At 40.9% G+C, this 288,358-nt stretch overlaps 2 protein-coding genes and 1 long non-coding RNA gene across 6 annotated transcripts; 2 read left to right on the plus strand and 1 right to left on the minus strand.

Annotated features, from left to right (window-relative positions):
- Positions 1–12,180: 12,180 nt before the first annotated feature.
- CPXM2 (carboxypeptidase X, M14 family member 2) lies at positions 12,181–138,511 on the plus strand. Of its 4 annotated transcripts, XM_045025689.1 has the most exons (15): positions 12,181–12,326; positions 20,936–21,067; positions 30,650–30,751; positions 58,035–58,144; positions 69,748–69,887; positions 96,473–96,557; positions 97,209–97,359; positions 106,554–106,642; positions 114,404–114,527; positions 116,342–116,538; positions 118,254–118,433; positions 120,052–120,349; positions 125,575–125,714; positions 126,983–127,082; positions 135,594–138,511. In XM_045025689.1, the coding sequence occupies exons 3-15, from the start codon at positions 30,700–30,702 to the stop codon at positions 135,845–135,847; spliced, it is 1,920 nt and encodes a 639-aa protein (XP_044881624.1). In that variant the 5' UTR covers positions 12,181–12,326; positions 20,936–21,067; positions 30,650–30,699; the 3' UTR covers positions 135,848–138,511. The 4 variants fall into 4 exon arrangements, with proteins under 4 accessions (XP_044881624.1, XP_044881623.1, XP_044881626.1 ...); XM_045025688.1 differs by lacking the exon at positions 12,181–12,326 and having other exon boundaries at positions 20,600–21,067; XM_045025691.1 differs by lacking the exons at positions 12,181–12,326; positions 20,936–21,067 and adding an exon at positions 23,312–23,334.
- Positions 138,512–146,765: 8,254 nt separating this feature from the next.
- Positions 146,766–152,185, plus strand: LOC123374246. The gene is made up of 3 exons (XR_006581040.1): positions 146,766–146,849; positions 150,375–150,516; positions 152,119–152,185. It is a non-coding gene; the product is annotated as an uncharacterized LOC123374246 (long non-coding RNA).
- Positions 152,186–183,284: 31,099 nt separating this feature from the next.
- On the minus strand, positions 183,285–202,580 carry GPR26 (G protein-coupled receptor 26). Its single transcript, XM_045022685.1, has 3 exons — positions 201,913–202,580; positions 192,273–192,386; positions 183,285–183,516 (listed from the first exon to the last, which is right to left on the minus strand). Exons 1-3 carry the CDS (start codon positions 202,578–202,580, stop codon positions 183,285–183,287), a joined length of 1,014 nt encoding a protein of 337 aa, XP_044878620.1.
- Positions 202,581–288,358: the final 85,778 nt, after the last annotated feature.

A 288,358-nucleotide genomic window follows, 5' to 3' on the forward strand; every position in this document is an offset into this window, starting at 1 on the left:
TGTAAACACTGTTTCATTAGGCTTTTCAAAAGTAAACCTTTATAAAATAGGGCTGAGAATTCTGTTTGCACTCATTTACAATGAGTGGACTTTACTTTCCACATAGGGTTGTAAGTTGGATTGTTAAACCTTGCAAATCAGACTCTGGGTCAGCCTTCAGTGCTGATCTCTTCACAGTCACAGTTGTAGAGAGCAGTGGGGATATGTCCATTCAAGACTAGGCATATAACTTGAAGCGATAGCATATTGGATCCTCCCATGCGCGCACACAGCTATTTTTTAACTGGCATTTTGTATTTTTACCCAGATTGGCCCATGATTCAAGTTTTGAAAAGTATGAGTGTTATTTAGCATGATAAAAAACAAACTCCAATAATCTACTCAGAAACTGCAAGGTTTTAATTATTTTCCAGTATATTAAGGATTATCTGTGGAATTTGGCTAGTTGTGTGGAATTTAGTTAATCCTGCTTTGCTTCTTCAGTACTCTTCTGTTTTGAGCTACTAGTGCTTTCCAGTACATTTTCAGCATTGCCTTATATGTATTTTTCATGCCTGTAACAACCACAGACAAGCAGGCAGGGAGGAGTTTACCCATGATTGGGTATAATAACAGGAAATATTTTTTGTGTTGCAATTCCAAGCTTGACCTCCTCAAATAAATCACTTATGAAATATGATTTTAGTATTGTCAACCAAATTTTTCTAGTTTAAGAAAGATTAATGGTAAAGTGACTGCACTTTGTTCCATTAATCTGGCATGTATGATAGCCTGTAATTAAAAATGAACTGAGGAGAAAACAGCTGTAAGTGATCTGCCATATTTGATCCTAAGTTTAGTAGCAGATTTTCCATCATAAAAGTGAAAATAAGACAGCTGTGATAGTAGTAAACTCTTAAGGGTGAGCTTTAGCTCACAAAAGCTCATGCTAAAATAAATTTGTTAGTCTTTAAGGTGCCACAAGTACTCCTGTTTTTATACTTTTATCTTTGTTATATTGTCCCTCATTTTGTTTAAAGCTTATTTAGGGCCCAATCCAGAATTTGGTGGGAGTTATGCAGGTGTAATAGCTACAGGCGAATAACTGGGACCATGTTACACATACTATACAAATATGCATATTGTGAGAAGTAAAGCGATGTTTCTATATTGAATAAATATTATGGCCTATATTCACCCCCTCCGATGTCAGCCTCTGTCACTCACTTATTAAATTTTCAAACACATATCTTCATGCTTTTCCCCATGTCCCTCATGCTTGGGAGGATCTCCCGATAAACATTTGTGAAACTAGCTTGTTATCCTCCTTCAAAACCCTCCTTAAAAATCTCTTCTGTGGGGAGGCCTAAAAAACTGGACAACATTTAGACTGCTGGTGAGCTTATACCACTGCCTATCATGCTGTCTGGTGTGGTTTCTTTGTACTACCCCACTTGTCTGTATCATTCTGTTGTCTCTTGTCTTATACTTAGATTGCAAGATCCTTGGGGCAGGGGCTATCTTTTTGTTCTGAATTTGTACAGCACCTAGCACAATGGGGTCCTGCTCTATGAGTAGGCACTGCAGTTATACAAACAATTAATAATAACTCAATGAGTTTGACCTCATGGAGTTTTGCCTGCATTTTCTTCTCAAAGCAGAGGGATTTGTAGCATTAGAAGGAGGCAGAGGGTGTGGCTGAGAAACCCTGTGTAGAGTGCAGATCTGTGGGGATAGTCAAGTCCATCACTATGTATATCAAGGCCCTACTACTGGTCTCTGTGTCCCCCCACCCTTCAGGCAGCATCATTCAGTGAAGTCACTTCTCAGCCAGTGTCTGGGGTCCCACCCCCAATGCTCTTCAGGGGTTGTAGGTGTACATGTGAATGGTTGGAGATGTGTTCCAGAACGGAATGCTTGCTTAAGTCAGGGAGCGTCTGTATGCGTATTCCAATTTGGTGTGACTACACACCGAATGCTAGGTTCAGCTTACCATTAAAAATGTACCTTTAAAAGGGCTTACTTCACCTCCTATTCATGGATACTTTGAATAACTAATACTGATTTCCAGTGAACCATAGGAAGAGATGTAGAGAGATAGTCACTTCCAGAGCCACTCTTTTTGCATTATTGAATGCCCTTCCCTTTTTCTCCTGGCTCAAATCTCTTCCCTTACGTTTGCAAATTGAAGACAAAGAGCATGAAAGCAGAAGAATGTTCTGCAGTCCCAAAATAGAAGTCATTGAGAATTCATAGAGATACATAGAGATCTTGCAAAAGAAAGCAGTCAAATAGTTGCAGCTGTAGTTTCAAAGGAAGACACAGCTCTCTCAGTAGTTTAGTTCATTATAAGAACTCAGGAGAGAGAGAGAGTCAGTTCCCAAAGGTCATATCTGTATTAGTTTGTAAAGCTGACCAATGCACACATGAACTTTAAAAAGCAGTTAGGTTCTTAGCTGTGATTTAAAATCCAGGTATGGCAAATTCAGTGGCATTACGTGTATGGCAACTGCGGTAGTAACAACTGCATCAGCCACACTGTGCAGTTATAACATTACTGGTGGCGCTTCGCTCCATTAGCCCCAAATGACCAGCGATCCCCGTATTGTGTTGTCATCTTTTGTTTTATTTTTGAGTGTACTGATGGAGAGGAAAAGATTATGGCAGGCATTATACTTCTATGTATATTTTAACAGTACTAACCAGGCTAGAAAGAAGGTAATGAAAAATTATTTTTGATCCATAAGATGTGTACAATAACAACTCTATTAAATTCCTTGATGAAGGGACGGCCTGCCCCTTTCACTAGCTATAACCATATTACTGATTTAAGACTTGACCCTATGCCCATCAAGATCAGTGGTAATCCATCCATTGACTTTAATGGGAGTTGGATCAGACCTTATCTGTACACAGTATGCATTCAACATAATATCCTTTACCAAACCCCAAGGTCAAGCTAAAAATTGAAGAACTCATAATGGATTTCTGTGCCAACTAAGGTATTGTTATCTGACTTGCTCTCTCAGTATCTTTTGAATCTGCTTGTACCTAACAGTAGAACATAAGAGAATTCTAGTTAAGCAATAGGTTTTTAAAAAAAAGACCAAGATTCAGAAATAAATAAATAAATACTCAGAGGGCTTGCACTGTTCAATGAATAAAATGGGACAAGGCACATTCCTTCTTCCCGTAAGGATTTCCCAAGGAATCAATAAGTGATTATATTATACACTTCCAAGGAATGTAAATAAGTTTTTAAAAGGATGTTTCTATACAGCCTTTGGAGATTTTGAATTTGTCATTTATAGCCTGGTTATGTATACAATGGTGACTTTTTGGCACGATTATGACTTTCAAATGGATGTTTAGAAATACAAAAAGGATGACCTAATTTTAACCATAGATCTCAGTTACAATATACATCTAGTGTCCTTGGAACCAGCAGACATCCCTCAACATTAATAAGTAATCAAAATATCTGACTGCTTTGCCCATTTCTCTGGAGTGGAAGAAGATGCATCTCCATCCTTGCCTTATTAGCTGGGAAAGAACCACTAAGTGAGATTCCCTGTGAGTTCTGTTGGAAGTTTGTCCAGAATGTGTGAATTAGAGATGGTGAAAGGGTCTGAATATACTTATTTGTATTCAGAAATGGCATAATTTTTAATACAGTATCAAATTCATGAACAGGGGCGGCTCCAGGCACCAGCGCACCAAGTGCGTGCCTGGGGCGGCAAACCACGGGGGGGGAGCCTGCCAGTCGCTGGGAGGGCGGCAGTCAGGCTGCCTTCGGTGGCATGCTTGCAGGAGGTCCGCCGGTCCCACGGCTTTGGCGGCAATTTGGTGGCGGGTACGCCAAATCCGCGTTACCAGCGGACCTCCCGTAGGTGTGCCGCCGAAAGCCGCCTAACTGCCATGCTTGGGGCGGCAAAATACATAGAGCCACCCCTGTCCATGAATCATAGCAATGTAGGGCTGGAAGGGCCCTTGAGAGGTCACTAGTCCAGACCCCTGGTCTGAGATAGAACCAAATAAACCTAGGTCATCCCAGTTTGCTTAACCCGTTCTTAAAAATTACTGATGGGATTTCACAACCTCCCTTGAAAACCTGTTCCAGTGCTTAACTGTCCTCTGTAACAAACTCAGACCTATCAGCTATAAGAGAGTGGGGAATGGCAGATATATAAGTCCTAGAATGTTGAAGGCCCTTTTACCTATGAACTGAAAAGAGGTTACCTCAGATTAATTAGAGACACCTGAGTCCAATTAAGGGCTGCCAGTGACCTTTAAAAATCCCTCCGCTGTTGAGACAGTGGGAGCTGTGAGAAGAAACAAATTGCAATAGAGTTAGGGCCACCATGGAGTAAAGGCTTCTAGGTGGAGGCTGTTCTCCCTATAGGGGCAACATTGAGTTTACTTCTGTTTTGTGGGAGGGCTGGTAACCAGAAGCCAGCATAATAAGTCAATGCTCTGGTGGGAGTAAAGAGAAGTATTTATTTTGTGTTGTGGGTTATTTTGCTTCAGAGAACTACTTGGGCTACTCTGAGGCCTACCTTGTAAACAGTATAAATAAACCAAAGTTAAGAATTAAAAACCTCCAGAGTAGAACTGATTTACTTCAACCCTCCCCCTCGCCCCGCCACCAGAGGGGAAAACGCAGAGGCTGATGTGGCAAGAAGAGGTGCCTTGCCACACCTTGTAGTCAGAAAGTTTTTTGATACCTAAAATAAATCTAACTTGCTGCAGATTAAACCAATTACTTCTTCTCCTGTCTTTAGTGGACATGGAAAACAATGGATCTCTGTCCTCTTTATAACAGTCCTTAACATATTTGAACACCATTTATGTCCCCCCTCAGTCTTCTTTTCTTCTTCTTTTCTCAAGACTAAACATGGAATAATACATCAGTCAACTTAATTTCAGTTCCTGGAAAAACAATAGGGCAAAAAATCAACCAACTAGTTTTTAAGCATCTAGAAGATAAGAACATAAGAACGGCCGTACCGGGTCAGACCAAAGGTCCATCTAGCCCAGTATCTGTCTACCGACAGTGGCCAATGCCAGGTGCCCCAGAGGGAGTGAAACAGGCAATGATCAAGTGATCTCTCTCCTGCGATCCATCTCCATCCTCTGACGAACAGAGGCTAGGGACACCATTCTTACCCATCCTAGCTAATAGCCATTTATGGACTTAGCCACCATGAATTTATCCAGTTCCCTTTTAAACATTGTTATAGTCCTAGCCTTCACAACCTCCTCAGGTAAGGAGTTCCACAAGTTGACTGTGCGCTGCGTGAAGAAGAACTTCCTTTTATTTGTTTTAAACCTGCTGCCTATTAATTTCATTTGGTGACCCCTAGTTCTTGTATTATGGGAATAAGTAAATAACTTTTCCTTATCCACTTTCTCAACATCACTCATGATTTTATATACCTCTATCATATCCCCCCTTAGTCTTCTCTTTTCCAAGCTGAAGAGTCCTAGCCTCTTTAATCTTTCCTCGTATGGGACCCTCTCCAAACCCCTAATCATTTTAGTTGCCCTTTTCTGAACCTTTTCTAGTGCTAGAATATCTTTTTTGAGGTGAGGAGACCAGATAAGGTGATAAGTAACAGTCAAGATGGATTTGTCAAGACCTAATATCCTTTTTTGACAGGGTAACAAGCCATGTGGATGGGGGGAAGCAGTAGATAGGATATCTCAACTTTAGGAAGGCTTTTGATACTGTCTCACATGTCCTTCTCATAAACAAACTAGGGAAATATAGCCTAGATGGAACTACTATAAAGTGGTGCACAACTGGTTGGAAGACCTACTCAGAGTAGTTATAATGATTAACAGTCAAACTGGAAGGGTATATTGAGTGAGATTCCCACAGGCATCTGTCTTGGGTCCAATCCTATTCAATATCTTTGTAAATGATTTGGATGATGGCATAGTTTGTGAATGATACCAAGCTGGAAGGGGTTGCAAGCACTTTGAAGGACAAGATTAGGATTCAAAAGGATCTTGACTAACTGGAAAAATGGTGTGAAATAAATAGGATGAAATTCAATAGGGACAAATGTCAATACACTTAAAAAGGAATAATCAACTGCACAAATACAAAATGGAAATTGACAGCCTAGGAAGGAGTACTGCAGAAAAGGTTCGGAGGGTTAGACTGGATCACAAACTAAATATGGGTCAACAATGTAATACTGTTGCAAAAAGCCAAACATCATTCTGTGATGTATTAACAGCAGTGTTGGTAAGCAAAACACAAGAAGTAATTCTTCCACTCTACTCAGCACTGATAAGGCCTCAGCTGGAGCACTGAGTCCAGTTCTGGGCACCACACTTCAGGAAAGATATGGACAAATAGGAGAAAGTACAAAGGAGACCCCAAAAAAATTATTAAAGGTCTAGAAAACATGACCTATGAGGAAAGATTGAAAAAATTGGTTTTGTTTAGTCTAGAGAAAAGAAGATGAGGGGTGAGGGGGAACATAAGTCTTCTAGTACTTAAAAAATTGTTATAAGGAGGAGGGTGATCATTTGTTGTCCTTATCCAGTGAGGAGAGGACAAGATGTAATGGGCTTAAATTGCAGCAAGGGAGATTTATGTTAGACATTAGGAAAATCTTCCTAATTGTCAGGGCAGTTAAGCACTGGAACCTGGGGATGTTGTGGAATTTCCATCATTGGCTCAGTTTTTTTAACTTTTTCTCATAGATCAGGTTTTCTAAACTCGTATTTTTGTTGCTGTCCTCTGGAATCTCTGCAGTTTGTCTACATCTTTCCTCAAGTGCGGTGCCCAGAACTGGACATAGTGCTCTATAAGGATTGGTAGAATTTGACCAGAGCCCTGCAGGGCTCCTAGGCAACCAACATCCCCACACTGTCAGCAGTAACATGGCCGCTCCCTGAAACCCACAATCTGCGGAAGTTGCAGCCACAGAAAGTTCCACCTTGCGTGATCTGATGGATAGTTGTCTTGGTGATTGATGATTGGCTCCTTGATCCTATATAAACTCATGGGGCATACCAGCAGGGCCGGCTCTAGGATTTTTGCCGCCTCAAGCAAAAAAAAATTTGGCCAACCCCCCTTTTTTTCATGCCCCCCCCCGACCCCTCACCAACTCCACCCCTTCTGAACCTCTTCCCCAAATCCCCAGCCCTGCCTCCTCCCCCGGGCGTGCAGCATTTCCCTCCTCATTGCTTCTTGGGGCCCCCCACAACCTCCCACCCTAGCTCACCTCCGCTCCGCCTGCTCCCCCTGGTGTGCCGCCGCTCCGCTTCTCCCCACTCCCTCTCAGGCAAGGGAGAGTGGAGAAGCGGAGCAGCGGCACATTCAGGGGAGCAGGCGGAGCAGAGGTGAGCTAGGGTCGGGGGGGCGCAGGAAGTAACGGGGTATAGAGTAACCACTCCCCGCTCCAGCTCACCTCTGCTCCACCACTGCTGCCTCCCCCCAGTGCCTGCTGCTCGGCTTCTCCTCCCTCCCAGCAAGCCTGGGAGGGAGGGGGAAGAAGAGAAGTGGCGGCGGGGCTCAAGGGAGCCGGCAGAGGCAAGCTGGGGCGGCGAGTTGGTGCAGCAAGGGCACTTTTTCCCCATGCCCTGGAGTTGGCACCTATGATGGCTGGTGCCAGAATGCCACCCCTAGAAATGTGCCACCCCAAGCACCTGCTTGTTTTGCTGGTGCCTGGAGTCGGCCCTGCATACCAGGAAGTGTCCAGGCAACAATATGGATTTCTAGGTAGCTGCTGTGACTGGTCTGCTTCTGAATTCCTGGTATTTACCTCAGCTCTGACTTGGATACTGAGCCTCAATCAACTCCTGGAACACCAACACTGACCCTGGTACTAACCCTTGGCCTGATTTTGACTCTCTCTCTCTGACCCTGAGCTTGATTCTTGACCTTGACACCAGCTCTGACTCCAAGCTTGCATCAGAACAGCATATTTTACATCTTCTTTTCTGAGTTTCCCTCCCTGATTCCCAGTGGGGTTACCACCCGTTCTTGTTTATTTCAGACAGAAGTTCTAATGATGTGATTCATCCATCATCACAAATCTTATGAGAATTCTCATGAAACAGAACCATGAGACTGTGGAGCAATGAAGCATGGTACAATCACAGGAGTGAAAGCAAGTCTCAGTATGAACATAGGTCTTAAAGCTGTGAAAGTGACACTGAACAATAGAGAGCCTGTTTGGCTAGGTATTTGAGGAAACAACATAAAAGCCGATGCTTCATTCTATTAGACATCTGGATACCCTGATTTCAAATCCAAGTAAAGGGAAGCAGATCCAGAGGCATGAGTGGATGGGTGAGATGGTAGCAGAGGAAGAGAGGTCCCAGGTAATAATATTACATAACACCATTACAAAATGCCAAAAAATTTAGATCTTTGTACAGGTTTTGTTCAGTGGTAAAAAAGAAAACTGCTTGATTGGACTATGTTAAAAAAGAACCAACATTTCCTTTCTTGGAGTCAAACAAGTGATTTACGTATAACTTTAATATTATTATTTAATATTTTGAAGAGTGGGATAAACTGCTTATATTCTCAGGACAGCTTCTGGAAATGTTTTTCATATTCCTTTTCTTCATTAGAACAGTTAGTGAGATTTTGCTTGGGTTAAATTAGCAGAAAACAATATGAAGACTTAAAGAACAACTATTCAAATACACTTCTTTGTGTGTTTGTCTAAGCTTTAGTATTTCCAAACATTCAGACTCAGTGGGCCAAATCCATCCTTTGTAAGGAACTAATGCAGCCTATGCAAGGCTTGTAATTGAATTAATATAGCTTACCCCCACCACTAGTTGCTGCCCACTGAAGGCCACCCATGCCTGCTGTATAAGAACTCAACAAGTGCCAGTCAGTCTGCTCAACACAGTGGCTGCCTGGCTCCTTACCTGCAAGGTGCTGTGTTGTGGTCTTGGAATAAAGCTTGCTGCTGCTTCAGCTGAGTCTTCTATGAGTGTTATCTTGTTCCATTACATCCTTAATATAACTCCACTAAAGTCAGTATTATTCTTAGTATTATTTTCATTACAGTGGTGCCTAGAAGCCCCAACTGAGATCAGGGTCCCATTGTGCTTGGCACTGAACACACATGTAGTAAGAAACAGACCTTAAGAGCTCACAGTCTAAATAGACAAGACAAATGGAAGGTGAGAGAAGAAACAGATGAAGAGAATCACCTAAGGATACATAGCCCATCAGTGACAGAGCCCATGTCTCCTGACTCCCAATCCAGCGCTCCATCCTTCTAAACCATGCTCTCTCACAATGCAATTAACACTAAATCTTCAGTTTGTCCAAATCTGTTAATTGCATGCTGTGACTCATGGCCAGTAAGGGTTAAGCATCCTGCAGAATAAATTACCCAAATTCAACCTTGAGGGTCACATTGGTAGATAATGTTTGTGTTTTTGTGTGTTTACATATACATTGTTAGAGGTTAACAATGTAATTAAGCATTTTCTGGCTATGCTGCATTCTGTTAATTCGGAGATCAACAAGAGATCTTAATATTTAAATAAACTCGAAATATAGTGATATCACTGTCTTTATATTGATTGACTGCAAATCACCTGCAAATGATGGAAAACAGGCAATTGCCTTACGTTAATCCGTGTAGCTAATTATCCATGATGCTTAGGAAATAAGTCTGCTTCAGAATCTCAATGATTGCCTGTTGTTCACCTAAGAATTCCGAGTTGTCAAGAGAAGGCCTGAAACTGTATAAAAAAAGCCTTGGGTACTGATAATTTTTATCTCAGATCTGCTTGATGCTTTATGCAGGGGAAGCTTGAGTTGTAAGACTGAGATCTCCAGTCCCACCTGGATCACCTTGAATATGAACACTGGACTATAACCTATAGACTAGTTCTGAAGGAACTCTTTGCAACTACAAAGCTCTCCATGTCTACTATAAAACTGATCTGAGAACTGTAATCATGTCTGTATGTATGCAGATCTTTAACCAATACTCTCTCTTTTCTTTTTTAATAAAATTTTAATTTAGTTAATAAGAATTGGCTGTATGTGTGTATTTGGGTAAGATCTGAAATATTCATTAACTTGGGAGGTAATGTGTCTGATCCTTTAGGATTGGTAGAACTTTCTTATATTATGACTAAAATTTTCAGTAATCCTCATCATATCTGACTTGGGTGGAAGCCCAAGGCTTGGTTGCTATAAGGGAACTGTGTTTTAGCTTCTGTGCAAAGGTATTGTAGAAAGCTTGGTAAATCTAAATATTGGGATATCCACCAGCTTTGGGGATTGTCTGCCCCATTCTTTGCAGTTTGTCCTAATTGAGTAACCTCAGTGTGGCCCCCCGGGACCCTGGTCACACATGCATTTTGCATAGATGGAAACGGTGATATTATATTGCAGAAATTCTAGAGCTTCATAGTGTGCATTAAACTACACATTAGTAATCATCTCCTATCTTTAGACGCTAAAGATGGAATGAGACTTTATCACTTCACCTTTTAAACAGCATTATCCAACACGCTAGCACAAGCCCATGTTTAATGACTAGAAGTCAGGTTCAAACAATTTTATTACATACCTGTGAAACTATATTGTCATAACCAGTAATGTAAACGTCTCTCATGAGTCTTTGATTCTTGATATATGACAAGTTAGAACTCATTTAACTGCCTATGTTCTTTATGAATCATTCAAGTTCTTCACTGTTTTTATAAGGGAAATAATGTTATTGATGGTATTTAGTGTATATTAAGTTTAGTGGAGTATTATTGTCCAAAAGTACATGATTATGAATGTTAACAAAATCAGGTATTTCCACCTTCAAACAAATGTATTAGATGTAAATAATGCAGCCTCCATACATTATGTCGTGTTTGGACAAAACTTCTCTTCTTTGTGTGCCAGGCAGAGGCATCCCACTTTAACCCCTGTGACAGCCAGCTGTGCAATGAATACTCTAGTACAGAAGTTCTCAAACCATTCAGATGGTCTGCGGATAGTTCCCTCTAAGTTGTGTGCCTGGAGAAGACACACATGTAAGGTGAGGTGGTGGTCTTGGGGGGGAGGGGAAAGGGGTAGGTGGGAGAGGGCAGTGGGGTGAGAAGAGGGGTTGGGGGGAATTTGGGATGTGCAGGGCTGTGGCGGCCAGAGAAAGAGGCAACTTTCCCCAGCTACAGGGCTGCAGTTGCCAGGGAGAGATGGCCTTCCCAGCCTCAGTTCTATGGCTGCTGTGGCAGGGGAAAGACCCCCCACCCCCTTCCCAGCCCCAACTCAGGGTCTGCCGCGGTGGGGGAGAGAGGGGGAGACACCCGCTGAAGGGAGGTGGTGTGGTTCCCCGGTGTCCCAGAGAGGGATGAGCTCCCACAGACCCCAGAGTGGGCGGAGCCAGAGCACTCCAAGCCCGCCCCACCAGTGGGTCAGAGGCCGGACAGGAAGTATAAGAGCTCAACCCCAGAGCTCACTTGAGAGGCAGCCACTGGAGAGGCCAGATGCCTCTGGCCCAGCTCCTGCTGGGGAGACTCCAGCAACCAGCGGTGGACCTGGATACTGGCCTGACCGGCCAACACTCAATGCAGACCAGCGTGTGGGAGAGTCGCTGAGCCTGCCTCTTGCCAGCTACCCTGACAAGTCGCTGAGGCTGCCCCTTGCCAGCCACTCCAAGGATCCAATGGTGATTGACCCCCCTGAGGACACAACCTTGACTCAGGTACCTCCAGGAGGGGAGTTGGGAAGTAGCCTGGGGGTAGCCGACCCGAGTCTGGTTGCGGCACAGCCGGAACCCATGTCAGTGTGCGGTGGCCAGGATCCCCACTGACACAGCAGCAGGCCTGTGGCCACTGCTAGGGCCCCGGGCTGGGACGCAGTGGAGTGGGAAGGCCTGCGTCTCTCCCCGCCACCCCCATCCCGCCACCCAACGTGTGGGTGGCAGTCTCCCCCTCTCCCAGGCTGCTCGGAGCCTGAAGCCTGGGTGTGCTATATACCTGTGTTTGCTCTGCCCCTGCCTGAAGGCCTGAGCCTTGAACTCATTGCTGCCCCGCCCTGACCCAGGGCCTGGGCTTAGTAACAGCTAACGGGTACCCGTGTTTGCTCAGCCCCTGCCTAAGGGCCTGAGCTGTGACTCTTTACTGCCACAGTGTGTGCTAAGCCCCCTGCCGGACGGCTTGAGCAAGGATTCCTGCAGCCCAACTGATTCCCCAAGGGGCCGTGCAAGCACTAAGGGAGGCAATGTGGTGCCCCGGCACCCCAGAAAGGGATGAACCCTGACGAACCCTCTCTACACCCCAACCTCCCTCCCAGCCCCAGCACGGGGGCTGCCGTGGCGGGGGAGAGAGGGCACATCCATCACATTAGAAAGGTAAGACTACCGATGATATAATATGAGTTGTGTGCTTTTATTTGTAAACAAAAACGTTAATTATTATTAAGGTTTTTTTTTATTTAGCGCTTTACAATAGTTAGCTGATGGTACAAACAACATTTGGAAAGATCATTAAGTCCGCCAAGACCCTCAGCGATTTTCAAGTGGTCTGCGAAAAAAAAAGTTTGAGAACTACTGCTCTAGTATATCTGAGGGAAACACTATTTCCTTCTTACGCTACAAAGACAGCCCTATAATCTGTTTAGTTTTGGGAATAACTGGACAGTGTAAATTGGTGAACTCATTGGGAACTTGCTGGAAGCAGGTGTTTTTTGTTTCCAACTAATCTGAGGGACATTGATTTTAGAATTTGAAGGGCATTTTATTTACATAACATTTTCAGGTTTTGTGTATAGATAATGAGACCATTCTGTCCCATTGTTTCTCATAATTATGTAGGATCTGTGCAGGGCCGGCTCTACAGTTTTCGCCGCCCCAAGCAGTGCGCCGAATTGCTGCCGCAGCGGGGGCAGTCCATGTGCCCTTAGGGCGGCAGGCGCGTTTTCGCGGTGGCGGCAATTCGGTGGCAGCTTCTATGTTTAGCTGAAGCCGCCACGGACAGCTAAACATAGAAGCTGCCACCGAATTGCCGCCACCGCGGAAACGCGCCTGCCACCCTAAGGGACACGGACTGCCCCCGCTGTCCCTGGCAGCAATTCGGTGCGCTGCTTGGGGGCAAAACAACAGGGACTGCCGCCCCTTTCAGAATGCCTCCCCAAGCACCAGTTTGTAATGCTGGTGCCTGGAGCCGGCCCTGGATCTGTGTTGTCCAGCCCATTCCCCAAATATGCAATGTATTTATCTGTTTTGATTAATACAAATGTCAAAATCACATCACTTAAAATAAGCATTAATTCAGAGCTCCAGTCTTTCAAATGCAAACATGTCAATAAAATAATCTTAGTAACTAGCTCCTTTTCCTTCAAAAGCCAGTTTTACAAATGTTTGGAGCCCCTGTGAATCTCTTCAGTCCCCCTTCCTAGTTAGGCTCCTACTGGTATCAATCCTGGAATGTGTTTGTCAAGTGCCAGGTCAGTGTGGTGTTGGCATTAAAACCACCAGTCATGCTGGGACCTGGAGGAATTTGGTTGCCATAAGTATTCTTTTTAAAAGTACCAGAAAATACTTTTACCCATGTTTACAACTTTCTGAATATGTCACAGAGACATTGGTTGATACTGTCTAACCTACTTTCTTTAAATGCCATTTCTCCTAAACTGTCCCCCCCTTAAGGAATGGAGCATTTACAAAAAAAAAGAAAAAAAGGAAGAATTAGTAAATATACACCCTCAAGAACAGAGATGGGACTGAGCCAAGATGTCAGATACAAACACCCTCCGCGGAGCTGGGGAGGGGTAGGGAGTACTGGGATCCAAACTCTGATCCAATTCCAAACTATTTCTATTGTGGACTCAGTCAAAAACCCGGACAATTTTGGGGGCTCAAAATCCAGATCCAAACTGTGCCGCTCAGGACCATCTCTAGCACAAAATGGGTTCATGTGATGATCATGATATAGCCTCGGGAAGTATTAGATAACAAGGAACCTTTGGTTTCCATGGCAACTTGAGCATCTTCCTCTTACACACAAGTGCAAAGAGTGATCTTATGAAGGTCATGTTATTTTTTTTGCTAGAAAAGATAGTGCTATTTGCCCCACTTTGGAGTTGTGCTCCATTTCTTAAACAATTAAAATAAGTGATTTCTAAAAGCAATTGTCTTAATTAATGTCATTTGACTATTTTAGACATTGCTTTCCTAGAGGAAATAGCAGCTTTCCTAGAGCAAAGGGAGCATTAATGGCTATTCTTATTTGTAGTTCGTATTTTGCGACAGCTTTTGATGTGCTCAAGAGATAAAGAGAAAGTGTCTAATATTTTTGGCAGCTTCCGCTTGGCAAAACCATGAAATTCTGTTTATATTAAAAACAGCACTTAAAATGAATAAAATGGGTTAATACGAGATCGTTTTCAATGTCCAGTCACCGTTCGAAGACAGGCTTGTAAGAGGCATGGTTCTAAAATTTTAAATGCAGCTTACTTTGTATTTTCCAATAGCACTTTGAGGTTTCCCTTTCCTATGGTGATATATTTTGCCCCTGTTGACAGTAGGAGTAAAATGGTTTATATATGTGTGTGGCGGGAGGGGAGGGGGGAGGGGGGAAATTACTTCCATTTTCTTCATTTTATGTTCCATGATTTACTACACATCTTAAGTGTAAAGGGACATACGCTTTCCTGGTGCTTGGAAGAACAGTTATTGTTTTGTTTCCAAAGCATATAGAAACCTTATGTGCTATCTCAGAAAGTTACTGTGGAATACTAATGAAATAAGGCTGCTTCTTTCTTAGATTACAAGATTTTTTTTTTAGTGAATTAAAAAAAAATACACATGATTAGAAAGGAAAAGTTGTAAAAGTCGCCCAGCGGTTTAAAATATAATTAAGTGATAACAAAAATAGGAGCATACAGTGTATGATATAAACAAAAATTAAGGACCAGAATCAGGAAAGCGCTGAACACGTGCTCAGTTTTAAGCATAAGTATGTGCTTATGTGCCTTCCTCAATAGGGATACTTTCCTGAATCAGGACCAAAGAAAACTGTTTGTCAGAAACTAGCTATGAAGAAGCAAAGCTATTCTCTCTCTCTCAGCAATATACAGGATCCAGTTCTCCACTGAAGATGTAAACCAAGAATATTTCCACTGAAGACATCTGAATTACACTGATGTAAAACTGGGGTTAGTGAAATCAGCAGCAGGCCCATAATCTCCAAATGTATATTTGTTACAAATAGATCCTGGCACCTTTTCAACTGATTTTTGCATTTCACTTCAGTTGGTCCAGGATTTAAATACCGTATAGAGTGATCTACATATTATTAAGAGGAATAATTCTATTCCAATAGTAAAGATAATGCTAGTTGTAGTTGCTTTAAGGAAATATTAATTTCTTATTGATTGCAATTATTTTTAAACTGTCCTGGCATTTTATAAGTAAAGCAGGTAGAAACTGTCTTAGGACACATTCCATTCTTAATTACACCATTGAGAATTCAATGATGTCGCTAGACTCAGACTGGTTTTATGGAGCAAAATTTGGCTCAATTTCTGCAAATTGTGTGGTCCTAGGACTCTGTTTTGAAACAAGACCTGTCTGTTAAAAAGAAAAAAAGCCGCATCCACCCTATGCTGCTAGAGGGATACATTCTGTCCAGAGATGTGCATGCACGGCTCCATCTGACTGCAATGAGAACCATATGTGTATATTCAGAAGCAGAATTTGGTCCAAAGGGAGCTGACAACATGTCTGTATGCCTGCAGTTAGGGGGTGACAGCAATTTCTAAAAGGAATGGAATTACTAGGACTGCGCCTTTTGATTATTCTCTCCCCAGATGGGATATATGGAATAACAGGAAATATTTGAACTATGAGAAAAAGTAAATAAAAATAACTAAGAGATATAGATGTTTGGGTAAATGGGCCTCTCCATGCAGATAAGATCCAGTGATTAATGTTAGTGGGAGACAGGCATGTGCATATGAAAAGGAAAACAGTTGTTTGATACTGTGAGGAAATGTGGATGGTGCCTGTACCATTTGGGAGTCTGCAATATCCCATTAATAGCTGAAAACAGCAGGGTGTAAGAAAAAAACAGGAATTTGGGGAAAAAAACACTGTATGGGTCTTACTTTTTCAAAGCCAAGTAAGCACAATTACACGTGCATTATTATGTTTGCCTAATTTTCATATGCAAGTACTGTGATAGCCTACTCAAATCAGCTGTTCGCACTTACTAATGGACAGTTAAGTAAATTAATATATATATATATATATATACCACTGTGAAGGGCACTGTGGTAACCCATATATACACAGATATAGATGTGTATGTGCAAATTGAGTATTTGCATTCACAAACATGGTATTTACATGTACAAATTAGGCGCATACAATTGAACACATGCAATTACATGCACTCAGCTTTGAAATTCAGGCCCTCTATCAAATTTACACATTGTAATACATATCTGGTGAATTAATAAATCAGTAAACTTATGTTGTAGTAAAATAGTTTTTAGTTAAGAAAAGGGTTCTGTATGATGTGAGGGGGAAGCTAATGTACTGAAATGTATACCTTTAAAGCTGTAAAATGCTACTAATGTAAAATTCCAAAAATTCTATTATCCAGGTCTTTAATAGACACTTGACTCCAAATATTGAGAAAATACTCCCATCTTGTTATGTTTGGAAGTGTAAATCTGCTTCAGTCTTTACATACAGTAACAGTATCTTTTTTTTTTTTTTTGGTCAACTGCAGTGATTAAATAATTGCAGTTCAAACTTATTTAGTTAGTGAAATAATGTCATTATTGCTGACATGGAAAAAACAATTCAGATTGTCCCTACTGTACAACAACTGAAAGTGTCCTTATTTCTGTTCTGTATTCGATTTATGGACACCTCTGAAACTTCTATAAGAAAGGTTATGAAATTCATGGTGGTAAAATTATGCACATTTTCTATGATTAAGGATCTGCATCAACTGATGTGTAGGCCCAAGAGAATAGAGTAGTAGATACACTAGAAAGGGAAAACAAGGTAAGAACATCTGTGAAATCAGTCAAGAGTAAGAGAGATATCCAGATGTTGATCATCCTTTGGCTACAAGAGGTGCTATTAAGAAGGATAATTAGGAATTACTATGTAAATTTCCATTTTCAAATCCTCCAAGTACAGGGGTGTTAGCTCCTACAACCTGCCCTCTTATCACCATTGCTTTAGGGACAAAAAGATTGGTTTAAAAAAATACATCCTGTGCAGAGCTGGTCACATTTTTTTGCATCAAAACTTTTATTTGATGGAAAATGGCTTTTCAGTTAAATGAAGCAATATCAATTGCTTTCAATTTATATTTCAACGAAACAAGTGAAAATTCAAACCTGAAAACCTTTTTGGTTTTGGCAACTAAAAGACACATTTTTTGGATGAAAACAATTGGTTTTCAGACTTTTTTCAAATAAAAATTTGAATGAAAATTATTTTTGTTTAATTTCTGTTGATTTTTTTTTGTAAATAATTTCCTACCAGCTCTAACGCCATGTGCAGCAGAAGTGAGGATCACAGGTGTTGTCAATAAACGTTTATGGGTGCTGAGATGTGAAGTTTTGCTTTAATCCACAACAACATTGTGCAGAAGACCTACAATTGAATTATGTTTGATATGAATAACCTTTCTCTCTCATATATAGTAGTAGTGAGTGCGGGTGTGTAGTGTGGAGAGTTTAAAGGTGAAAGGACCTGATGAAGGATTTGAAATCTGCAGAGAATATTTTGATATTTTTGCTTGATCTTCAGTTGCTTCTGTCCTGGAGCAATTCTTATGTCCTACTCCTAAGTGAGGCTTAGAGAACCCCAAGCTTAATATGGTTCCTTTTCCTCAGTGTGTAGCAACATTTGAGTGACCTGTGAAGGGTTACACACTTCCTGCATTGAATGGTACCCAGCTTCATGGGGACCCCCTGAGGGCTGTGGTATATGGGAGAACTGGGGGCAAGGTCGGGCCAGGATGGGGAAGGAGCAGAAGTGGGGCAGGTGGATACAGTGGGCCTATAGGTTTACTTTCCTTACTTAAGATTTTAAGGGTTTTTCGCCTTCCTCTGCAGCGTGGGCCCGGGTCACTTGCTGGAGGATTCTCTGCACCTTGAAGTCTTTAAACCATGATTTGAGGACTTCAGTAGCTCAGACATAGGTTAGGGGTTTGATACAGGAGTGGGTGGGTGAGATTCTGTGGCCTGCATTGTGCAGGAGGTCAGACTAGACGATCATAATGGTCCATTCTGACCTTAAAGTCTATGATTCTATGATTATCTCCAGCAAATCTTTCACTTTCTTGCCTTTGTGTTGCTGTGTAGAACACCAGTGTAGAGAAAGTGCACAAAACTAAGAAAATGGAAGGAAAATACAGATCACCATCAACACCTGTTTTTTATTCACCACATGCAACCAAATAGAATGCCTTAGGACAAAAGGAGATCACGCAGACACATTTTCCTTTGTGCACCGCTTCATATAAAACAACCTTAATTGTACTTCATAATCAAAGCACAGAAAGAGTATTTTTTCTTTGATCTAGATGCATAGCACACAGTCTCTCTGGCAAGGAGGAGACATATGTTTATACAGTGACTGGGAGGCAAATGCTTGTTGTCAATTTTACTTTTTGTCAAATAAAAAATGGAGTCCAGGATCAACTGTGTATATGAGGACTGAAGTCACTGCAACTTGCAAGTCTAAGCCAGGGTCTGAATGAGCTCTCCCCTGCCATCTAGTGAGGGAAGAGACTTCAGGAGCAGTGTGTACATTTGCATAGAGTGGCGTTGTAGCGGTGTCAGACCAGGATATTAGACACAAGGAGGTGAAGTAATATCTTTTATTGGACCAACTTCTGTTGGTGAGAGAGACAAGCTTTCAAGCTCACACAGAACTCTTCTTCAGGACCTGAAGTAGGCAGAGCTACTTTGCCAAAGTGCTCAATTTTGGCTGCTTTGGTTTAAAATTCACTGTCGTATTGAGTGCAGGGGTAATTAAATGTTGTTATCCTTATTGTGTACGTAAAGAGCAGCAGAACTGTGCTTAGCATGTTCTGATTGAAGGCTCACTCTAAAATTTACCTCACTTGCTAAATAGGGGGAGGAGTGCCACATCCAAGTGAAAGTGAGGGGGATGGGAAGGGCTCTGTTTGACAAGTCCTAGACACTATTTGACCCTCCCCTCTCCAATGTTTAAATACAGAACTGATCAAACTCAGTTGAGTGTCCTCAGATGAGCAGGTCTAGGGAGTGAGCCTTAGATCTGGTGTCAGGTGTGAGGACAGCGTTGCAGTGAAAGACAACACAGAGGCTGCAGTGAGGTTCCCCGCTAGCCAGTGAAATCACTCAGAGCTGAGATCATTAAGAACTGGGCTAAGTGGTGGAACCTCAGATCATGGCATTACAGAGGTGGCAGCAAGCAGTGACAGATATAACAGTGGGAGCAGCGGCAACCAGCAGCAGACATAGCAGAGGCAGCAGTGAGTGGCCAACAATGTCAGAGGAACAGCGAGCAGCAGCAGAATGGCAGTGGTGAGCAGTGGGAGAGTAGAGGCAGTGCTCAATGTTCCTCCCGTCCCCCTTTCAGGGTGGAGGTGATCCCACGTGAAAGCGCCCTTGAGTTCCAGGAATTGGCTGACTTCAGACAACAGAGTGGGGTGCAGTGGAGGGAAAGGGGAGTGGCATGTTAAATGGACATTCGTCCATCAGACTTTCACACTGCAAGGTGGGAAACCGAGGCAAATGCCACTGCCCTGGGAAGAGGGTGTTTGTTTATGGTTTATATCCTTTCGAATAATTTGTTTCAGTGTTTTCCCAAATTAATTCTGGGTTCCTTCTAATAAAACTTCCTTAAGGCTTGTGAGTGAGAAAGTATTGCCTCTTAGGCCTGGTCTACGGGGGGAGTGGGGGGGGAAGGTGTTTGATCTAAGTTACGCAACTTCAGCTACGTGAATAATGTAGCTGAAGTCAATGTACTTAGATCGAGTTACCATGGTGTCTTCACCACAGTCAGTCGACTGCTGCCTCTCCCCCGTCGACTCCGCCTGTGCCTCTCGCGGTGGTGGAGTACAGGAGTCGACGGGAGAGCACATGGGGGTTGATTTATCGCATGTAGACTAGACATGATAAATCGACCCCCGCTGGATCGATCGCTGCCCACCGATCTGGCGGATAGTGTAGATATACCCTTAGATGTGCCTGGGGGTAGTGTTTAGTTTCCCCAGATTACTGGGTAGGGGCTTGAACCAGGACTGTTTCTCATTTTTAAGAGGAACCCCTAGATATTGAACCCGACCCCCATTGCTGCCAACACCACCTCGCGGAAGAGTTACACAAGTCAAGACATTGAGCTGAAAACTGTGTCTTGCAACCCTGGTTTTTGCAGTGAAAGAAAGAGAGGGAAATAGAAAGCAAGAAAGAAAACAAGACAGAGTGTTCTGGAGAGTCACACCTGCCAAGTGCTGGCAGAGCTGAGCTCTCTCTCTCTTCCCTCTCTGTGTCTGTATATGTGTCTGGCTGGTGAGTCCTATGATCACATGCACCTCAGGCTCCTGCCTCCCTCCCTCCTCAGCCCTCTCTCTCACTGCACTCCTTGCAACTTTTGCAAACTAGTCTAATGCAGAAGCATTTATCACAGACCGGACTCTTTATCCCTACACAAGTCCTGGAATTCACCAGTGACCACGGCTTGCTGTTTTTCCTATCTGCTGAATAAGGATCTGGGACTCAGAGTGGAGCTTTTGTGCTGCTTTAAAAAAATGATTTCCCTTAGCAAGAAAGGCTCCTGTTCGTCTCAGCTCTGTCTTGCTCTCTGTGCCTTTGGGCTAGCACTGCTTGAGGATTTATCCCAGGCTTTGCCCGTGGAGGATCAGGATTATTACCTGCAGGAGATTATAAACAGGGATCATTATTATTCCTATCCAGGTCCCGATGAGGAATTTTCCCCTTTCACAGAGCAACCTGGACAGGAAGAAACAGCCCCCGTTGCAGAGACAGAGGAGCCCCCAAGGTTCAGACCGGGCAAGAAAGAGTTAAAACAGAAGAAAGGCAACAAAAAAGAAAAATCCATTCTCGAGATTCCACCAGGTAACTTTCCACCTCTTCCTCCAAACTTTCAGAGCTCTGCTGAGTCTCACACCCTCTGACTTCTAACATAAATTAATACTCTAATACTGATAGTAATAATAATAAATGTGCTGGTGATGATGACACATACTAACTTCTAACACCAAGCTTTTCAGCTCTTTGGAAATCTCACATGCACTTTTACCCTTTCCCTCTCACCTGTCACGTTAAGAGCTTTCAAAAACACTGAATTTCATTAATCAAATGAGACTCCAGCTGGTGCATGAACTTCCCTTCTTATCATATTTCACATTTGGCTTGTTGTTGAAGCTACAGTTTTGCAATCAAATGAAGAGAGACTCACTCCATGGTAAAATCTGATTGTCTTATGGTGATTTCATATTGTACCCCCGGTCATTTTAACTCTAAATGTTCTTCACCTTTGAACAGGTGAATCACTGTCAGATTTCACTTTAAAGATCTCCCATGACAGAAATGTAAACAGGGATTTTCCTTCAGAGAGATCAGTTCCCTAGGGGGATTAATTTTAATTATTAGGAGGTACTAATAAATAATTTCATAAATAAATGAAAGGGCAGCCATATAGTCCATCACTTCAGTTATTACATGTAATTTCTTTGGCTGGAAGAAGACAAGCTATTGGAAACGTACACATTACCATAATTCCCCAAACTGTAGTCAGTAAGCACAGTAGAGTGGTTTCTATTTCAATACAGTTGCACTAAGGTGGCTGGGCAGTTTATTCTACAGGCATTCTCTGATTGCCCTGGCCTTATTTCATTTCTTTGGTGGAAATTCGAAATCTAAATTATTTCATGGAGTAAGCAAAAATCTTATAAAATTAAGGGCCAAATCCCACAGCCCTTGCTCAGGCAAAACTCCCATTGGCTTCAGTAGGAATTTTTTATCCTTAAATACTATGGGATATGGCACAAAATTTGCAAATTAAAGACACCCACATCACAGCAAATTGGAGAGGTAAGGTTCTCATAGTGGCATTAACTCTTCCCAATTGCATATAGGTGATATTAAATTAAGGGTTGCAGTTTAAGTGTAAAACTGGTAAAAATCAGTTACTTTCTGATCAAGAAAAAATTGAAAACAACTTTTTATAAATTATGCCCCAAATTTACCATTTCTGCAGTGTTGAAAATTGTTAGAGGGCCAGCAGATCTTAGCTGCGGGTACAGCCCAGGGCAGAGAGTCTGCCTGGGTGAAGGTAGCAGTGGTACAAGAAACCTATAACCTGGTGCCCCACTGGGGATCAGCAGCTAGACAGAAGGTTCAAAAGCAGATGGCACTAGCAGGGTAACTCTGGGATGTGCTGATTCAGTTTATTATCTAGTAGTGCATGCACTGCTTTTCCTCCCATTTTGTGTTGGGGGGGGAGGAAGGAGGGTTCCCCCTGAGGTGCAATGACCCTGTTTGTGTACAGGGTTCAGTTCACAACTCTCTGGACTCCAGCAGGTATGTAAGAAGCCCAACATATATACAGCCATATTATCCCCTTTGATCCAAATTGGTGTCTAGAAACTTTGCATGCTTGCACTTGTAGAATTAACTGAAAAGTCTTCCCTTGGTGAAGTTTGGTCCACTCAGGAAGTGATAGGCAGCTCATAACACTAAATCGGTTGACTCTCCAAGATCCAGAACTCAGGTGATCTACCAAGTGCTGAGCCATCTCCATGGAGGCTGTAGCTCTATACTGCCTTCAAGCTCCCTACTGGCTTTACCCCAACTTTCCTAGCAGCACAGCTGCAAACATACTCCAGAAAGCCCAGCATCACCCAGGAGCTCCGTGGCAGAGGCAGGGATAGAATTTGATTCTCTTCTCTTCCTGCAATCTCCTTCCTCATTCACACACTTTCCAACTTCTGCAACAAATGAGGCCAGAGTCCTACAGACAGCAATCCCCTTTACACCACTCTGATTCATTCCCAGGACAGGTCCCTCCTGTGGGGTTAATAAGGTAGGGATCCTGTGGAAAAAAACTACATGTAATTAAAGACTCTCATAATGCATATGCACAAGGGGGAACTGAATTAATGGCTGTAACAAGGTGGCTTGTCCCTTTAAGGGCCAGAGGCCTGGGCCCATCCACTCCCAGTTACTAAGGAGGCACATCTGAATGGGGATCAGCTGATAAAGAATACAAGGAAGGTGGGCAGAGGGCCTGAGGAAGTTGAAGGAACTGCAGAAAAAGGAAGGAATGGCAGGGTCTGCTGGAGACAGGAGGCCTGGCAGTAGCCTTAGGGGCAGAGTCTAAGGTCCGAAGGGTAACTGCTTAGTGTTTTCATTTTTGTTTGTTGTTTTGGAAAATAAATAAAGCCCTGGGGAAGGGCCTGCAAGAGTGATCTGTTGTGAGTTCAGTTGGGGAGCCCTGGAGAGGGGTGAGATTGATGGAAGGGGGCCTGCAGAGTGACCTCATGCCACAAGGGGGCGATTGGGAGGCAGCACACCCTGTAATGCTGGCTTTCTCAACTTTTGAGCCTGTGGTGTCCCACATGAAACCCACATGATTTATCAGGTGGGCTGGAGCCTTTAGATTTACCACAGACTTCTGCCACTTGAACTAAGGGAGTAACTGGCAGCAGTAGTAGGTGGTCATCCTCTATGTGGACCAGTACTAGAGGGGGATATGAGACACATTCCACACACATTTGTTGACAGCAGAGGAATGGTGAGACTTAGAAATGTTGGTGCCCTTGTCCCCTCCATGCTGTCCTTGTGCCATTCTTGTTCCTCCCTCCAGTTTCTCATTCTAATGTCCACCCCCTCATCCCTTGCTCCTCGCAGTACCAGTCCCCTCACCTACCCAGTCTCAGTCTCCTCATTCCAGTTTCTCTCTCCTTGACCAGTCAGTCTAGGCTCCGTGACTAAGTCCCAGTCTCTCTGCCCCCACAAGCTCCCAGTCTCAGTATCCCCATGCTGGTCCCAGTTGTTCCCAATCTCCTCTCCTTCCAGGTATCCTTTTCCAGTCTCCATCTTTCATTCTTTCCTCCCTGGTTCCCAGTCTTCCTCACCATATTCCTTGTCCCAACCCTACCCGCTTCCTCCCATATCCAGCTCCAGTTTCTTCTGCATTTCAGTCAGATGGCTTCCTCCTCTTTGCTACCTGGGCACCAGCACGGTGGGCAATGAGAGCATGAGGGACAATTTCCTTGTTCGTGGTTCTGATGATTGGTGCCACACAGCCTGAAGCAATTACAGGGAAAGTCCTGCTCAGCCCTTTCAGCCCTGGACCGGAGCATGTTCAGTGCAGAGAAATTGAGCTGCCCTCTAAGAAGTCTCATGTGTGAACTGAAATTTTTCAAAGACTTATAGAGTGGCCATATTTGGGCATTTTTTCAGGGTGACAGCAAAGGGCATATTCCCCACACCCGCGTGACTCCCTGACAAATTTCAAGTCTCTGCTCCAAAGCATGGAGGCGCTAGAATATCTTAAATAAATTGTCATAAGATTTTTTTTTTAATATGGGAAAAACCACATTTTCCTCTTACTCATGCTCTGGAATGTCTGAAACATTTTAACTGAAACTACCCAAAATAATTCAGCCTAAGGCAGACACCCAACATGTTGAAGCTCAACCTGAATGCCTAAGGACTGGCAAGTTATAAGCAACTAAAAAAAGGATCTTATACTGGGAAGTATTGAAGAACCTTAACTATAGATGGCACTAGCAGCTCTATCTATAATCTACACAAAATAACTATCAGAGGCACTATAGGGTGATCCAGCAATTATGTAGGTTAAATCTAAAACACCATCTAGTGCAGTGTTACGTGGATTAGTACCATTAAAATCAATTAAAGCTGTTGGTTTTCAGCACCTCTGAAAACCAAGTCACTTACATAAGTGCCAAAATATAAATGTAGGTGCCTAGAATTGCACACCCAATTTTGAAAAATTGGCCTTATAAAGGTACAGATCCTGCTGAGCTCATGATTGATTGGTGCTTAACTAATAATTATGAATTTAACTGTAAATATGTGTGGAGGTGGTGTAAGTATTTATATATTTACATATATGAACAAACACATACATTGAATAAAGATTAAACCAAGGGACATACAGTAAATATAAAATGTTCCTTTTTTGTGAAGCTCAGTGGGAGCAGGGGCATGTTGGATTAATTATATGTTGTAGCAAACAATAGACGGGATCTTGGCTGGAATGAAGAAAGGCAGAGGAATGGGAATGTGTGATCTGCCCTTTGGCTGAGCAGCTGTTAGTGATCAGTGCTAACTTTGAATTAAAGTTGGACTAAAATCAAAACAGTGTAAAGGCTACAGCAAATTGCATATGACATGTACTTGATTAATTTAAGCTAATTACTGTTGATGGCTTGAATGCAGCTGTTTTACATTGTGAAGTATTAATGTAAGTACAAATCCATTTCCATTCAAGTTGATGGGCAAGTCTCCCATTGACTTTAGGTGGGCAAGTCCAGGATTATGCTGTAATTTTTTTTTATTTTTATTAAAGCAGTATTTGCGAGCATTTGAGTTACATAACAATACATCAGTCTCATCCTGCCCTTTGCCTCCCTCATGACTCTTATAAATTCAACAGTACCATGTAATCCTTGGAAGGTAAAAAATTGGATTGACAGATGCCATCATAAGTGGATTTGTATTTTTTAATTCCATTCTTGCTTTTTTAGGACCCGATCCAAAGCCCATTGAAATCAACTAGTCCCATTGGCTTCAGTGGATTCTATTCTATATCTATTCTTACACCACATTCATGGCTGTAATAGCTGAGCATCTTCCAGTAATCCATTAAGCAACATGACTACATAACTCTCATTTATTCTTCTCTCATCCTCTCCCCAGGGGCGCAAATGTGTAGTGGAGTGTCTTGTTTTGGTAGTTTTTTAAATAAATATTCACATTGCTATGTGTGTGTTAGGGGAGGCAAGTCAAAAAAGGATGCCTTGCACTTGAATAGGAAGAGAGTGCAGTTTGTGATGGTCTTTAGTTCCTGGGGGAATTTATTCCAAAGTCTCAGATCAGCTCCCAAGAGAGTTTTGTCTCCTTCACAGACAAGCCTTACCTTTATTTACTTTCCTTTGTGCTAGAGGGGTGTAGTTGTTGATCACAGTCTTCAACTCAGAGTTTCAGGTCATTTTTTAGATATGTTCAAGGTGCTCCAGGGCCTGGGACAAGTATAAGGACTGAGACTTGAACTTGATTTGAAATTCTATGGGAAGTCAGTGTAAAGAGTAGCGAACAAGCCTGAAGTTCTTGTGGTAGCCTGTGTTGCTGAGGAGATGCTCTTCAGAGTTCTGTACTAGTTGGAGTTTCCTAAGTGCTGAAGGCTTCATGCCCAGGTATATTGCAGTGCTGTAGTCCAGCCAAGAAGTGGTGAAGGCATGAATAGCTGAGATCAGGGCATCATCTGCCAAGATGGGACAGTCTCCTAGCCAACAAGAGATGATAGAAAGCATTACTCATAGATGTTGCTTTGTTAGAACTTAGCATCAGTAAGGAATCCAAGAGTATTCCTAGATCATGAACCAAACTGACCAAATGTGGATGAGTACCATCAACCAAAGAAGAATACACTGTAACTACAAACTCCTCCCAATGCTCCCCTCTTTGATTCTCTGAGAGAGGTAGCAATTTATGGTGAGGGAGCAAGATATAAGCAGCATTAGGTTATTTGTATAAAACGTGAAGAACATAGGTGCCAACTCCATAGATGCACCAGCATCACCACTGTTTTGCTTGTATTCAGTTTCAGCCAGCTGTTCATCCTGAGCTCATCTTGGTGGTAGTGATGTGGTTGTATGTGGTGAAGAATAGTTAGACCTATGTACCACAGGCATATTGCTGGCTCTTGAGTTCATGCTGTTTGTTCAGTTCACCTAGTGGATGACTGTAGATGTTGAAAAGGAGCAGAGAGAGAACTTATCCTTGTGGGACTTCCCAAGCAAGGGGTCTAGTGGTGGAGGTGCAGTTTTCCATCACTTCTCATTGGGTATGTCCCTTCAGAAAGGACTCAACCCGAGCACACTACCTTGGATAACAGCTCTATATCCAAACTGATCTGAGGTGAAAAAAGGGCCTTTTTAAAAACATCAAGATTTCATTTAATAGACTTGAGAGAGGTAAGCATGAGACTGAATCTGCTTCTGGAATGCTGGTGGTGGATTATGATTTGCTCCAGTTTATTCATTATTTCAATGTACTACTTTCTGGAAGAGAATAAGAGAAGATTTGCATGCATGATGGATTGAATTTGAACAGTTTGGTAGCAATATCCAGTAGCCCAGATTCAAAATTCAACCTGATCTTTTTAGTTGTGATTGGTCAGATAAATCATATGCTATTGTTTCTGTTCTCTGATTGGATGAGTGTAACTCTAATGTTTGGGAGGAGGACTTCAAGATGCCATGTGAGCTTTGATTCTCTGAGAGAGGTAGCAATTTATGGTGAGGGAGCAAGATATAAGCAGCATTAGGTTATTTGTATAAAACATGAAGAACATAGGTGCCAACTCCATGGGTGCACCAGGGCTGGAACACATAGAGAAAAAAAATTGTGGGTGCTTAGCACCCACTGGCAGCCAGCTCCCCCCTCTCAGTGCCTCCCGTCCGCTGGTGGCCCCGCCAATCAACTCCTCCCTCTCCCTCCCAGTGCATCCTGCCCGCTGTGATCAGCTGTTCTGCGGCGTGCAGCAGGTGCTGGGGGAAGGGGGAGGAATGGGGTGTGCTTGGAGGATGGAGTAGAACTGGGCGGGAAGAGGAGGGGTGGGGGCTTAAGGGAAGGGGGGCGGGGCCTAGGGCAGAGCGGAGGCGGGAAGAGGCAAGGTGGAGATGGGGGTTTGACAGAAGGGGGCAGATGGGGTGGAATGGGGCAGGAAGAGGTGGGGTGGAGGCTTGGGGGAAGGGGATGGGCGGGGGCAGGATACGCCTGGGGCCCCCAGAGGAAGCTGGTGGTAGTGAAGAAGTCTTTTTTCTTTGTGAGACACACAGGTAGAGAAGCTGCCACAAAGAAGGCGGGGGCAGAGTGGGATGAAGCCCCCACTCACTGTCAACACATTTGGTAAAATTTTGTCCTCCAGCTGGGAATTTCAGCTGCTGCTGCAGCCTCAGAGGCAATGCAGTGCCAAGCTGGTAGGTGGTCTCCCCATGCCCCTCGAGAACAGCAGTGGTGGAGTAGCTCAGGCTGCTACTGGTGCCAGCTGGCGAGGGTGGTGCTGTCACTAGGACTCTGTGCATGCTGCCCGTGGGGCAGAGGGGATGCTGGTTCTGGGGATGGGGGGTGGGATGTCCTGGGGAATGGCATTAACATTGCCAGACATTTTTTATTGTGCAGCCTGCCCACGCCCCACTCAAGAGCCCAAGCTCTTCTGCTGTCACTCCGAGGTGGCACGGATTGGCTCCAGGCTGGCTTAGTTCCAGGTGTCTAGCTATATTGAAATGCCCAGACTGGCCACCACAGGGTGCTAGCACAGATTGGGGGCATGGATCAGAAAAACAACAACCCCAGCCAACAATTCAACTTTGTGACTCAGGATCAGATCTGGTAAGGCCCATCCCACCCTGCCCAGCCCTTGACCCACCCAACTGTAGCCCTTTAACTCTCCCCCAGGAACATCTACCCCGATCTCTTCCATTTGCCAGGATCTCCTCCCCCAAACCCTTCGATCCCACTCGACCTCCCCCAAAATCCCCCCCCCCCGAACTCCAGTTCCTGGTCCCCCACAGCATCTATGCCACCCCCTGATTCTAGTTACCCCCAACCACCTTCACCCCATTGCTCACTCTAGGCCCACGTAAACATATCTCATGGCTCTAATCCTGCAGACATAGCTGGGGGACCCACACCTCTTCTTAAATACATTCCACCACTTGCCCCTCACTTCCTGATGGCTGATTGGACTGTTTGCTCCTTCTTGCTTGTGAAATGGACATAGTCAACTCCCTGGATACCGAGAAAATAACCAAAAATTGGAGTGCAATGAAATCGTGGAAAATTTCCCTTGATTAGCAATTTGTCAGTCCAGACATTTAAAGTAAAAATTTCTATATAATTTGTTACTTCTTCATAGGCTGCAGAATTGCTGTATTAGTTAGTTCACAAAGCTGATATCATTCAGTAAAATTTCAGGAAATGTTAGGTAAGTTTCTGAGACTTCACCCCCCATACACCTGAAACCCCACGTGGTGCCTGACATGTCATCCCTGTGACAATTAGCGACAAAGAGTCCTGTGGCACCTTATAGACTAACAGAAGTATTGGAGCAGGACTCTTTGTCGCTTTTTACAGATCCAGACTAACACGGCTACCCCTCCGATACTTGTGACGATTAGGCTACTGAAAGATTTGTCGTCTAGTGCAGAGTTTAAATCAGATTCACACAGAGGAGCTGCTTGTGCATGTGCTGTCCTGTACTCAAAGGATGCATCAGATACTTATCTGGCTCATTTTAATCTCGCATGCAAAGGCCCTGGTGAGTAGTGTCTCCCTGTTGTGTCAAGCAGCACCCATTGCTATATAATCTATATAATTCCTGGTATGAATATGTGAATGTGAGAGCTTAACATTCCACTTTCTGGATGTTCATGGAAAGTAGACATAAAAGGAGTCCAAGCATGGCTGACATGAGTTCATTTTAAAATTCAGGTGGAGAGCTCTTTGGAGCATTTGGCCAGCTCGAATACACATGGACAGAAAGAGAATTAATCATTGTAGTGGCACAAAGCCAGAGGAGAAATAGAGCACTAATTTTCCCCCTTTATTCTCTCCATAGAACTACTCTTGGACAATCCGGAGTACTGCACTAATATCAAATGCCTAACAGAGTGGGTGTATATTTAAAAACAATTAAGAGGGGACGTGCCATAAAGATTTGTACAGTGTTTTCAGGCTTCTTTTCTGTTGGGATGGGATTGTTAAATGTTCTCTGCAGATGATCATAGTCAGCCTGTCTCCTGATTTACAAATTACTTCTATCAAACCCAACCAAACATACTATTCATGCTCCTGGCAGGAATAAACTGTGTGGAGAGGAGAAGGGTTGTGTACAGAGGACACTGCAACAAATCAGAATATAAGTGCAGAACAATGCTGCTTTTGTGGAGCTTTGGGAGCATTCTTGCCTTAGGAGAGAATATTGGTGGTGGTCTGTGAAGATGTTGGATCACTGCCGATTAAATAAACTCACCCCTTTTAAGGTCTGATCCAACTCCATTAAAGTCCAGGGGAGTCTAATAGGTGTTGGGTGGGGCCCTTATATGTTTGATCAAATGATGAGGATTGAGCAATAAACTGTCACTGGCGCATGTGTAGATATTAAAAACTGAATTCCATTTGTGCAAGAAAGAAATGCATATCTGGTTCCTTCGTAGTGCCACGAAGAAAAGGACACTTCTGATTCCTTGCACCCATATTTCTATAGTTCTCATACCTGGGAAAAGAATAACAGAATATTCTAAACATCTGCTGCATTGGAAGGATTGGAATGCTTTCGTACAGAAGCAAACGGTTTTATTCATTGTGTAGTTATTAGCCATTGTTAAATACATTTGACAGTGTCAAAAAGTAAAACTTGTTTTTCTTTTCATCCTACAGCTAAAAATGGCAACAAGAAAGGTGAGAAAAACAAGAAAGGGAATGAGAAGATGCCAGATGGTGACTATGAAAGTCGAAGGGCCTACGAAGACGTCAGAGAAAGTACGTGTAGAGTTTCCCAAGTACCTTTTGGAATTCTTGGTTTGGCTGCTACTCTCTCCAGTCACATTTAAATTAAATTACAAAAGATATTGAAGAGTGCTGTGAAATGTCTAGATGCGGCGCTGATTATGAAATGGCATGCTGAAGCAACCTATCTTAGCACAGCGTGCGATAAAAGATGGGGACAAGGAACCACACCGTGTTAGTGTGGGATGAAGTGAGATACAATGTAAGGTAAGGGGCCTAATTCTCATTTCCATTAAGGCCTCTTTTAACACCACCCGGGCAGTAAAAGGGCTCTTACAGTAAGTCTCCCTCTTTGGAGTAGTGTTTAATGGCACCACAGTGTAAATGAGAATGAAGCCCAAGATATTTTTTATCATTTATAAAAGAACAAGGTATATTTTCATTTAAAACAAAGAGTTTGGTGCTTTAAGAATGGTGCTACATTAAGAGCTGTCTCTCTGGAACAGCAATAGTGAAATATTTCCCATTCTGCCATATCAATATGCGTTAAATCTGATCGGGAGCGTTCATCTCAATGTATGTGAGATTGGAATAGCCAAATGCTAATTGTGAGTGTGGTTTCTGTCAGGGGCGGCTCTAGCAATTCCGCCGCCCCAAGCACGGCGGCACGCTGCGGGGGGCGAGCTGGCGGTCGCCGGTCCCGCGGCTCCGGTGAACCTCCCGCAGACTTGCCTGCGGAGGGTCCGCTGGTCCCGCGGCTCCGGTGGACCTTCCGCAGGAATGCCTGCGGATGCTCCACCGGAGCCGCGGGACCAGCGGACCCTCCGCAGGCACGCCTGCGGGAGGTCCACCCGAGCCGCCTGCCGCCCTCCCGGCGACATGCCGCCCCAAGCGCGCTTGGCACGCTGGGGTCTAGAGCCGGCCCTGGTTTCTGTATTGTGAATGCTTGTCCACTGTGATCTGAACTGATATTCCAATTGATTTCATGAAAGCTAGCAAACTCCAGCAGGCTGTCATGATTTGCAATTATTACAAACCTCAGGTGGAATTGAATCAACGATCTAGCAGAAAAAGGCTTCATAATATTTTGAGAAATCCAGCCTTCCTTATATTTATAGGAATTGGCAGAATGTGCATACTATGAACTTCTATTACTGGCATGGAGATTCAGACCAGCATGAACCTGATCTCTGCTCCTGCCTCCCAGAGTCCTAAGGTGTTTTTAAAATGTTGCAGGTTTTTTTTAAAGAAAAGTTTTGAAAATATTTTCATGTGCAGGTGTATGAACCTAAATTTCTTTCTGAGTATGTCTGTTCAGTAGCTTCTCATTCATGGAGATGTAAAATATTGCAATTCTATTGAATAGTTTCTGATTAATTTTTTCCCATTGTGACTTACTCAAACATTTTGATTTTCATTAATGTGAATTGTCCAACAAATGTTTTATGTGAATATATATCAGCCTATAGCAGGGGTCAGCAACCTTTCAGAAGTGGTGTGCCGAGTCCTCATTTATTCACTCTAATTTAAGGTTTCGTGTGCCAGTAATACATTTTAACGTTTTTAGAAGGTCTCTTTCTATAAGTCTATAATATATAACGAAACTATTGTTGTATGTAAAGTAAATAAGGTTTTTAAAATGTTTAAGAAGCTTCATTTAAAATTAAATTAAAATGCAGAGCCCCCCGGACCGGTGGCCAGGACCTGGGCAGTGTGAGTGCCACTGAAAATCAGCTCGTGTGCTGCCTTTGGCACCCGTGCCATAGGTTGCCTCCTCCTGGCCTACAGGCAGTTTGCGAATTATCTGTGGTGTGTGACTTGGCCAAGATCAACTTAATATTCCTTTGATTCTCCAAAAGAAGAACCAGCTACAAAAAAATAGTACAGTTGAAATTCTCACAAATTTTAAATTAAAGGAGCTTTAATCATTTGGATTGTTTTGTAAATGGGTAAATTTCAAAGACTCCAAGTATCTTGAAAGGAAAGACAGTCTTGTGGTTAAGCCAGTAAACTGGAATTCAGGAGATAGAGGTTCATTTCCTGACTTTTCCACAGACAATCAGTGTGGCCCTAGACAAACATTTAATCTCTCTGTACCTCAGTTCCCTGGATGTGAAATGGGGATAATAACATTTCCTATGTCTGATTTCTCTATTCAGATTGTAAAGTTTGATGGCACTATGGAGATATTCCAGAGAGTGACAATTTCTTTCCCACCTGCCACTGACAGAGTAGCTCCCTGGCCTTCCCCATCTTTTTTACTACTGCAGGCTCCCTAGCTCTCTCTGGCTTCTCAGTTCTCCTATCCTTGGATCCATGGAGAGGATGTAAGGGGTATGCGTGGGCTTCCATCCCTAGCTGCATTCATGCATGGAGGAGACCTGAGGAAGCCTCCAGCCCCACTAATCTCAGTGCTTTCCACGGGGTCAGGAAGCAGATCTTCAGCTTCTGCTGCTTTCCGTGGTCCCTATGAAGGGGCCAGGGGGAATCTTGAGGGCCTCCTGCTTAGCACCTGCTACAGCCACCAGCCCCATGGAGACTAAGGCTACTTGTTTTGTTCCTACTACTCTGCCCAACTCAGACTGTGCAGGAGACTAAGGGGAGTCTCCAGCCCCAATACCTCTGATTGGCTTCCAATATTTCATTTGGCCCTGAAGCAGGGTCCTGGAGGGAGACTACAGATCCATTGCTGCTCAACCTCATTTCTTTTACCTCCTTGTCTATGCTTCAGGAAACATTCCTCTTGATTTCTATGGAAGTTACGCTTGAGTAGGGAGTGTTGGGCTGGGCCCAGTATCTCCTGCCTCTAACACACTGAGTTTTACTGTAAACCATCTGAGTGCATGACTCACTACAGTGTGCTGGGAAATGACACTGTTTGGAATGTGAACAATTGAAAAACAAGTAGTTCATTCTTTTCCAGCAATTAGAGTATATTTATGTTCACTTCTTCAGAGATAGCCTATATTACGCTGACAGTTTTACAGCCTTGCTTTACTGTCAGTGTCTTCCTAAAACATCTGTCAATGAGGGGGAAAGTTCAAAATATATTAAAACTGTAGATGTGCCCAAACCACAAATGTCAGCTCTGGATTGTGAACCTCTCTCCCCACCCCTACCTTTGAATGGTGGGTTGAGATTATCCCATAAAAGTGAGGGAGGGCATCTACAAAGCTCAAAACTGGATCCAGGATCAGATTTGAAACCTCCAAAAGATTTGGGGGTTGTTTGAATCTGAATTTTGACTCAAGCCCATCATTCTTTGTAAACTGTATTGTAAGCTTACACTTACAGAAATCAAAATGGATTTACTGGGACACTGCAGTTAACAACTCCAGCATGCAAATAGAGCTTGAATTCTCAGCCTTTTCTTTCTTTTCATAATTGATAGATGATTAAAATGTTACCAGGGACAAACAGAATGATAGTTGACATCCACTCAGCGGGCAATGTTATAGTAGAGGAAGCAATAGTGGATGGGAACCTGGGAGGCAGTGACCATGAGATGGTCGAGTTCAGGATCCTGATACAAGGAAGAAAGGAGAGCAGTAGAACAGAGACCCTGGACTTCAGAAAAGCAGACTTCGACTCCCTCAGGGAACTGATGGGCAAGGTCCCCTGGGAGAATAACATGACGGGGAAAGGAGTCGAGGAAAGCTGGCTGTATTTTAAAGAATCCTTATTGAGGTTGCAGGAACAAACCATCCCGATGTATAGGAAGAAAAGTAAATATGACAGGCGACCAGCTTGGCTTAACAGTGAAATCCTTGCTCGTCTTCAACACAAAAAAACAGCTTACAAGAAGTGGAAGATTGGACAAATAACCAGGGAGGTTAAAATAAAAGTATTGCTCAGGCATGCAGGAGTGAAATTAGGAAGGCCAAATCACACTTGGAGTTGAAGCTAGCCGGAGATGCTAGAAGTAACAAGAAGGGTTTCTTCAGGTATGTTAGCAACAAGAAGAAAGTCAAGGAAAGTGTGGGCCCCTTGCTGAATCAGGGAGGGAACCTAGTGACAGAGGATGTGGAGAAAGCTAGTGTACTCAATGCTTTTTTTGCCTCTGTCTTCACAGACAAGGTCAGCTCCCAGACAGCTGCACTCTGCAGCACGGTATGGGGAGGAGGTGACCAGCTCTCTGTGGAGAAAGAAGTAGTTCGGGACTATTTAGAAAAGCTGGACGAGCACAAGTCCATGGGGCCGGATGCGCTGCATCCGAGGGTGCTAAAGGAGTTGGCCGATGAGATTGCAGAGCCATTGGCCATTATCTTTGAAAAATCATGGCGATCGGGGGAGGTCCCGGATGACTGGAAAAAAGCTAATGTAGTGCCCATCTTTAAAAAAGGGAAGAAGGAAGATCCAGGGAACTACAGGCCAGTCAGTCTCACCTCAGTCCCTGGAAAAATCATGGAACAGGTCCTCAAGGAATCAATTCTGAACCACTTAAAGGAGGGGAAAGTGAGCAGGAACAGTCAGCATGGATTCACCAAGGGCAAGTCATGCCTGACTAACCTAATTGCCTTCTATGATGAGATAACCGGCTCTGTGGATGAGGGGAAAGCAGTGGATGTGCTATTTCTGGACTTTAGCAAAGCTTTTAATACAGTCTCCCACAGTATTCTTGCCAGCAAGTTAAAGAAGTCTGGGCTGGATGAATGGACGGTAAGGTGGATAGAAAACTGGCTAGATGGTCGGGCTCAACGGGTAGTGATCAATGGTTCCATGTCTAGTTGGCAGCCGGTATCAAGTGGAGTGCCCCAAGCGTCAGTGCTGGGGCCGGTTTTGTTCAATATCTTCATTAACGATCTGGAGGATGGTGTGGACTGCACCCTTAGCAAGTTTGCAGATGACACTAAACTGGGAGGAATGGTTGATACTCTGGAGGGTAGGGATAGGATACAGAGGGACCTAGACAAATTAAAGGATTGGGCCAAAAGAAATATGATGAGGTTCAACAAGGACAAGTGCAGAGTCCTGCATTTAGGATGGAAGAATCCCATGCACTGCTATAGACTAGGGACCGAATGGCTGGGCAGCAGTTCTGCAGAAAGGGACCTAGGGGTTACAGTGGACGAAAAGCTGAATATGAGTCAACAGTGTGCCCTTGTTGCCAAGGCAAATTTTTCTCAATGTTGGAATGTCTAGAAAAGACTCAGACAACTCATAGGTCAGTCATCCCAGCATGGTGAAGCTCAATCTTAAATTGCATTCCAGACAATCCCACTGGTGCTCTACTGGTACAGTAGCCTTCACTCTGCCCTAGCCAGTCACAGGAGGTTCACCCTAGTCTAGGGGATCATCTGGAGATGTAAAGCCAAAGTAGCAGCTCTTATCCCATGCATGTTCCCTGGTGCTGGTGAATTGGGTGTGGCCAGGGGAACAGGAGAGTAGCCACAGGGAGGGAGAGAGGGATAGCTCAGTGGTTTGAGCATTGGCCTGCTAAACCCAGGGTTGTAAGTTCAATCCTTGAAGGAGCCACTTAGGGATCTGGGGCAAAAATCAGTACTTGGTCCTGCTAGTGAAGGTAGGGGGCTGGACTTGATGACCTTTCAAGGTTCCTTCCAGTTCTAGGAGATTGGTATATCTCTTATTATTAGGGCTTCCCTCTGTTCTGATGATTCCTGGCTCATGCTCATGCTTCAGGGTTTCAGCTGGCCACCTGCAGAGGTCAGTAAGGAAATTTCCCCCTAATGTATTCTGGGATTTTTTTGTCTCCTTCCTCTGAAGCATCAGGGGTGGTCACAGCTGAAGATGGACATTGGACGGGGAAGAGGGACAGTGCTTTGAGGTAGCACTGAGCATTCTCTCAGTTGCGTGGCTGGCTGGTTCTTGCTCACATACTTAGTGTCTAACTGATCACTATATGTGGGGTTGGGAAAGAATTTCCCCCAGGTCAGAATGGCAGTGACTTTGGGTGGGGGTGAAGGGGAAGTTGCCTTCCTCAGCAGAGTGTGGATGCAGGTCATTTGCCAGGATTTTTGTGTATATTGCATTTAATTATTTCCCTGCCAATGCGTGGGACCTTGGACACAGGGCCACCTTGGTCCTTCCTATTCTCTGCCACAACAGTCTAGTCTCCTGTGGGCGGTCTAATTTTGGTAGTTGGGTTTAGTGTGCGTGTGCTGAGTGGTGTTGGTAGCCTGTGATATAAAGGAGGTCATACCAGATGATCTGGTGGTCCCTTCTGCCCTTAGAATCTGACATTGTGCCCCTCCTTTCTCTTTCCTGCTTCTCTGAAACGTTACTGAAAATGCTGGTAACTCTTCATGTGAGCAAAACCAACCCCAAATATCAAGAATATTTTAGAGTGAGTTGACAAATTCATAAAATATAGGAATATTGTAACACTGAGAGCTTCCAACAGTTCCCTGTTAATTATAAATTGCAGCAGCTATGTTGAGTTTGCTTCTGGTGTACCTATTCCCTAAAATGTGTTGTTTGTGGGATGTAATTGGTCAGGCAAGTCATAGGGTGTATTTTTTGCTTCCTGACTGGAGGAATGAAACTGGAAAACAAAAAAAGAAGACTAGCGAATTATGACTAATGCACTTTCTGTAGGAATTTTCTGCAAGGTAGCCTTTTGTACTGGAATTCATTCAACTTTCAGGACCTAAGACTCTTTCCAAAAGTAAATTGGCACTTATGTGTGCATGTTTGTGAACAACAAATAAAACCCCACAAAGTACAGCAGAGCAGTCTCAGTAAGCTTACTTACAGAAATACTCACAAATCAGCTCCAGGCATTCAGCACTAGTTTAGGATTATGCAGTTAAAAGGAAAAAAAACGATGCTTAAATGTCCTTTGGGTCCTCTTTCTAAACCAATCTAAGTAATGACCCTTTATATTGTCTATGCACAGTTCTGCGAATGGATCTGAATTCTTTGGTATTGCCAAATAAGCTGCAGCAGTCTTGCATGTAACTTTCTGAATGCTTGTCAAAAAGCAATCATTTACTGGGGAAGAAGGAAGCTATGAGGCTCTTTCAAAGAGAACAACACAAACTTTTCAAAGCACAGCAAAAATGTTAGCAGCAGCAGCAGTGTCCTCACTAAACGGAAGGGTAGTTATGCAGTTATAACACCACCCAGCCCCTTAAAAATGCCGAGATAAAATAGAACAATATCCATCCTCCATGTGCTCATTGCTCACTTTCATTCCCTAATTCAGAGTCAGATTTCTTCCCCCTCCACATCTGAGTTAGAGAGTGTTTGTTCATGTTAGACAAGCCCTTGTAGTGTAGTACAGAATGGGTCAGATTAGGCCTTCAGGCAGCAATAAAAGAGCTAGAGGGATAGAACGAGGCACTTGGGGTGTACATGAGAGTTGAAAGTGACATGGGTTAGTCAGAGGGCCTGAGGCCGACAGCTCCAGTTTTTTACCTGCATGGAGAGAGGAGGCTCTTGTCCCTGGAATGATGACACAGGCACAAGCTCAGTAACAGCAGAACATGTGTTTATTGCTGGGAGAGGGGACAGAGGCAGCTCCCCTCCTCTGGCCAGTACTGCAGAACTTCCAAAACACTTTTGCTTTTCCATGGCCAGAAAGCTCCCCTTCGTCTCCTGGGTCAGCGGTTCTTTTCCTCCTGGAGGAGTCACACCCTTTAGAGGCTGTGTGGGATAAAATGTGGAGCTCCATTAAGACCGTGTAAATGGGCACTGCTGCCACTCTGCTGTGGCCTGCCTTAGTTTCCCCCTGGATGAGGTAACAATAAGGTCCCAAGTAACAGCTCAGTCAAAGGAGAAGCCAAACACTCCACCTTTACAGCAGTATCTCTCCCTTTAATAAAGCCTTTTGAAAGGAGCACTTATACAACAACTTAAAGGCTTTTACCGCAGAGTGCATATAAACAAACTCCCCTAACAAAAATCTGTCACGGGTAGGCTGGGCATCTGGCTCTCCTTAGAGAACTAGTTCTGTGATAGGCTAACGTCATCAGCAAGAAGATTTTGACCCTAATTAGGAGGCTGGAATAGAGATGGGAGAACCTCAGTGTTCAGATATTTGGATTGGGTAAGTGCCTAAGCATTGAAACATTAATCTGAACCTGGTGTGAACTATTGGAACTTTTTAGGTCTGCAAAACTGAGCTGGGAGCCTCATAAGAGCAGGCTTCCTTGCAGGATTTCCAGTGCTTTGTTCTGATAGAGGGTTGCCACATCTGAGATGCAGAAAAGCTGACCACTGGCCAGTCCCCCACCACAGCTGTGAAGGTGCCCCCCACCATCTCCTCCCACAAGCCCCTGCCTCCCTTACCCAGCTCCTTACCCCTCTTTGATAGTGAGCCTCATGTCTGTCCTCATCCCCAGTGCCAAGAGGAGCCACTGCAGTTTCAGCAGGTTGAGGGCCCAACACACAAAGCAGGACCACACTCCTAACCACATAATTTGCACAGTAGTTATAAGATTGTTGCATGGTAGCGTGTGCATGCAGCTTACAGGGAGTGTTGGTTCCAGGTAGGAAGAAAACCCAGCACACTAAATCTTTTCACCCACAACCAGCAAGACGATACAAAAACTGGCCAGGCCAATTAAGAACCGACCAAGTGGCAACCCTATGATCATCTTGGAAATGCAGAGAGCTCTGCCTTTCTTGTAGTATTTTGGCATTTCTGTAACCAGAAAGCTCAGAGGGTTGTGAAAATGATGACTACTAATAATTGAAAAGACATTAACTGAACTTTTAAAACCATGAAACCTAGGTGTTGGCTTGAATTTGGAACAAAAATTCTTGTTTAACCTGAACGGGCTTCCCCTTCTCTAGACTGAAGCCAGATGGCTGGGGGGAGGGGAAGTGGGTAATGGATGAAATAATTAAGCATGGGAGGCAGTTGAAATCAAAGTGCTATCTGTACAGTGAGCAGCTGTTTGAAACCCAGAGTGCCTCAGAAAGATTGGCAAGGGCTGCCATGAGAAGCAGAAAAACTAGTGGGATGTGGGAACAAGAAGGCCTGGATATAGTGTGCTGGTAAATTTACTTAGCTCTTTTAAAAGCATGCCCTTTCCACGGGTGGATTAAGGCATGAATGAATGGTATGAATGATCTGGGCTCCATACTCAGATGGCTTCATCAATGGTGTATTTTCCAGTGGAGTTCCTATGCCATTCATGGTTTTGTTTTCTCTAGCAGTAATCCCCAGTCCCTGCCAGAAGACTAGTTTCCAAAAGACACCCCTACCACTTTCCTCCTTTCCAGAAATACTCTTCTCCCGGCTGAGCCAAATGGGGGCCTTCTTTTCTTGGTTCGGGCCATGTTTCATTTTAATTAATCTCTGGTTTGGGTTTCCTCAAACTCTTAGAATTCAAATTATTTCTTGCACTGTTACTTTTCCTCTTTCTTCTAACTTCTTCAACGTTCTTTACGTTTTTCAGGGGTTAAAGAGCTTGTAAAACTTGGGGTGCTTTTGTGATAAAGAAACTTACTTATTGGGTGAGTTTCCCCCAGTTCCATACAGCCCTATAAAACATCTACTTTTCGGTACCCAGGTGTATCCAAACAGCTCTCTGTTGTTCTCTATCTAAATTTTGCCAGTTCTTTGTATCCCATCACTGATAGAATGTTCAAGTAAGTCACTTTGGATGTTTTACTACTATGTTAGAGATGGGTTTGAACAAAAAATCCTTGGTTGAAAAGATTCTGTCTAACAGGAAAATGAATTAAAAACAAAACAAAACAAAAATCCCAACCTCAATTTATTTGTTTCTTCTAACATATTTAAGAAAAGGCAAACAGATTTCCTTCCCAGTCATTAAGCAAGCAAGCAAGCAAAGTCTGGAATTAGATAAATTGCAACCATACGAATTTCCTCTGAATGCACTGAGTGAGTAATAGCTCTCCTCGTGAAGAGTATGTGTTTTTATTCAGGCCTTTCATTATCCCATATGAAATAGTAATAGCAGATTTATTTTTAAAATCTGTACTTATTACAGTGTCAGACAAATCTAACCTTTATATTATTGAAACTTAGGGCAGAAGTTTAATTTTTAAAAGCTATTTTAAGATGAGTCGGACTGATTTTAGGTATTTCCTGTTACCTGCTCTGTATATAGGTCAAGTATTTAAGCTAACCTGTCTTCCAAAGAGTCAGAAGTCATTGCCAGAGGACTGTCAGGCTCAGTGTGGGAGAGGAATAGAGGGGAACTAAGGCTTACCTCTGGATGGCATAATCATGGGCAGAACTTCATGTAAATAAACCCATTTAACCTTGGTCTCTCTTCCCCCTGCTGGCCTATAGAAGTTACTGCTGATTCAGGAAGAGAGAGAGACTGGGTGGGGTTGGTATATGCACCCTTCTTGCTCATTGTTACAAGGTGGAGGGCTGTGTTCCATGGCTGACTGTTTTATTTGTATTCTCTCAGCCCTGGGACAGTTCTGTATTAGAGTTTGTCCCTCTGTCCCCAGGTTCTTTCTGCTGCCTATGAATGGGGAAAACTTTGATGGGCTTTATGGTTAGCAGCATATTCTCAAGCAGGAATTTGTAAGTGGCAAGGAGTGGGAGGGATGGCTCAAAAGTGAAGTGCTAAAAGTTGCACCTGCAGTGTTGATTTGGCCACATTGCACATACAAAATATTTTCTGTTCCTGTTTTCCTTGGTAAATGCAAACTTTAATAAATGCCATAAAAATATCAGAGAGACAATGTGGTTGAGTTAAGCTGGAGATACCTGAACTCATCATTCTGAATATAAAAGAGATTTATAACCTGCCATGAGCTTAAGACATATCATTTCCTGTGTCTGCTCCATGCTTAATAGTTTAATGTTTTCTTTCAGCTGCAATGTGTTGTTTTAAATGCTATCTTTCTCTATCCATCAACTGGTTCACCATGTGGCGTGGTAATTCAGTGCCTCCCCATGCTCCCCTGCCAATGTGCCTCAATCTTGACTGGAGGAGATACTGTTAGAAGTGATAAGACAATTCAGGTTCCACATTCAGTCAGTCTTTGGATTCTGATTATCTTATGGAGGCAATAAGGGCACCTTGTGATGCTCGTTTTTGTATTGTACTAAGCACTGAACTAAGTTTACAGATTCATTTCATATTGTCAGCCAGAGGCATCAGATGTGCACAAGTGCATTTCAGGTGCTACTAACCAATGTTAAATTAAAACAAAAGACTCTGTATTCCATTACCGGTCAACAGAACCATGTAGTTACCATTCAGGGTCAGATTTTTGTTTCTCAAGTTTGTTCTGCCATATCCTAATTGCCAGAAACATTCTGGACAGCCTCACATGAACCTATTTTGCTCTCTGCAAAGTTTTTCAAACCTCAGACTGCTGCTTTTAAGGATGGCAGTGCATCTGCTTCAGTATCCTCTCCAGCATATGTTTCATATGAAGAAGTTCAGACTGGCCATAGCCCAGACCCTAGATTGATTGATTGAAAGATGAGTGGTAGATAGGTCTCTTTAAATAACATTGATCAGAAAATGGAGTCAATTTCTGGTTCTGGCTCAGCTTTGCAGTCAAGTGTGACAGATTTAGAAAATACTTCTTCACCAACAGAGGTGCCTGTATTGATGGTTACGAAGGTTAATAATTCTTTGTCACTAAATAAGATCATATTTAAAATCAAAATCCTGGGCTGCATCCTTAAGCGGTGTAAATCACTGAAATCAATAGAGCTAGGATAATTTAAACCACTCGCAGATCTGATCCACGTATATGTGGCCATGAGAGTTACTGTAATCTCACATATGCAGTGCCAATCACTCTGCAACCTGCGATGGAGGAGGGTAGGTTCTCTTCCCTGTGATTCCCCCATGGGGATACTCCGTCCTTAGCCTGGTGTTCAGGCTGTGCTCTTGGTAGAAGAATCTAAGCAAAAATCCATAAAGCTGGCCACAGTTTTTTATATATGTTATATATGTCACACTTAGTTAAGTGGAGAAGAAGCATTCTTTCAGTCAAAATATAGGACTCTCAAATGAAATTCTCCTTATTGTGTCTGGCAGAGCTGAAGACTAATGGGAGCAGTTTAAGAAGGGAAACCAAGGCTGTTTTTTGGCAGCAGTCACATAGAAAAAGTTTGGATGAAGGAGAAATGATTCCATATTTCTAGTGATTGGGATGTTGGCTAATTAAGAAACAATTGACGGTTTCTGTGTTATGTTCATTTTCGATGGCAGCACAGACTTTGTACTTACACCTTCATAATGATATCAGGATGGGCAGATTTGTTTAATCTTTTATTTTTCACATAGTCTCTGATAAAATATTGTTCTTTCAGTCGGGACGTCAATTTCATAAGAGAGGTATGTATTAAACCTTACTTGGGTGTTGATTGAATGATGGAAATTGTGTGCTATCTTGCATTGGGGCATGGCTACACTGGAAAGTTGTCCTACTTTAAACTATACCAGTATAGTTAGAGCAATACAACCCTCGTAGTGTGGGTGCAGTTGTATCCATATAAAGGTGCATTATATTGGTATAACTATTCCCCTATGAGAAGGGGAACAAGTATACTGGTATAAAGTCACCCTTTTACAGGTAGAAGTGCATCCACACACCAATGCTTTTACTGGTATAATTATTTTGATAAAGTTATATCGAGAAAATATGTAAACATAGATCAGGCTATAATAATTCAGTGGTTGTTGTTTGGATTAGCTGTTAAAAGACTGAAAGTCTTAGTTTAACTGTGTCCTTGACAATATGCTCCCTGGTCCTTTTCCATTTTCGTCATTTGTCTTTGAGCCCTTATTGGCCCAGAGTAATATCTAATGTAGCAGTAATCTTCTTAGTTCATGTTCTTCTACTTAAGTGCATGGACAAGATTAAGATGTCTTTTGTGCTGTAACTACTGTTTGTGTCCCCTCTGTGGAATCTTTTTGGCCCTGCAGTGTATTTCAAGGTTTTGATATTTTTAAGATACTTTAGTCACATGCATATTCAAGAAGTATGATAAAAACTACCAGTGGAAAAGCAAACACCCAGCTCTTGTGAGAGTGGTTTGCCTCTGTTTTTTATCTGAAATGCTTGGCTAAGTATGTTTGACTTTGCAAGAGAAGGCTAATTCTTGTTTTTTGACTACTATGTTTAGTTTGGCTGCTTTACTTGGAATCATGCATTCGGTTCATCCTGGTGCCTTAAACAAATATTGGATGAAAATGTTTTGAATTAATGGCTCACAAGTCAGCCTCACTTGCACTTAATTTTGAACTCATTATAATCATTACATTTTAATGGTTTTAATCTCTAGCAGTTAAAAGGAAGACATCTCTTTCAGAAAGATACCAAATACACTGCAGTGTTCTTTCGTAGGGGAGGGATAGCTTAGTGGTTTGAGCATTGGCCTGCTAAACCGAGAATTGTGAGTTCAATCCTTGAGGGGGGCCATCTGGGGCAAAAATCTGTGTGGGCATTGTGCCTGCTTTGAGCAGGGGGTTAGATTAGATGACCTTCTGAGGTCCCTTCCAATCCTGAGATATATATATATATGAAATGGGGTGGGTTCCTCAGTCTAGGTTGGGTTTAAATGGGGAGTATTTTTCTTTCATCAATGGCACAGCACACCAGCAATATCTCCAGGAGACATTTTGTCTCTGATAGGCACAGTGTATTCCCAGGAGCCCTTTGGAAGCATAGATACTGCAGTGTTTTTGTGGAAGGTGCAGTGCTCATTCCCTCCTGCAGAGGGCAAGCTCTAATGATAAGTGCTGATTGAGTTCAAGCCATGGATACTCTCCCTGCTATGGAAGACTAGCACCACTCTGGATGTGTAGTTCTTTATCATTCTGCATGCAACAGCTGCAATTTATGTCCATCCATGCAGGTAAAAGTGAGGGAGGCTCCTTGTGCCCATTATCCTTTTGCCTTACCCAGGCACAATCAGACCCAAATGCATTTTTGTGATTGTTGACTGGTGACAGTCTGCTGTATGGCACTCCCATACTCTCTATGCCATAAATGATATAACTTCTGGCAGCAGCAGGCTCAGAAATTCCAGTTTATAAAGTTGGAGAGCTAAGGTGGATGAAGCAATATCCTTTATTGGACCAACATTGCTTCTTGCTTCCTGGGCAAATGCAAGAAACAAAGATATATTACCTCACCCACCTTGGCTCTCTAATATTCTGGGACCAACACACTTACACCACCACTGCCTACAACAGTTTATAAAGCTGTATGTTATCTGAAGTTTGTCTGAACCTCCTGAGTCAGAAAACATGGAAAGGAAATCTTCTAAAACCAGGCTTTCTGGGAAAATCTGCTTTCAGCTCTGCAAGAAACACTGAAAGATCCCAATGCTAAATATGTTGTTTTGGCATTTCCAGAAATGACTACAACCTGCAAGGGCTAAGGTGCATAAACATGACAAATAGTGTAAAACTAAGTTAAGTGGACTTTTCTAAATCTAAAAAAAAAAGTTTGGTTTCATTTCAAGTTTGGATATAAAAGAGGGGTAGTACTTACTTTATTCTATGCCTATCCCTAGTTTTACTTCAACTAGAGAAGAAGAAAAAGAGAGAGCTTTTCCCTCATTCATATACTACACTCCACAACCTTTTCAGTAAATCATGTGCCCAATTCTGCCATTTGGTGCACAGCATTTAACTGACAGAAAGGGTGCAAGTTACAGTCAGTCCTTTCAAAAAGAACATACATTGCCACAAAATAAATTCTGACTTGTCCTTCTATCATAGCAAGAGATGGGGATGTAATGCAATATGCACAACTTGCTCAGATTCCATGACCTCTGTAGAAAAAGCAAGTATAGTCATACAAGAAATAGGTGTGGCTAGGGCCTGCTCACTTTCTCAACATGATTCCCTTTATCAGTTCAAAAAAGAACTAGATAAGTTCATGGAGGACAGGTCCATCAATGGCTATTAGCCAGGATGGGCAGGGATGGTATCCCTAGCCTCTGTTTGACAGAAGCTGGGAATGGGCAACGGGATGGATCACTTGATGATTACCTGGTCTGTTCAATCCCTCTGAGGCACCTGGCATTGGCCACTGTCTGAAGACAGGATACTGGGCTAGATGGACCTTTGGTCTGACCTAGTATGGCCATTCTTATGTTCTTATGACCCCAATGTGGGCAGTCATGCCTAGTTGCTAGAGCAGGAGTCAGGCCTAGGGGTTGGAGCAGCAGGCACCATCACAGCTGTGGGTAAACACTTTGAGCAGCTGCTGAACTGCTACTGCACTGGGCTTAAGAGCTGGTCTGCAGACTCTTCAAACCAATCAGGCAGTGTAGCCACTTTCACAAATGAAGTTGCTGTTCCTGATTCCTGATACCAATCAGAAGCAGTGTACACCTGCCCCCCACCCCCATGGGTAATCATTATTTAAAACCTCAGTAAATCTGGCCAAGCATACAAGATTTGGGGAGCTCTGTTTGGTGCTGAAGTTGATGTTACAGCGTTTGGGCACTGTGTCCATGATAGATAAGAGATGAGCCTCAGCTGCAACCTTAGGCCAAGATCTAGATCCACATTTTATCAACATTCAGGGGAGCCTGGATGCAAGGTTTTGGTTCAGGCACAGCTGAGTCATTTTTGATAAGGACAAGTTCTCTGTTCCAGTTTCTGTATTTGATTTAATATATGCTTACATTGTGTTTCCATTAACATGTCCATCAGCGAGAATTAGGTAGGGGAGTAGGTTTGCCTGATTTTGATCCTAATTAAATATTGAGGGGTTCAAAGTTTGACTCTAATATGAGTCGTTATTGGATTCATGCTTTTGCTTAGGAGAGAATGTCAGGGGTAAAAAACGTAACAGAGGAAGCATAATGAAACAATTCAGTGAAGAAAGAGTTAAAACATAGAGCAGAGAATGGACAGATTGAATACCAAATGCAAAGGGATTGTGAGGATAGAGCAGAGGGGGAGAGAGAAGCTAGTGAAAGAAGACAGTGTGATATGTTTACCATGTATCATATATGTCTCCTGTGCCAGCACAGCTTTTGAAGTCTCTTCTGTTCCTGCAACATAGCAGGAACATTTGAATGGAAATACTCTTAAGAGTGCCCATCTCTGATCCGGGCACCATTCCAGATCTGATAGACATGATCAGCAACAGCACATTTGTTATCTAAAACAAAACAGACAGCGTAATATTATACACATTGATGCTAAGGGCCAAATCATGACCTATGTTTTGTGCCCCTCAAAGAGAAGTAAGGGTGTTTGAGGAGAAGGGAACCCTTGAGTGGGCTACCTGCATTGCAGATCACAATCTGTCTACCTGAACTGCTGCTCTGTGACTGTAGAAACCTGCATGAAGGACAGGTTATAGGAGGCACAATTTTGGAGGAGGCACCAGGAAGTCTGCCTGCACATAGCTTGAATGCTAGCTGCAGTTGCAGCATCTCTATAAATAGTTGTCTTTAAAAAGTGCCATTTTAGTTTTGGAACACTGGATCTTGTTGTGTTATTACCTAGCACATGGTACATGAAACAATGATCAATGACACACTACAAATCACAAGTAACTAGTAATTAAAGTGACCAATTCACCAACAGCACATAGTCTGAAATGTGTTCCCATAAAATGTTCAATAATTGAGATTTATTAAAGTCCATTCATGGATAATTTTTTATGTAAGAGACATTCATTGAATATGTTATTTACCAGGAATAGTTCTCCTAACTCTGTGTAAACAGCGCAGTCTTATGCCACCTCTAGGCCTGATCCAAAGCCCATGGAAAGACTCCAGTTGACTTCAGTGGACTTTAGACCAGGTCCTATAGGCTTAGCATAAAAGGAATCTCTCTCATCAGAGCTGCTTCCTATGGTTACAACGTAACTGCAGGTCTTCTTTAGGTTTCTACAGTAGTACCATAAGGGGAAGTGGATGTTATAGCACTGGGATAAACATTACCCCTTCCTTAAGTGGAAAATCCCCAATCTCTTAAACCCCATATAGTGGTTGCTGTGTGCATTAGAAAGTTGCATGGTTTTGAAGGGAGGCTAGGGTACAATCAGTGCTTTCCTAGGATGGACTAGTGTTTTTAGAGTATCTTTATTCCCCTACTCCATCTTTGATCTGGACCTATAAATTCAGTATTGCACCTAGCATGTACGTGATTTGTTGTAAGCTCACAGATAGCCTGCTCTGTTTCATTAGTGCACTAAGAATTTCTTTATATGGAAGTGGAATTAAAAGTGAAGCAAGTGGCAGAGCAACCTTCATCTGCCTTTAGTATTTCACCTAAATGGGGGTGGGGGAATTGGTGACCAGAACTGAAAGCAGAAGAGAATTATAGTGGGCATAAGAAACTGAGGAAGACGAGCAGAAGCACGCACAGCTAAATCCATGAACTTGGATCCTCCAGAAAAGCTAGGGTAGCATACCGTGTAAGTGAGTCATAAACATCTGTGAACATTTCACACTTAGTGAGCGCATCCTCAAGACAGCAGAATTTAGCTATAACATGTTCCCCCAAAATGGTCCAAGACTATAAATACAACTAATTATTTAGACTGAATGGAGGATGTTGTTCCATTCCATCCAGCCCCCACAAAGGCTGTTCATGGCAATATTTAATGACACAAAGCAATCAAAACATATTTTCAACTAAAAAGCTGCTTGGCTGTTACTGCTCAGATAAAATCCTTTCAGGTGCACTGCATGTTTAGAATACTTTGCATGCCCGTGACATAATAGATTTTAAATGATGAGCTAAATTTGAAGAGGCATAGAATATGGACAGAATTAGTTAGAGCTTTCTGTACAGAATGTTCCATTACTGGAAGGTGAGTTATTCAGCCACACATTTCATAGGGAAAGCTCAAAAGATTAAAATTTATATTAACTTTGTCCAAAGCTCGTAGTCCTTAGGTTGACTCCAATAGGTTTATTTTGTCTGAATAAGTACAACAAAAGGATTGCAGGATTTGCTTCAAAAATGCAAGTAAAATATTGAAGATTAGGATCCGGATGCAGCAAAGCACTTATTAACCAGGTGTTAAACTTTCAGCATGTAAGTATCAGAGGGGTAGCCGTGTTAGTCTGGAAATGTAAAAAGCAACAGAGTCCTGTGGCACCTTATAGACTAACAGACGTATTGGAGCATAAGGTTCGTGGCTGAATACCCACTTCGTCAGATGCATGTGGTGGAAATTTCCAGATGCAGGTATAAATATTCAGGCAAGAATCAGTCTAGAGATAACGAGGTTAGTTCAATCAGGGAGGATGAGGCCCTCTTCTAGCAGTTGAGGTGTGAACACCAAGGGAGGAGAAACTGCTTTTGTAGTTGGCTAGCCATTCACGGTCTTTGTTTAATCCTGAGCTGGTGGTGTCAAATTTGCAAATGAACTGAAGTTCAGCAGTTTCTCTCTGGAATCTGGTCTTGAAGTTTTTTTGCTGCAGGATGGCATCTTTAAATCTGCTATTGTGTGTCCAGGGAGGTTGAAGTGTTCTCCTACAGATTTTTGTATATTGCCATTCCTAATATCTGACTTGTGTCCATTTATCCTTTCACAGAGGGATTATCCAGTTTGGCCGATGTACATAGCAGAGGGGCATTGCTGGCCCATGATAGTGTATATTATATTGGTGGACGTGCAGGTGAATGAACCAGTGATGTTGTGGCTGATCTGGTTGTGATGGTGTTGCTGGCGTAAATATGTGGGCAGAGTTGGCATCAAGGTTTGTTGCATGGATTGGTTCCTGAGTTAGTGTTACTATGGTGCGGTGTGACGATCACGTTAACACCACCCTATACCGAAAACCCACCAACAACTATGCCTACTTTCATGCCTCCAGCTTCCATCCCGGACACACCACACGATCCATCGTCTACAGCCAAGCGCTGAGGTATAACTGCATTTGCTCCAACCCCTCAGGCAGAGACCAACACCTACAAGATCTTCACCAAGCATTCTCAAAACTACGATACCCTCACGAGGAAATAAGGAAACAAATCAACAGAGCCAGATGTGTACCTAGAAGCCTCCTGCTCCAAGACAAGCCCAAGAAAGAAACCAACAGAACTCCATTGGCCATCACCTACATTCCTCAGCTAAAAACCTCTCCAACGCATCATCAGTGATCAACAACCCATCCTGGACAACGATCCCTCGCTTTCACAGGCTTTGGGAGGCAGGCCAGTCCTCGCCCACAGACAACCCGCCAACCTTAAGCATATTCTCACCAGCAATCACACACCGCACCATAGTAACTTTTTTCAGCATGTAAGTAGTCCATTGACTTCAAGTTAACGTAAAGTTAACCATGTCCTTTGCTTGATTGGGGCCTGAATCCTGCCTATACCCCATATAGTGTTCAGGACAGGAAAAGGGGAATCTGAGATTCAAACTACAGAAACAGCAGTGCTCTGAGCGTGATTGGCCAAAGGGAAGAGCAAGACTGTACTGTGCTAACAGATAGGCCTGTCAGGTTTGCAGCGAGCAGCGGGGTTCAGGAAAAGGGGAAGGCTGTTCCCAGATCTGGTAAGCATGTCTCCTGCCATCTATAGCAGGCACAAATCAGTAATGATTACAGTGACACATTGCTTCTGGCAAAAGAAACAGCAGAGCATCAAAATGGCCCCACATGCAATGGCAGGGTGTCTATTACTGGATGCACCCAAAAGCCGTCACCACTGTTCATACAGGGCAGGGTTTGGGCGATGAGGCCAAGATTTGACCCACATGTGTCTTGACATATTAAAAAAGTTAGCATTATAGGGCCTCATTTTTAAGGAGGGCTGAATACCCACAACTGCTTCTGAAGTTTGGGAGCTGTGGTTGTTCAGCATCTCTGAAAATCGAGCCCATAGTGTAGATATTCACAGAAATGCCACTGCTTTAACTAAAATCAGTTCTAGCCAAACTGTAGTGAACTACTTGAGCTCAGCTTATGAGGGCCTGATTCAGCTCCGTCTGAAATCATTGGAAGTCTTTCCCAAGCCTGAACATCAAGCCCCAAATGTATAGCTAGAGATGTCTCTGAAAAATATACAGAGCCAAAGCCATTATTGTTGTATGGATGATTCTATATCAAATAAATATCAGCAGTGTCTTGACCTCCTTTAATCTTCCCCTGGATTGTGTGTCTATAACATAAACTCTAAATTAAATAAACATGTTGAAGTGCAGTGGGATTCTTATCTATTTAAAAATGACAAAGCTCCAGGAGCAAAAACACATTTAGAATCATAAAAAATAAATAAGCAGCCAAAGTAAATTCTGCTTCCAAATGGTGAGGAGCCTGTTAGACTGCACAGGGAAAATATTTCTCCATTTACAGATCTGAATATCACTGTGTGGCGAGGAGTTAGACAAGCGTGGATTTTCTTGTGAGAATTCAATATGATCATAGATACATCTCTTTAAAATGATAAATATGAATACATAAATAAATAACAAGGAAACTTTTTTCCCAATAGAAGAACAAAATATACAACTAGAATTGATGAGAAATCTTTTAAAAATAAAATAGCCAATTTGGTTGCTTTGCCCCAAAAGAGCAACAAAAGAGAGCTGATTTCCAAATTGTGTCTATTAAATATAACAAAATATACGACAATCTGTGTTTTTACCTGAAAAAAATTGATTCAGAAGACAAAAAAGAAGAAATTAACAGTTGAGCTAGGCTAACTGACTTTTATTATTTTCCATGTCCACACAGTAAATATTTGTCTATTGCTGAAATTGATCTGTAGTTCCAAGGATGTATATTTCCTAAATTTAATAAAGAATTGTGAACATTTGAGCATCAGGGTTAGCACTGCGGTTCCTCTACCAGTTACTTGTATAAGTTATAATTACTTCAGTAATTGGGGATGTAGGTGTGATGTTGCATCCCATAAGGCTTTATGAAAACATGCTTATGAATGTTGTAGCGGGGTGGTAACTGGCTCCTGCCCTGAGGGGTTTAAGACAGCCCTGGGAGAGGGCTGTGGAAAGTGAAAAGCTACTAGGCTGATTGGGGAAGTAGCCACAGCTGGGCCACGCCCCAATCAGGCCACAAGTGGCCCTTATAAGAGGGCAGTGGACCAGGGAGCACTCAGTCTCTCTTTGCTTTCAGAGAGAGAGAGAGGGGCCTGGCTGCTGGGAAGCTAAGGGTGCCTAGAGTGAGGCAGGTCTGGGGAAAGGCTAGAGGGGCTGGGAAGCTCCAGGCTGGCAACTCCCCAGGCTGCAGGGCCTTGTCCAAGGCCCCATAGAGGCACTCGGTTGCAGAGAGAGGTAGCAGGTCCAGACCCAACCTTGCCTATGATGAGTGGCTGACACTGCAGCCCACCCCAGGGTGCAGGGGTGAGTTGGTGACTGGCAATATCCTACAACTGAGGTGAGGTGGGGTTAGGGTGTGGGGGTTCCCCGGGGAGGGGAGACCATGAGACTAAGGTGTGCACTGCCAGGGGGAAGCATCCCAGATAATGGGCACTGGGGTCTGGGAGGGACACGGGCTGGAAACAGTGGGTCAGTGGCCTGCAGAGGGGACTTGAAGGCTGGAAACAAGCTAATTCCTGGAAGAGACTAACAGGAGGTGCCACAGGGATGAGTCCACTTGCTTACAAATGTATATATGACATAACTGGAATACCTTTTATGTTACATATGCCATGTAACATATCTTTGTAAAGGTTATGATCTACTGAATCTATTCCTCCTATTTGGATGCATATATCATTTTTTTTATTCAAATTTATCAATATTGGCTGTGTACTTGCTTGATTTTTAAGTAGCCTTAGTAAAGCATTTGGTCAGCTTCTTGAATGTGCAAATTAAGTGTTTCTTGATTGGGCACTTAACGAACAATAGATCTTGGAAGACTCCAATCCACATAAGAAGTCTACTTGAGGACGTTCAAGGTAGCATGCAAGCCATGGCTGCTACCTTTAAGTTCTGAGTCATGCATGGACATGTGGCTTGCCCATGTGACTCCAAAACTCCATCTTGTAGCTGGGATACTACATGAGGGGGGGGGTCTCCACCCACAAGAGAGTCTATTTAAACCCCTGGGAGACCCCTCCATTGTGTCTTTAGCTGGCTCAAGAAATAGCCTCTCCACCACCAAAGGACACCTGAAAGAAACTGGAACAAAGGACAGTAACCACAGGGGGTGTGAGTGATTGCTGGACCCAAACTAGGAGGAGACTAATCTGTAAAAGGAAGCTTACTGGAACACCTCTGAGGGTGAGGTTTTATCTGTATTCAGTTTTCTTACTGTATTAGGCATAGACTTCCGTGTTCTATTTTATTTTGCTTGGTAATTCACTTTGTTCTGTCTGTTAATACTTGGAACCGCTTAAATCCTACTTTCTAAATTTAATAAAATCACTTTTACTTATTTAACCCAGAGTATGTATTAATACCTGGGGAGGGTAAATAGCTGTGCATATCTCTCGATCAGTGTTATAGAGGGTGAACAATTTGAGTTTATCCTGTATAAGCTTTATACAGGGTAAAATGGATTTATTTGGGGTTTGGACCCCACTGGGAGTTGGGCATCTGAGTGTTAGAATAGGAACATTTCTTAAGTTGCTTTCAGTTAAGCCTGCAGTTTGTGGGACCTGGTTCAGACCTGGGTCTGTGTTTGTAGCCAGCAAGCCTGTCTGGCACAACCAGGCAGGGTTTTGGAGTCCCAAACTGACAGGGAAAGCAGGGGTGGAAGTAGTCTTCTCACATCAGTTGGCAGCCCCAAGGGGGTTTCTGTGATCCAACCCATCACAGTAGGCTCACCTTCCTACTGAATTATGAACCCATTATGTTGGTGAGCATTTGTTCCCAGTTGTGATCCTTTAGAAATCAGTGGGTGGGACTGCTTATGTGAGCAACTGCTCACTTAATCATGAGCCTTTGAGCTAGGCTTTGGTTCTGCATGAGTGTTGCCTACCTTTCAGCTCCATGCACTCTAAATTACAATGGAACTTCGGCTGATCAATACTATGGTCTTGCAAGTACAGATTGCAGGATAATAGTGTGTATTTGAAACCATCTTCAAAGTCCCTGCCATACAGAAAAGTTACGGCTAATGTCTTGGCTAATGCTGCTGCTGCATCAGAAATGCTGACTGGTCTTAGCCGTGATATACACCATCCACCAAGATAGCACTAGGCATTATCTGAAGGAATGGACATTGCATCATGGCTAAGAGGTACTGTACCTCTAAATGTTTTCCAGCAGACAAGTTAGCCTCTAATTAGAATAAACCATGCTATATATTGATGGGTTTTACCTACAGCTTTTAAACATTTTCTGAAATTCTGAGGATACTTTCACACCATTTAGGCCATGAGTCAGCAGGATATTTAAGTGCATGCCTAACTTTAAGCAAGTGAGCAGTCCCATTGACTTCAGTGAGACAGTTCAAATGCTTAGAAGTAGGCACATGCATAAGAAACTTGCTGAACTGGGACCTCAGTCCCTAAACTATGTTTCTAACCCAAACCACTTTGGATTTGTTTGTTTTTTTGTTTTGAACAATTTGAAATCCCTAAATCAGTGTCATCTCCTCACCTATGTGATTTTGGTCCTGGGTCAGAGCTGAATGCAGGAAGGATCTGTTTTTCTGCCTGAAATAGATATTTGACAAGATTTCTACCATTTGAGAGAGAAATTTCACAAGAACAACTCTTAAAATACAAATACTGTGAAATTTAAATGCAAACTTTTATCTTAACCAGGACCTGAAATTAATTAATCTGGACCCAAACACTCCTCCTAAATCTAGCACCTATTGCCAATTGAAAATAATGCATAACATTTTAGCATAAGACCTGTTTTTAGCCAGGCGACTAAAGTTTATGTTTATCATTCTTTGTGACTTGTTCACTTCCTATTGTGAAAGTAAATTATGTTCTGCTTTTTTCTGACATTGTCAAAGATCAGGGAATCAATTATCTCTGTAAAGCTTTATCAATATGGTTGGATATTGACAGATTTAGTTGGGGACTCATTTTTAACCTGCACATTATCTACATAATGTCACTGAAAGCCAAAGTTGAATTTCCTGTGTTCCTATTATGAATCTTCCTATTAAAGAAATGCCCAGATAATCAGATAATTTTCTGTTGAACCTGACAAGATATGAAGCTCTCTGAGTAGTTACAGTTTCTGCAGCTTACACATGATTTTTTCAAAATTAACATGAACAGTACTAAAATGAATATTAAAATGTGCAGTGTTGAGAGGCGCTGTAAGTTTGATCTCTTTGCTTGATATTATTTGTTGAAAAGAAATTAGATTGCCTCAGTTTACCTAGAGTAGCCTGATTAAAAAGATCAAGTCAATGGGCAAGTAAGCATACAAGGTCAATAATGCAGTACTGGCAAGGAGCCAAATGTCAAACTCTGAATGTTTGGTAATTTTATACATGTTCTCAAAATGAATTACTGGTAATAAATTAAAAATTCAAGAAAACAAAGCTGAAACCTAACCAAAAAGGAGACTCATATAAAGGACTTTTTTAAATAGTTGTACCTGTAGTGGACTGGCAAATTTTAGATGGGTTGCTGTGTCTTATATTCAGTACCTTGAAGATTATCAGACCATGTCCTATTCGAAACTTTCCCATTTCCACCCCACTCTCCCACCCCATTTAATAGATTGAAACCCTTTGTTTGGTAAACTCTGTAAATGGTACAAACTTTCCTTACCATTTGTGGTGGTGATGGAATTGACATGTAAGTGAAACAACTGACTCTCCTAAAAAGTTAGAAATCCTTTATTATAGGGACCTCAACTTTAAAGCAAAATCAAAGATTGCCTTTTGTGAAAAAATCACAAATCCCATACACGTTTGCTGCTCTAAACAACAGACTTGACACCAAGATCACCACCAATATTAGCAAGTTAATAGTTGGTAGCAGATAAACCTTTATGAAGAGTGATGTTGTTCCATTCCCAGTTTGGTATGGCTGCCAGAGAAGGAGGGACTGTGACTGGAGGAAATCAGATGGCTTTTATTTAAGGTCAAAATTTTCAATCAGAGCTGGGGCAACATTTGATTTTTCTTAATTTTTTTTTTCTGGTGATTTCATGTTTCACTGACTGAGTGCATTAGCCTTCACCTATGGAGACTATAGTTGAAAATCTATCTTAAGTTTTGAGTGAAAGTAACTGCTTTTCTCAGAATTCTTTAAAAGATTTTTCCATGCCCTCATGCCCTTAGTGTGAAAGGCACTTTAAATGAGGCATATCATTAATTTATTATTATACCTTTTAAATATTATGGTAGCATCTAGAAACTCTGATCATCACAAATGGGGACCACTGCTGCTAGGTACTGTGCAAACATAGAGGCAGATACTGTCTGTGCCCTGAAGAGCTTAACACTCTAAATGCTACACTCCAGTATGATTGGTTTTATGAAGTTTCAAGCATGGCAAAGCCACATGCATTCACTTCTATCATCATGATACCTTAGTGTCTAATCCTGCCAGCACTTACATGTCTGCCTAACCGTAGGTAGTTCCTGGGACTATATACATGAATGTACTCAGGTGCAGAAGTGTTTGCAGGATCATGCCTTTAGATTGAGTCCTAAATCTGTCCAGAGGGTTGAATTTGTAGGAGTGAGACAGGGAGTTCTTATTACCAGTTCTTCTCAGCTGCATAACTTACTCCCAATAGAGGTCTTTCAGAACCCAAGGCTTGTCTTGTTTAGGGAACAATGTAAGATGAAACACTCATATATAACAAAATATAATTAAAACAAACAAAATTCCCCCTAAGCTACTCCTTCCTCTGTTTTTCCCAGTGCATCCTGTCTCTTCTCTGTTTCTGTTAATTAGATTGAAAGCTCTTCTGAGCAGGGTCTGTCTGCATTTTTGTCTCTTGTGCAGCACTGAGCCCATTGTTAGTGTTTAAAAAAATACATATTAAGCATTTATCATCCTAATGGTCCCACTCCTGTCTCTGTTGTAGTCAGGAGTTTTGCCCTTGACTTCAATGAGGCCAAAAATCAGCCCCATTGCTGATTAAGTGTCCAAACCTTTTTTCTAAGGGTAAGCAAAACAATACTTGCAGTTTGTTCTGCAGCATAATCCCAGTTCCATTTTTCCAGGAGGAGTTTACATCATTCATGAGCTAAGGGAGAGAACAAGAAATCCTAGGTCTTTTCTATCAGTTTGTGTATGATGATTGGAGATCGGCCTGGATCAAATCCTCAAATCCAGACATCTCTGACTTTCAGATGCGTGGTTTCAATCTAGACCTGAACCTACATAAGAACTGTCATACTGGGTCAGAACAAAGGTCCATCTAGCCCAGTAGCCTGTCTTCTGACAGTGGCCAATGTCAGGTGCCCCAGAGGGAATGAACAGACCAGGGAATCATCAAGTGATCTATCCTCTGTCACCCATTCTGGCAAACAGAGGCAAGGGATACTGTTCCTGCCCATCCTGGCTAATAGCCATTGATGGACCTATCCTCTATGAATTTATCTAGTTCTTTTTTTGAACCCTGTTATAGTCTTGGATCCAAGTTTTACATGCATTGATAATTCCTTGGTAGCTATAGCATATGTAAGACTGTGTTCACAGCGCTAAATCAAAGCAGAAAGGGAGGATGATCTAGTCGTGGTTAGAATGCTAGCATTGAGAGACTTGGATTCAGACTCCTGTTTCTCTCTATGCGTCCATTTCCCTTCCATGAGAAGTTAAGAGAACTTACTTACCTCCAAAGGCTGATAGAAGGATAAACATGTTGGAGATTGTGAGGAGCACAGATACTGTTTGTGGTAATGGAGGTCATATAAGTACCTTAGACTAGAACTTTTCTGATTTTGTAGGATCTTTCTGATGTCTATCTTCCAAAGTAAGATCTTAAGGCTGGATTTTGCTGCAGTACTATATAGTACTGGCATCTGCTATTTTTGTTCAAAATTTGGCACCATTTGAAGCTTACAGAGATGGCTTCTTGTTTCAAATTTGTCCTATTTGTGCTTACTCATTGCTCCAGCAGAGCGTTACAGTGTGGCCTTGCAGACCTTTCTGTTGTACAATGTGTGTGAGTGTTTGTTTGAAGTGTCCAGAATGTGCTTTAATTGAAAACATAACTTGACACAGTAGCAAATGCCAAAAGAGAAAAATAAATGCTGGCATTTTGTACTGACAAGCACTTGACAGGAAATACTGTGCATATCTGTGGAAAAGGAAGGGTATGGCAAAGAAAAAGAACTATTAATGAAAACTTAAAGGACCAGATCCTGAACTGATGAAAATCAACATCACTCCATTGACTTCAATGGAGCAGCCACCATCTTATTGATTTCATTGATGCTATACCGATTTACACTAGCTGAGGATCCGACCTATTTCTGTCTTTCTCTCTCATGCACACACGTATATTATCCAAAGCTCTTTTTGTGTGTATATATTTCTTTTCCTCATTTTTTTTAAAATAAAACTTTGTTTTACAGGTTGCCCACCACTTGGTCTAGAGACTTTAAAAATTACTGATTTCCAGCTCCATGCTTCTACAGTAAAGCGATATGGCCTTGGAGCCCACAGAGGAAGGCTTAATATTCAGGTAACATCAATTTTCTTTGTAAGTGGTAGAATGGCTTAGGGTTGTAGTGTTCTGCAGACAGTGCTAATGGATGGTTATAGGTTTTGACTACCTTGTCAGCTCACATTATTCAAATGAAGGGGAAATATTGAATTATACTAGTGGGTAGGGTTGATGAAGAGTTCTGAAGTTGTGGAGTTTGTTTTGTGCTTTAAAAAGCTCTGCATTTTATGCTGCTTATAATTCAAATCCTAATGGAATTCCATAAAGTAAAGAAGGTGAAGTGGAGAGAAGCAGGGAAAAGAACCTTCCTGTGTTAACAAAGCCCAAAGAGGAGACTGTAAGGATATTTGAGAAGCAAGAACATTTTGTTTCATTATTTGCCAGTAAATAATGAACCTGGTGACTAGAAAAAACATTTTTAAGCAAAGTAACTTGTCACCAGGCAGCTTGTCCCAGGCAATGATACATCTACCAAAAAATATAGCAATTTGGAAGCCACTTGTATATGTTCTTGTGTCTCCTGTGTTAGTTACTTTCTCTTTATATGGTGGGTTTTTTTTTATTTTCTATTCCAGCATCAGTCTTAGGCAAAAGACACAATTCTAGGCACATGAATAACATTATTTAATGGAATTGCTAATATGCAAGAACAGGTTTAAATGCTTTGTGGGAACAAGTCCTCAGTTCCAAACTCTTGTTCTTAATTGTTTTTTCACTCTTACAGAGCTTCCTTCTCTACTCCATTCCCTTCCAGTCTAAAACCATTGCTAATACAAAAGAGAGCACAATATCTGTAGCTCGATAGCATGTACAGGACATTAGCAACTTTTCACTTCTAATTTGGTGACTAAAGTCTCAACTGGTTTTATGGTTTCAGTTTATTAATCTTTTTTCCAACTGAGAGTCATTGTCTGATGGACTGAGCATGGGACTAGTAGCCATTAATTTTTGAGTTCTAATCCTGGCCTTGAAATTCCCCTCCTTTTTTCAGTTTGACAAGTCGCTTATTATCTATGCCTGAGTTTCCCAATTTGGGGAAAAAAACAGGAATAATGACTTTGTATGGTGGTTGTGAACATTAATTGATATTTCTCAAGCACTTTGTGATCATTAGATGAATGGTGCTATGTAACTACCAAAAAATGATGATGGTTAAATTTTATTTATGTAGAATAATGCTATAGAAATGGTAAAAGTCTTACCAGGTACTAAGATGCATACTTGGTTCCTTGTCTCAACAGCCTATCAGTCCTTGTTTGATGCTTGTTGCTATATACTGCCTTTCAATTTATATTGTAACCTGTCTGCACGGTCTTCCATATGTAATTGGGATCTCTGGCTATCCCCGGTTATTTAGCTCTTTTAAATTAGAGTGAATAAATTGTGAAATGTCTGGTTTTGGGGCATTGGCAGGGGGTTGAGGGAAGTCACACAAACATCTTGAAACTGAGACCAAATGCAAGTGTATTATAGACCAAATTCACCCTGGAGTTATTCTAGTTGTGTGCTGGTATAAATCCACTGAAGTCAAAGGAATTAAACTGGCATAAAATGAGTTATGTGGGGTGAATCAGTTTCCATATATTAATTAATTAAGCGAATCAAGGTACATATTTCAAGGAAATCTATTTACCCTAGCTGAGACATTAGTGATAGAACAGAGCCATGGATCAGATGACTTTGAGGAGAGTGGAATTTACTAACGTTAGAAGTGACTTTCTTGCTGTGAAATTCCTTTGAAACTCGAATTCGGCTTGACACTTTCCTTTGGCCCAAATAGAGTGGAATTCAGTAAATGAATTAATCTGATTCAGGCTGCAGTTACTTCCAAGATGATTCCTTCAGTCTCTTCCCTCCAATGCACTTACCAAAACTAGAATCTGTGCATTGTTCAAGGGGCAAACAGGATGATGGTGAATGAGTTTAAGGCTTGAAAGTATATTTAAAAACTACAAAAATAGTTGAGGGGGTGCCACTCAGGTTTATGACTAGATCAAAACCTCGTAACTGGAACGTGAACAGAAAAGTGGCTCCAGCCAAGTCTTCCTTTCAGAACAGCTAAGTGACACTCAGGCTGGACAGTTTCCATAACAACATTTGGTCACTTGTTCAGGCTTCTTGTCTCCAGTCTGCTAGGTTACAGGGTTTTTCTGGGCCACAGAACTCTTTTCTTTCTTCTTGATCAGCGTCCAACTCTTCCTCTTGCAAATGAGCTGCTGCCACTTGCTGTTTCCCAGCAGTTCTCCGGACACCACTGGCTGTGACTGTAATATCTGTACCAGTTTTTAGATAGTGACTTCATTTTTCTTCATAGAGAAGCTCATGCTTCCATCTAGGTGGTCGCCTGAAGACTGCAGTGTACTCTCCAACCAAGAGTCCTTTAACCTCAAAGGCCAGTCTTTTTTTAAATTAAAAAAAAAATTCAGTTGTGTTCTGAAACTGGAGAACGAAGATCTTTGTTTAGAAAATTGATCTATTTTCCTACTGCACAAACAAATGCTTCAGCCTGTCATAACTCTGCTAGATGCAATGTCTTATTCCTCATATCTATTGCCATTTCCATATATTGTGTAAATTCTGGCAAACATTCTCTTCATTTTCTGAACTTTCAGGTTTGTTTTGATTATTTTCTGGTATACATACTTTCATGATCCCATCACTCTGGGAGGCTTGTGTATATAAATAACACGAGTACCTAATCTATGACAATGTTTAAATTTAGGAATTTATCTCTTTTCCTTTTCCTGTTTGAGTGCCACCTATTTCTCTTCTACAACTTTATCTCTAATAGACAGCTCCAGTAATCTTCAAATTGCACACTTTCTACATTATAGCACCCACCCAGATAACCATTCAGTAATCCCTTAAACCAGCTCAAACATTTTGAGCACTTACTATGACTGACAGTGCATGTAACAGTGCATTCTGCAGTTCTTTGTCTTTTTCAGATACTCCTAGTTTGCAGCCTGGCCTAAAACGACTAAGGTTTCAATATATTCAAGTTGGTGACATCACTCTTTCCAGATTTCCTCAGTCACTTAACTTTGCATGTTCAACTTCAGTTCAGGATTATGATCTCTGATTTTTGGTGATACTTTTTTATAAAAGTCCCATTTATATATTTCCCAATTTTGGGAAAAAATACTGTCTTTGTTTCAGTTTTGAAATTTAGATTAATTTACAAGTACTTTGTTGAGAGCTGAGGTTAAAGTCAATTACACAGTGAAGACAGGCTTTAGAGTTTCATGCGGGAGTGCAAGTATGTGCATTTGGTTGTTTGTACTGTATGCAGTTGTGTATTTCTGTGCACTCCTTAAATGTACAGTAATCAGAGTGAAATTCATCCCTAAATTCAGCATATTATCTATGCACTTCAGTCCTACTTTTAAACTCTGGTTAGAAGGTTTAATTGCAATGAAGGTGATGCATAGAACTTTGCGTGCCCTGTGAATTTCACCCAGTATGCACGCAGTAGATTCCACTCTTTTAAGTATCAGAAGATGAGTTTGTGTGTAGACTTGTTTCTTTGTGTCACTGTTACAGGATAGAGCAAACAGTGAAATCCACAATCAGTAGTGGCTGAACTTTGTAACTTTGTCCTCACCCATAACTATTTCACATTTGTGGACAATGTGTACCTTCAAATCAGCAGCACTGCTATGGGTACCTGCATGGCCCCACAATATGCCAATATTTTCATGGCTGACTTAGAACAATGCTTCCTCAGCTCTTGTCCCCTAACACCCCTACTCTACTTGCGCTACATTGATGACATCATCATCTGGACCCATGGAAAAGAAGCCCTTAAGGAATTGAATCATGACTTCAACAATTTCCACCCCACCATCAACCTCAGCCTGGACCATTCCACACAAGAAATCCACCTCCTAGACACTACAGTACTAATAAACAATGGCCACATAAACACCACCTTATACCAGAAACCTACTGACTGCTATACTTACCTACATGCCTCCAGCTTCCATCCAGACCACACCACTCGATCCTTTGTCTACAGCCAAGCTCTACGATACAATTGGATTTGCTCCAACCCCTCAGACAAACACCTATAAGATCTCTATCAAGCATTCTTACAACTACAGTACCCACCTGCTGAAGTGAAGAAACAGATTGACAGAGCCAAAAGAGCACCCAGAAGTCACCTACTACAGGACAGGCCCAACAAAAAAAAGTAAGACCACCACTAGCCATCACCTTCACTCCCTCCCCCCACAAACTAAAACCTCTCCAGGACATCATTCAACCTATTTGAAGGACGATCCATCACTCTCACAGATCTTGGGAGACAGGCTAGTCCTTGCTTACAGACAGCCCCCAAACCTGAAGCAAATACTCACCAGCAACCACATACCACACAACAAAAACACTAACCCAGGAACCTATCCTTGCAATAAAGTCTGTTGCCAACTCTGCCCACATCTATTCAGGGGATACCATCATAGGACCTAATCACGTGAGCCACACTATCAGAGGCTCGTTCACCTGCACATCTACCAATGTGATATATGCCATCATGTGCCAGCAATGCCCCTCTGCCATGTACATTGGCCAAACCGAACAGTCTCTTTGTAAAAGAATAAATCGATACAAATCGGACGTCAAGAATTATAACATTCAAAAGCCAGTCAGAGAACACTTCCATCTCCCTGGTCACTCAATTACAGACCTAAACGTTGCAATATTACAACAAAAAAACTTCAAAAACAGACTCCAATGAGAGACTGCTGAATTGGAATTAATTTGCAAATTGGACACCATTAAATTAAATTATTCTTGAATAAAGACTGGGAGTGGATGGGCCATTACACAAAGTAAAACTATTTCCCCATGCTTGGTTTTTTTCCCCCTACAATTCCTCACATCTTGTCAATTGCTGGAAATGGGCCATTTTCATTACCACTACAAACAGTTATTTTTCTCTTCTGCTGATAGCTCACCTTAACTGATCACTCTCCTTATAGTAACTGCACCAGTAACTGGCTGTTACTGCAGTTCACCAGTAACTGCACACCGCACCATAGTAACTCTAGCTCAGGAACCAACCCATGCAACAAACCTCGATGCCAACTCTGCCCACATATCTACACCAGCAACACCATCACAGGACCTAACCAGATCAGCCACACCATCACTGGTTCATTCACCTGCACGTCCACCAATGTAATATATGCCATCATATGCCAGCAGTGCCCCTCTGCTATGTACATCGGCCAAACTGGACAGTCTCTAAGGAAAAGGATAAATGGACACAAATCAGATATTAGGAATGGCAATATACAAAAACCTGTAGGAGAACACTTCAACCTCCCTGGCCACACAATAGCAGATCTTAAGGTGGCCATCCTGCAGCAAAAAAACTTCAGGACCAGACTTCAAAGAGAAACTGCTGAGCTCCAGTTCATCTGCAAATTTGACACCATCAGCTCAGGATTAAACAAAGACTGTGAATGGCTTGCCAATTACAGAACCAGTTTCTCCTCCCTTGGTTTTCACACCTCTACTGCTAGAACAGGGCCCCATCCTCCCTGATTGATCTAACCTCGTTATCTCTAGCTTGCTTCTTGCTTGCATATATAAACCTGCCCCTGGAAATTTCCACCACTTGCATCTGAAGAAGTGGGTATTCACCCACGAAAGCTCATGCTGCAAAACGTCTGTTAGTCTATAAGGTGCCACAGGATTCTTTGTTGCTTTCTCCTTATAGTGTGTATGGTAACACCCATTGTTTCATGTTCTCTGTGTATAGATATCTTCCTACAAAGCTTATGCTCAAATTTGTTAGTCTCTAAGGTGCCGCAAGTACTCCTAATCATTTTTTGACTATTACACAAATATGGTACTTAAGTTTCTTCAAACTAAAGAAATGCTAATGACATTTTGCAGTTATAATTAAGCAAATGATAGTTATGTTTTTGATGTACTGTAATATGCACCCTGATATTTCTATGCTGCCACTCCTTTATGTTGGCAGTAACTACTCTAAAAGGATCATGAGCTGGTTGAAAGTACAAGTCCTGAGCAATTTCAGATCTACAAGCTCCCTGTGGTGAAATAATTATTGCCTTTAGCGGATCTAACTGTTGTCCTCATCCCATTAGGAACTATGTACAAGTTAAACATGGATAGATTGCTACAGGTATAAATAATTACTTGCATTGCAGCTGACTTACTGGGTGTTCATTTTACAGAAGACTGAAATTTCTGCCTCTGTATTTTTAGTACATTTAGGGCTTAGTATCTTCACCCTTGATACAAAAGTAGGCTCTTTGAATTGTGATAGTATGGGACAATTTTTATTGTCTTGTATTTGGAAAGAGAACCATAATTATGAATTGAGAAGACATGCTCTGCTGTCATATTAAAAAGATGGATGAACTTTCTATGAGACTTCAGCCTTACTTCTAAATTTACACTCAGGTACCTTATGAACAATCATTTGCACCCACAATTTTGCTTGAATTTCAGTATCTAAGAGCTGAATTTACAGGGACTTGATAGGCAAGCAATGGTCTGCTGAAATCCTATTTAGCTGTGCACGCAAATTATTTTTTATATTATATTTTATATAATTTTTTAATCATTGCAGGTGCAATTTTAGAGGGCATTTAAAAAAAAGCCCATACCAGGAATAAATATATATATATTGCATATATTGAATGTTATACTTAGCACTTATAAAAATGTTTGGATCGAAAGATCTCAAACTGCTGAACAGCGGTAAGTAAGCATTACTATTCCAACTTTACAGCTGGGGAAATTGAGTCCTACAGAAGTTAAATGACTTCTCTAAGAACACACTGAGTCAATGGCAGAACTGGAAGTAGAACCCATGGCACCTGATTCTGTCTAAAATCCTATGAACTTGGCCACTGTCTCAAAAAATGTGCTGATATATTCAATAGAAGTGCTTTAATTAATGGGAGATACATATCTGCAGGCAGAACTGGGTCCTATGTTGTACTTTAATACCACATTATAGGAGTAGATGCACAGAGTTCAAGACCAGAAGATGCCATTGTGATCATGTGGTCTGACTTCTTGTACAACACATAGAACTCTTTCCCCCGCCCCCCAATAATTGCTAGAACATATCTGAGGTGGGTGTGGGTGTGTATAAATAAATAAATAAACACCTTGCTGTTAAAAAATGTACGCTTAACTTCCAGTCTAAATTTGTCTAGATTCAACTGTCAGCCATTGTCTGCAACATTGAATAATACAATATATCATACCAAAATCAGGGAACTCAAAAGTAGTCAGAACCTGCACTGACATACACCCTGTGCTAACTCATTGACTTTACTAGTCTGCACAGCAACAAAGAACTTGCTTTGGCATGTATTGTATGGTAATAAAGTCTGTCCTTGCTCCCACTGAAGTCACCGAAAGTGCTGCCATTTAATTCCACATGCCAGCATTGGGTTAAAAAATAACAATATATTTGAGAGCTGAGCCATAATCAAAACTCTATAAACAGATTTCAGATCCAGATCTTGGCTTATATCTGGGTTTGCAATCTGTAGTGGTCTGCATCAGATTACCAGTCCTGAACACCTGGAACTTTGAAAAAGTTCCAACTCCAAGTTCAAGAACATTTAGATCTGGGGATTTGGCTATAGATCCAAATATAATGTAATATAGATCTTAACCAACTTGGACCTGGATTCAGAGTTTGAAATCTCTAAAATGAAAGTATTTAACATGCAAATTAAAAGACTAAAATGGTCTGATTTAATACTTTGATTGACTTTCAGCCCATCTTCTCTCCTCCTTCCACTAATCCCTTCATCCTATTAGTTATAAATTTACTGAATCGGTGCTTAAAAATGAACTCTCAAAATATTACACTTTTGGCCATGCTTAAATCATAATTCTAATCCCTTAACTCCCTTAAATACATGGAAGTTTAAATTGATGTAAATATTTTACATGGGAATGTATATTTTGATCCATCTTTGGCTTAATATTTGATTATAGGTATCACATAACCAGGACTGAAAATTAAAATCATGAAAAGAGGTCTATCACAATTTAAACTACTAAAGAGTTAATTAAGAACATAAGTTTATGGAAACAAAATATAAAGGTGGCCATAAGGCAAGTTTAAGGACTTCAAATACCTTTTTAAAAACAAATTACAGTACCATGGCTTTAAAAAATTTAATTAATTTTAGGATATTTTTCCCCAGGAAAAGCCTATTTTAAGAATTTTTGATGAATTAAGCATCTTGAGTTTTAAAAATAGTATATTTAAACAGCAATAAACAAATTGCTGATAAATTACATAGTAAATGTTCTAGTAGCTGGAGAAAAGTTGAAGGAAAAAACAGAATAGAAACAAGTAAAACAGACTTCATCTTTATGCCCTCTTTCTGTCCCTGACTCAGAAAAGCACTTAAGCACATGCTTAAGTCCAGCCATATTCAGCAAAGCTTTTAAAGGTGTGCTTAACTTTTACTATGTAATCTTGTTTTATTGAAAGCAATGGGCCTTAAGGATGTGCTTCAATGACTTGGGCAAACAAGGCTTCTCGTATATCGCTGGTCTTGTTCTTTTCCATTCTCCTTTCTATCATCCACTTCCGCGTTCACCTTTTCCTCACCCTCAGATGTCCCATTTATAAAGCAATGGTCTCATTCTGAATTAGATATGGGCCTGAACCAAAACCTCAATCAACTTTGATTGAACTTTGCAGGAGTTTGGATCTTAACTTTACAGTTCAAGGCCCATCTCTGTTTCAACATATTTTATTTCATCAGCTCCATTGAGTGGGGTCTCAGTTTCATGGCAACACTGACAGTTAGTTACTTTCTGGATTACGTTGTAGCAGGAGCCAACCAGCAACAGAGTCATAGAGTTTAAGGTCAGAAAGGACCACCCGATCATCTAGTCTGACATCCTGCATATCACAGGCCATCAACACCACCCAGCCCCTGCACACTGGATCAAAAAACTTAAATTAGACTAAAGCATTACAGCTCCCAGGAGACTAGACCAGTATGGACCATTGGCAGAGAATAGGAGGGACCAAGGTGCACCAGTGTGAGGCACCTGCAAGGGCAAGAAAATGATTCAGTAAGATATATCCAGATAATCTTGGCATGAGGCATGCACCCACATGCTACAGAGGAAGGCAAAAAAACTCCAAGGTCACTGCCCATCTGAGCTGTGGGAGAATTCCTTCCTGACACGGTGATCAGTTAGAGTGACCCTGAGCATGTAAGCAAGAACCAGCCAGCCAAGAACCTGAGAGAGAGAATGCTCAGTACCACCTCAAAGCCCTGACCCTCCCCTTCCAATGTCCCATCTCCAGCCATGGCAATCCCTGATGCTTCAGTAGAAGGAAACAAAAATAAGTGCTGGAACTAGGGGTGCTGCCCCACTCCCTGGCTTGAAGTGGTTTCCATTACATATACAGGGTTTATAGTTCGGTTAAATGGCTTTCAGCACCCCCACTATAAAAGTTGTTCCAGCACCCCGATGATGATAAAAACACACCAGAAGACACTGGGAGGAAACAAAATCTAACCCTGCAGATGGCTGGCTGACTGGTCAAAAACTTGTGGGCTTTGAGGGGCATGTTCACTCAAAGTTGAAGGATTATTGTTAGTCAGGGGGCCAGAACCTCAAGTCAGTACTTCAATGGAACTATGCCTGTTTAAACCATTTACACTAACAAGCCAGGGCTTGATTCTTCTCTCTCTCTCTCATATCATTTTTACACTAGTTTAACTCCATAGACTTCAGCTGAGTTACTTCTGATTTTATATTGGTGCAAGTGAAAGAGTCAGTGTCTGGTCCTGAGGCACTGTTGTGTTACCTTAGTTTTACATCAGTGTAACTCCATTTTAAATCCGTGGAGTTACACCAGTGCAAACTAGGCTATTGCAATGGTGAATCAAGCCCCCTTGAGAGTCTTGACTTTCCTTGACAAGTAACTTTGTCAAATCCTGATAGTTCATATTTCACTTCAGCTTAAAATGTATTTTTAACTAAACCTCCCTGGAAAAAAGTAATGACTCTTCTCCATAAACAATCTTGGCAATGTTCCTATTTAGTTTCTATCTTATTTTCCCAGTATTTGCTTCTTTCTGAATAATTTATCTTTCGGTGTTAATGGAATTTCCCCTACCCCTTGCAGTTGGACTTGTGTGTAAACTTCATTTTCTGTGTTATAATTTGATTGGGTTTTATCAAATTTGGAAAAATCAGGAATTCTAACTGAACTAATGTGAAATCAAAGACTTTGGGTGTGTGACCTCACTAGAATCTCAACTTTGATCACCTCAGAAGTTTAGACTTCTAGATTCAAGTATGGATCTAAGTTATTGAATGTTTAGTCAGATTGCGTGAATCATCCCTTATGTATCAGGCATTAATTCTCTAGACCTATCCCAGACGTATAATCCACATGCTTACTTCCATATACACCAAATGAAATCGTATCACAGGAAAAATGCATTTGTACCTGTGTTTTATCCTATTTATCTTTAATACATATTTATAAAGTCTCCCTGGCTAGCTCTTGGGAGTTGTTTAGGAGATACCAAGCATTACAACTGCCTGTGAGCCATTCTTGGAATTGCCATGACTGCAAAGAAGTGCACTTTATAACTCCTGAAAAACAGAGTGAGGAGGAGGTATACAAGTGTTTAAAAGCCTGTGTGTAGTGGCTATGAACAAAGCAAAGAGCCTCTGTCCTTTATAATAGCAATAACCACCTGGGTGCAGGGTATTTACAGGGGCTTACTAACCAGGTGAAGCTAACAGCCCTCAGAGTGCCTCCACACCTAATTACATTGCAGCTAGTCATAACTTCCCAGGAAATGGCCTATGATCAGGTAGTTATTGCTTAATTGCAATTTCCTCAGATTCAGTTGCATTCATCTGGATTTTATATGGCCAGCTCTGAGTCATTCCTCCTCATTTGAAAAAGCTGGGAGACTGTGCTTGTTTTTTATTGACAAATACAATACGTGTAAGACATTTACAGTTAGTGGTTTACATGCAGGACTAGGCATCAAGTATTCCTGAGTTCTGATATAATCTCTGACCCTGACTAGTTGTGAGGCCTGGATGTCCCCAGTGATGAAGATTAATGTCCCTGAGTGGAATATGTTGATCCCATTTGCATGAACTCTCTGTTCTCCAGAACTACTTTTGGAGGAGAAGGCCAGGGTTTCACAACAGGGGAGTCTTTCCTCTAAGTGAGTCAGTCTATCACATAGACATTTGCACAGTTCAGAAGACCACATGGGTAATTTGTGCTGGACAGAGACCTTTCTGAGACTGCTGGCACAGAAAGGTAGGTTGGGTTGAAGCCCTGTTCAAAATCAGGCCAGTCAACACTAAATTAAATTTATGTGTCAGGATCTTGGCTTTTTAAATGATTTTAAAATATTTTTCCACTTTGGCCAAGATGTTTTCTTTCCCAATGTATATAGGTCCTGAGAAGGGGCACTCCATCAAAGTCCTAAAACATATGTGTGACCAAAGGAAGGAATGGAATGAATGATGATTTCATGTTCTCTTATTTTTTCCATGAAAGGCTTTTGATTTATCAATGATGATTTATAAAGACAGCTTTGCCTTCTTTTCAGGCAGGTGTTAATGAAAATGATTTTTATGACGGTGCTTGGTGTGCAGGACGAAATGACCCATACCAGTGGATTGAAGTAGATGCTCGAAGGCTAACAAAGTTCACTGGCATTATCACACAAGGGAGAAACTCTCTCTGGTTGTAAGTACATGCTAATTTTGCTGTCTATGATTCTAAAGTTTGATCTAAGTTTGTTCATTTTTTTCCTCAAGAAAGAAAGGGAAAAAGAAGAGATGATGGGACAGAATAGTTAGAGAAAGCAATTAAACAGAAAAAAGATAAATGCATGCTGTTTATACAGTATTGTGTATATGGAAAACAAATCTGAAGGTAGCAAATTACCACACCCTTAAACTACACGTCAAGAAAGCAGGACAGCACGCTTTAACCCTCATCATTACCACTTAAGTGATGAGTAACCCTGTGTACCCAAATACGATTATTTAAACCAGTGTGCAATTTCCTGATATGTTTCCTGTCTGTTTTCCAATATTTAACAAATATCCATTTTTGATTCACACTGGACTATAATCTCTAATCCCCAAAATGTATTAGTACATCAGCAATCACAAATTAATTTATACTCTGGAGTCACATAAATTAAGTCAACATTTGCAATAATATTTATTTGCACATCACTTCATTTCAAAAGGATATAAAAGGACTAAAAAAAATCTGAAGATATTACAACAAAACATGATATACATTTTGATCAGAGTTCCAGCATCTGCTACTGCACTAAGCATGTTCCTTTTGGTTGGAGTCCATGGAGTTGAGTGTGGCCAGTAAGCTTGCCTCATTCTACAACTTCTCCAAGGGACAACTCCTCCTCTCTCCTTGGAGACTGTGGCCTATATACCCCATTCTGGAAAAGCAGAACCCAGAAACTCAGATGCTGGGCACTCCTGTGCTGTCCCTTGTAAATACTGAAAGCATTCTGGAGTCCCATGTCTGGCAGCAGAGTGAGGGATCTGACTATGAATCTCACACAGTTGATGTTTTGCATTTGCAATTAATCTGTTTTTACACACATAATTGCACATTTTGTGTGCATAAAAACCTCTTCATGACCAGGCTCCTTTTTAAAATATATAGCTTAGGCACCTATAGTATTTTTGAAAATTCATCCTGTTAGGTCTACCATTCAAATTGTCTCTACATTGAACCAGCAGCCTTTTGCTAGAGTAATATGTCCTTGTGGAATTTTTACCTCCCCAGTTGGCATAAAAGTGCAAAATCACTGAAGGAGTTGATAAGACTACATATAATAACACAGAGAACTGGACTGATACTCAGCGGGCCTGCATTCTATTGCAGCCTCTGCCATTGGCCTGATGGCTGACCTTGGACAACTCACTTCACTTCAGTGTGTCTCTGTGTCCCCATCTATAAAATAAGGATATTGATACTGACCTCCTTTGTGAAGAGCTAGGTGGAATTTTTATTATTTGCTGCCCAGCATGGCCTCACTCATGGACAACAGAGCAAGCGCTGCACATACTTAGTGGAAGCATTAATTAGAAAGGGAAATCTATCCCTTCTACTCCTCTCTCTGCTAGAGATTTCCAGGTGCTTACCTGCTCCCCGCCTGTGGCCATAATTGGGCCCAATGGAGTTGTACGTGGAGCAAAAAGAAGGAAAATATATTTGAATTTTCTTTAAATGCTCCTTTCTCTGTGCCTGATTCTGATTAACATTGATGCAAGTGACATCAAAAGTGCCTCCACTGAAGTCAATGGAGTTATCCCACTATAAAACCAATTAGAATTAAGCCCTACAAGTACAATGTTCTCTTAAGGGATATAGTGTATATTTTGCATCTTAATCATGCAATATACATTCAAATCCCCCTTTGACCTCTCTGCATTATTCAAGCACGTAATCCCATTGGTACTATTGCAACTACTTCAGTGAGTAGGGGGTTGCAGGATTTAACAAGATCTGTATCCCATACTGTAAAAGAGTATTAGAAAAACAATATCTCTGGTAAAAACAAACTCCCTTTTTATACCGTAATTTCTGGTATTGATTTTCTTTTTCATACTGGTGTGGGAGTGGGAGCCTTTGATGACGAGTTTGCTATAGTTATTCCTCATTGTTCTGTGATAGGTAATTACTGTAGCAAAGGATCAGACATCTCCTGTATTTATACATTAGACATCCCTTGTGCCAGCTATTATTTATACCAGCACATAACTTCTTTGTCTTGTCATGTTGCTGGGTTTTAGTTTATATTATGCAGTTTGCAACAGGGCAGGAGGCCCTATTTACATTTGACACACATTGACTTCTTGGTTTTTAAACTTCTGAACAAGGTGCCTGATCCTGTCCTCATTAAAGTCAATGGGTAGAACTCCCACTGACTCTCAGAAGGGGCAGGGTGCAATTTCCTTCTCATGTACCCAGGCATCTGCATAGTGTCTGTCTCAGATGTTCAGGCCAGGCTCAAAATTCAGCCTTTCTTAAGTAATGACAATGTGCATGTTTTCAAATAGCCCCTGGAGCTTGATCCTGCTTTAGTAAAGTGCCAAACCTTTATTCCCTACCACAGGAACAGGATCAGGTCCTTATGTAATGTTTGACTCCCATTTGTAAATTGTAACTTGTTTTTGTGCTATTTGATTTGGTTAAACTCTGCTCTTTTAATCTCCTATCTCCTTCGGCGGCGGGGGGCCCTTCCGTTCCGGGACCCGCCGCCGAAGTGCCCCGAAGACCCACAGCGGGGGACCCCCCGCCGCTGAATTACCGCCGAAGACCGAGCTGAACTTCGGCGGAGGGTCCCGCTCCGTCTTCGGCGGTAATTCGGCAGCGGGGGGTCGTTCCGCCCTGGAGCGGAAGGACCCCCCGCCGGCGAAGACCGGGAGCGAAGAAGCTCCTGCGCCCGGCCCCGCAAGAGTTTTCTGGGCCCCCCGGAGCAAATGAGGGACCCCGCTCCAGGGCCCCCGAAAAACTCTCGTGGGGGCCCTGTGGGGCTCGGGGCCTGGGGCAAATTGCCCCTCTTGCCCCCCCCTCTGGGCGGCCCTGAAGCAAGGAAGGGTGGTAAGAAGGGAATAGGGAAATGGAGGTGGGGGGTAATGATAAATTAATAGGGGGAAAGAGAAGGTGGATAGAGAGGGATAGAAAAGGGAGGATAAAAATAGAGATGGTGAGGGAGAAGTATATGATGGATGATATATGGTGGGGAGAGCTCAGTGGTTTGAGCATTGGCCTGCTGAACCCAGGGTTGTGACTTCAATCCTTGAGGGGGCCATTTAGGGATATGGGGCAAAAATCTGTTGGATGATTTTAATTGGGGATTGGTCCTGCTTTGAGCAGGGGGTTGGACTACATGATCTCCTGAGATCCCTTCCAACCCTGATATTCTATGATGATGGGGAAGGGGAGTGAGGTAGGTCAGCAGGGAAAGTGATGGAAGCAGATGTTAGAGTCCGAAAGGAGAAAGTCTAGTACTGGGAATGTTTGGTGATATCAGGAGGTGAAAGTTCTCTTCTGCTGCCTGCATTAATGGCTGTAGGACTTCAGATGGCTTAATGGCCTTTTACAGGCTAGCCTAGTAGCTGCTTCTGACAGGATGATGAGCCTCCTCATGGTTTGGGTAGGCTGCGTGGCCTGTCGTCCCAGAGTGGCTGGTCACTGGTCTGATGGAGGTAGGAGGGAAGGGGATTCATAGACCTGGCTCTCTCCCCTGGTTCCTTGCTGCTGTTGACTGGGAGGGCAGTCAAAGTGACTATGGCCCAAAGGTATGTATAAGAAGATGCTGTTGTATCACCTGAGGTACTGTCCCATTTTTTAATGAAACCAAAGACATGAATATTCCTTATTCAAATGGAACACATGTTGGCAAAGAGCCAGGGAGTACCCATCTGCTGAGTTTGTGATGACCGGGAGAACCGTATGGTGACTTGCCTGCCTGGTGCGAAGGTTGCGGATCTTTCGAGGCATCTAGATAGACTTATGTGTAGTGCTGGAGAGGAGCTGGTGGTCGTGGTACATGTAGGTACCAATGACATAGGGAAGGGTAGGAGAGATGTCCTGGAAGCCAAATTTAGGCTGCTAGGGAAGAGACTGAAATCCAGGACCTCTATGGTGGCACTCAGAAATGCTCCCAGTTCCACGCGCAGGGCCAGGTAGGCAGGCAGAGCTTCAGAGTCTCAATGCGTGGATGAGACGGTGGTGTAGAGAGGAGGGGTTCACGTTCATTAGGAACTGGGGAAACTTCTGGGATGGGAGGAGCCTATACAGGAGAGATGGCCTCCACCTAAACCAAAGTGGAACCAGACTGCTGGCACTAAACATTAAAAAGGTTGTAGAGCAGTTTTTAAACTAGGAGATGGGGGAAAGCCGACTGCTGCAGAGGAGCGTGTGGATCGGACACAGACTTTTCTTAGGGGAGAGTCTGATGATAGAGAATCTCCAAGTTATAGTCAGGAGCAGAGGACTGAAAAGTATAATGTAAGGGCCGGATCAGATGATAAACAGTCCCATAAAAAAGAATCTGGCACATCAGAAAAAGGCAGGCTAATAAACAGGGACAAGTTTTTAAAGTGCTTGTACACAAATGCCAGAAGTCTAAATAATAAGATGGGTGAACTAGAGTGCCTTGTGATAAAGGAGGATATAGATATAATAAGCATCACAGAAACCTGGTGGACTGAGACCAATCAATGGGACACAATCATTCCGGGGTACAAAATATATCAGAAGGACAGAACAGGTCATGCAGGGGGAGGAGTGGCACTATATGTGAAAGAAAGTGTAGATTCAAATAAAGTAAAAATCTTAAGCGAATCCACATGTTCCATAGAGTCTCTATGGATAGAAATTTCATGCTCTAGTAAAAATATAACATTAGGGATCTATTATCGACCACCTGACCAGGACAGTAATAGTGATGATGAAATGCTAAGGGAAATTAGAGAGGCTATCAAAATTAAGAACCCAATAATAGTGGGGGATTTCAATTATCCCCATATTGACTGGGAACATTTCACTTCAGGACGAAATGCAGAGATAAAATTTCTCGATACTTTAAATGACTACTTCATGGAGCACTGGTATGGGAACCCACAAGGGGAGAGGCAACTCTAGATTTAATCCTGAGTGGAGCGCAGGAGCTGGTCCAAGAGGTAACTATAGCAGGACCGCTTGGAAATAGTGACCATAATACAATAGCATTCAACATCCCTGTGATGGGAAGAACACCTCAACTGCCCAACACTGTGGCATTTAATTTCAAAAGGGGAAACTATACAAAAATGAGGGGCTAAAATAGACAAAAGTTAAAAGGTACAGTGACTAAAGTGAAATCCCTGCAAGTTGCATGGGCCCTTTTTAAAGACACCATAATAGAGGCCCAACTTCAATGTATACCCCAATGTATACTCTGTAAGTTAGGCTTAGAGAATGTATACCCCAAAAACAGTAAAAGAACTAAAAAAGAGCCACCGTGACTTAACAACCATGTAAAAGAAGCAGTGAGAGATAAAAAGACTTCCTTTAAAAAGTGGAAGTCAAATCCTAGTGAGGCAAATAGAAAGGAGCACAAACACAGTGCAACTTAGGTGCAACTTAGAGTGTAATAAGAAAAGCCAAAGAGGAGTTTGAAGAACGGCTAGCCAAAAACTCTAAAGGTAATAACAAAATGTTTTTTAAGTACATCAGAAGCAGGAAGCCTGCTAAACAACCAGTGGGGCCCCTTGATGATCAAAATACAAAAGGAGCGCTTAAAGACGATAAAGTCATTGCGGAGAAACTAAATGGATTCTTTGCTTCAGTCTTCACGGCTGAGGATGTTAGGGAGATTCCCAAACCTGAGCTGGCTTTTGTAGGTGACAAATCTGAAGAACTGTCACAGATTGAATTGTCACTAGAGGAGGTTTTGGAATTAATTGATAAACTCAACATTAACAAGTCACCCGGACCAGATGGCATTCACCCAAGAGTTCTGAAAGAACTCAAATGTGAAGTTGCGGAACTATTAACTAAGGTTTGTAACCTGTCCTTTAAATTGGCTTCGGTACCCAGTGACTGGAAGTTAGCTAATGTAACGCCAATATTTAAAAAGGGCTCTAGGGGTGATCCCGGCAATTACAGACCGGTAAGTCTAACGTCGGTACCGGGCAAATTAGTTGAAACAATAGTAAAGAATAAAATTGTCAGACACATAGAAAAACATAAACTCTTGAGCAATAGTCAACATGGTTTCTGTAAAGGGAAATCATGTCTTACTAATCTATTAGAGTTCTTTGAAGGGGTCAACAAACATGTGGACAAGGGGGATCCGGTGGACATAGTGTACTTAGATTTCCAGAAAGCCTTTGACAAGGTCCCTCACCAAAGGATCTTACGTAAACTAAGCTGTCATGGGATAAAAGGGAAGGTCCTTTCATGGATTGAGAACTGGTTAAAGGACATGGAACAAAGGGTAGGAATTAATGGTAAATTCTCAGAATGGAGAGGGGTAACTAGTGGTGTTCCCCAAGGGTCAGTCCTCGGACCAGTCCTATTCAATTTATTCATAAAAGATCTGGAGAAAGGGGTAAACAGTGAGGTGGCTAAGTTTGCAGATGATACTAAACTACTCAAGATAGTTAAGACCAAAGCAGATTGTGAAGAACTTCAAAAAGATCTCACAAAACTAAGTGATTGGGCAACAAAATGGCAAATTAAATTTAATGTGGATAAATGTAAAGTAATGCACATTGGAAAAAATAACCCCAACTATACATACAACATGATGGGGGCTAATTTAGCTACAACAAGTCAGGAAAAAGATCTTGGAGTCATCGTGGATAGTTCTCTGAAGATGTCCACGCAGTGTGCAGAGGCGGTCAAAAAAGCAAAGAGGATGTTAGGAATCATTAAAAAGGGGATAGAAAATAAGACTGAGAATATATTATTGCCCTTATATAAATCCATGGTACACCCACATCTCGAATACTGTGTACAGATGTGGTCTCCTCACCTCAAAAAAGATATTCTAGCACTAGAAAAGGTTCAGAAAAGGGCAACTAAAATGATTAGGGGTTTAGAGAGGGTCCCATACGAGGAAAGATTAAAGAGGCTAGGACTCTTCAGCTTGGAAAAGAGAAGACTAAGGGGGGACATGATAGAGGTATATAAAATCATGAGTGATGTTGAGAAAGTGGATAAGGAAAAGTTATTTACTTATTCCCATAATACAAGAACTAGGGGTCACCAAATGAAATTAATAGGCAGCAGGTTTAAAACAAATAAAAGGAAGTTCTTCTTCATGCAGCGCACAGTCAACTTGTGGAACTCCTTACCTGAGGAGGTTGTGAAGGCTAGGACTATAACAATGTTTAAAAGGGGACTGGATAAATTCATGGTGGCTAAGTCCATAAATGGCACTTAGCCAGGATGGGTAAGAATGGTGTCCCTGGCCTCTGTTCGTCAGAGGATGGAGCTGGATGGCAGGAGAGAGATCACTTGATCGTTGCCTGTTAGGTTCACTCCCTCTGGGGCACCTGGCATTGGCCACTGTCGGTAGACAGTTACTGGGTAGATGGACCTTTGGTCTGACCTGGTACGGCCTTTCTTATGTTCTTATGAGTTATGCTGTGTTAAGGGAAAAGATAGCCAAGCTTACTAGCCAGTGGGAGACTTGATTCAAACCTTGGAGAGTTTTCCAGTGAGAGAAAAATGAAGGCACCAAAATATACTAGCCTCTTGCAATCAGGCCAGGAGAAGCCACAGGTTATCACTGGGTCAAGGAATTGATCCGATCAAGTTTAGTTAGTGCTCTGTGTTGTTGGAAATAAAATTCAAATGCTAGACTCTTCACCCCCCCCACCCTTTACACAGGAATACAAGTCTGAAAACTCTGTAGAAATGCCATGTTTCCAGGGCGTGGGCTGTCATGTTACAGTAATAAAGAATCACAGAAGAAGTCACTTTCTATAAACACTGAACAGGGAACTTTATTACAGCAAGAAAAAATAACTCCAAAGCTACTCTGTTTTTCACTGTAGAGGTTCTGCCTAGGTTAGAACCTGCTATAGATTTAAAGAAACAGTACACATATCCTAGGGTGACCACACAGCAAGTGTGAAAAATCGGGACAGCAAGTGTGGGGGAAAAAAACAGGGATGGGGCTAAAAGGCACCTATATAAGATAAAGCCCCAAATATTGGGACTGTCCCTATAAAATTGGGACATCTGGTCACCCCAACTTATCCTCAAAAGCAGAGGGCATGTGCAGAGGGCCATCGCCACGCACTCCAGCAGGTGGCAGCACAAAGGTCTTTGCCACTCACTGAGGAGCAGGAATATTGGTGGGGACAGGGGAGGATGGGAGCATGGCCAATGGGCTTATTCATAGTATAGATGCAGTGGCTCAAAAGCTTGTGTAGTTAATGGAAGCAGCTGCTTCTCCTTTATGCCTGGTAGTGGCAGCTGAAGCCTGGATTTACTGGTGATCCAGTCCATATAAACAGTTCCTAGGGATAAAACCCTTCTAGTTTGTTTGTGGAAACAGTTTTGTTCATGGAAACAGGTTTTGGCCTTAAGGGCATATCATGGAGAGCATTCAAGTTCATTCTCCTCCAGGGAAAAAAACAATGGATGAAGTGAAGAGCAGCGGGGACACTTACTGGGTGGAATATGAAAAGCGTTGCCTTGTCCAATTTATTGCATCATCACAAACCAGTCCATTCTATTCCTATCAACATCAGCACTGTTATTTGCACCATAAAATGTCTGGGAATCTGGTCACCATTCAATGTACCTCTCTTCTGAGTCCCATCCTGCTGCAAGTTCCTTGCATGCACTGACTCGCCGGGAGGCCCTACACCATATCTGAAGTGACAGCCCAGTGGCAGCAACTGGTGAGGCTTTTCCCGAGAAACTGAAGAGAAACTTAGAAAATCCAAATAACAAAAGAGAAGAAATGAAGGGATGGGAAGAAGGGGAGGAAGAGAAAAATCAAAGGAAAGCAGGAGAGGAGGAATGAGCATGGTTTGGGGGAAGCTGGAGAGTGTTTAAATACTGTTCCAGAAGTACAAGGAAGTAAAAATTAGAGAAATAGAATCAACCTGAGAGAGAGGCAATGGCACTAAGGAACAACTCACTCTAAAAAAGGGTGACAAAAGGTCCAGAAATGAGGGAAGGAGTGGAGAGAATGAGAAATACAAGAAGGAATGCAATGTGAGATTGGGATAAACTGAAGGTGGAATGGGGCAAAAGAAAAGGAGGAAAGGGAACCGAATGAAAGGACCTATGGAGAGAAGCAAAGGAAACAGGTTAGATGAGATGTGGTAGAGAAGAGACAACAGAGAGGAGAGGAGAACAGAGGCTGCCAGAAGCAGGTACAGCTCTCACCACGCCCCCTCCCTTGCCCCTAAAATAATTGCTGTGAATTGCTTCACCTCAGTTATTCCCATTGCAATCTGTTACCTTGTTCATGCCTCCCCTCCATCTCTGACTGGGGGATTTGCTCATTCTTCCCAGCAGCTAGTGAACATTTGTTTCAGAGCTTAAACATGAGACCAACAGACAAGTGTGGAGAAAGGCCAATATGGAGCAACAACTCTTGGAAGTGAAGAGTAGGAGGTGAGGGTAAGGGACAAACAAACATGTCTGCATTGAGTAATTCATTCATCATTCTTATTTTCTTCAGAAGAGAGAAGTAATTTCAACTCCATAGGCCAAATTCTGCACTCTGTTATAGACAGAAGTCACTTGGAATTCCATCATTTTATAACAGAAGCAAAATTGGACTCCTAGAGGAGATTTCATAGATTTTGATGAGTCCTCTTCCTTCAGTGATTAAATAAACACATGGATTCAGTGAACAGTTGTTTAGATGCTGCAGGCATTGTTAGGAAGTCTGAAGCCATATGAAAATTGTCTGGGTAAATTCATCATCATCATCAACTCTAAAAACTACCGAGGTTTGTCAAAACTTTTGCAAAAGCTTGCAAACCTCCCAAGCAAAGCTGGGTCCAGTTGCAAGTGAAACTGGCTGGTTTCTGATTTTATCCTGAAGTGGTGTGAAACCCAAAAATGTAACAAATGTCGGTTGAGATCTATGCAAAGCACAAGTGTGGTAGTGGATAGAGTGCCAGCCTTTTCTGGGCTGTTGAGTATGACTGTGTCCTAGGGAGTCATGAATTTGAGGAGCAGCTTCATTGTTTCAGCATGAATACCAGCTGATTAAGAGAGACATTAACAACGGCTCTTTGCAAAGCCATTTTGCCTGTCTTCTCAGACAAAAGAAAGTTGCCAGGGTGCCGCAACCTTTTAGAAAGGGATGTGATGTCCTCTCCTGAGAAATGGATGATATTAGCTGATGGGATTTATTTGGGATGCAGGGGGGTTGTGGCTGAGTATTCTTGGAAAAGTGTGTAATATGTAATGAGTCATTACTGCCAAGGTATCTTTGTGTTTTATGAGCCACGCATTTTACACAACTGTTCAACACTATTCTGAGTAGGGCACCATAAGCATTCTTCTGAAAATGTTAAGAATGTTTTTGAAGAAATTACATGAAGATATTTAAAACATGCACTTTTCTGGCAGAGGAGAAGTATATGTGAATTGCTGCTATTTTCCTAAAAGCCATAGGGGGTCTGTCTCTCATTGCCCAAACAATCTGTGGATAATTTAGCACATCTTTTGTACTAGGAATAGAAAAACATGTCTAAATAGAAGTGTGCCAGTCTGAGGACTGTCTTTGGGTTTGAATCTGCTGGGGTTAATGGCAAAACTCCTGCATAAGGAGGCAAGTGAAATTGAGGGGAGGGATAGATCAGTGGTTTAAGCATTGGCCTGCTAAACCCAGAGTTATGAATTCAATCCTTGAGGGGGCCATTTGGGGATTAGTCCTGCTTTGAGCAGGGGGTTGGACTAGATGATCTCCTGAAATCCTTTCCAATCCTAATAATTTATGATTCTAACTCTCCTGTTCTCTTCAGTAAGGAGCAGGATTGAACCTGTGAACATCATTCATTTTAAACATAAGGTATTGCCATAATAATTCCTTTAATGTCATATTAAAGGTCTGCAGATTAAAAAAGGAAACATACTTCAAAAACTACTAGCTCAGAAAAGGTTTAAAGAATAATTTATTTTGCAGATGCTTTTCTGTTGAGGGTTTTGGTTTTTATTTTATTTTTTATCTGGGTATTTTACTGTATTTTCTACTTGGTGTGACTAGGTAGGGACTGTGAATTTTGGCTCTGTAATACTATATAGCCCTTTATACTGTATATACAGATTATGAAGTGTTTGAGGATCCTTTTTGCTTTGTTTTGCTAACCCCACGATGAGCTTGCTGGGCTGGCAGTCAAAAAAGCCTCTTCTGATTTGTAAACTGAGCATATATGAGGCCAGGCCATAGGGCCCTCATTCTGTCTGCTGATGTAGCCTCTTAACACCACTGTGCCAGTGTAAAGGAGCCATAAGGGAGGCATAGACAGTTTTCCATATCTTAGTGAGATTCTGCGGCTGGTGTAGGGATGGTGGAACGGCTCTATCACCCCCCAGGCCTTATTCTTGTCATAGTAGGAGGATTGATAATGTGTCAGAGGCAAGAATTGCCTCTTACAAACTGGCTCAGTAACCGACTGTACAGTCACCGGTCTGATGAGTGGATCCAATCGCTGGATCCCACATGTGTACAAGCCAACAGGATCTGGGTACAGTCTAGTCACTGATTCTTGCTCTGAGACTCTTGGGCATACTCCCAGGCTCAGACCTCTTACCTCACCCTCTTCTGTGGGATGTGGAATGCTTCCTGGAACCAGTGTGTCACACCTTCCAGGCCACCCAGTCACTTACAAATACCCCCTCAAAATTACATCTACACCCTCTGGGCTTCCCAATTTAATCTTTTGAAGGACAATGTGGCAGGCCAGCAAGTAAATAGGCTTACAGAAGGAATTGACTTTAATCTTAAAGAAGGTGAGAGTTAGATCTTTGAAAATTACAGTAGTTCTGAGATGCACCTTCCCCTAGACTGAGCTTACCTGTTTTTGAGAGTCTAGGTTCATCAGCATTTCAGTCTGGACAGAACCTCTCCTGCAAGTCCTTCCTTTGTGTGGCAGGGGCCAGCATGGAGCAGGACCCCACTCTTAAATATGGTCCCTATCTCCTTGCCATGGGCTCAGTCCCCAGTGCAAAAGCATAGTCCGTGTGTTCCCCCCAAGACCAGAGACTGCTCCTTCCTAGCATTCCCTGAGGCACAAATCCACCAAAGTGGTGTGAGGAGCAAGTGGGACTGTAGCCCTGCCCCACTTTTACATTGGGCATTGGAGTTCACTGGCTGTGAGGAGAGCAGTAGCAGGTGTGACAGTGTGTTCACTTCCCTGCTTACCCTGGAGCTCTGGGTAGGATTGTGCCTAACTGAAGGACAATCCCTCATGAGTTGATGCAGCTCCCAGCCTCCTCCAATGGGAAGAGTGGCTAAAAGCTGCAACTATCCTCTTGAACTGGAAGATAAAAACAAGAGAAAATAAACACGGAAGCCACTTTACCATTCCTACTGAGTAGCTTCTCTGACTGTGACCTGCTCATCAACAGTGCCGGTAACAATGATAAATATTCAACAGGACTGACTTTGGGTCTGATTCTGCTCCCACTGAAATCAGTGGGTGCATTGTGGCTGGCTGCAGTGGTTCACGAGGAGGCTCATACTTTATATACAGGCGCAAATGAAAACGTCTGTGTTGGTTCAGTGCATATTTCAAGACCTGACATAATTATTTTTGATTTGGTGAACTGCTTACCAGTTATTTCCCACTTCTTGTAGTGTCTTCAATGATGAATCAAAGCAATGAATGAAAAACTGGCATTTTCAATATCTGGTCTGATGTCTTTGTGTCTGCTTCCCTGGTAACTCATATCTCCATCTGCTATCCTGGTAAATTCACGGGCAGTGTTTTAAGGGGATCTTTGGCACAGTTTTATAACTTCACGGTATTTTAAAACTAACTAAATAAGGTCATTTAACAATTGTAGGGCCTAGTATTGTGTCATCTAAGTCAATGGTAAAATTTCTGCTGGCTAAAATGGGAGCAGAATTGACCTTTTAGGGGTATTTTTAAAAATAACATTTGTACAATAGGATATGCTCTCCCCTCAGTGAGCATGAATAGCTTTCATTAGCAGTTTCAAAACATGTGGTCCCATCTCCCGATTACAACTAGATTATTTCACTTGTTTTTCACAGGAATAGAAAATGTTCTACCTAAAAATATATGTAATAGTTGAATATAAAAATCCAAAGTACCGCTGTAAATGTTATTGGCCCAAATGTCCCCTCTGCTACACCCATGTAACATCACTGACATCAGTAGAATTTTTTGCACATGTATCTGAGGGAAGAATTTGCCCTGACAATTTTTTTTTAAAAGCATAATCTTTCTTTTCAGCAAAGGGTAGAGTTTGATAAAGAGTTTCAAACCAACATTCATTTCAAAATGAGAAGTTACTGCAGTACAAAGTAACTGATATATTTTTGTAACAAAGCTTGGTCTACCTAAGACGGCATGGCTGTTGCCATCCTAGATCATGGACTGTAGCCTATGCAGGTGCCCAAAGTTATTGAAAGGATTCCTCAGAATGCTTTGGATCTGTCACTTACTCTGGCTTCCTGTGGCAATAAGAACAAGGGGAACATAATACCTGCTATACTAGGTCAAACCAATGGTACATCTAGCCCAGTATCCTGGCTTGACAAGGGCCAATACCAGATCTTAGGGGGAGGGTACAGAATAGGGCAGTTGGAATGATCCACCCTGTCTTTCCCTCCCAGCTTCTTGCAGCCAAAGATTTAGAGTCGCCGCAGTTATAGGGTTGTATCTCTGACCATCTTGGCTAGTAGCCTTTCATGGACCTATTGTATATGAACATATCTAGTCTTTCTTTGAACCCAGTTATACTTTTGGCCATCACAACATCCCATGGCAATCGGTTCAATAGGTTAATTGTTCTTTGTGTGAAAAAAGTACTTCCTCTTGTTTCGATTAAACCTACTGCCTATTAATTTCATTGGTTAATCCCAGGTTTTTGTGTTTGTGGGAAAGAGTAAATAACACTTCACTTTTTCCACACAATGCTTGATTTTTATAGACTCAATCATATCCCCCCTTAACTGTCTCTTTTCTAAGATGAACAGTCCTAATCTTTTTAGTTTCTTCTCATGTGGAAGTCGTTCCATCCCCTTGATCATCTCTGTAGCCCTTCTCTGAATCTTTTGTAGTTCCACTATATTGTTTTTTTACCAGAACTGGACACAGTATTCAAGGTGTAAGTGTGCCATGTATTATATAGTGGCCTTACAATATTTTCTGTCCCTTTTCTAATAGTTCCTAACATTCTGTTAGCCTTTTGACCTCTGTTGCACACTGAGCTGAAATGTTCAGAAAATATCCATGGTGTCTCCAAGATCTTTCTTGAGTAATGGCAGCTACTTTAGAAAGTGAAAGAGTACTTTTTGATGTCTCTTCTCTTATGGAAAGTTGTAGAAAAATATGCTCTTTCAAATGTGTGCATGCAGCTCTGTTAGGTCTTATTTTGAGATTTAGTTCATCTGCTCTCATACTATGGATTCAATAGTGCAGCACTGATTCAGAATATAATACTTAATGATGACTTAGTTCCATTGTAAAGGCTACAAGCAGTCTGGTGCCACCGGACAGACTAACATTTATTTGGGCATAAGCTTTTGTGGATAAAAAAATCTCACTTCTTCAGATCCATGCACCTGAAGAAGTGAGGTTTTTTTACCCACGAAAGCTTATGTCCAAATAAATCTGTTAGTCTTTAAGGTGCCACCGGACTCCTTGTTGTTTTTGTAGATACAGACTAACACAGCTACCCCCTGATATTGTAAAGGCTGTTTTTCATGATTGCACCATGCCAAGGGGGAAATAGAGACATTCTGCCTTGGAGGGTCACAGTGACTCTCAGAGCTTCCCATTTGCATCATGAGTGAGAGTAATTTGTGACATTCCCTTTAAAAAGCTAGAGCACACACCCCTCATTCACCAGACAGCTCTGTGGTATGTACCATATATCCACATATTCCTCACCTCACACTCTTTTTTTAAGCAAGCTGCACCCAGGGGATAGCAACACTAAGCAGTGGTAGGTCTACCAGCAGCCAGTGCACTTCCTTGAACACAGATGTTGCAGTCTTTTTGTGAAAGGTGCAGGCTCCCTGCTCCCACTGTGCAGCTATGTCAGGCAGGGCCAGGACCTTGTCTTAATTACCAACCATGTTCTCCTCCAGTACTTGGGATGTAAAGCATTGTGAGTATGTTTTGCTTGATGATAATACATTGTCTGTCAGTCTAACTGTATCAGCATCTAGATATGGTGTGATGGTTATCCTTCCACAGTCAACAGTTACCCCAAGTTACTACACATTTCCAGGAAACCACAGTTCTGCATTATACTTATAATGTAGCTATTTTTTTCCTAGTATAGTTCAATGTAGATGAATTATTAGTGCTACAAATACTGGCTACTTCACAGGAACAGTAGTTACATCTTACATGAGGACTACAAACATGTTTAAATAAAACTTTAACAAATTCAATGGAAATGTCTTATCCAAATACGGTAGTAAAATCAGTAGCTCCTATGCACTGACACGCAAAGAGCTTTTATGATGTATCATACCATTACAAACTATTATTTATTGTGACTCCCACTCAGTGCCATGAATATGGAGATTGTGACCGCTTCCTTGAAGTTGATAAGCTCTCACTGCAAGAATTGTCCTAGCTACCATTGAAATCATGTTGGCTCTGTAGATCCTTCATGCCTAATAGGATTTCACTGAAAATGTCTAAAAATAAATTTAAATAACTAAAACTAAATCAATAATCGTGTTGACATAATCACAGATTAATTACGGTATATCATTTATGGCAGTGCATTCTATTCTTAATAAAGAATGCTTTGCATTAACTGTAGCACTGATATTGCATCTTCTATTATACTGTCTTAATGGAACCGTATCATGGTTTGAATTGGTTTTATTTTTTTAAATGGAGGGACAAAGTCCAGATTTGTAAAGGCATTTAGGCATTGGCGTGCTTAGTGTTGCAACATTTAACTGATTTAGGAGCCTAAACCGCATTTTCAAAAGGAATTTAGGCACTTAGGAAAATTGGTGGGATTTAGGTGTGTAAATGCCTAAATCCCTTTTGAAAATGAGGTTTACGCTCCTAAATCAGTTACATGTTGCAATGCTGAGTGCAGCAGTGCCCAAGCACAGTACCTCTAAAGATCTGGCCCAAAGATGACAAGCCTTCACCAGCTTAAATGTGGAATGCTCTTGATGGATTTATTTAACTTTATTATACCTATATTAATATCACTTCCTGGTTCTTGTATCCTGGAAGGAGCTTTGACATGCAACATAGCTTGGAAGCCATTTTAATTAATGCCCTAATCACTGCTCTCTTCAGGATACTTAGCTGATGGTCTAGGTAAGGTGGTCCTGTTTACCTATTTTGAATTGTATTTATAGGGCATCAAGTTCCATTGTCATTCTCAAGATGAGTGTTCTTGAACATTTAAGCTAGAAGGTAGTATGTAGGTGGGGAGGATAGTTTGACATGAAACAGAATTTTCTTTCAGCAGTAAGGCTGATGAGAGGTACTAAAACAGCAACAGGCAAAACAGTTGCACAGGGTAGAGTTCTGTCAGTGCTGATATATAGCCTCAGTGGAGAGGAGTAAGATGACCTCTGATTGAAGAAGCATCGGAAGAAGGGTTTTTTTTTTACCCATGAAAGCTTATGCCCAAATAAATTGGTTAGTCTTTAAGGTGCCACCGGACTCCTTGTTGTTTTTATGGAAACATTTTGAAAAATAGGTATACATAAAAACATATACAAATACTATGAGGAAGGTCATTCCACTTCCTGGTCAGAGATCAGCTAGGAATATGCTGCTCTTACTGTGTATATCCTTGATAATCAAGGCTTCGTTAAAAAATGTGCACTCTGCTTTCCATCAGTAGTTTTGACTTGCTGGAGCAAAAATGATACAACATGTGATACCTGATTAACAAGTGTCTGTCTTGTTCCTGATACTTACATTCATAGACTGGACTAATGTTTTCAAAGGCCAGCCTCCACCTTGCCTGTGCCAAATAGCTTGATCAGACTTGCACCTGCATCTTCATGGTGCTAACACCTGCATATGCACTTTAAATATGCTAACACCTGTGCACACAAATGTTTTCATTTGCATCCCTCCTCAATGGGTTTTTCAGAGGGATTTTCTAAAACAACTCCCCACCCAGGTCTGAGACTATTCAAAGTGCTGGATGCACATACTAATTTCATGTGGATACATGAGGAGGCCAAGAAAAATTTACTCAACTGAGCACTTAACAACCAAACAATATGCTAGACACAGGCAAGAGACACAATTAAGGGTAGAAAATGTCACCAAAACAACCAACAAAGTGTAAAGTGAAGGTGAACCAAACCTTTGTATTTATTCTCCAGAAAGATTCACCACGGGCAATGTGGTGAGGGATGCATTTCAGAACAAAGCACATTTCCAGGTGAACTTTTATCACTTAGAGCTTGCTCTGCACAAAAATGTTCTCAATTAGATTGTAAGTGCTTAGAGCCAGTCACTGTCTTTGTTATATACTTGTGCAGCACCTAGCACAATGGGACACAAGGAAACTGCAGCTGATACCCAGCAAACAAGGGCTACACATGCTGACTCTGCAGGATCAGCTCACTAGCAGCAGACTACTGATTGGACACCTCTTAGTATAAAGCTTCCAGTTGCTGCTTTGTCTGAGCAACTAGTTACTAAACCCAGTGTTGATTAAACCCCAGAGACAAAGTCTCTGCTTCCTTGCCTGGTTCCCACTTTGTACCTGTTACCACATCCTACTCCTTGTTCCTGCTTCCTTGCCCTAATTCCAGACCTTCACCCTGTAGCATTCAAAGACAGAAACCAAGAGTCTAATCAGCTCTTAGTGCTCACTAGAGCTGAAATCAATGATCAGCTGGTCTGGGGGTTGAGACTTACACCTGGTTAAGTGTAAAGTGTTGCATGACTCTTACTTTAACTCCACTTTAAGCCTTGGTATGGCTTCTAAATCTGACTCTGGCTGCCACCCTTGGTGTGACTCTTAACTGAAATCCCAGCTCTACTTTAGGCTCTGACAACTAGAGCAGAGCTGTCTCTAGGCACTACCAGAATACAATTACTCATAATTAATTGCAGCACCAACAAGAGTGTCAGATATATTTGGGCAACTGGGTGAATACAGAAATAATTAATTAAATCCCACTTGAGCCCTAAGAATGAAATTTTCAAAAGAATTCTGCACCTAGCACCAGATTTTCAAAAGAGCTCAGTACATTGGAGATTAGGTTATTTTTAAAATCTGGCCTTAAGTGTCACCATGGCAGCTATTGGGTCCTGAGTACTTTTGCAAATCTGATTCTTATTCAGATCCTACATGGGTACTGAGCTCTTTGAAAAATCTGGTCTCAACAGGGGGCACTGAGCACTTGAAAATCTGGCCCTGAGCTCTTCTAAAAATCTAACTCTATGAGTCCACAGGCTCTCTGAAGAGTTGAATTTCACCCAAACTCAGTATAAAGCTTTTGGTCACAAAAGCATAGCTCAATTATTTTTTTTTATTATTTTAAAAGTTAAACATTTTAAAATTTCAATTATTAAAAAAACCCCCATTGCTTGACAAGCTGCATGATTTCAACTCAATATATTTATTTTAATTAATTTTGGTTACATATTGGCCCACATGTGGTTAGCCTGAGAGCTTTTGAATGTTGCCTATAGGGAGAAGCAGTTGGATAGTGGGCGTTTTAATATTAACACTTTTTTTATATTTAATTGCTTCTCACTACAAATTGCCTTCTGATGCAGAAATTCACTTAAATTCCAATATGCTGTTTTTGTCATCTATATATATGTATGTATGTGTGTGTGCGCGTGTGTGCAGTGGTGTTGTAGCAGTGTTGGTCTCAGATTATTAGAGAGATAAGGTGGATGATGAGGTAATATCTTTTACTGGATCAGCTTATGCTGGTGAGAGAGAGAGAAGCTTTTGAGCTTACACTTTCAAGCTCCTCTTCAGGCCTGAGGAAGACCCACCTTGTCTCTCTCTCAATAAAGTGGCATTAATAAGGTGTTGGAAAATTTCACCCTGGCCTAAAAATCTGTTTTGTCTTGCCATGTTTTTTTTCTTTTTTCTTTCAGAGATCTCTGATTGAAAATGCATGCTATAACAGAGGATGCAAACCTGTTCTTTGCCCATTTTTATTTTCCATTCATTTTTGGTGTTTGTAATGCAGTTAAGTTGGATTATGATGATAGCAAAAGAATAATTTGATCAGCTGGAGCCAAGTCCATTGTAGACCGCATTAACTCTCCCTTTGTACTGTAGTCTAATCTCCAACATCATGGCTATTTCAGTCCTGAGCCACTGCCAATCATACTGAATTGTGTTAAACTGTGTGGTGGCTCAGTGATGTGGACAAGCATCCACTAGGGATTAGGATGAGGTCACGAGACTTTTTATTGTTGCCTAGTTAGCTCTTCATCATTATAGACATTTACATTATTTTTTTTTGCGCTTAAGCCCATGTTTAAATTAAAAAAAACCCAAACAATTACAATTCTGGATCTATGTACTGGCTAGAAAGCAGGCAGATAACAATTTGCGATCTTCCTCTGTGCCATTTCTGCAGCTGGCATTAACTGTATTGGTGTAAGCCAGGGTTGAAATGAGCTCTGTCCTGCCATCTATTGATAAACTTGGAAGAAAGACTCCAGGAGCAGACCATATTTGCATAGACATACCCTACTGTGCCTAGGTGATCAGCAGACAGAACTGCTTTGCCAGAATGATCAACTATGGCTGTTTTGGGTTATCCTTAGTGTATGACTATGTATACAGCTGAACTGTACTAAGTAGGAACTTAACTGAGCGTAGATCACCCTACATTGAAGCTCACTCACTAAGCATGGAGTATTGATGCCAAAGCCAAGTGCAAGGGGATAGGGATAGGTGTAGGTGTTCTTACCTGGTGGTGGGCACTCTGTTTAAGGAGTCCTAGATACCATTGGACCTTCACCCTCCAGCATTTAAAGACAGAAACCAGAAGTCTGATCAGCTCTTAGTGATCAACTAGAGCTGAAATCAATGATAAGCTGGTCTGGGGGTTGAGACTTACACTTTGGGTGGGGACGATGTGCCAGGGAAAGCCAACCCAGAGGATGCAGCAAATGGAGCAGCAGTGAGGTTCCCTTTTACCCATTGAGCTGGGCTAAGAATTGGGCTAAGTGGTGGAAGCTCAGAACACGGCATCATAGCCAGCAGCAACAGCAGTGAACAGTGGCAGCAACTGCAATGCTGGCAAGCAGCGACAGAGGTGGCAGCATCGCTGAACTACCCATTCACTCCCAGAAGCGGGAGGTGGATCCATCTGAATGCACCCCTGGATTCAGACAGTAAACTGCAAGTGACGCAGGACTTGAACCGGTTCTGTTGTGTAATGCTAAGAGGAACTCCTAGATATTGAACCTGGTCTTTGTTGCTGACAACACCACTTGGTGTTATATTACTTTTATGGTGGGTTGTGCTATGTCTATCAGAGAGAAGGGACAATGAAAAGGACAAGTAAGGAAGTAAGAGCCAGAAGATGAGAGAAAGGAAAGATGGGGTGAGAGGCTGGGAAATTAGAGAAAGGAAGGAAAGGGAATGGAATTTATAATGTGTTAGAAGTAGGCACATTATAATGGAGTGGGGCATGGAGGGAGGGGAAAACTCATTGTTCTTGTGACATCAAAGTACTTTGAGATGTGGTCAGTAGGCTTGTGGTGTGAATGATATGAATGTTTCCTATTTAAAGAGAGAAAGATGAGTCCAGTGGTCAGAGTGCTAGCCAGCATGATGGAAAACAGGTTTTGCTACCTGCTCTGCCACAGACTTCCTGTGTGATCCAGGGCAAGTCAATTAGCTTCTCTGCCATTGTAAAATCGGGATAGTAGAGCTTTCGTATGTCACAGAGAAGTTGTGAGGTGTTTAGATACAAGAGTAATGGGAGCACAGAAGTACCATAGATGGATAAAATGCATACCATATAGAAACATTAAATAACAAAAATAAAAGATGCACCACGCCCAGGACATTTCAATTGTGTTTTGATTTTTGTGTCTGTCTTCTGTGAGATTAATAAAACTTACACAGAGATGATAAAATCTTCACAACAAAGGCAGACCATTTTTATCTTTTGTAGATGTGTTATTACAGAGATAGACAGTCTGGCAGAAATGACTTAAAAGTAGAAATGTTTTTTGTAGGAAACACCTGAATCAAGCTGAATCCCAATAGATCCATCTTTCTTGTCATTTGTAGGCCTTTTTCCTTCATGCCTTTTGGTTTGTGGGAGGGTCATGCAAGCTGCATTTAAATCTATGTCTATATTAGAACATTGTGGAGCAGACACAACAAAACAACATCTACACCCTTTAATGGCAGACTGTCTACCAACAAGGTTTATACTATCTGTCCTGTGCACAGGAAATAGTTTGATAAGGAATTCAGTATTTTCATGATGCTGTTATAGGGAATTTCCATGTATTAGGTTTTCATGTGTTCACAAGGCAGATAGGTACCTCTGATTTAGTATACTACTGGACTATTGTAGATCCTGATATTTGTAGAATTAATTCAGCACAGCTTCTCAGCATGTTCTCTGTAAAAGAGCTATAGATGCCTAAAATACTAAAAAGTAGTCCTATATTCCCTTTAATGGGAAAGTTCTGTTGTTAAATGTTTATACGTCTTTTATAGGGTGACCAGACGTCCCGATAAAATCGGGACCGTCCTGATATTTAGGTGTTTGTCCCGCAATTTGTCCCGATATTTCGCGCCGGCAGCACTCGGCCTTTTTTTTTTTTTTGCTCTGCCAGTGGACCCCTCCCCCAACCCCCATGTGGCCTGATATTTTCTTCCTCTCATCTGGTCACCCTAATCTTTTATAAAGAGCCTTGAGAAGTTTTGGTATGAAATGCTATTAAAATTGTTATTGTCTTCAAATCTCCGTGCTAATGTCTAGTCTAGTGCATGCGCTAAATCCTGAAGTAGTCAGTTCAGCAAGATGAAACAGAGATTTTGCCCAGTGTTTCCTCTACAAAGAGACTCTTGCTGGTTGTGGCAGGATTTCTCAGAGAAAGAACAATTCACTATTCATCTACTCCTGCATTATTTAATTCAAAGGGAGTTTGCAAACAGTGTCAGTTGGAGCCAGATCACATCACATTGTGGGAGAGACGGGGTCACTTTCTTGCTCTGAGCAAGAGGAAAGGTGTGCTTATTTGTTGCAGTTTATCAGATACTTCCTAACCCACAGACCACTGCTAAATGAGGACCAGATGTGTGGGCTGCCATATTAGGCTGGCTTATCTTCTACCACCAATCCTGTACAATCCTTTCAAGCTGCACATGTATCTGTGGGTAAGATCTAGCCACATTTGTATTTTAATTGACAGGCTTCATCTGAGAAGCATGTTACTTGTTATCACTCCCAAGAAGTTACAGGTTCAAGTCTGATCAGTGCCCATTTTCCTTTTGTAGAAATGTGGACATTTACAAGTGTGTGAGGTGAGAAAATCAAAATGGAGATGGTAGCATAAAAAACACTTAAGTCAAGAATATAATTTTAGCCTCCACATGATTTCTTGTCAGTAAAGAAAATGTTAAGGACCAGAACATTTGCCATGATATCAAAGAAAGAGATGTTTAATACTGTCGTAGACTGGTGGTTTTTACATTCTACATCTGTGCTGCAGTATTATAACATTCTCAGTTATATGGAATTTCAGCTATGATCTGGAATCTTGACATAAAGAAACTCAATGTTTGATTTATTTTTCCAATACATTCAAAACCAGTTCCTTAAGGAAACCAAGGAATAAGGATCAGAAGGGTAGCTGTGTTAGTCTGGATCTGTAAAAAGCAACAAAGTCCCGTGGCACCTTATTGACTAACCGATGTATTGGAGCATAAGCTTTCATGGGTGAATACCCACTTTGTCAGATGCATGGGAATAAGGACTGATTTTTATTTTTCATCCTCATTTTATTTACAAAATCCAAATAAAAATATTCTGAGGTGCATTGTAGTAGGCGGCAGGAAAAGGAACGATGCCTTTGGGTTTGCAATAAAACCTTTTTTGGTCACCCATTCTGACCTTTTGGTTATGCCTCCTGTCCTTGACAAGTTGCCATGGAGAATAGCAAAAAATAAATCCCTTTGTGGGTGTGTACATGTGCACGCATGTGTGTGTGAACATTTCAAAGTGTGGACTCTGCTCTTGAGCTTTTTTTTTTTTCATTTTTTTGACTGAAATTTATTTTTTGGCAGGGGTCGTCTCCTAAATTCCTCATTTCCATCTCTGCTGGATGTAAATCTGCCTCTTCAAATCTGTAGAATTTATGATCACAGTGGCTTTCCTAGGGCAACCACCACATTATTTAACAAGATCAGGGAAGGAGAGATGCTACTATAAGTGAACTGAATGTATACGGAGCTCTGAAGTTGCTAGTTATATTGTTTTGTATCCTTTTACAGCCAGAAAGACTTGAGATGCCAGCATAGCACTTCAGAACTTATATCCCAGTAAATCCCCTGTCTCTAGAGATCCTGCATTGAGATACAGAAAATTAATACAGCGTTCTGTGTAGGGTGTCTGGATTTTAACAATTATTTTAAAAATACTGCAGCAGTGTGTGTTTTGTGGGTGTTTTTTCAGCTTTGAAGTACAAAGGCAAAAAGTCCAGTGTCTCTGATAATATTCAAGTTTTTGCAATTTAAACTAGTAGTAATGGGAAAGTTCTTTTTTTTTTTTAAAGGCTGAATATTGATTCAAAATGCAAATCAATTAACTGGTCTGGAAAATGCTCATGGGGGACAGATATACAAGATGCACATAGGTACCTAACTTACAGAGATCTTTTTAAAAGTCCTGCTGAGAGCCTCATTCTTACTGATTTTCAATGGGAGCCAGGCTCCTAACCTGCCTAAGCACTTTTGAAAATCCCCCTAGGCATCTATCTGCATCTGTAGGTACCTAAGTATTTTTGTAAGTCTGGCCCTATGTGCTTACTATCATCTACAATCTTATTTACTTTAATGGGAATACTCCTACGAGTAAGATACACTCAGTAGCAGGTAAGGCCCCACAAGTCATTATATTTTTACTAGCAGGGGTTGGTTTACTCATTATCTGGGAGGTCACCTCATGATGGAAGAGGGAGGAAAACATCAGTCTCCCGACTTGCAGAAGTTTGGTGAACATGGGATGAGATTGTTCAGAAGGCTAGAAAGCTGGTGAAGCTCCCTTTTGCCACCCAGCTGTTATGCTATACAAAGCACATGGGCTCTTTTATAGAGGAGAAGGCAAAAACGGCACATTTATTGAGAATACAGCAGTTAGCATATGCTTTTCAGTCATACACATGCGCACACATACACATACGTACACACACAGTCCTGCCAGTGGATGTTTATCGTTACCAGTCCAGAGTCTGGATTAATCTAGTGGCCAGTCAGATTAATCACAGAAGGGAGCTGGGCTCTGTCGGTCACAATCCAATGCTCCTGGAGTGTGGCAAGACGAACCCAAACCCTATGGCAAAGCACCCTGCTTTTCTTTTTCTCTGTTGAAGTCTATGGATTTTGCTGTGTCAGTTTTCGACTGATTACTTCTTAATTGGTGTAAACATTCCAATACACCTCCGAGAGGGTCATCCTGTCCTGGTTTAGATTTAATCAATTGTCTAAGGGGTGCCAGTCTTCACCTTAGGGTCGTCAATCTGCCCTTCCTTCATTGCGCATTGATGGTGTGGTTAAGTTTCTTCACTCCTTCTTCCTTGACCATTTGGCTATAACAATGGTCTTCCCACCTTATCTTTTCCTGATGCATACATTCCTCATTCACACAAACAGTCTTTTACAGTTAAAGGTATACAGCAGTTTTTATGTTGAGCAAGAAAAGGCATTGTAAATTAAGCCTTCCTAAATCTTATAATCAAAACAATTTACACGGGGCCCCAGGCCTTCAACATTCCTCTAATCCCTTAACATAGACACAATACAAGATCCCGTCTCTTACTTTCTAAGCCTTAAAACAAAGACATGTATATTTAATTAGAGTGCCTAATTTGTAATACATATAGGAAACCATAGTAGACATAACTTATCATAAAACAAAAGGGTGACCATAATCAGTCATAAGGATTGTTCTGGTCTGTCATTCCTTTCTGCTATTCAAACAGGGTGGCTGGCAGGATGAAATCAAATCATACATTAATTCCCATAGTACAATTAAAAAATCCTGCTCCTACACAGCCTCCCTTACTACCCACCAACAAACTATAGTACTTCCTAGAAGTAGCTGGGGGCTAAATTATGAGTTTAGCCCCAGATAGAGGAGCTTCATGAGCTACATCTTCCCAGGCATAATCTCAGCCAGGCACTGTGACTCAGACATACCTCTCTGGGAGATGGTTACTCCCCTGATCCACGCTGGCTCTCGAACCCAGGAAGGAGGGGTTGAGAAGGAAATAAGTGATTGCTGCCCTTCAAAAGGTGTAGCTTACTTCTTCTCTCACACCTGACTAGTTCCTCTGGTCCATGAGTAGGGGGCCATTGGAGCCAATGCTTCACCCTTTCCCTGCCCCCCTCTACTATCTCAACTCCACTCACAGTAGGGAGTACCAGTGAATAGGGGCTGTGCTCCATACCAGATTGACCACAGGATCTGGATAGGTCTGATTCACTTGAGCATAGAGGCGGTGGCTTCTTACTCCTCCGTAAAGCCCTGATTAGCTGTGTAAGACAAGGGCCATAAGGTAAGAATGGGAGATCCTGGCCTGGGGCTGGCTACTGGAAGTAGAGAAGGTCTGGCTGCAGGTGATGGCCCCTAAAAAGTTCAAGTCTATGGAGCTTGGACCATATTATTCCTGTTTTTTATTCATATTGCAGTAGTGTCCAAAATCCCCACTTGGCTAGGGCCCCAGCCTGCTGGGTATTCTGCAAGATACCTCTTTGTGAACCTGTAGGGGTTGGTTCCTTTCCATCTGCTGTGAACCCAACTTCAGGGTTCAGTTCAAATGCTCTTTCTTAAAACACCAAACTTTTCAGGATTCATGCACCCCTAATTTTTGCACCTGGAAATGGAAACAGCCTGTTATTAGAAGTAGGCTGAGCCACTGAATGGAAATGCTGTTGCTTAAAATTCAGGGGATTTTACTCCTAGAGTCTTTATTTACTTTTTTCATCCTCACTGACAGTAACGATAGGAATTATAATGTTTTGTGGCTGGAGTGGGCAACATTCATGGATAATGCAAATTCTCTGGAGTCGATGCATATGGTCTGGATAAACCATCAAAGGGGCTAGAATGTGTTTAGACACTGGGGGAAGGAGAGGGCTGATCCTCTTTCTGGAAACCCAGAACATTATCTTTGGAAATGAACAGCACAACCATCTTAGGTTTTTAAATCATCTGCCAAAACTAGCTCTGCATTTCAGTTCACCAGCCAAGTGCTGACATTACTTTGCCAATTGGGATTTCCATAATTAGCAGTTTTATGAGTGTTGCTATATTAAACACACTTGCATCAATTTACAAAAAAACAAAAAAAAAACCCCACAACAAACAACAAAACCCTTTGCCTTCTGTCTAGGAGTGACTGGGTGACGTCTTATAAAGTAATGGTGAGCAATGACAGTCACGCATGGATCACTGTCAAAAATGGATCTGGAGATATGGTGAGTACCACAGAACAAGAGCACCACAAGGAATAGTGGGAAAGCATTACTTGGGGAAAAAAGAGAATCATATTGACTTTTGATGTGCCAGGTAGTAGTATATATTCTTGAGAAGCTCTGTGAGGCTAAAAGGGAGACAATGTATGTATCCCCCCTAGTCCTTCTCATTGTCTGAGTGCTCCTGCCCCAGCTCTGCCAGTCCCTGACCCACTCTGCAGTGTAGATCTGCAGGGTACCATCTGTTATTTTGAAGAACTGGCCTGCTCCCGCTCCTTGCACACAGGAGGGGATAGATCAAATACAGAGTCCCCTCCATGGGCCAGATCCCAAGCTGGTATAAATCCATTGATGTCAGTTGAACTACACTGATTTACAGCAGATGAGGATGCCCGCAGGGTGCACGTTGTTTGAGAGAGACGGTGAGGAAGACAGAACTGTGATACTTTCCCCTTTTACTCTGGCCCACTAATATTTGAGCTGAGAGCGTGTTCCCCCTGAAGAGCAATTCATCTCTGAGTTCCCCTCACCTACCTATCAGGGCACAATCTCATTCCAACTTTGAGTTTGATCTAGTTCCAGATGTTATTACCAAAGGTTCGGAGAGCCCTGTTGAACTGAACTTGACGTTTTTGTATGTTTGAACCTGAATAGATTTTTGAAGGAAACAGCGAGAAAGAGATCCCGGTACTCAATGAACTGCCAGTACCAATTGTTGCACGTTATATCCGTATAAACCCTCGGTCATGGTACGAAGAAGGGAGCATCTGTATGAGACTGGAAATCTTAGGCTGCCCCCTGCCAGGTAAGCACAGTTCTCAGTTACATTTGGCAGGATTGCCCACAAACTTTGCCAAGACCAGAGGAGTCCTAAAGCCTATCCTGGCATTAATAGCTCTCTCTTGAATGGGCAATCAAAGTTGTGTAAAAGGTAACAGAAATACATTCTACCCTGCTACAACGATAGTGTCAGTGTAATTCTATTCAAATGCAACTAAAAGATATGTATAATGGGCATTATTAATAAACCAAAATTACACATCTGATCTAATGAGGAATTGCTCTTATGTTCAAGCTGAGGAGCAGATTCATAAACCTTACTGAGTGTTCATGTACCAGAGTGTTAATAGAATGATGCATTGAAAGGCTCACTTGTGAATTGCCTAGAGTCACAGATTTTAAGGCCAGAATGAACCACTATGGACATCTAGTCTGACTTCCTGCATAAGATAGACTAAAGGACTTCCCTGAATAAATTCCTGCTTCAGGTCTGATAGCTGTGCTTGGACTAAAGCATATCTTTTAGGGGGAAAAATCCAACCTGGATTTAAAATTTACCAACTCTTGGTAAATTTTAAATGTGGCAAATGATTCCATTTTCCTTTAAGACTACGGAAGTCACACATCCTGAAAGTCAACAAAAGATCTTTTAAATGCTAGATATTTCATTAATCATACTCCTGCAAAAAATATCTAGTGCTTCACTAGGTACCATATACAAGGTGAAACTAAGTCAAGGCCATTCCAGAAAAAGGGCATTCAAAATTTCACAATGCCTCAAGCTTCTATCTCAGTTATGGGTTAGCACAGGGGTAGGCAACCTATGGCACGGGTGCCGAAGGCGGCACGCGAGCTGATTTTCAGTGGCACTCACACTGCCCGGGTCCTGGCCACTGGTCCAGGAGGCTCTGCATTTTAATTTAATTTTTAAATGAAGCTTCTTAAACATTTTAAAAACCGTATTTACTTTACATACAACAATAGTTTAGTTATATATTATAAACTTACAGACAGAGACCGTCTAAAAACATTAAAATGTATTACCGGCACGCGAAACCTTAAATCAGAGTGAATAAATGAAGACTCGGCACACCACTCCTGAAAGGTTGCCGGCCCCTGGGTTAGCATAACATAGCCTAGTGTCAGGTTTATATATAGATATTTGTATGTGTGTATATATATATTTGTATATCTGTTTGTTCAAGTCTTTTCTACAGTTTTCGACTGCTCATCCTAATCTTTCATCTGCTTTTATCTTTAAACTTAAATTCTGGTATTTTAGGGATAGATTTTTTTTTTTTTGCAGGGGGCTATGAATAGTATTTTCAAAAATACTAGAAACAGAAAGAGAACTGCCTTTCTAGAGCTGATCATTACTACTTAACGGCTCCTGTTCTGAGACTTGCTGCTGCCAATTCCACAGTTGATGTAGGGTCATCCCACTGATTGAAAGTTCAGCAGAAAGAACCTGGTGGACCAGCAAAGAGTAATAAGCACCTCAGATTTCCATTTTAAGTATATTCCATGGCTCTGGTTAGTGTGTCTACAGGCACATTCTTTAAAATACTGGATGTCAGACAGAAGTAAATGAGAAGCTCTTCTTATTACCATGGAACCAGTAGCAAGTGCACAGGAGGGACAAGCATAGTGTTGTCCAGGGGATAATGAAGATGACACTGATACCATGGTGGAGAGCAACATGTGCAACAGGAAAGGTGGAAAGTTCTTACAACTGTTTATTGTCAGTTCTGTAAAACTGAACTTGCTTTATTCAAGCCAGAGAAGAAAAGAGGCAAAATGTTGTACTTTGGAAAGTAAATGTTTTTAATAATACAATAACTATGTTATAAATACTGGAAAAACTACAATTGACAAAGGTCAAATTCTGCTTTCTCATCATAAGATAGTTCACAGTAACTCATTTGACTTCAGTGGGTTACGTCGATTGACAATGATGTAACTGAGATCAGAATATGACCCTTTGTAACCGCAAGCTCTCCTGCACTTTGGTTTAAGTGGCCAAGTTCTGATTTCCTTCTCATCTTGGATTAGAATGGAAACAGTGTCAGGTCCTTACTTATATCCACCTGATGTGCTAGGACTACCTCTGAGCCTGTTTTCCCTGCCAGCTTGGGACTCCAGTACCTTGCCTTGTTTGAGCCAGACACGCTTGCCTGCTGCAAACACAGATCCAGGTCTGAACCACGTCCCCCACAAGCTGCAGGCTTAACTGAAAAGAGCGTAAGAAGTGCTCCTTTCTCCAGCACTCAGATGCCCAGATCTCAATGGGGTCCAAACTCCAAATAAATCCATTTTACCCTGTATAAAGCTTGTACAGGGTAAACTCATAGATTGTTCACCCTCTATAACACTGATAGAGGGAGATGCACAGCAGTTTGCGCCCCTCTCCCCATTAATACATACTTGGGGTTAATTAATAAGTAAAAAGTGATTCCAAGTAATAACAGAACAAAGTAAATTACCAAACAAAATAAAATAAAATACACAAGTCTAAGCCTAATGCAGTAGGAAACAATGCAGGTAATTTCACCCTCAGAGATGTTCCAATAAGCTTCTTTGACAGACTAGCCTCCTTCTAGTCTGGGTCCAGCAATCCCTGTAGTTACTGCCCTTTTTTCCAGTTTCTTTCAGGCATCTCTTTGGGGTGGAGAGGCTCTCTCTTGAGCCAGTTGAAGACAAAATGGAGGGGTTTTCCCAGGGGCCTCTCTCGTGGGTAGAAACCCCTCTCCTCTCCTATGCAGAATCCAGCTCCAAAATGGAGTTTTGGAGTCACATGGACAAATCACATGTCCATGCATGACTCAGAACTTTACAGGCCGATGCCACGTTCCCAGGAAAGCTCAGATGTGGATTGGCGTCTCTTATGGTTCATTGTCAGCTTAAGTGTTTCTTGATTGGGCACTTACTGGGAATAGTCTTTTCTCAAGAAGCTGGCCAAATGCTTCACTGAGGCTACTTAAAATCAGAGAAGTACATAGCCAATATTGATAACTTTGAATACAAAAATGATACATGCATACAAATAGGATGAATATATTCAGTAGATCATAAACTTTGCAGAGATATGTTACATGGTATATCTAGCATAAAACATATTCCAGTTATGTCATATTTACACTCATAAGCATATTTCTATAAAGCATTATGGAGTGCAACATCACACATGCTTCTGCATGTTAGTTATTTATGGGGGCCATTTTCTGCAGTGGCTGTTTTTGTTTGTCTTTGACATTAAGGCAGACAGTATCATAGCCAGTGAAAAATGCACATTAAATATGGAGGGTTGCTTATTTTTGGAATGTTTGAAAAGGCTGAGGATTTTGATGGGGATTTATACAGTATGCAGTTGGACAGGGTGGAACAACATCTGAACATTTTCGTAATTTTTGTTGAATCTCATGTGAATGCCTTAACCACTAGGCTAAAGGTTACAAGAGGTATAACTCTGAACTGGCTTCACTGGAAGCAGAGGTAGGCCTTGTTGCATTTGAAAATCCTACCTTTAAATCCTTACCTAAGCACCTAATTATGTTTCCTGATTTCTAGAAGTGTTGAATATCTTCATGCCTCCCATTATTTTCCATAAAAAAGGCTTATTCGTGCTTAAAGGCAATTGGGGGTTGAAATCATGAAACTTATTTAGGTGCCTAAGGCCAAGAATTTGAATAATAAGAGATTGAATTTATCCTTTTAAGTACTTATTTGAGTTCCTAATAAGTACCGGTAACCTGATTTTCAAATGTGATGAGCACTAATTTACAGAGGAAGGATGATCACTGGAAGAAAGATTTTTACCTCTAGGGCTGTGGGGCCAATTTAGACAAAATAAGAACCAATACAAATCTTCATCCAAAGCTCAAGCCAAACATTCAGGAGATGCTAAAAAGTTTCGCTAACTTGAAAATATGTTTGCCTTTTTATGCATTTCCTAGAAATAGCCAGGACTGGAAACTACAGTATATATCACTGGAAAACTCATGAGAAAATCTTTCCTTATAAGATCCATAGTCTGATTTATGGACCAATGTGGGGAATGATTATCTGAACTGAATCTTTTAAGATGCTCTCATATTTATCATAAAAATGTTCATGTAATATTCATAATATGCATTTTTGTGCATTGTAGGATACTTTTGATCAGCCCCTCTTTCTAGAGGGAGGATTAAACTATCCATTAGCCCTACTGAAAACTGTACAAACATATTACACAACTATGGAGGTGCTGGCTCAGCAGACATATCAAGTGATTTCCTGTTTTATCGAGGGCAAGGCATGTTTATTTGTAGAAGGAGAGATGGCAAAAAGTCTTTTCTGCAGCAGGGTGATGATACAACAGTCACTAGCAGAAGAGAAAGATGATGAAGGCGGCACTGGTTTATTTAATTTCCTCACTAGTTTCCAAAAATGTTGCTACTTAGACAGATACAGACTGACACATACAGTCTTTTGCAGTTGCCTCAGAGGGATAGATGTACTTTTCTTTCCAGTCTTTTCTCAAAGGTAATATGAAGCAGAAAGAAGCTGGATATGATCAAAAATACCCAAATATTAGAGGAGACAAAAATTCAATTGAGGTTTTCATGTATTTACTGTGTCAGAGAATGATCACCCCAATAGATGATTCTTTTAATAGAATAAATTCATGACATGATATAATTTTCAGAATTCTTCAAATTTGATTCAAGAGGTAAAAATAACTTACACTACCATAAGTACAGGTATATAACCTATTTGATGGCTTGCTCTTTTTTGCAGTGGATGCTTCATTCACTAGCTGTTTCAGATAAGCTACAGAACATTCCTGGCTTTCTTGTTTGTTTCTTTCTTAAGTCTACCAATGGACTCACTATGTGCCATATCATAACTCAAACCCATACCCTACTGATAAGCAATCATCTACAGAAGCAGTTCCATTGACTTCAGTGGGATTATTTATAAAAGTAACTGCTCACTGTCAGGTCACACTCTGGCCCGTTGTATTTTAATTTAATCCTTGTGGAGCTAAAGCCTGAAGTCTTTACTTAGGAAAATTCAAATGAGCTTTCCTGGAAATTTTTGCCTATGTGGGGACTGCATCAAAATAAGTCTAAATTCAATAAGGGACTTGGGTGTAGTTTATGGATATCCCTATATATTCATCAAGGGATTGTATATTAGCACAGAGTAATATAATGGTTGCCCTCAGAATGATTCCTTCCACTTCTCATTGTTACATAAAATATTGTTATGAGCAAGTACTTCCTATGCTTAGAATGGGGAAAGCTGCTAAAATCCGTAATATTTCTAGAACCAGAATAAACTTTAAACGTGCTTATTATTAACAGTTAAAAGAAAGCTGACTGCTGTGGACTGGTGCCTTGATTCTTAGGGTGACCATACATCTCATTTTGGCTGGGACAGTCCCGTTTTTAAGCCCTGTCCTGGACGTCCTGACTTTTTTGGCAAAACTAGGCATTTGTCCTGTTTGCTCTTGCCAAGTGATGACCAGTTGGCAAGAGCAAACGGGACAAATGCCCAATTCTGCCAAAAAAGTGGGGCATACTCCTCTAATGGGATGTGGAGGAATGTTCGGGAGTGGAGGGGGAGCGCGATGCTAGTCATGCACAGCGGGGCTCAGGTGAGTGGCAACACCAGGCAGCTTGAGCCAGCCCTGGACAGGGATGGCAGGAGGTGGGGCGGGTGGGGACTTGGAATAGACTTGTGTATGTGTAGATGAGATGCGATATATCGATCCCCGAGAAATCGATTGCTACCCGCCGATATGGCGGGTAGTGAAGACGTACCCTAAGATATGTAAATAGTAGGTAGCGAGGACAGGCACGAACAATAAAAGAGCACTGGTGCATTTACTCTGGAGCAGTCTCCAACTGAGTTTGTGAAGGGGCCAGTAGAGGGCACCACTACAGTATGTGTGTGTGTGTGTGTATATATATAATCTTTTTACTATATGTTCCATTCTATGCATCTGATGAAGTAGGCTGTAGCCCATGAAAGCTTATGCTCAAATAAATGTGTTAGTCTCTAAGGTGCCACAAGTACTCCATTTTCAAAACTGTCTGAGGGATTTAGGCACTATCTTCCTTTAATTTTAATAGGTATGTCTAAATCTTTTAGACTGCATTGAACATCTCAGCCATAGCACTCTATAAAGAAAAACTTTTCTAATAGGACAAACAAAAAGCAAACTGCAGTTGTAGAAGTTTTTTGGCACTATAGTGTGAGTACAGGTTTCAAACAGCAAACTCCATGAGAAGTTCAACTTTGTAGAAGTTGAGACAATGTGGTATTAGGATGGATGCAAACTCTGTGAATTAAAAAAAAGAGAATCCTTATTATTTGGTCATGTTAGTTGCTTTGAGAGTGATGAGTTCACCCTCCCAGCTTTGTGAGACTCTCTTTATACACAGCATTTTGTATCAAACCCTAAAGAACACTAGAAACTTAAAAAATATATAATTACTCTCTGCTTATCATTATTATTATTTATACTATGGTAGCACTTAAGAACCCCATTCAAGGTTCAGGGCCCCACTTTGCTAAGCATGGTACAGACATGTAACAAAGAGACAGTCCTTGCCCCAGAGACCTACAGTCTTCATGACGGGCTACAATAGGAGATAAAGCTGACAAATTGGGAGGGGGGGGGGTAGAATGGGAAGATGACAGAGCTGAGCAGAAAGTTATAAGTATTTGTGTTATAAAAGTAGTTTAGATTTTTGGAAAACCCTCAATGTTCTAGTGCTGAGAAGGAATTAGATATTGTGGAGATGATTTCTTTCTCTGTCTCATCCACATAGTCTTATAGAATTGGACATGGAAAAGGTCACAAGTCCATCCCCCTGCCAGTGCAATTGATTTCTGTATTTTACCCTATCTAGTTTCACTTTGGGAGGGGTAGAGGTAGGAGGATGTCAGAAACTATTTTTTCAAAGTACCTTTGCCAGCCAGTTTATAAATTAGCTGTGGTGCTGGCTTAAATAGAACTTGACAGTAGGGAAAAAATCAATAGATTCTTTTGAATTCATCGTAATCATACAGACTTTCAGGGTTTCTTTTTCCTGCAACGGGGAGGGATTGTTTGAAATGATGCCAGGAATGAATAAGTAAATTACAATTGAAATGCTATAGTGGTTTTAGCTGCATGAGGTCTTATCTTCTGTTTGCATAATAGTAAATAGTTGTTGCCAAGGTGGACTTAATGTACAGCAAATGATAGTGGGTTTTTGGTTGGTTGGGGTTTTTTGTTTTTTTGTTTTTTTGTCTTCTGCATTTTGCTCTATACTTTCCTAATCTCTATTCCTGCTGCAACAGAAAAATCAATGGTCAAAACAGACTGACAATAGAGGTTGGCAAAATGCTAATGTTTGTTCACAAGAGATCTTAGATTGTGCACATTTTAGAAGTAGAACCAGAGGTGCAATACTCCCTCTGTAGGATTATTTTTATTTTCAGGGATTTCAATGGAAATGGGAGGTCCCATTTATTGCCTTTTTTTGGTTTCACCCACCAAATTTATATCATTATCTACCATTCCTATGACATGAACAGTTAATGCATGGTCAAAAAGCCAGGCTTTGAAAATCTCTCTTAAAGGAAGGGAATTTTAAGTACTAGGGAAAAATCAGTTACTGTATGTTTTCACAGCTGATGATTGAGAAAACCTAGAGTATCCTGACAATTTTAAGATGTTTATTTTTATCTTAATGATTTTTTTTCTGTGTCATTAAACACACCATATTCTGTCTCTTCTGAGAAGAGGAGATTGTGTGGTTTGCATTTCAGATATATTACTGTGGTGTGACCTTTAAAATGTTTTCAGTTCAGGTGCCATATTTATTATTATTGTAGCACCACTGGGGTTAAGGTAGTTACATGAATTTATTCCCCAGTTAGGTCTCAATCATCATCTGAAAATCCAGATGCTTATTTGAAGTTTCTTTAATCTGTTGAATCTACAGAATTTGCTTGGTGGGCACATGAGGCAAGATGTATATCTGCTCATCTGATTGGCTTTGTATTATAGCCAATTGGGAAGCCAACTGAGATCAGGTGGTCTTTTTGTAGTGAGACCCATCAGACAACAGCAAATTCCATTGGATGGCTAGGATTTGGAGGAGCAAGACTTTACTGACGCTCCCATAGTCATGTTCTAACAACAGCGCTGGAGCGAATTCTTAAAGTATCTCAGCACTGCTGGTATAGTCTAGAACATGGAAGTGCAGAACAGAATAAGAATGAAAAATAATCCCTGGTGTGAGTGAAAAACTTAGTTAACATTTCAGAAACATCCAAAAATGGTGGTTCAGGTTCACTGCTTAGAATGAGCAAAAGCTGGAGTTGGGAGTGTTTCTGATTTTTTCCTAACTGGGTAGCTCATCCAACCTTTTTCTTTAGTTGAACTGTCAGTGCACTCACCTGGAAAGGCAAGAAAGCACAGGTTTTTGTTCCACCTCCATCTTCACTTGATACTAATTATTAATTGTCATCCTGTTGGTTTAATTAGATATGTGATGGCCTGCCTTCTGCTGAGAAATGTTTTCATGGAACACATCACACAGAGTAAATTATATCCACATGGTAAAGAAAATAGTCTGTTAATTTTAAATTAAAAACCCCAAAAACTTATGCAGTGAGTTTAAGAAAATACTTAACTAGAAATATTTCTTACTACTAAAAGTGGATCCATTATTTATTAGACCCAATGTTTTTCAGGCAGTACATAATCTCTGAAAATGCTCAGCAATAACTGGTTCTCTACCGTAACTACGGTAATTATTCTAGTAGAAACATAGCATTTGCTGGGGCTTTTTCTTTTGAAGTGGTGTTTCCATTCTTTCTTAAATACATCAGACTGATGCCTTGATTATTTTCTAGTGTCTTTTGCCCTTTTACAAAGCACTGAGTGGAATGTGTTTTTTGCTTTTCCTATTAAACTTTAGTTGTTAATGCAGAGCAAATGTCTCAGTTACCGTAATATTGCTGCCTACTTGGTCCTATTTGGTTTAATGAGTTGATTTGTATGGTAATTAGTAATATTTCAAAGCTGCTGTTTGTTTACTTCAGCTACTTAAAAGAGTCTTCATTAAATATGAGTAGGAGAGTGGCGTTCAGAGTAAAACACTTTCTCTCTGTGCTTGGCATCTTTCCCTTTGCTAATGGTTAATAAATATATGCAATTTTTAAAATTTATTTTCTCAGACCCAAATAATTATTATCACAGAAGAAATGAAATGACAACCACAGATGATCTTGATTTTAAACACCACAACTACAAAGAAATGAGACAGGTAGGCCACAGATAATGCAATTTCAGTTCTTGCATGTGTATACGTGAGGTGGGTGGTTGTGTTGGGGTCCTTATTTTAGGTAGTTGAGCTCTGTCGACCCTTAGATTTTTTTAGAGTATACTAGGGGAAAGGCAAATTTATGGGAATTTGAGAACTGTGCATTTTCCAAATCTATCCTAACTGCAGATAAGTCTTTTCCAAAAATACCTCTGCCAAGTTATTTTGTGAGAGCTTACAAAGGAAATTCAATGTCCATCAACAGAACTTGATATTTTTCATTTATTACCTTTGGACAGAATATTGGGGTGTGTTATAAACCATTACAGGAAATAAATTCTAGACCTCAAAAAGCAGGTTTCTTTTTTATGGTAACCTACTTTAAAAGGCACATGGCTTTTTCCTAACAATTCATGTTTTGGCCATCTGGTAGATCCAGATCTCTCTGAGGTCAGTAGGCGTCTTTTCATTGATTTCAATGGACAGTGGATCAGCCTGCTAATATTTCCATCCAGTGTCATGTTTATGCATCTGTTAGTACAAGTCCTTAAATATGTATTTGTATAATATTTTGGAGTTATTTAAGCTGAGCATTTTCCTCTCAAATGCCACATGGAAAACATTAAAAACGAGTAATGACTTGAAGCTGCAAGAGAAGGATATTTAGACTTTGTCACTAGCAAAATTGTGTGCATTGAAGGAGGTATTTTATGGAGAGAGATACAAAATAAAATATTATAAACCTGGAAAGATTATTTACAAATCAGAGCTTTATTGTGTTAGTTTCATCTGTGAACATAAGGTCTTATCTGGATTTGTGCATTGGTGTGCTAGTCTCTAAAATTTTTGTAAGCTCACATCAGTATGAACACAGCATATCAAATATGATTTTTCTTTCTGTTGCTGTAGTGACTATTATTACATCAAAATGGCTTTTGAAACTTTACATTTATTTGACATTTGCAACTTTAAAATTGGCATTTAATGTACAGTGCTTTGAAATGTCAGTGTTTTTAAACTTGTCTCTTGATGAACAAATCCATCTGGCTACAAAAATGAATGCTGCGATATATGGCTAAAAGTCCAACTTCTTTCTTTGTCAACCTTCCATCCAATCCTAACAGGTTTCTCCACAGTGGTGGCGGCATGTACCCATGCATGTTGTTTCAACAGTCTGCTCTTGTGACTATCCGGAGTGCTGAACATTGCAATAGGCTCATTCCTTGATAGCACACCGTGAGTTCTTGAGTAACAGAATTGTGGCATATGTCATTATATTGTGCGATCATATGAATAAAACAGAGAGGCAGGGTCAGATTCCTTACTCGGTTACCCCAGTGTAAATCTACAGTCAGGGGTTCCCAAACTTGGTTCGTGGTTTGTTCAGGGTAAGCCTTTGGTGGGCCGTGAGATGCTTTGTTTGCCTGAGCATCCATAGGTACAGCCGCTCGCAGCTCCCAGTGGCTGCAGTTCGCCGTTCTTGGCCAATGGGAGCTGTAGGAAGCGGCACGGGCCGGGCCATTGCTTCCCACAGCTCCCATTGGCCGGGAACGGCGAACCACAGCCACTGGGAGCTGCGAGTAGTCGTACCTGTGGAAACTCAGGTAAACAAAGCATCTCGCAGCCTGCCAGAGGCTTACCCTGAACAAGCCACGAACCAAGTTTGGGAACCCCTGAGGTTAACTCAGCTGAAATCAAAGGAGTTATTTTGGATTAATACCACTGTAGATGCAAATAAAAATGGACTCAGGGATGAGGGAGATCACAATAGGTACCAGCAGACTCATGCCATGTAAATGACCATGAACCAAAAGAAAGCTAATACTGTCAGTCTAATTTTAGATTCACCAGCCTTAATTATCACCCTTTTAACTTTAAATGGGGGGGGGGGAATCTAGATTTATATCACCCCAGACATAGGTGTGGGATGTGCTAAAGAAATATTTCTTCCTGTCTTGCTCTTCAAATATAAAGATAATATGCTTGGACTTGAAGTATGTGAATCATTATCCGGGTGCTGAATCTTCAGTGTATTTATACTGCATGAGTCATCATTCATTTTTATTGAGCAATTGTGTACTGAGTCACACGTTTAGTTCACTAGAGATTTCATGGCCTATATTTCTAGCACAAAGATTAGACAAGTAGAAACTCAATTGGCATAATTAGTGTCAAGAACAATAAATGTAAATACATTTTAGATACTAATTGCACAAAGACAGGTTGGTCAGGTTTGAAATATCTTTGAAAAACAGCTTAAAAAAGAATTATTTCCCTAGTTCTTCTAGAAGGAGAAAATCAAGATGCGATTAAACAATGGTAAGGACTGTGAACTGGTCAGCTGTGAACTATGTCCTTTGCTGGGCTTTCTCAAGTTGTGTGCTTCTGTGTAGTAGTAGCTCATTTTGTAGCACTCTTGTTATTGGGCAAGCAGGCAGACGGTGCAGGGTAGGATTGGAGGAGCTCTAATATCACTGCAACGTACCTTTGGTGACACTAGAGAATTTAATTATTGTCTTTGAGTCTTTAAACAGACAGCCTGGTACAACAGCTTTAAGAGACATGTAGCTTTCCCCATTCAAGATAACGTGTTCACTGTGCAGTTTATTAATGACAGCTTTGTTAACTACTTCACTTTTGACCATGTTAGACGAGATAGATAACTAATGTGTTTTCCACTCTGGTTGTTTATCATAGACACTAGAGAGGGATCGGCAGAAAGTTCTCCATGGACCACATTTTGGGAACCACTATCTTAGGCTTCAATGCATAAGCTATTTACAAAAGGCAGGGAATTTTACCCCATCACCTACCATAGTCAACTTTTGCATGCAAAAGTGCATTCAAAGCTCTCTGTGAAATCAGTGTGAACATTCTCCATGCATCTGAGAGCAGGGTTTAGGATACAGTCTAAAAAGTATTTTCATGTTGCATTCATGTTTGTACATGAGCACGTTAGAATGGTTTGCAAAAGTGTGCACTCCCCAGAATAATTTAGGGAGTGGGCATTTGATCACACGTGGATGCCTGTGAATAGGATAATTAAGGCAAAACCCTTCTGCTAAACCAAACCCCTAACTATACTTAAGGCAGACGAAACTTCAGGTAATTTGGGAGTAGATACTTTTTATTTCCAGCAAATATTTTTTACAGCATTTTGCGCATTGTGAAAAAAAAGGGGCCTGAACCAAAACCAGGAATCCAAACATCCCTAAACTTCAGAAAAATTCAGATCCCAAATCTGGGCCCTGTCTCTATAATGGACTGAAACAAATGCTCAGGCTCTGATTTTTGTCTGGAAAATATTACCTGATTTCAGTGGGAGTTACTTGTATCCTCTGGGAGGGAGAATCAGGCCCCAGCAGCCCTGAAATTTGAGAAAGTTGATCCAATGTTGCAGCTCAGGCCCATCTTTAATTATGGAGGTGGTATGATGATGATATTGAAAATTCCTCTGAATTCAGCAGGACTGTGTATGTTACCAATAGAACAGCTCCACTGGAGGGTGAAATACAGTTAGGTCTGGAGGCTCAGAGCAAGGTCCACCATACGCCACTTGGCACCACCTTAGGGCTGTGGGGAAAGGGGCAGTCCTGCCATTCTGAGAATCTTGTAGCCCTCAGATACAACTGAGGTGGTTTCTGCATTAGCCCCCAAAAGTCCAGTGAATAAAGGGGCTCTGTGTTTAGGCCTGGGAAGGAACCACAGGACTGGTCCCTCAGTGGATCCAGTGTCCAAAACCCCTTCACAGAGTGCACGAAATGGCAGTGGCCACTATTTCAGTCCATAGGCCAGAAGAGCATTTTCAGCTGAGCTGTATTGCACTCCTACTGCTTCCCCAAAGATTGGGTGGCCAGTTAGTTCTGGATTCAAAACACATTCCCTTTGTGTGAGAAGGGGAGAATCACACCCGCGGAGCCCAGTCAAATTGGCAGAATTTATGCAGTTTTCCTAGTGTGTTAATAGAATAAATAATTGCTGATTATAAACAAATAACAGTTGTCAATTAGCCAAATTGCTCCTGGAAATGCTTTATAACCCTGCTGGTTGTTAATAAGACTCAGACTGCATATTACCATAGATTGTCTTTGACAGTTTGTGTAGGCAGAAGGAAAAAGCTGTCTGAGGTTTCAGATGGCCTATTGTGCAATTTGTACTGTAGATAGGAAAGAAAAATGAGTATGAAAAAATGTTCATTCATATCCCTTATTCAGTACCATCACTCCCTCTGCGGAAGACCTTGCAGTGCCAAAGATCCAATGGAATTTGTTAAGGAGAGAGATTAACACAGCATACTTCAGTGTGGGGATTAGTTTGGAACACTGTTTATTCTTTATAAAATTCCAGGGTGAGGGGCTGACTCAGTTTTAAGAGTAAAAAATTATAAAAGTTACTTCACAATTGGCATCATGTGCACCACATTTAAATATAGACTGAATTTTTATTCCTAGTTTGTAAACCCCTTAACATGTGAGTTTATATGGAAACATGAACTATCTTCAGTATTCCTGCACTGCTTGATTCTGCTAGAATACTAAGAGATCATGAAAAATGTAATTCATAATACACGTAGGCCCCAATTAAAAATTAAGTATGTGCTTAATGAGCATGTTGTTCATTAAAGTAACGGAAATATTCACATTGATTTCAGTCCCCAGTTCAAGGGCCTGATCCAAGGCATACTGAAGTTGTAGAAATATTTACATTGACTTCAGTGGGTCTGGATCAGGCTCACTGTGCTCTCCTGAATAAGAATAAACTTAAGGTTTTAAGTGCTTTCCTGAATTGGGGCCCAACATATTATAGAGAGAGGCATATTTGAGATGTTTCAGCTCTCTTCCCCTAGTCCTTGATGAGACTGTGCATTGGTCCACAGGGAAATGGAAAATGGCGGAAGAGTCTGCCCATGTGGAGTTTTTTGCAGAATCAAAGCCTAAGTAAAAACCGAGATGGATAGATATGAGTCAAATACATCTTTTACATCTATAAATTAGAGAAAGGGAATTCCATCCTGCTATAATAGACCTTATTTCGTGTTTCACAATGGCTATACATTTTACTCATTCTGCTTTGTATGATAGATAATTCAAGATAAAAAGAATTTGCCTGGTACAGTAAATACATGTTTCTGGTCCAGTGTCCTATTTTGAGACTACCATCGGAAGAACAGTCACTTAAACAAAATAGTGGAAAGTTTTAAAAATTATTCTCATTTTAAATGTGCATTTATAGTTGGAGTAACAAATATATTCAGGTGATATAGTCTAACTGATAAGGTCAGAGGATAACGAGTTACTAATATGCAAATTAAGACCAAATTAAAGAATAAATGAGAAAAAAAATAGAGGAGTGGGAAAAGGAGGAGGATGGGGTAGGGGAGCGAAAAGTGATAGGGACGTCATGATTAATCAAAAAATGGTTCCGGTTTTATTCCATTTATTATGGGTAAGGAAAGTTCCTCATAATTTTTCACTTTAATGGTCACAAAGTGACCCTTCAAATGTAAACTCATACTTAAACAGGTCCCATAATGGTCCCAAAAAACTGCTGACCAGATATCCTCAATCAAAAATTGATGTATGTGCCAGGATAGGTAGGTGAGCCAATACTAGTGTTACTGATCAGCTTATTACACCTACAAGTTGTGCACACAGCTAGCCTATGGATCCACGTGCTCTTATTACGGGCAAGTCATCTTCCCTTTCTCCCCTGCTACAATTGTTCATCCACCCCCTATATCTTTTAGACTATAAGCCCTTTGAGGCAGTTACTGTCTTGTCTTTTGCGAATTGTACAGCACCCAGCATGATGGGGTCCTGACCTAGTTGAGGCATGGAGAAGCTACTGTAATATCAAAACATTGATGGCGGTGATGATGATGATAGTACTAAAGGAATTTGTCTTAAATTAAGACACTGGGAGTGTCTTTGCATTGCAATTTCCAGATGAGGATGGACTGAAGAAAGTTGTTCTTTTGTTTGTAAAATTGGTCGGTGTGTTTAGTGAACTTACGAAAATATCACATCATTTAGTCTATTTGCAATGTGATTATAAATAGAACTGCACTCTTTTGGTGATGTTTTCACCAACGTGAATTGTGTTTTCCCCTGAGATTTGCTAAATTGGAGCCTGGGTATTGGACATATCTAATTATTGCATTCCTAAAATCATCAGCCCTGTTGTCATCCAGTATTTTTTCTAAATTAATGCTGCAAGAACAAAGTTATGTTATGCTACAATACTTGTTCAGTAGGGTATGTACAATCTAGTAAAGAAATGATTTGTCTAATCCATATTCCCTCAGATTCCAATTTACAGTAAAATCCTTTTCTTTAAATAATCCTTTCCAGTGAACAAAATCAATGCAACAAAATCAAGGCCCTTCTTATCATTCAAAACTGTTTTCTTTTATTTCTTATTAGGACCTCATGCTTTGAACTCATACATTTGTTTCTTTTAATCCAACTGATACTGATGCTGGGAGTACAAAAATTGAACTCAGTTATCACCAATGATCAAGCAGTATTTGGGGTACAACACTGAAGTTAATTTGCAACAAGACAGACATTACAGTTCAGCAGGTTTGAATGTCGTGTACATTAACTGCATACTCAACTATAAATCTTTGAATTTACAGATGTGAATGATAAAAAACCATCACCAAGTCAGAGAAATTTTACCCCATATGAAAACTATGTTAATCTCATAAGCCATGCACATATCTGATGCTACCTTGAACCAGGCAATGTCACATGTAGTAGCATGTGACTGGCCTTGCTACAGATACTTAACCCCAAACCTCTGAAAAGTTTTAAGGTTCCATGACATATAGATGAAAGATGAGAAGTTTCCATTCTTTCCTGTATGTCCACACACAGTGGGGAGAGTTCAGATTATGTAGCATGCTCTCCCCCTTTCAGATGAGGCTTGTCTTGCTATTCTTTCCACATCCATATAAATTCCTGCTGTGATCCTACCACAGATTTCATACTGTAATCTGAGCAGGGTTGGACTTGGTCTGTACTCAGGTGGAGGCCTCCAGATATAATCAAAATGCTACAAAAATGTTTTTAAATGATTCAAAAGGTGATGTTCTTCCCTCTTACAGAACCACAACCCCAGTATGAGGTCATGGGTACAGTGCTTCTGGAGGTATCCTCTAATGGACTGAATATTTGGCTAGGGGCCTGGAACCCCCATATTCCAATCACAACTCGCCACTAACTCTCTGTGTCACAGGCCCCATTGTAAAAAAAAAGGAAGTAATTATTGTACTTACCTATCTCACAGGAGTCTTGAGAGGATTATTTATGTAATTATTGTTAGTGCTTTGAAAATGTCAAGTGTTATATACCAGAAGTGCAAAGTATTATTATTTTTATTTATTTTTATTATGACTGTTCCTCCTCTCAGATCCTTAATTTAAATAATGTCAGCTGTAAGAAGGATTTTGAACTTCACCCACACAGTACTACTCCAGCAGACTGTTATACTTGTTCTAGCTGAATGAACATTTGGTTCTGAGCCAGCAGACCTATAACGATCTCCAAAATTGATTTTTCAACAATTTTTTTGTTTTTCAGCCTCAACTTTTCATTTTAACATCTCTGAAAAATTAAAATGAATATAGTATTTTTCCCCTACATCTAGTTTTGGATCATAGAATCATCCAAACCTTGAATGAATTATAATCAATATTTTGTATATATATTTAGTACATATGTATATAAAATATACATAACTGTATCATTTTTTCTTTGACAGTTGATGAAAGTTGTGAATGAAATGTGTCCGAATATCACGAGAATTTACAACATTGGAAAAAGCCACCAAGGACTAAAGCTGTATGCTGTCGAGATCTCAGACAACCCGGGAGAACACGAAGTTGGTTAGGATTATATTCTGATTAAATCTATTTCAGGGTGGTTTTATTTTATTTTTTTAATTCCACACGTCTGCAGCAATTATCACTGAAGAAACTTAGGTTCACTGCAGCAATGATTTTGAATGTGTGTGGCAGGAACTTCAGCGTTATTTCTAATAGGAGAAGAAAAGATTGAACATAAATAGAAGACGTTATGGGAGTGGGATCCAATTAATTAATGCTTATGGGTTATAGTATTTACAGATTTTTAAAAGATAGAGTGGATTTTAGTGCAGTGGAATGTGGTTGGCTTACAGCCCTCAAGACTGAAATTTCATGTTTATCTATAGAATATGTGTACCACAAGTACAGGCAGCTCAAATTTCCCTCCATTGCCTCACTAATGTGTCTCAGCTGAGTTCTGGGCATAGTGTCTGGTGGTGAGACTGTAGTTCAGTCTACAGACCCATTCTGTCTCTCAATTGAGAATTCCAACAAGGATGCTGATATGATGGTGGGACTGGTATATAGAGGGGAGGAAGCTTTAGCTGACAAAAAAGATGTAGCAATGCACATGATGGGGAGCTGTGCATCACATACTGTGTTCATCACAGTGCTGCCCCGCCTCAGGTGAAGAAACTGCACAATGCCATTTACAGTCAAGGTTTAGCTGTACCCATGTGGCATGGTCTAGCTCTGTGATCTGGACTGAGGCCACCAAGTTACACCACATAAGCCACTGAAGGCTTTAACATTGTAATGAATATCAGCTATCACTAACCAGTCACTTTGGCTGAACTTAGACCAAGGCAAAGGGTTCCATAGCATAGTATGGAACTACTTACCCATTCAGTCCATTTAGCCCTCTTGGACTGCATCCACAATCTGCCCCACAAATGCCCATGTAATAATTATGAGTATGTCTATTTCCCTGGGCAGAATCGAGCATTTAGATGGGAAATTACTACACACAAATGGTTGCAACCTCAAATATTGCAAGCATATTTATGGAGGCCACTTGAAAAATCTAGCCAATGGTCTTCATATGCAGTATGTGCACTCCTTCTTAATTCATTAAGTGTCAGTTTAGTTCCATATTTTCTAGTTTAGTGACATTCTGAAGGATAGAATTATTCCAAACACTACCAATGAGATGCAGACAGAACCCCCTTCTCCCATCACATGCCTGTGAAGGAAGAATTTAGTCACTAGGTATAATAGTCTACCGTACATATTGTTTGTTAGTGGTATACATGGTTAAAGGGGAGTTGAATACATCCTGTCAGAACTATGCAGTAAAGGACAACAAATATTGTGGCATTTAATTAAACCTTGCCAAATAAGTATGAATCATTGTTTTAGATGAATGAAAAAGAATGCCTGAGGTCAGAGATGTATTCTACAGTCAGCAAGAAACTCTGTATTATGCATCGATCCTTTATTTGTGAAGAGATTTGTCATGTTATCTTTTAAAAGCATAGGTCTTTTTAAATGGTGTTCTATATCAGTGTTTTACTGTAATTGGAAAATACAAAATAATGTAATATAATTTTGCACCATGTTTTTCAATAGAAAATGTATCCCAAATGCTTTACATGGTTGCTGTAGATATTACCAATACGTAATTAAGTTATGGATAGGAGCAATGGGAAAGAGAAATTAAGTGGTATAGGTAAGTTAGAAAAGATACATTTTTTCAGCTGAGATATGTTTATTTTGGGGGCTGACCCAATGCCTGCTGAAGCCAGGGGAAAGGCTCCCATTGACTCCAATAGGTGTTGGGTTGGATCCTTGGTTTGCTCCACTAACTACATTCCTGTCCTATTTGTTTTCAACAGGTGAGCCAGAATTTCGCTACATCGCGGGGGCTCATGGTAACGAGGTGCTTGGACGTGAGCTAATGCTTTTGTTAATGCAATTTATGTGCCAGGAATATCTGGCTGGGAATCCACGCATTACACACCTCATTGAGGACACCAGAATTCATCTCCTTCCTTCGGTCAACCCAGATGGATATGAGATGGCATATGAAGTGGTAATGTGACTGTCAACATTAATAGCAATTATCTTATTCATAGTAGATTGGTAAAATATACTCCCATTATCATGACTTTTTTTTAAAAATGACAAATTTGGATGTAATCAAAATGAACAAAGCCAATAAAGCAACACTCCAAAAGGAAAAGCAGAACCCACTGAGATATTTTATTCAGTAGAAACTGGAGTGAACAGTGTTCCAGATGATCTCAGTTACTGTGAGGGCATGTAGGGAAAGAGGCTGCCTGTAGGATAGCCTGGACACACACCAGATAGAGTAGTGTAGTTCAATATGAACACCTTCAATTGAATTTGGAAACCTAATGGTAGTCAGTGCTGTCTATAGTTCACATGTGTGATGTATACCACATGAGAAGCACAGCTAAGCAAACAAGCAGCTGCAATCTACACCAGCTGAAATTTCAGACTGCTCTTTAAGTGCAGCCCAGTGGAGAGTGCATTGCAATCCTTTAATGTGGAAAGAACAAAGGCTTGGAGAATTGTGATATTCACATCCAAGTGGAAAAATTGCATGCGCTCTGATCAGGTATAGATGGAAACAGCTATCAGGGTTACTCAGTAGATGCCAAGAATCCAAAAGGACCCACAGTTTGTAAATCTCAGTCTCAACATACAAACATCCCCCCTCCATAAATCTGTCACCTCTACCATATCATCTGGAAATTTTCCTCCATGCCCATTCTTTGTCTTGTTCCAAATAACTGTTCTTTTTATATTTTTAATTTGAATGGGTACTAGATGATTACAACTTTTCTTCTGGTTCTGAACTTATATGACAAAGATCAAGGTCAAAACCCATGACAATTCATGAAAGCCAAAAATATGTTTATGAAATTTTGAGTAATTAAGATGAAATGATATGAGTGAAACTAGTAAAATGAAATTCTTGAGATAGATGTGCCAGTTAAATATTATGGAATTTAATTTCATTCACTTGGGGGGGGGAGTTTATAGCTAATAGTTAATAAATGACAACGATCTTATTTTAATATAGCATCTTTCATTTCAAAGGATCCCAAAATGCTTTATAACCTTTACTGATTCTGTATAGACTTGTGGATAATTGTGTGTGTATGTGTATCTTTAACACAGTAGGTCAGATCCTTGACCTCTGCTAAGGTTGCTTTGTGCTCTTGGAGTGACACAAAGAAATCTTGAACTGGCCATAAAAGGGCTACTGAAGATTTCCCAATATAGTCAACTTTTTATATATACCACTTTCTCTAGCGTAGAGGGAACATGTCAGGGACAGGATGGGACTATGATGGAGCACATAGCCTCATCCAATCAAGTCATCCCTGTGCAGCTTCCAGCTGCTGTAATTTAGAGCAGTCCATAGTCCACTACAATTAGAATGCATTCTCCTGCCAGAGAAGTAGTCACTCTAGGGAAAAAATGCAGTACAGACAACAACACTCCATAGCACTACCAGCCAGAGATTGAAGAATAGAGCAGTTTATCCAGTGGGAACTTCAGCAGAAAGATTAGTCAGACAGAATAGAATTCCCAATGCTAGAATTAGACCAAGATAGCAAACACCCATTCTCCAAAAGAGTTCATTGGGATCATACGTAGTTACAAACATTTAAGACCTTGAATTTATGTTTTTACAGAAAGATGCATGCAGCTATTCAATGTAATACAAGCTTGATTGGTGATAACACAGTGAATGATTTGAAAATTTTGTCACAGGGTTCGGAATTAGGAGGCTGGTCTTTAGGAAGATGGACTCAGGATGGCATTGACATCAACAATAATTTCCCTGATTTAAATACCATGCTTTGGGAAGCTGAAGATAGGAAGAGATTTCAGAGAAAAGTCCCAAATCATCATATTCCAATTCCAGAATGGTACCTTTCTGAAAATGCTACAGTAAGTACAAGTAGCCCCCGAGAGAAAGGGAGAGGCAAAAGAAGGGTGGGGTGAACTAGGGATGAAACCTCATAAGATATTTGTAGAAAAGCTTTTAAGAACCTATTTCTTATTCAGAAACTTAAATCAGGAAGAGAGATGGTGAATGATAGACTATTAGTACATATAACAGTTCATATTAAAACTTATATTCTCCCCCCCCGACTTACATTAACTTCATTTTTTAAAAATAATGAGAATTATTGTAATTATATTAATTTTGTAGGTATTTGTTTGTATCTCTGGGCCTCTTTTTTGTTTATTTTGGAGAGACTGAGTTTTCCATCATTATAATGAGACATCTCCATAGGTTTGTGAGATTGCAGAGCTCTTTAGAAAGGACAAGACTAGTCATCAGGCAAATTTCCCCTAGGTTTCCCACTGAATTTTCCTTTAAAAAACAAAAACAAAAAAACCCCAAGAACCAAAAATCTCTTAACAGATCAGACTCCATCTTATATGCAAAACCATCCCAATGACCTGTGTTAATTGCACATATTGGATAATAATGGAAAAACTTTGTCATTTCTGAATGTCTTACTTTAACAGTGACCAATATTTCAAATGGCTGAATGTAGCCATCTTGAGATGAAATGAGAAGGCCCTTAACCCTTGTGAACTCTGTGTGATTTAGAAATATTTTCATACTTAAGCCTCTTTGGTTTGCAAATTCTTTCATTTCCATCTACATGAATGGGAGCAGAGGCAGGGCCTTGGCTGCTGCTACAGAGTGCATACACTCTCGCTTCTGAACTGTCTGTTCACCAGTTTGTCACCCCAGCATAAGGTTGAGCAATATGAAGGTTGCTAGTTGCCTCAAGATATACAGCCAGTGGCCACAAGGATGCAGGGAAGCCCCTTCCCTTTCTCACTCCCTTTGTGCTAGCTACAGGGAAAAGGGTGACACAGGAATTGCAAGGCTCTGTATTCAGATGATCCTCTGAATTGTATTCAGATGATCCTCCCATTGCCAACTATGCTGGCTTTAGGGTCACTCTGCACCAGTGTCTTAGCATTAAGTGACCAAGGTGCAGCTGACGATTGAGGCCATAGTTTTTAAGCGATAGAAGCTTTTCAGCTAAATCCTCATATATTGCTTTAGTTTTAATATCACACAATAGAATATGGACAGAATTAAAGAAGGAACAAAATCAAAAGCTTGACTTTGAACTTCTTTGAATTCCTGAGAGTTTGGGTTCAAATCCCAGGCTCTCATTCTACTCTCTATAGTTCAAGATCCAAAATCCAAATGGCCATTTTCCAAATTCTGGTGCAGAAGCAGCCAGCTTTTCATGAAAAATAAGTGATTCTGCCAAGAATTTGGCCTGAGATGGTAAAAATTTCATAAGAAAAGGGGGACTTTTCAGCATTTTGCTCCAAAATTGTATGAATTCAACACATGGGATTTCAGGTCTATTGAATTAAAATGTGAACCCAAACCCTAGTTCTGATTTGGCTTCAGACTGTTTGTTAAACCTAATGCATAATTGAGTACCATCTCTTTGGTTACTGTTCAAATAAGTGAGGACTACTGAATTTCACCACCCCTCAATGAAGCTGTTGTTTCTTTTCCATCTAGGTGGCAGTTGAGACTCGAGCAGTGATAGCATGGATGGAAAAAAATCCATTTGTACTGGGTGGCAATTTACAAGGAGGAGAACTGGTTGTTGCATACCCATATGATATGGTCAGGTCTACATGGAAAACTCAGGAGCACACACCTACCCCTGATGACCATGTATTTCGGTGGTTGGCATATTCATATGCCTCCACTCACCGACTAATGACAGATGCCAGAAGGAGAGTATGCCATACAGAGGATTTCCAGAAGGAAGATGGGACTGTTAATGGGGCCTCATGGCATACAGTTGCTGGAAGTAAGTGTCTGAAGAAACTTTGCCTACGATTCATTGTAGAACAAGTGTGTTAAATGCTATAACACTGTAATTGTATGGTACTTGTCACACAATCAATGGCAGGTGAACACCTACACTGAGAGAAGAATATACCTTAATGAAATTTGCCATTTTGCGTTTCATAGGATGTCCATGGATTGACAGAGAGCTGTCAAAATTTCCTTGCAAATACCTCATTTACTGATGATGTTTTCCAAAGGTGTGCATGTCAGACCTTATTTATTAAACACATTTAAAAGTTGCCTGTCACAAGTGAGCCACATCAAGTGTCATATGGTCCATTCCAAAATTAAAATTGATCCAAAAGAACCAGCCAGACCAAGACAGGAAGGAACCTGCCAACCTTAAGCATGTTACTCCACCATCAAAATATCCCATCACCTTAAAAAAGATGGAGGAAAAGAGGAGTAGCAAATGCCACAATCAAAGGAGTAACCCCAAAATGGTCAATGAAGAAATCAGCGAACAATTCCAGTGGCCTTCTGTTGAGAAAGTCCTGGGCTTCAACTTGGTCAGTGCTCATTGAATTTAGGAGCAGATCTATCCCAATTGGCACTAGCTGCAAGGTAGAAACATACAAGAAATGATGTTGTTCAAGTACTACTGCCCTGTTTTATAAAGGACTTTATATATTGTACTAAAACATTGAATTGCACACATGGGCATTTCAGCAGCCGGAAGAAAACACAAACTGAATGAGTCATGCCCATATCCCTTGCCTCTATCAAATGGAGCAAGAGAGAAGTTGCACTATGCAGTGGTTGCAGCCTATGGATCAGTTTTAAGGGAAGATTAGGAGCCTATACAATAATAATTGGCCTCAACCACTATTTGGATGCGTTCTTACATACCCAATCAGATTCTTAGCAGGTTACACTCCACTTATGTTCCAGCCTCCTGCCCAAAATCTTCATTTCTTAAGCAATGAGTTATCTGTAGGGTTAATGTGAGGGCTGTGGATGTCTGTATGTCATCTCTTAAATGTTGGCATTAAGTATGACAACAATAACAACTGTAAATAGATACAAGTATGTGGTTTTACATGCCACTTTCTTTATTAGAGCTCTTGGTCTTGCTTGTTATGTACAGCCATTCTCACTGTATAAACCGTTCCAAGTATTGGAAGCTACTTTTATTGCTTTCACATTGGATCAGGCAAAGGTAATTTTGGCTGGCACTGAAGCCAAACAGAAACTTATTGCACTTTAAAATATTTTTTACTATGTTAAAAACAACTGCAGAAATTCAGGGGGAAGAGATGTTGAACTGTCCACATCACAGAAACAGTTCCTGCAGATAAGTGTCCATGCATTATGCAAATTCTGAAAACTTGGAAAGTTGACTGCCTAATTATTGAATATGACTTTTTTTCTTAAATATTGTATAAACCTGATTATGAATTGATACAGTCAGCCTTATCTTTGTCGTATCACTAACAGCTATAGCATTAACTAACTGGCTACAGCATAGACGCTGAGTAGTATATGATTTCTTAGTAACAATTATATGTTGAATTTGGTTCACCGAATTTGTTTTGTTCCCTTTATGATGCTTCACATTATTTTTAATATTCTGTTTTCTGGTGTTATAATGAAGTCTCTGGGTTTGTTTTGTGGGGAGATTACTAATATATTTTTTCTAGTTTTCTTCTTTACACCCATAGCACTGGACCTGGTCAGGAGACCTGGGTTCTGTTCAAAGCTGTGTCACTTTCCTGCTGGGTGACTTTGGGCAAGTCTGTGTGCCTCAGTTTCCCCATCTGTAAAATAGGAATAAGGATACCTCCTTTGCAAAGTGCTTTGAACTCTGCTGATGAAAAGCACTATATGGGAGTTAGGTATTTAAGAATAAGCTTACAATTACTAAAGAGACTGGTGAAAATGGTTTAAGTTAATCATAAACCAAAAAAACTAAATTATTTTTAACAATTAATACCAAAATCCTCATTAAGCAGAGACATGACCCGGGTTGCTACATTCAGCTCCAAACCCAGATCAAAATTGCCTCTGATTTGAGGGTGAGGAGTTACCTGTCTGCTATGTCGACATTATTTCTACCTAGTCACAGATTTCCACATGGGCTGTTCTCTCAATTATTCCTCTTTTAAGCCCCACAGTTGCAATAGTTATTCATTCTTAAACAGCTGTTCATGTAAGCTCTGTTCCCAAAGTGACATTCCTGAAAATTGCCCAGGGTCTGCTCTAACTTACTCTCATGACATCCAGTGGGCTTCTCCACAGCCCAAAATAGCTGAATTCAAAGCTGTTCAACACCCTCCCAGCTCCCTGCCATGCCCTTGGTATGCCCCTACACTGGGTATTGTGAAGGAGCTGGTGTATATAAACCCTGCACTGAGAGAATTGCCCAGAAGCTGTCTAACTCCTTTATACCACCAATGTCCCTGGAGGTGTAGTAAGCTGACTGTAAACAGCTTCTGCAAATATCAAATGCCTCAGCATTTCTTTGGTATTTAACTACATTATTCCCTGTTGCATACCATGGGCTGCCATGAAAATGATCTCGTCAATCAATCTAAAAATAACATCCAAGCAACATATGAATCTTATCTTTGATTTCCAATGCTGGATTTGGGCATTCAGACAATATATGGAGAGTTCCTCTTGGCAACATTAAGCCATTATTTGAAGGAGACGTATGGAAACAGAGCAATTACTGTGTAACACAAAACATTTTACCATAAATTAGCCAGGATGAAATACAATATGTGAAGAGAAAAAATGTTTGTGAGCATTTCTCAAATGGAAAGGAATCAGGCTTCTGCAGAGCAGCATATGCCAGCGTCTGAAATTTTAGTCTTTCCCCATCAACAAACATATAAAAATTTAACATCTGTGTTATATAATCCTCCTACTCTGCATCCAGAAGGCACTGAGGGCTCATTAAATACTTGACTGCTGCTGCATAATAATTGGATTGATTGGATCTTTTTTTTATTCTCTTCAATCAGATATACTTGGTGAATGTATTTCCTGCATTATAATCTTTGCCATTAGGAAAGAAATCAGTTAATGATCATTAATGAGCAATTTTCTTCTTAGCCTTAAAATATTTTTTTAATTATCAATTTGTTTGGATAATGAGAAATTAATCTTCATTCCTTCCTTCCCCCTGCATTCAGCCTGGCCATTGAATTGTGTTATCTGTGTTAGTTTGGAGAATGTTAATAAATGAAATTCCCCAAGGGGAGATTCTTCTGAGAATCAGCAGAGAAATGGGGGAAATGGAAATGGATTGGAAGTCTTCATCTACATACAGACTTCCCCAGTGCTCAGGTGAATCTGGGGCTTTAGAGTTTAGCCCATTATAGAGACTGGAGTTAGCTGGGAAATGTGGACACAGATTGGAGCTTCATCAAAGTTCAGGGATGGTTGGTCAGGACACGTCACTAACAGACATTTTTATTAGGAGACAACGATACTAATTCTGATCTTTTGCAGGAGCCTGTATAGGAAACAAAAGTGCAGCCCATAGTTCTCTCACAGGGCCAGGCTCTATACATGGAATAGGCCACCCAGTATTTACAGGTGAAAGGACATCAAGCATAACCTGTATGGCCTTAACTCTTCTCTATTCCCTTATCAGTTATATATGATGTCCTCATATGTACTACTTCTGTAGGAAAATATTTGTACTATTGACAATCCTGTTTATTGTTAATAACTAAAAACCAAAAACACACTCACTCTGCATATGGTCATTTAAGAATGGTATAAATGAGTGTATTGCCCCCACACCAGTGCTCACTAGTATCAAACGACCATCCTTCTTCAACACAGTGTAGCTACTGAATGGTCTACAAGAGTTTTCATAGCTCCAGGGAAAATACTCTGCTGCTGACCCCTCTGAGTTAAAATCTGCACTATATCAGCAATTGTGTTTCTGTGGAAAATTACAGGAAAAAGATGGCCTTTGAAATAGCTAAGTCCTTCACCCATGTAGCGCTTTGATGGTGAGGACCATGAGAAGAATTCAGCTCTCAGTTTTACTGATGTAGATGAAGTCAGTGGAGTTACTGAGACTTCCAGTTTCAATGAGAGTAGAATTTGGACACTGGACCTTGAACTGTACTTGGGATTGGAATGGCAGCCTATGTAAAAGGTGAAGAATTGGTATTATTTGCTCTTGTCAGTACATTCCACTTAGCAGAAAGGATGCTGCATGCCGTACCATCTATAGTTTGTGATTTGACCGTCTGGGTTAGGCCAAGATATGTTGTGTTGCAATGATCCTGCCTGGAGGAGACAAAAGCTTGGAACACTCTAATTGGGGCATTGGAAGGGAAGAACATAGTGAAAACTGACATTTCTGGGAATTGCTACTATATGGGCATCTAGGCTTACTTTAAGAGTCCATTAGCATTTAAGAGCCCATAAAGTTTAACACTTCCTGGACAACTGAAGAACATACACCTCAGTAGAAGGTGAGGTCATATTTCCTGCTATTTCCTCCAAGTGCTTCCTCCTTTTCCATCAGCATCACATCCATCTTATCTGGAATGAGCTTAACCCAACTATTTTTCATTTAGATCCCAAATTCTGTTAGACCCTGGGACAGCGAGAAGGTGATCCCCACTTTCTACAGCAAAGGGGACTGAGATTAATGCTGGGTGTCATTAGTGCATTGATGACAAGGTAGTCCATACTTTCACACACTCACTCAGCAGTCTCACATATATGTTGAATAAGAGAAGTGATAGGACTGAACCCTGCACAATACTGCGGCCAAGACTCCCATAGTCTTCAAGAGGCTTTCAACCAGGCTTATAGTGGGGATGAGTACAGCAGCTATCTCTCTCTCTCTCTCTTTTCCATCTTGGTTTATCATGCACTGAGCTACTCAGTTCCGTTTTAAATGGGATAAAATGAAGATGGACCTTCTTCTCTGTCCGAAAGTTTAAAAAGTTTGCATCAAGTTTCATGGAGCTATTATGGATTTACTTCTTTAGAAGTGCAACTTAGATTTTGTTTCTATTGGCACAATGTTATGAGAATCAATTAATATATTCATGACATTTTAAAAACAGCATTTTCCTGCCAGAACTGCTGTCTACTTTGTGCTATTCAGATGTTCTGCCCTTTGATTCAAGTAATCAGGTCTAGTGCACAAAATAAACAAGAGCAGCATTTTATGGTTCTAAAGCTTTTCTTATTTTATTGCATCAACAGGTATAAATGACTTTAGTTACCTGCACACAAACTGCTTTGAGCTATCCATCTATATCGGCTGTGACAAATATCCTCATGAGAGCGACTTACCTGAAGAATGGGAAAATAACCGTGAATCCCTGATTGTTTTTATGGAACAGGTATGAGAGAGAATACCTTTCCCAGTTAGAATTCACTTTGGAAGGGGCCTGAGTGAAAGTCTTAATTTGAGGTTACTATGGCCTGCTGTGTTTTCCTGTAGGTAAGGTTCCAGTCCAATGGACCCATACAGCTTTCAGAGGTACTTATTATAATCTTGCTGTTCCCCCAGGTTGCTCACAAATCACCTTCTACCTGATCCTGCAGAGACAGACGCCAAAGAGTTCAGAACTGTGCTGATTCCGATAGGAGCTCTCAGTGGGTTGCCCTCCACAGCTTTTCAAATCAGCCAATGGGATTCAGACACATATCTTCCATTAGCTTAATTATTTATCTTCCATTGGTTCTCATGCTGCTTTGGAAATCTCAACCACAGCACTTACATTGTATTATGGGGAGAGTCCAGATTTGACCTTTAAAATCCAGAGTGCTCCTGCTAAAAAGAAACTGAGAAACTTTGTACAAACAGGCATAATTTAAAACACTAGAAAAACCTTAATCTGCTTTCTTATCCAAAGTTTTCCAGTCCTCCACACACCCCTTGTGATCTCACAAGGCTAATATAGTTCATTTCTGTTTAGTAAAACCCTGTCTGGTAGCTAATTCTTTCACTAAAGGTTTCACTTATGATCTGTGTTTTGAATTATGAACATTTTTGGCATTTATCATAGAAACCTTACCCTTCAAAATTACTAGCAGAATTTTTTTAAACAGACTATTTTAGTTTAAGTGGACAAAATAATGACGCATGTTAAAATTTTACCAGAGTGCAGTGCTTGATTAAAAACAATCACATGAAAATCCCTTTGACTTGCTACTTTTAGTTGTTTTATCTGGCTCTCTCTTATGTTCATAACTACAGAAACGCGAAAAAAAAATGTAAAGTCAAAAGTGGCTGATGCCTAGAAAGTTAATTTTATGTTGATAGTGATATTTCAAAACTATATTATTTGCAAAGAAGATAAAAAAACTAACCGATGCTGTTGACATACATATATTTTATATGCTTTGAGAATGCATGCCATTTTACCTACTGCAATACCAAACATGGAGAGAAGACTTAGATTTTACATTTGAGGAAAAAAATGTTATTTTAAAATTTGGGGATAGATTAATTATATCTTTCATCCAAGATTTCTGGCGGAAGAGAACATAGTCATTATCAAGTTAATGATTTGCTTTCTCATGCAGATGTGACTGTTTGATGGTTCTATTGTATTTGCTTTTCACTGTTATGTAATAGGTATCCATTTATTTGTTCCATTACTAGGTTCATCGGGGCATCAAAGGCATGGTAAGGGATTTATCTGGAAAGGGAATTCCAAATGCCATTATTTCAGTAGAGGGTGTTAACCACGACATTCGCACAGGTAAAAAAAAAAAGCTGCATGCTGAACCATCTGTACCATCTAACCTTCTGGGTTAGGCTAGGATATGGTGCATTGTAGTGGCCGAGCTGAGGAATAAGGGAGGCCTTACTCCCATGGGTGGCCAACTGAGGGCTGTGACTGTCTAACCAAAAGTAATTAGAGCACCAGTTCACAATAGCAAAGGGTGCTTCTGTGGTTATTAATCATTAAGGGACCATATTGGGGGGAAGGGATAGCTCAGTGGTTTGAGCATTGGCCTGCTAAACCCAAGGTTGTGAGTTCAATCCTTGAAGGGGATGCTTAGGGATCTGGGGCAAAAATCAGTACTTAGTCCTGCTAGTGAAGGCAGGGGGTTGGACTTGATGACCTTTTGAGGTCCCTTCCAGTTCTAGGAGATTGGTATATCTCCAATTATTATTATAAAAGATTTAGAGGTCTGGTTTGAAAAGAGTGAAAAGGTGAATCAGCTGTTGTAGGAAGGGAGGAACCTCATGCTCTTCAGAGGTTTTCCGTTCCACCGTGCATGCTTGGTGGAATCTCCACAGAGTTCAGTGTGGCCCAGTGGGAGGGTTACTCCATGCAAGATGAATTGCACTCACAGAGAATTGCTGGTCCAGGTTTCTATTAAAAAAAGAAAGTTAAGAAATGTGTGTGTTCAGTATTTTCACAGTATTGATTAAGCAAATGTGAGCGAGCAAATTCAGAATGCACCCAGGGCTATTCAGAGGAAGTTAGATCAAACAGTTGGACTTTCCCAAAGTACTTTTGAACTAGTTTAGTAGTAGTAGTAGTATTGCAGTCGTGCCTAGGGCACCCAATCATAGACCAGTGTCCCTTTGTGCTAGGTGTTGTGCTAATACAGATCAAAGAGGTGGTCTCTGCCTCGAGGAGCTTACAGTCTATAATGAGCGACAACAAACAGATGAAGGAACACCAGGAAATGACAACACAGTAATGATTAGCATAATAGACAGTGGTCTCAGCACACTAACTGCTTAATAGTTGTCAGGATTTTTGTAGGCATCACAACAGAGACCATTTTATGGAGGAATTTGAAAGAGGACAATTAGGTGGCTTTGCAGATGTTTATGGGGAGCTTTGCCCAAGTGTGAGGTACACCATGAGAGAAAGCATAGATGTGTGTGTTTGAAAATGTAACAAGTGGGTGAGGAAAACTGGCATCACTGGCAGAGCAAAGGTGAGGGCTAATTTTAGATAGCATATGAGAGATGGTAGGTAGGATGGGGCTAGACTCTGTAGAACCTTGTAAGTGAAGGTGAATAGTTTGATCTGGTAGAGAGCAGAGAATCAGTGGTAGGATGCAAAAGGAGAAGTGATACGATCAAAGAAACAAGCCAGGAAAATGATCTTTTCAGCAGCATTTTGAATGGATTTAAGCGGGGGCAAAATTTCATTTATCAAGACCAGGGAAGAGGATGTTGCAGTAGTCAAGAAGTCAGATGATGGTGACTAGATAAGAGTTTTAGCTGTGTGGCTGTAGAGGAAAGGCCAGATCTCAGAGATTATGCAGGAAGATACGGAAAAACGTTGATGTCTTTGATATGAGTATCTAGAGAGAGGGCTGAAAAGAAGATAATATTCAGGTTCCACACCAGAGTGATAGGGAGGAGGATGGTCCACAGTCACTGAAAAAGGGGAGGGAGACTGGTGGGAAAGTTTAAGCTCAACATGTCCAAAACAGAGCTCTTATCTGGTGGCTGGAGATCCACAAAGAGACATAAAACAGGCTGAGATTTTAATTTGGACAGAAAGAGATGGGGCCAGAGTGGAGAGGTAGATCTGTGAGTTGTTTGCATTGAGATGATAGGGAATAGCATTAGCTCTGATGCTGAAAAATATAATTCTTGCAAAGAGCACCCCTAAACCAATACCAGTAAGATTCTATCAATTTCAGAAATACCATATGCAGAGGTGGTAATTTTGAGAACAAATGTAAGGATATGATGGCTATATACTCAAGCAGGGGCGGCTCCAGGCCCCAGCACGCCAAGCGCATGCTTGGGGCGGCAAGCCGGGGGGGGCACTCTGCCAGCGCCGCTAAGGCGGCAGGCTGGCTGCCCTTGGCGGCTTGCCTGCGGAGGGTCCACTGGTCCCTTGGCTTCAGTGGACCTCCCGCAGGCATGCCTGCAGAGGGTCCACATGTCTCGCGGCTTCGGCGGACCTCCCGCAGGCACACCTGTGGGAGGTCCGCTGAAGCCGCAGGACCAGCGGACCGTCCGCAGGCAAGCCGCGGAAGGCAGCCTGCCTGGCGTGCTTGGGGAGGCAAAATTCCTAGAGCTGCCCCTGTACTCAGGGGTTGGTTTGGTAGAATGAGGAAAAGCAATTGGCAATATGGTATACTGGGTATTTCATTATCTACCCATCATTGAATTTAAGATCTGCTTGTACAGTTATATGACATAATTAAGCAATGTGGGGCTATGGAATACCAGGAACGCCAGCAGTTTTAGGTAAGCAACCTCGCAGTCTCTGATATCTACTATTTTAGGTTAGTTGACTCAATAAATCTCAGCAAATTTAGCTCAGTTATGATAAGTTTTATTTCAACTTTACTATGTCTCTGCTGTGAGAGAAAACATTGAATTGCAGATATTTAGTAATGAAATTATGACTTCCTTATATATTTCAAAATGGGGCCACTGGGAAACAAAAGAGGGAATGAAAATAATCAGTTGTTTTTCCACTAACTTGGAAGGCTGTCATAAACTGTAGGTTGTATTACTCTGGTAAATGTTTGCTGAGAACTGAATAAATTCAATGGATGATTAATCCAATCCCTCAGTATACTGGGTTACATTGGATACCACACTGGAGAATAGTGGATGATTTAGAGAAAATGCAAATGTGAGTGCATATGGAGAAGAATCCCAGATGAATGTATAATAATACAACTATGGAAGACCCCACAATCTGCTCTGTAAACGCTCATGGACTTGGAGGAAGTTTAGGTGCAGATCTGAATCAGAACTGTCTGGTTCAGGTTCACTGCTAACTATTAATAATAAAAAGAGAAAGTATAATTGTTATTCTTTTCCATAATCTGGGAAGTGTAAAAGTTGATACTCTATTTATAGATGGAAACATAGATCTTCTATCTTGCCTTACATTAAATAAATAGAGGGGATGGGCTGTCATTTGTCTTTGAAACTAGAAATGTTATGGGGTAGCTACTAAGCTACAATGATAAATAAAACTGCAGAGAAAAAAATTAAATTTTCTCTCTTTTATACCTGTTTAAATTGGGACTATTTTCATTGAAGCAATAGATTTGCATTGGGTCAAAATTGGTTTAAACAAGAGTATAATCTTGGCAACTTTCTTTACCTTTCTAAGTTTTGCTTTAAAATGAATTATAACTATTAAGTTTTTAAAATGCCTGCTATTTTCTGACATGTAAATGGAGTCAACTACCCTATGAAGCAGGTAAAAATTGTGTCTACAATAAGCTTTCTATTAATATTTACTTGTTCCAGGAAATGTCTCCTCTTCCTTCTCTAGTGTAGAAAGAACCTTCTGTTACTTTCACTTAGTGGTACAATATATCTGATGGGAGTGACACTGTGCTGGTAATATTAATAGGCTAATTGAAATGATTGATTTTGTGAGACCAAGAGCTTGAACACATTGTTCTTGCTGCACAGACAGTTATTGATTGCGCAGAGGTGATGACATGGTGTTATGGTTACAAGTGAACTGTGCTCTGTCAGCTGACCCTGGGAAATAAGTTCATTAGTTGGATCAACAAACCCATTTGGACCTCTTTTCATTTTTCAAAGACCCGCTAGCAGAGGTCATTGGATATTCTCTTATTGAGATATACAATTAAAAAGTTATTTAGGGCCTGATTTCAATGACCTTATTAATGTCAAGTAGCACCTTGCTCCTCTTATTATTCCACTGGCTCCTTGGAGTGGTGGGGTTCACACATCCCCATTATCCAGGGCTGTGCACTCTAGCCCTTAGTGTTAGGCGCACAGTCCTGAGGAAAACGTGCAGCAGCCCAAGAATAGCTTTGGGAGGCATAAGGTGTCAGAGGCCCCTTTCTGAGGTACAGTTCCCTCTCTGCATCCTCTGTGTTCCAGGCCTTTACCAGCAGCAAATTGCAACACCACTTGTGCCAGCTCAGCTGGGTTGACTAGTCTGTTGCGGGGGCGGGGGGGAGCTAAGACCCTGTCTGTTCCCTGTTCCAGGGCAGGGGAGGGAGTAGGTGAGTACACTATGCCCACTTACCTCTGCATGCCTAGATACAAGGTCTGGGTAGCTCATATAGAAGTGTAAGGATGGCATAAGAACATAAGAACGTCCGTACCGGGTCAGACCAAAGGTCCATCTAGCCCAGTATCTGTCTACCGACAGTGGCCAATGCCAGGTGCCCCAGAGGGAGTGAACCTAACAAGCAATGATCAAGTGATCACTCTCCTGCCATCCATCTCTGTCCTCTGATGATCAGAGGCTAGGGACACCATTCTTACCCATCCTGGCTAATAGCCATTAATGGACTTAGCCACCATGAATTTATCCAGTCCCCTTTTAAACATTGGCAGGGGTATATTTTAATGGACTTGTGGACACCTCTCTTCCCATTCACAATCCCGCACCCTCTCTCCTTCCATAAACAATCAGAGAACATCCCTGTAGCAATTCCAGCCAGTGCTGTCATGAAAAGTAACTTTGGTAAACCACTTCATGGATTTTTAGCTGTCTATTAAAACATTTAGCAGCAGGAAATAAGGAAGAAACGTCAGCACTGCATGTCCAGCTACCTTTCAGCAGACCCCCCTAAAAGCTCCATTGACAAGCTGTGGCCCAAAGACTGCTGTTTTAAGAGCCTCTGATGTATATAGGATCCTAGCCCATAACAGGGACACAATGTCAAGCACAACCTACACTGCTATCAGTTCTGGAAGGGTTGGTGATTTCTTTGAAATTAAAATGGAAGTGGAATATTTCCCAAGTAAAAAGACCATTTTGTCAGTGGCAACCTGCCACACGTGCAGCAAACAATTAGTGTTTTACTAAACTCAAAGCTTTTGGTTTATGGTGAGCCACATTTTCTGGTTTTGTTTCATATAGTTTCACACCCAACTTCTGAACACCAAATGTCAAAGTGAAACTCAGTCAAAATTGCAGTATTTCTCTCTCTCTCGAGCACCTATCACCACAGTGCCTAGGTTTTGCATGGTTTTCAAGCAAACCATACATTAACTCAAGTTTGCATGACACTCTCATAGAAAGCTTTATTTCAGAGAATCTGATAAGAATTTCAGGGTTTGTTACAACATCCAAAACAAAGAATTTGCATCTAACATTTCTCTCTAATTGTTCAGAGATTTTATTATTTTAGTGGGTTAACTAATAATACATTTTCTTGAAGCACTGCTGGCTGCTTCCTAGTACTCAACTATTTATGGGCATACACCATCATTCCTTGGGCACGCAAATTAACTTCATAGTAGGGCCCTTTGTTGGTAATAAAGCATTGAGATAGATCTTCCCTTGATGTAAATTAGAATAACTCCACTGACTTAATGGAGCTACACCAATTCACACCAGCTGAAGATCTGGCCCATTATCATTTATTCCTCCTAATTTTTATTTTATTATCTGTCACACTGTTAACAAGATCAAGGTACCTTCTGGAGTCTATTTACATATATTAATTTGATTATCTTTCCTAGTATTGTTGTCATTTTAACTGGAGTACACTACCTCTTTGTTTACCAAAGTACCTCTTAATATTCTCTAATCCCCCCTCCATATTTTTGATCACATCTCTACCATCTGTGCAGGAATTTTTGATGTAGTCCATTTAGCCCAGAGAATGAAATCTCTTAGTACCCTGAGATTAAATTATGGGTAACAGGAGCAGACTCTTGGAATGAACTCTACTTGTTTTAAAACAGAAAATAGCTAAATAAGTAAATCCTGCCAATAGTTTGTATTTAGCTCTATAATTATTTCCTGGTGGTGGTTGAATGTGTAGCTTCTTTTATAGTATTTCTCAAGCTATGCTAAAATACATGACAAATGCTTGTCAGAAATGTGTGGCTGCACCAAAGGGTAATTGTGTTGTTAGGCACAACCTTGTACAAAGGGCAATGCATAAACTGCACCACCACTGTAATATCCTACAAGGTACTGTGGTCAAGAGACACCTCTCAGAGACAAAATTTCCTTTGTTTCCTCTTGCTCCAGAGAAATAAGTAATTTGCTGATGGCCTATACAGCACCAAAGTACCAGAGGTGGATTACAGTTATGTGGGGCCTTGGGCCTAAGCAATTGGGGGCTCCTTCCCACCCCTTCCCATTTTCCAGGGCCCCACAATTGGCCAGGACCCCTGGCATGGGCTCCATTGGCCCAGTGTCTAATCTGCCACTGCAAAGTACGACACCCTTCTGCACCAGCATAGTGGTGCTGGACAGCATAATGGGCATGGGGCAGAGTCAGGCTACACTATTCCCCGCCCACTTGGTCTGGGAGAAAATACGCTCAATTACTCCTGTGCATCTGGAACCAAGGTGGTTTCTCAGGGCCAACCCCAAACCAGCTCTAAATTCCTGTGGTGGACACTGCACCAGTACAGGACAGGCACAGTGAAGCAGCGCTCCATCATAATCCCTCCCCACCTGACTCGCCCCCTACTCCCAAGAAGTGCACAGTAGCCAGATAGCAGCAGAGAATATGGCCCATCTCCTCTTTTAAAACACTCTCAAACTGGTTGGTAGAAAAATGAGCAGTCTTTACTATACGAGAAGTAACTTGACCAGGTGTGTTTCACAGTAACGCCTGGAGATGATTAGCACTGGTTTTTTGCTGGGTTTTTTTTGCTGATTCCTGCTATGTCAAAGCATGACGCCTAGCTTATCCAGCCCAGTGAAGCTCTAACACAGCCTGTCTTCTTATTCCCAGCATACAACCTTTTCATCTTAATTGTCTTTCATTTTAGCAACATTGTATTGTTAGTCACCCACGGGCAGGGCCAATAATAGTAATGTCATTTCACATGCACATTACAATAACTCTTCCTGTGGGAGATGTCACGTTTCTTTATATATAGTATCACATCCTAGGGACCCTTGAAAATGCACTCCTACAACTCAGCAGGCTTTACTAGGGTAAACTGTAAAACAAATACGATTTTACAGCAAGAAGCTAAGTTTTCATCCCCTCTCCCAATCCACTACTAAACATATTTGCTGCTTAAAATAACATCACTAGAAGACCAAAGAATGTCCAAATTATTGGGTAAACATTAAGCCAGATCTTCTGTAAGGAAAATCATTAAGGCCCTGATTCAATGCGGTACTGAAATATGTGCTTTGCTTTATCCGTGCAAGTAGCTCAATGGATTACAATGGGACTACTCATGTATTTAAAGTGAAGAATGTGCTTAAGTACTATGCTGAAAATCATGGCCTAAATTACATATGAAATTGCTCTCAGTCAATGAATTGATATTATACAGAAAAAACATGATTGCTGTATGAAAGGACCCCCAAGTGGCAAATCAAGAAATTATTGTGAGTGTTTTTTAATTCAACAAAATATCAAACTGTTAAGATCAAACTTAGTTTGGCTGATGGTGTTGGGAAACAGGTTATTTTAAACCCTTCTCTCAGCCCTGTGTATCTCTCACCTGTCCAGAAAATTCTGTTTGGGAAATCAGTACTGTTTTTTCTTTACAGTTACAGAAAATTAGTATGGGAAATGAAAACTAATGGATTTTCATGGTGGTATTTTGTTTTCATTGGCAGCTTCATTTATATTTTCAAGGTGAGGGCTACATAGTCACACATGGGAGCAGCCAGGCCCATGTACTTTTCCAAATTGTGACTTAACTCAGAATAAGCACATCTTAATTTTTTTTCCATTTAAAGGTCATTAAAAAGGCTCCAAAGAAGGAATGGTGTTTTGCTTAAAACATACTGTTATTGAAGCAGGACATTGTTAAGCAAATGCTACATATGCCATGGGCCAGATTCCTGGAGCCTGTTCTATTGCTTTGTGTTGCTCTGGTGGCACAAGATAACTAGCAGACCAGGCCGCCTGCTTGGTGTAGGGGAATTTTTGGGTGAAACAGCACCAGTGTAGCTAGCCCTATACAGCTCCTCTCATGGCCCCCGGTGTTGGGATGTGGCTGGGGAACAGGACATGACCAGAGCTCCACTACACTCCAGCAATTCTTGAGTGTGCATGAGCTCCCAAGGCTGTTTCAGCTTGAGCCAGGAGCCAAATTGCCTCTCAGGTGATTCCCAAAACTGGTGGGAAAGAAGGTTGTAAAGAAGGAATACAGCCACCTTTGGTGCCCCACTTCTTTCTGAGTCTAGTACCAACCACAGCCAAGGGGAGGTTAACTGGACATGAGGCTCAAGTCCTATATGTATAACTTCAGGCCACACTCTAACATCGACCTTTAGAGTAGATAAGTGTTGACAATTCTGTCAAAAGAGCAATGGTCTGAAAATCTTCTTTTCTGATTTCTTTAACAGCGAGCGATGGGGATTACTGGCGTCTCCTGAACCCAGGAGAATATGTGGTCACTGCAAAAGCGGAGGGCTATACCTCTTCCACCAAGAACTGTGCAGTAGGTTATGACATGGGAGCCACTCAGTGTGACTTCACAATCAGCAAAACCAACCTCGCACGAATCAAAGAAATCATGGAGAAATTTGGAAAGCAGCCCATTAGTCTGTCAATCCGACGGCGCAGGCAGAGGGCTAGGCAGAGGCGCCAGCGAAGATAGACTACTTGCTCCATTGTAACATATGGCGTTTACAAGCTCTGCTTAAATCAAAACCAGTTATAGTAGTAAAAGATACATAGCCAATATTAATATGTTTTTGTCTAATCAAGGAGTTCTAATTAGTATATTTGTATTGAAGAATCTCTTGAGCTTCCAGAACCTTTTCTCCTCTGAGGTTTTAGGGCTACGGTTTTTGTTCCCTGTACACAATCCAGCTAAATGGGCATTGGGTGGGGGGCCTATGCAGGGTCATGGAATGGAATCCTCCCCTCTGCTGTGCCAACATCACAGTGCCACTGTTTTTCAGGTGTTGCTATGCTGTGGGCACCAGATTTGCGCCTTACTGACTAAAGTATCAAAACTGCATAGGAAGGTAGGATGGATTTTCAAGAATAATCCACATCAACTTGCGGGGAGAATAAACTAGAGAAATACAGGACAGCTCCTCAGTTGGTGTAAAGCAGCTGCAAAGTTGCTATGTTGATTTACACTAGAGGAGGGCCTGGCCCTACATTTTTAGTTTCCTGTCGAAATTCTAAGAAGAAACATAACATCCCTTGTATACTTGGTAGCAAGAATGCAAGTACAATTCTGCTAAAACCATGATTATTGCTGTTAGAGCTTTGTCTTACTCAACACAGTTTTATGATTCCTGGAAAAGATGATCACCAACGTATCATTGAGAATTGAAGAAAATAAACTTCAGATAGAAAAATCTTTGGTGAAAATACATGTCTGCTATATTTAATTTATTTCTTCTTGTCAACAACTAATCTTGTACATGAAGAAAAGACAAATGGTTGCAGAATCAATAATATACACTAAAAGCAATCATCAACCTTTGCATAATAACTAGTTTTAGTCCATCCTATGGAAGCTATTCCAGACATACTTGTTCTGTAAATACCATTAAACAACAATGCTGCCGCAGCTGGGTCCCAAGGAAATAGCAGGACTCTCATTAAATTCTGTATTATTGAGAAGGTTGCATTATTTATTAAGAGCATGAGTCTCTCTCTTTTATGTTACTGAAGTATCCAGGGTCAAGGCTTCTTAAATTCCACTCCAAGGTGCATTTAAATTGGGTGGTAAAGTCCCTGGATATTTCAGTTTTCTGGTGCAAATCTTGGTGCACTTTCGTTTAAATTTAAAAAAGCAGAGGCTTTCAATAAATTGAACATGAGGTTAGACTAGATGATCACAATGGTCCCTTCTGGCCTTACAATCTATGAATACGTAAAATGAATAATTTAGCCCCCATGTTATTTATTTTGATGTTAAATTTTATTTATTTCACCCTCTCCTCATCCCTTTAGTTTTCAATATGCCACAAATTTTTGTAGTGCCAACACCTAATTGCATCAGCAAAGTTGCCAAGGAAGACCTGGAGATTTTTGCAGCTGAGCAGGAGATTTGTGTACCTGGAGAGATATGGGGAGGAATTTGGTCAGAAGTGCAATAATTAGTTATGTTGATATTTAAACAGACATGTAGGTTTCAAAATCAGCACCCCTCGTTAAAATAAATGGGGCAGTTCACGCCACACCTACTTAATGTTTCAGGTTATTAGCAGACTCAAAGCAACATTGAATGGGTTTATACTGGGTTCACCTTTAGAAGGTTATCTTCAAAACCATAAAGATTAGAAAGGTACATCTTTAAAAGTGAAAGCCTAATTCTGGAGCACAATTCTGCTGCAAGGGGTGGATTCCATGGCAAATTCTGAGACCGTGGAATTTCAGCATGTATGTGGTTTGGGGACTGTGGCCTCTATAGTTTCCACTTTATTGACTTTTGATGCTGGATCTTCAACCAAAACATTTCTTACAGGAGGCTTCCTATGTTACAAGATCAGGAGAACAGAAGGGAGTAGTACAGGATATGAAGGTGCACTTACTTCTCTCAAAATACCCTCCTAACAGCCTCAGAGGTGAGGAGGTTTTGTCTGGGCCAGCAGGGGAAAGAAACCCTTGGCCCTTTTAAGGATTACACCCTCCCACCCCTCTCTTCTCCATGGACTAGAGGAGAGAAGCTAGGTGGCTGATTGGTTGGACAGAAGGTTGCAGCATACCCTTATTGGCTACCAAAGGGTGCCATTCTGCACTGGGAAGAAACCTCCCTCTCCCTTCCCCTTGAGATTAGAATGGGACTGGATTTTAGGGCCTTGCTCTGGGCATCCTGCTAGTTACTTTTTGGAGCTTGGTAGGAATTTTTCCTTCACTGCCAGATTGGCCTGTGGCCAGCGTGAGGGTTTTTCAACTTCCACTCAGCAGCCCAGGGACACAGTGGGTAGGTTAGGTTGTAAAATTCATTTTGTCAGGTGCCTAGTGCACATACTTGTTCAATATGGGGTCTGGTTCCCTGGTAAACCAGAACTGGAGGTGGATTAGGAGAAGACATCTCTGAAAAAAGCTGGAGAATGGAGTTGGAACTCTTAATGTCTGGTGCAATGAGAAGACAACCCCTGTCCCCGCTTCCTTAACCTTCAGGTGTGGGGAGGCTGATGGGGTTCCAGCAACAGTGCTGGGAACATCTTAAGAGTGGGGGAGCTGTTAGCAGCCCTCCCCCAGGAGATAGAAATTATGGAAGGAGGGATAACTTGCACTGGGTGGGTTATTTCTGGATAATTCACAGATGTGTTTCTTAATAAAGCTGCAGCCTATTTAAACCATGTTCCTGGTGTCCTGTCTTCCTGTGCCACCCAGAACAAATATACATCTGCAGATGTGTACGTGCACAAGTACAGGAGCACAAGTCACCAAAAACTGAAGTTGGAAAGTATAAGGCAGAACTTGTTACTCTGATGCCTATGGAGATAACAATAGTGCCTCCCTGTAACAGGGAGCCCATTGTGCTCCTGCCTATCCATCCCCTTGGCCCTGCTCCTCACAGACATTCCACACTGGTGCAACTCCCATCCTCTTTGTGTCCATTTCCCACCACCAGTTGCCTACCGGATACAGGCTATTTACCATGGCTTGGCCTAACAGGCCTGGTCAGCAAAAGAGTAGCAGGCTCCTACCTCTCCCTCAAAGTATTTCTTCTGCAATTAGTGAACCCCCGTCAATATGAGAATCTACATTACCAAAGGGATGCAAAACTTATCACAGACATTCATGTCTGAGGACCAATATGCATCACCCCCCTATTTATTGAAAGCCAGACTGTGCTTCTTTTTGTTCAAATTAAGTAGTACTTCACTCCATGAGAAGTCATGTCTCTTTCACTGAAAAATTTGTACTTAGTAAGTGTATAGAAGGTGGCAACATGTAATAGTAGTTATTAATACAGATACTTAGGAGCAGAATGTGCACCCCTTTCTCAGTTATCTGTGAAATCCAGAATGCTTTCCAAAGGTGGGTAAACATTATTTCCATTTGACAGATGTAGAATCCTAGACACACAGTAATTTGCCTACAGTTCATGCAATGTGCCAATGGTAGAGCTGGGTAAAGAAGCCAGGTCTCCTGATCCACATCTGGGTGCACCATCTGGTGGATCTTTCCTTCTCCTAAAGGCTAGATATCCCTTGTCATATTCAGTAGAAGCACCTTACTCTGAAAGTATTCCATTTGTGTCCATGGGACTATTTGCAGAGTAAGGCACTTGACAATGCAAGTAAGGGCAGTGAAGTCCACCCCAGAGCTGCTAAATAGTTATTCCATACTGATGTATTTTCTGCCTCTGGGACAACTAAAAGAGGTCCATATCCTCTAAATGGAGGTTTTCTTCCCTTTCAAGTGTGGAACCACAATCCAATATTAAAGAGATTTCTATTTGGTCAGTCTTTTAGCTAAAATCTGTGCCTGTCTGTTGCTCAGATTGTTAAAGACCTCATTAACATTAGATGCCAAGAGTAGTGATTTCTACACTCTTGTACTAGCTTTCATTAGTCCTTGTACGTACCAGCACAATGCAGAATTCTGACTAATGAAAGTGACCTTATGCCATTTTATTCCGGCTGTTGCTTAATAGCTGTCAAGCCTGCCAGTATGCACTCTGGACTCATCGGTGAAAATTTCTTCTTTGAAGATTGCTCCACCTCTGGGCTGGAAAGTATGGTGTTCATTTACTTGGTGCAGTAATGGGCACTTACCTTGACAGCACAGTCATGACAGTCCTTCTGTCCAGTAGGAAGCAATCACCTTTTCTTCAAGAAGTTTGTGTTATTCAGTGGAGTACACCCTGTAGGGCAGAAAATCCCCTAGAGTGCACATGGAAGTTTAAAGCTCCCAGGGTAAAGTCCTGGCCCCATTAAAGGCCAAGGGAGTTTTGCCATTGAATTCAATGGCTCTAGGATTTCAGCTCAGGACTGTAACTACTTATGCATGCTATACAATAATACTGAACTAGGGTATCAACTCTGTGTTTCTGTAGTGACTAGGAGATATTATTGTTCAAGTTCAGAGATACATTTTGAAGTAGCAGGTGTTACTCTCAGAACTAGAGATAGGCCCTAGCCACAAGCTTATGCTGATAAAACCAGATATCACCATCATGTTTTCTATTTAGTCTACATCCTTATAACAGATACTCTCTCTCCTTGGACATAGCATTCATTGGGTTGATAGAGTAGAATGCAATCTGTACTGCATTAAAATGGACACAGCCCTACAGTTTTTTTTTCTGTTGGTAGAAATGACTCCATTTTATTATGTATCCTTTTCAACATTTACACAAATAAGGACTTTGCTCAAGCTCTACTTGACATTTTAAAAAAAAAACAAACAAACAGCCCATTCCAAATAACACATTCAGCTGCCTAACTGAAGCAAAAGATTAAAACAGAAACACCAGCCTTCAGCCATCTCCTCTTTCTCCAAATCCTGGCAGGTATAAAATAGAAATGTGCTGTCTTTTCCTTGGATTTCCATGTACTAATGGAAGTTACAAAAGCACTCACATCCATTCTTAGGCCTGGTCTACACTAGGGGGGGTGTCGAACTAAGGTACGCAAGTTCAGCTACGCGAATAGCGTAGCTGAACTCGAACTACCTTAGTAGGAACTACTCACCCGTCCAGACGCCGCGGGATTGAAGTCCGCGGCTCCCCCGTCGATTCCGCCACCGCCGTTCGCGGTGGTGGAGTTCCGGAGTCGACGGGAGCGCGTTCGGAGTTCGAACTATCGCGCTAGATTAGACGTGATAGTTCGAACTCCAAGAAGTCGAACTCTACGCGTCGACCCGGCAGGTAAGTGTAGACCTACCCTTAGTCTCCTGTAGCGGTGTGTGACTCACCCCTGCAGCGCCTCCTGCTGGTCATCCAGGGAATTAGCCCTTCCAGCCTCCAGAGCAAACTCTGCAGGCCGGAGTCCCTCCTGCCACTTGGCCACTGTGGAGTGCTGCCCCCTGGCAATGACCCCACAGTCTCAGGGTCTCCCTACCCAGGGGAACCTCCAACCCTCTATCCCCACCTTGCCTCAGTAATGGGCTACTGCCAGTCACCATCTAGCCCCACTCACTGGGGCAGACTGCAATGTAAAAGCCACTCATCATAGGCAAGGGTTTTTTTGGACCTGCTGCCTTTGCCTACCCATGGACTGCCCTCTGCAACCCCCAGTACCCATTGGCCTTCTGCTAGGCCACAGCCTGGGGCTTTCCAGGCTGGAGCCTCCCCATATCCTCTGCCTTTCCCCAGCCCTGCTCCACTCAGGTCCCTACAGTAGGTAGGTCCATCCCCCTCTACAGCTAGAGACTGCTCCTGGCTCAAAGCCATAGCAGCCGGCTGTGGTCTGTGTGGGGCGTGGCTCCCAGCTGTGCCTACTTTCCCAATCAGCCTCGGAGCTGCTTGCCCAGGCCACAGCCCTCTGCTGGGCTGCTCTAAGCCCCTCAGGGCAGGAGCGGGTGACCACCCTGCAACATCTCCTTACATATCAGAATCTTCTCACCCTAAGTGTATGTGCATATTTGTTTCATTTTACCTAATTCAATCCAAGTTAGCAACAATTCACATTTCTAAGTGCATTACAGTAATGATCCTTGTTATATAAAATTGTACAGACAGATGTCAGCTTATGTGAAGCAGCTTGGCGCATCTGAAGCTGACAGGGCTGCGTCTTTTTACACCAGTTGAGGAACTGGCCCTTCCATTTGAATCTTTACAGAAGCAGAGTTGCTCATCCTTAGTATGGTATCAGTCAGTTGGCAGCAGAAGGGTGAGATATCAGTATTTTAATATCTAATCTATTACAAGGTTGGGCAGTGGGTGTGTAAATCAATTTTAAAATGAAGCCAAGGAATATAAATTATGTGCTCACTTGTACTAATGGATTTCTCTATCTCTAAATAAAGTCAGTTCAAAGACTCCTATCGGTTTAAATGAACTATAAAATATCGTGTTTTATAGTTCTTACGCCTCAGCAAATTAAGTTAAAGATGCTGTGGAATCTTTATCCTAGGATCTTCCCAGTTTTGTGTGTTTAAGTCACAGCCATATCCATATTCTAATGTACTTTCTCTATGTAATTTCCTTTTAAAAGGCCATTTAACTTGAAATGACATTGTTTTATTTCACTTTGACATTGTAACATGGTTTCTGAGTGGTGAAATTGTGCCTGAAGGCAGTGAAGCCATCACATTTAATGAATTCTTTTGACTGTGCAGATGAGACTCAGAAACTCTAAATCAATTCGCCCATGCTGTTCATATAGTTTCTATCAACTGGGCACTGATAGGAGCTTTTCTCCTTCTTCCATAAAGTCTAGAGAGACTCAGTACTGACTTGAGTATTGTTTAGCATCACATTTCAACCCAATACAATTAAAAATGGCCATATTTTTCACTACTAAGTCTTTTAATGTACAGTATTTATACTTATTACTTTTATCCTTCTAATTTATACTTTACAAGCATTGTGACAAGTTTCAGAGTAGCAGCCGTGTTAGTCTGTATCCGTAAAAAGAACAGGAGAACTTGTGGCACCTTAGAGACTAACAAATGTATTATATGTCTGTATATATATATATACTCTTTTTATATGTTCCATTCTATGCATCCGATGAAGTGGACTGTAGCCCACGAAAGCTTATGCTCGAATAAATTTGTTAGTCTCTAAGGTGCCACAAGTACTCCTGTTCTTTTTTCATAAGCATTGAAGCACTGCATAAAGCCTAATGCAGAATGATGATGAAAATTAAACAGGGGGGGGGGGAAATCAATGTTTTTTTAAGCTACTGTAAATGTTTTGGGGGTAAAATTATCAAAAGTGTCTGATTCAGGAACCTGAGTCCTATTTTGAAAAGGGACTCAGGCACTTAGGAGCCTAAGTCCTATTGCCTTTCAGTGAGACTTAGGAACCTAACGGCCAGATTTTTCAAGATGTTTAGGTACCAAAAGATGCAGATAGGCACCTAGTGAGCTTTTCAAAAATGCCTAGGCACCTAACTCCCACTGAGAGCCCATGCAAAATGACCTTATGTGGGATATAAACCGATCATTATCAAAGCTCTTGTTCTTAAAAGCTGCTCCTTGCTCTGAAAATTCCATTTCCTTTTCAAATTTGTATTTTGTTTTCCCAAGTACTAATGCTGTTGTTCAGAGAAAGCAGTTGGGTGACATTTACCTCATTTTTAATATGCTGTAATGTCAGGCACTGGATATTTTAATAAGTTATTATATTTTAATCTCACTGGCTTTACAGCAGCTGTTTTGTAAAGCTCAATGTGCCAATTATGTCAACATCAAATTCATTCTTATCAACTCAGAATTATCCAAATATCAACAGAATACAGTATTTTCAGTATTCAGTGCAAACCATCATTTAAGGATCTTACAAAAATGAGTCAGCCTTATTGCTAGTGAGTATGAATATGAAAAATGGAATTAAATTTTCATACCCTAGATGTGACAGTATTTCAATAGCTCAGTTAATGAGGATCAATGACAGTCATAATCTCACTTGAATAGACCATAGTGTTTTAAATTCAAGATTTATTCCTTACCTCAGGAGATCTGGATCAGATCACATAGATTTAGTTTTTATTACATATCATGTGTTTAAATAATTACATTCTTGTTTAGCATGAAGGGTGAGACCTTTAACTCACTGGAGAATGAAACTAACATTTTGTTCATCCTCCAGGGACCTGATCCACCTCTCAGTGAAGTCAATAAAAGTTGTTCTACTGATTACAATGAAAGTTGGATCACGCCGCAAAAGCATTTTGTGCAGTGCAAGCAAAACTTGTAAATTGAAGATACTTCCAGTATGATCAACTGGATGGAAAAACTTGAATATTATTCTTGTGGACACTACTTTTAAGAACCCATCCCTTTTTATCTGAAGCTGCTAAGCATTGAGAAAGGATCATCAACGATGCTAAATTCTGCCATTTCTGTGTGGTAATTATTTGAAGCTCTTGGTTCTTCCAAAACTGAGTTGAAAGTTTCACAAGACTTTCTGAAAGAGTTTCTGCCTTTCCTCTTTCCTTTCAAGCTAAAACCAGGATGTGCAGATGTACTCAAAAATGGAATGAATAAATAAATAAATAAAAGGTCAGAAAGCTAGAGAAGTTAGTCAAGTTTTTGGGGGGAACCCGAGAAAGGTTTTTTTGTTTGTGTTTCTATGACCAGTTTGCTTATTATTTTATTAAAATTACTTTGTCCATCTCTGGCATTTACTATAAGAGATTCTTCCTCTCCCCCCAGCTGCTCTGAGCAGATTGGCATAAGCCAAACAGAAGTGGATTTTGTATGTTCCAGCAATGCGGGGGTGAGGAAAGGGAAAGAGAGAAAGGACATTCAAAAGATAACCAATAGTCATTGAATGGAACCCACCACTAATATTTAGCAGGAGATAGAGTTGCAGTTAAAGATGCAGGGTCAGACTGGATGATCAGCATGATCCCTTAAAAATAAGAATCTATGTTTAATAGACTTGAGGAAAACAGGATGCTAATGTTAGGTATAATTTTTCTTTCCCTTTTTCCGTACCTCATCTTACCGCTCTACTGTGGAACAGACCACAGCTTAGACTTTTCAGGTTTGTGAAATATTGTCTGTATATATTAATCAGAGTTAAACTTCTGATAGAAGAGTGACACAATCTCTGAAGCAAACATTTACTTAATGTATCCACTTGTACATATAACAGGTTACTTATAATATGTGAATATTGTCAATCAAAATCTTGTTTACAGACTTGACTTTTGAGGAAGGCAGGGGTCTTCAGGTTTTAGTACTTTTTAAAATCACAAGTTCAAATGCAAAATATGCGTGCTCACATAAGTACATCCCCCTAGGGCTCTTCTTTGGCCAGATTTACCCTCACTGTCAGTGGAATGGTGTGCAGACCCTCTTTAGGGCACCTTAAAGTTGAGAGACAAGTGATGATCCCACAGTTTTCTTCAACGTCCTCCTGAGATTGTGCAACAACCGTGCAATTTTCACAGCCTACAGCAAATTCTAGTCTTCTTCTCCTATGAAGTGAAGGATCCTACGGTCTAAATCCAACAAAACCAGCCAAGTCTCTGGAACATGGTCTCTACAGCAGATCCTTCTCATCCTCATGTTGCTCCACTGCTGAATCCTGCAATCTGGCTCCCATCCCTCCTATTGAGTTCCCATTGTTTCCACGCTCAGACAGCAACTCTGGGTGTGTGCTCCATTTCTCCAGATAATTTGGTAGTAGTGGTTTTTAGAACAATATTTTTAAAAGTCCTGAAAATTAGCTCAATGAACTGGCAAATTCCATGAACTTTATCAATTCTGTCTTTCTAATGGAGAGACCACCATTTCAATGGGCATTATGTGGATTTTACCAGGAATATCTGCATTAACAGTTCCCATGTCACACAAAATTTCAAGTGAGATCTATCATGAGTTGCATTAACCATGAGCTGTTAGCTCTTGATATAAAAAATATTCCATTGTGTAAAAAGAATTATGTTAAGATAACACTTGATGGTTTCACTATAAATCTCATTCTCTGCTGTAGATAGACTTCAGATATATATGTGACTAATATAAATCTCAAAATTCTCAAGTTAATTTTTCAATCTGATTTTCCCACTTACACGGCTAATTCAAATCCACAGCCACATCTCATAAAGTAGCCACACTGGTGCCTAGAGAAATTGCATCATCTCAAGTTTGGCATCCAAAAATTGAGGGATAGGGAGTCAGTGGCCACTTTTGATCATTTGCCTGTAGTTGTATAACCTAGCTCTTAATCTAATAGCAAATCTTTTTTGCTTTATTGTTGTGAAATTCTGAATTACTTTGCTCAACTGATAAATAGCCTTGAGAAGTTATTTAGGCTCCAGGCTTGACTTTGAAATTTTGCAGTAAGATTTCATTACAAAATACTGGTTAATATTTTGTGCCCTCTAAACATGTCCACAAGTAGTTTAATGAGTGTGAGTCACTCTACATTTCAACCTCAATAACCCCAGCACTATCAGCTTTAAATGAAGTGCCGAACACACGCAGTTTAGAGCAAATCCAGCATAATAAAGTCAGTTTCTGGGTAATGAAAAGCATTCTTACAAATTAAATGATTAATTCCTATTTTGGCTTCAAGAACAATCTATCATTCCTTAAAGCAATGAGACATTCCAGAGAGTACATTTCATCTGTATATGTCGCAGGTGTATTATGAATCATTTGGCTATGGGATAATTCTCTATTAACATATTGCAAATCAAACTTAATAGGCACTTGGAAAAGTACTAAATTTCAGCTGGCCCAATTGCTTGGTGGCTATTAGCTTTGCAGCCTGGGATAGCTAGCTAAAAGCAGGCTCTCACATATTGAAGCAGCAGGTGCTCAGATTATTACTTCATTTACTTGATGCGCACCACTAGCTGCTGTTTGAGAGAAATATTATGGGCCAGATCCTCAGCTGATATAAATCAGTGTGATTTGGTTGAATGCTGGCCCTCCCATTTTCTGAAAGGAAACTGTCAGCTTTCTCAGGTGCAGTGCTTGTGCTTGTGCTTGTGCTGTGAGGCAGATGAATGCAGGAAGAAAAGAAATTATTTGAAGCAGAGAAAAACTGACGCATGGTAATGTGGATTCTAATCAAAAGCTTATACACACCATTTTGTGCTGCAAAGTCTCTCCAGAACATGCTTGCTCATGAGATTCTGCCTTTGACACTTTAAGCAGGATGCAATATTCTTCCTCCATTTATAGGGAAAGTTGCTCTATCCAGACAATATTTCTTAGAGGAAACTTATCAAAGATGATTGACCAAAGAGAACATATTTGAATACACATCATTGATTTATATCTCAAAAGACTTAATGCATTTAAAAATTACATTTCTGCAGAGCTAGAATGAATTCCTAATAAAAATTGACCAACAGTAATTACATTTTGAGGTTGTAAACTAGCATAGTCAAAAAAAATTTGGGGGGGGGGAGGAATCCTGCCAACTCAATCTACAGAAGTTATATCTTGGATCAGCTGTTGCTTTGTGTCATTTTCTTTCCTTGGTGGAAATAAAGCCACCCCCTAGAGGAGAGACTCCTACAAAATGACATTTTAGCAATGTATACCAAGGGATTCTGTCACTGTTGGGTTTGAGTATCAGGCAAACAGAACACATTCCTAGACTTCACATGGGGATTTAAAATATTTTCTTGTCACTTGGCATCAGTAAGATGACCAACTGCCAGGCCAGGTCAAATGTTTCTTGATATTATAGGACTAATTTTAAAAAGTGGAAGCCTGTACATTTTTGCACATGAAAACAATCAGTTGTGCACCTGCATTTGTCCATGGCATTGCCAAAATTTCACATGTAAAAAGCTAATAATGGGGTTACTTAGACCTTGTGTACAGGGAACCAAGGCGTGCAAACAATCACAGCAAATGAGCTCTTCGGCAGCAACAGCTCTGTTAAAGAGAACTCATTTTTTATGAGTGTCTCTTCCTACATGCAGTATAGAGAGGTAATCTGGAACAGCACCAACAAAGGTGCAAATCAGGAGTAATTTCACTATCCTCAACTGAGTCTCAAAGCAGGGTGTCATTGTTCAGGCAGCTGAATGCTGTTCTGTAGAACTGGTTTCTGTCCCTGCCACAGCGTTCTTGTGTGCTGCCACGCAAGTCACTTAAACTAACCTTTTCACAGGGCGTCACTAATTGTGGGTTTCACAGGGCATCACTAATTGTGGGTTCCTCATTGTCTGGGTATCCAGCTTTAAACCCTGGAGTCTGCTTTGCAGAAGTGCTGAGCACCCACAGCTGCAACTGAACTCAGTGGGAGCTGGGCTTTGAACATATTAAGTGTTACATAATGCTAAGTACTCTTAAATAAATAAATCAATCAGGTCCTAGACATCTCAAATTAGACAACAAAAATTAGTGGATACTTGTGACCTTAATCTCTCTGTGCATCACTTCCTTCTGTAAAATGGGGATAATAGCACCTCCTCAACTCCCATGGATGTTGTAAAAATAAATGTACTAATGTTTGTGAAGCACTTGGATACTGTAGTCATGAACAAGGTTTGAATAATGTGCAGTAAATAAGGCTTGAGGTCACATAATGAACAAAATATTGGAGGAGAAAACAAAGTATTGAATAGTTGCTCACTAAGCGAGCAATGTCCGGTCAGTTTACAAAGTTTAAAATAGTTGCAGTAGGTAGCATTCTCCATAAAAGGTTTAAATGAGCTGCAGTTGAAAGAAAGAGTAACATGCCTCATTTCCTTTGAAACTGTGAGTGGTAGAAACATTCTGTACTTTCCTGTAGCCTAATAGAGAAGAATATGTAAGAAATGTGTAGGGTGTGATTCTGATCTCACTCACCAAAGAGTCTCACTTGTATAGCTCCATTGAGTTACTCCTAACTTACACTAGTGCTAGTGAAATCAGAATAAAGTCCATGAAATGTGCTTCCTGGGTAATTGCTCACTAGGGTATCTCACCATTTGTAGCAAAAAACAAACAACCAATCCCAACAAGAATATTTCTTCTATATTCGGATGAGATGCAGACATCTTACATGCTCCTGTCAAGTTATGTTACCTCCTTGGGTTGTTGAAGTATATAAGAAATCAAGGTTCACAAAAGCCCCAATGGATAGGAAAATGCCTACAAAATTTGGAAAAGGGTACCAAAAACTACTCTACATGAGATGTGATGGAAGCAATATCATATCGACAAATAACATTCTGTAGTTGCTTTCAGGCAAGTCATAAAGCCCATGGTCTTATTTTGGTATTTTGAGAGCTAACCAAACACAAGTAGTAGAGATGCTCACACATGCATACACCTATGTGTGCACGCTCATGCTCTCTCACACACACTTACACTCTCTCTCATACACACACACACTCTCTCTGAAACCCAAGAAGGGCAAGCATACTTGAAAAGCCTCAAACAAGGTTAGGATATACATATCTTTGTATCAGAGGGGTAGCCGTGTTAGTCTGGTTCTGTAGAAGCAGCAAAGAATCCTGTGGCACCTTATAGACTAACAGACGTTTTGCAGCATGAGCTTTCGTGGGTGAATACCCACTTCTTCGGATGCAAGTGGTGGAAATATCTTTGTATAATTATCTTGGAATGAAGCCATTGTATTTTTTTCTTAGAGTAAGCAGACCCAACCATTCAAACAATCATTTGGTTGGTGCTGAAAGCTCTTGAAATGTCTGGAGAATGATGATAATCATTTTCTTGATGGAATTAGGTAGCTACAGAATTTCTAGACTTGGCATTGCCAGATAGATAGTGTTTGTAAGTGAGCATGGTACCATAAAAATAATTAATATAGGAACTGGCCAAAATACGAACATCTCAGAAAGCTTTAAAACAATTTTCTGATTACATTTAGATGGATTTTCATAATTTTACTTACGATCTTTTAAAAAAAATAATTCTAGCCCTGTAGAATGCAATACATTTTAGATAAATTGCAGGTGCACTCTGAAAGATTTGGACACCACTCCTTTCAAACATGAGGGCTCTCGGTAACAGTATTCTTTACTACATCCAGAAAACCCCACCTATACTTATAGAATATTAAGGTTGAAAGTTAAAGCACTCAAAATGTAGTCAATCCCAGAATTATGTGCAACCTTAACTCAGCCCCCTTGTGCACACACACGATGACACAATCTTTAGTTACATGATCACTTACTATTTTTAACAGAACCCCTGCTTCATTCATCAAATCAGTGCTCACTCAATCTCTCTCTATTTCCCTTAATCAGTGCATAACCCCAGGCTATATTTAATACATAACACCCAAACCCTGAACTGAATAAAAAAAAGTCCTCATGAACTTGCCTTGAAGATTAGGTGGTATTATAGTCCCCATTTTACAGCTGGGAACTGAGGTAAAGAGAGATTAAGGCCAGAATTGTCAAGTGTCAACTAATTTTGGATGCTCAACTTGAGAGATACCTGGAATCTGATTTTTATAGTGTTATATGGTTAAAGCGCAGCTTTATTCCATTAGCTCAAGTGATGAGGATCAGTGCTCTGGCAGTGAAAGGCAAGGGTTCAAGGACTTCTGAAGGGTCTTTACAGTTGTATATGATATACCCCCTACCCCCTTTTCTTTTAATTCACTGAAGGGAGAGACTTCAAAGTGACCTGGCTGGAGGGCTAAGTCACAGGAAGAGGCAGACCACCACAAGCCGGGAATGACCATTGACAGGAAGTACCTGCTGGGGGGAGAGTTGCTAAAGCAGATCCAGCCATAAGGAGGAGCTAGTGGTGAGTCATACTTGTGCAGTGTGAAAACCTCTTGAATAAAGATCTTAGCCTTAAAACCATTGAAATTTGACAATTAGACTGTGAATTACACAGTTGTTGTTGCATGTTTTGGTCTTATGGCATACCTTTCATACACACTGGCAGGCATGACAGTTGAGAAGGTGTGAAGGCTGGTCACATGGAAAGGAATATACTTCACCCCCTTAAAATGCTATAGTTCATTACTCCACCTCAGATCAATGGCTTCCAGTGCTTCCCCAGAGCCATGCCCTTACTATGGGTTCTCTACTACGTGCATAATCTAGCCTTGCATTAAGATATAACTTGACAAGTGATGACTGCAAACATTGTTGGCGGAAAGACATGGTAATAGCAATAAGATCATGAGATTCCTTTGGCAATAGATGCATCTAAAAGCCCTGTTGTGTTGGGGTGTATAGGCTATACAAGGAATGGATACTAAAAGGTTAAAAAAAGGAGCAATCGGGCCACAACAGCATTGATGAAAGGCTGCAGAATAAATCCAGCCAGAATAGTATGGCTGCCAGTGAGACCAAGAGCTACAACGCAGGGCCTCCACGTGGTCAGGCCAGAGGAAGGTGCCCAGAGAAACCAGTTCTCTGCCAGTAGGCATCAGATAAAATTCCAGGAAGGAGGTTCCTATAAGGCCCTGAGGTAGGAAGCAGCCCATGGAAACAGTAAGAGTTTGAAACACACAATTCCCCCGGGGGCTAGGACCAGAGAAGAGGATGGGCCTGGTTCCCCCTCCCACTCCTGCATGGATGGGGATAGAGACTGCTAAGAACACTAACTAGAGGTGGCAACAATAACAGGAATATTGGACTTCACCTTTGTGTTCCTGCTTTAACCTACTTTATGACAGAGGGTGCCTGCTGGCATTTGAATCCATTTCTGCCCTCTTAAAGAAAGAAGGGAAGAAACCTGTTAAGGGGGAAGCACTGGAAAAGAGGTTAGGAAAGGGCTGGAGATGAAGGACCTAACTCCTGGGACTATTGATTGAAGGTTCACTAAAGGGCCTGGAAGAACTTTAGCTGCGGCCAGAGTCCTTTCAGTCCCAGAAGGGAAGAGACACAAGTAACCCAGCCACAGGGCTGGAGTTACTGTTGAAGACTGGATATAGATTCCATCCCTGAATGAGCTAAGGGAAACTGAGGCAAGGACCAGCACAGTTCTGTCGAAGACTGCCAGCAGATGCTACAAGGCCAAGATCCCGCCGTTATATCCATTAACTAAGATTGTTCTTTGAATGGTCACGTTTGGTGAAAAGCTGAATTCAGACAAGACTGGTGTGAGACATATATTTTTTTAAGAACTCGATTTTTGTTTCTTTAGAAAAGGCCAACTCAGTGTCTCGGTTTATTGAGTAGGTTTAAGATAATACACTTGCTACACCTGAGGTCTCTGTAACAGACACACTCATTCTAAAATATTTATAAACCTGTTCTAGTCCTTTAAAAGATATGGTGGGTTCTTTAATGTAGGGCATTGGAGCCGACAGACTCACTTTTCTTCATTAGAGTGATAGGAAGGTCTCTTGTGTCCTGTGTGTGTTGACTAGTTGCTGTCTATTTCTTGCCATAGCAGCAGAAGATATTTTCAAATGACAAAAATCCCCAAAGGACAGAGAGAGAGAGAGAGCGTGCGAAGGTAAGTTTTATTCTACAGCAATAACTGCAAGTAGGCTGCACCTATTACCAACTTGTTAAAACTGCTAGACATCATTGTGAATAGGGTATCTGGTGACTCACAGAACAACCCACATGTTCTGACCAGCTGTGGCCCCATTTAAGCTCAATTTTACTGCAAATTAGATTTGAAAAAGGTCAGATCACGGCCATTCCACCTACATTTATGTATATTTGTAAGAAACCGGCTTAAACTAAAACCACTGAACACTGTTTGGCAAGATTAGGTTTCAGATCTCTGTCTGAGTTTCATTATTAGCCCTTTGCTCTTACACATGCTGAACACCATGTTGGTGCACCCCTGAATTTTGGTGGGTGCTCACAATTTGGATGCTTTCATCTCAGGCTCTGGGTACATGTGTACTCTCCTCTTTTGTCTCTGATTCAAGATCCAGGTTCACAGAATTTAAGATACGTACATACGAAAAGGGCAAAAAGTCTAGGAAAGCAGAGCATCTAGCCCAGAGATGTTCAGTAAGACTTCACAACATCAAAACTTAAGTTAGATTGTTTTAGGTGTAAAAGTTAAACCCAATTGAAAGCAGGTTTAAGAACATAAGAACATATGTCCTTATGTAGGTGTGAAATTTTTTGATTAATCTCTTTGCTTTCTCTGAGCCAACATGGGACTAGATTGTGACTTGGATTACATACCGGCAAGAGAGAGCAATAGTTTTGGATCTCACACCTCATGTTCAGGTGTATAGGAGTTATCGGGGCTACCTGCCTGCTTATTTCTTTCCCAGAGCAAGAGGACAGGGGTGAATAGAAAAGGGAGTGAAATGAGCAAAGCATTGGATCTGTTCTCCCACTTGCTGGCCAGAGTAGTTAAACCAACACTGCATATACACCCAGCAGTAAATTACCACTCCCCAGGAGATGGCTGGAGTGGAAGGTGTGTCAATGAGTGACAAGCCCTCCATGCAGCTACTGCTGCAAAGCGGTTTGTGCTTACTTGGGCTCCACATCAAAACTCCAGAATTCATCTCTCAAAAAAAAAAAAAAATCTCAGATGCCACGTGAGTGGTTTTAAGAAGAGATCCTGAAAAAAAGATCAAGAGTAAAGAAGGAAGAGCAGTATAGAACCCAGCATTTCAAGACATGGAGTAAGACAGTAGTATGGCTGTGTGGGCATGTTGTATACACTTCATGTGTTTTCTTTTGACAGACAGAAGCAATTATGGACACGCAGCCCCCAGGGAGCAGCAACATTGTATTGCTGCCAATTGTTTGACATTAAAGAAACCCAAAACTCGACAAATGTAGACTTGTTAGAGTAACAATCAGAGCACAGCGTAGGAGTCTGTAGTATTCCTGGCTATTTGTCTTTTACTTTATTCCACTGAGGCTAGGCTGCTTCCTAACACATGGCTGGGAATGGGAAACTGTGGTTTTCAAAACCACCCAAAACTACTGGAAAAATACAACATGTGGAAAGCTCTTGTTTTGTGTCCCCAACCTGTTGTCTTGACAGATAGTTTTGTACTGGCCTTGATTCTATTGGAGGGCTATTCAGAAAGAGAGCGGGCTTTGGGGAGGAAATGAGAACTGTCCAGGTACTAGAACCCAGTTGTTTTAAGACAAATTAGCCAAAGACAATTCCCTATTTCAACTCCTCTCACTCACAAAGACAGAGGTGGCCAGACTTAGCAGTGGTTAATAGTTACCTGATTCCTGATCTGCAAGTGTGATCGTGTTCTGTCTCTAAATATTGTGAGTTTACAAAGCACAGTCCATCCCTCCTTGAATGTTTAAAAAGTTTCTAGCGCATAGTGGCTGCCACTGTAAATAAAATAAGTCAGTCACTTGAGCAATATTAACAGTGGTGCAAACTCTTGCAATTTCATTGGGAGTCCTACTGTATTTGGTAAGGAATCCTGTGGCACCTTATAGAGTAACAGACGTTTTGCAGCATGAGCTTTCGTGGGTGAATGCATTCACCCACGAAAGCTCATGCTGCAAAACGTCTGTTACTCTATAAGGTGCCACAGGATTATTTGCTGCTTTTACAGAACCAGACTAACACGGCTACCTCTCTGATACTGTATTTGGTGTTTGTTCTTAATGCCCCAGCCCACAGAGACAAGTGATTACATGAGAATCTCAGCTTCTGTTGTTTTTTTTTTAATCAGTATATCATAGTTGCTGAAGAAAGGCTAAAAACATGTCCCCTATAGGCTCAGAAGCCAGAACCAAATAAAAAGCACCTTAAAATAATCTTGGGATTTTTTTTAAAGCCAATGTCATGACTTTTGAGGCACCTGACTCACGATGTTTGAACATTTGGGGCTGGCAATATCGATCACTATCTTTTTTTTAACCAAGATCTGATGATAGTTGTGTGTTTCTGGGTGGCATATGATTCTGATTAACAATGAAGTAACAATCCAAATGTGTTGCTGCACACCACGGTAACATTTTGATACCTCCCTCTATGTGCTATAATCTATGTCACTAACATGAACTATGTGCAGATAGATCCAGGCTCAAAAGCATTGCTCTGAACACCACCGTGTTTTGGAGGAGTGAGGCTTTTTTGTGGTGGTTCTTGTGGTGTTGCGGCAAGCAGGAGTAAGGAGTACAGAGGAGCACATGTGGTCCCAACAGAGGCAGGTGTCAATAATAATGTGGAAGTGGCACGGATAGCCAGCACTGCTTCTGGATGCAGTAAGGCTTTGAGCGCTGTTATACTATACCAATTATTTGCTGTACTGGCAAACACTGCTCAGAGGCCCATACATAAGTACCTCTTGTCATTTTATAAATCCAAAGAAATCAGCATTAACCCTTTAGGTGCCTACAGAATAGGTTCTGGAGCAGGACAGACTTTCTGGCTTGGGCTCACCTCTAGAAATGTTTCATTCTGCTTTTTTCCTATGTAACCAATTTTTGCAGTGTCAGTGTAAAATCATAGAACATTTGTTCTGCTCTTTCCCTCCCCCAGCCACCTCCCTCCTTTAGAAATGAGTGCACTATAAAGGGAATATTGTGGAAGTCTGTTTCACTGACTCGCTTGGAGTGAACATTCAACCACATAGATTAAATCTTATTTTCCAAAAGGCAGTTCCCGCTGCTGGGGTTGATGGTTTAGTTCCTCATTTATAATGATCATTGAGCATTTGACCCTAAAATCCAGACAGGAAGTGATTTTATTTGGTGTCTTCAAAGGGAGGAAGGAATGTCACACCTTTTGGGGTGCCATTCAGCAGCAGGTAAAGCTGGCAGGAGTGCTAATTAGAGGCTGTATCAGCTTAGCTGACCTGCTTTGGCATGAAAGTGTTTAGCAAAACTCACTCTGTCGCTGCACAAAGGAGACTTGCATTATTCCTGTTAGGAAGCTCACATGCAGTAAACATTTGGACATAAGGTGCATACAAAATAAGACTCCTAAAGAATTGAAAGGGAGGTTTGCTTTTCCCTTTTGCAAACCAGCAGAATTATTATTTTTATTTATTTCTATTATAGGGTGGCTTTCAGGCCCCCAGTGTGCTAGGCACTGGATACACACATAAAGACAGTCTCTGCCCTGCAGAATTTACAATCTGTACAAAAGGGGGAGGGACTTCACGACGTGCACCCCTGAAACTTCTGGTAAAAACCTTTTTTATTTTTTGGAATAAATAAACCAAGTCTCCTGAAGAATGGGGGAGAGAGGAGCTTCAAGAAGGTAGCCAGAGCGCAACTAACTCCGTGCAGGAAGCTGGCATATCTCAGTGGAGATGACGCAGGGGAATATTAGGTTTTAAAAAAAAACAACAACCCCACTCAACTTTAAAGGAAGTTAAAATGGCAAAATAAAAATAAACTACCACTCGCCATCTTAAGGAACGATTTTCAAATTCACCGAGCATTGACAGTACTTGCCTAGCGCTCACTCTGAACACAGCTACCTGCCTGCTACCGCTAGGAGTATTTGTAGTTTTCAGATTGACTGGGATGTTGTTCCATAAATTAACCCACAATTTCCATACTGCAACCCACACCGTAAGATAGCTTTAATAAGATACCTATTAACTAATCCTCTTTGGATGACTAACCATGGCATTCATTTAAAAACAGCATCTTATTTACAAGTTCTCCAGAAAGGACTAACCATTCCTAAGGTAGAAAGTCTCTTAAAGACACAGGACATTTGAAACATCACTTTTACTCACTATACTACTTGCCACAGGGCAGGTTGAGCACAGTTCCTGGATCCTGCTCTCTGCAACCTAGTCACATCCAATATATACACAGCAGCTGACTTGTGTTGCTCATCACATACATTTCTGCTCCCCATATCTAGGCAGTTATCACCCACAGTATTGAAAGCAAGCAGTTAGACCGCATGCACAAATGGGGCCTGACTAGCTGACTCCAGGCACCCCTGCCTTACATACTGCAGACAATCGAAATGGAAGAACATGAGTGAGAGAGTCGTGCTAGATGCGGAGAATAAAGTATAGATTCTATACTAAAAAAGAATCCACTGTTTTCACCTGTTTGATTTAATGGGATTATTTTGTTCACATCCTTGTCCTGTGCTGCTGCTACCAGTGGCCTATGTGGAACAGTAATGACAATGCTATTGGAATCTTCTTTTTCCCTCCTGCTCCTTGCACCGTGTCTTATTCTACTTATACTCTCTACTTTCCCCCACTCATATATATTCAGGGAACAGAAACAATGGCCGGTTACTAATCATTAGTATTCTTTACTGCGTATATTATAGTAATGATCAGATGCTCCAGTCAAGGTCAGGGTCTCTTCTATGTTAGGTGCTGTACAAACACATGGAGACAAGCCCCCCGCCTCATAGCTTACACATGTCAAATAGTAGATTCCAAAGTCCCATACTTGGATTATTACTCATTCTGAAGAATAGTTCTCAGGCACTCCTTAGGATGAAATCTCTTCATACAAAATATTCCTTGAGCAACTTCAATAATGAACAAAAATGATACGATAATGGAGGACAACTTGCAAACATAAAAAAGGCTAAATGCAACAGATGAATTCTTCACAACAAATAATTTGAATAGCCGTGTGTGTGTAATGAAACTAGATTATTTTTAATGTGAAAATTATGGCAGATACACAGTCACTTTAATAGGATGATTAAGACCCGCAGCCTCCAGGGTAAAGTGTTTGAATAATGTGTGCACCTGCAGCCAGTAAAAGAGACAAAATAGGGAGAAATGGCAAGCACTGTCTCATCACTTCGTTTAGGGATCATGATATCTGTCAATTGGAATTGAAACGGAGGAAAAAACAGAAAATATAGTGTAAGGCAGTCTGTGATCATGTAATTAAAACAGCAACTGCAAAGGCAGTGTTGGCCAAGAAAAATAAGGCCTTATACTCAACTCGGTGGCATCTGTCTGTCTAGTTAGTTTGTAATGTGATAACTTTTGAATACTGCATCCAATCAATTCAAAAATTTCAGGGAATGCTCTTGGCTTCTATGGGCAGAACCCTGTTGATTGTAGGGAAAATAGGAAAAACCAAAAGGGGAAGAGGCGGGGACACACTGAGTCCTTGGCATCTAATTAGTGCACACACATCAGCTTCATCCACCTCTGTAATTGCCTATAGGCCAAAGAAACCTGATGGCAGCTGTTAACACCTTCCAACATAACACCTCCCATCTTAGCTCTTCTCCTCCTCCCAATAAAGTTTAAAAATGTTGCCACCCTGAATTACTTTTTCCAGACAGGAAGAGGGGAGCCCCTGGGAGCAAGGGGGTGCACCCTAGAGGCCTAGGAGCTTGTGGGGGCAAAAGAATCCTGCTGCCACCTCAAGGTGCACCACCAGCAGAGCACAGAGAATGGAAACCCAGATTAAAGACTGGCAGGGACCAGAAGTTCTCACATTCCTTACCTCCATGTTCAATGTGGGGAAAGTTTTGGCCACTTTCACTCAGAATAACAAAAAACCCACTCTCAGCTACAACGGCCAAGAGCTATGTGTAGACGAGACCTGAGCTTCTGAAGGTTCTCCTGGCTCAGAGTGTTATCCTGGACCACGTTTTTTTTTCTTCCTCTGCCAGGGCTCACTTTTCTTAAAATCTCCAAAAGTTGGTGTTTTCTCCTGGCTCAGTGAAGTTCCCCTCAGTCCCTGAAATGGTGCTTAAAAATCTGATCCAAGGCATAAACTTGTGAACATAGCAAATTGTGATGACCGATAACCAGGGTCTTGGAATAGGGAGGCCTCCCAGAGCTTGTCTTCTGCAGAGGAAAAGGACAGAAGAAGAATCTGACATCATGTAATCATTCTCAAGCAGATGGCAGGATTATAAGCTATCGGGAGTTTCAGGTACTTAGTAAATCACCACAGGGCAGTGAAGGTAGAATTAGACCACTCCCCTGTTCACAAGCAGCAAGGTTCTAGGTCCAGTCTCCTTTGGTCAGAAACTTGTCTCTCATCTTGGGCAGGGATGTATCTTAAATCCATGGAAGCAGCCTGTGTACCAGACATAAAAATGTAGGGGCTGACAACTTGAGAAAGCAGGAAGTTCTCCTGGGAAAATGGTCCCATCACTGTGTGTTTGATATTTGATGGTAGGTGGCAAAATACTGGCATATACCTCGTTTCAGGAGTTTCTCCCTACAGCCTTCTACCGTTCATGAGCAAAGCTAGGGCAGGCTTTACATTCTCTATGTTGGTGAAACAGATTTATAAGGTACATATTCCCTTTTCTGTCAAAGGTGTGTCACAAAATAAGGAAAAATAGGGCACAAATATAAATATCTGTAGACCAAGGCCATTCTGGTTCATGCTTCCCTGAGCCCAGATATGGCAAAAGCAAGGCCAAACAAACCTGTTAACTGCTCATATATGGGTCCACCCTATCACAGCGGTAGCAACCTCAAAGGCAAGTGGTTGGTGCTCCCTCTAAGAATGTGTTTGGCTGACACCTTTGCTTCAGCTGATGAAGCATTTGGATTTTAATGCCCTTAAACACACAAACTGCCCTGCTTCCTGGTTGTCTTAAATACTTATGCAACAGTTTTCTGAGGAGATATTTAGTTTGCTGGAATTGCTGTTAAGATCCTATCAGTTCTGGACTGGTGTAGAAACAGGAATTGTACAGGATAAGTGGATTTCTGCATCTCAGAACACCAAGTCAGAATGACTCCCCTAGTTATCCTGTGCAGCAGTCTGCGATTCAACAACAAAGTTCCCTCAACCAATGAAATATTGGTGGCAGTTCTTGTTGGATGTCAGTCTTATCTATGGCTTTCCCTCTAAACTAGCAGCCGGATACTATGATGCTCTTACTCAAGCTGAGTAGTACCTTACACCGCACATTAAAATCAGTAGGGCTACTGTCAGAATAAGGTACTGCTTTGTGTGAGAAACGGTGACAAAATCTGACCTAAGTAGCATCTTGAATGGTTGCGAGAATGCAACTGGAGAGAGTATGGACCTAAAGGGCTCACAAATCCCCTGCACAGTGATTGGTTGTGGGTGCCTGTCAAGATGAAAGAGAAGATGCTATCCATTGCATACATACAGTATAGTGCCCTAAGATTTTCAGGTAACACTTTTCTTTGTAAGTTTTCTTAGGCAGAATGTCTACCTACTGGGTCCGGCAGAAATGTATATATCATTCTTGTTTGGTAATTGTCTGAGTTCAGCCTCATTTACATTTTCCTTTAGATTTAGACACCAGCTGCTGCTCTGTTTTCTTTTGCCTACTGTCATAGTCACAAGCATGTAATTACCATACTCCTACTCATTTTTTTCTTGTTCTCTTTCACTACAAGCTTAATTTCTGTGAGAGTTGCTGTCTTTAGCTTGCTTAAACCTGTAATTATTAGAAGACACTTAATGAGATCAGCAGCAATATTCCATGCTATGTGGATATTCTTGAAATGGAATAAACAAGGCCAGATGACAAGCTAAAGGACCAAAAGCAATCTTTGCATCAGACAAATGTAAGGAAAGGTCAATCTTCTAAAAACCAATATACAATCAATTAGCATTTTGAGGTCCCCATATTAGGGGCTTTAGACAGGTTACTTGTATTTGTTCCTTGCAATATGAAGTTGCAAAATACTGTACATCAATTTGAATAGCAAATACCCATAAAGTTCAGTGTTGCCTTTTGCTCCTTTTCCCTGAGATGAAAGATTTGGATCATGCCATGAGATGCCGAATGCTGTCGTGTTTGTCACTAGTTTCTAATTTAAACTTACAGTTGTATTTTTAGTAGATCACAAGAGACTTGCTGGATATCTCCAGGATACAAAATTGTTCAGTGACTAATATGACCTCACTGCTGTCTCTCATGGAGTATTGTGGCTCTGAATTCACGGTGTGATTAAGGATTCTTTCCTGGCAAAGCACCTTGTGATAATGATTGCTGTCACTGTTAACATTATGAACAGCATGCTTTTTATAATTAATATTTTGATCCTCAAAATATCCTGGAACTCCTGTTACTCCTATCAGAGCACTTTGAGAGGTTGGAAGCTGACATAGAAAGCTAACATTAATGCACTGATTCACTAATAGCAGCAATTGACTGAATTGGGTTTAAACACACCAAAATGGCTACTTGCAGGCAGATTAAATAACAATTATGTCTGGATTGTGTGGCACAGGTTCCTGTTCATCAAACCCACTTTCTAACTAAGTAATAATGCACAACAGGGTACTGCATATAAAGTTATAGTTACTTTCCTATAAGGTAAGAATCTGAATGGCAAGTGGCTCTAGGATTAATGGTTATGGTTACAATAACTTTATAATCTAAGTCCTGGAGAGTGTAATGTCTCCTATTCCTCATAAAACAAAGGGAAAATTAGATGTTCTGAAGCATATTGGAAAAAATATTATTTGGAGATATTTGTAGGTCTCTTTTTATATATGTAAAAATACATACCGACCCACCAAGGAGCAGCGCTGGAGTTCTTAACATGGCTTTGAGACAGACATGAAAGGAGAACTTTAATAAAGAAGCAAAACTTACAATGTTTTCAGGATCAAATATAGACAAATTGGCCCCTGTTCTCCCCTCTTGTTCTGGCCATTTTGCACCATTCCACTGGCATAAAGTGCTAGAAAGCAGGTCCTAACTGAACTGCTGAGAATTCCTTCAGAGTACAAGAGCTTTTGACTGATATAAAGTGGCATAGCCAGCTCCTATGCCAAATTCAGGATGAACTGCTGAGGAATAGGGCAGCTACACCCCAAGTCTAGTGGCTAATCCCCCATTGGATATACCAAACCAGCAACAAAAGTAAACTTCTGTTTCACCACACTGGCTAACAAGAAGTCTTAAAAGCAGTTTCCTTGGGCATCCCAGTCCTTGTATTACCACCAAAACCACTGGATTTAAAGGTGAGGGGTTCTTTACAACCAGTCTCATCAAATAAATGGTTTTTCTGATCCAAAAGGACCAGCCAAACACCCGGGTCAATATATAACTTAGATCTTACCCAACAATCACGCTGATGCCAATCCTTTAGTATCTAAAATCTAAAGGTTTATTCATAAAAAGAAAGAAAGGTGAGAGTTAAAATTGGTTAAAAGAGTCAAATACATACAGTAATTGCAAAGTTCTTGGTTCAGCTTGTAGCAGTGATGGAATAAACTGCTGGCTTAAGTCAAGTCTCTGGATTGAATCCACAGCTTGGGTGGGTCATTCAGTCCTTTGTTCAGACCTTCGGTTTGTAGCAAAATTCCTCCAGAGGTAAGAAGCAGGATTGAAGACAAAATGGAGGTGTTTGCATGGCCTTTTATATCTTCTGCCATGTGGAGGGCATCCCCTTGTTCTTACTCTGGAAAATCACAGCAATGAGATGGAGTTTGGAGTCATCTGGGCAAGTCACACGTCCATGCATTTCGCTTAGTCACCGCAGGAAATTCCATTAAGTGTAGACATGCGTCTCCCATTGTCAGTTAAATGTTCTTTGGATGTGTCACTCAATTTGAATAGTCCCTCCAAGATGTGCTGGCTAGCTACCTTGTGGGCATTACCCCAGGAACAAACATTTGAAATCCAAGTATAGAGCCAATACTTATAACCTCAAATACAAAAATGATACATGCATACAGATAGCATAAACGTAACCAGCAAATCATAACCTTTTCATCGACACCTCACGTGACAACCTATGTGCAAGATTTTCTGCAAATATATAACAGTGGTTGCAACAATGATCTATATGATCATGTTTTAATCAGATAATATCACAACCTGATACTGGCATTTCATTAGTGGCTTGGAAACAATGCAACTGATCTGTGCCAACAGCCAGTAATGCTTCATAATATGCAACTATGTGTCTTATTATTTAAATATTTATCCCCCTGAAAGCAATTTTTGGCACAGTTTTTTAGCTCTTCCTAAACGTTGTAAATTTTCTACCTACTTCAAATGCAGCTGTTAAAATATTTGTTAAACTATTTCTCCTATAAATAACCAACTTACTCAATTAACATCAGTTGTATTCTTTTAAAAGCTACAAGATTCACTTGAATGACAAATCATTCTATTATATTCCACTCCAAAACATTGCAGCTAGAACTGACTTTACTAACATACACAATACATTGATCATTACGGTAAATCTGAGATTTTGTCTTCCTTGGCATGTTAGTGAAGAATTGAATACTCCAGATTCTGAGCCTCATTCAAGGCCCCTTGAAGTCAGTGGAAAGTCTCCTGTTCACATCAATGGTCTTTGAATCAGGCCCGTTATAGCTATTTCATAAGGTACCTCTGTTATTTTATGGTATCACACTGCATTTGCCACGCTTCATTGTGTGTGTGTGTTAGTCTCAACTGTCTATTAATTATTACAATTGTTTCAAATTAACTCAGTCTAATATCAGTGATGTCAATAGATTTTTTTTCGCTGACTTCATTGTGCTATATGCTACATTCACCATATGCTCACTGATCATTCATCCAGGGAAACATTCCTTTAGCGGAGTAGAAGCTAGTCAGCATCTTTAAAGACTCTTCTAAAAGGGGATGTTTGCTCAGCTACCTGCTTAAAGTTACTAAAAAATTATGGTACATTGAATTTCTTAATGGGTGTTTGTAGCCTGTTGGGCACCCCCTTGTGGACAGAAATCCCTCTACAGCATCTGTCTCTGTAGCTATATTGTCTCTTCAGGGGCTCTCTAATAACTCAGTTCACAATGTTATTCAAACAATTCCCAGAAGGGATCCTACTTATTTAGCCTCAGGTGCACATGGGCCCTCCACACACCGCAAGCATAGTTCAGTGTCTCTTGCCCACTAGTCCAACACAGTCTTTGAAAACAAAACACAGACTTATACAGTCTTCACCCCACTTTCAATTGGGCACAGCCTCCTCCTCCCTAAGGGTCTGTCTGTCAGTCTCTCCCAGACCTCATTGCCTGGAGAGCTTTCTCCTGCTTCCTGCAGTTTCAATTACTCTCTTAACTCCTCTCCTTCCCCCCAGCTTCCAGCTGCCTTTTAACCAGGAATGACTTGATTCCCCTCAGATGGGACTCATCATGTAATCAGGCCTGGCTTAGCCTCAGGCTCTTCAGCCCAAGGGCAAACCACCCTGTCATAGTGTTGATGCGAAATGGTTGTGTTCTCAATAGCCTCTTACACAGAAGCAAAAGCGCTTTAATATATTCAGAGTAACCCAGATGCAGATTGGGAAGAAAATTCCCAGTTTGTAGCTCAGGGACTTAATGAAATAGATTGTAATATAGAGACTGTAATTGTGTGTAACACCTGGAGAGGCTAAGGGAGAGTTCTGACTCCAAAGCCCCAACATAACATAACCTGAGTGAAGATTCTGTGGGTTACACACAGGACTGTACAGAGCATCTGACTCTAGAAACAACCTGACGAGTCATTGAACACAAAGACTGACTGACAGCTTTGTGAAGACAAAATTAAATGACCTCTCAAAAACGCATGGTATTAAATCCTATTTAACCACTAGATAACAACTAAACAGATCAGACCTAGTTCCAGCTTATCACTATGTTAGATGAACTATGTTTTCTTCCTGTTTAAATTATTTGTATGGTTACATGAAGTTATATCTAATGATTCTCTAGTTTTCTCAGATCCTGATCTTTAAATAAAACAGCCTGAACTGGATAACTGGTTTGTGGTGATGGAGAGTGTGTTACCCAAGGGCCTCTTGATGCCAACTAGCAGCAGGCAGAAGGGGGAATACAGGCTACAGTGATCCCCAGAGTCTGGTGTTTACATTCTAGTTCACCAAAGAGAGTCATGGAAAGTTTCTACTGAACTCCTGTCTCTCATTGGTCATCGCAATCTTTTCAGAATGTATGTGCAGATAATATGTATGGAGATATGTGCCTTGAGACAGACTTTGTGAGACACTTACCTCACTGGTTGACCATTGTGTATTTTACAATGTAAGTCTATTAGCATGCTGAGTCAAATGGTAATGAAGAGCTTTGCAGGAACTCCAGAAGGAAAATAAACAGGAAGAGTGAAGCAGCAGAGTGTGTGTGTGGGGGGGGGGGGGCTGCTTTCTCAGCTGATATATTGGGGGGTGCAAAAGATGCCCAGACATCCTTTATTTGAGGGAGACAAGTTGCCAGTGGGCTTGATCTCATGAAAGAAGGGTCTCTGCCATCCTGGTTGGAAAACAGTGTGAAAGACTTTGGGGTATGCAGCACCGTATTAGACAACAGGGCATCTTGTTAATTGAGCTGAGGCTCTTGAATGGGTTATGATTTTATTTTATACGGAACCCTTGTTTCCAACATTTGTCTGCTAGCCTATGAATCTCTGTTCTTCGTGACTTGTATGTGCTTCCTTTATAAGTGCTGTGTGTTAAGCAAAGCTGCATTCTAAGGTGTACGTCGTAAGCTGTGGTGTACTGTTCCTTTGGAAGCAGTGGGTCTGGTAACTCTGAGCATCCTGTGGATAAGTGGTTGGACACTGCTGGGGGACACTTGGAGGATGCAGGGGTTGGAGTGTGCCTATCACTAACCGGCATGAGGGACAGCAACAGAGCCTGCGTGGTTTGAGAGAGGAGTGCTTGTGTTGCCTTGGCTGGGAGGGTCAGAGAGCTGACCTTGTCAGGTACAAAGAAGGCTTTCTCATGCTACGGGTAGGTGATAGCCAGGTGCCTCACTTCCCTGGGAAGCATCACAGTGGATGGCGTATTCCATCAGAAGGGAGAGAAGCAGAAACAACCATGGCCTAATAACCTAAGCATATATGGCTGGATCCTGCTGCCGTGGAAGTCAATGACAAAGCTCCATTGACTCACATCAGTGCAGGATTGGTCCTTTAGTCAAAGGCAAAGGAACTGTGGGGCCCATCCTCAAAAGGGTGTAAAAAGCTGGTGATGGGCAGTCTGGGCAAGGGAATGCTGAAAAGCTTTAGAGGTACTAGGCATAGTTACAATCACTGCCAAAACAGTATTCAAATGCAGGACTATATAATATGTATAGTGATATAAAAGCCAGGATATTTAATATATAATCCAGCACAAGTATAGGGTACATAATATTTGTTTTCCAAACATATGAAGGTTCCAGAAATAGTGAAATCTACCACTCACACAGGGCAGAAGTAGAAAAATACTCTTCAATTGCAACTTTATTAAGATAAACATGCAATCAGTCATAATTAAATATGCTACCTGCAATTGGAAGGAGTGTGGCATGAACTTAAAAATGCTTCAGCTGTATGTAATAATGACGTGTGTAAGAATTCTTGTCAGAATATCGGTCCTCTTTGAAATGGTGATGGGTTTACTACATGATCACTGACGTTCTTTCAGAAAGGTTCTGAAAAACCCAAGTTGACAAATTTGCAATGTCAAGAGACAAAAGACACTGCCTCACTCTGCCCTGGCGGCTGGATGGCACACTTGGAGCCTGGCTATAATCAGCTCAGTATTTGACATATAGCCTTAGCGATATCCAGCCTCATCTGGAAGACATCAGGCTACCTAGGCTGCTTGTATTTAAAATGTATGCAATGTTTTTATGTTGCATTAATATAAATGTGAAGACAGCCTAGATAATGTAAACACAGTTTTCCTTCTGTAATCAATCCGGGCATCATACAAGTGCAGCTACTGCTTCTGTTTGATAAAATGATCATTATATAGAATTATATCAAAGGTAACTCTTAAAATATACATATTCATGGGGGTTTAAAGATTAATTTTGAGTAACATCTTGGGAAAACTCCATGCTTTGTACCGCCTACATTCACAGACCTTTATAAAAGATATGATTAATTAGTGAAGCTGCAAGGCCAAGTTCCACAAAAATCAATTATTTGCACTGGGCTGTGTGGTTCTGCAAGTGACATAGGCAACTTAATGTCTTGGCAGTATAGGATGTATTGTAGCTGCCATTGCTTGTTCTCTTATCCTGTTTCATTAGGAATCTCCTCCTTGAGGTGCGGCCTTGTTAAAGGCACAATGTCCTATGCTGAAAAGAACCACCAAATATTGTAATCTCCTGTTCTTCCAGTTTCTTTTCTTTCTATTGAGCAAAGGCTAAACATGGGTAACTGATTGTTTGTGGCCACATAATGACATTTGATTTCCTTTCTCTAGTTTTGCTTGTTAGAATTTTTCTGCCAAAAATACCTGAAAAAGTTGCAAGGGCCACTAATATAAGTGACTTGAGTAAGTGGCTTTAGATACTAGCAGCTGTATGGTGCTTCCTGGGCATATCTTTATGGCATGCGTTGGCGAGCTTAGCCCAGATATAGGTGGGGAAAATATCAGCCTAGGTGAGCATATACATGAGACCTCTTCTCTCTCTGTCACAACTGCAATCAGTGGAAGTCCTGGGGCTGGATCCACCTTCATTTAAAAGAGGGGGCTGATATGGAATGTTTTCTATGAGAGGCTTTTAGCTCTGGACCAAGCCCACTCTCCCAGTGGAACAAAATACCCTGGGTCTGTTGACCTTCAGGATATGTGGCATGGTGCATTTATTTGGGCATGCTGCTACAGGGGGAGAGGGATTTGATGGAGGTAAGAATGCATGAAGAAAAGGAGTTTTTATAGTTCATAGGAACTAGATTTCTGATGATGGGGGATTAAGCTGTTTAGTTTTTGTCCAGGGTCTGAACTTTTTATCAGGAGCACCTAGTGCTTTGGCTAGAACCCCCTTTGATTTCATAGAAATGCAAAGAAATAAAAAAAAAACCCTCCAAATTGATATAGGTGATGCCATATTTGTCCCTCCCAGAGCAGAGACATGCACATTGTGCTGTTGAAGTTGCAGGCAACTATATTCTGAACATCAGGTAACAGAAATTGGCAGGAGGCTCTAAACTGGGTTCCAACAAGAAGCTGGCAAAAGAAAAAAGTTTTTCAACCATCTCCCTGCCAAACTCTTTAAATTATGGAGCACTTATTCTCCAAACAAATTATTCTCTCTCTGTTAAGTTTCCATGCAGAGCCTTCCAGGAATTGGTATCCTTTTGCACAAGCCTCCATGACATGTAAGGCAATGTTTGATGTATTTAGAGTAATGCAAAGAGCAAGCTGTAATGGAGACTAGGACTAAAAAAACACTGGTAGATTCAGAGGAAATTACCTCCCAGAATCTCTCACACTCTGTTCTATTATAAAACTTGATTATTTTTTGAATTTCAAGCCACAGAGCATGTCAGCTGCAACACGGTCTCCCACAGGTGCCTCTGCACTCTCCACATGTGAAGCTTCTGAGGAGGATGTTATCTTGGCAGGAATTTAACTTGCACAGATGGTAGCAGCAGCTGCATGGGTTTTAACCTTTTTCATTAGAAATCAGTGAAGGCCTTTAATTGGTGCTGATCCTATTGACTAAATTTCATTATTCCATCTTGAAATGTGAGGGCCTGGTTTGAATTTGGAGCAGAATACAAATTAAAGTTGAACATGAACAAAAACCCAATAAAAAGCAATACTAGGACTGGCCAGATGAAGGCCGGGCTGGGGATGAGGGGTTTGGGGTACAAGTGGCAGCTCTGGGCTAGGATTGAGGGGTTTGGAGAGCAGGAGAGGGATTAGGGCTGTGGCAGGGAATTGGGGCGTGGTGGGGGCACCGGGGTGCAGGCTCTGGGTGGTGCTTACCGCAAGCAGGTCCCGGAAGCATGTCCCCCCTCCGGCTCCGAGGCGTGGACAGGCCTCTCTGTGCACTGCCCTGTCTGCAGGAGCCACCCCTGCAGCTCCCATTGGCTGGGAACTGTGGCCAATGGGAGATGCGGGGGCAGTGCCTGCAGATGGGGCAGTGCGCAGAGCTGCCTGGCCACACCAATGTGTACTACGTAGGAGCCAGAGGGGGGTCATGCCGACTGCTTCCTGGGAGCAACACGGAGCGGGGAAAGCCCCCAACCCTGCTCCCTGGCTTGAGGCCAGAGCAGGGCAAACTCCAACCCCGCTCCCCGGTGGGAGCTGAGGGCTGGATTGGGCCATAGTTTGCCCACACCTGCTTTATGAACTCCAGACGTGGCCTTGTTTCCCAGATTGTGAAACTTTTGGTAAACCTGGGCCAAATTTGGACTCAGTTTTGGGTTGCTTCCTTCCTCCCTAGGTTCCTCCCTGACCTATTGCTGTCTCCTTGGGATAAAGCCCCAGTAGCTTTTTACCACTCACCAATGCTCATAACTGATAAGTCTACTTCAACCATCTGGCCTCTTCCTAAGACAACTAGCTGGCCTCCTTCTCCATCTTTAGTCTCTAAAAGACCAGTGAGGTAAATCATCTTCCCATCAGATAATCTGTACGGAAGGTCTTCTGTGTGGTGTGCTTACGCCAGATGTCTGGAACAGTGCAACCCCAAAGGGCTCCATAACAAGACTAGGGACTTCCTACTACAGCATTGCATTCTGGAGTGTCTGTCCCACAGGGATGCAAAATTGTAATGTGAGTAGCCTCAGCAGGGCCCACAGAAAACTTTCAGCTCCTACTGCTGCGGAATTAGAAAGCAGGCAAGGCATCAATCCTTGCAAAATCTTTCCTGTAGACTTTAAACAGAAAAGGTCTTTCCCTGAAATCAGCTTTCCACTGCCCCAAACATAGATCCAGGTCTGAATTTTGCAGTATCTTCATAATGAGTCAATCCAAAAATCTCAGTCTGAACTGCTCTAAACTTTGTGGTCTTCAAAATCCAAATTAAAATGTGAAAATTACAGCTTGATCCCTCTTAGTTTCCAGTTGGAATCCATGTTAACTGACTCTGTCTCCTAAAGACTTGGGACATAACTTCAACATTTTGGGCCTGATCCTATGAGGAATTGAGGGAAATCAGTATCTTGCAGGAAGTGCTCGGCAAGTTGTGGGATCAGGTCATGTCTGAGTATACTTAATGGCAAGTCCAGAGTGGCACTGCCAATCACGCAGCAATCACCAAGAGGAGAGAAAGATGGGCTGTGGAAATGAGTCAGCCTTTTACGCTAAATGATTGCAAGATAGCAAAGATTAAGGTAGAAGCAAAATTGGTATGCAAAATGCTATCACATAATTATTGGACTACAGTGCTAGTCTGGTGTGACATTAGGCCTGTATATTCTATAACAATACATCTGAAACTGCTTGAGTTATCAAGGCTACTTTTAAAAGATAATTGGTGAGGACAAAATAATTTCTCCCTAAAGTAATAGTTGATTGCTAACCTGTTCTCAAAGACAATCTCCAATCCACGCCTCCCCCTCTGCCCCCCCATGTGGCTTCCTCCTACTCTAGGACAAAGAGCATTACTGGTACTTTTGGTGTTAACTTGAATGTAAGCCATCTGTTTTCAGTTATTTTACTGCCCAGGATAATCAAGACTAACAGAAGTTACTGTTTTATTTATTGTACTACTGCAAAATGGGAAAACAAACAAACTGAAATTGTCTCGTGTGGGACTCCTACTGTAGCTGGCACATGAACAACTTCTGAAGTGGTAGCTGCCAATTTATCATTTGCTATTTGGCTTATTAATTTAAAATGTATGTGTGTGGGGGGGAAGGCTTTTCACTGTTGGGATCAGTCATGGAAAACTGAGACCTACACTGGAGTAGGCAGGATGGAGTGTCTGGTGATTATGGCACTGCACAGGGGATCAGAAGATCTGAATTCTGGCACAGACTTCCTTAACCTTTCACACAAATTACTTCATTGCTGTGTGCCTCCGTTTCCCCATCTGGAACATGGAGATCATTATAATGGTGGGCAGGAGGCGCTGTGGGGAAGGGGAGGTTCTGGTAGGGAGCTGCTGGTGGGTACTCAGCACCAACCATATTTTTCCCATGAGTGTTCCAGCCTTGGAGCACCCATGGAGTCAGCACCTATGATTATTTTTGTTGCTTGCCTCTGTACTCTCTCCAACTTGTCCACATCTTTCCTAAAGTGTAACACCCAGAATTGGACACAGTACTCCAGGGGAAGGCCTCACCCAGTGCTGAGTAGAGTGCGACAGTTGTTCCCTTTGTCTTACATGCAATACTTCTGTTAATACACCTGGAATATTAGCCTTTTCCCCAACTGCATGACATTGTTGACTCATATTCAATTTGCGAGCCATTCTAACCCCCAGATCCTTTTCAGCAGTACTTCCCCATTTTGTAGCTGCACATTTGATTTTTTTCTCAAGTGTAGTACTTAAGAATTTCATCTTGTTAATTTCAGACCAATTGTCCAATTTGTCAAGGTTGTGTTGAATCTGAATCCTGTCCACCAAAGTGCTAGCAACCCCTTCTAGCTTGGTGAAATCTGCAAATTTTATAAGCATCCTCTCCACTCCATTATCCAAGTCACGAATGAAAATATTGAATAGTACTGACCCAAGACAGACTCCTGTGGGACAGCACTAGATACATTCCCCCAGTTTGACAGCGAACCACTGATAACTACTATTTGAGTATGCTCTTTCAACTAGTTTTGCACTAACCTTATAGCAATTGAATCTAGACTGCATTTCCCTAGTTTGCTTATGAGAATGTCATGTGGGACTGTGTCAAAAGCCTTACTAAAATCACCACAGATCACATTTACAGCGTGGCCTGTCCCTCCCCACTCCCCATCCACTTGGACAGTAATCCTGTCGAAGAAAAAAATTAGGTTGGTTTGGCATGATTTTTTTGACAATTCCATGCTGGCTATTCTTTATAACCCTATTATCTCCTAGGGGGGTTCGGCAACCTCTGGCACGTGGCTTGCCAGGGTAAGCACCCTGACAGGTCAGGCCAGTTTGTTTATCTGCCGCATCTGCAGGTTCGGCGGACCGCGGCTCCCACTGGCTGCGGTTCGCTATCCCAGGCCAATGCGGGAGGCGGGAAGCTGTGTCCAGCACATCCCTCGGCCCGTGGCACTTCCCACCGCCCCCATTGGCCTGGGACGGTGAACCACAGCCAGTGGGAGCCGCGGTCCACCAAACCTGCCAACGCGGGAGATAAACAAACTGTCCCGGCCCGCCAGGGTGCTTACTCTGGCGAGCCGCATACCAGAGGTTGCCAAACCCTGTCCTAGGTGTTTACAAACTGATTGTTTAATGATTTGTTCCAGTATCTCTCCAGGTCTCAAAGTTAAGCTGACTGGTCTATAGTTCTCCTTTGTTGCCCTCTTTAATATAAGTACTGTCTTTGCCCTTGTCCAGTCCCACTGCGTTCTCATCCATCCTTCATGAGTTCTCAAAGATAATCGCTAATAGATTCAAGATTGTTTCAGCTGGTTCCTTCAGTACCTTAGGATGAATGTTATCAGGTCCTGCCAACTTGAATAGATCTAAATATTTTCTAACCTGGTTTTTTTTATGCTTCCATACCTCTGTGAGGTAATGTCCGATTATATTCATTAATGTCTGTGAGGTGCTCAGGCACTGTGGAGATGAATATTATTGAAAAGTCAGTAAATGAGATTGCGGTCTCCCTTTCAATTTGTTTTTTGGGAGAGCCATACTCTAGGGAATATAAAAGTATTTGATTGTGTTTCTTTTTGTATTCTGCCAGTCACTTTTCTGCACCTTAATTTTTCTACAAACAGTAGAAAGAGAGGCATGGTGGATGCATGCATGGAATTCAAGTGGTGCTCTGTGGACATGTCCAGAAACAGAATTTGGCCCATCATGTGCATAGGATCAAAAGTAGTGATGTCCGTGTTGTCTCAGAGGAGTTATGTCTCTTTCTTTTCAGACAAATTCTGTTCTTATTTACACAGGTATGAAACCAGAGTAATGCCATCTACATCATTGGAGCTAGTCCAGTTTCTCATCTCTGTGAGAGCAATTCATACTCTAAATTTCTTATTTTATTTTGAGTGAAGCAGCTATTGACTTTTCCCTAGCTTGCTACATTAAGGCCTGATCTTGCATCCTTTATATACCCACAACTCCTATTGTTTTCAGAACTGGTCTCTCTCTGAATATCTGGAGGCAACATGAGAGACTCTTAGGCCCAGATTTTTAAAGATATGTGGGTGTGGCTTTGCTCAGCATTGCAAGGCCTAAGTCTCACTTTCAAAAGTGACTTAGATACTTTAGAGACTGATTTTTTTTATTTTACATATAAATGTATGGAAATTATATGAAAATATAAAAATACAGGAATGATGGACAAGTGATGGTGAGATCACATACCTAGCTGAAATTTGTTTTAAGACTGATTACCAAAATGTCATAGTTTCCATTGAACAGATATAAAACTTACACCCATCTCTTCTGACTCGCTTCTCTTAAACTTGATTTTTTTATGAAATTTCTTTTGAGGTGGGAGGAAGAATGAAGCATTTGTGTTATGTTGAAATCACCTGTTTTGACACTTTTTGGAAGAAAACATATTGGTATTTTATATTAAAAATGAAGTTTTAAAAGGTAGAATTCAAAACAAAGTAGTTTAATGCTTTCAAACCAAACCCCGCAACCCCCCCCCCCAACTTAGTTTAGTGGAAACATCTTTTTGTTGTTTGGTTTTTTTATTTCAGAAAAGAGAGCTTGACAAGAACCAGAAATTCTGTGATTTCAGAATATTCTATCTATAGTAAAATTATCCTCACTGTACATTCATTTATGTAAAAGCACTTTTCCCCATGGTATTTTCTCACTATTACTCTGTCTGTTGGATTTCACTCTGTGTTGTGCATTCTTCCATATCATATTCTGCTGAAACTTTTTCTTCTGCTTCCCCCCAGCTCACATTTTATGCAAAAAGTCATTTTCTATATTCGTAGATCTATTTAATGATTGACCCCTTACACATTTATGTCCAGGCACTGTAGCTGTGTAAAAACCTTTGCACAGAAAATGACTTTTCTCCCAGCTGACTTGAAGGACTAAAATGACTAACTTTTCATCAGAGGAATTACATTACTGTTACTTAATTTTTTAAAGTTGGAAGTTGTATTTTATTAACTTCACTTCTAGTAGAGTTGATTCTGAGCTGCAACATTCCCATCTGGATATCATCCCTCTCTCTCTACTCCAAAGGGGCATTTGGATCCAGTTATAAATGAGTCCCATCAATAATCACAATAGTTGTGAAACAAAAATCCCTCTCTTCCTCTCCAGGGTCACTCACACCTGTCTTTCTCTCCCTTTGCTTTTCTCTCTCCATGGTTTCTCATCTTATCATCCTTTCATTACTTTCCCATCTCCTTCAAATTTCTTTATTTCCACCATGCCTCTCTTTCTCTCTGTTCTTCCCATGGCAACATCATCACTCTCTTTCAGTTGAAAACTTTTGTTTTCTGCATCCCAGTTTCTCTATTCCCAAGCTGTCATTACAAGGTCATCTCCACCATGCATGTGTAGGGGAATTGGCTCCTTGGCATGGATTCTGTAGAGCTCATCAGATTTTACTTAAGTGGAGTCTGACAAAATAGAAATCCTTCATTCAACCACTTGTGTTGCATTGCCCTAAAACCAGCTCTGTTGGGGAGCTGGAAAATAAAAAAGCCATTTGGTGAATTTCTTGAAACAAAGGAGGAAAATAGGAACCAAGGCCACACAGTACATAGAATTGTTGACTCTCTCTGAAGTGAACAGGCATCTGGGAATGCTAAATTCTCTTAAGTTCTTCCGCTCTCCCACAGTGGTGATGTCACACCTGTAGGGAAAGCTGAACCGCCATCAAGAGACCTGATGTGTGGACCAGAGTAGAGGTGAGCCCATAAGCCCCAATCCTGCCAAGAACTCTGAAAAGGTGTTTGAAGAACATGATAGGTATATGTACCGGTATTAATTTTTATGAATGTTATTTCTCTGTGGACTTTCAGTTATTGTATTGCTGGTTAAAAGGTAGCTATGAGTTATCCTGAAGGAATGGCTGTAACATTGTAATGAAACATTGCCTGTTGGCTTGGGGCTCAAATGGGTCACTCTGGGAATGAAAACTTTCTCCTGCCCCCTCTGGAGAAATGTGTAAATCAGTTTGGTCAGGAGATCTTTGGGTGGAGACTGACAAGCAAAGGATCTTTGACATGATAAAAGACAGCCTATGTCCTGAGGGGGAGACTAACTGGGGAAAAGTCCCTCAGAGAGGCAGAGGCTGCAGCCTGCTTTACCCAGCCCCAATGCATAGGAGCTTCCTAGGTCAAATAGAAACTTTCTTAACTGGCAAGATAAGATGATATGCATTTAGATTTTTGTTATTTTTAACCCTTTTATCTCTGCTTGTGATTTCCTATGTGCCCATAAATAAAATTATACTCTGATTTGAACAAGCTGTTCTGTTACTGAATTCTCCAGCAGGTCCTAGTTCCCAGAGAGGATTCTGAATCATAGGTCCAAACCCAGTTGGAGCTGCTGGAGGTAATGCAGATGGGGAAATGGGAAATGTTATAACCTGTTGATCCAGTCAAGAGTGGGGTTCGCTGCTGGACTTCACTCTGAAACAGTTTCAGGTATAGGCCTGTTACTTTCAAGGGGCCAAAGATAACCTGTACCCATGATCTCAGTCTAGCTCCTCAACTGTAACATGGTGGGAACCAACTGAAGTCATTGCAGGATTGAGGATTTGATTCCTAATTAGTACACCTGTGATGCTCATAATGGATGAAAAAGTATATCCTTATCACAGTGTACTCGGTACCAGCTACCCATTAATAAAATGAGATCATTTTATGTCATTGCAATCACATGAAAATAAACAATCTCCATGTTTCCAATAAGCAAGAGGCAGATTTTTAAATGTAAACTTTTATATAAAAAATTGCTCACACAAGTTCATTTAATAATAGAATCACATTTTATAACAGAGTAACAAAATCACAATATACATATATATTTTTCTGTATTAACAATTAACTCTAGATAATAAAAATATATTACAACATTTGATATGTATTCACAAAGCACAAGCCGTTGTAAACAGAACAGGCAGCACAGGCCTCTTGTTCAAAAATATGTAAATAAGTTAATTACATTGGTCTTTAATCATTTTTTTAAATTCAAGGTACTATTGTAACAAAATTAGGATGTCTGTCAATCTGTCTTTCAGCACATCTGAAACATAAATAGAACAAAATGAAAAAAGGAGTATATCATTTAGCCTACCTGGGAAATTGGTGTTCTGTTTTGTCACTCGACATTTATATTGATGTAAATTTTCTCTATGAAATTTAGAAATATTTTACTTATTTAGCTATTTTTCTAAATGAATAGTCCCTATAAACACATGGTATTATCCAAGAAAAAGGAGTTTAAAGAAGCCCAAATATAAATTTAAATGATATGGCACATTTTAATGCTGAAGTAGTCAACACATTCTACAGGTACAGTTGCTGTTCACTGTATTTCAGAACTAACTTAATCAAACTTGCTAGGTACCATTAGACATGGAAATAATCATTTTTTATATTTATTGAAACATAAAGGCCCAGACCTTCAAACCTTTAGTCATGTGGCTGAATCTTAATCATCCAAGTAGTCCCATTGGGACGTACGTAAGGGTTTTCTGATTGGTCCCATAATCATTGTTAATGATTGTTTGGTAAATAATCTAATCCTGAAGAAAAGTTTTTTACTGAACTGCATCTGGAAACATTGGCAATATATTACATTTCTGTAAGAATTCAGCAGTGATTCACTAGTGACTGCCAAGTCTATGGGATTTTGTTTTCTAAAATGATCTTAAGAAAATAAAAACATAGTGGAAAAAAAATCTGATATTTAGAAAAATGCCCTGCATCTAAATAAAGATAAATCAAGGCACCTTTTAGTTATATATTTCTCTTTTCCAAGGCAATTTGTGATACTGAATTTTCAAATATCTCCTCTGGGGAAGCCCTCTGGGTTCTCTTTAGTATAGCAGCTCCATTTTTACACTCTCTGGTTAGAAGGTTTACTGGGATGAGCTTGGGGTTGGGAGTTAGCATACCTGGGTTCTGTTTTTGACAATGCCACTGATCTGCTGTGTAACCTTGGGCAAGTCACTTAATTTTGTTTTGTAACAAGTGACCATCCATTGCTCTGGATCCTTTCACAGTTAACATCTCTGGGCCTCAGTTATCACATCTGCAAAGCAAGGATAATAATACTTTGAGATCTGAAGATAAGAGAGCTCTATAAGAACCTGATCCAAAGACCATTAAAAGCAACTGGGGTCTTTTAATTGACTTCAATGGGCTTTGGATCAGGATCCATAAGAGCAAAGTAATTAAAGTAAATGAGATTATCTGTGGTGTAAACAGAATTGGGCCCTATGTTAGTATTCTTATTATTAGGGTTGTATTTGCATTTTCATTGTAAAGGACTATTTTATTTTTTCTCTAGGAATTCTGGCTGGGCTGAAACCAAAGAAGTGGTTGGTGTTTTTGGAGGTTTTCTAATATTCATATTATTTTTAAAAATACTGGATATTTTTAAAGCTCTAGGTATACAAATAACTGGAAGATAGTTTTCCAGCATTTAACAAGAACTACAAAATTAATTTTTTAAAAATACAGCTTTTGTAGAGCATTAGTCAATTATGTGGACTTGTGCCTTTTGGGTACATTGAAACCATGTGCGATAACACTTCTTAAACAAAGTTTCATATTTTTACTACACAGAATTACTGCACATGCATGGTGTAGTACACATGATATATTACCAACCATGTATTCGCTTTTCAATACACATATTCTTGACAGTGCAATTAGTCTATCCAGCCAATCATTTTCATTATAAATATAGATATATACAATAAACCATAACAACCATTAGCAGTTTGTTCAATCAAGATGCCTCATTTAGAAAAAGGAAACCCTAAATACATATTTACATGATACACAGCAATGACTATGGAGGCCAATAGTAGACATTTTGTACAGACCTTAACAGCTCTTCCTACCATGTGAACTCTTATACATCTCCTTGAGGGACATCTTTCTTTTTTTAGCAGTAGATTTTAATAAAAAGTTCACACACAGAGGCTATAAGTAACATCAGTGGCCTGACATAAACCATACAAAGTAATTTAAAAAAGAATTAAGGCTAACACTTTATCCTTAGCTCTCTCCTATGGGTCTGAGTATTGGAGAGATTGCTAAAGATGTAGGCCCCAATTCTGCAAACACTTAAGCACATGGCTAGTCCCTATTAAAACATATGCATACGTAATTGAAGAATCAGGGCCTTATTTGAGTTTCTGTATTGTATTACTTGCTCAGTAATAGTGATGGTAGGCTGACTTGGATGGAGTCTCTAGCTTCTTTTTTAAGTTTTGTTATATTATCTGAATTTAATTTTGGCTTATGATGCCAGTACTGAGTGGGCAGCAAACAACCTCCGAGATGTTGTGTTGAATACCTATGCAAGTTGAAAGTGTACAGGACTAGATATTCAAAACAGGATGCTTGTCATGTCTAAAACCTGCGTAATAATTAGTGGGAGGTGAACTACAAGAGTTTGGAGGTTAAGTTTTAGATAAATGTTCGGCTGTTTAATCAGACTGTCCGAGCCACTTGGGTTCACAGAATGAGTCTGAAAATCTCTGGAGAACAGATTCTCACAAGACCAAAATCGTTTTTGATGGTGCCCTCAAAAGAGGGCTTGGTTTGGCCTGTGTGAATAGTTTTGGTGGAAACTTGAACCCACCTGAAAACATGGGCCATTTGGGTCCTCCCAAACTCCCTTTTATATAGAACAGTCTATGGACTTGAATCAATAGTGTTCACACAGCCTGTGTCCTCTCCATGCACTCCGCGCTAGCTGGATATTCAAGTCCAGTTACTATTAGATGATCTTTTAGGGGTTGAGGAGTGAGTAGTGAATTACTTCTTCCAGATTTCAATACGGAGACAAGGTGACACTGTCCTACTGCAGATATTGGGAGCACAGCCTGGAAGGATCACTTTCAGAGAACTTTTTTGAATATCTAGTTCCTAAAAAGTTGGGAACTGCAGCCGCTCATAACGGGTCTGATCCTGAACCACTGAAATTAGAGGGACCTTTGTCAGTTTACTCAATGGGCTCAGAAACAAATCCTACATACCTAGGGCCAGATTTTTTTTAAAGTACTTAGACCTTTAAGATGAAGATAGATACCTAGTGGGATTTTCAGAAGAACCTAGATACTTATGAATGGAAGTTAGGTGCCTAGACACTTCTGGAAATCTCACTAGGTGTCTATCTGAATCTTTCAGAACCTAAACACCTTCAAAAAACTGTCCACAAGAAATTTAATGGTTGGGTTAAATAATATCTACCCAGTCATACATAGGGCCATATCCTTACCTGATATAAATCAGCATAGCTCTATTGAAGTGAATAAAAATATGATGACCTTACGCCAGCTGAAGATCTGGCCTTTTTATTTACTGGAATGGTCAGTTTCAACCTCTTATTGTTTTTTGCAATGCATTATTAACCCAAATACACCCATTTAAATGCTATAAGCACCTGCCAAAGGACAATGAACATAAAAGAAGCTCATGCTTTTAAAAGGCTACATACCATATTGGGCTAAATTTTCATAAATATCCACCCAAGTTCTGTCTGCAAAACACAGAGTTGCACATGGGAAGATAGGTAATTGGACATGCATGTGGAAAATGGATATAGAATATGGAATTGCAGATTTTAAAGGACAAACTGCATCTTGTACAGGCAGTTATGAAACTTTTGCAGATGCAATACAAGGTTTACTGAGCACATTTTATGCACACTTTAAAAAAATTATTCCAATAGTTTAAAATAACAACTGTACATAAAACACACATACACTGCTGTGCTTCCGACTGGAAGACTGCAATTCCGCTTCATGGTCAGAGCTAAAGTATTGTGCATTCCATTTGCCATCATTATTCTAACTCACTGGAGCGAAAGTATCATATAGTATGTGATAATAGACACATAGTAACTTGCGTGTACATTCATCACTCAGGCACATATTTTAGAAAACTTTGCCCATTGCCTGTAATAATTCAGCTTAATATCTAGCACTTAATGAGCCACTGAATCATATTTCTAGGATCCTATAAAATATCAGCAAAATGTTCAGATATTTCTTTTATTTTGTATGTTGAATCAGTGTATTGAGCACCAGCATTTAAAGCTCTAGCTTGTCTCCTATGCTAGAAATATGGTAATGTGTCAGATATCTGTATCAAGTTTAAAAAATGCAAGTATGAGGAAATTAAATTTGCTTCTCTTATAAGGTTAATTCTAGAAGAAAGGCACCATGAAAGAAAGATAAATTGCTACACACTATACAGGGGGAGAGATTTATTGCTCATGATGACACATGAATCAACCAAGGACTGAGTGTGACACACAGTTGTAATGAAACAAACCTGTCTATATACTTCTCCGTCTTTTACTAGACGCCTTTATAGTTCTTGTAAAACTTGGCTTGGAAGTCATCTCACTCTTTTTGAATGATTGCTCTTTTTAAAAAGTTAATCTCTATGGGGACGGTATTGAATATTTAACCAGTCCTATGGTGGTTCTGCATGCAAACCTCCTATTGACTTCAATAGCAGTCCCATGCACAGATTGACAACAGGAATGGGCCTTAAGACAGCCAGTTGCAATACGCTTAAACAAATGTGATCACTATGGAAAATACAGTTATCTATATTATACCCTTTACAGTTTTTAAACTGACTAACAGCAGTTAACCATTCTCCCTGACTCTTGTCAGAAATACAATCAAGCCATTAAAATAAGTCCTTAAGAAAAAAATACTAAACAGGATGTTTCTACTTATTGCACCTGAGAAAATCATGTTAAGCCCAATAAATCAAATTATTAAGATGAGGTAGACAATTTAATTTGGGGGAGAGGGTGCTAAACTTGGAGTGTTGGATCAGAGGAAATTTATGTAAATTCCCTAACTTTTTATGTAGCTATACAATTGATTTGATTACTATTAATAGTTAACACGAGAATATTTGTTTACAGTGTAGTTGTCAATCTCCCTTGTTTAATATTTCATTTTTAAAGTATGTGAATGCTTGTTTATGTACACTTCACTATAGAAGAGAGATCTCTATAGAGCAATGGCTAAATTCACCACGGTTCTATGCAGGCTAATGCCCACATGGCTACTTGGGGCCTGATCCAAAGCCAATTGGAATTAGCGAAAAGATTCCCATTGACTTCAATGGCCTTTGGATCAGGCTTTTGCTAAAGCCTCAACAATAGACATTCTCCCAAGGTGCAGGAGGTTGCAGAAAGCAGCTACAACCTCCCTTGCCTAGGTGGGACAGCTGGAAGGGACCAGGGTTTCCAAAAAGCGGACAAAGCTGGTTGGTAAATGTGCCTGGCCACACCACCTGGGACAATACCTTTATTTAGCCTATCAGCCTCTGCTAATGGAGCCCATAGATTGGAATAAAGTTCCCCTCATGTAGCAGAAATATAAGGGAGAGCAGTACCATTGCCTACCTTACTCCAAGAATGAATTTGAGCCCTCCAGTGCAGAGGGCCTCATCAGCTCAATATGGCCCTCAGATTCATATTTATCTGCAGAATATGAACAGAGCAAAAAAATTTCAATCTCATCAAGGACCTGAACCATTATTGGAAGATGCCAATCATATAGAGATGTCAGTCATACGAATGAAGGTATCTCACTATATATATTCAATTCCAGGTGTACTCTGGGCACAAATCTGCAATCATACCATCACCAAAACATTCAGCTGGTTTTGTGGAGCAGACTACTTTAGACCGAACACTATACAAATCTATTCCTCGACAATTAATTTTTGTTGTGATGTAATTATGATTTTGTATTGAATGTCTGGACTGTAAATCCCTTTCTGGAGATAAGGGTGCAGATCTGAGGCAGAATTTTGTCTCTTTATCAGAAAAATTGACTAAAATCCACTGAGAAGCATAATCTCAGTATCAGAACACTTTGGTTACTGGCACAAAGAGTGAGTTTATAAAAATATTTTTGATACATTTAACAAACATATATACCATGTGAGGCTTTTGAAACCAACTGTGCTTGACTTAAAATTAATCTTGTGTCATAATGAGGACACCATGTGCTACCAATTAACTTTAAAATTACAGTAACAAAAATGAGGATTGATTAATTATTGTTCTTGTTTTTTACATATCAGTTAACTGGCAAAACATTTGGAATGTACAGAAATAATCTTATGCCACCTTGGTTTTCACTGAATCAGAAGGACAATTGCTGATGAGCAGTGAATATAATTCTGAATGAATGGCTGGGGTTTCAGGGTCAGATATGTATGTGTCACTTAATTATGAAGTCATCTACTGACTATAGTTATAATTAAAGGATAAAGTCAACCAAATAATACTTGCAAAACAGAATTGTGTTGCCCTGAACTCAGTAAAGATTCTTATACTAAGGACTGAACCAAATGTAATACACAGAATGAAGTCCCCATAGAAATATTGTACATAGGATTGTCTTGATTTTGTCTGAATGTTTTGCCAGTTTGTATATCTGCATTAACAGCCGACTGAAAATGCAGTGATTGCTAATGACAGAACTGTTCTTTAATAAAAGACTGAGAAGAAATATACCTCTAAAAGAGAAATGGGATTAGCTTCAAATCTGAGTTCAGACTGAAGTCTGCAAATCGAATCTAGCTCTATAAGGGACTAAGTCTAACACCCTGAAATTTGGAAAGTTCAAATCTTGATCCAGGTTTAGGAGAATTTGGATGAATGATTTTTGGCCCAGTCCACTTCAGCTTTGGGCCTATCTCTACTTCAAACCACCTTCTACTTCTCCCCAGAAACAACCAACCATCAAAAACCATAACAATTTACAGCTTTTCATGATTAATAAAGTTTCAGTGAAGAAAATAACTAGACACTCTTTGAAAACTTTCTGGGAAATGAGTCCAGTCCTGCAGTCATTGGGTAAAATCCTCCCCTATCCCTATACAGTTCAGACGTGGTAAAGAGACATAAGTACCCTGACCTCTTATCCCTGTATACCCTGTGGAAAAGTCCTCTAGAATTTCATGGGGAGGAAACCAAGAAAGTTCTATAGAAATTACTCTGAGAACCTACAGGATTTAATAAGGAAAGATGGCCTTAATTGAGCTATCCTATAGCACTCTATAGAAGACATCATTCTCTTTTCAGTTCTACAGGATAGTTTAAAAAAGCATATAGAAAAAGGACTTCAGATACCACAGAAAAGGGGCCATATAAGTACATAGGTAAACAGATAGATAATTTTCTATTAAGCTCTAACAAGATTTTCCATAGGGACCTACTCAAGCAGCCAGGTGAGCATCGTTCTGTAGTTCTAGCAAGGGGGATTGGGTGGAGCATCACGCAGAGCCAGCAACATGTGCAAGCTGGGGATATACACTACAGCTTTTTTAGAGTAGCATTAAAATGGATCCTGCAATGTTTTGCTCCTGCTACTTCTATGGCTCCCTCAAATAAGGACAGGGTTTGACTCATTATGGATGCATCACCCTGCATTGAAGTCAATGGGATATTTGTGTGTGGAGAGCTGGCAGGTTCAGGTATTAAGAACAACACTTCATATCAAAAGAGGGACGTGTGAAGCAGCCAGCTTCACTATGAAAGTTGTTACATGGGCTGCTGATGAGGTACAAGCTAGATTGTGAGCTTCAGTGAATAACTTTCATGACCATTGTTAGTTAATGATAGCTACATATTACTCCCCCCCCAACCACCTTGTATTCTTCCATCTTTCGTGGAGATTCTGTGCCAGCTTCCTCATTCAGTTGTTTGCAATATATTCTGATTGTGCGATTCGCTTGTGAGGGCTGAGGAATTTATGGAGCTTCTTTTAAGAATCTTGTTTATTATGTCCTTCCATGTCTTCTTGTACTGATGTCGTAATAAAGAGTACACAAAAGGGTCTGAAACAGCTTTGCTGTAAGCCAAGCACTTGGAAATGACTCCCCAGTGAGAATTGATGGGGACTACGGAAGATAATTCTACCAGTCTGCCAAGAAACGGGGAAAAGTGTTACTGAGAGAGAGACATAACAACAGTACAGATGGAAACAGAGCAAACTGCTAGTGGCACACCAGTAGGATCAGGGAGAGGAATTTTCTCTGTATTGTTCAGTTCTTAGCAGAGCAAGGGACTACAATTTCAACATAGCACGTTGGTTCTACACACAGCTGCCTTTATTATAAATGGAAGTTACATGCATACTTCCTTGTGCAGGTTATCAGAGGGCCATAACTGAATGACCAGTTCTGTGCACAACAAAACAAACCCACACAGACCAAGTACCTGCTGTATTGTTTTTTTATGTGGTGGTTCTTTATTTTGGAAACCACATTCCCTCACACATAAGCCATATACAGCTGCCTTCTTAGGATCTCAAAGTTACTGAATGATAGCATCAAGGAGGGGAAAAAACATGAGTCCACCTCCCCAAGATCTTTAAACTAAATGCTAGAGGCCAAATTCTCATGTTTTACTCAGTCCTTTCTCAGATAAGCTGCATTTACTGTAGTCTGAAATCCTGAGGAATCATCTCTGGATCTGACCTGAGCAGAAATGTTGACTATATTGGACCACATACAGCCCAGCTGTAAGTAAATGCATTCCACTGGCTTCAGTGAAGTTCCATCCACTCGGAGCAAGGATATGTTTACTGTTCAAGCTTGATTTTTAGAAATATTGATATGAACATGACTTTCCTTGTATGATCTCTCCCATGTCTTTTCTAGTAACAATGAGAAAAGAAAACAAAGAATGTACTTCCTGTTGATTTAGAGCAGGTCCCGTTCAGCGTGGGTCTCACACTGAGCATTTAGGGACCTCACACAAGTCTTATGATTCATAACAGATATTCAACAATTATTCTTTGACTCTCTAGGCCGTATCCTATCTGTATGCCTTTCCTGAGAAGGTGTAGTGCTTTCTTTGATCTCTACTGGATGCTTATTCCTATAAGGTCTTGGTCTAGTAAAAGAAAGCATAAATTTACACTTGGGTTTCTTCAGAAATTATTTTTAATAGTGGTGTATCATCAGCGTCATGTTTATTATTGGTTTTGCTTAGTCACAAGTTAATTAATTAAATGAATACAGTCTTCACTGAAAATTTCCTATTAAATATTATGCTAGCACTTGTGCACAACAAATTAATCTCAACTATTACAAGAACTGTTTTTTCCAAATTGTCCAAAATAATTGTCTAAATATTGTCCTAAAACCTTTTTTAGTATGCTAGAGTTCAACACCAAGAGGAATGCCATTGCTCAGGTGACTGGTTTGCATGTGCAGAATACTAGCTGTAAGTCTACACTGCAAAAAAAAACAAAAACCAAAAAAAACCCCACAAAGAATTACTGCAGCAAGTCTGAGCTCAGCTAAACTAACTTGGGCTTGAACTATTGGTCTAAAAATATCAGTGTATAGTGTTTCTGCTCAGGCTGAACCCCAGATTCTGAGACCCTCCCCGCTCGATGGGTGTCAGGACGTAGGTTCCAGCCCAAGTGGGAATATTTACACTCCTATATTTAGCCCTGTAGTGCAAGCCTGAGTCAGTTGACCTAGGTGCTGAGACTTGTTGCTTCAGGGGTCCTGTTTTTGTCTTTGCAGTGTAGATGTATCCTAGATCTTGAAGGATGGTAGTTCCTGTAATGTTCTCGATAACTTTTGTATATCAGACATTTTGGAAATTTTCTTGTTGTCACAGAGGAACCATATACCTCTTCCAGCTGTTCTGGACCAACTCTTGAGCAGCTTGGCTAATGACCCTAGACAGTAGCAAGTATCATTAGTGTTATCTGGCTCTAAAATAATGGATGAAACATCCAATTTCTATTAAATCTAATGGAAAGATTCCAATTGTCTTCATTCAACATTTGATCTGTCTCTAAGAAAAGGGGGCAATGTAGAAAAATTCATCGCTGAGAGATCATCTAGATGCTAATATTAGAGAGAAGTTCTGAATTAATAAATCAGTCATTTAATGGAAAAAACTTACACGTGCAATATAGCAATGTGATTTTTTCAAAGCAGCGGAGAAAAGAGTTTCTCAGCTAAGTTACTTCATTTTATGCTGATTCAAAGACAGATACTTCATTTTGTGATATTTCAAGCAATGTTGACAAGACAATATTGAATATGTTGCAAGCTTTTCTCTTGAAATGTCTTTGAGAAGCACCAAAGGGCAGTTTTACTTAATATGTGTCCAAAATTGTTGAAAAACAATTGATTTTTCCAGAACAGTATTTCAAAAGATGCATGTCCTGCCATCTGAGAATAAAATGCCCTGATCTGCACTGGGATATTAAATCTTTGCTGAAAGTTTTCAGCAGCAAGTCCCCATGAACATGTATGGCAAATGGGTTTATTGCTAGTGTTCCTGCAGGGGAAAAAAAATGTCAGTATTGTTTCAGAAAGCGTGACTGAGGCGCAGATTTGAAGCAGTGTTAAAAGTAGCTTTGTCTGACTTAATCATCTTACAAATGTGTATGTCTTCTCCCTTGGTTTATTAATCTCTTGCTTAATTCCTCCCTCAGTCATGCTTTTTGAAGGAGAATTGAGAAGCGTCATCAGCCAGAGGTTAGGGCACTGGATTGGGACTAAGGAGACCTGGGTTCCTTAATTGGCTCTGCCACTAGCCTTGGGCAAGTCACTTCACCTCTCTGTGTTTCTCTTTCCCTTCCCACCTTTTGTTTGTCCTGCCTACTTACACTGTAAACTCTTTGGCACTATGCCCTGGTCTACACTACAAATCCACACCCCTGAGTGTTGTAATTATACCGACTTAACCCCCACTGTAGACAGTGCTGTGTTGATAGGAGAGCTTCTCCCATTGACATAGCTACCACCTCTCGGGGAGGAGGAGTACCTATGCCTATGGGAGACTCTCCGGGTAGATGTCTTCACTAAGAATGACAGAGGCACCGTTGCAGTGCTGTAAGTGCACTATGTGTTTGTACAGCACCTAGTTCAAAATCATAGAAATGTAGGGCTTGAAGGGACTTCAAGAGATCATCTAGCCTAGCCCCCTGTGCTTAGGCAGGACCAAGTATACCTAGACTGTCCCTGACAAACGTTCAACCTATTCTTAAAAACCTCCAATAACAGGGATTCCACAATGTCCCTAGGAAGCCTAACCCCAAACCTAACATCGCTTAATGACCCTTATAGTTAGAAAGATTTTTCTAATATCTAACCTAAACCTCCCTTGCTACAGATTAAACCCATTACTGCTTCTCCTACCTCCAGTCTACATGGAGAACCATTGATCACTGGCCTCTTTATAACAGCCCTTAAAGTATTTGAAGACTCTTATCTGGTCCCCTCTCAGTCGTCTTTCCTCAGAGCTAAACTTGCCCAGGTTCTTTAACCTTTACTCATAGGTCAGGTTTCCTAAAGTGTGGTGCTCAGAACTGAACATAGCTCTTCACCTGAGACCTCACCAGTGCCAAATAGAGCAGGGCAATTACCTCCTCTGTCTTACATGTGACATTCCTGCTAATACGTCCAAGAATAGTAGATTTTTTCACAACTGCATCACATTGTTGACTCATATCCAATTTACTTTCCGCTATACCCCTTAGATCCTTTTTGGATGTGCTAGCATCTAGTCAGATAGCTCCCATTTTGGAGTTGTGCATCTTTCCTAATCACAGTACTTTGCATTTGTCTTTATTGAATTTCATCTTGTTGATTCCAGGCCAATTCTCCAATTTGTCAAAGTCATTTTGAGGCTGTATAATGGAGCTACAATCTCAGCTGGGGCCTCTAGACACTACTGTAATGTAAATAATAATGAAGATAGTTCTACGTCTTTTGCACTAGCATTTAAATACTATTTTGTATGGGGGTGTGTGTTTCTTTGTATGAATGGCAAAGTCTCTTAGTGTGATCTTAGATGTTGCAGAAACAGTGAAAGAAAGGGAATTAAGGGGCGACACAGCAGAAAGGTGGACCCCATAGTAGAAATACTCTCCAACATGCCAGTTTTCATATTTTTTTCTTTGTTGTGAAAAACCACTTTTGCCCTCATAGTTTCCCAGTCAATATCATGATGATAAACCTCTCATAAGCCATAGGGGGACTTTTCATTTTAAAATCAGTTGACAAACATGCCTTCAATGTCTGTCTGTCTTCACATTGAACAGTATAACTACTTGCACTCTGTGAGCTGTTACTGTGACTTGTTGCCAATACCATGAATGTTTAGATGTATATGAACTAAGACAATTAAATGGAATCATTGTCCAAGGGCAGCAAGTGAAGACAATGTTTGGCTATTGAGTTTAAACCAAAAAGTGCTGTGCTGTAGATTAGTTTTCCTTTCAAATAATTGCATATTGGCTATTGCATAACTGTCACGTTTCAAATGGGATTTTCTTTCCCACACATAACCAGGACTCCTTCATGTTGAAGATGCCCATTAACAAAATTCAGTTCAGGTTCTCTAATCTTTTCTTCATATAGCCGTTCTAAAATTGTTTGGTAACAAGCTGTATACTTCTTTCTCAGACAGAGGAAGTGCTCTAAAATGTGGAAAAGAGGTCAAGAGATCATATAGGAGAACAAGTCAGTCAAACTCTGGTAAGTAGAGAATACTTTACTGGCTGAGACATTTCATATTCTGATAGCGTTTGATGGAACTTCATTAAATTCAGCGGATGCCTTCAATAACCAAGATGTGGAACTTTGCGTTTGACCCTGTGTCAATCAATTTCATGAATTATAATCAATCTTCCTTAAAAGCACATCAAGTAGACAGTTGGAGGAAGCAATCCAAGATTCAGTGCTATTTTTTTCTTCAATGATTGAGGCCTATTAGAAATCCCGCACTTTTATCAACAGAATTTTTAGTAGTTTATTAAATTATATTTAAGTGTCCTTGAAACTTACAATTTGCATAATACATAGCGCATTATTTTTTGCAACTATATATATATATATATATGCCTGTGTTTTTATTACAGATGTAACATATGTAATAAAATCATAGGCATAGAAATGTATACAGAGCCCAATGCTGAACGTTGTACAATGCACAGACAATTCCATGATGGATATTCAAGACCTATTTGTATTTGTCATCATCTTTGAAGGAAGATTTTGTTTCCCATTGATGAGGGACATTCTATGCATCCAGTTTCAATTTTCATGAAACATTAGAGCCAAAAAGTGACATTTTCAGTGAAGTCGCATTAATATTTTAGTGCCATCTGTAAATTAAATTCCACAGCATCATCTACACAATTGCAAATGCCTTAATGCTTCAAAGCTGTAAAGCTGTATTCCTTGTAATATTTTGTTAATATTTTAGAATTTTATAATTATTAGAAAGGATGTCATGTAGATAATAAACCTTTTAACTTCACTTCCAGTAAACAGGAGAGAATGTTTGTTTAGTTTGAGAATTAAGACATTAATCTCTTAGGCACTCTAGTGAAACCCCTTTGTATTAGTCAAGTCAGTGCATGCCTCTGTGTCTAAACATTTGTTGTAGTGAAAGCTTTTACTGCAAACACACTAAAGAAGCTTAGACAGTGATGTAGTTCCAACATACTTGTTTTTCAGTGCTGTAATCTGAGAACAGTTATAGGAAAAACACAGTATAGAACAGATAGTCTCAAACATTTTATCATTAAATGGTGAGGCAAAACAGATATTTTCTGGGTTTTAGATGATCAGATCAGAACAAATCCATTCATTTTCCAGAATTTGGTTAATACTGTTTCTAGTGTATTACCTCTGTTTAGCCTGAATTCTTATTGTTTTAGTATATGTCGAAATGCTAAGGCCCAACTTCTGCCCTCAGATATTTGCACACAACTCCCATTGACATCAGAATATGACCTGAATAGTTTCTGATTAAATATGTTGTACTGATGAGCTCTTTATTTTCAAGGCTTTATCAGAGAGTTTTAATGCTACATGTTGATTTCTGTGTTAATTGTTGTAAAGAAGTTCCGGGCACGCAGCTCTTCACCTTATTGTTTGGTAAAATAGGAGTGTGTTAGCATGATGTCCTCCTTTTTACAAAGCGCTGTTTTAATAGCCACTGCACTGGATAACCTCCAAAAGCATGAAAATGACTGCTTCTTACTGATTGTGAGCAGTCTTATTAACAGTCAGTCTTGCTTCTTCAGTGTGTGTATGTATCATGACCTGCCATGTTCTGCAAGGAATCAGAGTGACATGTGAATTCCTATAACCTGACCTGTGAGCCCCAGAAGCCTTTTTTTTCTAGCCATTGTCATATCTCCACTTCACATCAACTAAGACTAGATGGCTGTTTTTTTCAAAACTGGCCACCCAAAATTGATTATGAAAATCGAGTATTTATATGCACAAACTGGCAAGTGGGAACCCCTCATTGGAATTCTGTACCCAACTACCCATTTGTACAAACAGGATTTTGTCTGCAAAGATCAGACAAGCAGGTTTGAAAAATGTGATATTGTTTGTTTGTCAAATGTTCCATGATGACATAAGAGAATTCTTACCTTTTTTTGTTTAAAATTTGGGGATTTGTTTGTTAGGGCTTGTGGGCTATTTTTTGCTGATATTATGAGATAATTCATTAATTTAGGGCCTGATTATTGACACACAGAATTTACTCACCTGAGTAAATGTTGAATATTATGAAATAATATGAAGGACCTAGAGTCTGCAATAGGTGCCAAAAAAATTGAAATAAAAAATATTGTTATTTTCCTATTAAAAAGCTACAGATTGAAAATAAAGGGATGTGTGAGAATATCATCTAATGATAGGTATAGCTACATATCTTAATATAAAGATATAAGGAACGGAAGCATAGACTAGCAGCATTATTGCAAATCAAAATATTTTAGCATATAATATAGAAAGGTACAACTATCATATTATTACATTAGTAATTCTAAAAATAGGGACCAAAGTCCTTCAGAAACAAGGAGTATTGGTACATGTCAGTGACTGGAGCTAAGGAGGTTTGTTATAAATTAAAGGGGCTTATTCTTAATAAGCATTTAATAGCATGTTTCTACTTCAGAGCTAAAAACAAACAGTTGCCTCCAGTACTTGTCTGAATCACTGAAAGTACTGGTTTTTAACCCCAATTAGATAAGCTTTTCCTTGGCTAAACCAAAGTTACTTTGAGATCCCCTTATTCTAAACCCAGATCAATCATCACGCCTCATGATTTACAGTTTTGTGGCCTCGATTCAGCAAACATTAACCCACATGCTTAAATCCATCCCTACTCAGCATAGCACGTAATCACATATTTAATTGAAGCATGTGCTTAAGTGCTTTGCTGAATTAGGAATGGATTGCTGAAAGAGGGCCTGAGTGATTAATTTTCTCTTTCCATGCATACCTTATATTCACTCTTTGCTTAGAAAAATGACTAGGTGCTCGATTCTGAAAAGTGTTGAGAACTCTGTTCCCACTTAGATATCTGCCTAACTTTGAGCACTTGATAGATGCATTGACTTCAACAGGATTACTCACATGCTTAAAGTTAAGCACGTACCTAATGAGCTTTGCAAGACTGAGCCATAGGCTACTATGGAGAAGAACCTTAAAAATCACCAGTCTTAACTTCAGTTTTAGTGTAAAATGAAGTTAGCCTCTTGAAATCAGACAACTACTCTAGTTCTGACATTGTAAAGCATGAAACTGAAGACTAAGTGATTGTAATAATCTAAAAAGTGTCAGAATGTGTTGCCTAGAAGATCTTATTGCTGTTATTAAGTGGAATTTATCAATAAATACAGTCACATTCTGTTACTAGTAAACACCGTGTATTTAATGGTCATTATTGTCGTGGGCATAACATCATGAATGACACAAACCTCCAGTTCTGCCTAGAGATTTTAAGCCTTTTTAAAAAAAATAAATATACCAAATATCATAAACATTCCAAAAAATTAACTTAACCTTTTAGGTTGTGCCCACATATGTTGGGTCTGACTTTCCAATAATGTATTTTCACTAGAACACCATTAAGTAATATTCAAGAATCAATTTCCTTCTCCAGTTTCAGCACCAGAATTTGTCTGGAGTCCTTTAATAATGAATGCAAGTTGTACATTCCTTTCCAATATATGTAACTTCAGAATGTTTATCTGGGCTACATGCTTTAACATTTTTATCTCATAGGATTAATTTTATGTTTCCTATAGGACCATTTTTAAAGATAAGATAGCAGATGGAAACTGGCATCTGATCATAAATCACAAGAATTTTTGTTTTAGCTCTGAGCCACAAAAGCTTTGATATTCTGTTTATGATTAAGAGCTCTATCCACTGAGACAAAATTCCCATTTAAGTCTGGTGGGCCAGATTCTGATCTCATTTGACCAGATTCTCATAGCTTTACTCAGGCTGTGTAGTACCTTACTCTGTAAAGCGTCCCACTGAAATCAGTGGGACAATTTGTGCAGTGAACAGCAGACCCATCTGACCCACTGACTTCTGTGGAGTTACTCCTGATTTACTCTGATGTGTATGAGATAAGAATCTTGGCCTATTTGGACTTTCAGATCAAAGTTTGGCCTGTTACCTGACTGAGAATTGGACAGAATAAGAACTATAAAGTATGTAGAATACCATTACTACAGTAAATGCAACCTCTGTCATAACCGTGGAAATGTTTGACAAAAATTTTGATGAGAGTAGGAGACTTGTGGGTTAATATTCTGTTTTCTGATTCGTTGATCTAACTTTTCTGAGTTAGTGCATATGGAATTTCAGTAGGTAGGTTTGAACTTACCTTGTAATTACATAAGGTGCAAAACAAAGTATAAAAGTACCAATGAAGGTACTGATTTTCTTTGTTGCTCGTTGCCGCCGTCTCTTTTGTTCTTCTAGACAACGCTCTCGTACGCTGTGTAACATTTAACACAAACAATGACATGAATCACTATACCAAATAGCAGATTTTAATGGTTTTACTCTTGGAGTGATTTATACAAGTCTTCCCAGAAAACGTTCTAGTCATACAGGACACTACTATCTATTAATTCATTGTATCCCTTAACTCATATCCCCGCCCCCCAACACACACACAATAATTACTGTAAACTCTATTCTTTTATAATGAGATTGGGTCAAATTCATCCCTGGTGAAAGTAGCTATGCCTCTCATTGGAATCAGTGGAAGTTGTACCTGCTTACATCAGGCCTGAATTTGGCCCTTTGTATTCAATGGAATTTGGAAAAAAACCAAAATGGTACATATGGAACACTAGTCTATAGAAAGAACATTTTAAACAAACATATTATAGGAGGGCAGAAAAAAGGAGCTTAGAACTTCCCAAAGCGATAACCAATAAATATTCAGTATATTAATACCTTAGTTAAAAGCAATAAAAATGTGACTGGAAAAATATAACATACTGTGAAAGTTTTGTATGACATTAGAAAGATAATTCTATCACATAGATATGAATTGTATGGCTATATGCTTTATAATTACTTGTACATTTCTGTGCATAATACTAGAAAAAAGTTTGTCATTTTGCAAAACAGACAATTAAATATCAAGTCTAAATAGCTATAACATCCTGAATCCTGGACTGAAACCTGCATGTTTTGTTTATACAGAGTGACTAGACAAATAGAAAGAAATTAACTATATATTTACTTCAGTATAATATTTGCCATTTTAGCACATGAACTGCTCCTTAAAACTCACATTGGGCCAGATCTGGAGGTGATCTGAAACCCTGGTTCTATGAGCTCCCTATGAGTTGCTAAGGAGCTCAACTCATATTGAAATTAAGTAAGTGAGGATCCTCAGCACCTTTCTGAAATGAGCCTTTGGTTTTACTTGGCAAAACTTCCACTGAAATCAATATCAATTTACCTAAATTAGGACTGAGTGTATTTAGGATCCAGTTGAGGCCCATTCTGCTCATCTATACATGGAGAGAAGAGCACTTTCACAGGGCTGCTATGTCTGCACTGTGCATGTGGGTGGAAAGGGGCAGGGAAAATGCTCCATCTCCCTCAATGTCCCAGCTAGCATGACTACATATGCTATGGCACGTAAGGGGTGGCAAAGGCACATTCCCCCTTGAGCAAGGGAAACCAGGAGGCAGATTGGGGCTCTGAGTCAATCTGTTCCGTACTCTGCTCCTGGGGCAGCACAACTGGAAGCTGTTTCATGCACAAGACTTACAGCAGAGCCACCATTGATCCTAAGTTAGGACTTCACAGTTCAAGCCAGGAGCAGCATTTCTGTAATTGTCATTTATCAATAATTTTATTGTAAATGCATTATTGGTTCTCAGTTCCAAACATGTATACAGTAACAGGCATAGGGCTTACTGCCATCTCCGGATTCTGATATCACTTAAGGCTAATGGAACCACAAAGATTTTCATTATCATCTAAGTGTTTAATCCTTTTTTGAATCCTACTAAATTCTGTGCTTCATTGCTACCTTGTGGCAATGAGTTCAAAGGCTTGCCATGGGTTTTGTTAGAGAAAGGATTTCCTTTTATCAGTTGGAAATGTATTCTTATATTGCCAGCTCCCTGGGCATCTTCAGTCACTATTTTTAAAACAAACATGCCAAAAAAAAGTTCCTTCCTCCCTTGAAATATGTGATCCCCACCCCCATTCCTGAAAAAAATACTCCTGCCCAGGATGGGGAGAATCATATCTCAACAATGCCAAATGTGCAAATTCTTTTTTTGTTTTTGTTTTTGTTTGTTTTTTGATCTCTTCAAGGGTAAAAGTGGAATTTTTATACCTTTGGGAAAGGGTTCCACTGGAACCCAGGATTTGCTTTCAGTCCTGAACAAACTGGGAAATTGGATTTTAAATATGTGGCGTTTTAGATCTAGACCATCTATTTTAGGTTATTTGTAGAGGTTTTTATTGCTTCCTCTTTGTCCTGTAAAGCTGGACTCATGGCAACTCAGCCACCTGGCTTTCTAGGTGAAGGAACATAATCCCAAAAAACCCCAATTCTCATCAATTTTTTTAACTCTCTAAAATATTTTTTCTCTATGTGGCATATTTGGAACGATTTAGTATTCAGGTTTTATTAGCACTCAACTGGGACACTGCATATGTCACTCAAGACTTCCCCACTTGTGAGTAACACAACCATCCCAAAGCATGTGATAAACACATCACATCTTAATATATTTTCTTTCACTCTTTTTCTTAGACACATATATATGTATATGTATATTTCCATATGCAAATGCTCTTATATGTATATTAGGGCTGTCAAGCAAGTAAAAAATTTAGATTAATTGCACAATTAAAAAAATCAATTGCGAGTAATCACATGATTAATCACACTGTTAAACAATAATAGAATATCATTTATTTAAATATTTTTTGATGTTTTCTACATTTTCAAATATATTGATTTCAGTTACAACACAGAATACAAAGTATAAAGTGCTCACTTTATATTGTTTTTATTAGAAATATTTGCACTGTAAAAAGCAAAAGAAATAGTTTGTTTTCAATTCACCGAAAACAAGTACTGTAGTGCAATCTCTTTATCATGAAAGTTTAACTTACAAAAGTAGAATTATGTACCAAAAAATGCATTCAAAAATAAAAATGTAAAATTTTAGAGCCTGCAAGTCACTCAGTCCAACTTCTTGTTCAGCCAATCGCTCAGACAAACAAGTTTGTTTACATTTGCAGGAGATAATGCTGCCCACTTCTTGTTTATAATGTCACCTGAAAGTGAGAACAGGCATTCTCATGGCACAGTTGTAGCCGCTGTTGCAGGATATTCACGTGCCAGATGCGCTAAAGATTCATATATCCCTTCATGCTTCAGTCACTGTTTCCAGGGGACATGCGTCTATGCTGATGATGATTCTGCTTGATAACAGTCCAAAGCAATGTGTACTGACACATGTTCATTTTCATTATCTGAGTCAGATGCCACCAGCATAAGGTTGATTTTCTTTTTTGGTGATTTGGGTTCTGTAGTTTCCACATTGGAGGGTTGCTTTTTTAAGAGTTCTAAAAGCATGCTCCACACCTCATCCCTCTCAGATTTTGGAAGGCACTTCAGATTCTTAAACCTTGGGTCGAGTGCGGTAGCTATATTTAGAAATCTCACACTGGTACCTTCTTTGCGTTTTGTCAAATCTGCAGCGAAAGTGTTCTTAAAATGAACATGTGCTGGGTCATCATCCAAAACTGCTATAACATGAAATATATGGCCGAATGCAGGTAAAACAGAGCAGGGAACATACAATTCTCCCCCAAGTAGTTCAGTCACATATTTAATTAACACATTATTTTTTTGATGAGAGTCATCCGCATGGAAGCATGTCCTCTGGAATGATGACTGAAGCATGAAGGGGCATACGAATGTTTAGCATAGCTGGCATGTAAGTATCTTGCAATGCCATCTACAAAAGTGCATGCAAAGCCTGTTCTCACTTTCAGGTGACATTGTAAATAAGGAATGGGCAGCATTATTTCCTGTAAATGTAAACAAACTTGTTTGTCTTAGCAACTGGCTGAACAATAAGTAGGACTGAGTGGACTTGTAGGCTCTGAAGTTTTACATTGTTTTGTTTTTGAGTGCAGTTATGTAACAAAAACAATCTACATTTGTAAGTTGCACTTTCAGGACAAAATGATTGCACAGTATTTGTGTGAGGTGACTTGAAAAATACTATTTCTATTGATTATCATTTTTACAGTGCAAATATTTGTAATAAAAAAAATATACACTTTGATTTCAATTACAACACAGAGTTCAATATATATGAAAATGTAGAAAAACATCCAAAATATTTAATAAATTTCAATTGTTATTCTATTGTTTGAGAGTGATTAAAACTGTGATTAATCACAATTAATTTTTTTATCACGATTTTTTTGAGTTAATCGCGTGAGTTAACTGCGATTAATCAACAGTCCTAATGTGTATATACATAAATATATATACATAGGTTTCGATACTGATGATAGAACTGCACTCATAATCTACCTTTCATTAATGTTTCTTCAGATCACTTGAGATAATTAATTAAGGACATTTCACAACTATGCTACACTCTGTTGGAAAGCTGGTGTAAAGCCATTCATTCTAGTATGGAAAGTTTATGAGATAATGGACTTTCAAATAACCACAATGTGATATATAGAAGCTAATTTTGGGGGGGGAGAGATTTCTAAATTTTCTAGCCGTCTACTCCAATATATAAGTAAGGCAACATGGCTTTATGAGTAGAGAGATGAAAAACAATAGTAATAAAAAATGTAAAACAATTTTTAAAGGTATGCCCTAAAAAAACACATGATCATGTGAAGTGTTTAAAAAGTTTTCTTGGCACTCATTTTGGATGATCTTCAAAGATTACCTGTTGCTTTACAATTCAGGAATAATGTGGCCATCCTTTCCAGCATTATGCACCCTTGTGTGTACATATATATGTATATATATATATATTGGTACATAAGGTCCCAATCCTGAATTATGAACCACAGGGGGCAGAGGGATGTGCGTACATGTTTCTCAGTGCAGGATTGTGGCCTAAATATATTCCATCCAAAAAGAGGAATTGGGCACTGGCAAATCAGGAAATGCTAAGTGAAGGACAAACACTCAGCTTGAACTTTGTACCCCCATTCACATTCCTTAACATATAGTCTCTGTTTGTCGTCATATAGATAATGCAATAAAAACTGGGATTTCGTATAAATCTCATATGCAGGCCATATACTCTACCATATTGTACTGGTGTATAACACAGATGGTGCAAGATTTTGGGAAAATAACTGAATGGAAAGAACCCCTTTGTATGCTGGGATTCACCATCATTTTGACTACAAAAATTTAACATTTCTAGATCAGATTAAGGAGGCAAAGGGGAAAATGAATATTTGTTATGGAAAATAAGAGCTAGACAGAAGGGGCAGGGGAGAGAAAGAGGGAGAGACTGGTTAAGGAGAAAGAAACTGGAGGACAGACGTTATGGAGAAAATGTAGGTAGAAAAGGGGTGATTGGGTGGCATGGAGGATGGAGAGTGACTGAATCAAATGAAGATTGAGAGATGTTGGGGTTACAGTATTAAAAAAATGGAAAGATCTGTGTGTGTAAATATTATGCCTTGTATTGTGCTTATATTGTAACTGTCTGGAGCTCACACTGTCTTTTTTGTTAGTAGCTTGCACCGTGCCTCATAATGGTCTCTTGAGTAGCTGGGATGTTTGAAATGACTGTATTTTCCATCCGTAGTGAACAACAGGTGAATTATTCAGGTCTTGCCAAACAATATATAGATGACTAGATGACACCATTACATCTTTGTGCCTCCTATCTGACGTCTTTTAATCATTCCTAAGGAACTTCCTTTCTGTGGTGGGGGAGTTCTTGCTTTTCTTTCCTTCTCTGTCTTTATTCCCTTTTGTTCTCTCATTCAATTGTCTTCTCAGCTCCAGGTATTTCCCACTTTTATATTCCTGCCATATCTTTTTCATTTTCCACAGTTTCTTTATATTGTTTTTTTTCTCTTCCTTACTCTCTCTACATATCTGTTTCCCCTTACATGTGTTGTTGCAGTTAATAGAATTATAACTGTTATTAATATTGAGCCTAGGAACCACAACCATGGATTCTTGAAGTTTATAGGTGTTACAGTAAGAATAATCATTAATAAATGAGCTATCTAGTGGATGAGGATTAACTGGAGGTATACAGTATATTCTTGACAAATCCAGAATACTATTATAGGGGTGAAAAGTATTCATAACTATGTGTGCTATAATTTGGTGATATATCAGATATCATTGAAGACACTTGATTTCTAACTGTGGACCCAGAATCCTATGTTAAACACTGCAGTTCAAAAGAGTTCATTAAGTATATGATGTATTTATATTGTTTTATTCCAAAAAGGGTATTTCCTACCTCTGAACCTTTTAAAAACTGTTATAAAATAACTACGATATATTATTTTTAGTTCACCACTGCATAAACTAGATCAGAATATAACTGCTATATTCTGTATTTTGTTTTTCAATTTCTTAACCAACTAAGTAGCACTATTTGGAGGAGAGTAAATAATAGTGTTGTCCCTTAAAAATTTCAGATTGCTTTAGATAACTGTCAAATAATTGCAGTATTCAAGATATTCCCACAATAAATATCAGAAAGCACAAGAGAATACGGCTGATACTAAGGTAACCCTGTCCAATTATCTTGCTAGAACTGGAAGATTTTGGGGATTTGGAATTCTAACTCCCATAGACTCCTTTGAAAATCCCAACCTAATTTCTTAGGCCTTGATCCACAAGATAAATCAATAAGAGAACATATATATTTAAAGTTATGCATCTGCTGAAGTGCTTTGCTGGACTAGCACTTTATAGACATATGCAGAGATGATAAGAGGGTCTCTGGCCTTTTTATAGGCTTCATGTCATAGGAGCTGTTCCAGTGTATAACTGATTCATATACAGTAATTCCATCCATTTGTTACAGCAGTGCTGGACAGCACAGCTACAGATCAAAGTCAGCCAATGTTTCTGTTATTTACAACAGGATTTAAAACTCATTTTACTGTGCAATGTGCCGGAATTTGATATAATGGATGGATTACAATTATCACTAATGGACATGACGTTCTCCATGTTATCCTGTCAGTTTGCAAGATAAGGTGTGTAACATTCACAACCACTTTGGATCAACCCCTGGTAACTAGAAACCATTGTTTCAATGTTTTAGTGCAGAAACATTCGCAAGTTAACCTAGGCTAGAGAAAATAATGATAAGTCGTATTATCAATGAGAAAACTTTTCAAAAAACAGAAAATGCTTCATTTGGACACTTATTTTTATAATCTTCTAAATACTGTAGGAACTATTTTAGAGCCCAATACTGCTCAAATAGTCAAGAACAGTGATGACTATTTTAATTGGTCCCAATGTAGCCTATGGCAGTGCTCATGGAAGTAACCATTACCTTTGGTAGTGTTTGCAAGAAATAATACTAAGAACTATTTGGCTATTTTTTATCAACCAAATGGCACATATGGTAGGGAACCCTTATTACTATGGAGCTATGGATAAGGGAGTGATTTATGCTTGTGAGTCTCATTAATGCCAACAGGAGATATTCCCTTATCTGCCCCACATCCTTAGTTGAAAACAACCCTAAATTGTGACTTAAGTGGAAAAAGGAAAGATTTTCTGAGCTAAGGTTTCCATTTTTCTCTCATCTAAGTCAACTGCAACTAAATAGATGGGTGAAATCCTATCCCTTTGGTACTTGGGGACCCAAGACTCAGTGGTACCAGAAATTTGATTCATGTTCTTGTCCCCATGAAGGCAGGATCTTCACCAGTGGGGGGAAACTGTCTTGCCCTTCTGGAGCTCGGCTGCTAGCTAACTGCATGCTGAATATCCTCCCAGCAAGGGGAGCCCCTATGTTTGTCTTGCAGGGATAGAAGCTGAGGTTGATCAATAGCAAGGAATGTCACTGTGGATGACTGGGATGGAACCCTTTCTCCATCCCCACACAGACCTCCTCATCCCTCTCCCCTCCAGTACATTTCCAGACAGATGACCTCCAGTCAACCCACCCAGAGCCAGATCTCCCAGAAAAATCTCTTCCCTTCCACCCCACTCCCAGCTCCTCCCCTTCACCACACCCAGATGGACCTTCCCAGACAGATCTACTCTGTTTATACACCTCCTCCCCTTGTCCACCTCCAGCCAGAGACTCCCAGTCAGACCTCCTTTTCTCAGCCCAGCCCCAGTCAGACCATTTTCTCCCTTCCCCCAGCTGAATGTACCTCTAGACAGACCTGTTCCCCTTCAATCAGTTACTGCGGGTAGCCAGACACACTTCTGCTAGATCCCCTAAGCCAGACCAGTTCCTCTGGGCCCCCCAAGCCCAATCAACCAGACCCATTCCTCCCTACTTTTTCCCTTGCCAGAGCTCACCCGTCTATCCATTCCCACTGTCCTCAGACACCCCAGTCAACCGGACCTTCTCCCACCCAGTCCCAACTAGCCAGACTCCCTACATCCTAAACCAGGACACCGCCAGCCAGACCACCAGACCCGTTTCCTTCCACTGCCACCCACCAGACCCATCTCCCAAGACAGCCCCCAGACAGACAGACTGGAATACCTGCCCCCACCCCCCCGGCAGATCACTCTAGCCTGACCGGCTCTCTTCTATCTTTCCAGCCCCACACCCATCCAGCTCCAGCCAGACCTGGACCCCTCAAGAGTTTGCTTCTCTCTTTCCCATCCTGTCTGCCTCCTCTAGCTAGATCTGTTCCCCTCCCAAACCTCTCCCTCTCTGCTCTCCCCACGGCCAGGCATCTCCCCCCCCACACCCCACCCCTGCCCCTCAGCCAGACACACTCACCCAGCCAGAGTCCCTCCCTTCCTGACTATTGTCCATGGGCTTCTCCCAGCTAGAGTCCCTCTCTGCCAGCCTCCACTACACCTCCCACCCTCCTTTCTTACTGGCCTGGGGAGAACCCCCAGCAAAAATCTGCTTCCCTCCAGACTTCTGTACTGGGCCAGATCCCCCCCCATCCCCCCACAGATCCCCCTAACTACTCCTTCCTCACACGCTGCAAATACCCTCTTCTGAACCTTCACCCCCGCCCCTGCCCTCCTTCAACGCCGCTATGCTCATCTGAGAGTCATCGTCCCGCTGTATTCCAGGGTCCCATTCCTCCCATACCTAGGCGGGATGGGCTGATGGAAGGTCTCGGGGGCAGATGTAACGCCCGTTCCCGTCAGATTAAGGCTGGCACTGAATGCTCTGGTGCGTGGATTTACAGCTGGGGATTCACCCGTGTTTATCTGGTACGTGGTATTGCCTTAGCATGCTTCCTTCGCGGGGGATGAAGTTACTGACTCCGCGCTGACAGCGCAAGGCTCGAGCAAAGGCACTCTGCGTTCGGCCGTCCATTGTCCAAGTTAAAGGGCAGGCTGGATTTCAGTTCAATCCACCTCCCGTGGTACCCAGGCACATTTTAGACTGTCGTTAGCAAAACTTCGGCACGGGCTCATCGGAGCCAAAGGGCAACATTCAAAAAACTATTTGCAATGAAAGTGCTCGCTGCTCCTGTGCACTCCACCCCAATGCAATTCCCTGGACATAAGCCAGGGCCGTTAAATGGCATCGCTTGCCATTATCCCATCTCAGGCGTTATTGGCAGTGAATTTAACAGCAAATGTGAGCGCTACTCAAATAAACATGCTGATTATAAGCAGACCAGGGCTATATTTTAGATTCTCTCCTACTGTCCTCCCTTCCCCAATCCCTCCTTGCCTTCCTTGGGATACAGCTTGGATCCTATTTACGATGCTGAACCCAGTCTTGCTCCTGATCTGGCTTCCTTTGCAGTGGGACCCCCTCATTCATTGAGCATACAGACAATCTCCTTACCTGGGATGGATGTCCACCAGCAGCACCAGTGTCTGCATAGTAATCACGTCAATCCGTTTACAGTGAAACCGTGCCACCTTCAGCACTTTTAGATAGGTGAAACACAACACTACGAGGGAGAGGAGGAAGCTGAGGATGTGAAAGACCCCACTGAAAATCACAAACTGTGTCCTCTCCTCGGATCTGTTGTTGTACAGGGTGCAGGAGGCATAAAGGTGATGGAAACCCACCCAGGAGAGAGAAGCTGCCACTATAGGGAAGGACACAGAGTGTAGCCACGTGTAGCTCAGTATCAGAGCAGCATCTTTGTACCGCATTTTGGAGTGATAACTTAGAGGGAAGACCACAGCTATCCATCTATCTATGCTCAGCGCTGCCATGCTCAGCATGGAGTTCGTGGTCAAGAAAGTCTCCAGGAATCCCACCATGTGGCAAAACTGATCTCCCCCCGGTTGATTCTTGTAAATGATCCCAGCCAGGGTCAGGGGCATGTTCAAGACAGTCATCAACAAGTTGGAGAAGGTCAAGTTGAGGATAAACAATCCCGGGACCTGCTTGCGGATGTCGGCGCTGTACAAGAAGCAGATCAGCACCAGCACGTTGGACAGCAACGACACGAGGATCAGGACCACAACCGAGAAAGCCAGGATCACTTCCCAAATGTTCATGGTGCGTCCATTCACAGGAGGAACATTTCCCAAACTGCACCCAGCGGGCACCCAGCGAACATGGTGCGAGGCGCTCTCACCGCCTCCTCCTCCTCCTCCCCAGCCTGCTCACACTCCGGCATGCCCTCGGTATTTTTAGCAGAACTGCAGTCTCTCCCCCCCTCCCCTCCCTCCGCTGCTTCTTTCCACGTCAACGCTTTCAGAGACGTGCACAAAAGCACTGGGAATGCCCGTCAAACGGCGAGGAGGGCTTTAAAAAATCGGCCGGACTGAACCACTGTCTCCGCTCCTTCCATCCAAAAGAAGCAGGTTGTTCTGAGAAGCAGCTCTCCTGAGATCCCCAATGATCAGTCCCAGCAATTCACCGAGTGCATTTAGACTCTCCCTCCCCTCCCCCAGCCCTTTCGGGCTGAATCTAACCTGCTTTTAGGAGCACAGATAAAACCCCGATTAACTGATTAAAGCGTGCACACTGCTGGTGCTTCGCAGACATTAATGGGTCTGTCGTCCCTCCTCGCCCCTTAGAAAGCTGCAAGAGTGACTAGACTTTCCTCAGGAGTAATCCCATGCTTCTATTTAATCGATTTAGCCATTAGTTTACAAACAACAGACATGTAACTGAGTTCCTAAACTCCAGTATTTTTCATGCATTTCACTGCATCTGTTTGCACAATCAGTAGTGTTCCGCTAAGGCATAGGCTCTTCTTTGTATGGATTAGCTGCGCTCTAAAGGAGGGTCAGGATAACGTATTCTATTACTATTCTTACAGTGTTATAGGGATACAATAATAATTCTACATCTTATACTTCTTTTAATCCATGGATCTCTGAGCACCGTACATCTCTTTGTCCCCTTTTTAGAAAGGGAGAAATCAAGGCACAGAAGGGTAAAGTAACTTGCCTCAAGGTCACATAGCAGGTCAGTGGCAGAGGAACAGGACCCAGGTCTCCTGACTCCCTATGACAACATTTGTTTCATCTTAATCATCACCAACCCCTGTGTGTGCATAAACAAGATGCAGCTTGGCAAAGACAAACTGAGCCTGGTAGGAACTATATGCAATCAGTTGTTAAAATTAAACCTGGTTTGTGTCCTGATTTTTAAATCAAAGGAATTAAAAGAGTTTTCTGGGTACAGGTTTCCTTTCCTATCACTTTAAAATTGCTCTAATTAAAATGCTTAAATGTTGCAAGCAAGCAATGCTGCATTCTGAACAAGGCAGTCAATTCTTAATACTCCTGCTATAAGAATGCAAAATATACCCTGCTGCAGGGTTATGGTGGCTTAATAAGCGCATAGTACAGTATATGTGTGCAGGGACTACATTTTTTAAAGGATTTTTTACTGCTTACTTCTATCACTCGCACAGTACTGTTCATGGTTGATTTACAGTGTCTATTCATTTTAAAAATACCCAACCTCTAATTCACACAGTAGAAGAGCTGTCACCATCTGCTGTATCAATGGCTTGTGTATTAGTGAAGGGCCCCATATTCTTCCATCTGATGTTTCTTGCTTAACACAGATTTAACAAAGAGAAAGAGAAAGAAAATTAACCTACTAAGCCACATGAACGTGCCATTTAAGTTCTTGGGCTCCTTTATCTCTAACACTGGGCAGAGGACACAGGCCCTTTTCCTTGACAAAAGGCAAACTGGGAATCAAATAGTCCAGAGCGAAAAGAGGCCCTAATTTCACAGTGGTCTCCCTCACACCAGGACAAAAGTTAAACATCCTTGTCACAGGGTGAATTGTTCCTGTAAGGAAGTAAGACTCCAGTTTTGGGTCTGTGCCTGAGTCAGCTGAGAAAGGGTCGTGTGGCAGCAGCCTGTAGGTAGTGCATCCTGTTGAGGGACTTTTGCTCAGTTAGGGGGATCGTAGGGACTGGGAAAGACCTGGCATAGATCTCTCCACAGAGGCCCAGGGTGGGACCAGCATACCTCCCTGCCCAGCTGAAGCAGGATCATCGGAAAAGACTGATGGAGTATGACAGCAGGAGACCCAAGATGAGCAGGACAGTTCAGAGTGTCTCCATAAAGAGGTGTGGAGAGACTCCTGGTGTGAGAAACCTGGTGTCTGAAGCTGGGGCATCAGGAGTAGCTGTGGAGCCTTGGGGTATGGGCCAAATGGCCTGGGGATGTGCTGCTACAAGGGTGAGTGGGAAAGAGTTAAAGAATGTGGGAATACATTCAATTGCTTCCTCCCCTGATTCAGCCACTCATCCACCCTATCCTGCCATGTGTGCTCTAGAATTAGTACTGCAGGACAGCTCCATGAAACAGTGCCTCCACTTCTCTGCCTCAGTGGCTGCAATTTCCCTTGGTTTCAGAGAGCTGTGGCAGGTGGGTTGATTTCAGCACTGAAGGAGGAGGAGGGGTGAGAGGGTAATGGATTCTGTGGAGCAGAGGGAGGATACCACAAGAAAGGGGGTCTTTCTGGGGGTGATAGAAATGGGAAGATTTAATGTGTTGGAGCTACATGAGAGACAGAAGAGGGACATCAGGACCAGGTCTGGTGGGAGGGCCTGGATGCGAGCAGGTCTGGCTTGACAATGGAGAAAGATGGTGTGTTAGTCTATCAGGAGAGGCCCAGTGGGGGAGTGGGTTTGGATGAGGGCGACAGAAAAAGAAAAGGGACTTGGGTGGTGATGGTGGAGAGGATGTATTGGTCAGGATAGGGTGGGCTGTCAGTGGTAGGGGACAGTAGGTCTGCAGTAAGAGTGGTGTTAGAGTTTGAATTAGAGTTTTTCTCTTCAGAGATTATGTCTTCAAATTTTGGAGCAGATACTTTTTTTTTCATACCATAAACAAGGATTGAACACTTGCTTTAATTGCAAAACAGAACCCAGCCTTAACTGTGGAATTACTGCTGCTGCTCCTAATGTATTCCATAAGAAAGAAACAGAATTCCTAACAGCTTCTAGTAGCTATTAATATTAAACAGAGGGCTGCAGTGTTGGAGGGACAACCTTTGGATGAGACATTAAATGAGGCTATCTGTGTAGGTGCTACCCATATGGCACAGGTTATAAAGCACAGAGGAGAAACCCACTGTCCTGCTGACATTCCCTCTGCTGGTACGGTATGTTCTAATGTCCAAGGAAGTGTAGGCCATTGCCACTATTTTACTTGACAGTTCAGCTAATAAAGGTTAGTGAGCACTTCAGAGTTTAGAGTGAGGTAAATCCTACCCCCACATCAGCAGACCAACATGTAGAGGGAGCATGATGCAGGGAGTTCACCTGTAATGGGGGTAGTGCGAAGTGGATCAATGACTATAGGCATCCACGAGCCAACCCTCACCCTGTGTACTGGGGGCACAGGAGCCAAGCGGGCTATTGAAGCTGAGAGGCTTCTAAAGCAGGTGTGGATTGGTTCTGTGGCCTCTCTCTGACATTCCCCAACCAACCAGAACAGCCTCATTTGTAGCACACTTCTGAGTTCATAATTGCGGTCTGATAGCACCCCCATAGGTGTGAGACAATCCAAATGGGCAAGGAGAGGGTGGGATAAGGGCCTCATCTCTCTCTGCACCAGCTGACAGACCTGACCACCAGCAGAAGATGAGTGCATGTTCAGGGGTGTTTTAGCAGACTCATTCCTCCTTCATGCCCAGGAGTTCTTGGGAGTGTTGTCTATAAATACTCTTGGGATCGGAACCTGGGTCTGCAAAGCCTGGGAGAGCTGACATTCCCACATCACCACTCAGAGGCCTTGCAGAGCTACCTCCAAGGAGCACTGTGGTGCTTAGGTGCTGCATGAAGTACCGCCCAAAGGGTCCAGAGTGACAGCACCTTGCAGCCCTCTGAGTGGCCCATGGTCACTATTTAGCCCTGGAGGGTGCCCCAGGAAGTTGCTGGGGTAAACAACAATCTGCAGAAATGCAGATTTCTGGCAGCCTGTGACTCCAGACCTCATCTCTTTTTCTGATCTCCAGCCTCTGACCCCAGTCTGATTTGGATCCTGACTCTTGCATCCTGATTCCAGCCTGGTAACAATCTCTGATCTCCGGCCTCTGACCCCAGCCTGACTGACCCTGACTCTTCCTTAACAGTCCTGGGTTTAGTGATTACTATGATCCCTGCTTGCTGACTACTGCCTTGTGGCCATCCTTGACTTGTGGACACCAGCCCAGATGTGACTGCTAGGCAAGGCTGCCTGTGCCCCTGTCCCTTACATTGTGTCTCTGATGTGTTCCTAATGAGGTAGCTCATCTCTGTGTCTACCCACTAGGGCTGGACTTATCAAGCACAAAAAAGCCGTCTGTGTCTATCTTCTATATGCTGTGCTCATCACTATGGTAGCTGAGCTCCTTATTACAAATCCTAAAGTTATATGGATCCCTGATTCTCTTTCCCTACCTCTCCCCATTGGTAAGTTGTTACTGCTAGTATTATTATTCTGGGAAAGCTACACTGAACAGTGAGTCTTGCATTTTGTCTGAAAGGGGTCAGATAAACATTCCCTCTGTGAAGTATTCCTAGGTTTACTACTTCAAAGTCTATTGAATTCACAAACAAATTCTTCGTTATAGCAGATTGTTTGGTTCCAGAGTAAAGAAACCAACCTTATGTGTAAGGTCTAAATGACATAGATTTACAGCAAAGCAACTGTACTCCAACTGAAAATACGGATTTCAACGAAGAGCTGAGGTTTGCTGTCTATCATTCACTCAAATTCCAATACATATGATAAATTGCGGAAGCCCTGATACTGCACATACCTGTTCCCCCTTTTAGTTATCTCTGCAGCTGTGGGGTTATGTTTTACTGTCTTTGGATTTAGCAGTTTATAGCTAAGAGGCAGTGATAGAATCCACAAACAAGTTCATATTGCATGTAACAAGGGGAAAATGTGCTGTGAATATCCTGTCATTGCAGAGGCAGTAATGTGCTGTAAGACTTGATTGTAAGTTCCTTAGGGAAGAGACTGTACTTTTTATTCATCTGTAATATATCTATGCTACCATATAAATATTATCAATATCTAGAACTATAAGCCAGCTATTGACCAGTGACATCTGAAAACACGGTAGACCTTGATTTAGGGAATCAACAATCTATTGGCATTTAATATATTATAATCAGAGCATAATAATAGAACAATGTCTGTGCCTATGTGTTTGTGCACTGTAATGTCCTGATCTCAGTTGGAGCCACTAGGTGCTATTATAATACCAATAATAAATAATCATCATTAATGTACAGTCCATAATTGTATACCACACATCTTTTTCTTGTGCACTGGCATATAATTAATACCTTTGTTATGTGACAATATATAATAAGTATTCTGAGGGTCCACTTTCTTTACCTAGACATCACCTTAGCTATATTGCAGAATGACTGTAGTATTTTGAAACTTGCCTGGCAAGAGGTTAACTTCTCACTCTTCACAAAACCATTTCCATAACATTTTTGTCTATATTAGGCACTGGTCTAAGGCAGGAGGCTAATTAAATCTTTGTTATTTAGGGTTCATTACTGTAGTTTAAATGTTCTTTGATCTTCAAAAGCCTTTGGGGGGAAAATGCAATTGGATTATATCACTGGTAAATAAGTTGCTCAATGCGAATTAGTGAATTTGGGTCCTTAATGGTACAATGTAGGAGACTATTTTTGGAAAAAGTGGCCCTAACTGATTAAAACTGCTAAGCCACTTATTCTATAAGAAACTAATATTAAGTGTCTAAACAATTGAGAAAACAAATTAGGGCTCTGCACTGAAGAGTTCATTAAGATTAGATGTATTTCAGTAGGAATGACTATTGCAACTTGGAAATTCCTTTTCTTTGGTCCCACTTTCATGTTCCAAATGTACTTTTCCTCCTCCACTAACAATGTCAGAAACTTTACAAACATGTACCTTATATTTTTGATGACTAGAGGAGTTTGCTCATGTTGTAGCAGCAGTATCTTTGCCAGTTCAAATGTCCCCAGCTTCTCTCAGACATCAGCATATCTAGAGATGGTGTATGGGCATTTCCTCTGGCCTCTGTCAACCATGACTTTTAATTTGTGTATTTTGATTGATTTGAAAATTGGCAGTATGTATTAGATTTGCTGCACAAACCTAGTTTATGATCAATTAAACTGTACTTGAGTAACTGTTTTATTATTCTGATCATATAAGTATCACATGATATGTATTAACTCTCTTTTTCAAATGAGCTGAGTAAGATCTTGGTTCTGTTGAGAAAATGGTAAACTCCCATTGACTTCAACAGGGGCAGAATTTTCACCTTGGTAGTATATCTACAACAGATAACATGAGTACTGATTTTCATGATGCCTACATCTTGCTTGGTGACGGACAGATTAAATGGGGCAGAGAGCATAGATGAATATTCCTTTTCTCAGATAAAAGAGTCAGAAGCAGCAGAGAACCCTTCCTCCTCTGTTTGTGCAAGGACTTACATGCTGGGGTACTACAATAGTGGAAGTGCTGTGAATCTTCTGAAAAGTACTGGCAAGCGTGGGAGAGGAAAAGGCACGAGGAACCTCCTCTCTTTGTATGCTCTCTTCAGCTCGATACTGCACAAAACCTACACAGCAGTTAGCCTCTTCAATGGGGATGGAAAGATGAAGAGGACATGGTTCCTTGGTTCCCCTACTACTGTGGCCAGCACAGCTAGCATGGGGCAGAGGTGAATGAATTTTGCACCTTCTTCAAGTGTGTTGCAGTGGCCGCAATCCCTTATATTTCCCCTCCCTGGTGCACATCCATGCTGCCCCCATGCTGCCTTCAGTGAAGGGCTTTTGCCTTAAAGGGAGACCAAAGCCTTTAGCCTGGAATCTTTTTATTGGTGCCTCTTTATAAACTGAAATATGTGTCTTAAAGAGATGCATCACTACTGAGTAGAATGATTTCCATCCTATTTCCCCTTCCCCTTTGTACTGCATTGTTCTGAGACATCACTTGTGGACTATAGCCTGCATTTGAAATAATTTTTAGAGTTCTCATAAGCCACTGCTTTCTCATAAGCCACTGCTTTCTCAAACTACATAGAGAACCCTTTCTATATTTCACTACCCTGCTCTATACTTTCACGATTTGAGACATGCTAGTGCAGTGACAATTACTACAATGTTATTTACTAAAGCTCTTCTACTAATGATTAATGCTCCGGTTGTCACTAACTATTAGTTTGCTTCATGGAATTAAAAAAAACATCAGGTCTTCAGGCACACGGATGCTGCTTCTGGCTGTTCTGCTTGCTGCATAGATTTTTTTTAAGGGTTCTTAGGGTAGACTAGGGAATCAAATCAATCCAGCAGCAGCAGCAACCCACATGAATCTTTGACTCAGGAGCTTGCTGTGGGTGGATGTACGTGTGTGGGTGGAAGGCACTGCTCTTTCTGTGGTCTGTTTTTGAATAATTTCTGAGCTTTATTCCCTATAACCAAGTCAGTGGCTGAACTGTGCTCAATTCCTTGGTGTGCCTATGGCAGTAAATGTAGCTGTCTTCATTATCTATGTAAATATGAGAGATGATACTGACACAGATTTTTGTAGCGTCAATGCAATATTTAGTTCTTAAATTATATATACTTTTAATCTCATGGGTACAGTATCGTCAGTAGCGTAAATATTGCCAAGTCATACCTCTGCTTTATTTCAGAAGTGCACTTTTATACACTATTTCTGCAATTTTTGATAGTTTGTTTCCAGAGTGAACTGCATTCTGTTATTTCTTTGAATGTTAAATTACATTTCAACATATTTTAAATAAGATGATGTGGCAGGTATGACTGCATTAGCTGGCTTATCCCCAAACATAATGTACTGATGAAAGATGGTTGAATTTTTCTGACCATATTTTTTTTCATTGAAAAAATTAGTTTTGTCAAAATTGAAAATGTATTGGTATTAATAAAATTACATATTTCACTTTCTGCCTAAATTATTATGAAGATGAGAACAAATGCCAAAGTGTGTTTAAAAGAGGGTTGGTGAGGGTCTGAAGTACATTCCCCATGAGGAAAGATAGTGAGCATGAAATATTAAAGTTGTCTCTACAGTAGTGTTAGAATTCAGCTGCTACAAGTGGTGCAGGTGCTCATTTTGTTAGGCCTGCCACTCATGTGCACTCTAGGTGAAGTGTAGCGCTTTCATGTAAATGGATCTAACAATATGAGCTGTATTAGGGCTGTATCCTAAACTTCGGGGTCTCAATCCTGGCATAATTCCTACTCCATGTTGTGTTTGCTAAATGTGAGTACCGATGTTATTGGTAGTTATGCTATTACACTATTACAGTAGTGGGAGAAGCTTCAAATAAGATCAGGGTCCCATTGTACTAGGCATTTTATATACATATATTAACGGGCAGTCCTTGTCCTGCATGGAGGGAGAGGGGATTTTCAGAGGCATCTGAGAGATTTAGGAGCAAAAGTCCCATTGAAAGTCTTGGCATAAGGAAATGTTGACTTTCAATGGGTAATATGCTCCTAAATACATTAAGTGCTTTTGAAAAAACCTCTTCTTAAGTAGACAGAGTCCTCTCCAACATCACACAGTATGTTATTGGTAGAGCCAGGACTCCCATGCCAGTGCACTGTCCACTAGATCATGCTGCTTACTGAACATTAGTAACTTTGAGATTCAGGTTATCCACACAAAGGAGGGTTTGCTATTTTGTGGGAGGGGGAATGTAATAGGTAAGAAAAAAACACTATCTATAGAAAGAGCCAGCAACTGAAAAATGGTACCAAAAGAGATATAAGGCCAAATTCATATCTGAAGTCAATGGAGTTTCACCAGGGATGAATTTGGAACATGACTGCCGAGTATTATATTTTATATCACTTCCAGTTTCTGATAACAAAGTGGTATCTGTCACATCCATATTCCTTGAGTCAGAATCCATGTATTCCTGTTTTGCCCCATAGTTCTTCAGGATGTTACAGCATAAATCACATCTGTCATCCTTGCCCTTTATAGAAGTGTGCCTGGTATCTCTATTTAGGCGTATTTTATACTGGGAATGCCTTCTGCCAATCAGACGGGCTGAAATGGAGGCCCACAACAAAAAGTCTTTAAAAATGATGCCTAGATTATGTGCATTTCTTTATGCAAACTACTACATAAAGTACCCACACCTATAGACCTTTCCTTATCCATTGTCTTTTTAATTTCTTTTTAACACATCAGACTATTTCTAATTGAATGTTCATATGTATCGACCTATATAGCTATATTACATTTCCATTATAGCACTGGAGACAGGAGTTATTTTGTGATTTAGCTTAGATAACTTGGATTTTACTTATTTGTTGCTATGTTAATTGGGACTGTTTGGAATACCATTCTTGTTACAAGTTCATGGTGGGGGTGGGGTGGGGAATACTTTAGCTCTACGGAGCACCTGCTTTAAGACCTGATAGGGCAGGAGACCTTGGATTCATAAAGTTTGCATACATGATGGGACCTCATGACAAGATAGTGCAACTTTTTTTTACTACTGCTATTCATTGAGCAAAGGTTTTCACTTATCTGTCAACAATGACTAGTTCAGATTATTCTTTCTAATGTGGTTTGGTTTGCACTTGTCATGTTGCCCACTCACCTAGCTTTGTTTGGTCTCCTCTGAACTTCAGGATTCAAATAATTATGTGCCACCTGCAAATTCTGCTACCTAACCGTTTTACCTCTCTTCCATTAATATATAATACAAGTAATATCAGTTCTTTTAGAGAAATTTCTACTTACTTTTACCATGTCGTCTGTCTTTAAACCAGTTTATAATCCATATCAGAATTTTACCTCTAACCCTGCCACTGCTTAGTTTCCTTAAATAGCTCGTTGTGAGGGACTTTGTCAAAGGCTTTTTCAAAGTCTAAATAAATATTAACCTTTTCTCTATTTTGGATTGTTCTCCTCTGTTTTAGATAAAGAATTCCAATAGATTAAAGAAGCACAATTTATCTTTACAGTAGCTATGATGGTTAGCCCCTCTCATACCATGATCTTCTAGATGTTTTATAATTCTATTTTTGGTGATTGTTTTACCCAGTTTGCCTTTACTACTCTGTAATTCTCAGGATCAGCCCTACCTCCCTTTTAAAAAAAATAGGTAAAATATTTGCTTGTCTCTAGCATAGTAAGTGATTTTAATGAGAAATTGCATATTTTTATTAACTCAGACATTTTATACTTAAATTGTTGATATTGTTTGGATGTTGAAAGGTGCTCAGTTTGAACCAAGCAGCTCTCTTGCATTGAAAATTGAGCTTTTTTTTAGTGTGTTTTATTTTTACATCTTGGGACACTAAGCTAGTTCTGAGCAAGTAATTGTCCATCATCTGCAATCAGCAGATCCTTGGATTGAACTACAACTGTCACAATGTGTTATAATACCTGCAGCTGCTCCAGTTATATTGGTATTGCTTTTGTAAAAGGAAAGGCAGCACTGATACTTGTTTTCAGGTGGCAAAATTTCAAGACTAAAATACCCTCCAATTCACTCACCCTTCTTGACATTGAACAGAACCTTTCTGCTGTTAATAGTCCCCTTTTCTTCAGTGGAACTTCTCTACAATGGAATGACTAGAGGGAGCAACACCAAGACACTATTATGATTTGTATGTCTTTATATTACTGTCATGCCCGGAGGCCCTTACAAGGGATTGTGCTATGTACTGTACACACCCATAATGAAACACGGTCAGTACCCCTCAAAGAACTTATCAACAAAAACAACTAATCAGTTCACTTCTCCTGCTTTAATTTTTTTCTGAAACATTATGTATGGCTAGGCTGTTAAATTGTTGTCTTGCTCACTTTGCGGAACCATAGTACTTTAAGGTATTTCTAGTCTGATTTAATTTCCATATACACCATTCCTTTTTCTGCCCTAAGCCGCAGCTCCGATGTAAGAAAGAAACCAGAAGAAAAAGAAAAATAAATAGTACCTTTAGACCCTTTCCTGTTTTGCATAGAGAATGTGTTCCAGAAAAAGAACTGAAATTAATTGGAGAGCAACTGAGGGTACAGTACCTGAAATATTCAGATGCTATGATCCGGCTCAGGGAAAAGCAACCACATCTGACCTATAAGCCCTGACTGAAGAGTTGGAGTATAAAAGTCAGAAAGCACTGTGGCACTGAAAATGAATTAAAGCAAAATCAAAATCGTTGGGCAATAGAAGTGCCGGTGGCATATCAGCCTAGATGGGAATATCACTGAGCAATTAGGAGAGTGCCCCTTGGACTTATTTGACTAAGCAAACACAAAAGGCAACCTCTGTAGTTGATCTGAATATACTGAACAAAAAGTTACAGATCAAGCGTTAATTTAAACTGCCTGAAAGCTATTGTCTAGGAATATGATAATGGCATCAGACTAATTTCTTTACATTCATTTTGCCTAGCTTCCTTTGGTTTGAAAGCACTCAGTTATCAATTATTCATGCGTTTTTACCATGTTAACTGATTTTCTCAAGAACAAAACAAAACAAAACAAAACAAACCCCACACAACAATGCAGGAAGCTTTTCATTTACTAGCTCTAATTTTAAGGATTGTCCTGTGTCCCAAAGGCAGGGCAACCACCCGTTGGGGAGTTTGAAATCCTTGTTTCTTCTTGGACTTCATCATGTCCCAAAGACACAGACTGATACTCAAGGGTCTGAGCCATTGGCACCACCCATTCTTAGTATGGGGCTCAGTCATGAAAATTCAGGGTGGGTCTAAATCCCTCTCTTGCTGAAGTCAGTGACAAAACTCTCACTAACTTCAAAGGGTCAAGTTTGTTCATGGTATTCCTGAAGACACACAGGTTTTTATAGGGGAGAAAAGAGATCTAGAACAATGCACGGAGACAAGCAAAGAGCTGAACTTACTCCCCCTTTTTCAAGGAAAGGGGAGGAGCATCTCTCCCTTTGTGCTAGTAGGGGTACACTAGACATAGGCTTACATACCTCTTACACTACTAACTAGGGCTGTGATTCCCCTGCTCATGTACATATATTTGCTCTAGCTCTCATCAAGGTAGTGTGAGTATAAATAGCAGTAGTGCCCCAGTAGCAGGGATGGCAGCTGCAGAGGCATAGCTTAGCTGGGCCGAGTCCATACCCATGAGTTTCAGCCAAGTTTGTACTTGGGACAGCTAAGCCGGGACTCTGTTGCCACCACCTGCGCTACTGCGGCTACACTACCGTTAGTGCCTTTTGCAGAGCTGGGCCAACTAACTTACAGCAAGAATGGAGCACAACCTCCTCCTGATAACTCAGGCTATGGCTACACTACAGAGTTTACAGCGGCGCAGCTGCATCAGTGCATCTGCGCCGCTGTAGCTGCTAGTGCACACGCTCTAAGCCAGTGGGAGAGATCTCGCCTGTTGACTTAATTTCTCCAGCCCCTGAGAGCAGCAGTAGCTATGTCAGCTGGAGAAGCTCTGGGGTGCCTTAGGTCAGTGTAATTTACCTTGCTCAGAGGTGTGGCTTATTCACACCCCTGAGCAACACAACTGATACTGACATAAGCTGCAGTGTGTACCATAGCATCAGTAATACATCCCCAGCTCCGCCCCTTCTGCTCACGTGCCCTCACCCTTGGCCGGAGCCCTGTGACCCCCTGCTCTCCTTGCAGCCAGAGGCATGAGCCCCCTCCCGCCCACAGGAGCCCTGAGTCTCCTCCCTCGGCCAGAGGAGCCCTGAGCCAGCTGGAGCCCTGAAAAAACTCCCTCCTATGGCCAGAGGAGGCCTGGGGCCAGCCGGAGGGCCCCCCCCCCGAGGTGCACCACAGTTCTCCAGATCCCAAGCCACCCTGCAGGAAAAGCTCTTGTTTCTTCTCTTCCAGGAGAAGAACCTGAGCTTTTGATATGCCCCATGCAGGTTCCAGGGTGGCTGAGGGGGCGGTAGGTGTTACTCAGCTTCTCAGGTTCATCAGTAATCTCCCTGGAGTCCAGGAAGATTACTGATGAACCCAAGAAGCTGAATAGAAGATATCGCCTCCTTGGCTGCCCCAAAACTTGCATGGGGAATAATAAGCAACAGCTTCGCCTGCCAAACCTGAAGCTGGTGTCTGGTGGCTGCAACTGTGCATTGGCAGACTCAGCCTTCCCTGGGAGGGATAGCTCAGTGGTTTGAGCATTGGCTTGCTAAACCTAGGGTTGTGAGTTCAATCCTTGAGGGGCCCATTTAGGGATCTGGGGCAAAAATCTGTCAGGAGATTTGTCCTGCTTTGAGCAGGGGGGTTGGATTAGATGACCTCCTGAGGTCCTTTCTAACCCTGTTATTCTATGATTCATATACCTGCCACCCATGCTCCTGAAGGCTTTAATACTGACAACATCTCTGATATGTGGCTATCTCTGGAGTGAGATGATATTTCACCTTCCGTGCCTGTACAGTACTTGCCCTCTCTACTGTGCTGCCAGTTGTGGTGGTTGGTGATACAGATGCCTGCTCACTGGTGACTATACTGAAACTGTCAAACTCATTTTGCACAGGACATCCATTTACAGATATCTGTGAGTTGATAGCATTGCACTCTGGGCAGCAGGGCTCTGAAGATTTACTTTCATTGCATGAAATCAGGCTAGTAGACATCCCTAGTAAGTTGGGAATGGGAATTCCGAATGTTAGTTTCATTAATACATGGGAAATAAAAAAGGCACAGTGGCTAAACCTGAGCCAGCATACGGAGGAATGGGAAAGCTTCCTATCAAATTTGAAATAGATAGCTTGAGGCTGCAGTGTACAGGGAGACTCATCTTACTTTTTTTTTTTATTAAAGATCACAGGCCAAATTAATCCTTGGTATAACTTCACTAATTTCAACTCAATGAGGTTTACACCAGGGATAAATTTAACCCAACAGGTACAACATACAGCAGCTTACAAGAAGGCACCTTTGGGGGGAAATGGCACTCCAGAAAGCTGAGTAGTGCCCTTTTTAATACAAAAACTTAAAAGATTGCCTTACATACTGTTCTGCAAATATTTTCCATGTGACAAACTACTAATTCACAGTAAAGTAGAACAACATAAATCTCAAGTTTCTATCATTTATGGTGACCTCTAAAGCTTGAAATATCAGGTAATGAGAAAAACGTTAGCTGCTGTGGTTTTTCTATACACAAGGCAACCACATACTTTCAGTCAGAGGACTTTTAAATTAAGGAACATAACCAGACAAGAAAGAACAAAGGTAAAGTATCCATGAGAGAGCACAGTATGTATGACTTATTCCAAAATAGCAGTCATCTTGACTTGAAAGTGCCCTCTGAAATGGAGGGCCTCACAGATGGACCATTACAAACTTAAATATGCAGCACAAAATAACAGACATAGAAGATACAGTATATAGCTTACACTACCATTCTAACCAAACTAGTTTGGGAAATATCCACTTGGTGCAGCCTTTCCCCTTATTATGTAGATTATCCAAAAATGTGCTGGAAAGAACATCTTTGATGTACTGCATCATATTTATTCAAAATTCTTAGCTGCCCCTGCTGTCTTGGTTCAATAAATTGACATGGTTCCTCTACCTCCTTTTTCATATTCATGTAAAAAAAAAGTGGATGGAAAATAAAAACTGTCATATGGTCTTGGCAGTTAGCCAATGTTCCAGTCAGCTATTAAATATAATCTCCTGCCATGACACTTGTTCTCGAATTCTTTTTTTAAACATAGAAACAGTTTAAAATAATTACAAGTGATGAAATAGCAAACAAAATGAACAGCAAAGGAAGTGCGTGTCTACTTAAATGAACTGCATCAAGGCATGAGCCATTCCTAGACGTTGTCTTTTCAGCCCTAAAAAGTCAAAATTGCTAAAAATGAAATGAAAATTTATGCAAAGACCCAGATCACCTACCACGTGGTAAAATAGATCATCCACAGAGCAATTTGGAGAGCTATACAGTGCATAGCAGTATTGGAGAAGCATTAGTTTCCTGAGAATGCTCTGAATAGTTTGGGGTAGCCTCAGTTCATTTTTCGTATGGATATGTTGCCACACATATGTGTGTTGTTCTCATGAAGTGAGTGTTCCAACCTTTCTAAAGTTACTGCAATAGCAGAGGAGATTTTACTCCATATTCAATTAAACTGTTTCCGTGTCTAGTGGCTACTATGATTAACCTTTGTATGGAATAACTATGTCTTTCCAGAGAGGGAGAGAGGCTTAAAGCACCAGTGGAAAGAAAGGATTTAAAAAAAAAAAGAGAGAGAGAGGGAGAAAGAAGATTTCAGCTTTGTGGAAGGGGCGTGTGAGGACAAAATCTCTGGCATGAACAGTGATGTTCTTTATATCACAACAGCCTTAACTTTTTAATGTTAAATGTCTTGTCTTTTCAAATATTTAATTTCCCCTGACAGTTGACAATCTAGCTCTAAAATCAGAAAGTAAAAAAATGAAAAAGTTTTGTTTGTTTCCTTATTCACTGGTTGAGTTTTGTCACCCTGAGGAACCATAAACATTTTCTGTGGGTGATGATTCAACATCAGCAGTATATATCAGGGACGCCGTCCTATGTCACAAATGACCATGACTCCAAACAGCCCAAGAGCCATCTTGTTCAACAACAGAAAACGGAGTCCAAAGTTGTGGTGTTGATCAGTGCTTCTAGAAGGGGCGGCTGCTCCCTTGGTAACCTCTATAATAGTACTCTGGCGTGTGTTAGCAGAATTCCTGCAGAGACCGCCTCTGCTATCTTCTATGTCAATGGTCTGGGGACTTTTGGGAAAGGAGGAGGCAGGGATCCTGTGAGTTGCTGAGTACTTTCTGCAGGATGGTGAGACTCTTCAACTCTCAATGAAGCTCTCATCTGGAAAACTGGGATTTTGACTATGAAAATTTTCACAGGAAGTGTCTGCTTTTCCATTGTTTTAAAAAATATTTTGTTGGAAAACCAAACTTTAAAAAATTGGGATTTTGGCCTAAAACAAACAAACAAAAGGTTTGGCGTGTGATACAAAGTTGAAATTTTCCTCTGGGGGAAAAAAAGAATTCTGCCCTCTCTTTCCTAACAGTCTGAAAACCACTACAATTCCATTGACTTTAATGGAGTAATTCCCGCTTCACTTCTGGACCCATGGGAGATAAGGGAGCTCAGCAATCCACAGGAAGTGTTCAACACATGCCAGGATCAAGCCAGTCACTGAATACAGATGGAAGGGAAGTACTTAGCTATGTTTCCCTCTCCTTGGAGTTCACTTTCCGCAAAATGAAATAACCATCTTTTTAAAAAAAATCTTTACAATGGGAATAGTCAGAAATTCTTTGATGAGGCCTTTTGATTGTAATAAAACCTTATTTGCAGGTACTGTTGCCATTTTAGAGTTCTTACTAACCTCCCTATTTTGGTACCAACCATGTAACTTCATGCTGGTTTCTATAATTTTTTTCCTAACATGCCCTGCACTTTAGTGGAGGGAAACAATTAAGGTGACCTCTGATAATTTTCCTTGTCTTTCGCTTGAATAGAATTTTTACAGTCTAAGACTCTGTCTCCTCTTCAATATTCTCTCTAGGGAAGCAAACAGATTAAAAATGAGTTGAGCTGGAGAACATATGGGAAGAATAGAAGCTCAATCCAATTAATATAAATTACATGTGCCGTGCTCAGAAAAACTTTTACCATAAACTGTCAGGGCATAGAGTCAAGTGTCAGTGACTTGACTGTCACTGACTGTCTTAAAGAAACAAAAGATCCTTCAAAACAGTCATTTAGATCTAGCTGATGCATTGCACACTAAACACTCTAGGCCAGATGATATCAGTTCACATTTTTATTTGCTCTTTTATAGGAAGATATTTTGTTGAAAGACTTTGAACAAGAACCATCATTTTGAGAATGGTTCTTGTTCAAGTTTGACAGTGTAAAAGTGTGGCAACCGTGTCCAGAGCACACTGATATTTGGGATAATCCCTTAAAGTGGCTCAGGCTCTCAAGCAAGAGAGTTCAGGTGCATGTGGCTCATGTGGACACATGGAGTATGTATTTGCGTGATAACTTCTGCCAGATGATTCACAAAGCAGTACTGATGCTGACCTAAGAGGAAGCACTTGAGGTGGAGTGTGCTGTTTTGCATGTATGAATGAGGTTGTCCTCTGGTGTCTGTCACACCGAAGATCTACTACTATGGCTGGCTAATGATCTTGTTTAAGGTTTACGGGGGGCCATTGCACCACTCAGAGGTCCCTGGTGATGTCCAGCTGCACGCTGGACATCACCTTGACATGCCCCCTCTGCCGGAAGAATCCTCAGCTGTCAGCTATGGCAGCTTTACAGTCCTTTGCGCTGCTAGAACAGAAAAGAGACTCGGTTGGGAACCAGGATCTGACCCATACTATGTAGGGGACATGTTATTTATATCACACATTTTAGTCGTCTTAATCCACATGTCAAGCGTGGAGACCATGTTTAGTAATATCTGTCTTCTTAGAAGACACATAATTATGCTAATGGCTTAGACTCTGTCTAGCAGTTGAAGATTTATAACAGCTACAGTACATGCATGTATATATTAAAAGTATTGTATTTGAATATGCTGTGAAAAGTATTATATTTCTCCTTGGCTGAATTTATTTAAATAGAACATGCAAGTTAGCCTAGAAATCACCCACATTCTTGTGTAAAGTTGATACATCAAGTGATTTTTTCTCTGCTAGTGCTTGTGTGGATTTCAGAGTGTATTGGAGACATTTTGGGAAAAGTTCTCCCCTGTGCCAGAGCTCCACTCAGCACAGTGTGTGTAGGGGCATCAGGAGGCTGGTTATGATGAGCTCGCTGATTCTCTGGGCTCTGCCAGCCTCGACAATGCTTAGAATTACTCCCGGGCAGCCCTAAGTTCTGTCACCAACATGCTTCCTTAATGATGGATGGCCACGGTGGAGCTCCCTCATGTCGCCTGCCTGATCCTGACACACCTGCCTCAACATGCCCCTCCTCTACCATCACTGCAGGGAAGGGGCAGTGGAATACAACTCAGATGTGCCAGCAGCGAATTATCCTACACCAGGGAACTTCTCTGCTAGTCATTTGCAGCTGGATTACAGCCTCTTGTTGCCTCCTAAGAGGCACATAGGGTTTCATAACCCAGTTTGAGAGTTTGGCCCAATATTTATTTACGCATCAATTATATTTGTTCATAATTCAAAATTAGAGGAGTGGTTTAAATAGAGTAGGGACCCGTCTGAGTGTCTGCCTGCCTCTAGAACTGAACACAAATGCTTTTGTAAGGTTTGGCAAGGTTAGAGTAAGCTCCCACCCAGTCACATTTCTCTGTCTTTTTTTCTTATTTCTGTCTGATGAATATGGTTCCCTTTTTAGTTACTTTAAATTAAATCTTGAAGTTCCCATTCAATCTAAAAATCCATGGGAATTTACCAGTGGTAGGGCTGTGTAAAAACGGAGTTAAACCTGACTGCTCGGGCCATTACACTGAAAGGGGATGATAAGGCAAACCCATGACAAACTTGTGTGCATTACCAACAAAACAGTGTGATTGGATTAATGTACTGAGGGTGTAATTCTATAGGCAGCCTGCATCCATCAGCAGTAAGCAGATCCGAGCCAAACATGCTCAAGAATCCAGAATCCTGGATACATTTACGTTTTTCCACTGAGCTATAAAGCATCTGAAACAAATATTTTCATTTTAATGACATTTTGCAATAGGAGTGATACCCCGTGGGCTGAATACCAAACGTCTCAGCCTTAAGAGTAATTTTTCTGACAAGAAATATATCACTGAAAATAAGGGCTCATAACAAAAATGCTGGCACAACTTTGTAGCATCACAAACATGAAACTTCAGTGACAGCAACACTGAACAGAAACATGTTAGTGAGACAAAGTTTTTACATGTGTGTCATTCAAAATCAAATTAGATTTTCTCAGTGAAATCCACTAAATTTGTAATCTATAATTTGAACAAGGGTTCTACTCTCTTTTTTCAGGAAATACATCAAATGGTTTGAATTATCAATGCCTGTAAATAAGCATCAGGCACAATTGGACAGAATGGGCCAGATCTTTGGTCCTGCTGCGACTGCTCTAGTCATGCAACGGGGATGAAATACTGACTTAACCAGCTACCTGAGGATTCTACATCCCTAAGTGTGGGAGAGCTGGTGTTTAGCTGTCCATTACCCTTTTTCAGATCTTGCCATGGCCAATGCAAACTTGCACTCTGCTGATCCCCTGCTATTGGAACATCCCTTGGGGCCAAAGTCAACTGGGTTTAATTTCAAACAGCCCCGAGGTTGCTTTAATTTGTTTTAGGGACAAAACTCAACCAATAATTGGGCCTAGGATTGGGGCCTGCAGCCATTTTTTGCCTTCACCTCCACTTCAGTCCTGAGCTGAACCCCGTGTAGCTGGACCAGAGCTCCTTGTCTTTTCCCAAATTGTACATGCTTCTTGGACCCCTCACTTCTGTAATAAAACTCTGTTTCTTTCTTGAACATAATGATTTCCTTTGCTTCTGTGGCCATTCTTGGTAAATTGCTCTTTTCCCCCCCATATAGTCAATTCCAAGGATAATACCTTATCTTCTTATACTCTAATGGATAAGATTACTTACTGTGAGACTTTATTAAGCACTATGTTGGATGATTTTCACCATGGGAAGCTGTATTAGATTGCATGGGAGGGGTGGCTAGATCCTGAGAACAAAAATGTGACGATATATTATCTAAATTGAGCTTTTAATTCCAGTAAGAAAGCACATTTTCTCGATTCCTCAAATTTCTTATTGATCCATTGGAAAATGCTGGATTTTGTCTATTAAAACTTTGGGTTGCACTTTCCTAGACAGACACTGTTGGACAAAACTACAATGGACTTTTCACTAATCATGTAGCGCAATATTGATCATTATACAATGTGATTTTTTGGAAAGTAACAGCGGGTGCTATACTCAAAAGAGAGAGAATGAGCAAAGATGTAACAAAAAGAGAGCTGGGTAATTAACCTTAAATAATGTGAGATGTGATTGAAAGTCACCTCACCCGCTTATGAAGTTACGTCCTCTCCTCATTGAAGTGAATGGGAGTTTTGCCATTGACTTCAATGGGGCCAGGATTTCAGCCAGGATTTTTTTAGCCTTGGTTTTGTGATCAAATCATTTCAGGTCTCATCCAAAACAGGGTGAGGCTTGGCACATAGCTGAATGGGAGACCTCTATGAAAGACCCAGGAATAATACCTAGAAAAGGTGTTTTTTCCTCTGAGTCAGCACTGAGCATCCAGGATCTCTGTGTTGAGGAAGGAGGGGCAATAGACAATACGTTCTTGGAGACATTATCTTTCAGATGAATCTGAGTCCTGACCACTTGTCATTAAACACTCCATGGCATTTTTCAAAAGCTTAGGTGTGTTAACTCCAGACAAATAATCATATTTTGCCTATTTAAATTGCGCCTTCAATTTCAAGTGGATAAGGTGTTCTTCCTTACTGTCTGTCATAATAGTTAAACAGCTGCTAAGTACCAAGTTCCAGGGTTGGATGAAAGATACCGCTTGTCTGCTTTGTGAGTCTTAATCAGACTTTAAAGAAAGGTTCTATAGAAATACAAAATCCTATTTACTACCGATAGACACGGTCACCAGGGTTTGAAGCTGGATTTTTAAATCCCACAAATGTTTTTTATTTTATTTTATTTTTGGGAAGGAAAGTGAGAGGGTTGGATCTGGGGTTCTGATTTGGCCCACAACAGAGATGGGTCCTTCTGTGAGATTCTGATCCAGGTCTGATTCCAATCACCCTGAGATCAAAGTTCAAGGATGTGCAGGTGCAAGATTTTAATTGAGACCCATTTCTGTTTACTATACAGTTTACTAAAGGGGATAACGGTCCCTCGGCAGGTATCAGAATGCTCAGAGCTCTGTGGTAGTTTCATAGGTATCTTGCGTTAGTGCGCCTCTTCACATTTAAACAGACATGGTGTATCGGGATGTTTCTTACTTTACTATGGTCTGTGCAAAGCTTCCCTTGAAGTCTTTTCAATGTCAGTGCTCGTTTTATTCAGATATTATTATTTTAGACTTCTCTGTGTGAGGCTGTGAAGGCAGAGAAGAGGAACAGAACAAGGATAAAGTAACTTTTTCTTGACTTCCCTCAGTTAATTCACAAGAATACCAAGTCAGGGTGAAAAATGGCAAATGAGAACCTTGAGGGAAAAGTTTGATCTGTCAAGATATGCTTCTCATAATGCTAACATGCATGATTTTAAACTACTGTTCACGGACAGTCAAAAATTGGTTGCCTATCAGAGGTGAGCTTTAGCTTCAAAAGTCAAACAAACTTTACTGAAAACTTTGGGCATACTTTAAAATGTAAGGTGTAAATCAGGGCACACCTTTCAATTCTGTTTTTAATGTATATTTAACATTTCTGTCTCATTTCAACCAGGAATAAAGCCTTTTTGGATTTCTGTTAAAAAATTCTAATACTGATTTCTCTGTCTATTTTGTATTTTTAATGTGGATTACAAAGAGTAGTGGGAAGAGATACTATATTTTCAATGCATAAAAGATAATGGACTTCAAAAAAGCAAACTTTAACAAACTCAGAGAACTAGTTGGTAAAATCCCATGGGAGGAAAATCTAGGGATAGAAAGAGTTCAGGAGAGCTGGCATTTTCTCAGAGACAATATTAAAAGCACAAAAGCAAACTATACTGATGCGAAGGAAAACTAGGAAGAATGGTAAGAGGTCAACAGGGTTGCACCATGAGTGCTTTAATGACCTGAAAATCAAAAAAGGTATCCTACAAAAAATGAAAAAGCGGACAAATTGCTGAGGATGACACAAAAGAATAGCACAAGCATGTAGAGTCACAATCAGAAAAGCTAAGGCACAGAATTAGTTATACCTAGCAAGGGACAGAAAGGCAATAAGAAGAGTTTCTATAAATACATTACGAGCAAAAGAAAGATGAAGGAAAGTGTAGGTCCTCTATTTAAAAGAGAAGGAGAGCTAATAACGGACAACACTAAAAAGGCTAAGGTGTTTAATGCCTGATTTGTGTCAGTCTTCAAGAAAAAGGTAAATAATGAGCAGATATTTAACGCAATTAGTATTAATATTAACAACAAGAGAGAATGTATGCAAGCCAAAATAGGGAAAGAACAGGCCTGATGAAATTCATCCTAAAGTACTTCAGGAAGCTGCTGCAGTAACCTCAGAACCAGTAGTGATTATCTATGAGAACTCCTGGAAGGACAGGTTAGGTTCCAGGGGACAGGAGAAGGGCAAACATGGTACCTGTCTTTAAAAGGGGGAGCAAAGAGGATCTGGAGAACTATAGACCAGTCAGCCCTCATCTCTGCTATCAACTTTGATACCTGGAATTGTCAAGAAGAAATCATGCCAAACCAACCTAATTTCCTTCTTTGACAGGATTACTGGCCTACTGGATAGCTGGGGAAGCTGTAGACATGATATATCTTGATTTTTAGTTAGTCTTTTGACAGTACCACATGACATTCTCATTAGCAAACTAGGAAAATGCAGTCTAGATTGAATTACTATAAGGTAGGTGCAAAACTAGTTGAAAGCGTGTACTGAAAGAGTAGTTATCAATGGTTTGCTGTCAGACTGGGAGGATGTATCTAGTGGGGTCCTGCAGAAGTCTGTCATGGGTCCCATACTGTTCAATACTTTCATTAATGACCTGGATTATGGAGTGGAGAGGATGCTTATAAAATTTGCAGATGACACCAAGCTGGAAGGGGTTGCTAGCACTTTGGAGGACAGGATTACAATTCAAAATGATCTTAATGAATTGGAGAATAAGATTAAATTCAATAAAGACAAGTGCAAAGTACTACACTTAAAAACAATCAAATGCACAGCTACTAAATGGGCAAGTATTGCTGAAAAAGGATCTGGGGGTTATAGTGAATCACAAATTGAGTATGAATCACAATGTGATGCAGTAGTAAAAAAAGCTAATATAATTCTAGGGTATATTAACACAAGTGTCATCTGCAAGACATAGGAGGCACTGGTGAGGCCTCTGATGAAGTAATGTGTCCAGTTCAGGGCTCCATGTTTAGGAAAGATGTGAACAAATTGGAGAGAGTCTAAAGGAGAGCAACCAAAATGATACAAGGTTTAGAAAAACTGACCTATGAGGAAATTGTTTTAAAAAATGGACATGTTTAGTTTTGAATGAAGATTGAGGGGGACTTGGTAAGTCTTCAAATACGTTAAGGGCTTTTATAAGCAAGAGGGTGTTCGATTGTTCTCCTTGTTCACTGAAGGTAGGAGAAGACTAATGGGCTTAATCTGCAATAAAAGAGTTTTAGGTTATATACAGTATTAGCAAAAACTTTCTCACTGTAAGAAGGATTAGCTAAGCACTGCAATAGGCTTCCAAAAAAGGTTGAGAGATCCCTGTCATGGAAGGTTTTTAAGAACAAGTTGAACAAATGCCTGTCAAGGATGGTCTGGGTATATTTGATCCTGCCTGAGCACAGGGGCTGGACTGGACAATCTCTTGAGGTCCTCCCGATCTACATTTCTATGATTCTAAGATTCTACCTTCTCAGATCTTCAGCCACCCTATGAAGGCTCAGTTGTGAGCTATTGGATGTTTATCCAAACTGAACCCAGGCTCCACGCGTTTAGAAATTCCACTGATTATGTACTGCAAGGTCTGCCATGAAGAAAGCATTTTAAAATTTAGTGCTTATTATTAAATTCCCCATTGTCTCTGACTTAGTGAATTTAGTCTTGAAAAACTTGGCGAACTTGAAGAACTTTTTAAAATGCAGTTTGCATGGTTAGTTTTTTCAAGTTTGCTGAGCTCAGGATCTAGGATCCCTAAATGTTCTGTTTCCCTATTGCTTCCAAAACTTCTACTTCTACTGGACCATTTCTTTAATATGGCAAGATAAGTCACACATAAGTGGAGTGTGAGATTTGCTTACAATGGCAGTTGGAAAGAGAGATGGATGGCAGCCACTGAAAATGGCTTTAAAGGCTTTTTCAACTCCTAACAAGTTCCTTCTCTGCTAGGTTCTTTGCCAGCCTGAAGGATTTTCTTCAATCAATTTTCTCCTATCTCCTTCATAATTGAAAATCTTCAACTAAGTCCTATCAAAATCTTTCCATTTCCACAGAAAAATAAATTCTTAATCTTGTGTTATAATTCAAATCTTTTAGGCTTCCACTCTTGATCGTCTTTGCTGTACCCATCTAAAGTAAATGCTGATGCATCCTTCCTGAAGTAGTTTAACCACAAAAGATACTATATTGTACTTTAGATAGTGTTGCCAGTATGCCTTGCACTGTAGTATATGATATTCATCTAATTCATTTCTATTTTATTTTATTCCAGCAATGCATCTCAACAGCCAGTTCACTCATTTAATACAGGTGTGTGTTAAGTGGAGATTTTAGGGACTTTAATTTACTCTTTGTTTTTGAGACATTGTGAGCTTTGTCTCTTTCTTCCTCTTCATCTCAAGAGGTGTTTGTACATTATCAGTCTACATTCAGTTATACTTTCTATCTCCCATGTCTGGTATTTGAACAATCCATAACTGCTTGCACCCGACTGCAAAATCTATTGCTCTTTTCTGTGTTCAGTTTCATTGTGAAAGCTGTAAACTGAGATAGGCAGAGATTAGAATGTGTTGGCAAATACAAGCTGTTTAGCAGCTCAGGAATCACTGAATCTTTGCATGTTTTCTCCCATGTATTTCCATCCCCAGTGCTTCTGTTTTGAATTGTTAATAAACTTAAATATAATGGGTCTAACTTCCAGCAGTATACAACAGGATGATTTGTGTTTATAATTTTAAAAACAAACATAACTGGAAACATTAATTTCAGTGCTTTTACATCATAAACCGGGGGTGTAGGGTAGCTATGAGGGTGTAGAGGAGATGTTAGTCATTTTAAATCCTTTCCCTCAACTAAGAGATGGTTCAGGTGTAAGTAAGATTAGAATCAGGCCAATTTACAGAGTTTTAAGCACATTTAATCCTGTTTTATTGCCTAAGATGCAAAGGTTGGATCTAGATACACATATGAACTTCAAAAAAAATTCAGAGGGAATGGAGCATGTCAATATTGGGGGTTTGATTAGGCCCACTTCTATTTTAGAATTTGATTTTAAGTGGAGTCTCAAACTGTTCTCCACTTGTGTGTACAAAAATTTGGGCGTGCACATCAATCTTCCTGGCCCTCTTCCCCCATTAACATCAATGGTGGAAAACACTGTAATAGATTTTTATACTTGTGCAGGAGAACCCAAGGGGCAAGTCACCTAACCTGTATGGGTCTCGGTTTTGTCCGAAACTGATTCGGGTTCGATAATTGGGTGAGGAAAAACAGGCAGGACCAGAATAAGGTGCAAAGCCAAGTGGCTGCGTTTATTTGGGGGAAAGTTACAACTTGGGCCAAGGGAGAGAGGCAATTTTTAGCTGGGATGTTGTTAGGCAATATAAACAACCCAAAAATCATTAACAGTACAATTCTATACTGCTCACTGCACCATACTGGATAGGCAGACACACCAATCACACAAGATGGGAATCGGGTTCGTCAGGGCGGTGCCCGGTGCAACACAGGAAAGAGACCCACAGGCCACTGCCTCAACCGCCCTTGCTTTCACACTAAGGGTAAACCCAGAGTGTGGTGCGGCTGCAGATGGGTAGATTCCACTCACACAGACCGCGGGGACAGGAACCCCTTGGTCAGCTACTCCCCAGGTGGAGACAGCTCCCAGACACAAACACTCCGGACAAAGACAGAGCAGTGACTCACACACTTAAAACAGTTTACAATAAACAATTTATTAAAACCTTAGAACAACTATACACCTAGGCAATTGTGCAATTATGAGCTCAATACTCCAGTCCCTAACACTGTGCACACACTTGGTACTGGGTTAGGGAGGGGAAAAATAGGAGGCTAGATAAGCAAACTGCCAAAAATTAGAAAACAAATACCGCACTCCAGGCGCAGCTGACCAGCAGAGCAGACACAAGAAGCATGATGAGGTGCCAGGAACAGGTCCAAGGCGACAATGAAGACGACACGACACGAGCTAGCTATACCGGGAGGAGACCCTGGCCGAAAGGTTGATCAGGCCCTTCAGCTGACATGCGGATACTCCACACAGATTTTGGGGGGAAACCTAGTTTTATAGAAAGGGTCTCACTCACTCGTGTCAACATCTGATTGGTCCCTGGTTCCCCCTCCCTCCAGGCTTCGAGCTGTTGCCCCCCCACACCGGCAGGATTTGCACACGGCACACTGGGGTATCTGGGCAGAATTAGGTCTCTGTATACAGTACTCTGGAGTTGCTGGGCAGAACTAGCCTGACCTCCAGACAACCGGGCCCCAAAAGAGCGGGAAAATGCATACTACGGAGTTGCTGGGCAGAATCAGGTCTTTGCACACTGCACTAGCCTGACCTTTAGACGGCCCAACAGAAAAAAAAAGCAGGAAAGTACACACAGCACTTTAGTGTTGCTGGGCAGGATTAGGTCTCTGCCCTTTCCTATGCAACAAGAACCTGGTCCAAGATGGAGGCCGCCTTGTCCTTTTAACAGGACAAGATGGCCGTGGACCGACAATTGGCCATACAGAGCCATAACTGCGTATCAGGTTGCGACAGGTTTCACCTCTGGAAAACAGGGATAATTATACGTGTCCAGTTAGCTGGTAAATCTCAAATTCTGTATCTTCAGATTTTGCCTCTGATAAAATTTACACTTCATTAGAAGGAAGGAAGGGAGTCATATTTACTATGCTCACTACTGTTTCATTGAGCGTGTCTTTTTCTTTGCTCCTATCCCAAATACCATGGTTATGAGTGCAGTATAAGTGTTTATATTAACAGGTCCCCATCTCCTGGAAAGAGGAACAGGTTTTATATAACTTTTATGTTTGTAGAAAGTCTCATTTTGTTATGGTTTATTGTCTGGAAGTTAACTGGATCTGATCTGATCTTTTCTCACTGACCTTTTCTATACTTCTTGTTGTGTAACAATGGCAGTTACGATGTAACATAAGACACTAGCCATAACATAGATGCACTGATTATAAATCTAGATTGTGCTGTTTTAAGGACTAAATTGAGGCTTTACTATAAGCCCTCAACAAGAGTCAGCATGTAGTTGTGCTGCCCAAGAAGGAATCCCCTGAAGAAATCCAGAAACCAGATTATGTCTCAGAGAGTCAGTCTGGTTCCGGTTTCCTTTTTATTCAATAGGGCGAGGGAGTCATTTGCACTAGCCCTTTACCTGGCACAAATTACTTCACCTGACACACCAGCTCAGCTGTGCTGGCCAATATGTTGTGGGAATGGGAACAAGGCTCCACCCACTCCCTGCCCACATGCTTTGGGGAGTGAGGAGTAGCAGCTCCACAGTGACGGCTCTCCCCTCCTTCACTGATATCTGTAATCCACACAGGTACCTTATGCACCCCGGGGAGCAGATCTTTGGCAAGGTATCAATTGACTTCAATGGAGCTATAACAGTTTTTACACCAACTCAGGATCTGACCCTTGGTCCCTGTAGGGCAGACCATGATCTGTCCTCTACATTTGAAAGCTCAAGGTAAACCATAGCCTAAAATACAGCACAAACCACATCATCATTAGGGAGCTCTAACTCTTGATTAAACAAACATTAAGGAGTCCTTGTGGCACCTCAGAGACTAACATTTATTTGGGCATAAGCTTTCGTGGGCTATAACCCACTTCATCAGATGCAAGCATTGTCCATTACTAAACAAGGGATTTATTTATTTTTTACCCAGTGGAAATCATGATATTTTCACCTTTTGGCTTCACGTTTCTTAAAGATTTGTTTTATATTCTTCAGAAATATGAATTACCTTCCTAAATTGCAAATACTTCTTTGACAAAATAAGTATTATCTGTGTGTGAGTGAATTTGTCACTTTTTTCCTTCTAGTCATGAGTTTTTAACATAAAATAATCAACAATATAGTATATACTAGCTAGGACACATTACAAAGTTCAGTGTTAATTTAAAAACTCTAATTATACATTTTCATTTTATTCAATTGCCTATCCTAAGTTTATCAGCCTCAGGATGCTCTGTAGTAGAGCTAATGCTTCAGTATTTAACAAACTGTGTAGGCATAGATGGCCATTAGAAATTAATCAGAAATATACTTCACAGAGCATTTTAAATAAGGGCTGATGCATTTCCAGGGTATTTTGTGCTATATGGACATGTAAGGAAAATTCTTCTACTCTGCATAATAGAAGGTAATTAAAATGTCATGCCTTAAACAGGGCACACTCTATGGCAGGAGTTCTCAGCATTACTCACTGCACAGATCACATTTAGTACAGAGGTTGACTTGAGGATCACTGACTCTTCCATTCACAGCCACGCTGATTTCCCCTCCATTTTGTGATTGCACTACATCCTTGTGGCAACTATAGCAACTGCTTGCATGAAAAAAGTAAGATTAGAAAGACGTATTTAGTGTGGTTTTAGCTGATTTTTAATGTGGTTTCATCAGCTGAAAGCAAGAAGGGATGAGTACAATGTGACCAGATTTCCAAGAACTACCATGGGCTCAGACACAGAGTATGAGATGACATGAGAACCTTTGGCCTATGCTATTTTCTGTCTTTTTAGAATTAGTTAAAGTGTCAGATCCTTAGCTGGTATAAACTGATGTCACTCTTTGAATCCTCCATCTTCGAACAGTGAAAAACAAGGAGTGCCAGAACAGGTAGTTGCAGGGTGCTCTGAGTGCTGAAATGGTGAATCCTGACTGATATTTTGCTCTTCTCTCATAAGTGTCAAGTTTGCCAGGCAGATATAAGGGGACAAGGAGGAAAAATGTATTCAAATGGGTGTTTCTGGAAACTGGATTTGGTACGTACTGAGCTAATGTTGTTGGACAAGTTCAAAACTGGGCTCCCAGGCTGAACTACATCTCAGATGATAGTGATACACCATGGTCTCCCATCTGGCTGAGTGGACTCCCATGACTATGATACATCATAGGAGATGTTGTTTAGCTGGAGACCCTGGTCCATGAAAGAATGGGATCATGAGGCACCAAACTTACAACTCCAATGAAGCATCCTGGTGGCTCAAGTAGACAGTTATATGTCAAACAAACCTGATATGAAGAGCTTGTTTGGTTTGACAAATCCAAATTAAACATCTTGATTTGGGAATGTTATAACTTTTATTTTCAATCAAAAATGTTGAAACAAAATGTTTTAGCATTTCTGAATCTAAACTTCTCTGAATTTTCTGTTCTGGAAAAAAACCAGTATTTTGATTTTTTTGTCCCAATCCAAAACAAATGTTAACGTATCCGAATCTTGCACAGGATTGAAAATGGGACTAAAATAATGCTTGCATCAAAGGCTTTTGGAGTGGAGAGTAAGGTCTGGTTGGACAGAAAAATATGTTTGTGTACCTGGACCCTTGTTGCTCAATTGATAGGCATTTAGAAATTCATAGATGAAATACTTTCCTTACTCTTGGCTTTCCCAAAGAAAATGACATTCATAGAGTTTAAGGCCAGATGGGACCACCAGATCAACTAGAATGACATCCTATAGATCACAGACCACCACCACCACCACCCAGCATCCACACACTCAACCCATCCAGCAAAGTTAGATCAAAGTATTGCAGCCCACGAGAGACTGGGCTATTATGTGCCACAGGCAAAGCATAAGAGGAACCAAGGTACACCAGTGCCTGAGTGGCGGGAATATGATTACAGCAGTACATAGAGCATTGGACTGGTAGTGAGGAACATAAGAATGGCCATACTAGGTAAAACCAAAGGTCCATCTAGCCCAGTATCTTGTCTTCCAACAGTGGTCAGTGCCAGGTGCTCCAGAGGGAATGAACAGAGCAGGTAATCATTGAGTGATCCATTCCTTGTCACCCATTCCCAAGAGTCCCAGATTCTATTCCCATTTCTGCCATGGGCAAGTCATTTCACTTCCCACTGCCTCAGTTTTGCCACCTGCAAACTGATGATAGTGCTACATGTCTCCTCTGCAAAGGGCATTGAGGGATAAGAAGCACTGTTTAAGTTCAAAGTATTATTATATTTTCATATCTCTTAGCTGAGCAGAAGGATTTAATATGACTAAAATCTCTTCTACACCCTCAGAGCCATCCTACACCTCCCAGTCTATGTTGTAAAAGTGCTGAAATTAATGTTTTCAATTATGCTTGTTTTTAAAATTATAAACACAAATAATCGACGCTGGAAGTTTTGAGAACATTTCATGCAGTTTGTGTAAAAGAGAAACTTTCACTCTGGCTCTGATTCAGCAAGGTTCTGGAGGGTGTGTCTAAAGCCACGTCTACACTACCCACCGGATCGGTGGGTAGTAATCGATCTATCGGTGATTGATTTATCGCATCTCGTCTAGACGCGATAAATTGATCCCTGAATCGACGCCCATACTCCACCTCGGCAGGAGGAGTAAGCGGAGTCAATGCGGGAGCCATGGCAGTTGACTTGCTGCCATGAGGACAGCCAGGTAAGTCGAACTAAGATACTTTGAGTTCAGCTACGCGAATAGCGTATCTTAGATCGATTCCCTCCCCCCAGTGTAGAAGAGCCCTAAGTGCACACACGTGAGTAATACTGAAAACTAGGCACTTGGTTGGGCAAGTTGCTCTCCAATTGTCTTGTAACAACCTCTTAAGTGTTTGTTGAACTATTCTATGACCTTCCTGTTTGTTTCCAATAGGCTGAACCAAAACAGAGAGACAAGGTGGGTGAGATAATATATATATTCTATTGGACCAACTTCTGTTGGTGAGAGAGACAAGTTTTCAAGCTACACAGAGCTCTTCCTCAGGTTTGAGAAAGATAGAGTGTCACAGCTAAATACAAGATCAAACAGGTAGTTTAACATAAGTGGGTGGGCAAACATTTTGGCCCGAGGACCACATCTGGGTATGGAAATTGTATGACAGGCCATGAATGCTCATGAAATTGGGGGTTGGGTGAAGAGGGGGTGCAGGCTCTAGCTGGGGGTGTAGGCTCTGGGGTGGGGTTGGCAGTGCAGGAGGATCCTCCAGGTTGGGACCAAGGGATTTGGAGGGAGGGAGGGGGATCAGGGCTGGGGCAGTGGGTTGGAGAACAGGAGGGGGTCAGGGGTGCAGACTCCAGGCAGTGCTTACCTCAAGCAGCTCCCAGAAGCAGCAGCATGTCCCCTGTCCAGCTCCTATGCAGATGCACAGCCAGGCAGCTATACATGCTGCCCTGTCCCCAGTGCCGCCCCTGTAGCTCCCATTGGCTGTGGTTCCCAGCCTATGGGAGCTGTTGGGGCAGTGCTTGGGGCAGGGGCAGCATGCAGATCCCTCTGGCTGCCCCTATGCCTAGGAGCCAGAGGTGGGACATGCTGCTGAAGCTGATTGTTGAAGCTGATCATCCTGTCCAGGAAGTTTGATGCTAGGGTGGAGTGTTCCAAAGAAAGTTTAATAGACAGGTGGAAGTTGTGGTGGAAATTTTGAGGGCGCTTAAGTCATCTGTCCAGACGATGAACATATCCGTCATGTATCTCAGATATATCACTGGTTTCCTGGTGCATTTGTCCAGAAATTCTTCTTTAAGGTGACCCATGTGCACGCACCTTATATTAAGTTTGTCTAGGCTATATTTCCCTAGGTTGCTTATAAAATGGTCTTGTTAAAGTATCAAAAAGCCTTACTAAAGTTGAGATATATCATATGGGCTGCTTCCCCCCCCATCCACAGGGCTTGTTACCCTATTATGACATGCCCGGGTACAATCTAGACTAATGAGCATCAGTGTCCCTCCTGCCCTGCAACCTTCCTTGTTGAAGTAGCTGCCACCTGGGCTGCTCACAAACAGCCTTCCACACCCATATACCCTGTCATGTGAACTACACCCTGACTGTCTGCATGTAATTGCAGCCTGCCAGCCACACTTGGGTTACACTCTGGCTCTCACCAGCCTTGGTTATATTGCAGAGTGACCCCAACACACCCCAAGTCTTAGATTTCTCCCAGAAATATATGCTTTGTACTGCCCAGTCCTCTCCTGGACAATACAAGTTATACTAGATCCATTATCTCTTTTTTAAAATATGCACACAACTTGTCGTTCCAAATGGTTTCCCAAACACTTCAATTTAAACACACTGGATTAGATAAGTTGATTAACTACAAAGAGATTTTAAGTGACTACGAGTAATGAGGCATAAAAGTCAGATATGGTTACAAGAAAAATAAAGATGTTTACTAATGCCTAACTTAATGATATCAGATTCAAGCAAAGTTTCTCACCATATGCTTTCATCAGTCTTACTGAACAAACCCTGTAGGTTAGGACCACTTTTCCCAGAATCCAACTCTTGCTTCCTTTTTCACTTCAGGTACAGTGAATATGATGGACGGGGAAAAGAGACAGATGTCTGCCCCCTTCTTTTTATAGTCCTGCTCCCCCCCTTGGAGGAGCATTTCCAGCTTGGAGCAAGGCAACAGGCAGTCTGTGTGGAAGAAGTTTCTTGTTTCTTTTTCTCACCTCTTTGAGCTTTCTTTTTTTTCTCCTCCCAGCCTGATGACTCTGTTTACTGCTTAGATGCAAATTAAGCACAGCACATATTTCTTTGTTTAGGACCGACCTGTTTACCAACCTCAGTTTTCGCAAGGCTGTGGGTTTTGGAAATCTTACAACTTCATATACAATGTTGCCACACACATATTATCAGGACAAAAATGACAAGCAAATTATGAGTTTGCTTGTCATTACTGAAAAAGATTATCACAATAGTGTGTAGGGTGTGAATACATGGGTATATTCTGTCACGCCTGTCAAAGAAGGATATTAGGTTCACTGAAGGTGAATTTATTCACAGCACTCTGTCAAAGCAAAATTTACAAGTGAAAAGTAAACATGAGAATTCCTTTTGGGTTCTCTGGTTTGGTTTTTCTCTTTATTTATCAACAGACATGGAGTCATTTAGAGTTAGATATCCTTTACGTTGTGACTAATACATACAAAGGGCCAAATTCACCTTTTCTCTTTATTGAATTTAGTGGACTTACATCAAGGATGAATTTGAATGCAATTGCCATCACTGTTTCAAGGGAACAGTGGATGCATAGATATTTTTTTCTGATGTAAATATCAATATTAGCTTTTGGGTTAACTTCCCGTCTTTCAGAACATCTGCAGTTTCACTTGAAGTCAGCAAGCTGAGGTCCTGACTGGGTTGCAGCCAGGTTCTTGGTGTGTGACTCTGCTAGCGGTAAGCGTTCTCTAGTTCATTTTGAAAGCTGAAATAAATGGAAAGTAAAGATCCCGGGGTGATTTGATGAGAAATATAAGATAAAGGGATCCACTAGCACAATTAACACGGGAACATAGAACTGGTCCAAATATTTTCAACAAAACACTTTTTACATGAAAAATGGCTCTTTAAGTAAAACAAACATTTTCATTTTACTGAAATTTTCATGGACTTTTTAACAAAAACAAAATGATATGGGGAGTTTAAAATATCCTAGACATTTACTAGCCCTGAATTACCGTATCCATGTATCTCAACTGTTTTGTGAACACTGTACTTCATAGGGGCTGGGCTCAAACACACACCCCATCCACTAAATATCTGTTGAACTTTTGAATTACATGTTCTATTCATATTGATAGTCCTAATTTACTGTAATGAAGTGGTGGGGGAGACTTTAAATCTACTCTAAACTACTATTCACAAGTTAAAGGCTAAAGGCCTGTTTCAACTCCTATTGAAGAAAATGGAAAGATTGTCATTGATTGCAATGGGAGCTAGATCTGTGCCCTAATGGAAAATGGTTGAAATTTGATCCCCAAGAGAGCTGTGGTGCAGTGTTCCCCCTTTAGGGACGCTTGGGAAAACAGATCCTTCCAAGTCTCTGAAATGTTCAACCTTGCTCAAAATTACCCCAATCAGGGTCTCTCCAGAACTATCTTTTTCTACACGCTCCAATCCACCATTCTTCCAGTCTCTCTGGGACCCTGTGAACTCTCTGCGGCCATTTCTGGTCTCCCTATATGCTCTTCTATGTGCCACAAAAATCCCTTCCCTTTCCCACCCACCTTAGCCTTCTTTGAGTTCTATGGTTTTGATTTCTAAAACAGATCCATCAAATAATGAAACACAGCACAAGTCACAGAGCAGAGAGTGTAACACTGAGCAGAGTCATGCGCCATGTCTGACTTCTCCATGGTTATGCAAAGGGAGAAACAGCAATAATGAAAATCGGGGCAAGTAGCTATGCGTGAAACCGATTTTTTGTAACTTTCAGACATGATTTCACAATCCTCACATTAATTTTCCATCTGTTAATTATATTACTGAGGTTCCATTCTTCTCAGCTTTTCTCTTTTGTTTAAGTGATCTTTTAAAGAGGCTCTCATCCTGTATAGGCTTCCAATTTACTTTCCCAAAAAGAATGCAAGAAGAAAAAAATACTCAAGCAGCATGCCTACGGGGATACCTGGTATAATTTATTTATCTCTCCCTATCCCCTGTGTCTGTCTAGCTTTGAATATTGTAAAAGATGATTATGTTGGGGCTTTTCCATCTGATGCAGCTTCTCTCACATCCTTAGGGTCTGGTCTTCTGTAAACAGTGTGCAAGTATTTTTTCAGCTCAGTAAGCAAATTGTAGGAAGCCTGAGAGCAGAAACATTGAACTCATGGCTTTGACCTTGTTGCTAAAGCAATGTAAATAAACAGTAAGTAATGCCGGGATTCAATCTCTGTATAAATCTTCTTAGATCTTTTTACTGGAGTATGTACTGCGTAAAATTCCAGATCTACTTTCCCCAGGTCCCTTCTTACTTTTACCAAGTGTAATTGTATTCATAGATTATACAAGTACTCACACAATTTTTAATCCCCTAAAAGCTATTCACCACCATCTCCTTTCAGTCTCCAAGAATACACTTGGGAGACTTCATTCCCTTCCCCTCCCCCCCGCCCCTTGCCTGATCACTCACTCTCAAAGGCAGTCTTGATTTCTCCTTGGCTTCCCTTGTTTACATATAAGGTCTGTGGTGTTTCTCTTGCCACTTTCCACTGCATATATGGTTAGTGCATTTAACAAAAATACAGTTGCAGTCACTTTCATCTCTTCCTCCTAATTGTTTTAATGTTTTCTCTGTAATGCATTCATCTTGAGAATAGATGTGCTTGCTTATAAAGAGCTGTGTGTTAACTTATAACTTTGAGCAATACACTGGGTATAGCCTCTGGAGAGAAAACAAAGTTCAGATACTGGTCTTTTAGGCAGTCTGGCTTGCTGGCAATATCAAAGTATCAGCAGAGAACTGTGCCGCTTTTAAAGATCCCCTGGTCAGGAGGGAGAGAGACATGGGTCTCTATCCAAGAATGGTGATGGCTGAAGAGCCAGGACCCTAGAGTGGGTGTCCTTGAAGGGATCATGGAGGGAAAATACAGGTGTAGTTGCCTTGAACTGTGATAATATTCACTAAAATATTTGATTTGTTCCCTCTGACATAGGAGACTTGTAAATTGCCTTAGCTCGTTATTATTTACTTTTATAACCTACAGACAAATAGAGAGATGTGATGACTGAAGTCCAATGGTGCTACAGATCAGGGTCTAGTAATAAGTGAGGATAACTAATAATAAGGAATGGAAGGATTAAGGAAGATCAAGGGTTACATACAGCAATAAAGTAAATATAGTAACATTTCACCTAATATGGCAATATGACAAATACAAGCATGCAGATTAAATGAATGCTCAATAGGATACTTTTAAAAAGGCACTAGATGTGTCCAATAGCCAGTAAATAGGACATTGAATCATCTCAATATTTGTCATGATTCAATTGGTCTTAGACCTGCCATCCCTAAAAGACTAAAGATGGGTCCAAAGTAGTACCCCTGATCAGCACTCCACTGACTGAGTCCATTTCATAATCAGCCATCTCAATGGGTTATCATAGTAATAAGCAAAATGGAATTTTAAGTTGCATATGTTGCCCAGATATGAATCAGGTAGGCATGTGTTAAGTTATTTTAACTGCTATAAATGGTTTTGTTGATATTATATTAAGTCTTCCGATTCCTGGAATCTTACATTCCTGGAATGTGTACGTGGTATGATTATCAAGTGTTAATTAAGTGGTGCTCAGAGCATCCGAAGAATTTGATTAGCTGAAATTTGCCAGTTTAACTGAAGCACTGGAATTTTTTTGGCTTTGGTTATAAGAGAAGAATTTGCATGTGTCAGTAGCTCATGTCTGTCTCTCAGCTCCTTGGTGGGTTTTGTGTTCATCCTTGTTGCAGGTTGCATAGCAAAGCCTTCTTTCAGATCTCAGTTATGCTGGTGTAAATTGGGAATAACTCCACTGAAGTTAGTTTAATATATGGGTATAAAACAGTTGAGTGGTGTGAATCAGGCACCACATTTCCTTTAATTGCCTGCAGGGATGTCAAAAGTATGGGACAGCATATACTATATACTATGTATATATACACACACTATAGTAATAGTTTACTGCAAGAGAGAACCACAAGCAATGTGTGCAGACAAATAAAGTCTATAGTCTTCAATGTTAGTTCATGTGTGCTCTAAATACTGATACCTAATGAACAGGCAGAATTATTTATACTTATTAGTAACTTGCTCTTACATATGGCTGGAAGCTTTTTAAATACTATGGTGATGGAAAACCCATAAATAGACAGGTAGCTCTAGATTGATCTAGACATATCTAGATACTTAAATAGGAAGAAAGAAGTGGATAATTATAATCTCTTGTCTATCTGTTGATCTGCTTGCTCTTTATGTGACAGTTCGCTTTAGTGAGAGAACCTAACTATTTGTGGCAATCTGCCTAAAGGAAGGAATTTATGAAAATTGTAAAATGTCAACCACTAATAAGGAATATGTTATCCCTTGTAAAGGAGAATGAAGTATTAATCACCAAGGGAAGAATGGCAAGTAAAGCTGTGCGAAAAGCTTTACACTGGCAGTAGCTTTTGCTGTTGGCTATTTTTGAAAATTTACTGTATGGTTTTCCCCAGTACAAATTGCTTTTGGAGCACTTGCTTCACAACGTACTGAACAATGCATCATAGTGGGAGGAAAGCTAAAGATCAAAGGCTATTTTGGGATTGCTACGGATAAATCGTACAGGGGATGTCTAAACATCTCACGGCAGTAAAACTCACAACCTGGTTTGACAGACTTAGCCTCACAGGCCTCACGCTACCAGGCTAAAAATAGCAGTGTAGGCAGCACTTCGAAGTTGCAGCTCGGGCTAGAGCTTGGGCTCTGAAGCCCAGGGAGGCGGGTGGGCTTCAGGAGTCCGAGCTCCAGCTTAAGCTGCAATGGCTACACCGCTATTTTTAGCACGGCGGCATGATCTGCACAAGCCCGAGTCTATTGACCCAGGTTGGGAGGCTCATTTCCACAGGCTGTGTAGATGTACCCACAGTTTCTAGATTCTCAGCTATGGGTTAGGATCCTCTGCTGTTGGGAGTGGGGGACCCGAATCTAGGACAGCTGTGTTGCAGGGCACCCCAGCTCCCTGGAATTACTCTGCCCGTACTCTAAATCAGTGGTTCTCAACCTATTTACCATTGTGGGCCACATCCAATTCTACCTGTATGGCCCTGAAGATGTCACATGGGCTTGAACTGTGTGCTGATTGGGCCTCACGTTGAGAACCACTGCTTCAAATCTACAGAAGTCCCTCTATAGTTGTGAATGGAGAGTAAAGCATTCTCATACAACTTGAGAGAAAGGATGGTCCAGTGGTTAGCGTGCTTCAGAGACCTGCATTAAATTCTCTGCCCTACCACAGATTTCCTGTGTGACCTTGAGCAAGGCACTTAGTTTCTCTGGACCTCAGCACTTTACAGGGGAGGGATAGCTCAGTGGTTTGAGCATTAGCCTGTTAAACCCAGGATTGTGAGTTTAATCCTTGAGGGGGCCATTTAGGGATCTGAGGCAAAAATCTGTCTGGGGATTAGTCCTGCTTTGAGCAGGGGGTTGGACTAGATGATCTCCTGAGGTCCCTTCCAACCAGGGCTGGATTATCCAATAGGCAGACTAAGCATGTGTTTAGGGCACCAGCAAAGTGACCTGAGAATAACACCTTGTTGTTCAATAGATCTGTTACCTGGATGGATTTGGAATCATAGCTGCATATTTTAGTCAAAAAATTGTTCCTCATTTTTACTCCAGTTGGCAGTGCTATTCTGGCTGGCCAGTTCATGGCTAAAAGTCACCTGGCTTCCCATACCTGCTTGTGCATCATCAATAGAACTAATTACTAAAGTTTCAATTTCAGGTCTAATCAGTTACTCTCCAGGCAAAGGGTTTGCAGAGTTGTAACTAAAGGAAAAATTTGGCCTGCAGAATCCATATCACTGATGATGATCAAAAAAGAAAACAACTCAGATTGACTATCTGGTCTCAGTCCTAAGGGCTGGCAGTTAGAAAAGACCAGCTTTTTATTTGCAAACAGACCCCAGTTGACCTGGAAACTATTGAGAAATGACAAACATGGAACCCAACATGCCAATTTTACAGTCACTTTTCAGAGCAGAATAACATTTTTGTGTTCTTGCAGCTGCCAGTATCTCTCTACAAGTCATGATTTTCCTTTGGATCCTTATGCATGAGAACATACACTAGGTAACATTAAAGCAACCATGGGGAGGGACTGAAGAGGAAGCAACACGTATCCACATGTAATGAGACAGGAAAGGAGAAGTATGATTTTTTTTCATCTAGCCCTAATTACATTTTTGACTAGTATCCCATATAAAAGAATTATGGTAAATATGCATCATGCCAACAAAAATATATAATAAGGCATGAGACAGGAGGGCTTTGCTGTTCTTTACCTCACTGAAAGTATCTTTGCTTCCATAGCTTTCCCGAGAAGCATATACAATTATAAATCAGAAAGCTCAGCTGTCACTGGGCATGAGACAGTGGAAGAGACTGCCTCACCACTGATGTGAAGACTAGCTCATAAACAATAGATTTCATGGCTGTCACTGCTCATTGGATTTTCATCTTTGCCTCCTACACCAAACAGCAATATACCCCAAACCCGACATCGCTTTGCATGAAGAGCTTTGGCAAAAGTCACACTGCAGGCACTCACGTGGAAGAAATGTGAACATGATGAGTCTAATTTCACTGCCCCAGATGAGTGAAATGTGTACAGAGCAACTGGCTCAAAGTCCATTAGGTTTTAAAAGTTCTTTCCAGTTTAATAGTTTAGGTGCTATTAGCAACACAGACAAGCATTTTATTTTGAATAATTGTATCTAATGTGTATCATAGCTGCATAGCTTTAATCTGAGTTTTTAAACTTTAATTTACAAGGTACTGTGTGATTACTGTAACACCTCACATGGCCATCATGGCAATTGGTAGCTTATGTCACCCATATAACTGGACTCACGTGTCAGGACACAAAGCTCTGGAAGAGACTCAAAAAACCCAAAAGTTACATTTAAAGGTCCCAGTTGAGTAAATTATTTAAGCATGTGCCTAGATTTAAGCCTACAAGTGCTCCTATTGTATTCACTGGGATCACTCACAGGCTTAAGTATCTTGCTGAATTGGGAACAGTGTGTTGAGCCTTTTAGAAAAAAAGAAATGGTTTTAAACACAGTAAACTGGCTTTTCTTGAAAATATTTAGTTCATGTGCTTTTTAATTATCCCTTTTTGAGTATTCCCCACTAGACCTATTCAGAGACATCTTGTTAGGCTGATAAGTAAAGCAAGGGAGGGTTCTGTATCATTGAACAAAGCCTAGTCTATGATATGCTTTGGCACTTTTTAGAAGTACAGGATTACTGGCGGCTGCAATTGCATTGCTTTACCCAGGAATTCAAGGGAGAGGGAGGCTGTCTATCAGTGTGGCTGGTGCTGCTTACATGAAGCAAGCAGTAGCTGGCAAGGTTTATTTTTAGCCTGGACAGGGTCCAGGCATCTTCCAGGAGAATGCTTTAGTGAGAAAATATTTTTTCCAAGCAAAAATAAATCAGAAAAAGAAAGAAATGAGAGGCTGAAATGGAAGTGTCTCCATTGGAAGAGATGAATGATGGACTACACTCACAATGGGCCAGATTATCATACTCTCACTCACGCTGAATAGTACCTTAGCCAGAAGTAATCTCCCTGAATTCAAAAGAACCACACTTGTGGAGTATAAGATACTACTCAGCGTGAATACATGGATCACAGCCTGGCCCAATGGAAGGAGCCGCAAACACCAAAGGCTAGTGAAAACTATGGGGGAACAAAAAGCTGCTGCATTATTATAGCCCAGCACAAGAATGCTTGGCAAAGATTTAGTAACTGAATGAATGAAACTAGACAGAAAATGTCCAGGAAGCACCAACATGCATCTTTATTCTCCTCACCCTCACACCAGCCTAAATCAGGAATAACTCTGTTCTCTTAAGGTCATAATGATGAGGCACTCTCACAGGACAAGGTGTCAGAAATAGGAGATGCTGGAACAAACTGATACATTGGACAGCAAAAAGTCACCAAGATCAAATGGTGTCCATCCAAGAGTTCTAAAAGAACTTTAGAACAAAGAGCCAGAACTATTAACAAAAGTAAGCCATCCCATTGGAATCAGCACCTGTACTAGAGAACTGGTGGGTATCAAACACTGAGCCTACCTTTAGGAAAGTATTGTAATGCCTAACTTTTTTTTCTCTGTCTACTGTGCCTTTCCACATTCATCATTGCTCTTGCCTAGAATTCATACTGTCAATCTGAAATTCCTTATTATGTCCTTATTGACAGTCTCTTATTGCAAGGCTTTTAAAAATAATGGAAAGTATCAGCTGTTTCAATGTGGCATCATGATGTTTTCCTTTGTTCCTTCATTCATGTTATAACAAAATATTAAATGGCTTTACCATAAAAATAATTGCACCTAAAGTACGTGCTCTATTTGCTCTGGTCAAATGGTGCTGACACAAGAGAGGTACAATAAAATGAGTCATGCTGCAGCAGAACAGATGAATGCTTGAATGAACACTGCAGAGAAATACCGGTTAATATAGACACTGAAATCATGTCTATTCAAATGGCTCAAATAAGTATGTGGACATCTTTACAGAACAATGGGCCATGCTGCCCAAGTACAAGATTGCTAATTGTGTTTCCCCTTTATTTGTCAAGTTGTATTTGGAGAGGAGGGCTTCCTTTCATTGAAAGAATCTCTGTGTATGGCAGACACAACACTTATCCATCAGGAAATTAGTAAATACCGAGAGCACTCAGGCATTCCTAACTCTTGCATTTGCAAGGAAAAGCTGTTCTCACAACTGTTCTGTTTTCTTGGTGGCTCGTGGATGGGAGATGCTATGTTATGCAGTCCTTTGCCTCTGCTGGCTGCTGTGCACCAGTTTCTACTCTCTTATATCCATTTAGCTCTGCAGAACCACACAGCTAGGAGACAGTGTGCTATATTGTATTCTTTCTGGTAAATCACTGACAGGATTTTTTTCTAAATGCCAGGCAGTGACATCTGAATAAATCTGATGATGGCACACGTGTCACTGAGACCCTAAACTGGCCTGCAGAACTCTTATTACTGGCAATGGTGCAGGAGAAAAAGGAAAAAAACAGCTTGTCTTTGAAAGACCAGGATGGCGATGCAGGGCTGGCAGTTGGAAAACTATACCTGTTTATTTGTTAGTCATGCTCATTTGATCTGCAGATCACTGGGAACAATTAATCCCAGGATGCCACTTTTTATAGGATAGAACCACATCTTAAAACATAATATTTCCATGGTAGCCTCTCAACCCTAGTCTAGCAGTGATCACAGATACACACTTTGTTCTCTAATATTTAGATCAAACTTGCCCGTGAATGTGTTAAGGTTGTATAGCTTTATATACTTTGGAGTGTAAGTTTCTTAGGGACTTAGACTGTCTCTTTACCTCTGTTTTGTACAGCACTAAACTCACTGTCAGCAATCACTAAATCATAGTAATTGAGAGTGTATCTCCCTCTATCCAGCTACCTGGCTTCCAGGTCTGGTTTCTCAGATCACAGACTCTGCTTGTATTGGCATCATGACATGATTACAATGGGAAGCAAATGTCTTGTTACAATACCAAGCTGAATCTGAACTGGGAGACTTGAATGAAACTGATTTTAGTGGGCTGGGATTTCTAGCTGATTTGAACTGTTTAAATGAACCCTTGAATAGTCATGTGAAAATAGAAATATTCACTCATTCATAGGTTTGATACACAGCAAAAGCTATTGCTTATCATGAAAAATGGAATTTCACAGCAACAATGACATTCAATCCTTGATCAAAATCAGGAATTTTAATGAATTTGCCTTCAGTGCGATATTCACTATTCAGTATTAAATAACAAATTTAATACGTTTGTTGTTTTTGTGGATCCAGACTAACACAGCTACCCCTCTGATAGTTGGCAATATTAAATAATTTTTGTAAAGATTAAATCTTGTCATTCCCATTCCTAACAGCCTCCAGAAATTATACTTTTTGGCTTGTGGCAACTGCTTTTAATTTTAGTGATAGGTTTCCAGAAGCAGCCTTCATTCTATCTTCTGATCATCATCCACCTACTAGATAAGTGACTCACAGAGAAGCAGTTCAACACCCAACAATATGCCACACCCTATGCATTCATCTTCTAAAGACATACCCATTCTAAGATGAGTACTCCCAGAGGGAGCATCTTCAACAGACTCTTCCTCATGCCTGGTTGGGAAGATGGTATTCATGAGCCTGTAAATGACCACACACCTACCCCAAATCCCTTTTCCCAATTTTGTAACTCTAAATCAGGTGGCTTGATTCGCTTCCAAATTTCCAAAAATTGATCCTGAGACAATGTATGAGGAATTTTTTGTTTCCTACATAGCCATGGTACAAGAATTCCAAAAGGCTTTCTGATGCAAACATTCAGCTTCAGCGGAAGACTCCTACCACTGGTATTCTAACCATTTCACCCAGTTTTGTTTTTATTTGAAGTTAAGTAGTCATATTCCAAATACTTTTCTTTTTTATTGAAAGTGCAACATTGCTAAGTGCAGGCTGTTTTCATTTTTACTGGAAAGGATTTTTCTAAATATCAGCATTGGATTTGCAAATTTTCAGTAACTTGTGCTCTCAGCAACACATTGGTATTAAAATTGGATTTGGGCAATGGGTATTCCCTGAGCTACTTTATGTTCAGTATAATGACTTTAGCTAGAACTTAAGCATTCATCATCCTTCCACTCTCCCCATTTATAGTCAGAATCAGCGCACATTTTGGGCCTAATCCTGCAACCCTTATTCAAGCTGAATAGCCCTTGAAAATGGGAGCAGAACCACTGATTTGAATGCCATAATATTTCTTAGTAAATACTACTCTGGTTAAGGCTTGTAGAATTGGGTCCTTGGTAAACAGAAATAATATCTTTAATCTTGTTATAATAATCCTGTTAAAACTGGGGATGGAAGACCCTTGGGTCTGTGTTCTCCTCTTGATGCATTCATGTACTTCTGGTTAAATGGAGGACTTTTATATTATGTGCTCATTCCATGAAAATGACCCCAATTCTCTTTTTAAAATACCCTTCCTTCAGTGGAATATTTCTTTTTTTGTTATACTGGTAGTTTAAAATAGCATTTGAATGGTCACCATTAAGCCCGGGAGGTAACATTTACTGGAAGTGAGGGATTGCAGTTCACTCATCTGCTGCCAATGACTGGGGATTATTTTCTGCATAGTTGGGTTCATATGGTATGAGGACATTCTCTTACATGGAGAAGGCTGCTACCTTCCCAACAAAAAAGGCTAAAGGTTTCATATAAAAGATTAATATATTGGATTACATTCCAGTGTCTCCACTCTGGAGTTGACTGATGATTTTTCAAGTTAACAAGCTAACTTTAAAAATAGAACCTATTTAAAGGTAATTTTTTATACACAGTCCAGTGTGTCTGTTCTGCAAAAATTGAATTTTCTGCCATAAAAAGATTTCTGAATCTCAGATATGCTTGTCTGGAATGCTTGGGCCAGCTTTCCTCAGCAGATGAGCATCAGGTGTATACACCAAGCTGTCTCCAAATATTGGACCTGAAGGTTCCTGTCTGTGTCTTTTTCTCCCCTTATTCCCTAAACCTACTCTGTCAACCACAAAAGCCTGCTGCCTGGTCCTTTAAACTACAAATGAGAACAACATTGCTTGGGCAGGCATGAATCCAGCCAAATTCTCAGCTAGTGTAAACTGGAATCACTCCACTGACTTCAGTGGAGACATTCTGATTTACATGAGCTGAGAATCAATGTTTAACGTGCATAGGACCACTCCATCCCTCAAGTGGTGGCTTCATAATCTTCAGAACAGCAGCTCCTGGGCAAGATTTTGACACCTTTCCTCACATTGAATTATTTTGTAGATAGTCCCATTGAATCTGGAATATGGACCTATTTGAGTCTCTAAAATACTGCTGTCAGGGGCTTAAAGCTCAAGATCATCCAGTAGTTCTAACAAGGCTTTCTTGATTGTGTAGAAAACCTATGAAAGAGGGAGGAAATATTGCTCAATCTAGTTGTCATGTCTGGGTAAGAGAAATAATGCTTTCTCCATCTCTTTTAACCACCTAATTTAGGTTACTTATAGTTCTGTTTAAGGTGATTTGTGCAAGCTGCCTGGCCTCCTCAGCCAACCTGCCCCGCTAAGCAAACAAGCTCCTGCTTCTTGTATACGCTTTTGTTAGTCGGACCATGAATGGAGAATTATCCGCTTGTGCTTAGATATTGCCTGGCACATGTCAAAATCAACAGACCTACTCATTCCAGATTGATGTAGGAGGGACTGTAGAATCCATGCCCTTTTTCTGAGAAAATTAGTGAATATATTGGATAAAAGGGTCTAGTTTGTGAAGAGAGACTACCAAGGGAGTTGAATGTAAATGATTGTCAGAAGCAGTGATGAAAGATCTGTGGTGATATAATGGGAGAATGGCATTCAAAGCCTCCAGAGCTAATATGCCTTCCCATTCCTTATGTAAAGACAATCATACAGTGTAAATAGTGCATTATAAATAGTGAATATTCAAAGCAACAGTTGCAGTTAATGATTTGTGAACTGTCCCTAAGGTAAAATGCGTTCACACAAACCCTTCATTGAATAAGGAAGTCTAGCATCACTGTCTATGATAGACATTTCTGGTTGGCCAGAAGCACAAGTTTGGAGTGACGCCTGACATTTGTTCTTGGGCACAAAGGCAGGGTGAAGGCTCCTACCACTCCCCACCCCCTTTGAAACACACAGGGTTAGGTACAATCTAGCCCATAGAGCATACAATGGCATATTAGTGCTATTATTTTATCTTACTTTGAGTTACTTTTCACTTGTGAATTTTCACTTGTCTTCTTTGTAAGAGTAAAATGCTCTAACTTCCCTCCTTCACTACTGCTGTTGACAACACCACAATCCTCCTGTCACTCAGGCTTCAGAGTTATTTTCACTTCTTCCATAGAGGCCATATCCAAATTCTGCTCCTTTTTCTTCTTCAACATCTCCAAGATCCATTCCTTTCATTCCATCCCCCCCAACCAAAAATTACATTCAGATTCTCATTATATCATACCTGCAACATCCTCCTCTCTGGCTTTCCAAACACACACACAGTGCCCCTTCAATCCATACAAAATGTGGCTGCTAAAGACGTCGTCGTTGCCCTTCGATTTGATAGCCTCTCTCATGTCTTCAGATCCCTGCATTGGCTCCTCATCCACTATCACATCAAATGTAAGCTTCTTGTCACCGCCTTCAAAGCTCTATATACCTTGCCCTTAAGGTTGGGCTTTGCATTGCACTCCACTCCACACATTTTCCTCAGTTAGTCTCCTTGTTTGTTAGCCTCTTCCCTGCTTCCATAGTGTTTCCATAGCAAGAGCTAAAGCAGATAGCACTGAGGACTAAGACTATGTGGAGAACGGTTGGCATTTCACTTCAGCACCAGCCCATCTGCAGTTGACTCACTTACTTGTCTTCACTCTCTGGAAATAAAAATGACTCCTTCTCCTCCCTAGAGATCACCTGTGCCTGTCGATGTTGGGGAGGGGATGGCAGAGTGAAGGCAGCTGGCTTCAGCAGTGTTACTGAGCATGCTCAGTAAAAGCCAAGCAGCAAATCTGGGGTGGCATGTGATCCCATATGCCCCCACCCCACATTGCCTCTGCTCCTATCTCCATACACCAAGTAGAAAATCTTTAAAATGCTCCATCTAACAGGCAGACTGTCTATTTCTGCATTTAGACAAGGAACAATGGTAGGGGCACTCTTGTGGGACATTGACATCAGAATTAACATAGTAATAATATTTTACATTTAAATAATACATTTCATGGCAAAGGCTCACAGAGCATTTCCCAAGTTGCTTATACAGAGCACCAATAAAATGTGGACACCTCTTTAGTGAATAGTGGAAACCAACAAACAGGAAGAGGAAATTTCCAGACAAGAAAACAGAGGCAACTTTTTTGCAAAAGTTACCAGGGGATCGTTAAGGTTTCTGAAGAAAGAACAGAACATTGGTATCTAATACCTCATCTCAGCAATGCACAGAATAAACTGTATGGAACTCAATGGATCTATTTCCAAAGCCTGTAGAACAGAGTGTTTCTAGGAAGTCTTTATATTTCTACCCTCAAGCTTAGACCACTCTATAGAAAAAATGAGTAAAAAAGTCAAACACACGAGAAATGCTGTTAGGAAATAATCCTCAGTTATAACCTTTTTATCATAAGGAAACAACAGCTGTAGTTAAAGATGCAGTGAGGAAGTTGGTTAGAAGGGGGGAGGAGGGGAGAAACAGATCCAAATTCCAGTGAATGGTTCCATGGGATATCAGAAGGCAAAAAATTGACACAAACTCTTGAAAATATAAGAAGTTGTATACAAAACCAGATGGGAGGGAGCAGATATTAAAAGGAATGAGTAAGTGTAATACTAAAATAACTATTAAATGCTAGCACTTACCTCCATAGGTCATTGAATGTCTATCAGACAACCATAGAAACAAAATTGTCAAACATTGGAAGGCAAATTGCACAACAATAGCCAACTCAAAATATGGAGACAGCCAACTTAGAGTGGGCTTCAAAGTGTAAGTGTTAGAATAAGTCAGTAGAGAGACGGTAACAATCCTGATATAATAAGCCTTGCTTCTTCAGGAATTTTTTTCCCCCTAACAAAGTAAAAAAGCATTAACGAAGATAATACATTCTCTACATAACTTTGACATGTGGTATAGAAAAGATGTTCATTTATCTCTTTTTGAGGTGCAGTAATTAATCCTGCCTAATGAATAGATTTAAAATTAGCCAAAGCTATTTGTAAAGCTGTATTTTTTTCCCTTCCCCAGAACTCATAATATACAATTTACTTTGACAAGAACGGGTGGGCGATGCACAAAAAAGCCGCTGTACTAGTGAACTGCTCTTTTGGCTTTATTAGCAACGTACTTGGCTGTGAGTGCTGGAAACCCAGGTTCTAGCCACACCTCTGACTTCTCACAGTGAATTAATGTGTTCATTTGCATGAGAGCCTGTTTATATAATGTAGTGTGTGGCAACCTCCACTTATGTATTTATGCTCTGCCACTAACAAAATAGCAACGTAAATTCAATTAATTACAGTTATCCACACTGTCTATAACCAAGAGAGGCCATTTTCCAGTGGGTGCAATTAGTTGTTGCAAATAAAAAGGGAATATAACTAATTTATGATTCTAGAGCAACTGAAATCATAACATTATAGAAAACTGTACTGCTGATAAGAATGTCAGGTTCTGGTTTTGTTTAATGAACATTATCTTATTTTAAGGGACAAGTACTGTGTAAAATTCAATCATGAAGGCCCTTTGTTAGGAACGAAGAGATGCTGATCTCTGGTGTAAACTCAGCTTCGGAGTTTCTTCCCCTCAGTCTTCCTCTTTCTGTCCCCAAAAAGGCAGGAGGTGGTAAGGGTGAGGGTATTTAAGATTTTTCAGTAGAGAACAAAAGACATTCAGAAATAAAAAATACTCAGTTCAGAAATGATATTAGGAATTACTGCCCCCTGCACTGAATTTGTACTTCAGGTTTTTTCCTATGAGAATCAATAGAGAAAGCTTATGTTGGGTAAAATGATTAATTTTGTCTCACTTTTTAAAACCAAAACAGCATCCCAAAATATTTATGACACTTCAGGAATTCCCCCCTTTAATGTCATTCAGGACTAAAATCCCAAAGGCCGAAAGCTTTATTAGACACAAGACAATGCTTGCAGTGGTTACAAGAAGTGTCACAACCTGTGTCCGTGCCACCAGCGGACTATAGGAAGTAGCTGCCTTTTACAAAAGGGAGGAAAAGGAAAGCTAAACGTAATTTATATCTTTTTTGCCTTCTGAATTAAATCTCATCTCCCATCTTTCCTAGCAGATACCCAGCATGCAAAATTTCAGTACACATGGTTGACATTTGGCTTAGTTACAAATGACTGAAAATAAGGTCTTATAAGGGGCAGTGTCAGGTACTTCAATAGTCAGCAGTACCAGCTCCAGCTATGATCTGGCCCTTTTATCATGGTCTTCTATGGGAAAACCCATGGAAAGGTAACATTTTCTATAAAACTCTGCTACAGCTGTGCTACTTCATCCCTTTGGTGAACTGAAGACTGAGACCTTGCAGAAAGTGCAGGAGGTCTGTAATATGCATGTAGGCTTAATACCAGCGCTTCTGTGGCTAACGTGCCAAACTCCTGGGTTTCTGTCCCTTTTTGCACCAGGGCCAATTAATGTAACATCCTGACACTAGTTTCCACAACACAGCAACATGTTGCTACCTTCTCTACAGGAGTTTTAATGCTTTTCCAAACACTAATTAGTGGCAAAGAAATTGGTGACCTATCCGAGGAACTGAAGACATGTTAAGTTGCTGCTCCTTGGCTTCCCTAACTGTAACTAGGCACGCTCCTCCTACCCCTACTCCCAACACAGCCCAAATGTGCAATGCTCACAAAGAGCTCTCAGGGTGAGAATGGGAGGCACGGTGCATAGCTTCACACCAATTCTCTGTGTGTCGGCCTCCCATCTACACCAGGCCACAGTGGGGAATGTTGGCGGGTATATTTGCCAAGAAGATACAGGATAAAAAGTTGAATTAAATGTTGGGCCTACAACTGTTGGCAGTGTCCCGTTAAGTTCCCTTTGCAGTCAGACACAGATGGAATCCAAATGCAAAGGTATCAAACGCAAGTCAGAGGAGATGATTCCATTTTAAAAGCATTAGTAAAATCACACAAAAACATGCTCAGTCCTTATAACAGTTTAAGAGATTTATTCTTGTTCATATAAAAGTTAAAATGAAAATTAATGAAAATTAAAAAAAAAAACCTGAGGAACTAAGAAAAGTTGGAAAAAGAAAAATACAGGGGAAACGATTTACTTATTTTGCAAAGTGACTAACAGGTGACCTCACTGAAGAAGAATAAATTCTGTTGGGAAGAGGAAAGATAGAGCAGTGTTTCTCAAACTATTGTACTGGTGACCCCTCTCACATAGCAAGCCTCCAACTGCGACCCTCCTAATAAATTAAAAGCACTTGTTTATATATTTAACACCATTATAAATGCTGGTGGCAAAGTGGGGTTTGGGGTGGAGGCTGACAGCTCGTGCCCCCCCATGTAATAACCTCGCGACCCCCTGAGGGGTCCTGACCCTCAGTTTGAGAACCCCTGAGATAAAGGTTAACGGATTATTTGAGCTTGTATCAAATGCAGCAAAAGAAATACACAGCCCAAACTAATGCTAATAACCATTATGACCCAAAGGCATTTAAGTGCCTAATCTTTACAAAAGTTTATGAGATAAATATATTACTCAGCATTAGGAAATGTAAACCATAAAGAAATGCAGTACAGAATGTATCTTTGAAACATACCATTTGGAAAAATTCCTCATGATAGAAATAGGAAATAATTGAAAATGGCAGAATGCTTCAGAGCAGTAGAACTTTTAAAGTATGTCTGCTGTCAGTCATGCAAATTTACCAAGTCTTGGACTTAAGCCCAAAATATTTTTCCATGTTAGTCAGAAGTGACAGAACCCCACCACACACCACTGCTCAGCTGCACTCACACCAGCCGATCATTCATCTCACCCTTATCTTCTTGTGACACCATCTTCCTCCCTATCCACTCCCCTCATTCTCTCATGTCCTTTACTTCCTTCTCTAATGAAATCCTGCCCTCTCTTCTGCTACTTTTGTGTGTGCTGTAAATAATATATCAAGCTCATACCAATGTTAGACAAATAAAATCTATGGCAAATTTTCCTGAAAAAGAGGACAGTGATTCACTTAAAGACAAGGCAGGTTATTTTTTGTTTGGTTTGTTTTTAGAAACATGGACCAACCACTATGGTACAAAAGTTCAAGATATATTAGGACAGATCATTAGTAATATAAAGTGGTGAATTTCATTGACTTCATTGGAGCTTTACCAAATTATGCTAGCTGAGGATCTGGCCAATAGTATCCCCTGATCAATGGAACCAGGCTTTTCATGAACCAGATTAACTATGATTTCTACCTGAAATACTATTTAAATATTGTTTTTCAGCTAACATATCAGCAGGTCTATATACAGTAAATTATAAATATGCAGCTGTCTTCAGTTTCTTATTGTTAAGAAATAGGGATATTTTCCTATACAATATTTCTCATTGTAACTTCCAGAAAGTTGGATGATTTTTTTTCAAGTAAACTGAAGTCATTTGCTATTAGTTCACTATTCTCTGTAACTATTGTTCAAGTCACTGACATCCTCCCAGTGCCTGAGGGATCCTGCTAGATTCAGTAAAGTTTAAATTGAATTTAATTTTATATTTAAAGCTTCTGTGACCTTTTTCAACATATAGATGATAAAAATACTTTCACACATGGATATATCAAATGACATGTCCACCTAGGCATGCTAATAAAACTACATTGCTCTGTTACTGCTTGCCTCCAGCTATATTAGCTGTCTGCTTGCCTTGTTTGTGAGTTATAAATAGCCACAGATTGCATACTCACTGTCTGGTTACATTGAACAAACCATGATTTTAATTCTCTTAAACAAGACTGTCTCAGGATGCCGGTTTAACGAGAAAGTTTAGTGTTACCTGTTTTTTTTCTTATATAGATTTAAGATTACTAAAGCCTGGTCTACACTACAGGGTTAGGTCAACATAAGCTGCCTTGCATTGACCTACCTGTGGAAGTGTCTTCACCTAAATTTGAATCCCACTGACGTAAGCACCTCTCTCTGCCGATTTAGTAACACCACCTCTGCAAGTAGTGTAGAGTCACAGTCAGTGTAATTAGGTTGACACAATGTCAGAGTAGACACTGCAATGCTTACGTCAACTGTTATTGGCTTTCAAGAGTCATCCCACAATGCCCCACACTGACAATACAATCATACTATATGCTGACGTAAGTTAGGTTAACATAATTTTGTAGTGCAGACATGGCCTAAGGAAAACACCCAAACCATGAAATAATTTAACATGAAACAAACAACAGTGCAATCCAGGGGGCACTTTCATGTAATTAAGAAAGCCACTTTCACAAAATAATCCTGCACACCTTTTGGTAGAGCTAGTTGAACTATTTTATGTTCTGATCTGATAGCATTTTACAACCATCTGTCTGACTTGTATATAAATTGAAAGGCAGCAATGAATCTGGCCCAATGTCTGTTAAAAGGTGGTTAGTTTGGGTTGGTTATTATTTGTATTGGTGACCTAAAGGTCTAACCAAGACCAAGGACCCATTGTGCTAAGTACTGTATTCACACAAAAATAAGGCATGCCCTGAGCCGAAGAACTTAGTCTAACTAGACAAGAAAAAGGAAGGGGATTATCCCTATTGTACAAATGAAGAACTAAGGCCCAGGGGGTTTAAAGCCCTGATCCACAAAGGTATTTAGGCTTCTAAACCCCAGGCAAAGGCCTAAATTTGGGGGTTAGGCACCTAAGTCCCATTGTTAGGCTCCAGTGTGATCCACAAAACCCTGCTGAACCCTATGGGTGCCTAAATTCACTTGGTGCCCATGTTTTCAGGGTAAAAGTTCCCTTGGTGCCTATGTTTCTGCCTCTGGGCATGCATGCTGCTGCCTTACTCTGGGTTTTCAGACACCTATCTTCTGCCTAAACCCCAGAGTGATCCACGAAGATAGGCATTCATCTGCCTAATTCACATGCAGGGCCCAACTGGTAGGCATGCTCAGAGGCCGGCTACATGATTGGATCCCATTCAAAATCTAACCAGAGGAGGAAGAGATGGTAGCAGCGGTGTTGCCCACCTTATAACTTTTGTCCAGTAGCTAAAGCACTCAGCTGGGAGTTGGGAGACCCAGGGTCCAGTCCCCCTGCTCTAATCACTAATTATTTATCCACAGTGGAACAGCTTAAACAGGAGAGATTGAGGGATCACCACATCAGAATGTCTCATAGTCAAGTGGTTAGAGCACTGTCCTGAGAGGTGGAAGACCTCTGTTGAAATCCTTTCTCCCCTCTGATGGGTTGGGGGGAATTGTACCTGGGTCTCCCACATCCCAGGCAAGTGCGCTAACCACTGACTAAAAGTTATAAAGTGGGCACCACCTCCTCCTCCCATCATTTTGTGTGAAGTGAGGCAGGTATCTAACTCATTCCCACAAGACACTAATTAGGCCTAAACCACCTGACTCTAGGAGATGGGTTCCTGTTCCTGGATCATTAAGCAAAGACAGGCCCCTCCCTACAGACCAGACTTGGGCACCTATCTCCATGAGAGGCACCAGGCTTAAGACACAGACACCCCTCTTGTCAGCATCCTCACTGGTTATCTTAGGTGGATCCCCAGGCTATTTTTTGTGGATCGCATTCTAAGGTGCCTATTACTCTGCAGTCATTGTATGGGGAGCCTGACTTTGTGGATTGCAATGGTGTTCCTGTGATTTTCTAGGCATGGCAACACTTAGCCTTATGCCAGCTAAGCTCCTTTGTGGCTCTGGGGTCTAAGTGAATTACCCAAAACCATGGAGGTTGTCTGTGACAAAGCTGGGAATTGAACCTAGATCTCCTGAGTCACAATTAAGTGACACATGCTCATCCTACACAGAGGTGGGATTTTTTCCATCTGAATGGTTTGACTGAAAATGTAATATCCATTTAAAAAACAAACAACAACAACAACAAAAACAGAATTTCAGACAATGTTGATTTTTCCAGAATTTTCAATTTTCCTTTGGGAAAAGCTAAATGGAATGTTTCACTTGAGGTCAATTTGAATAAAAATTGTGTTTGGGTCAGTTTGATATTAATCTCAATAACTGCGAGAGCAACCACGGTGCCTCTTGGGAGTTGTAGTTCAATTGGTTTATGCCACATTGTCCCCTATGGGCTGGGATTCCCAGCTAAACAGTGCCTCCTATGATGCCCTGCAGTGGCTCAGCCAGGGGGAGAGACTGCAGTACATTGTGGGAGATGTACTCCAGCCAGGTAGCCCGGCCCATAGGTTCAAAATGGGGGCATGAAGCACTTGAACTACAACTCCCATGTGGCACTGCCGTGGCTCAGGGAGCCTTGGAGATAAATGTTGACCCAAGGTGAAATATTTTGTTTTAGGTCAAACAACCCAAAATTAACATGTTGATTCTGAAATGTTTTGGTTTGGTCAAATGTCAGCATCATATCTGAATTGAACATTCCGAATTTTTTGTTCTGTGAAAAATTGATATTTTTGAATTTTCATCATGATATGGGACAAAAACAAATGTCAAAATATCAGAATGTCCCACATAACAGAGGGTAAATATTTGATAGTAAATAATGTTCATAGAGTAGTTTTCGGCCTGTTTGTTGTTTACAGATTATTCACTTTCAATATTCAGTAGCTGTATTCATTATTTCTGCTGTTTTGCTGATCACCTAAATCATATTATATAGTTTTCTTCCACAATATATGATTGAAGATTTTTTTTATGAATTAGGCTAATGAATGTTGAATAATAAACTATTCTTTCTTTGAGTTTGGGGAACAATAATTATTTGTGCTAAAATTCTTAGCATGTTCTGAGTTCACATGTATCCACTGGTCATCTGAATACTAGTGAATGATGTATAATATGACCCTACAAAGTACAGTTGAACTTGTGATCATATTTGAGAATCAGCTTTAAAACTATTTAACCTGCTCAGCCATGAACTCCTAACCGTCTGGGAACTCTGAGCCTGTGCCAAAGCCCATTACATTGTAGCTTAAAGCCATCTCTACTTTAGATAACTGGTTAAGAGAAAATGTTCACTGGTTACATCATGGTATCAAGAGCCAAAAGTTTTAGCGCCCACTTCCACATCTGCAACTAACTCAAGGTGTGACCTTAAGCAAGTCATTTAACCTCTTTTTGCTGTTACTGCTCAAGAAAGATCTTGGAGTCATTGTATATAGTAGGGTGACCAGATGTCTCAATTTTATAGGGACAGTCCTGATTTTTGGGTCTTTTTCTAACATAGGCACCTATTACCCCCCCACACATACCTCCTGTCCAGATTTTTGACACTTGCTATCTGGTCAGCCTAGTGTATAGTTCTCTGAAAACATCTGCTCAATGTGCAGTCAAAAAAAGCTAACAATGTTAGGAACTATTAAGAAAATAGCTATCCTTTTCCATCTTATTATCATAATGCTGCTATATAAATCTGTAGTACACCCACACCTTGAAAAGTGCATGCATGAATAGGATAGGAAAAAGTATAGCTTCTGTAGGAGGAGAGATGAAAAAGACTGGGATTTTTCAGCTTGGAAAAGAGACAACTAAGAGGGGTTATGATAGAGGTCTATAAAATCTTGACTGGCATGGAGAAAAGGTGTTATTTATTCCTTCACATAGACACAAGATCCAAGAGTCACCCTATTAAATTAATAGGCCGTAGCTTTAAAAACAAGCATAAGGAAGTACTTTTTCACACAATGCACAGTGAACCTGTGGAACTCGTTGCCAGGGGATGATGTGAAGGCCAAAACTATTACAGAGTTCAAAAAAGAACTAGGTAAATCCATGGAGGATAGGTCCATCAATGGCTATCAGCTAGGCTGGACAGGGATGCAAAGCCATGCTCTGAAGTGTCCCTGCCATCTCTTTGCCAAAAGCTCAGAGTGGATAACCAAGGATGGATCATTCAATGAATGCCTTGGTGTTCATTCCGCCTAAAGCATCTGGCATTGCCCACTGTTGGAAGACAGGATACTGGGCTAGATGGACAATTGGTCTGATGCAGTATGGCTGGTCTAATGTTTTGTGCCTCAGTTTACCCAACTATAAAATGGAGATATTTCAGAGTTGTCATTTAGAAACACTGTTTCTAACATTTTTGAGATCTCCAGTTGAAAGTCCAATTTTTACTGTTGTGCATTCATTATCAATATCAAACCCATCCAAAGGCTAAGTCAGCATCTTCCTTTAAGTTTGCTTTTTCTTTCCTACCTTAATAGTGGGGCATTGGATCAGCATTCACATCATAGGCGCCGACTTCCTCTCTACCCAGGGGGTGCTCGACCCCCCCCTCTCTCTGCCCCAGCCCCCTCCCCCATTCTACTCCTTCCCCTAAACCCCCACCCACCACCACCTCTTTCCACCCTCGCTCTGCCCCCATTCCACCCCTTCCCCCAAGGCCCCACCCCTGCTTCACCTCTTCCTGCTCCCTTCCCATGAGCACACCCTGTCCCCACTCCTCCTCCTTCCCAGCACCTCCTCATGCTGAGGAACAGTGGGTGGGAGGTGCTGGGAGAGAGGGGGAGAAGTTGATCAGTGGGGCTGCTCTGGGGGGCAGATACTGGGGGCAGGGAGAAGCTGGCTTCCCATGGGTGCTAAGCACCACTAATTTCTTTCCATGGGTGCTTCAGCCCTGGAGCACCCACAGAGTCAGCGCCTAGGATTCACATTGCAGCCTCCATTAGTACCTGGCTCCCAAGGAAGATAATGACAATTTAGCAGACCAAATTCAGTGAATCCCAGTCACTTGCCAATCATCACCCCCAATGTGGTGCCATCCCCTGGCTTTCTAATTATAGTCCAAGTTTTAAGCATTCTCCAACTCAAAGTTGAGGATTTGTCGGCACCCAAGCAGGGCACAATCAACTGAATCACTCATCGGCACGGCATCAACATTGCCTGCCTGCAGGATATACCACCGATGGATTTGATCTTGTGTGTCGCACTACATATGCCAAACACGGTCAAGCAACATATGTTCATTCAGACATCTGATGCCGCCCCACTGTCAACTACTGCAACATTATTCAGGTTGGCGGCTTCCAAGTTGTAAATGTCCACAACCCACGACGTGCAAACTGGGAACAGCCAGTTTTACCCGTTCACTCACCCAGCAGTGTATGTGGGCAATTTCAACAGCCATCACACTGATGGTGAGTATTAAACAACCACCTTGTTCCCATCCATGATTCCCAGTCCCAAAAAAGGGTACATTTCACTCGGCAAGATGGTCATGTGGTTACTCACCTGACCTCTGCTGGGTGACATCACTAGATGGTCACCCCTAACCAGCATCGTGTGTGGTCCAGAACAACTTTCCACAGAGTCACCACAGACCATCCATGTCTCCCTTCAGCTGCCCATTGTTAGAAGCTTAAACAAAAGATGGAATTTTAGGAAAACTAATTGGGAGAAATTCAGCAAAACTCAAATGAAGCATTGTTACCATCCCATTGTATTTCATCCCAATCAACAAAGCCTACAATCGTTTCTGTGGAGCCATCTTCAGTGCTGCATGTGTGTCCATTTCACAAGGCTATCGCCCTGTCTACATTCCTCGTTTTGGATGCCAAATGTTCTATTGAAGCAGTGTGAATCTGGAGACCCAGATATGGCTGACCACCTAATACAGCATCTAAGGACTCTGGGATGAGCAAGATGGCAGAAAACAGGGAATATGAATTTCACCCATTGCAGCTGGAAATCCTGGAAACTTCTACATTGACTTGGCACTGCACAACAGCCACCAGGGCTGCCCCATCCTCCTTTCATTCCAAACCAAGTTGCTAGCCACTTGTTTCAGGTTGCAAAGGTTCTCCTGAATAAGCTCATAAAATGGCAGATTCACAATGAATGTTGGCAATTCAGATGCAATAATCAGCTTCGTTAGTGCATTGTGCCATTCACAAGCACTGAACTAGACGCTGTACATCAAACCTGGAATGGCAATGGGATACAACAACATTTCACCAGAATTCCTTAAACACCTTGGAATCAATGCCATCAATAGTTATCCAAATTCCCGGTGCAAATTATCAATGAGGATAACTTTACCAAGGATCTGGCGCATGTCAAAAGTGTAACATCCAAAAATATTTAAATAAATAGTATTCTATTATTGTTTAACCGTGCAATTAATCACAATTATTTTTTTTAATCGCTTGACAGCTCTAATCAACATTATTCCTATATATGGACCGCTACACAATTGGCAGCCAAGGAATATGTGCAGCAAACATCAACACATGGGGTCTGCATGACAACCCACTTTGTCAGTCAATGGCACATGTTGTTGACGAGTGTCAACTAACCAGACTTCATTTTGATCTTAGGGCCTTTCATTCTGCTGATGAAGCTGCAGTCAGGTGGCTTGGCAAGCACTGCGAATGCTAGAAGAATAAACTCAGTCTTTCAAAAGGAGTAGATAAGCCCATGTCTGTAGCAAAAATGTGTGGGATTTGTAATCAGTTCATACTGCCCATATAGACACAGAGATTGTTCATGAATGTTTGAGGTTGTCAGTGGTTTAAAGGGCTGCACATTCAATATTTGCTATGCAAATCTATAGGAATGGCACCATCTGCAAAATTGTTTTCATGTCTTAAAATAACATATGAAACATCAAATCACAGCACATTATGCTGTTCAGTAATATGGTTTGTTGCTTCATTTCAAGCATTATGCCATGTCATATGTTAATGATGAAAATTTTTCAAAAGTGTGTTTCTCTCCAATGTCAGCAACCAACTATGTCTTCTATTACTCGTGAGTCTTATCGTCTTAAATTTGCTGAGATATCAGAGGTCCTGGGATGTACAGAGTGATTTTTTTTGAGGAAAGCTTAATGATTGTCATATGATTTTCAAGGCTAGTGGAAGAAGTTACCAAAGTGGAAAAAAGGAATACTAGGTGGCAGTTATTTTCCTGTGTTAGCTGAAGTGTGTTGATATTAACATAGCTAAACCTTTTATTTTCCCTCTGTTACTACAGACAAAGACATTATCCTTAGTACTCCCCAAGCTCATCATTGTTGAGTTGACTCATTGTTGAGCTCTCTTTCCTTCTCCTCACACACCAGGCTTAATCCTGTTGATACTTTCTATACAACACATCTGCAACAAATGTCCCTTCCTATACAGCCAAGGCGCTAGTCCATGCACTATTGGTTTTTAAAAGCAAGCTTTTGCTATAGAAATTGATTGAAAGAGGGAGGGGGGAAATGAGGGATGTAATAATATAGGGTTAATCAATGTTATATCTCAAAGTGTGGACGTATAATGAATGAATTTGGGAAGTATATATGCTTGACTGCAACTCTTTAATGCAAACACAATGGTAAAGCTCAATGCATTTCTGCTAATCTTTTTTTTAAATAGTTATATCTATCTATCTTAGATCACTAGACCTTAGGGAGTAGATTTTTTAAACAGACCATGTGAACATGAAACCTATTGCACACACATTTCCCCCAGTACAGTTTTGAAATATTATCCTTGGATATTTTGCCAGCTTTTAGCTAAATCCAAAACAAGCTTCCCTGCTGTAGTTTCCTGATCCATTTTTCATTAACTTCAGCCTTTCAGTTTATGGATTAATGCACAAGGAAGCAACCCATGCTGCTTCTGGAAACATTGTCATTTTTGTCAACACTCGGTACCATATGTTGCCAATTCGTAAGTGACATAATAGGGTACTAGGTAATATAAATGAGACACTGTATCAGAGAGCATACAGTTTCCATTTTATCTTCTGTAATCAGAGGTGTGATTTGTCATCCCACGGTTGCCACTAATGCATAACCTTCATACAATTTTGGATTTACAGTGTACTTAACATTTATTTAACTTAATAAGCATAAGGAGAAGCACAACTTACATGGTAGGACTTACATGGTAGAGCTGATATGACTAAACAATAGCTTACTTTTTATAGCTTCTTTCATTCCAAAGGATACTAATAACATATCCAATAGCATACCTGGCAGCATTTGAAATCTATAGGGACAACTGAGGAGAAAAAATAGGGGCACTTTTTAAGTCATCAGAGATATATTGGATATAGAAAGATTTTCATGAAGGTAGAGTCAGAGTCTACTGAGTAGCCACAGTATGCGAGGCAGTATTATTTAGTAGCTAGGTACTGGACTGTGGCTCAGGAGACCTGAAATGAAATCCAAGCTCCACTGATACCAATGCAGCCAGGTTTTCATTCCTGGATTCTATTCCCTGCTCTGCCACTTAGCTGCTGTATGACCTCGGGCAAGTCATTTCATATCTATTTTACCTCCCATCATTTGTCCATCCTGTCTGTTTATATTCAAGGCAGGGACGGTCTCTTACTATGTAGACAATGGAGTGATGATCTTGATTGGGATCTCTAGGTGCTGCTATAATACAAATTATGCAGCAGCAGGTGTAAATGTTGACTAGGTCCATTCAGCTGGTTCCTCAAGTAGAATACTTAAAAATTTCATGGAGTGATGTTAGTCACAATTAAGCGAGAGCTTGGTCCAGAGACTTTCAAACCTAAATGCTCTGCTTGCTGATTTGGGAGTTAAGGGCCTCTTTTCCTGTGACAGAATCTCCTTAGACTCCTTAGTGTCTGAAAGGAGTCAAATTAATTCTGCCACCAGAAAATGAGCTACCTTCCCTGAAAGTCATGGGACTCAGCACTGGGGCAGTTTACATTTAGGACCAGAACTCTGCAACCATAAGATATAGAACAATTATCTGGTTAAAGTTGATATTGCATCATTATTTTGTTTCATAGAAATGGCAGTACTGTAGTTACACAGCAGTTCTGCATTTGGATACCTGTAAAGGTCATTAATTCACATGTACCTGGAAGGTTCACTATATGACTTAACTTATTAATACCTCTTTGGTTTCATATTGAATGCATATAATTTTAAAAACCCAAGTACACTAACTACATAGTATTTATAGTATAAGCACTCTGAATCATGTAGTGAAACTACCTGTCATATGGACTAAAGGTCTCAATGAGGAACCATAATGTAATCACTCTTTAAATTAATGTATAACTACAGTGTAATTGGAATCATTATATTAGTAAAGTCTAACCTTTTAAATCGGAAGCTTAAATTCTGCAGAAAGCAATGAGGCTTCCAGGAAAGTCCTGGTATGTTGAACCACCATGAACCACCTCAGTGCAACCCCAACTGTAAACTAAATAATAAGACCACATTGCACTACAGCAAACCATATTCTGTTTACTAAATGCAATATGATCAGAGAAACAGACTTTTTCAATTTTTATTTTGCTACAGATAATAGAACGTTTTAATCTGTTGCAGATTCATTATTTTGGTGTTAAACCCTCATAATATCCTCTTTAAGAAGTTCATTAATTTTAATTTATGTAGCTGAGATAAGGAATTTTAAAATTTTACTTTCATTTTTTCTATCGCCTCTGATCAAGGTATGAAACCCTTCCCTTCTGCTCCTGTCAGCACTTTGTTGCAGGACCATTTGAAGACTAAGGGCAGTACAGTAAGACTAGGGCAGTTCTAGATCAAAAACAAAAAGTTATAGGTAGATCTAGGTTTTCTTTTGAGAAATAAATTATGGGGTTTCATTGAAACCAATGGAATTGCAACAGGGATGGATTAGGACCCTGTACTGTATTTTAATTTTCGTGTGTGTGTGTGTGTGTATGTTGAGATATGGGAATTGTATGATTGTTTTCTATTAATATATAGAAAACTCAGATTGTAATGTATTAATTTTTGCTATAAAAATAAATTGTGTTTTAATTGGTATGATGGTATAACTGATTTGATTCTTAATGAAGTTACACATTTATAAAGCTAGATGCAGGTATAAAGATTTCTAATACAATCAAGATCTTATAAAGTCTGCTTAAATAGTGTACATAGTGCCCAGGAACTTCTTCCCCTGAGTTGATTAATAGTCAAATATTAAAGAGTGCTATGTAAGAGTCCAAGTGGATTTGTAATTGATATAGATTAACAAGTAATATGTAGAAGAAAATCAATCTTTAAACAACTGGCATGATTGACAGCCTTTTGAACAACTGGGATGTTGCTCACTCATCTTTCTGATAACATTTCTTTAGGCAAACACAAAATCAGGAAGGATATCTGAGCAAACAAAAGAACTCTTGCCATCAGCAATAAAATATATAAGCTGAAGTGACTAGCAAACCTTTGCTATCAGCAAGCAAATGCTGAGCTAAAAGATGGTTTAACAAACACCTATTGTTAAATGAAAAAAAGTGCAGGAGATTAATGTACAATGGCATGTAGGCTACTTCCATAACATTCCACATGCCGGTCACAAATGAAATAGTCCAGTCTGATCAGGAGAGTCAGTATCAAGATTCTGGCAGTTTAAATGAAATAGTTGAGCGTGATTACTTATTGTGTTGCTTTTGATTGGTAGCAGTTTCTCATCTTAACTCATGCTAATTACACAGCTATTAGATCTTAAAACCTGCCTTTTGTAAACATTTGTAAACTCATTTGTGTTGTCTCAGAAGGAGTTTAACTGATGTTCTAGACAGAATTCTGGGTATTTTCTTTGAGTCCTCTGGTAATTCAGTTTAGTCACTATCTGTCATTATAACTGCTGATGCTAGAGACTAAATTAGAGTCAGAGTAAAAAATTGGTCTGAAATATCTGTTCTTAGCTTTCCAAGGGTTGTCTACACAGCAACTAGACACCAATGGCTGGCCTGTACCAGCTGACTCTGGTTTGCGGGGCTCAGGCTGCAGGGCTGTATCATTGCTGCGTAGACTTCTGGGCTCTGGCTTGAGTCCCAGTTCTAGGACCCTGTGATGTGGGAGGGGTTCCAGAGCTTGTGCTCCAGCCCAAGCCTGGAAGTCTGCACAGCAGTGAAACAATCCCATAGTTCAAGCCCTGCAAGCCCAAGTCAACTGGCATGGGCCAGCTGCAGGTGCCTAGTTGTTGTGTAAACATACCCCAAAGGACCTCACAAGCCCACAGTGTATTTTAACTAATAAATTAAGATGTGGCCAAATCAAAAGTCAGGCCTATTTTTCAACCCTTTCTCTTTCGCTCTCCATCAAAATTAAAAGGCTTGATCTTTTATAAGCATAAATATTCATGAAAGCCAAATTTTATCCTCCAATACTTGCTAAAATTATTAGTCATTATTTGACTTTTGATAGTGCCTAGGAGACCCAGTCATGGACCATGGCTCATAGTGCCAGTCACTGTACAAACACAGAGAAAACAGTTTACTGTCTAAGTATAAGATGAAACAAGAAGTGGATGCAGCAGGCACAGAGGAGGCACAGGGGTAACAGTGAGACAACCAGTAAGCATGACAGACAATGGTCTCAGCATGCCAAGATTTTTGTAGGCATCACAGCACAGGAGAGTTTTAAGGAAGGATTTGAAAGACGACAATGAGGTGGCTTTGTAAATGTTTACAGGGAGCTCCTCCCATGTCTGAGGTGCAACATGAGAGAAAGCATGGAGGTGCTCATTTGAAAATGTAACAAGTGGGTAACAATGGCTGGAATCCCTGGCAAAGCAAAGGTGAGAGTTATTTCAGTAGCACATGAGATGATAAGCAGGGTGGTGGTGGGCCTTGGAGGGTCTTTCCAAAAAGCAAATTCTATTTGCAAGTAATATTTTGAGAAATTAATTTTAAAAGCAAATTTCAAACTTTTTATTCAGTTGGAAAATTCAGAATTTGCATTCTTTATTCAATGTACTAAATTATTCCTGTTTGGGGGGGGCAAGCAGATATTTTTTGGTTTAGATTCATGATCCTCCTTGGGTTGGTTAGCCACAAGAAAGGAAAAATAGGGTATCACAAGTCAGTGCAGGTTGTGAATGATCTGGAATCTTAAATATTATTTGCTGAAAAATGTTCATGAATAAATTTGAATAATGAAAAAAATTCAAGAATTTTGCAAATTGTTCATGGACATAATTAAAAAAATTAATGGAGGTCAAATTTGTTCACAGTGCTCTGCTGCAGTATTTCCGTATGCAGTACACTCCCGTTTATCCAAATGTCCTGGAGAACATCTGAAATTTTCAGATAACTGGGCATTTGGATAAATGGAAATGCTATTTTAGGTGCACAGATAGGTAGTCCCTTGGATAGGAGAAAGGGATGCATATCAAGCACAAATATATCAACCAACCAGGCATGGAAGATCTCAGCATTCATCCACAGTGTTGTCAATATTGTATCGTGGGTGACATCAATTTTTTCTCCCCTTTCTAGGTCCTCTAGAATCTGTAGTTTCTGCTTGAGATCCAACAGAGATGTTTGATTTTTTGTTGGTTTTTTTTTAATGTTGTCCTGCCTGCTGCTGTTGGTGAAACAGGATTAAGTCTCAATAACTGCAGGTAACTGCTCAGAGGGGCTATACAAATACAAAGCAGTTGATTAGCCTCTTATCATCTGTTAATTGAGAAATTTATTATCCGGTCATTAACTGACATAGGGCTACATGGGGGATGCACTGGATTTGGATAATAAGGATTTCCAGGTAATGGGAATTTGGATAACTGGAATTATACTGTAATTAAAATTGGAAATAACTGTTTTCAGTTATTGCTTTTTGATAACTGGTCATGTAATAATGAATTTGTGACCCACACAGGAGGTCTGGTAAGAGAATGATCTTTATTGTCCAGTCCCACTCATATGGGCCAGTGTTACAAAAGGTTAAATGCCTGTCAAATGACTGGAGTCTGTATCTATTGATACAAGCCCTTCATCCCTTAATTATGCCAAACTTCTGCTGATGCTGAAGTCTCAAGGAAAGACTTCCAGGCTGAGTCCTGGGTCTGTAATTTAAAGCTGGCCCTGGCCTTCTATCACTGGCATTTTCCAGGCTGCCAGCTAAATGAATAATTACTGGTTGTATATTTATGACCTCAGCTCCTCAGTTCTAAGAAATGTAAAGTCTCTTATCCTCATTTGTGCAGCTTGTTGCTAGAGAAATTCCTAAGGCTGAGAATTCCCCCTAAGCTTCCCTCTGCAGTCACAAACAATCACAGAAACATTCATACAGTTACAGCTAACTCCATTGTTCTCTTCTAGTAGCGTTTCCCCGCTCCTCCCCCACCCACCAAAAAAGCAAACCATATAATTGTACTGAAGTAGTAAAGAACTGAAAGGAAAATGAAAGGTGTTTCCCAATATAATGACAAAGCAGCAATATCGCTGCACTGTGAATTACTGTGAATCAACTACAAACTGAAAAATGCCATGTCGTCTTATGAAAGAATGGTAGAGATGAGGCTTACATTTGTAAGTCAGGAAAAACAGATACAATTGAGATCATTTATCGAGTGCCTTCAGTATAGTAAAATCCCCAAAGGCATAATAAACAAAATATGATAATCATTTTGCCCACAAATGAAATGCTGCCACTTCTGGGGTATAATGTAGCAGAATTTAACAGTGAATATAGACACTGCACAGCAGTTTTCAGCAGGAATTTGGCAGGGACATCAGGTTCAACATACCTATGCTTGTGGGAAATGCCATGAGATTTTGTAATGACCAGAAATAGTTAAGATTGTTATGTACAGCAATGGAGTACTCTAACACAATGTTGGGCACTGACTGAGAGCCAAGGAAGGGTACCATCTATTGAATCATCCTCCAAGTACTGATGCAGCCTGATTCCAGTTAGATTATAAAATCTGACATAACTGCAATCAATACAGCAACACTGTCTTGAGCTAAGCCCACTATGTTTAGGTGCTGAGCATCCAATGTTCCACAAGCCTCAGAGAGAAGGACTATGTCATTGGCTTAAAAAATACTAAACTCCCTAGTTCACATTATAGACAAATGGTTTGCTATATTTCAGTTCAAAAACTGCAGTACAATCTAACAGCTGTCGTGTCCCCTTGCCTTACTCAATTGCACATGGGAGTATGGCTCCAATCTCCCTGGCCAGCCAGGTAATACCTGCCTAGGCCTTGCATCCAGGTCTAGTGTGGAGCAAAGCCCCTGGTCTCTGTCTGCTCCCTTCTGAGAGCAAGTGGGCAAAGAGAGCGTGAAAAGCCTTGGCTCAGTCTTCTCTACTTGCTGACCAGCAGCTCTGGGCTGGTGCAAGGAGGAAGTAAACTGAACTCCTTTCTGAGCTGCGGTGAGTTACTTCCCCGTAGGAGCAAAAGGGAAGCAAATATCTCTGTGGGGGCAGCATCTCTTCTCAATCTCTCTCGCCTCACCTTAGAGCAAGCCCAAATATGCACCACACTTATCATCTGTGTTTTAATCACTGAAATGATTGGACATGTTTTCTTTCCTGTTGGCTAAATTGTTTTTCTAGACTACAAGCTTGGTTGTGAGGTTTGAACCCAAAGTATATATCTTAAAAAACTGGACTGTGACCCTAGGCACAGCCCTGAGCAATGGGCGCTGCTTAAAGGGAGACACCTCGGGAGTAGATCCAGGAAGGCATTGTGCCTTGGAGAAGCAGCCCAGCACTGTTCCCCTCTTGGGCTAGGGGGTGTTTTGCTACAGCTCTTTACTAGAAGTAGCATGTGCCCCTCTCAGATCCAGCCATCTCTTCTGGCCAGCACTTAAGGGGTGCCCTCTCTCTTCCCTTCCCTGCCCTCTATTGGGTGGAGCATAAAGCACTCAGTCCCTGCTCTCCCTCTCCCAGGCGCATGCACATGGAGCTGCAAAACAGTTCTAATGCATCTATATGGACAGAACTGTTCCCCTCTTTAATCTGTCATATGGGCTCCTTAGTCCTAGTTGCAGTTTAGCTCTTAACAAGAGTGGTGAGTAATGGAAATACCGATTAGCTTTAATGTTCTAAAGGCGCAACTGTAGTACTGCATATATACCTTTTACAGTGAGAGAGGCAGCCTTTGTAAGTCTCATAGTGGTATATCTTAGATAACTGTGAGCCAAACCCTACCCACCTTGAGTATGTCTGTACTTCCATTACATCCAATAGGGCTACCTGCATGAGTAGTGAATGAAGATTTAGCCTTGTATTTACTGAAAACCCTGCCGTTTGCAACAGGATATGTTGGCTGCTCTATCTCTGAAGAGAATCTAGAAAGCAGCATTATGATTTTATGGAGTCTTGGGTGCTCTGTTCACATCAGTGGAAGTTGTAGCTGCTCAGTACTTCTGAAAATGAGGCCTCTGGAATAGCTGACTAAATATGGATGTAGATTACTGTAACTTTAGGTTCCCTGGTTTGGAAAATGTAGCTGAAATTTCTTTGCTAATGCTGAAAATAAGCAAAGGATTTTTCATTGGTTAAAGATCTTTAATAAATAATTTAATTTCTTCTTAAACAGCAATAAATTTAAAACAACAAAGAATCACAGACTCAATAGTTCTAAGAGATCTGTAGGAGAGAAGCTCTAATATGCTGTTGACAGCTCAAAAGCACCATCAAGTGGTGGATTGGATTAAATCACCTCCAGACTATTCAGAGTGGTAGAAGGTGAGTAAAATAGATCTGTTGTTTGTTTATGTTATTATATCAAAACATAATCCTGCACCCAGCATAGTTTTGCCATTGATGTAGATGGCAAATGATTGGCTTAATGGACCAGATTCTGTCTGACCTTCTGCAGCTGGGCAGTGTGCTACTTCCCTTTTGCATGTCCTTTTTAAGGGCTAGGAATATCTCCAGTCCCTGCCCTCAAAGGAAAGCAGTGAATGATGCCTTCCTCCTCCCCTGGGGATGAATGGCACCTGAACATGAATGCCCTCAAAAGGAGACACATCCTGTTCCTATAGAAGCCACTTGTCATTTTACCAATGATTTATGATCTATGGCCTGCTGACTTGTGAGTCTAGTAGGGTACAGGTCTGGGACTGTGGTATAACTGTCACGGTTTCAGAGTTACTTGCACTGTCTACTTTGCCTGTCTATCCCTTGGCCTGCTTGGGGCACCCACTTAAGTCCCTCTGCACTTCACTGTGACTTTCCCAGCAGGCTGAACTGGGGTCCAGCACCTCTGGGTCTCTCTTTCTTCAGGAATTGCAACAGCGTACACCAGTCAGGGGCGGCTCTAGACATTTCGCCGCCCCAAGCACGGCGGCATGCCGCGGGGGGCACTCTGCCAGTCACCGGTCCCGCGGCTCCGGTGGACCTCCCGCAGGCGTGCCTGCGGAGGGTCCTCTGGTCCTGCGGCTTCGGTGGAGCAGCGGGACCGGCGGACCCTCCGCAGGCATGCCGCTGAAGGCTACCTGCCTGCTGCCCTCCCTGCGACCGGCAGAGCGCCCCCCACAGCATGCCGCCCCAAGCACGCGCTTGGCGTGCTGGGGCCTGGAGCCGCCCCTGACACCAGTGATCAGCCAGGCTTCACAAAACTAACTACATTCATCCTGATACCAAAAGCATCAGCAAGAAAAAAAACATTAAACAATAAATGGCTCCTACATGCCTGCTAAAAGCTTCAAGGTCAACCCCCCAGCTCCAATATATGTAGGCTTGGCGGGATTTGATTTTAATCAATAATTGTTAGCAAACATCAGGTTTAGCTGACACACTGATTCCCTCCCACCCCTGGCCAATTTCAATTGGCAACAATCAGCATGCCTCCAGGGATTGGGTGTCACCAGCCCTGCAGCTTTACAGGGAGCCCTCTGCAGCCCTGCTCCTTTAATTCAAGCAGTAAGGGCTCATGAATTTAGATCGTAGAATATCAGCAGAAGGGCATCTAGTTCAACCCCCTGCTTGAAGGGGGACCAATCCCCAGACAGATTTTTGCCCCGATCTCTAAATAGCCCCCCTCAAGGATTGAACTCATAACCCTGGGTTTAGCAGGTCAATGTGCAAACCACTGAGTTAGCCCTCCCCCAAGTCCTACCTTTATGGGAGGGAGGGATCCAAGCCTAGACAGCGGCTCTGCAAAGGGCTTCTTGTGCTGCCTCAGGGTTGGTGACACCTGATATCTGCAGGCACCTGGTGAGGCGGGAGACTGTGGTCCTGATGGAGCAGTGCAGAGACCCCAACCAGGACTGCAAGGAGGAGGACAAGTTTCCAGCCACAGGGATAGACATCCCATTGCTGAATGGCTCGTGTGGCAATGCAGGGAGCCCTCTGCAGCCTTGTGTCACTGACCTGTGCTCTCACTCACCCCCTAGGAGTGCCAGGGTTCCCAAGGAACTCCACTAGTAGCCTCCCTGCAGCCTGACAGGGAACCATTCAGTATGACCCATTGTAGTCTTTAACCAGTTCCTTATCCACCTTTCATGTTAATCCCCATTAATCCCCATCTCCTCCAATTTAACTAATAATTTCCCATGTGGAATGGTATCAAATGCCTTACGGAAATCCAGGTAGATTAGATCTACTGCATTTCCTTTGTCAAAAAAAAATAATCGGTTATCTTCTCAAAGAAAGATCTGGTTGGTCTGGCACGATCTTACTTTTGTTAAACCATGTTGTGTTTTATCTCAATTACTGTTAACCAATATGCCCTTAATTACTTTCAAAATTTGTTCCAAGACTTTGCATACAATTGAAGTCAAACTTACAAGCCTGTGGCTTCCCAAATCACTTTTTTCCACCTTTCTTAAACTTAGAAGTTATATTAGCAATTCTCCAGTCTAAGGTTTGAACCCCCAAGTTTACACATCCATATGTTCATCAGACATTCTTTCACTAGCCTGATGCACCTGATCTTGGCATCTGGAATAATAAGCTCTGGGTCTGCAATCATCTTTGCATAGCTGGAATACCACCCCAGAGACTGTCAGTGCTGGCATCTGCCGACATAGTTATAGACTTGGTCATAATAAGTCAGTACTGGGGATGTGGTAAATGGAATCTTTAGATACTCAAAGAAGCACAAGAGTGCTGCTATCCCAGATCCACCCAGAGTGTGTGTTTTAAGTAATTCTTGAAGGACCTGATCCGAAGCCTATTGAAGTCAGTGGAAAGATTCCCATGGACTTCAATGAGCTTCAGATCTGGCTCAAACATCTTGGCCTTTGTGGGAAGATTTTGAATATCCTCCAAAATGTTATACCAAGGAACTGCCTCAACTGCCTTCAAAGCTTCTTGTAACCTTATATTCTGTTCCTTCTGGACTAAAATGCTATCCATATACATTTCCACTCCTTCCAGTCCTTGCAGAATCTCATTCCTTTTGCTCTGGAAGATTTATGGGGTGCTTGTGATGCTAAAGTGGAGGAGGTGAAAACAATAACTTTCAAATTAAACTGTAAAAGGGCAAAGCAGAGCCAGCCAGAATCCACAAGCTGTGAGGAGAATATTGTTGCACCAAGTAACTTGGAGACTGTGGGTGAAATCCTGGCACCATTGAAATCAGTGGGAGTTTTACCATTGACTTCAAGGAGACCAAGATTTCACCCTGTGTCTTCTATGATAGACAGAATATACTTTTCCCTCCTTGTTGCTTCACTGAGCTTCTTTAGGCCTATATGGATATAAGTGTGCCCATTTTCTATAATAGGTATCAAACACCATTCTTCACCATCCCATCCAGCTCTCCCTTTGCTTTGCATGCAGCAGAATTGACATCCTCTGAGCTGTGCTAAACACATAGGACATGACCTCTTCTCTAATAGGGTCTGCACCCATTCTCCTTTAAGCAGGGCATTTTGCTGAACACCATTTTGAGTTCCTCTATGCATTTTATGAGGCTATGGTTCAGTTTAGGAGGTTACTTTTGGTGGCCTAATTGATGACAATGCTATTTTATTCAGTACAGGCTTTGAATTAACCTGACAACTTATTTGCTACCCCTCGGCTACTGAGCAGTGCCCTGGATTGTTTCTCACACAGGGCTAGGTCTCATTCCTTGTAAAAATCTCTTTCTATATTATAGTCAACTCTATCCTGAATCAATTATGAACTTAATCTCAGGATTTGCAATGCTGTTAACAGTGCAAGCCTGTTCATGATGGCTTTGAACACAAATCCCGACATAAGCATCCCTCACCCTTGCCTGAGTTATCTCCCTGATTCCTTTGCTCTTACAGACCCATTGCCAGTTTTCCTCATATACTCCCTGCAAATGTTTATTCTGGACACTGGCTCTAGTCATTACAAAATAAATAATCCCTTGCTGTATCTGCCACTCATTGCTCTGAAAAGACACCATGAAATGAAGACTTCCTTTCCTTTGGAATATTTTCATTGCTATTTCTTGTATTACGTTGTCATGACATTTGTGATGGGTGACTTGGATTTTAACTTACCTATCTTAGGTACACCTATGGCCTCCATCACCATTCTATCTGAACACCTCACAGTCTAATGTATTTATCCTCACAACACCCGGGTGAGGTAGGGAAGTTCTATTATCCCCGTTTTATTTTTACAGGTGGGGAACTGAGGCACAGAGAAACTAAGGCCTGGTCTACACTACGGGGGGGGGGGTCGAACTAAGGTACGCAAGTTCAGCTACGCGAATAGCGTAGCTGAACTCGAAGTACCTTAGTTCGAAACACTTACCCATCTTCACGGCGCAGGATCGAAGTTCGCGGCTCCCCCGTCGACTCCTCCACCGCCGTTCGCGGTGGTGGAGTTCTGGAGTCGACGGGAGCGCGTTCGGAGTTTGATATATCGCGTCTAGATGAGACGCGATATATCGAACTCCGAGAAGTCGATTGCTACCCGCCGGCCCGACGGGTAGTATGGACGTACCCTAAGTGACACACAGGGAATCTGTGGTGAAGCAAAGAACTGAATTCTTGTTTCCCAGGACCTAGCCTAGTCCTGGGAGCCGCTAACCACTGGACCATCCTTCCTTCCCCTACAGGTAACTCTAAAAAGTGGTGATCCTTGAGAAAAAATGTTGGAGAACCCTAAAATACAAGATAACTTCATACTCCTGTGAGAAGAGTCCAGACAGAAAGAAAGAAATCTTGGTTCTGCTTCTTATGGAAAGGATGGACTTGACTGAGAATGTGATAGTCTTATGAAACCTTGATACTAGTAGCAATGAGCTATTTGAATTCAATATAGTACAGAATGGATTCACATACTATAGCTATACAAACCCCCTCATCCAACATTTTTCTTTACTTACTTCCTAGTTACATCCCTTGAGCCACCCGAAATGTGTCTGAACTCTTTATCATATATAATGCGTTATCAGATCTGTGCAACTTGCATGAGTAAGTGTTACTCAACATGAATGAGGATTGCAGAATCATGCCTACATTAACAGGTGACCAAGTCTACCCCTACCAGTAGTCCCATGGAAGTCAGTGAGATTGCTCATATAAGTACACAGCATGTGTAAGGGTTGCAGGATCTAGGGTGACCAGACAGTAACTATGAAAAATTGGGACGGGGGTCAGGGGTAATAAAAGCCTATATAAGAAAAAGACCAAAAAATCGGGACTGTCCCTATAAAATCGGGACATCTGGTCACCCTAGCAGGATCAGACTATAAAAGGATTATTCCATAATACAAACTATCTCAGCTATACCACTGTTCAATGAGAAACAGGAATATTTCACAGTAACCTTGTATTTCACATTGTTATGGCAATCTTTCAATTTTTAGCATCTGCTTTTCAGAATGTTTCATATCTAGACTGAAAAAATAAAGTAATAGTATAAATCAAACTAAAAATGGCCTGTACTTTTCCTTTTCAGATATGTCTGTCTGTTGAGCTGTGTTGTAAGTTTAGTGTTACTGATCTAGTAGTTATTTTAACTGCTGCTTGGCTTCAGCCCTGTTGATATATTGGTTATTTTTATATATGGTAGGCTATTTATGTGACTGATTTTGCAATTCATGCTGCCTGCTGAAGGACATCCCTTGAAACAGACCTCATCGCTGTATTCTCAAGATGAAAACAATTGGATAGAAGTACATTTCTGAAAAGAAGAACCTCTATTACATTTTTTTCTGAATTGCTTGCACAAGCCAATTGGTTGGGTTATTGGAAGAAATGAAACAGGGAAAAATTGATGGGATTCAGGTGTCAGTGTGTGGCATTAAAACCATTTCTTATACTTAGTAAATGGTGACTGTTAGATCAAATTCCAGCATATGGCCAAAATATAGTACAAGGGAGAAAATGATTATGTTTATCATGCTAGCACAGGGTTCAGAGAGGTAGATGCAAGAGACACCAAAAAGCACAACCAAAGTACTCAGGATTGTTATTTTAGGAGTTCACTTGCTCAGTCCATGTAACCATAGAGAAAGATGCTGTGATAGTGGTAATCTAAAACATGAAAGGTATTTTAGGGGCCTTGAAGATGTAAATAGGAAACCTAGAATAAAGACATAGGTAGAAAACAGAAGCTCTCATCAGAGCTAGACTTTAAATTGTCATGACAGGGGATATGTGTTTTAATCCTCTCAGAGATTTTTCCCTCCTCAATCTTCAATAACCCAAATGGATCCTAAATTAAGCATAAACCAACATCGTCTTTTTTTTTTAATTCATCCCTCTTGTTAAATGTGCATGGCCCTGATTCAGCATCTGTGTGACTTTAAGCATTAGTCTCTGACAACTAGTCAGGTGCTTAGTTAAGCAGGTGCTTAAATATTTAGCTGAACTGGGCCCTATGTGAGGTGACTAGGGGGGAAAAAAGACCTGATCCCGCGAGGTGCTGAATACCTGTTGCACCTTGATGAGCTCCCTCATTCCCTCACTGAGGATTCGCAGCACAACCCATAGAGAGATGTTTAGGGCTGCGATGTTCCCAATAGGTAGATGGCATGCCGCTCTATGCATTTTTTTTATTTTATAGTCAAACCTGATCAGGAATTGAATGAGACTAGGACGTGGATAACAGCCAGCAGGCTGAGGATCAGTTTAGAGAAGACTGAAATGATGCTGGTTGGTTATATTGAAGCAGTCAGAGAAAGTGCCTAGATTGGTGTCTGTACTTCTGACTGATGGGGTTTTTCCATCCTTTTTGCCAATGAGGTTAGGAACTAATGGATGTCTTAATCCCCAGTGGCTCCCAGCAACCCAGGTAGCATCAGGGTTCAGGAAAGCATGTTTCTTTCTCCTCAGTTCAGTGACTGACTGACTGGGATGTGGACCTTCCAACACCTCTCCATGCCTTTAGTGGGCTCCAGACTGTAACCGTGCATTCTGTACAGTGCTACCCTAGGACAACTCTCAGAAGCTAAAGCAGATGAAGAAGGTAGAGGCCCATCTTCTTAGCAGACTGGTCACTGGGAATAAGTTACAACAGAGTCCATAGACAACTCTAGCATCTTTTGTACTTCTTGGTACAATTAATGGTGTTGATTTCAAGCCCTATATGATTTGGATCCTAGCTAACTGACAAAAGCTCACTTCCAGGGCTCCCCCAAGAGAATAGACGTCAATTGAAGTTCTGTCATGAACAGTCTCAAGATCTGAACACCTGGAGTTGGAGATAGGTGTATAAGGGTCTGTCTCTCAGGATTGCTGGCAAAAAAGGTACCATTATTTCTCGACCTGTCACATTTATAGTTAGGGTTCTGAAGCCAAATATCCGTCACGTGATATGCTCAGTATTCACTGTTTTAAATGATTACTGTTGTGTTTTGGTGGAGGAATTTGCTCTCTGGAATTCCCTGCCCTATTACTCTGCTAGAGCTCAAATCAGTTAACTGCTGGAAACAGTTCTAAAAATCAATTATTTCCATAAGCTGTTGTCCAAGGATATTTTATTGGAGGATTGGTGTTTGAGTTATCTCTAATTTATTCATTTTTCATTATCTGTCTTCATTCAATTGTTTACTGAGACAAATGTGATAGCTGCATTTTTATCAATTGCTAAATAAATGAATAAATAAAATGAAAATGGTCTCAAACATTTGCACTTTTATTGTTGCAGACTCAGATTTTTACTTTTCCAAAGTTTTCTTTCCCCATTCATTCTTTGCAAAGAAAAATCAGATTTGTATGTTTCAATGGCATTTGTACACAAATTGATAAGTTTGAGGTCTAGCTACTAGCTTTGTGCATGTAGTCTCAGTCTTCCAACACAAATCTTGAGATGACAAAGCTGTGCCTGCAAGAACAGAGATGTGAAAAGCTGCAAGTACAATTTTGGGCCCTGTTTCTGCAACTTACTTTGTGCAAATGCAGGGCTCTGCCTGTGAGGAAAACTTTGCAGGACTGGAGCCCTGGAAATAATACTTAAATCTGACAGCCACTCTGGGCAATGTTTCTTTAGAGTGCATACTTTCTTTTTTTGGTGGATTCTGTATCTCAAACCATGTACTTTAACAATCTAGCTGAGGACACGGTCACTGTTGAGCATTTTTGAAATATCAATATTTCATCCCATTCTCAGAACCCCTCCCATAGTCAGTAAAAGTTTGCATGAGCTGGGGCTGTGATGGGTTGCTCTACTCATCTCATGTAAGGCGCCTCCTCTGGGTTGTTCTGGAGAATAGTTCACAAGGTCAATGATGACTCTCCCCACAGTTGCAAGTCACCGCTGCACCTCTAGCTCTTTGTCTGCAGCCTCTCTCTCACTCCAGGAGCTGCTGCAGCCTCTTCATGACTCAGTCTTCTGGCTAGGGGGCTTCTAGGGAGGCAAGGGAGCAGGTAATCTTCCTATGCACTGCCCCACCAGCATCACTTCCCCAGTGGTGGGTAGAAGAACCCACACGCACACTCTACTCCAGGTTCCAACTCAGGGACCCTCCAGTCTGCAGTCAAGGTCTGTTCTACCCAATACCTTCGTGCATTTCTATGATCCCTTTCCCAATCTTCTATCTCTCCCTTCCTTCTCTGGGTCTGCAGCCTTTCCCAGCAACCCCATCTATTGCCAGCTTCCTGGCTTATATAGCCCTCACCTGTTCCAGGTGAGCTTCTTCTAACTAAGGCTTTCCTCTCAGCTTTCAACCTAATAGGTTAATTGGCCTAACTGGCCTTCATTAACCCCTTCAGGGTGAGGGTGGAGTGGATACCCCATCACAGGGACATACAAAATCAAGACAGAAGAGCTCTAATACATGAAATGCATGTATTTAACATTTGCAATATCAAAAATACTAATACATATTTGAATAATGGAGCTATTGTTGGGGATTTAGAACGAACCTAAATTTCATTTGATACCGTGACCACTCTTTTTAATGTGGAATATATATATATATATATATATATATATATATATACACACACACATCTATTTTATATATATACACACACACACACACACACACACACACAAATTATAATTATAAATATAATTTTAACCAAATACTTCATTTTGGAATAATTAAAAATGTGTTCTTTCTCATTCAAACTACCGTTGTGTCCTAATACGAATAATACATGTCACTATTTGTCATTGCTATTTTCACCTGAAAATGCTAAAGCTAATTTTGGTAGGTCATTGCAATACACCACACCTCCCGGGCATGCACAGACTATGGTACATGTGCATTTGACAGTGTTACATCCACATTTCATAGGCAGTGTATCACTGTCATAAAAGCACTAGATTAACATCAGAATATCTGGAGCAGCAAGCCTGACATTGTCTGGTATGGTTTCTGGAAACAGAGACTTGGACTGTCATCACACATCTATCCATTCTGCACTAGATCAAGTGGTGATGCATCAAAATCCAAGCACTTTCTCACACACATGCCTGACGATATGTGTGGTTTACATTTTCTATAAATGCGTCAGTTGTTGGTGATAAGGAACTGAGCTTTGGTGTTCTGGTACAATGTTCTAGTGTTGCTTTTCAGTAGCATGGATGTCTATTACAGTTCTCTCTTGGATGGAGATTCCATAATCACTACAGATATTAGGCCCTGTTCAAGGTAATGGGTGCAAGAATAAGACAAATACGTCAGTGTCATCTGATAATATTGATATTCCCACTGGTGTATCTTTTGCAATCATCCCCATGTGTTGTACAAAGATGTTGTCAGCTTCCTCATGCGAGGTGGCCATATCTTCTTTGTTGATCACCTTACCATCCTGGTTTATTTGAGCTGGGATATTGTCTCGGTCTTTGATGACTAGCTTGCGCTTTAGTGTGTGTTGATGGTGCTTTAGTGTGTGTTGATGGTGAAACTTCATGTCTTGAATTAGTTCTACATGAATGCCAAGCAACTGTTTCTGATTTTCAAGACAACTTTCTGATGAGGTAGCTGTGTACTTCTACTCAACTGATGCACTCTGCTTGATTCTGTAGCTCTGCTAGATCTTGAGACACTCTGTATGCTGAAGCCTTTATACGCGTCAAAGACCAGGTATACATCACCTGCTGCTAACTTGTGTTCAATGTAGACTCTGAAATTGGTCACAAAGATCTTGATGATAGCACTTGCTGACCAGTATACTCCCCAAAGAATTGTGAAACCATCAATAACTGTTCAGAAGACACCTTGTAAAGTGTATTTAGCTGACAACTCTGTCTTTTGCCGCTTCTTTAGGTTAGACTTACCCTTGGCAATCCTCATGTCATCAGAGTCAGTGGACATTGACTTTGGTACAGGATCCAACTCTTGTGACAAAATATTATTGATGTCAACCTCTTGCGAACTTGCTTGTAGGCCTATCACTCTTTAACAATAGTGTCAAATAACTTTGGACCAATCTGTACATGCTTTTCTGCAGGGCCTCCCAGAAGGGGGGCAAGTGGGGGCAATTTGCCCCGGGCCCCATAGGGGCCCCCACGAGAGTTTTTCATGGCCCCTGGAGCAGGGTCCTTCACTCGCTCCGGGGGTCCCGGAAAACTCTCGCGGGGCCCGGGCCTCCAGAGCTTCTTCCGCGCCGGCTCTTCGGTGGCAGGGGGTCCTTCCGCTCCAGGCACTTTGGCGGCAGGTCCTGCTTTGGCAGTAATTCAGCGGCGGGGGACCTCCGCCGCGGGTCTTGGAGGCACTTCGGTGGTGGGTCCCAGTGCAGAAGGACCCTCCACCGCTGAATTACTGCCGAAGTGGGGGCCCCCCACCGCCAAAGACCCCAGGCCCCCTGAATCCTCTGGGCGGCCCTGCTTTTCTGTCACTGCCAGTGTCTCTACTGTCCTTGATATTGTGTCATAGAACCATGTGGGCCACCTATGTTCAAATTCTTGCATTTGGTGAATTCCAATTATAAGTGCACTGTCTACATTGATGGTGGTGCCACTCTTCCGCTGACAACATTTACTATTGCCTTTGAGTGCTTAGTGGGCTCTAAGAAGGTCAATGCACAGCTCTAGCTTCTTATTAATGATCTCTCTGTTCCTTGTAACTGCAGCAATCCTCGACTTCTTTTCTTTGTGGGTCTCTTGTATTTGTGCCTCATTGGTGTCATTTATGTTTGCAGTGTATTCCACCAGCCAGCTGCATGTTCTGAGGCTAACAGCCCAAGTCCTGACAGTCTCTGGTTTTAGGGTGATCCAATGATGGCTCTGCCAGACCTCATGAAGGTGGTTTCAATTTACATGTCACTCCAGAAGCATTAAAAAAGAAAAGGTGAAGGAAGAAAACAGCTGACAGCGTGTTTGGTTTATAATCTGTTAATGTCTATAATCGTTCAGTGTTTGAAAATTAATTCACATGAGTGAATATGTAAGAATTTGTTAAGTGAGCATGCCCAGAGGGTAGAACAACATGCCTTGTGTCTCAGTCCCGAGTGGGAGGAGAGGGCATGTTAGCAAGGTATACTGCTAATGCAGACACTAACACTGACATATGTACCATGTGGCTAATTATGTTCCATAACAAAATATTAGTGTGAAGTTTTCATGAAAAATAATTGAAATTCAATGAAAGTGGTTTCACTGTCACTCGTCTAGTGAATCAGGAGCGGGGGTGGTAATATGTGCTCATATTTGAAAATGCTGAACAGTGACAAGGAGATATCAGGCAGTTTCTTTGAATTTAGGCTCTTGAAATTCAGAATCCACACACAAAAGAATATTGTAAAGACACTGTGATGGGATGAATAAAATCCAGTGACAAAGTTAAAGAGCTGCTGTGGGCAAGACTGGCCCAGCCCCTTTGGGTCTGTCACTCATGTCAGGGGTGGAATAAGGATTTAAAAGCAGGAAGTTCCAGGCAGCTGTGGGAGAGATCAGACATCAGCTCTACAGTTCCTAAGACAGACTATTGGAAGGCTTCAGGGAAACTGCCCTCAGGAAGGTCAGACTGATCCTACAAGCACACAGTAGATTCTAGTATACTGGCTGGAGAGAATAGGTTTTGCAAGCTCCTAAATAAGCCATCAAGCAGTCAGTACTGCTATCCGCAACCCCTCCCAGGGTTAGGAAATCAGGGAACCACACTGAAAAGATTTGGGGAGGGAGAACCAGGAGCCCCAGCCCCTTCAAATACAGTCAGATTATTTGGCACTGAGACTCCTGTTTATATAGACATGGATGCCCTACAGATTTTGCAGCAGGGGGCACCCATCAGTGAGACGAGAATTGTGACAGACACTAAAACAAGGTACTGACAAAAAATCTTGCATTTGGCTACCAGACTATTTGTAAAATTCAGCCTTGCATGTATACCTGGAGTCAGCATTTCTTACAAAAGCATATGCACTAGTGGAATCCTACGGCAACTGTCATTAATTCATATAAGTCATCATTCTAGACTAAGAAGTCTTTATTTTATTTTATTTTATTTTTTTTGTGTTAACTAGTTTGGAAATTTCATCTGATGGTATGAATTAATGACTGTTGCCGTAGGATTCTACTATATATGGCAGGGCCATGAAGAATACTAGTAACAATATAATACAAGACAATAAATTGCTCTTCTATGGCACCAGGCATCTCAGGACTTCAGCACACTTCAGTTCACAGACTTTAATCAGCCTCACGGCACCTTTTGCAGGTAGGTAAATATTATTATCCCCATTGTACAGCTGGAGAAACTGAAGCACAGAAATATTAAATGATTTACCCAAAATCTCACAGAAAGTCTGTGACAGAGTTTGGGAATCCAATGTTTAGTCTCCTGACTCCCAGCCTTATGCCTCAACTACAAAACCATCCTTTTTCTCTGAGACGTATACACACAGGAAAGCTCTCAGAGGCTCACTTTTAAAGGGAAACATTCATATTTCTGAAAATAAGCACCATAGCATTTGCATGCTCAAGGAAAGGAGTATATATTCTGACAGGTGCACCCCAAAAATACAACATGGTCACTTCATTTCTTATGAATTTTGCCAGTCTCCAACTAGAGATGAGCCCGAATAATGAAGTTTCTGTATGAATCTGGTCACAAATTATGTGGTTTTGGTTTAGGCCCATATCTGGGTCTCACATGATCAGAGATGTTTTCCAAGGTCAAACTAAATGTGAAAGCTGTGCAAGATTCACACTTGTAAGGACAATTTCCTGCTGCTACACGTATCAGAAACCAAGCTGCAGAATAAGTTCCCAGAGCTCCATCCTGTTCACCCAAGCATACGATTGCACTAGGCAGGTTGCTAACTTCTCCAGTCAATTGAACTTGTTTAAAAGCCCTTTTTTCAGATACAATCTAATTTGCTTCCCTCTGTTTCTCCCTGCTACTATCACAAATACAACTTCCTGCCTGCACACAGAGTGCCTGTGTTTGGGTTACAACAGTGCACGTAAGAGCAAATTAGGCTAATTTTCAAAGGAATGTGGGTTTTTGCATGTTTTCCCTGGAAAACTCTGTTCCTCCCTGTGCCTCACTTCATCTGTAAAATGGGGATAATGGTACTTCCCTCATGCACAGGGGATTTGCAAGATTTGGTTGAAGTAGACTCCAGCCCAGGAGTAAGGGGAGCCATGGGATAGTGCTTTTTATCCAAGCCAGAGAGATATGGGGGAGCTCTCTCTATTTGGGCAGAGGATGGGAAGCTGTGCTGCCCTCTGGTCCCCCTTAGTTTAACCCCTTATTGGAAGGCTCGTGAAGGTCTCAAATACTGCTGAGATGGGGTGTCAGATAAGTAGGCAGATAGTTGATGGTGTAAAAAAGCAAATGTTGCTCTTGCTACATATTCTAGCTCTTATCAGTTCACAAAATATACGTGTGTAACATAGAACATGAGGATTGATTTTCATCCAAGTGGTACAGTGTGCAAACTGCATGTATTAACTGGAGGCCTAATCTAAAGCTTACTGATACCAATAGGAGTCTTCCCATGTATTTCACTGGGCTTTGGGTCAGGCCTTATCTAATCATCAGAATTGCATGACCCCCACTCAGCTTCGGCTTCAGTCAGTGCTTAGCACCCCTGAAAGCCAACCCACAAAAGTTGACAAACAAAGAACTAAAATGGAAACAGACCCAATCATATTGCAGGTGCTGGGCTAGAGCCTCAGCTAGCGTAAACTGACATAGCTGGTGTAAAGCAGCATAGGTCTATTCACACTAATTATCCATCTCACTATCTTTTGACCATGTGTTGAGAGTGCATTAGGCGTTTTTTAAAGAGGCTAAACTCCCAATAAAAGAAATGTGCTATATACAATTAGTGCTAAGGACTGGAATAAGGCCTGTATTTATTAATTCATCTTTGGATTAGTTTAGTCAGCTATAGTCATCTTTGCTTGATTTTGGCTTTAAACCCCTCCCCCCCACAAAACCCTGGGGCTGGGTGTGAACTGCCTTTTAAAAAACTGTTTGGGATATTATTGGCACTTTTGGGATGCTGGTTGCTAATTAATTTCCACACCGTGAATATTTTATCAACTTGATAAACGTGGCCAGTCTGTTGCAACAGAGTAGCATGACTTTATAGGAGCTTCAATACTGAGGACTTTGACGAGAACAGTAACTGTATAACCCCAAAAGAGAAAATGGTAAGCAACGTCTTAAACAGATCAAAATATTAATGGTGTGGAAATTAATTAGCAACCAGCATCCCAAAAGTGCCAATAATATGTGTATGGGGGGGGGGAATTAAAAGGCAAATCATATCCAGCTGCAGGGTTGTGTGTTTTTTTTAAAGCCAAAATCAAGCAAAAAGCACTGTGACTAAACTAATCCAAATATGAATTAATAAATACATGACTTATTCCAGTCCTTAGCACTAACTGTATCTAGCATATTTCTTTTACAAAGCACTTTACAAATATCACTAGTTAGCTTTTCACATAACGCACTCTGAGGTAAGGAAATATTAACATCACCCTTTTACACAGGGAGAAAAAGAGAGAGATGAAATGAATTGTTCAAGTCACAGAGGAAGTTAGTATTAGAACTGATATTATAAGCCAGAAGTTACTGGCTCCAATTACTGTGCCTGGATCAAAAGGTCATAGCTCTGTCTAATGCCTCCCTTCATGTTTTTAACCACTGATAGCATTTTGTAATTTGTTTATTTGTGGCACACTGTAAGTGGGTGAGGTGTTTCACAAATAGAAGACACAGTCCCTGATTCAAAGCAATTGATAACTGGACATAATATGAGAATGGGTCAAAGTGCCTCTCAGAATGGAAACTGGAAAAGATCATTCTAATAAAATTGCTGCTGCTTTTCTTTTCTGAGTTCACTTAGTGAGCCCTCAGGGAGAAGGCCAAAATAAGCTTCTGTTTACTGTGAACTGAATAGGATGGCCAGGTGCTAAATATGTGCCAAATGGCCCTGATTGTGCCCAAATCTGTGCATGGATCTTCACTTTCCTGTATACATGGTCAGTAACCTCCATGGCATCTCCCCTGGGTGAGAGATCCATCTGTGTGTGGGCTGGGGACACACCTGACTGTACTCCTTGTGAGCGTCACAGGAAATCTGCTAAAAAGTTAATACAACAGAAAGTTGTTTGATTTTTCCATACAACCTGTCCATGCTGAGGAACCTTGATAGAGGGCTCTGGTTGATTTCCTAGATACTGTGAGGGGACTAGCATGGAGATTTCCCCTCTTGTGACCCCTTCTAAAGTTTTTTATGGGCAACAGGTGCTCTGGCCCCAGATATCCTGGTGCTCAGAGGATTTGTTGCATTTCACCTGGACTGAGCTGTTCTGAATTACTACTACCAAAAAAAAACCCCAAAACCCCAACACCTTAAATTCCTCCATTGTTGCCAGCATTTATCACCTTTTCATAAACAAGAACATTTAAAGTGTTATAAAACCAAATGTTTGTGAATTACATACTTGCCCCCAACCCAGTTTTTTCAGACATGTTTGAAATAGCTACAAAACCACCCCTGCATAGTAACACTCATGTCAAATGTATACCTGCTAGTTATCAAATGTAGTACTATGTTTTGTCTCCAGAGGGCGATCTTTAACCACTGAAGAAGTATCAGAGCGGGTTGAAGTTTTAATCCCCTTCTTTCAGCACTTACCTTTTACCACAGATTCCAATTTATGCATCATCATCAATGGGTTACTATTGCTGTATGAATTAGCGATTGTTATGAGCCAGAAGCAAATGTCCTTTGGAAGGAGACGATTTTCTGTACTGTAATCTTTTGTTTATATGATGTTATACAAGTGAATCAACAATGCAAAAGTGATGGTTAATATTAAATCCTACTGGCATTCTGCATTTAGTCTCAGAGCAAGGCAAAATATTGGGTTTAAGTCAGCTTTAACGCTGAATGTTTCCACAGTCATCTACTTCTGAAGGATAGCAGCCATTCTGATATATGTTTTACTGTGTAAAGGAACTAATTTATTTTAGTAATCTAAATACAAGAATTCAGGATACTATAGTGAAGCTACAATGGTGTGTGTGTGTGTGTGTGTGTGTGTGTGAAAAATATTAAATGAAAATTCAGGAAGAGAGTTACAATTAAATATTCAACCTTAACTCTATGTCCGCATAATTATGCCTTAAAAGCAATGCCTTTATTAATTATATTATATATTATATTATTTGTCAACTGGCAATATATAAAAAGATAGCAAATGGAATTTTCTTGCCTTACATTTAGTGAGCTTACAATATAGTCTTCAGTTCGCTTGACTTTTCAAATCTTAGATTGCTTAGATTTTTCAGTTGCTCATAACTATCTAATGTATTTATTTTGAGCTGAACGTTTCCAGAGGTGATTTTTTAAAATGTGTGAGCAAACATTAAAAACAAAAACAAAACAAACGCCACCTTTAGATATAGTCAAATGGGGAAATTTTCTTTTTAAACAATTTTTGTTCAAATTTGTTTTGTTCAAAGTTAATGATATTGAAGGAACAAACCTAGGTTGTTGGGTTTTTTTAATGAATTCAGTAGTTTTAAAGTTTTGAAGATAAGAAAGGCAGGAAGTTGAAACTTTTTATGATTTGCAGCAAACTCTACTGCTGGGCACCTACTTATTACTAAAGCAATAAACTGAATGGAAATCAAAACAAAAAAGCAAACAAATAAACCAACATCACCACAACCAACAGCAACTACCTAATCCTACTGCACATGTGAAAAAATGTAATTGTTCATAACTTCAAAAACTATTTGAATAGGCCCCTTGAAATCTACCAAATAGGCCACATTTGAGCAAAATCTCTTTAGTGGTTGTTAATTGTGGTAGGCTATCTTCCTACCTTTTTATTAAGAATACATTCTTGTATGGAGTGATATAAAAGTATGGGCATGCATTTAGAATACCCACATTGCTGACAAGTAGAAAAGCCAGGAGTAAATTATGCCAGTCATCTCAAATTGGTGATATGTACATATATACTATGGCCTAGATCTTGCAGCTGAGGTCAGTTGCTTGGACACCTGAACCTAGGCAGGGGCCTATGGACATCAAGCTCAGGGACCTGCCCTAGCAGATCACATTGCAAAGTCAGGGCCTATATCACTATTTTTATTCTTAGAAATTAGTGAGTGAAGTTAGTGTTCATGAAAGTGGGGTTTCTTCACGAAGTTCTGCTGATCACTCTTATCCCTAATATGCAACATGCATGATGCAGTCCTAGATTTCTACTGAGCAGAGCTTCTCAATACCCACCAGACTCAATATGTTTCCCTTTGTGAAGTGAACAAGGGCTCGATCCTACAATGGGCTGAGCACTCTGGCTTCAATCTGGCAAAGCATCCAAGCACATGCTTACCTTTACACACATGACTAGTCCCTTTGACCTTGGAGGATCAAGCCATAAGTGAGAATCAGGATAAATCTCCCTTTCACTCATTCCTTTAGGTACAATTTAATCTCAGGTTTGTGAATGCCGACGTCTAATGTCCCCCAACCTCTCTGCAACTGAGCCAACTCTACAGTAAGCAAGTTGATTTATATGCAACTTTCATTAAGGTAACACACAAACAATTACATATAATTTAAACAAGTACCATCAACAGGACAATTTATAATGGGTAAAAAAAAAGCTAGTATTTATTAAACTGCTCTGCTAAAATGTATTAGAATAATCAAATATATTTCCTGGCTTAACTGAGCATAGGATAGTATATGATTTCTCCAAGCAGTGTCACCAGCCTTAAAAATAGGTGATGGAATCCATATCAGTAAGAAGCATCTTCAAAGAGGATTAAAGATTCAGAATTTTTTGTTTCAGGCAATAATATATTGAATTCTTTTGGCGTAATTAAACTTGACAATGATCCAGCTTTTTTGGGGAGGAGGGAAGGACAATGCTTCTTACAATTTATAGCTAATTGGCATTTGAGCAAGATAAGTAGCACTGATCGCCACTTGATGCTATTACCGCCTAAGGGAGCGAGGGGAAGCCTGTCATACAGGAAGAGGCTGTTCAAATATACATGGAAGACGAGCATAATGAATCTTCACCTGAGGAGAGAATGCAAGTGACTTAACGTCCTACATGAAATCAGATCTTGGTGTTTCAGGAAATTTCTTATTGAGAGAAGATGACAATAAAGCGTCTTTGCAGCAACCCGAGCACTACAAAGCCTGTAGGTTGTGTTGCTGCTTGGTTGAAAATACAGAATCAGGCCATTTGGCTTGCATTCAGCCTTCACTAATCCCTGTGAAGATTGACCCCACATATGTTGTTAGTTGGCTGCACTGACAGACTTCCTGCCCCTTCCAACCAAAACAGCAACAAACCCCCCTTTGCATAAAAGAGAATTTTCTCTCAGCTTCTATCGAATTTCTTTTGGTAGGTTGTGACACTTTCGGGGTTACCTAAGGGGAATGGGGTGAATCATGGGGGAACCTTGTCTTTGCTCGCTGGGGGCAATGAACCCAAAACTCCCAGCTGCACACAGCATTTAGTCATTTTTGTAGTACAAATACAAGTTTATTGGATGATGCTAGCCCAGTTGGGAGAGCTAGGATCCACTTTTCATGAGATACACAGTAGAGTACTACCTCCATAACAGATACTGGTTTGTGCCCTTCTTTTTCCTTTTACATAGATTCAGCTCTTTCTTCTATTTTCATAACCAGGGTGTTTCGTTAACTTCAGTTTGCCCCGATGGGCCCCCATTCATGGTCATTTTCTTAGGCTCTCTTGTGCTTTGTAAAGACCCAAGCCTGCACTTTGTCTAGATTGTAAACACTGGGCTGGGCTGGGTTGGGTCAAAAAATGTCAATTGTTCTCTTTTGATTGAGTAGCTCTGAGAACCCCCAGGATGCCCCATCCCCTTCCCTATCCCAATCCCAGTCCCACCTCCCCAGGTGATCAGTTTCAACTCCAGCAGCTT

The sequence above is a fragment of the Mauremys mutica genome, chromosome 7, assembly GCF_020497125.1.
Source record: "Mauremys mutica isolate MM-2020 ecotype Southern chromosome 7, ASM2049712v1, whole genome shotgun sequence".
Classification (NCBI taxonomy): Eukaryota; Metazoa; Chordata; order Testudines; family Geoemydidae; genus Mauremys; species Mauremys mutica.

Excerpts from the sequence above, each read along its gene's own strand:
- CPXM2 (XM_045025688.1), top strand. The coding sequence starts at position 20,740 with ATGATTTCCCTTAGCAAGAAAGGCTCCTGTTCGTCTCAGCTCTGTCTT. Across the intron at positions 21,068-30,649 it reads CATTCTCGAGATTCCACCAG|CTAAAAATGGCAACAAGAAA; the intron begins GTAACTTTCCAC and ends TTCATCCTACAG. Across the intron at positions 120,350-125,574 it reads ATGGCATACAGTTGCTGGAA|GTATAAATGACTTTAGTTAC; the intron begins GTAAGTGTCTGA and ends TTGCATCAACAG.
- GPR26 (XM_045022685.1), bottom strand. The coding sequence starts at position 202,580 with ATGAACATTTGGGAAGTGATCCTGGCTTTCTCGGTTGTGGTCCTGATC. Across the intron at positions 192,387-201,912 it reads CTGGTGGACATCCATCCCAG|CGTACGAGAGCGTTGTCTAG; the intron begins GTAAGGAGATTG and ends AATGTTACACAG. Across the intron at positions 183,517-192,272 it reads GCACCTTATGTAATTACAAG|ACTGGTAGAATTATCTTCCG; the intron begins GTAAGTTCAAAC and ends GTTTCTTGGCAG.